This window comes from Mastacembelus armatus, chromosome 24 (assembly GCF_900324485.2).
Source record: "Mastacembelus armatus chromosome 24, fMasArm1.2, whole genome shotgun sequence".
NCBI lineage: Eukaryota > Metazoa > Chordata > Actinopteri > Synbranchiformes > Mastacembelidae > Mastacembelus > Mastacembelus armatus.
In genome coordinates, this window is record NC_046656.1 from 18,917,023 (window position 1) to 19,149,980 (window position 232,958).

Consider the following 232,958-nt stretch of genomic DNA (forward strand, 5'->3'; position numbering starts at 1 on the left):
TTTAAGAAACATTTGCTTCCAAGAGTTGTCCTTAGCTGTAATTGTCAACTCTCATGTCATGTGGCACTACAAGAGGACTATCAACATGTTTTTCTACATGTTTTGTGAGACTTCATGTTATAAATTATGGTTAAGTTGCCTTCAGTCCAATGAAAAGATTTAAAGCTCAGCAGAAAAACAGCTCTTGCTGGAAAAACAGGTCCAGCTCATTAACTACAGTCCTGTGTCGTATGTTCAGTACTGTAAACAATATGAAACCTCATGAAGGTGTGTGACCAGAAAACCAATCATTTGACTTTATCCATTTAATGTAAGATTTATTCAGCTTTGCCTTTTTACAATATTGCCAAAAGGGGGCAGTGTTTTCCAAGGTTTACTAGGAGACAGCCATTAGAGTGATGCTCTTTGGATCAATGAGTTGAATGCACTTTTTTTACTTTGGTGGAAAAAAAAAAAAAGAGCCTTTCAATTAAAAAATATGTAAGAGCTTTACATTCACAGCACTGGCTCATTCATATCTCACAGCAGAGGTTTTTAGCAGCAACAGCTTCCGGCTCTCCTGTCATCCCAGTGGCTGATCTCTCTCTGTCAGGGATGAGGACTGACCAGGTGAGCAGTGGGAATGTCACATGACTTCCTTTCCCTCTATGAGGTAGAGGTAAACTGGGTTTTAGCAGATGTAAATACAAGCACATAATGACCAAACTCTTAATCGGTAGACTGAAATCAGCACCAGGCCTTTTGGGTGTATTAGGTTATGTGTCTTTTTACTTATTTGAGTGAACTTACAGAATGAATCCAACAAAATGTTTTACAAATTTATCAATTTGATTATTTCAGGCTTTTTGACACATTCACATGTTTAATAAAAGGCTGTGGGAACAGAACCAAGTCGTGATAGTGGTCCTCAGAGTGCTTTTGGAAAGAATGACAAACTTGCTTCAAATTTATGGGAGCCATAAATACAAACACACAAACTTTAAGAATTTAATTTTGGAGTAATAGCCATTAAAAACAAGTCTCCCCTTATATAAGAGGATGGTTTGTCTAAACGTGGCCTACTTTGGTTCTAAAGGTTTGAAAATTGCCAAAAATGATTTCCCTCTTCCTCAATTTGAAAAAAAATATGGAATTTGCTCAGGATGGAAGGTCTTTAACCTCTGGAAAAGAAGAGAGGAGCCTATTAGTCTGTCACTGAGTTTAACTTCTCCCTGTTTCACTCTATAGCTCTTTTCCCTAGAAACAGCTTCTTTTTGTGAAATTTCAAAGTGAAATTTCCAGTTTTGTGGTGTATCCCATTTTCAGTCAGCTGCTGAGCTGTCCCAGATGATGTTTTAGCATGTTGGTCAGTTTTAGACTGCTTTGTTTAGATGTTTTCAAACACACACACACACACACAGATATACACACACTTCATAGGAAATAAGAGCCGGGCTGCCGGTGCTGTTTCTCAGTGGGTGCACACAAAGCATGAATACCATATATGGTTTCATTTCATATCACACATTTTCCTTTTTATGTTGGAGCATAAGTTTTGGAAGTGCCTGTCCATCCCATACTGTGTTCTTCTTTACCAGTTTTAATGATGAGCCTGCACTGCCAAGCAGTTTCCTTTTTTTCCCTATAACACTGTTAATGTTGTCCCACATTTCAAATAAAACAGAAGCCTTCAAAAAAGATCATATAACTTATTCAGACTTGTTGCCAGTCCACAGAGTCAGCTGTAACACAGAGTACATGAAAACTAGTTAACAAGCAGAGGAGACGTCAGGGATAAATACAACAGTTCAAATCATTAACTAGGCAAATAGATAAATAGCTGAAAGTACTAAGCAGCTGAAATAAATAGGAAATAGTCCCCGAGGTTGAATAGGTGTCTAACAGTAAATGGTAAAGGTTAATTTTTAGCTGAAAGTAAAATGAATGAATGGTTGAAAATAGCTAAAAGAAAAATGTCAGTTGTGCATGACAGACAGCATTTTCAGTCTCTTCCAGTCCAGGTTTGTCATCACATTTTTATATTCCACTACAATCCACCGCCCAGCAAAGCTGTCCCACATTGTTCCCTGATGTGAATCGCCTCTGCTACTTGCCCTACACAAGCTTGGACCAGAGCCATTAGAAAAAAGTGAAGCGACAACATTAAGGAGGTAAAAGTTTCCAGGCATACCACCGTCTGTTGTTCCTGGCAGGGATGGTGACTGAGCTAAATTCAGGGCACCCGTTTGGGTCTGAGCCTGGTCTGAGTCTGAGTGTTCTGGCGGGAGCAAGGCCTCCACCAGGCACTGAGAGCCAGGAACCAGACGTTTCAGTGGGTCTGAGGCAGCAGGCTTTTGTGGGAACCTTTGATACCTGAGCCTGACACTGGGGCTGATTCATCCTGGCTGGTTAAAATGCCAGGCACACAGAAGAGCTGCAAGAGCTAGAATAGAGCTTGAATAAAAGTCTATTCAGGATATTTCATCAGCTGTGCATGTCTTGGTCTTGATAGTATTTCATCTGTGCACTAACATTTCCACACCTGATCTCTCTCTATTTTACAGAAAGAGAAGAAAAGGTTGTTTTTGTAAGAGGGTGTGACTGTGTAGTTAATTCTTCTCTGTTACATAACCGTCACTTGCACCAGAGAGTCGAAACGCTTGCGGACATCGTTCAGGCAGCAGAGAGGGATAAATCACCACAAGTCCGGGGTCATTTGAGTTTGTGTGGAATTGATCCAAGCTTGACAAATCCTCATAGAGCTCACTGACTTTTATTTGAAAAAATGAAATGCTTTTCTCACTGCCAAATGTAGCTCACAGAAGGATGCAAATAGTAAACCTGAGAGCCTTGTGTTCATCAAATAAACACTAATTGGTTCAATTTACAGGCTTATGACTCATTGATACTGAGGCAGCTTCTAAAGCTTCAAAGAGAAAAGCTTTATATCCCCGACACCTTTTTCAAAAGGTGTTTGGAAATTATTTCTTGGTCTGTATGTTCCCATCCTGTAGGCATTGTTTCTGATGCCACCTCATCCATTTCTCTATTATTCGTGTTGGCCATTAAGCCTGGATTCTGACTCAATAACCCCACTGGATTTAATCAACAGAGTGCATACGTTTTTCTCTAAGTATTTGGCTGTCTTGTCTCATCATTTTATGAGAGTCAGCAGTCAGCAGATCCTCTTTGGCTGAGTACTCAGGATGTCAGACGGGAAGATACTAAAAAGAAGTGGAGAAAAACTGGAGGACACCCAAATATTAGAGAATTAAAATACAATAAGGTACCCTCGTGCAGATTTGCTTCCTGTCAAGGACGGAGCTGTTTCAGCTCCACAGTGCTCCCAGTGAGCTGGACTGAAAAAATAAGTGGATATATTTAAAATCAGTCTCTCCAGGTGGCCTCTTACAACAAAGAATTTCCATAATCACTTAAAAACAGCTTTCCTTTTTCATTTCCAGGCATCCACAAAAGTGGCTGGGCCTGACAGACAGTAGCAAGAGAGGCAGGTTCTTTCATTTTCTTACAGGAAATCCAGGAAAGCCCCAAAACTGACATTAATCACCATGTGCCTGAAGGATTTTGTGAAATATAAAGACAAATGAACCCAGTGTATTGTTAAATGAGAGGTCAAAGGACCATCAATGGGACATTGCAGTGTCTGAAACAGAAAGAAAAGATCAAATCTAGTGTCAGCTACACAACAGAGAATATTTAAAGATAGAGCTGAGTTTATTTTTTCCCGTACCTCGTCTCTGAATCTGTGCAGTGCATGTTTACAGTACATCTGTCTCTTGGTATAATAGCAGTCCTGACAAAGTTTTGGCACCAGTACTGTCTATATCACTTTGATACACATGTTGACCTCTAAGAAATGATCTGCTGTTGAAGGAATCTTTGGTACCAGTTCAGCAAAGAGTGAAGCACAAGTGAAAAAAACCTGCAGGCTGGAAAAGATCCAAGAATCAAGACCATATCTGATCTGTAACATGCTGTTTTGTTAGGAAAATGTTCCTCAATTAACAAACAACAAAGCAACATGTTCTATTTAAGTATATGCTCTTGACAGATAAAATCAAAATAAGATAGAAAAGTTAAAAAGATTTTATTGTTTTGATGATAACTGTTAAAATCAATGTTGCAGCTTCAATCCTAACCTGTGGTATCTGGATCAATGTTGTATGTGCATGAGTGCATATGAGGTGGAACAAGACATAAAGTCTGTTACCACTTCCATATAAGCCAGCGCATTTAAGCTGTCTCTGCAGTTTTTACCAGTGCAGCGTGGAAAGCTGGCGGCATTCTCAGCAGCAGCAGCAGCAGACATTTTTTTCTCAGGGAGGTGGAATGAAGAAGTATCTCCTTAAAACACATTGGCTGGAAAATAGGCTTTCTGACAGATGTGTATGCAAGTGAAATAAGACAACGTCAATGCAACACGTCTCATGGCTACAATTCAAACCATACAGCCCTTTGTCCTAATGTGACTTCCCAAACAGGACTGTTTAGTGTACAAAATTCCCAAACTTTCTTTTGACCAGTAGGCACCTGTCTTCTTTTGCCCAACACTGTCATTCAGATCCTAGAAGCTATAGAAACACTGGCACCTTAAGGTGCTGGGTATGAACATTTTCCTGTAATGTGAAATACAGTTATCTATGGATTGGTGAAAAAGTAGGCTGGATTTGAATTTCTCTCCCGGGCCTCTTTTATCAGTCCTCACTGGTTCAGCGCTTGTGCAGACAATTAATGGCAACACTATGAATGTATCTGAGAAGAGTCAGCCCAAGAGTGTGCGCCATTGGCGTCATTTTTATAGTTCACTGCTTGACAAATCTTTTATCCCTCCTTCAAGTGGTCACGTTGAACAGGTCCACTCATGATCAGACATGTCATACACTTTATTTAAAGAATGCAGACGTTTTTGTAGAGGCGACAGTTGCTAGGATGGCGCTCTGTGTTGTTGAAAAAGTAATATCTGTGACCCCCACCTGCATGAGAAAAATCTTCAGTGACCTCAATAATCATAGCATATTTATGTTTTATCTGACAAACGGCTCCCAGCTGATAGCTACATAAGTAGATCGTTCTAAGCAGAGGGGACGGTCTGCATTTATGCTAGAATCCATTTATTGTCTGTCTAAACACTTCTCCACATGGAAAACTAGAAACAGAACCCAGCATGGAAAAAGTGACTGGATCACAACAGAAGGTATTTTAAAAGAGATTTTAGGTCAAAAGCTACTCAAGCTGTCGCAGTGGTAAATTTTTCACCATGTTGTGAAAGTTTGAAAAACAGTAGAAAAGATGTTTCCCATTAAGGCATAGACAACAGTCTTTAGTCTGCATGAAGACCTTTGGTGGATTTTTAACGTCTTCATTTTTCCTCCATTATTTACCTGTCCTCACGAGTACCATAACAAAGAAAGTGTCCAAAATGTCTAGACTGCACCTCTATAACAAGAACAAGCCGTGATTGTTGATCAATGTGACACGAAGTGTTTGCTGCTCAAAAATAAAGGAGGATGTTGTGGGGATGAGGTTGAGATAAAATCAAGTCTGAGGGAAAGTCTGAGGGCACAAGGGTCAGACTTAGTTATGTAAGAGTTCAAAATGTAGATAAGCGGTGAGTTTGTTATTCATGTGTGTTTATGTGTGTGTTGGAGATTCATCCTTGCCAGGGGATTTTCCATACTCACTGCCGTATTTAGAAACAGATGCAAAATTGGCAATAGTTGGGTAGAAAGCCTTAGAAAAATAAACCCTCAAAGCATTCTTCCCTCTGTCCCAGCTAATTTCACACTTACCCACTTTCTCACTACCATTCTCCTTTTAATACAGTCTCCTAGACTGCACTGATTCTTCTTGTTCCTTCAACCCCACCACACAATTTTACTCCTTCGCGTGGGTTTCTTTTCTCATTTTTTCTTTGAGGATTGTAAACACACGTTTTTTTTTTTTGCACTGCTGTGGCTCAGTTCAAAACAAACACAGTAATTAATGCTAGTTTTTACCCTGACAACGTCCATCCATACCAATCACTTTCTGCCAGCTGAACTCCTCCACTTTGATGACAATAATTTATAAAGGTGCGAAGGATTTATTTATTATTCACGAGTAATTCTTTCACTCTGCCTCTCGCTGTGCACCGTCTGTTTCTCTCCCTATTCTTCTTCCCCACCTCCTCTGCTGATTTCTGTCCATGTGAGGTAACTCGGCATCAGTGGAAGACTTCACAGCAGCACGTGAGTGACCTCATCCTCACACATCTGCCAGTGTTTTACCGACCAGGGCCTTGTGAGGGGTTTAAAACACTCCAGAGGTTAGATCAACACACATTTATTATAAAGACTCAATTAACACAGCGTACTCATATTCATTCAAACACAGGATCACTGCACATTTTGACAGTCTGCAGTGGCTTGTGGTTGCAAACAGACATACAGCATGAGCCTGCACCCACAACATTCATACACACTATATGCTGAGCTCCTATTGTCCCTCCCATGTGCTTCCGTTTGTCTTTCCACACCAGACAGCCAGCCCAGGCAGCTCCTGTTGTGATGTGCCTTTTCCATCCAGAGCTGTGGGACTCCGCCAATCAGCCTGAGAAGAGCAGGGGCCGCTCTTTCACAGCGGCTCCACATTCAAGGATGTTTTTTAATGCAGAGTGATTAATAAGACGTTAGGTAAAATATTGCCTTGGAAGGCTCCTCAGGAAACTGCATTCTAAATTTTCCAAGTATGACTTCCCTTTAGTATGAGATCACTTTTCAAGATGTAATGTTTTTCTCTTTTTTCAAAATCCAGATTTAGTGGTGTAACACAGTTGCCAAGAAAGTGGGAGAGCAATGCTTATCTTCAGTCCCCACTTTCAGGTTCATACGACATCGGAGGACTGCGATGTCTGGATCATGCACCTCTTCTGTTTGTTGAGTCAATGAGTGTTATCATGTTTGCAAATGCTGGTACATGATATTTGTGTTTGATCACTTTGCAGCAATATGTGCAACACATGTCTGCATACATGGAAGTGTTTGTGTTATTGTTTACTCCACATCTGTCAGCGTCCCGCTGTGCGTTTCAGTGATAGTTAAATGATAAGACATAACATCTTTCTGCTACTACTGCAATCCTGATTGCCTCTGTGTGTTGTTGAGCTGTCTGTTTCCACAGCCACTGGCAACAGGGTGTAACATTTACAACCCCAGATAGACAGACAGGGTGGGAGTAAACATAAAAGACATGAAATGGATGATGTCTCAGGGAAAAGGGAGAACAAAATGTAAAATTCTCCAAGCCCAAGGCATGAGCTGCTCAACCTAAGTCAAACAGCATTTGCAAACCATTCTTAACATTTGTTTTAACTTGTGTTGAGCACCAGATGAGTTTTGACATGTAGGACAATGCAACGTGCCATGAGTCGGTTTAGTCATTTTAGCGTGTCTTGGCAGTTGACTTACCTAATAACATCGGAGCTGTCCTGCTCCACCTCTGTGGTGCTCTAGCAGGGTTACACAAATGCTGATAACTATTTGCAACAGGGATCACAGGACCTGAGAAGAATCTCGCATCAGAAGCCCAGAGACATATGGGGATGGATTCCAACAGAGTAACATACAAATTCCATCTTAACCCACATGGCAACGAGGAATAAGTCAGCTTGTCAGATATTCTCAGGTCTGAAGAGAGAGACATAGTAAACCATACCATGCTTGCATGCAGAGGTGTGTCTGCTTTATGTTATGCAACTTCTAGCCATGACTTATGTCATTCATTTCAGTGAGACCACTGTGGCAAAGGAGCAGGCTGTTTGGAGTAAAAGGTGAATCCTTTCACAGCATAGTTTACTAGTATCCTGTAACACACTGCATTGGTCAACCAAATACATAAACAGACACCAGCAGCTACAGTACAATGAGCTTTTGGCTGGATTCACCTTAAGGAAAGATATTTTCAACATCTCCAACCATGTCAGTTTAAATGGTTCTGGAGAAACATGCTCACTGTTTAAATGTGACTATAAGAGCACACCTTAAGTCTTTGCTAGAGAACATTCATATTGTTGTACCCGGCATTTCTGTTGGAGCATGGGGTCTTAATTTTACTGTGTCTGGACAGAGCAGATTCCTGGAGAAGCTCACTACAGAAGATGCTGGCACTCGTTCGTCTGATGGAAAACAAAGAAACCAAACAGTTTCCTGGCTGTTGGCACAATGGACCCCAGACTTATTTATAACACTGGGGAATTAACATTAAGACAGATGATCATTTGGTTGAGCCCAGTCGTGACCAATATGTTCTCAAAAGAAGATTAAATACCTGCTGTGCTTTGGGACAAGATTGATATCACTCTCTTGGGTTGCTTTTAGGAACAAAGTTGTATCCTGGAGAGAGAGATGGGAACTAGAGTCTCACTCATGTCTCAGATAATTAGAGTTTCTGTCTTGGCACACAACTCAGACCAAACTGAAGCCACAAAAGTGACAATTTAACTCTCAACAATTGATAAAAGGAAGGAAGTTTTGGCTTTTACGACTGTGTAATACTTTAACGCATCACAGTGTGTTCTGTCGAAGTCTGTTTCCCCGTCCGGATGTGTTTCCCCTCAATAAGTTCCCGAACCAGAACCACCAAGAGGGGGGCGGGGGGCAACACCGACAACACGGATTTATTAGGGGGGAGCACATTTGACTCAATAACACCTGCCCAGGTGTCGGTGACGTTAAGCTACATTAAACTGTATGTTGGGATTTCAAAACCTTCCGGCTTAAGAGAGAAAATTTCTCATAGGATGTGAATGTGAAAAAAAACTTTAAACACACCGGATCCACTACGTCCACTACTTTATAAGGCACCAGAAACCTCATCCACACAGGTGAGTGCTGCGGAGAGTTAGCCTGTAAGCTAGCTTAGCTAACATCACCGTAGCGTTAGCATAGCTAACACTATTAGCGTCAACCTGAGGTGTGTTGGCTGTAAGGTCATTAGCTTTAAAACATAAAGCTGTGTTTATGTGGTACCTGTTGGCTGTATCAGGTGTGCTCTTAATGAACTCTTATTTTAAAGACTTCAAGCTCAGAGTTGTGTTTTAGTGACGCGTCGCTGCTCAGGGCGGTTAGCTTAGTTTGTTGACCATCTCTGTTTACCTTCACCAACAAAGCAAATAAGCTTGTTTACTACCATGTGAAACTATTTCTTTAAGTCTTGAGATGTCTCCATCACGTTTTTACGAATACTGAACAAACAAACTAAAAGTGACCTCCCTCTTATCACAACAAACCCACTTAAAGCAGGATGTTTTTAACAATAATAAATAACCAAATAACAATCTTAAGTATCTTTATAAATAGCTCTGTGGTGTACAGGTAAACTGGAGCATTCATACTCCAACAGCAAATACAAAATCTCATTTCTGTTTAGATCAACATTATAAAACTATACAACAGAAATCTCTTCTCAATTCCTCTCAAAACCTTTGGTTTACTGGCTGACATAAACAAAAACCAAAGATCGGCTTGGCCATGTTCTCTGATCTAATTAGTTCATTTTTAAAAAATGCCCTGATCGCCCTGATATCAATATCACAGATCGGCTGAGGACAATCCCTACTTAATTCTGTGCATCTCCCCGGTGTAAATGTGTGAACGAAAGTAACAAATAATATTCAGCTGCTCTTAATTTTACTGACGTATTTGCACTTGATGCTGTGTCAGTCCTAATACACAGTCATTGTGTGATATGAATGTGTTTTAGTTATAAAACCATAGAGCAGTGTCAATATTATACTAACCCTACTGGTTAAAACAAAATCACATCTTTCAACTTAACAATAGGGGCCACTATGTTGGAAAGTTGACATGGAGAAAAAAATGACTTCCAAAACAAAACTTGTCAAAGGTAGTTTCCTTAGCCAATGCTGTGTTTGGATTATCAAGAAAAGCCGCTCTTGGCCTTCTTCCACTGGTGTGGACTTTTCCGATGACATATTTGTATCTTCTGCAGTGGTGGAGGGTAATAATGAAGTAATAGAAAATTTGAGCAACTTGGCATATGACAATAGCAGTGGAGGTGATTTAATAAACCTTAATCCAAATGTTTAGAACTATGCCCATGATCTGCAGAACTGTTTTCAGATGAGGTCAGTATCAGACATACTATAGCTTAGTTGGCACTCACAGAAATGTACATATGTTATTTTAGCTTTTTTGCCGTCGAAGTCGATTGTCTCTTTAACACACTCTTGGGTAAGGTTGTGCATTTGTTAAATCTGTATGATCTTCTCACTCCTTGTTTCTTGTGTTGTCAGGCTTTTCTTGACATTGCCATGTTTCCAAAGCTCAGCAGTTAAGCTGGTGAGAACAATCTGACTTGTTCTGATGAGAAAGATGGTTAAAAATATGAAAATGACACCCAAATTGTATGAAACCACACCTTGCATTTAATTGCTACTCTAAGGTGTAATTATGGTACTTGTTAAACAGGCAACCACTGGAACTGTCAAGCTGTTAAGAGGAAATTAAAAAGAAATTCTTTCTGTGGCCTTTCTTAACAATTTGATGTATTAGTACTTAATATCAGTGATGTGTCTCCTGAAGATCAAACACTTTTGTTTTTACTGTGTTGGACTCTGAATAGGTCACCTCCTGGCACTGATTTATTTACAAGGTCACTCAATGAAAAAGAACTGTGGATAACAATGCATCTTTTTTTCTTATAGCTGATACAACTGGTCTTTAAAAGTCAGGGCAACCTTCACAACCTGTTGGGTTCATTTTGTCAGGGTTTTATTATGGTCTGTAAAGATACCACAAATGAGTCGCTACATCTTTATCAGATGTATATGAGCTAAGTGTAAGACAGGATGACACCACAGGAATGATTACCCCAAATCCTAAATCGTATCTTCGTGGTTTGTGGGTCAATAAAAGTGAATTATATGTAAAAAGTACTGGATTCAGGAACATTTGCTCATATAATTGAGTAAGCTGAAGTGTTATTCATGTGTGTGTATATGTAGTAGTATGTGTCATTGCCCATGCATGTAATGACTGATGGGATATGTTAAATGCACCTAACAGACACAGAGTTTCAGTCCATAAGTGAAAGAAAACCCTGATCGCTCCATGTCAGTGATGTCAAAAGCGGTCTCTGTTTTTCCAGGTTTGTTTCCATCACATAGAGTAATTTTAGACATCCATGTCATTAAATGAGTTTAGCTGTTGACAGAACTGGAATATGGTGCAGCACTTTCTCCCAGTCTGACCTGATTACCTGGAAATTAGTTTGCCTTGAAAAATATAGCCCCATTTCACTGCCTCAGATTGTGGTTTGCTGAATCATAAAACAACTGGTCTTTCCTATGAGTGTGTTTACTTTTTTAAGGCAAGTTGAATGAATGTTGGCTATATTTCTGCAGCCAGCGGGAGCTGAGTTTAAGGAGTTCCACCGTGGTGTATTTCATGACATCAATAGTATATCTCTAATGTCTAACCTCCCTGCATCCAAACTGGATCTCCCATTTTAATTCCTGCTCCACTCACAACAGGAAATGAGACACTAACATTCACATTTCACACTTTCACATCTTCTGTGCAACCCTAGCAAAAGTCTTACGGCTGATCATTTGAAAAGATATTGATCATTTTTGACTTCTTTACACAGACCCCTCGGCTCCCTCCGACAGAGCTGCCTTAGGTTTATGTGTGACCTGTCCGTGTGCCAAAAGAATGATATAATTGCAAGTCTCAGCAGGCTCAGTGTGTAATTGACTTTCACAATGACCTCAGACTAGTAAACGCAAAAGAACCCCAACTCTGATCCAAACCCCATTAAAAGAACAGTGAGCTGAGAGCAAAACAACCGAGTCTGTGTCACTGTAGGCTGCCTCTTATGTCATCTTGGATTTCAGTAAATATTATGTCTCTGAGCAATTGATAATTCCCAGATCTTGTATATTCAGGAAGAGCTTGTTCTGAGGTGCAGAGCGTTTTCTGTGCCTGTCTGTTTGTTTATGACTCCTGTTTGTGTAATCTGGTTCTGTTGGTGGAAAAGATACTGATATTCCCTTGGATTCTCTAGATGTCCTCTCTTGTGTCAGTATGTCTTCGAGTGCACGTAACCTTTTTGTATATTCTTACAGAGCTGAACCTGTAGAACTGTATTTGACAGAGTAATCCTTATAATCAAGACAAAAGCTTAAATTTTCATTTCAATATCAGGCTCAAACAGAAAATAGAGTTTTTTACAGGCTGCTAAAGAATATTATAGTATACAGAAAAAATAAGGTATTTAAGTACATGCTTGTCACCTGCTTTGGTGAATTGATTTGATTTTGTTATTTATAATAACACCATGTATTTCAAGGTGTAATCAGATGTTAGAATACAGGGAATTAATAACAGGCCATGGATGATGTTGCCGGTGCTGTTTTTGTTCAATGGTTTTACTTCTTTATTTGCTGAGTTCATGTTTTAGACATGAAGTGTTTTTAGTTAAACCAGTCTGAGAAGCTGAACAAATGATGCAGTTAAATCAGATAAAAAGATTAACTTCACTTAAAACAAAGTCAGTCCTAAGACATCTTAATGCTTTCTTCCCATTTAACTGTCAGTTGCAACTTTCATATAATAAGTATTTTAAAACTGCTGTTGTTGATTGGAGATACCGACCTACAAAGTTAATAATTATAGGTCAGCTTTGGCCAGATATTTCCCTGAGGAGTATGTGGGGACCAAAACAGAATAGGTATTAATTAATAGGTGATCTTTTGCTAACAAATCAGTTTAATAAGGTGATATGTCACTGTTGCTTTGCACTCAAGTACCCAAATATATGATATCTCAACTATAAAACATCAGTGTATACAGCATATAAAAAGCTTTTCTGTAGGCACTGGAGACAAATTGAGAAATTAGAGAATAAATGATACAAACAATGCAGGAAATTCACTGTCTGTCAAGCATTTCTTGACAAACAGTATTTCTATACACAGATGAAAAAACAACATTCTTGGTTTCTCACCCTTTTCTTCTCATTTGCCTTTCTCTTTTCAACCTTCAACTGAGGGTTCTTGTGGTGATTTCAGCTCTCTAGAATGAAGTCTTAACTTTTTCCATCCTAAATAGCGTGTGACCCACTTCTATCAGAAAGAAACAAAAAGCAGCATGTGGAAAACAAGTTAGAAGACCTGCATTCTTTCAGAACCACAACCTATTTTTTTAATCAAGACATTTTTGTTCTACATTACAATCATATGTATGGAAATGAGATCTGTCTAAATTAACACAGCAATGCCAAAAGTAGCTCAGTGGCAATAAGAAGTAGCTTCATTTGTATCATAAGATCCACGTGGAGATAGTTATCTGGGCCTGGCCTCAATTAAGCAATCATGGCCTTTTGCCATTTTTATATAAAGGATCTGCAGTTTGCTCTTTGCACAGATCTTGACTGAAAACTATTATAGATTCTGACACACATTGGGAAATAGCTGACATATGATGTTTTAGTTCTGTGTCATTATTGATGGGCATCATGGTGTTAGCTTGGCTGGAAATTTGCTACATTTCAACATCTTTGGACAAATTTGAAAGGCTGCTTTTGTGTGCTTGTACGTGTGTGCATGGGGTTCATGTCGATGGTGGTCACCATTTTATCCTGCTGTCTTCTGATGTCAGTTCTTGGCTGCACTTTTTACATCACAGCAGATGTAACAAATCACAATCCAGTCCTACGTCCAAAGTCTAATAGTAAGGAATGACGAAATAAATTATTAATGAGAAGTGAAAACACTGGTGATCCAGCTCTGTCTGGTTAGACAGGAACACCTAAAACACTGGAGGGCAAATGTAGGACAAATGTGGTCTTAGACTTTTATTAGTGTTGGATGAGAAGGTGCAATTATACATTATGAAGTACTCAAATTAGAGAAATTAAATTCATAATATTATCACTATTTGCAGAAAAAAAATACTTAAAAGCCTGTAAGAATATGGCTCAAGCCTTTGACTTCTATAGGCTACTTGTAGGCAAATAGTCACTGCCTGTATTTTGAATCTAAAATGTATATTTTTCAATTAATCACTTATTAAAATAATACAATTGGCTAAAATTGTTATTCAGGAGTACAAATTCATGTTTAAAATCTCTTTTAAAAAACTGAAACCCCAGTTTGTCAGTCGGCTCAATTCTTTCTCTAAATCTGTGCTCCTGAATGCACTTTTACCAAAACTCTACATAACAGCATGTGAAGTCTGGTTTTAGTTTCACAAGTTTAAAGTTACTGTTTGAAGCATTAGTTTTTATTTATTATAATTAAGAGGATGTTAAAACGCCTCAATTAGGACTATTAGCATCACAAGCTATAAATGCTGTTTCAGGTCTTTCCAAGAAGCAGCGCCTCAGGGGAAGCAGTTTCAATCTTGGCCCGCACTTATGTTTTCCTGCTTGTAGCTCTATGTTGTCCCATTATACAGACTATGGTTTATCTATTTTTCTTCTTCCCCTTGACATCATCATCGTTTCTAACACACGTACACCATAACTTTATTCTTTCTTACATCTGCAGCAGATGTGGTAGCCTTCATGTATATATTTTTAAAGTTTGTCCTCTTGTCTCTTCTCATGTCTTGTTTGTCTGTGACAATGGTATTTGTGCTCATATAAACATTTGTCTATATTTATGTATTTATTTTGTATTTTAATGCCTTAGGTCTTAAAACAGGATACAGTTCCCCATCGGGCTTAGAATGAAATATTATTATTCTCTGCTCAGGTGAAATGGCACTGCAGCCTGCAGCCAATGAAAATATTTTGGGGCAAAGAGAAACTCATCACTCACTGAAAACACATGGTAGTGAAGGTTTTCATCCATGCACAGCAAACCTGGAAAATATGTTTAAGAGCTGACAGCCAAAAAGAGTGTTGACAAATTGGTCTGCTAACACTCCAAAAACAACCATTATCTTTCCATCACTTCCCAGGGGAAATATTTTTTGCCCTCTCAGGGACTCCCTCTGCATTTAATGTCTTTTAAACCTGGCAGCCATAGAACGTCAGAGCCTCAACGAATTACTGCCTGTGCTCCTAAGATAAGAGACTGCAGGTTAGACCTTTAATCGTGTAGCGTTTTAAGTAAGGGAAGTGAAAACTGCATCATCTCTGATCATTAAGATTAATGCTTTTAAAAGCAGTTCTTTTATCCATATATTTCTGGCACTAACTGAAGTTAAATGTGAATCATATCCATTAGTGTTAGGTGCCGAAGTGATAGATGTATGGTGTAATAATGAACTCTTAACTCCTTTTGGGTTCTCAGAGGAATAATTGGGGATTAGTAGGAGTGATATGTTTGGCCATATGAGGCAGAGCTGTGTACGTAATAAATGAATAACCTGGCTGCTATTGGATAGAGTCAGCTTTTCCTCATGTAATCAAACTGAAAACTGTGATATATTTGCAGTCACTGAAAAAAGTGCTGGTTCTCTATTTCACTTTGGGCAAAGACTGATCAATCTCACAGCTAAAAATGAGAACTCCAAATGCTCTAAATTGATTAATTATTAATTCTCAACAGATTTAAATTACTCAGCCTTATCTGTGAAATAGTTTCCATTTGGTTTCTTGTGATACTGGCCCACTTATGATTCTACGTTTTCCTTTTGTAACAACATTATTTCACGCATCAGGCCTATAATTCATGTTTAACAAAACAGTCAAATCTGAGCACCATAATTGGCTTTGTGCATGGAAATTAACATCTATTCCCTATGAAAGAATTTATCTGAATTTAGCAGCATTAAAAGTGATTGTAACAAATCTGCCATGTAATTTGATTAATATTTTGTTTCCTTCTACAAACTTGTACTGTAGGCTTTTCCAAATGTAACACAGCAGAAGCAGGTAGAGTCTGCATTGTTTTCCTTTTTGTACAGTTTTATGGGCCAGCTCTTTGGAAAAGAAATGGTGTACGTTTAACCATACTGATTTTAAAACATATTAATACTATTAATATCCTATAAGGTCAATAAAGTAATGCCACCTCAAAGAGCTACAGCAGTAAAATGCTTTTCCACATAAATACATATGCATATTCACAGGGTTGACTTTACTACACTGAGTACTTTCATTAAGTAACATCTTCAATGCATGTTGTTTTTTGTTTTTTTTTGTACTTTTACACTGTGGTAATAGTACTTAATATTTTATAAACTTAATATATAAATATGAGTTTCCTTTCAGGGTTGAATAAAATTCATCTCATCTCATCTAAAGTAAAGGATTTAAATACATCATTGATCCTGAAATTCTGCCCTTTTAAGTGACAGGGTTTTACATATTGTAACCTTAATTTGACAAGAACAGTAACTGCTCCTGTACCTGTAGTTGTCAGGGAAATGTAATGTACAATATACAGTAGAATAAAATGGAAATACTCAAGTAAAGGACAAGAATCTCAAAATGTTAACTTAATTTGATGTGTACCTTTTAAATATTCACTGCTTAAAACTTCAGCAGATGCATTTAATTATTTTCCATTGCTGATTTTAAATCAAATCATGGCCTAAACATTCTGCATTACAAATCCAATCTGAATATTTATGGGGCAGCATGTAATCCTCTACACATGGCTGATAGTCCTGTCCACATTTGCTCACATGCCTGATTCAAGCGAGCTTTCCCTTCACCTGACTCCATCCACAATATGTTGTTTTTGACATTTCATCAAATTTTAGCAGTTTCTGCTCCAACTGGCTCAACCAAAGCTGCCTGTTACTCACATCTTCCATTAGGTTGATTAAGTAGGCCTGGGTCATGTGTTGGAATGAATGTGGCAGCAGGAGTATATGATATGATTCATGGTTTTGGGTTGCCGTGCTTTTCATAGCACCTTTATTCAATCTCCCACAGTTCCTGAGCAAATATTTGTTCTTTTATTCTTTGTCTGTATACAAACAAAACTTACACAGTAATTTTTTAATAAATTCTGGTGAATACCAAAAGGTTAAAAAAAAACTTTTACAAATTAACAAACAAAAATTAGCTGTCAGAAGCCGTTACATTACGACAAAATGAACAGACCTATACACATCTTAAGTGCCTATTCTTAGAGTTTGATTTGAAGATTGTGCTTCGCTCTAGTGTCACTGGTTTGGCCGTGTGTTTGCATTATTGATCAGATAAATAACACTGGGTGAGGACCTGTCACTGGGATAGTTGGAAATAGTAGGACACTTTCAGACAAAGCTTAAACTAAGCAAGAGCACACATGCTTCTTTTTTCCCTCATATACAGACTGCTTTATATAAAAAGTGCATTGTAAAGATATACAATGAGTTGTTTAAAAGTACTATATTCTCTTTCTGTGAAGCTGTAATAAATTTGTAGTGGTGTCTTTTCATTGTGGCAGGCAAAAGTCTGTGTTAAAGGGCAGGACCAGTGAAGGTGAAAGCCTGCAGCAGGAAGCTGAATGGTTGCCCGTGGTAACAGTGCCTCCTCCTGTTGTGTTACCACTTCCCAGGGATGGGCACGCCACATTCATACCAACCCACAAATGGATGGGCTGTACGTCGGCCAATAACTCCAAAAGTAACTGGCTCCTGTCTGTAAGCACGATAAAAACCTGCAACAGAAAAAGATCAATACTGTTCACAGCCATTGGCCACATTTCAATCCAGATTTAGCACAGTTGAACTTAGTTTCTATACAGTGCACCATGTTCTACATGTAAATATTGGGAGTGTGGTGCCACAGTTCGTGGTGCTAATTCTGGAGTTGGGTGAATAGTGATAAATATTGCGAATGTGGTCTTTTATTGTTGAACAGTTTGAAGTTTCAGACATTAAATCTTTCTTTAACACACTAAGAAAGACATTACTTTGACAAAATTAAAGCCAGGTATCAGGAAAAAAAAGTTAGCTGTGGTGTATTTCAAGCAAGTTTAACATATTCTGAAAATACTAATTGCCAGGAAGTTATGGTATTAATCCTAAGATGTTATGGTAGAATTAGTAAAACGCTCTGCAGTAATGAAAAACACATGCAATTTGGGATAAAACATGCAAATGCAAGAATTCATTTAATATTACTCTGCATCTGTGTTCTGCAGAGATAAGATCAATGCACCTGGTCTTCTACAGAGCCAGAGAATCAGATCATGTGGAAAACATAAGAATAAGTTAGGTCCAAATGGTCATGGTCATGGTCATGAATGAATCATGTGTGAAGTCTGTTCTTGCTTACCTTGTGCTGAAGGCAGATGATTCGAGAGGTAGGCTGGGCCCGTCCTTCCATTCCTGTAGGAGTCCACAAACTGGCAATGGTCCTCTCCCTGTCCAAATGTGTCTCCTATGCTGTAGAAAGGCTCTGTAGAGGGAAGAGGAGACAGGTTCAATCACTTAAAGTTGATTATCTCCACAAAACAACATCCAGTGCTGCGGTGGTGGAGGAACAGCAAGGACAAATTGGTAGGATTGAGGTCTGATTATTAAAGAAAAGTGGTAATAGGATACATTACCTCGAAGACCATCTCCCATGAAGATCTTGTATCGCAGAGAGTTGCATAGAACCACACCCACAAACTTCCTGTACCACGTGCGCTTAACGTACTGGCTGCCCTTACAGCTGCTGTGGGTGGGATTGTATTTGAAGGTAAAGGGGATCCAGATCGGCTCTCCGCCTGTGGAGCGAAAGTGAATCAGAGGAGGAAATGGTTCGTGTGGTGCCAGGAAAGCATGCTTTTAATTTCTTTTTGTTAAGTCGTTAGGGATGTCTCAGTGCTTTGCAATTACACAACAGCAATCAAAGGAGTGTTAAAGATGGAAAACAGAGTTAGATCCAGTCAAGTTGTTTAACAGAATGATGGCTCCCTCTTTAACACCAGTGCAGCTTCAGGACATGGCTTGTTAACCAGAGGTATATATGGACTCACCAGGTGGTCTCTCAATTAGAAGAGGATCATCTGAAATAAAGAATGCGATCATTTCACCAGGGCTGAAAAACACTCAGACACTTCCATTTTTATTTATTAATCTGATTATAATACACATAATAAATGCAGTTTACACGTGGAGGTCTGCTCCTCCATCATGGATATTTTTCTTTGCAAATATCTCTATATATGTAGAGTAAAGTGACATTTTCATTTTTCCCACAAACTACAGTAACTTTTTCTACAGTAAAGAAAGAAAATCTAAACCCAGTGTGAGGCTTGCGCTCTAGTCTTTGGGGCATCCCAAACTTTATCTGTGCAGTTGTTGACAGAACACACACCTGATTCAGTGACATAGGTGAGCGTATCGCTGAATGGTCCCAAACCAAACACATTCTTGGCCTGCACTTTGAAGTAGTACCTGAATTTAAAACAAACCACAACATAAGGATTTAGTGGGAGACGTAGGTATTAAAGTGTCATTCCGCCAGTTTTGTTGTGACTGCATGAAGGTGAGGAACATGTTAATGGTCGTAGCAGATGACTTGGCTTGCTTCAGTTAGTTTTCTATTTCTGTAAGTCCAAAGAGAACACAGCACAATAAAATCACTATTTCAATCATGTTGAAGGCCAAAAGATGTAAGGAGAGTGGAGAAAAGGCAGCAAGGGAACAAAGAAACATCTGAACAGGTGGAGATTACTGGATAGAAGAAGAGGATAGGAATAAAAGACAGAATAAAGAAGAAGTGAGGAGAAAGTAAAGTAGATAGACATATGCTGAAAGAGAATGGATAAAGAGAGACTTCTCACTCAGAGCCTCATTACATTACACAAGCCTTCAGATTAAAAACAACACCACCAATGACAACTTTGAGAGTTTGCAAACTTTTCCACTGTAGTTGGCTGATGTTTGTGCGAGGGTGTGTTCATTCATGCAGCTCTATGTCTGTGTATGCTTTCGTTTACCCTGCAAGGTCACATACAGCAAGTTCATGGTCTGTTAAATTCTAGCCAGAAATTTTCACCACATAGAGCCACGAGACCTGGATCCAATCAGCCCATCCATGTAACAACAGTGACCAAAATATATATCAGAGAGAGAGAGGGAGAGCGGGGACGGCAAGGCAGCTGCACAAAGATGATGTAATCAAAGGAAACTGGAAAACGTAGAAAATGAAAACGTGAGCCAGAATTTAAGACACTGAGTAGACCACAAAATACTACATCAAGACAAGCTGGCCATTTGAAATTTTCAGTACACAGATCATGCAGCTTTATCAAGAGCAGGGCTCTTAGTATCCTGTCATCAGGATATGCTGTAGACCAAATTCAGCCTGGTCATGTTGGCTGCTCTGCAGTTCGCATGACAGCTCAGCCACTATAACCAGTGAACTTGTAGAAGTCAATTATGTACAGTTCTAAAAACATTCATGTGTGTTTGAAAAGAAGGGAAAAATCAAGCATTTAGCTTTCATATCTATAATTTACCTGTATACTGTACATCTTCTATATAACCTGCAGTGATTACTTCAGATCTCTTTTGTAAATGAGTCCTGGACACAGCAGAAGAAATATGTACTGTAGCTTACAGGACTAAAGTAGGGCCACTAAATGATTCTGAGTGTTTTCTCAATGAGTTGATGAAGAGGCCAAGGTGTTGTCATCAAATGGCTCTTTTTTCTAACCAAAAACCAAAAGAACCAGGAAAAGTAGTAAAGTCACATTTCAGGTGTTTGAAGTGACAGATAACTGACCTTTAGCAATAAATGACTTGAATAATAAATTCATTATATTGTCCATGTAATTAAAAGTTAAAATAATTTGGACAAGTTGTTGACTTTTGAAGCCCTTTGTAATTAATTAAGAAAATAATTAAGCAGCTTTACAATATGTGGCTAATCTTATGCGCTAGAAGAGGGTTGGATCCAAGGAAAGGCATCCACATGTTGTATGTGTGCTAATTAGTGCAGCAGCTCTGGGGAACAGAAGCCTCCAGCAGGGGAAATGCCACCACTGTCCTGGAAACCCTCCTGTGTTTAACTGTAACCCCAGGAGAAGCACCATCGTGAATACAAGCTTGTTTCCAGGGAGGGCAGATTTCTTTTTAGCCTCTGGGAAAACTTGACTCTGGCATGCTGTTCTGCTGATAGTGTAGAGAAGCAGGTATTTGTTCATACACACCTCACATCCTCTGCAAAAAAGCACAACCCATGGCTCTGTGGCACGAATGTGAAAACACAGTCTAATAACTGAAACAGGCTGTTTATATCTGTGTCTAAATGTCAGATAATGTGTGCTGGATTTATATTCCACAAATCTTTTTATTTTTCCAAGATCTGTACAGAATCACATTATTGTGCAAATTCAGATTTGTCTCTTAACCTGCTTCCATTTAGCCAAACTGATTTATGCCATGCTTTTCTGATCTCCTCTGATAAATGAGCATTGAAAAAAGTCAATATCCAATGCACACAGTGCTCTGTTTAGTGTCAATGTGGTTAAGCTCCTGGGACCTGGAAGCACTGTGCATGTATGAACGTGTGGGTGTTGAACCAGCATGTGTGCGTACACTAATCTAAGCAGAAACCAGGCGATACAACCATATTACCTGGAGTTGGGTTTGAGATTCTCCACAGGCAAGTGTGTCCCGCTGGAGGATCTGGAGGACCATCTGTTGTTGAGGACGTCATCATATGAAGCACTGTGGACCATGTAGCCTGCAGGAAACAATTTAAAAAAAAAAAAAAAAAGCAAGAGCTCATTACTTATTAGAAAAAAATCTGATTCACTTTAATAGAAGCTAAGTAAATGGAGAGATTGTGTTGAATCAAACACAGCAATACCCTGAGGCTCATCACAAAAGGAATGGACTGATGTTTTTTTTAAAAATACACATATTTCATTTTTTGCAGAGATAGAAAATCAATCCCAACCTAATCTCTTTATAGTAAATATGAATTTACTGCCAGCAGCTGTGAAGCTGGAATCCCAGAGATTTAAATAGCCTGACTCTGACAAGAAACAACTATCAGCATGACCAAAGGACAGTAGGTAACAGATTTTGCATCATGTTTCTTCGTTTAGGCTCAGTAACATCCTGCAGCCTCCAGTCTTTGCTTGTCAGTCTTGCTTTTATGAAGTGACTGTGCCTAGTTATTGGTATTTTATGTAGCATTATTCCTTTAAATAGCCTAGAGAATCTCTATAGTGGCATTCTTCAGCCTGAAAAGGCTTTTTTTCATCTCACAATAGCTCTGACTGTTTATAAGGTCTTAGTATTTATTTTATGGTTTCAATTATTTAGTTGTGGTCTCCAGATACGTTTAACTCTGAAGAAAAAGTGTTCTAAGATTTTCTCTAGCTGATGATGACTGTCCTCCCATCTGTCTGCTTTTTTTCTTCTCAGTCACGCAACTAATGCTCAGAATCCACAAGTAACCCGAGGTCACGCAGCCCTCGATCGTTCGCTCAGAGACCAGATCTGCCGAACATCAATCCACTGACTGTTTCTATTGGACTTTTGAGTTTGAGTTTCTATTTTTACTGGAGCCACACCAACACAGCTGGCTGCTGACAGGAGAGAAGGGAAATATTAGCTACTTTGTTTTTCTTCTTTCGGTTTTTCGTTTCTTTTCTATTCTACATTGTTAAACTGAGGTTTGATAGAGTGGTACTGTCTTTGCCATCACCCTCTGTGCTCTATTGTTCACTACTTTAGGTAGAAATTGATTAAATTGTTTCCTAAGGAGTTGTTGCTTTGAGCCAAAAGCAACACTTATAATCCTCAGTGAATAATGTGCATGTTTTGCCCCAAAAATGTGTCACAGTAAATTAAACCAGAAGTTGCTTTTAGGTAAAAACTCATTATATTGCCCCTCATTGCTTGAGTCCACTCCCTAACAGCTGTTTCCATTCACTTCTTTTAAAAACCGTGACCCATAACTCACAAACATCCATGTAGCCTTAGATTGGATCTGCATGTGTGAACTGTACCGGTATATGTGTGTGTGTTTCATGTAATTTAAAAAAAAAAGATCCTCTTTTACAGTACACCAGCACTCTATAAGGAAATTCACACTAACTGACATGAGATGTTCACTTTATATGTACAATCATGCATCTCCTGTGAAAATTGACATCACAGTTAAAAGTAAATATATATACATCTTTGGAATGCAACAGTGCCGAGTGCAAAATTGTCCAGAAAATTAGATAATTATTAAATGAAACATTAGATTAATACAGAAAGTGTCAAGACATTTGAGTGAGCAAAAAGGAAACACCAAGAAGAAACGAAGGTAAGAAGCTGAGGAACAGACCACTACTGACCTACTGTCTGTTTTACACATCAGAGGACGGGCCGGCCCACAGCGTGACCAGAAGCTTATGTTTTCTTGCCAATAAAAACATATTGCTTCTCTGGAGGGCCAGAATGTTATTTTATAATATATCACCATCAGTCAATATACCATAGGCAGTTTTAGACTTCTTGTCATATTTTATCACCTGCCCAGTCACTGGCATCTCTGGCAAACCCAAATCACTTTAAAAATACGTAAAAATGAAATGGCACATTTTAATATTTAAAATTTTAGCCAAGTTATTACACAGGTCAAAAGAAACACCAAGCAGATACTTACAATTGCCTTTCTTACCTGACACCATATCACCTTTGAGTGGCTGCGCCCAGTCCAGGATAATAAATGAATGGCAGCCCTCCATGGCGACCACAGTGAGGTTATGTGGCTTGTTTTTGGGAGGCTGGTTCTGAGTGGCTGTAAAACTGTCATTTCTCATCAGGTCTTCCAGGATGTCAACCTGTAGATACTCCAGAGCCTCCGTCAAGGAGCAAGGGGCCCCTGGGTCCTTCTGAATGTAGTTCACATAAGGAGCTGATGGCGGGAAAAAGTGGTGGGAAGAAATCAAGCCATTTATTTCATTGACGTAGATGTGAGAAAGTTATTTGTTAATATTGGCAATCAATTCATGTATTTATCTTGGATTGTTAAAAAAAATCAATCTCAGTGGAATAAGCCTTGTATGTAGCGCACAAGGCAAAAGCTAATATTACTTTTCCACGTCATATTATTTCAGTTTTGTCAGTCCAGTCATTTTTAAAAGAATTTGATTTAGCCAGGTCGCTCATGTGACTGATCTCTATGTGGTCTTTCCTTTGTGTCTTCTATTTCTTTTTTCCATGTGTTTTCAGTGCCAGCTGGACTTTCAGCTGTGAATACTTCAGATATCCCACAATTCCTAGTCTGACTGGGACTTGGAGGGAACCTCTGGACTTGCTCCCACCTCTCCAGATGATTGGCCCTCTGCGCACGGTAAGAGTCTTAACAGATCAGTATCTACACATCATCGACACACGTGGGTTTAGACTGTTAAAAGCTCTTACTGTGTATACCAACACAGTAATTTGGCTTGTGTATTCTGCATTCTCACAGTGAAATACATGATCCGTCATCATGGTGAGCAGATTTATGTGTCTGTATGGCAGTACAGCATCCACATGTCCAGGATCTGTGCAGGGTCATGCACGTGAAAGATCCAGATGTTTTGCTTTGTGTTCATTTTTAAATGCTGAAGGCATCTCTCTACAGAGTCGAGCTGTTTTCTGCCTGTTGAAAAAGTCCAAAACATGGACAAAATCTGGCGTCTGTGAGCTTGAGGTGGATCAAATCTCACTGGGAAATAGTATCAGGACAATGTTACTCTAATATCTGTCTAGTACATAAATTAGCATTTTAATAGTCCAAACATCCTGGCGCTCATTTTCTTCTCCAATGTGGCAAACTCCATCCATCTGGAGCTTACTGTAAAGCAGATACACGCAACTGCTAAGAATTATTAGTTAATACTTTTTTCCCATTTTTTGCCTTGAGCTATTCTCATTCAAACTGAACCAAACCTGGACAGACGGAGACAAAGGAGACGACTCCGTCAGACAAGTTTATGCAAAACATGTCCGTGTACTGGCAAACTGCTGAATTGGACCTAAAATATATTAAACTAATAAATAGTAAAGAGGATGTGTAGATTGAGCCAACAGACTCTTTTGTCTCTGTGCTGAGGTCAGCACCCTGGGTCTTTATGATTTCCACTGCGTCTCTGCTCTTGTCTGTTTTTATCTTAGAGCCTGGGAGACAAATGGATTTTTCAGGCAGCTTTATGAGAGGAACGTGATCATGAGAAAATCTGTTTACCAAGATAGATGGTGTCCAGATTAAGTCATGTTATTGTTGAGCTGTTCCTTCAGGAGCAGATGAAACAGTACTGATAAGGTCACAGTGATATAAGCTTTCTCATAAAGATCATAGACAATGACAGGTTTCAGTCTATCTTTAATCAATAAATGACAGTGGAGCCGTTACTCAAGATTTTATCTGAAGTTGCCATGGGGAGTACAGCACAGCCTGTGAAAACAATCGTACAATGTCTTCTGTGGCTGCGGAGGAGCTTTGTCAACTGAGAAAATGACTCATGAGACATCTGTCATGTATCTTGGCTTAAGTTGCATTATGGGAAGGGTAGTATCTAGTGTTTTTTTGGAACATGACTCATCTTAATGGCTAAAAATGAGCATATCGTTGCTATAATCTGTCTTTTAAAAGTCCCCCCAGTTTTCTATTAAGTCACCGCAGTATTTTATATCTTATTGATAGAGCTCTTGCCATTTCAGCTGTTAATACGCTACGGGCTCTCCAACCTATTGAAGCGGTAGAAGTAAGTTTTATTTATTGGTTTGCAAATATAGGCTCAAAAGAAAATGTAGTAGAGTAGATGCTATTTTTATTTCTGTCAAGAGAATATTTTGTTCTGTTTGGACAAGCAGATCAGGCAGGAGAGGCCAAAGCACACAGGAAGAGTAAAAGGAACACAGGGGGCCAAAGATTACTGCTATCAAATCTGTAGACCCTGAACAGCATGTCCTCTGTGAACTTCTTATAATCCAGTTAAGATTAGATGGAGCCAATTTAAACTCAATCTGTAATTTCCTAGTATTATATGTTTATTTATATACAGAATAATCATAATAGGCAAGTAGATTGTTTTAAAATCAAGCCAAGTTTGAGGTGCAGATTTATTATGTCTCCTCAAAACAACAGAACTCCCATCAGCCTGGCATTATTTACAGCACCACACACACACACACACACACACACACACACACACACACACACACACACACACACACACAGGGACATAAAACATGCATGGTCAAACTTACTCTTTGCCCCTTTCAGCTAAGGATGTATGGTATTTATTTTTCCTTCAGGTCAAAAGTATGTGTTATTCTTGTTAGTCTCTCTGGCTTGAACATTATTTGAAAACACAGAAACCACAAGATCTACTCTCCTGCTTTTCAGGAGCAGCTGTATTATTCGGGGAAGGATGCTTTGGGGTGAAAGTATATTTTGTTGTGTGTCTGTCAGAGTTAATCTCCTTTTAAAACTGATCCATCATGTGTAAACGAAACATGATATTTAATCTGAAATCCAAGTTTAGAGCTACAAAGCAAACTTAGAGGTAATCGGTGGATGAAAAACCAAAAAATGAGAAACCAAACTACATTTTTCTATTCAACTCGTGTTTGGCTAAAGCCAGGATTTGTCTATTATACTTCAAAGCAACGTTAACAAAGAAAATATATAATCTATTGCTTTTCAGAAGTTAGAGGGAGGATTTTTTTTTATAATTTGGTGAACTTACTCATTGTCTGTAGTGATTAAGTTTCTTTTAAAACAATATCCATCATAAATATGGGGAATGTGATACTCAATCTGACATCTGAGGCAGAGTTTAGAGGAGGCTCAAGGCTAAACTCTGGAACACACAAAGGAAAGGTAGTCATGCAAGAGTAAAGGTATACGAGCGTAGATTCACTGACAAACATGCACATTTCTGTCAGTGAGTACCTGTAAATCTCTTCTTCCCACTGAGGTCAAACTCAGATGAAGGGTCTTTGTTGAAGGGTCTGGTTTGTGGCTCCGGAGTTGGGATCTTTGTGGTTGTGGTGCTCGTTGTTGTTGTTGTGGTGGTGGTGGTGGTGGTGGTTGTGGTGGTCGGTGGCATCGTGGTGGTCTGGACAAAAAATTCATCTAGCAACAACACGTGTCAGTAAGCTTTTAATTAAAATAGATTAATGTTATTTACATCCTATAACCTGCTGCTGGATTTCATTAATTCTTTGTAATCCTCAGCATGATCTGTGCAATAAGCCTTGTCAACAACGAGATTGAATTAACTGGGGGCAGATGTGTGGCTAACTTTCAAAAGATTCAACACCCAAAGATATGTTCTTATGTAATGTTTTGCTACCCGTATTTTCCATGTGGGGGTGGGGGTTAAAGGCACCAGCTATTTTACACGTCTCCAAGTTTGACAAATGTGAAGGAATTCAGGGGTGACATTCAATTAGTTCCTTCCTCTTTCTTCACTGTCTTTTTCCCTGTGCTGCACCAGTGGACCTTGGCATGACAGACACATGCGACCAGCTTTGAGCCATGGTGGAGAAATGCAAAGAAAATATTGTAACGCTCAATGTGATTTTTTTTTTTTTAGCAAAACCCCAAAATAGGAAGAAAACATGAAATGCTTCTCACATGCAAGTGGTTTCATTGAACATATAAATACCTGTGGTGAAATTACAGAGTGCAAATGCTAAGATCTACCAAACACTGCATTTTTCAATTCAGATAATGTTTGGTCGAAGCCAGGATTCGTCTGCTATAGTACAAAGCAACGTTAACAACACCAAATTCATTTCATTAAATCATAAGTCATGGCATTCTCCTCTGCTTAGTAATGCAGTTCACATGCAGCATGGGTCTAGTTTTTGGGGAAAAAAATGATTAAAAACAGCCTAGAATGGAAAATGTCCAAAACCCCTGCAATGAACCAACACCAAGCCAAACAAACGTACAAGTAGAGAAACAAAGTGAACACCACAAAGCGAGCCAAAAAGGAAGAGACAGGAAGAGTTAGCAAACCGATCCACTGACGGATGAACAGACAACGAACCGTCAACAGACATTGAGCGTACAGTGTAATTGAGTCTATCCCAGCCCAGTGGCAGAACATCAGTCCGAAGCCAAACTCAGCCAATACCTTTCTTAAGAGCACAAGCACCAGGCACCATGGTCAGTGAAAGCATGTGGTCCATTTCCATTCCTGAGGATCCCTCTGTTAGAACAACCTGAAGCATCAGTCTCTCACAGCTGTCACACATCTCTCTGTTATAAGCAGAGCAGGATTTCAGAAACTACACTTCAGATATAGATAATATTTCTTTTTCACTGGCTCCACGGAATAAAAACACCCACACAGTAAAAATCAATTTATTGCTTGGAAAGACTTCACTGTGGGATATTCCTAAACCAGATATTCCAAAACTTCCTTTGTGTTCACATGCAGGTCCTCAATATAGATGCAGCATCACTGCTTTTCTGTTCATAATTTCTAACTATGACTAATATGGATTAGTATGTGGGGATAGTTTTCTGGTGACTTTAATGATATTTTTCTATTTTGAATTTTTGTTTACTGTTAATCCACAAATCCAGTTTGATAGACCGCTTTGTTTTCAAATCCCCCTCCATGTGTGATGTGATATATACCAATGCTTTGTCTATGCATGTGTTTTAGCCATTGTCTTTCTGAAATAACACCATAACAGAAATGATTTGGTGCTATGTAAATGAGATGAAATTAATGGCAATGTGGAACTGAGAGCTTATAGTGTGTTTTAACCAGCAGTACTCTGACCACAGCCAGGCCCCAGATGTGGAGACTTACATGTGGTTCATGTGGTCAGACACACACACACACACACACACACACACACACACACACACACCAACTAGATCACACAGTTATACACACACACAAACCAGATTACACTGTTATGCACACACACAGTTATATAGCTATAGGAATTTGTGGGTACAGGGAGGAAACACTGAGTGGCCTTGGCCTAGATAGATATGACAGCAGAGTGTTTCTGTGGAGTCTGTCTCAAATATGTTTCACTGAACTCAACTTCGGTTCTGTGAAAATCTATTTTCTGTAGTAGGGGTACTGCAGTATTTACTTTTATTTCTGCAGCAGGAATCTTTTATAGCACAGCAAGAAGGTTCCAGGTTCAAATCCTCTTTGAACCAAGGGCCTTTCTGTGTGGAGTTTGCATGTTCTCCCTGTGTCTGTGTGGGTTTTCTCCACTATGGCTTCCTCCCACAGTCCAAAGACAGTTTGGAGTTAGACTAAGTGGTGACTCTAAATTGGCCTTACATATTAATGTGAGTGTCATTGTTTGTCTATCCTTGTTTGTCAGCCCAGTGATAGACTGGTGATCTGTCCAGCGTGTACACTGCCTTCACCCAGTGACAGCTGGGATTGGCTCCTGCACCCCTGCTACCCTGAATTGGACTAAGCAGTATAGAGGATGGATGAATCTCTTAATCTTTAATGATGCTATCTGTGGTGGGTTTTGAATATCATGCCAAAGACTCACCTTCTGGATAACAGTTCAGTATTCCTTCTGAATCCAACACAGAATACCCATATTCATCTTTTTTGGCAAAGGTTCCAGGTGGGCAGGTTGGGTGTGACAGTGCAGTGGTGGACTCCTCTGTGGTCCATTCAGTGGTGGTGGGTTCAGGTGTGGTGGTGGTGGTGGTGGTAGTGGTAGTGGTCCTGAGGTGAGGCAGATCCAAGCCAAGTACAGGTTTCCCTCCAACCAAAAGCACCTTGTCTTTGGGGTTGACCACTGGTCGGCTGTCTCTGCCGTGGCCAAAGAGGGCAATGCCTTCCTGGTTTACCAAGGGACTGCCCATGTGATCTATTATTCGGTGAAGCAGAGTGAGTAGTAAAGAAAATGTCATATTTATTGATTACTTATGACTTTGTCTTTGTTAGTCATTAATATCTAATTTCTATCAATTATTGAGGTGTCAAATTAGTCTCAAGCTTAAAATACCGAATCCATCCTAATTGTTGTTGATACCAAAATCAGTGGGATACAAATTATTAAAACAGACCTGTAAATATGTTTTTAGGGTAGTGGTGGTGTTAACTTCTATTTAAAATATTGAAAGTCAACAAATACTTCAAAGTTTGTTCAACTGTAGTAATGCAATATTTATTAAAGTACTGTTGTGTACATATTCAAGTTTTGTTTATCTTATATCTAAGATTGACTGAGGTGTATTACCAAATATTGTGCGTCCATCCTCGCCAAGCACCACTCTCTTGGGTTTGCCCTGGGAATCCTGGAGAACCTGCCCATCCTCGTTCATAAGAAGGCCCTGCTCCAAGTCCACAACCTGCAACATGCCGGTAATGAAAGTAAGTACTTACAGACCCTTATCTCTCTCAAAGTCTTAAGAATAATATTTCTCACAATCGAAGCTTACAACTTTGGTTACAGTGTGTTACTTTAACTTAGTTACCCATTTGGTTCCATCAGGTCCAGTGATAAACCGCTGACCAACAGCTTTGCTGGTACCATGAGAGGAAGATGATTCTTTATCATTTGTTGCTGTCAGGTTGGGGCGTCCATTTTTACCTGAATTGTTGTGTGATTAAAGCAAAATTATTGTATTGTATGTACTTTATTTATTATTAACATATCTTAGTTGCTGAAGCAGATTCATGCATAAACCAGAGAACTACACTATCAATCACATGCACTTCACAAACTGACTTTACCATTTCCATTTGCAACTTTCACTGTTCCTCCATTGGTTGGTTTCCCTCCCAGAATAGGGTAGCGAGACCTACCCCCCTGGTTTCTTATACTGTCTCTTGATGAAGATGAAGACGACGATGATGATGATGTGGACTGGGAGCTGCCTTCAGTTAATCCTCCAGTCTTTGTCACAGTGCTGCCAGTGCCAGCATCACGATTTGAAGTCAACACTGGCCTGGGCAAATGTGATGAAGAAGAAGAATCAGTCGGTGATGAGGATGAATCAGATGTTGAAGAGCCCAGCCTAGAATTCTGTGCTGGCTGTGGTCTGATGGGAACCCTTGATCCACCAAATTGCCTGTTAGCCAGCACAGGAGAGCGTACCCTCCCATTCACCCCTACACTAGGACGACGGTGAGTTGGAGTGACTCCAGAGAATATGCCAGGCCTGGTCCTGGATGGTGTTTCCTTTGTATCCGCATTCTGCTTGTTCTCTGTATTTTTGTGAAGCTCAGTTGTAGTAATAGCAGAAGCCTTTTGGACCACTGAATGGCCTGCAATTTTATCGTCTTTTCCACTGTTTTCTGAGCCCCTCTCATCAACATAACCCTTACTATGATCGTTGTTGTTGTTGTTAGAGGTTCCTCTACGGACAGGCTCATCTGAGTCTTTGTGTCCACTTGAGGAACGAGGAGAGCTTGTAGAAGTGGATGCTGAAGAAGCGGGTGAAGAAGAGGAGGAGGTAGATGGATTAGTGTCACTAGATGGTGTATTTTGATTGGTCAGAGAAGGATTACCTGAGCTAACCCCGACCCGGTTCTTTTGTGAGTCATGTGTAGAAGGTGTCTTTAGTTCTTCACTAGGTTCCTGTATTGAGGACACTGCTGTAGTACCTGTGGCCCCTGAGACCTTATTGGGTGTAGCCACTGAGGAGGGTCTACTGGCCCCTACAGAGGATGACGTTCTGGGCCATGTGTTCCTACCATCCTGCCTGGAAGATGCTACTCTTGGACCTGAACTGAATTTGCCTGGGTAACGACTAGCTAGCCAGGGGAATTTTTCAGCAAATGAGGAGCTGATTCTGGTACGGGAAACAACTGGGTTGCCATTAGTGCTCTCCTCCCTTCTCTCCTCCCTTGTCTCCTCCCCTGTGGTTTGTGTTTTAGAGCTTGAAGTAGGCTCCTCTGCATCTGTGTTTTTGTTTTTATTGTCATCATTTCTGTTCGTGTATGTTTCATCTTGTTCAGATGATGTGTGTGAACTTTGTGAATCGTGTTTCAAGTGTGAACTTGTTGAGCTGTGAGAGCCTCTGTGTGAAGTTGACTGAGAAGAACTTGATGTGTCTGAGGTGGATGTGTGCTGTGGACTACTCTGGGAAGTGGAAGGGTTCGTGCCGGAGTTGTGTGAAGGTGTAGAGCCGTGAGACCTAGGCTCTGAAGTGGACTGTGATTTGTCAAAACTAAATGTATTTGATGTTGCTTGGCTGTTAGAAGCACCTCTGGTTGTGGACCGAGATGTAGATGAATTTAAAGTATGTGAACTTCCTTGGTTTGCTAAAGTGGATGTTGCTGAATTATGTGTGTTTGTTGTTGAATGGCTTAAAGTTTTGCTTGGTAAATTCGACTCAGAGATCACAGCAGGTTTATAACCATTGAGCGTTCGGGTCAGATTCCCCCTAAACAACATTCCAGGATGTCTTCGGCCGAAACCATAACGAGAACCAAAACCAGACCCACTGGCACGCCCTGTTGAAGCCAAACCTCTACCAGCAGCTGTAACCTCTGTCTGCTGTGACTTTTCAGTCTCTTTTACGACTGAAGTGGAAGGTTTTTGTGTTATACTGGACTTATCATAAATGTTTTTGCTCTCTGGGTATGTAGAAGCTATGTAATCCTTTTTACTTGCTGCTGATTCCTGAGTATGTGGGGAGGAGTTTAATGAAGTTGAAGAAGGTGACGATGAGATGGAAGATGAAGAAGAATCAGAAGACGAGGAGGATGAAGCAGAAGATGATGATGAAGTAGATGAGGTGGAGGAAGTTGCCTTGGATTTTGGGTTTTGATGGACCCTGATCCTAATTGGTCTTTTGGGTGATGCATTGTGTTTAGCAGAAGCCAGTTTAGTTGGAGACAGCGTCAAAATTTTAGGGCTTGGCGTCTCAGTTGTCAGGGGCTCTTCTTCATATCCCACTTCATCCTCAGGTTCAGGGGAAACATCGTTGTCTGGCTCTTTTTTCTCTGATACAGCCTCCATTGTTGTTGTTTCTTCTTCTGGAGGGGGTGTTATTCTCTCTTCTTCTTCCTCGACGTCTTCTCTGTCTGGTGTTCTTCCTCTGGATGAACCTCGGGATGAACCTCTGACCGAACCCCTTACTGAGGAGAATATGCTGTGATAAGAGCGTGTCTGGGAAAGTGGACGCACACGCCTTTTGATAGGTGTAGCAGGTTGTGGCGGTGTGGTTTGCTCTTCTGGTGCTTCGGTTGACTGGAGGTTGGCTTCGTCATGGTCGGTATCCTGTTTGGAAGGAGTGTGGGTAGTTTTGTGGGTGTTCTTGGTTTTTGAGAACGATGAAGCAGTGCTGCTGGCTGGCAATGAACAAAAATGGAATTTAGGATGAAACAAATTTGTAAGCATGAATGCTTGGAAATGCAGTCAGATGTGCTTACATCCTGGCATGGCAACACTGAAGGCCTTGGTCTGTGGTCCCTGTCCTCTTCTGTTGGTAGCTCTAATCTTGAAAATGTAACGGTGTCCTGGTGTGAGGCCATCTATGGTGGCTGTGGAGGTGCTGCCACGGTACGTCAGACTTTTCATTCCAAATGGTTTCATAGCAGGAGCATAAGACAGGATGTACTCTGTTTGGAGGTAGAGCATTAACAGTTGTAAAGCCATGTGGGTTCACCTCCTGATAGGCCCTTGAAAAACTGAATTTGTAAGCACATATGGGAAGAAAGACATCTGTCCATTTACTGTAACATTCAACCTTTGCAAGGGCCCAATGTGCCACTAGTTTGTTTTTAACTTGAATGTCTAGTCTAGTTTTCTTTAAATTTTAAATCTGATTACAATTAGTTAAAAACTTTTTTAGTGAGTTAAAAATGACAATACTGCCACTGGAGAACGTGAATGTAGGGGGCGCTATCTGGGCAGAAAAACAAATAAAACGTTGTTTTGGATAATTATAGTTTTGACAACAGAAATCTCCAAGTCAAAAACATCAAGGACATACAGTATATTTATTTATTGACCTCTGACCTCTTATCCTCCCATTGGGGTCTTCAGGTGGATCCCAGGTTGCTATGACAGCAGTTCCTTTTCCTCGTAGTGGCTTCACCTCAAAGTTCTCTGGTGGCCCAGATGGTGCTAATCAAGTCAGCAGAGCACAAGTGAATAGAAAAGACAGCGGTGATAGGAGAGTATCAGGACAGAAACCAGAAGCAGCCCAGAGGGAACACTGAGGAGAAATAATGCCTAAAACATGTCAAAGCAGCGAGAACATTGGTGCCAGGATTTTTTCAACTAAGGGAAAGTAGTGCTGCCATACGTTGTCATGAACCTCCCCTTGAGATCATGTATGGAAGTGCAGATGGAGATGTGAGGTGTGAGCCAGGCAGTAAATGTTGACACTATTATGAACCACAGCTGAGGAGCTGCTATGACATGGTACAAAACCTGCAATCATGCCAGAGCTGCAGCAAAACTAGAATCAAATAACAGTGGGAGTAATAAGGAGTGAATGTGATGAAGTGTGGTATGAGGAAATAAGTACAAAATAGCTAACAGACACGGCTATGCAAGACTTACTTATTTTCTGTAAGAACAATGGCTCTTTTTATATCTTAAGAAAAATGCTGCGCTTTGACTCACTTAAGTTGCATCTTCTAAAAACAGTTCTCAGCGTCTGGTGGCAGCACATACCTGACTCAGGAGTCCTCTGGAAGACGGAGACGCTCCACTTGCCATGATTTTCTCCCTGAGAGATTCTGACAGAAAACTCGTACATGCTGTCAGCAGACAAGGTGTCTATCATGAGTCTCTTCTGGGTGCTCTCCTTGTACTCCCAGCGTGCTGACTCACCCTTCTCCCTGTACCGAACTGTGTAGGATCTGAGTCAAGAGAAAATGGGGGTGTTTTATTCTTGTGGGATTTTCTCTTGTTCATTCTCTTGTTGTCTTAAATGCTCTGTCTTGTTAATGCAAACATGGCACATGCAAAAACAGACATTTAAGAGATCCCACCTGGATGCCCCAGGGGCAACTTTGCCCATCTCCACAGCAGGGTCAACCCAAGAGATGAGGACTGACTGAGGAGACGTGACCCTGACACTAATGTCCTGGGCCTCGTACTCTGGTGGCTCTGGACAACACATACACAAGACACACAGACAGAAATATCTAGCTCCAAAGCAATATTCAAATCATCTTTAATATAAGTGAATCTTGTTATAGGTTGAGCTCTGATTTGTTCCACTTCAAAAATTCATGCACTTTCCAGCCTACATGGATATTCACTGGGTATTTTACAGTGCAGTACAGTGCAAAGAGAGATGATGTGTGTACTGTAGGTGAATATAGTGATTCTCTCTAAACCTGCAGGTACCTGGTGTGGTTGTTTTGATTGTGACTGCTCTGCTGACAGGTGCGCTCTGACCCAAGGCCTTCTGTGCCTGCAGTGACACCACATGAACGGACTCAGATGCTATGAATAGAAAGGGATACCAGGCACGGCCAAGGTTTACACTATGGACACTAAAGATAGTACAGACAAAATACATTATACGTTTAGCTAGGTTTTCATAAAATATTGAAAACAAAAGAACTAAATAGGCTTAAAATATGGTCTACATTCTGCCAGCCTTCTCTGTGCTCTGCTGTCTACAGTAATAATGCCATAGTAAATCAGTGTTTGACTAAAACCTGAAGCTTTGCTCATTTATTCTGGTGATTAAAACTGTAAGATGTGGGTCCCCTTACTTAGTTTGGGTGTGTTTCTGTTCCTCTGGTCAGACTGAGGCTTGGTGTGGTGTCTTCTCTCCAGCAGTGGGGTTCCTGCCAGTGCTCTCTCTGGTTGCCTGGGACCAGAGGAGGATTGAGGTGCCCTCCTGTGTGTTCTGGTATTAGACATGCCTGATGAATGAGCCGTTCTGTCCAATCTGGTGGCCCGCTGGATTGTTGGCTGATTTCTGGCTGGGATTTCTGAAGACCTGGCTGGACCTGAAAAGGTAAAGGATCACTGGAGTTCATCTTATCACTATGACCCCATAGTTTATTCATTTCCTGCTGGATTTGCCTTCGAGGGCCTTAAAACACTCACTGCCATGGAAAATGACTGGATGTAAAATGCTCCAGGCAAAACACATCTACTCAGTAACAAACACATCACATTCATCCAACAGTGACTGTAAACATGCCCAGCAACAAAAGGAACATGGGATGAAAAACCACGTCTCCTGTCATCTAGTCCAGCTTCTGGTGTCCTGCTTCCTGCTTTCATCCCCACCACAGTGGTGATTCCATTTGGAAAACATCTCAGACAGACAGACAGACAATCCCCTCATCTGGCGGCAGTGTTGAGCGATACAATTGGCAATATAACAAAAACCTGCTTTGTCCCTCCCACTCTTTCATCTTCTTTTTTCCTCCCCTCCTTCTATCCCTCTTTTAACCATTTCTCATAATCACTGTCAGATGAAATGGATCTGCTCTGTTTCCTATCAGGACAGCTGCCTGCACAGCTGGGCGAGTGCTGACCAGTCAGCTGCGTCACACAATAGGTTTAATGAAAATCAAAGTGGTTAGAAGACAGAAACGATACAGTGAAGTCGTGTTTCACCTTCAACGCAGGTAGAGAAAATGGTTTTTCATCCAAAAAAACAAAAACCAAAGCACCAACCACCCAGGCAGTTTTCAGCAGCCAAGGCTTAAAAAGTGAGAGTGGGAGAGTTTTAGTGCTGATGGGCTTCCACCAGAACACACATGTGGTGAAAACCACAGACGCGAAATCCTGTAAAAGATGTGAAGAGGAGGATGAACACACACAAGAACAGCTCCCAGGAAGAGAGGGTTTTTGTTTCAGTTAGACTCAGAGCACTGTGTTCATGTCTTTAAGGCTCTGTCTCCGTCCTGCCCACATAGATGAGTGAATTTCTTTTGCTTTGGATCTGGAGAGCACTGAATGTTTGTTTTGTAATACACCAACTCCCTTTCTGAAGCTACAAATCTTCTTTTACTCTCAGCCTTTTCTCTTTTCGCATCTTTTCCTCTGCCTTGTCTCTTGCATGCACCTGAGCATTTTGAGGTTATCTAGATTTTCTTTTTTGGCCTTTTCCCTTTCTGGTTCACTCGTCTAATTTCCCTCTCTATTCGTCTGTGAAAAGTGTAATGAGTGAAGGTTTTATTTAACATTAAAAACAGAATTATCACAAGGAAATTAGTTGAACTCAAGCAGGAGTCAGACAACTGGGATTCAAAATAGGAATTTACAGTATCGCATCTAAATGTTTCATTCCAGAAACATAAAATAGTCTTGAAATGAACCAGGTTTAGTGTTTATCACTACTGTATGGTAACGTAGCAGAGAGCACTACCACACAGTAATGATATGCTTTAGTCAATGAGGCATAATATCCTGTTTGGTAATTGCTTGATGACCTTAATTAACTATGAGAGTTAAATAGCTACGAGTCAGTGGAGGTGACTCCAGTCCTTTCTTTTTCCTGGATCCATTCCTGTATGATTTTCTCTACCTCGTATCGGCTGTAAATTAAAACAGAAATTTCCCCACTTGGTTTTAATTCCTTTCCTTATTTTCTTCTTTCTCTCTCTGGAAAACTGTCAGTGCATAGTTTGGCCTAGGTCACTGTGCCGTAGACCACACTAAACCACTGATTCCACAATACTCTCGCTGCCAGATCCTTTGTCTTTTCCTGGAAACTCGATGGTCGGAGGTGCTGGAGGCTGGCCTCCTCACAGACAGACATAGCACTGCCACAGCAGAGACCACCTCAGTGCGTTCATCCTGAGATGCTGCAGAATGTCACTGTTGTTTTCTTACTCCTGCCTCTAAGCCAACTGAAGAAAGCCAGAGTCCTATCCAGCATCTTTCACCACCTTCAGCAGCAAATCTAAACTCTTCAAATAAAATTTGCAAACCTCAGAAGTTTAGGTCTCACAGTGGAGCAGATTGCTCAGTTTAGCCACAGTTTAGACAGCTACACAAACAATGCTCAGTGGCAGAGCTTTCCTGGAGGCAGAGATAATGAACTGAGCCCTAAATGGCAGGGATAGTGTTAGCTATCTAACAAACCCAAAGAAACAACTGAAAACAGAAATATTAATGGCCTTGTGTTTACCTTCATTCATCCATTAGCTCACCAGTATCTTAGCTATATTTATTGTGTTCTTCATTTATGATTTATTAAGTTATTATTAGCCAATTAGTTGAGTTGAGTTTTCCTGGAGGTAGAAATACTGACTGATAAAATCATCTTCAAAATTGTTGTGTGCTGTGTTTTTCTTCACTTCTACAAACAAGTTTAAATGAGTGACTTGAAATGTTAACTTATTTTTGCTAACCTGGTGGCTCGATGACTTTACGTGGCTTAAATGAGTGAGTGAGATAAGCCTTGTAATTACAGCACAGTTCCACTCAGCTTTAGTTTAACATTACTTACCGCGGTTTTTTGGCTTCATTCACTGAGGTTTAACTCAACAAATATGATTAGCTGTGTCTCCGGAGCAGTTCTGCCCCAAACAAATAAACCTGGAACTCCAGAGCAGCGTGGCAGTTCAGTGGTTAGCACCGTCGCCTCACAGCGACAAGCTCCTGGGGTTAGTTATCCTGATCCTTCAGCATAGAATCTGAATGAATAACATGATCTGTTTATTAGTGTTGTGAGAGACCATACGCATTAAGGTCCAGATGTTGAAATACCATGACTGTAGAAATAAACAAAAAAATCTGGTCTTAAGTTCAGTATTTCCTTTTTCCTGTGGTGTGTAAATTTTAGAAAACATCTTATTTCCTTTAAATGGCTTCAAAAAGGTTAGATAAATATTAGAGCTACATAATGATTTGTTTAATTATTGATTAATTTATTCATAATTCATAGCCAAATGTGATATAACTTTAAATTGCTTGTTTTATTCCTCCATCCATCAGCTATACCGTCAGTAAGCCCAGAGGTACAGGGAGAAGATGCAAAATCCACAAACACTTTGACACAGGACCTTTTTGCTGTGAGAGGACCATGTCAACCACTGCTCCACCGTGCCACCATTGTGTCCATCCATCAGGTCAGAATCAAAAGGTCTTAAATCTGATATTACAGTGATTATAACAGGGATATCAAAACATTTCTGCATTTGAACAATTCAGAAACTGCAAGTGATTAAATGAGTAACTTTTTTTTTTTTTTTTTTGGAAACCGTTAATTAGTAATAATTTGCTGTCACTTGACTAATCACTTAATCCATTGTGAACTCATCCAGAGCATATGTTTTAATCAGTCGAGGTGTGCATAATCAGCCAATCTCATAAGCTATTCTACTCGACTGTCTGCCAATAATTCCTTTCATTTTTCAGTCTGACAGGCAAATATGTGGTAATGCAGCAGGGAAACTCTCGAATAGACACTAAATGTGGGTCACCTGAAAGAAAAACATTCCTGGATAAATAAATAGGAATCTTTGAGTCAGAGACCAGTGAGTGTTTTCCCACTGATCCCACAGGGACAGAACAAGTGCGAGGGGACGAAGGAGGAGGAGACGGTCGGCACAGCACAGTGAATCATTGCCAGATCACATTCAGTGGTTTCTTTCATATCCATAATAACAGCAGATAATTTCAGCAAACCACTTTTAATGGATTTAACCAAATACTTTTACATGTGTGTGGCTGTTAACTGAGACACACCACTCTCATGTGTTGTTGGTAAAGATGCCTTGAGATCAAGTTTACCTGCTGATGAGTTGCTGACAGGTGCACCGCCCAACACAGCAAAGCCATCCAGGTTAACCCATTCAGGGTCTAAAAAGACACAGGATTTCAGGTTAAACGGTGTTGCTAGTAAGCAAGCAGTAAATTGTATAGTTTTATAGACGAACACACAGAATCTCCAAATAAATTCAGCCTGATGAAGACATGTTCAAGTGAAAGATATGTCTTTGCTCTTTGATTTTTCTTTTTGGGAGTTTTAAAAAGTGTACGATTTGCTGAGAGAGAAAATGGGGTGACTCAATCTCCCCTTTTCCTTTATTACCCCCCACCCCTCCCGCCCCCACCCGTTGCTCCTAATAAGTCATCCCTCTATTTTTGTTGCTCTGACACTGGTCGGCCAGACGCATTAATGATGTGGTGGCAAACGGTGTTGTGTTATTTATGATGACAGATACTGCTGAGGGAACACCCATGATCTGCAAGGAATCTCTGGAAAGGCAACGCTGAGATGCGGTTTGGTTTCCAGAGATTTAAGGCAACGTGTGCCAGAGCTGGAGAGACCACAAGGCCACCACAACACACACTGGGCAGCACACACACACACAAACACAAAGCCTTCTATAGATGTTTCAATGCAGTACAAGACAATGCATGTTCTAATGACTTGGCACCATCCTATCCTCTGCCACAACCACCATCAAACACACATACGTCGCATACACAAGTGACCACAACACAGGGGACTGGGTTATAGGAGCCGGGTTAGCTTTGGATGTGGAAAAGAAGGCTTGGCTGCAGAGTTTGAGCTGCTGATGAAGTATGGCTCTAAAATGCCAAGGACAGAGGAAAATGTAATAATGACAAAAGCAGGCTAGACTGTGTCAACACTGCAAACTGGATGTGTAGCAACATAAGGATCTGTCTTATGTTTTACAAGGCGGCATTAGGAAATACCATAGAAGCTTCTAAGACCTAAAAATATTGTCCTTCTAAGCCTAAAATAACCACTGCCTGCTGAGCCGGGTCGATGGTTGCCAGTCACGCACACCACCACCCCCAGTGCTCTTCCTTTCTCTGGCAAACCTGGATGACAGCACATCCAATGATGAACTAACCCAATGATAAAATCAACCACACACACACGTGTCTGCGTGCACACCTCTCCTCCTGGCGTCTTCGCTTTGCACACAGCTTCACTCATCCCCTCCTCATTCTTGGCACTTGTCGTGACAAAGTGCAGAACTCCAGGATCTGAAAGCTCACCCCGTGATTTAAGCTAAACCACTTTTTCTCACTCTCCATCCATTTATTTTCCCATGAATTACTATGAATTTTTTGTCCTGCAGCGCCTGTCATATTACAGAGGTAATGATCTATTTCTTAGTGTTTGCCCTGTGATAGCTCCTCATTTATTCCCCCTTGATTTGTTTATCTAACCTAATCTCCTCAAAGTCTCACAACCATCTGGATCCTAAATATCTCACTTCCCTTGCTGCCTCCCTCCTTTATGAACTTTTCCTCTGCATCCGTCTTACCTACTTCCTCCAGTTGATGTGAGTGACTGTCCTTGCCCACTTTAGTGAAGCGGTGAGACCTTGTGGGTTTGTTGGAGCTGATAAAGAATCGGTCCACAGGCCTTCCATCCAGATGGATAGAAGGCTCCCAGCTGTCCCTCAGGCCCTTGTCCACAGATGTCTGTTTCCCATTTGGGGGCCGTAACGGCTTCTCTGCTGAAAAACAAATGACACCTGAATACATCTGCGCTATTTATTTACAGTCCTAGTTTTGCATCATACATATTGGAGCAGCATGTAGTGTTTCAGCTCTATGCTGTCAGTACAACGTTACTTCAGTGCCACCAGGACAGTTTCCTCTGTTATTTATTATACTTGGCATTCAGACTAACTTTGATTCTGATGAAGCATAAACTTACGTGTAAGCAGAAATGAAAAGTAAACACTGATGTTTGAATAAATAAAAGAGGATTTAGTTGATACTAAAGGCTCAGGACAATAAGCAATCCTCATTTTCCCTCCTGGCTCGATTTACTCAGAACAAAACAAAGAAAACAGCAATACCAGTCTGTTTTGCATGGCAACTTTCTCTTTGCTCTTACTTTGGATTGCATGCTAGCATAATGCAATTCACTGTAGAAGTCACAGCACTTTAATCCAACACATTAACCCAGAAAATGAAGTAATGCATTGAGTGTGACATCAGTATGTAATGTGAAATCAGCATGTGTGGAAAAAAAAAAAGTTGCATAAAGGTCCCAGTGAACAGAAATAACGAACACTTCAGAGATTTCACAAGCACAAATTTGATTAACCATGCACAACAGATTTGTTCTATGCCTGCGAGCTTGCATGGATGCTGAAACTGGCTGCATTAACAAACATGGTAATATCAGTAATAGGTCTGAAGCATGAAAAGAAACGGAGCTAAGTCCTATCCAGTGGAATTAGCAGGTTGACTAGGGGGAAAAAATCTGAAAGGAGTTGATTGACTTGTTTCTTTTGTATTTATTACATTGACTTAATGGAAAAGTAATTCAAAGTTTATTAGCATGCTGGGTATTAATCGCTGTCAGATATGTTTGTTAATGTTGTCTCCATCTCGTAAACAACTGCTCTGTGCTCCACCAAAGACTTCCAGCAGTTTAGGTTTAGTATTTTCTGAAAATCTCTGGGTTCTCGTTGTCTGCAGGTGTTCTTCAGGCTGGATTTGCACTTTGGCTGATCACGTGCGGCGGCTTACAGATGGTCACAGCTCTTCAGAGGCCTGTGGTGCCGTAAACTGCGCTCAGAGATCTCTCATCTCTCTGCTGACTGTGGTTAGTGCCACTCCTGTGCCAGACTCTGACATACGAGCTCATATCACATTAAGACACATAAGACTGGGAAAATGGAGAAGTATGAGAGTGTTTTCCCAATTAAAAAACAAAACCCAATCTCTCCTCATTATTTTCTGATTATAGCATGGCTATAGTGGAGTCGCTCAGTTTTGTCAGCTGTCTGTGGCAGACCCCACTGACACAAGTCTGGACACACTTCAATCAATCGCACCCTGTTTTCAATAAGACTGTCTATAACATAGGAAGAGATTTGATGCTCTGTCCAGACATCATTCTATGATTTGGCCTCTTTGCAAATTTATGATCCAAGGCAAACCAGATATTTCTGATTGAATCAGGACTCCTCCAGGCAGATGCATGACTGACATCCAAAAATAAACAGTGTGGGAAGCCATTAAACAAGTGGTTTGAAACTTCCTAATATTTCTGAGGAGTCTTGGTTTCGGGATGTTACCAGGAGAAACCAGAGCAATAATAACATTATCTATGCTGTGTTTGTGAATATACGTAGAAAGACACACATACAGTCAGAGTGTGATCGAGTTAGACAGTGGAAGGTATTAATTATGTGAAGAATGAGGGCAGGGCCTGACGCTCATTATGTCATTGTCTGTTTGATAAAGTGTGTGTTTTAGGGATGTGCAACACATGCACACCACAGATTAGCAGACACATGTGTGTAGCTTGGTATGGGCAGCATATGCAGGTAAGGACTCCTGGAAATCTGTTGCTGAAAATACTCACTGCAGAGTTTACTGTTAACTTCTTATGACTGTGCCCTTCCACAAACTCTCATCCATAACCAGGATCACCAGTGAACCAGTGCATGTGAGTGTGCGGAAGGAGCTGCAGTATGTGTGCAGAGGAAAATCATTATGGGTGAGGTGATGCAGTGTTGAGCTAAAATTGTTCATTCTCATCTTTCTTAGAAACAATTTGAAGACACATACATCTGGTGTTGGGATAATAAAATAATTTGGTGTCATACTAATGAAAAAGTCATGCACTGGCAGGCTGTAGTGTCTTTTCTCTCTAACAAGTGTTGGGATCAGAGGCAAGTGATGCAGAAGTTTCCACTTTCCTGTTTTGTCATATTTTTTTATTGTTGCAGCCAAACAAGAATTCAGTCTCATAGATGTCTGTGGAGGGTTTTTCTGCTGGGCCTGGGACACTGTAACAAGCTAATGTTCCTCACATTATATTTTAAAATGTTACGAATCAAAACTTGAGTCTTGAGATTTAGCTGCATTTTTAAATTAGGGGTTTTGAAATTCCTGCTGCTCAGTGACCAAAACAGGACTGAAAATAGACATTTGTGGCACCCAAACCTTTGAAAAATGACATTTAGAAAAATCAACAGCAAAGTCTCTGTGGCCAGGAACAATGTCTCGGTTAGTCTGGATAATCCACAGCAGACAGTGTTAACTATTTTTCTTGGAACTACTTTCTCCTGAGGAAATATCCCCTATAAAAACTGTTGACAATGTGTTCTGTGAATTATCATGAGTGACTGTAACATTTATTTTGGAAGGAGATGTTGCTGTTGAAACCACCATGAAGACATTTCCATTCCCCCGTATTGCTCAGGGAGGACTCGGCAACTTCATAGTTGAATTATCAGAAACCCTGCGTCAATACAACCACCACTGTCTGCATGGCTGCATACCTCTTAAGTGGAACCCAACTCAAAATATTTTGTCATTTTTCTAAATGTGTATTTGGTTTCTTTCACAAAGGTAGCTGAGAAGATCATATCACTGTTAAATATGAAACTAGATCACTACAGTTCATTTGCTTTGGACATCATCTAGTTGGGGGCATTGATGTCAGATTTTGCTGGGTGCTATAGAATTTCCAGTGGCAGCGCTGTCTCATTTTTGATGCTGGTTATTTGGCTAGAAGGGCACGTCCACCCCAGCCTGTGGTCGTAACTATAGGCAGCTGTTGCCCTCTGACTTCAGCCTATTAGAATAGATGTGCTCATATTATTAATAGTTCAGTTATGACTGGGAACATATTTTATTTAAATCAACAACCTGAAGTGAGTAATTGTTTAGCTTTGGAGAGTTCCACACACATATACAGTATCAGATTTATAACATGTGACATTCACAAACACACGCTGGCCAGTTCAAGTCAAGGCTGCAGACATATTTTGCATTTCAGCGTTGGTGGTCACAGACTCACTGCTCGAACCAGCAGACTTCCCAAATGATTCTAATATTCGCTCACTGATGGAGCCTGACACCTTACAGTGCTGCTCTACGCTCTAGCTCCCTTCAGCACACCTAGTATGCCGACATCTGCTGTGCTGTGACAGGTGTGTTCACAGCCCACATGGTACTAGTTTGAACTACTGGAACGGCGCCTAGAGATGACATCATAACACAGGACATGCCATCGCTGGCAGGTTTGACAGGCAGCCAAGTTGCAGGAGGGCGGGTGCGCTGGGTCGAGCTAACCGTCAGGTTATCAAACATACACTGTGGAAAATATTAGAAGTATTGGACATATGCAACCCCTGCCTCGCCGTAACGCTCATGTTTTCCAAGTGCAGAAAAAAAAAAAAGCTGAAGTTATAAAATTCCAGATCTGGAGAGCTTTCTGTGAGGTTGCTGCAGAATTCCAGTTTGTTAAGTGGTGCAGAGAAATTAAATTCCACTGGCCTGCAAGGACATGATCCCCCCGTTCTTCACATTTTCTGTCCCAGTTACACTCCACACTCTGCACTGTGTGAGTGTATCTCTTCTCTTTGCTGTGCTCACACCAATGTGTCCACACACTCCCACGAGCCCAATTTCATCCACTTTCATTGTGAAGGCTTTTAGGCTGATGAGCTGACATGTGAGTGGAGAAAGTTAATGAGTGTCGCTCTCCTCTCCCCTAACAACTGTCAAAATGCCCCAGAGAACCAGCATGTACCTCCAAACTGCTCCAGCAGCACAGCTCAGTGGCCCGCTGCAGTGAACTGAGTGTAGTAAGTAGCTCCCAGCTGTGAATGTACAGGAGTGAATGCACGTGAATGTTGGCTTTTTCAGAAAAATGTGTCTGACTGCTCTGGAAAAGCTTCTTAAACAATGGAAAAGAAAATGACCCACAACAAATAGCAGCAATGACCTCATGTGCTCAAGTGCTTACGTTTGAGGAGGAGGAATATAGAAATGGATAGATCAGAGCAAAAATACAGGCTGGGCTTTACACTCCTCTGGTTTTATGGCACGTTTGTTATTTTGGATAGTTTACTGTCTGGAGGATGTGGGACTTTACTAAGAATGTTAAAAACATGTGGTGCTGTGGTTTGCACAGTCTCCTTGCATTTCATTCCACACTGTGCTGACATGCAGTATTTTCTGATAAATTCCTGTCGGACCTGGTGCTGTCAGGTGAAGTTCAGCCATTCCTGACTACTGGCTGATCTGAGAAGCAGCAGAGGAAGCGTGACAGACAGAAACCCTCAGTCCCCTCCATTTCATCATTTATCAGCCCCAGCAGCCAGATTAGTCACCAGTTTGGCAGCAGAGGACTTGGAAGAAAGCACGTTTTCTTTTCAGCACAGTGTCTCATGCTGCAGCCTGATATTTATTACCATCCTCTAATTGTTGATCAGTTAGGCTACTCTAGGATGTGTCTACTGTAAGAGCACTTGCTCCACTGCAGCCAGCATCATGCTTCTCCCCATAAAGCAACAAGTGACCTGCCAAAGTCCATATTTTTTTTAACTACTCACTTAAACTAATGACGAATCAACCGACGCACTGTGAATTAAACAATCTAATGCGCCCTTAATAGCTGCGATTAATCTATTTCGTGAAAAATGACATCTGCAGCAGCTGGAGATAAATCGCATAATGTGACAGTATTAACAATCTGAGTGTGAAGCTTAATGGAAAACAAATGCACGGACAGCAGTTAAATACTGGCTGAAGTCAGACGCTGCCCCAACTGTGCTCATCAGTTAAACTGGGCCCGTGAAACTGCAGGAGGAAAAAGTGCAAACTGCATCTGCTGAGGAGAAAGTAAAGAAATCTTTTACCTGTCCATCCGCATTCTGGTGCGCAAAATGTCACGAATAGCGCCAAGAGCGTCCTGCTTGCGGCTAAAGCCATGGTGAGTGTGGCGCGCTGTGCTGCGGAGCGACGCAGCAGCTGGATGCAGAGGGCTGGGACACACACGCCCTCCCCTCTCTGCCGCTTTTCACCGACAACTTTATGCGGCTCAAAGAGAAAAACTTTAAAAATCACTAACAACCAGGATCCAAAAACCTCAGTCGATCTCGGGGATTGCGCACTTTTCAAAACCTAATGTGTGTTTTAAGTAGAGAAAAACTATGACACAGCTTCCTGTCTATGGGCTGTATGGAAGAACCTGCAGCTTCTGATGGTTTTATCTTATCCTGATACTATTTTTATTCCTTAATAATGGCCTACATCATGGATCCTTAAACGCACGTCAGATCTAAAAAATGTCTCTGTGTGTGTGTGGAGCAGCGTTGGTTTCATCCTGAACTGAAGCCACACAGCAGGTGGAGACAGAGAAAGCGCCTGACAGGGTGTACACGACCGATCAGTGCCAGAATCATTCAGATCTGGGGTTTTAAACTCGTTTCTGAGCGCAAACTACACCCACTCTTCCTGCGTGGCTTTATTTACAGTCGGAGAGTGTGTGGCTTTAAATCTCCTTTGAGTATCTTGGATAAAGTTTGACTGTGTTAGTGTTATGGCAGATAGTTGACTCTTAAACTCTTCCAACATTTCACACCCATGTGTCCTGATCCAGTCTTATTCTCGCAGATCGGTTGATCTTGAGAGTTTAACATTTGAGCTGAATCGCTGCAGGTGGTGTGAGAGCAGGACTGTGCACGATTCCAGCTATTTTCCAAAGTGGTCACTTCACCACTAGATGGAGCAGCAAACTGCGTTTTTCAATACAAAAGTTATCCCCTATGTAATAGCATCATGTTTCTGAATGGACCTGATGGTTTAGCAGTAGAGTTGAATCCATGGTTCAATACTAGCTCATTAAGATGAGTAATATTTTAGTATGTGCCCAATATGTTTATTTATGTAGATAATTAAAATGAGGTTTTGCTTTTAATTTTATTTTCCCCAGAGATTCTTTTTGTTCTGCTGTAAAACCATTGACCTTTTTGTTATAGCAGCACAAAGGACCTGCAGCAATTACTGAATTCATATTTCTGCCTAATATTGGGCTATAATGTACATTTCTCATTAATACTGAAGGAATCATCCTTTTTAATTCAAATCAGTATCTGACTTATCATTATCAATGATCTGTACACACAGTTAGTTGTCAGTTTTTTTTCTGTGAGCTCAGCCTCACTTGATAGAAATGAGATGGACAGAATAATAGAAACACCTGTAATGTAATATAGTCCTACAGCAGCATACATTTCCATCAATACCTCTTTAAAACTTTTTCACTAAAACCTGACTCTTGTCAGGTTCATGAGGGGAGGACTTATGCAGCACAGTTGTTTTAGATTGCAGCGGTTTGAGCTTTGTGTACCTAAAAAACTGCCAGCTGAGAGTATCTGCCTGTGTCTCCATGGGCTCTGGAAGAACAAGACCTCTGGGTGGTTTTACTCCAGATCAACATCTCCCTCTGTTGGCTTGGTCCCTCATCTGCGCTGTAAAAAGATTTCATTCATCTCTTGTTCTTGACTGAATTTATGAAAAGAAATTCAGGGTTAAATATAGTGACCAGGCTTTCACCACATTGATGACACTCTAAAATTAAGAACAACACAAGACAAAATCTTTTCACAAAAATCCAAAATCTTATCCTAGTCCACGGTGCCATGATTATTGTGTAACAATAACGAGATGATTTCTGAAATGCTGCCTGCACTTCAGGCTTTCTTCAGGGTGTTGGATGAAAAAATGTGCAGAATTACAGCAAATTAAACACAAAAATCTAAATATAGAAAATCTGTATGTCTGCTCTTTAACGCTCTCTCTCTCTCTGCAAACCCACACATGTGCACAGACTGTCTCTCACACACACACTGAGAGGGAAAGTGTGGGCTGAATCGCTGTTACTTCATCCACCTCAGAATAAACACTGGACACCTGATGTCCTTTCTCGTTACACACACGCCTGAGGTTGTTTGTGTCATACCCTGCTTTAATTCCCAGAGTGAAGAGAGTCACGATGAAGTCGGTTGTTTTTGCTGATACTCTCCATGAAGACAGACTGACTCTCCAGCTGAGAGTGAGTCATGTTAAAGCAAAGCCGGTGCTGATGTCCGGTTTTAGCTCAGTTGACTTGTTTTGTCTTTGTTATGCCTGAAAATTAACATAATCACATCAGGCTGTTGTTTTAAACCCAGCAATGACTGACAGAAGTTAAGGACTGAACAGCTACTGGTGCCGATCCTTCTTACAGATCTTTTATGCAGAGATGATGAAATAGTGAACCAGCTGCTTCATTTCACCCACTGTCTTTGTATCTTCCCTGTTTTCTGGGCAAGTTGAGGAGAAAAAGGTTTAATTGGCTTTATCTAAAAATAGGTTGGTTCAGTAAACAGAAGCACTAAGCACCAAGGGAGAACTAGCCCTAGAGTTATTATAATTTCATTTATAGGTTTTAAATATAGAAGAGCAAAGACTGTGCTTCATCATTGTGTATTTCTGTGTGGAAGCTATTTGAGACCTATCAGTGCCTCCGCTGTAAGCTGTGCTAATGAGCTGAGTGTGTCACTGTGGCTGCAGAAACACCAGAGTGCTGTCAGAGGGAGTCCTGCTGCCATCGGAACAATGTCAAACTACAACATCTAACGATGTGATGTGTAATGCAGCTTTGCACAGACCTACTGTTCCTCTTGATGCATGTTCCTGAAAATATCTCATTGATGGCAGATGTACATTTTCATCCATGTCAAGGTTTCCTACACATGCAGCTATTTCTGTTAGTATTCAGAGACAAACTGGGTCGTTTTGAATGTTCTCTTTGTACTAACAGGGACACACACATCCAGCTGTTCCTCCTGGAGAAGCTCCCAGGACCAGACAGGTACCTGGACTTGGTTTTGAAACGCCCTGGCACAGCTACCCACCTGCTGGGCTTTCCTTGTAAGTGGATCAGCCTGCAGGTGAGAGGTGGTTCGTATTGTTTGTTACCAGAGCTGAAAGACTGATCCCTACCCAGCACCAAATACCTGAACAAGCTCATGACCACCCTCAGACCAAACCTTTTAGAAATGTCTTCACAGAAATAACAGTAGTCATATTAGCTGTTATATGAATAATGAATCCATTGGACAGATAAAAATTACCCATCTGCTTTTTAATAATCGTTTTATATATAATCATTCATTTTTATTATTAATTTGAACTTAGACCAGACTGTCTGCAGCGATGGTAAATAAAATCCGGCCTGGTCTCTTGATTGTATGGAAGAGACATTTATTCACTGAAGAAAAGGAGGCAGAGAGTTTCCCTCAGATTCCAAGGATGGACTGATCTTTTACAAGCAGAGCATCCACCAACCCCTCGCCGAGGATGAAGCCCACCCCCCGCCCTTCCTGCGCAAGGAGCAGAGTAAAAACCAGCTCGGGGATGCACGATAGACCCAGCTCCCTCAGACCACGGACCAGGTAACATGTCAACAGGCGCCTGTCGTTACCTCGTCATTTTTGTAGCTGATAAGTAATAACTTTAAAATATTCTACATGCTGACTGTATGGGAAACGATTTTGGTGTCCAGCGAGTCCAGACGCAAGAGGAGGTTCACATAAAAGATCACTGAAGTCAGACTGCACCAACCCGGTTCAACTTTTAACTGTCCGGAGTAAAATTACTCCCCTGACCAGTGTGGACTAATGATGGCTCTAATGGTTCACCTGAAGACGGTCGCTCACCTCCGGGGAAAAGGTGACAGGATCGCTAAAGTTACATTCAGAGGTAGGAAATCTTCACTGCATATCCTGCAAATGAACAAAGCCTTATGCTGTGATTGGACTTGGTTTGTAAGACAACGTGATAGGATATAATGATTGCGTAAAAAGTTGGGGAAACCCTTCTTGGATCGGCTGTGACCGGAGACGCGCTGCGCTCTGGTGGATCCAATGCGCTTTTTATCCAAGGAAGCAAACGGTACAAATAATAAAAATCTGTATATGCCTTCCATCATCTCTCATTTTTTACTGACGAATACATGTGTTATAGAAATCCCAAATGCCTACATCAGTCTGTCCTCAGAATGATTCTCGGTTGTCCAGATGTTCTTTACCCGCAGCCTGTCACTAATACAGGAATTAGACAGTAACAAACACCAGTTTATGGACAATATATTGAGATTACATTGAACTTCATATCCCATATTTTTTATATGTAAACACTGTATGTATCTATATCTATACAGTGACATTACAGTGATTTCTCATTTTTATATTTCCACTAAACGTTTGACCAGATGTTTATTTTGTCCTTTTAACGCAATAATTGAAAGAAACCCGGAGGTTACAACTGACTAAGCTGATCGCATTTGTTACTGTAAAGGGGGTGGAGGTGAGATGGGGTGTCGGGAGGAGCTCAGTGGATTCATTCGCTGTCGCTATACATTTGGTTGCGTGTGGAGAGAGGAGGAGAGAGGTGTTTGTTTCAGTAGCCCACTTTCCAGCTGATCTCTGCTTAGACTCCTGTCAGCATCAGGTTTAGGATGTTTCATGACCACCACCCCCTTCTTCTTCTTCTTCTCTTGACCATGTGTGTCAGGGTGAGCGCTGGGTAAAGGATGAGTTCAGTGTTGTGTTGAGTTCAGTGTTGTGTTGAGTTCAGTGTTGTGCTCGGTGCTGACCGATATATATATATATATATATATATATATATATATATATGTATATGTAAAACTTTGGCTTTCTGATTCACTCTTTACTTTAAAACCTGCACAACAAACACAACAAAGTGACTTATTAAAGGTTTTTAATTAGTGACAGAAAATACCAACTGTAAATATATAAATCCACCAATCATTCTGATTTACACTCGATAATTGTAGAAGACAATATCATCTGGTTGCTCATTTAGGATCAACCAGTGGCTTTTAAACCAGTTTGCCCTGTGAGACATTAAGATGTCTGTGAGTTGTTAGCACCAATTTGATTTCTGCTTTAAACAAACAGGTTTTAAACCCTCCTTTTGCATCCCCAAATTAAACTTACATTTTAAGGGTTATATTGATGAGCTTTGTGTCATTGGAAAGGAAACACTTTCTAGTTTATTGTGACTTTATTCAAATTTGGCCAACGATTTTTGGTAACACATCTGGAAACACAGTTTCTACAGGTGGGCCCGGGGCAGGGATGGTGTCTTAATTTAAGTAACTTTTTAGGTCCAAACTGGTAAAAATGATCCAAACCTTTCACAGAATAGAGACAAAAACAAACAATAAATACAAAAACTTACTTTTGAGACTTAAAGGAGAGACCACATTTAGACCTGCGATAACTGATTTGGGTCTAAGTAAATATTAGCAAACAGTTGCTTACAGACAGAAGTTATTCGATGAGATAAGCTTTATTCATCCTCAAAGAGTAATTAAGCTCCATGAAAAACATTTATAATCAGGATTTTTAACCAGTTTCCTGTCCAGGTAGTCAGCAGGGGTTGCCATTTTTGTTTTGTTTTACTCAGATGGTTAGAAGAGTCTGCAGATTTTTACAGATACCTTCAGAGCAATGAATTAATGACTGTTAATTTGAGACATTGTCCTTTTTCCAGCCAAATAACAGCAGAGTATTTAAATGTCTGGTACGTTGAAATACTCTGTGTTTCACATTAGTCTGATGATTTCATATACAGTCTTCAGGCTGCCTTATGAAATGCTGCCTGGTTTAGCAGGAAATTGTAAGATAACCCATTAGTGGAAAGTATGTAGTTGAATCACTGAGTGCTCAGATGTAAAGTGTGTTATACATTTTGGTATTTATGGCTTATTAGATAACAGTCAGCAGAGAGTCACAAGAAAGGTGGGTGAGAGATGGAGATAAGTAGGAATCAAACCAATTGTCCACTGATTCATCAGCACACCCACATTATTAGTTTCATGTAAAAAAAATAGAGTTTTCTGTAATTGCTCAGTACTTTGTATTATATTTATTTTCCTTGTAAGTGGCTAAAAGATGCTGATGTCTTCCATCACTATTTATTAGATCTTAACCTCTTTATGATTTGATGGTGAAAACATTTCAGATGAGGGAAATATGTGGCAGTTCTTCCATTTCTAGTACACGTGTCAGTTTAACATTCGCAGTCTCTCTCACTGCTGTGGGTTCTTGTCATACTTGGGTGACTGGCTGTCAGTAAAGCTTCCTGAGTGCTTCCAGCTCAAACGGCTTCCTGTCTGGAGAGGAAGGGGTCTGCCAGGAAGCCCCCACCCCTCTGAGTTTGTTAAACCATAGACGACCTTTAGAGAAGCTGGGGGTGAGACGTTACACAAGGCTGACTCCACATGGATTCAAACGTAATGCTGCTTCATTATTACGTGATAGCAGAGACAACGAGGTTCAAAACTCTGTCTGTAAGACTCGGCTTCATCAGTGGACAACACCTGATACTGCAGGCTGGTCCCTCTGCTCAATATACTGCAGGATCACAGTACAGTTTAATGGAACCACAATTTAATTTAATGAGAAATTGAAATCATTATTTCAGGTCACTTTACACTTTTTAATCACAAACCACAAAGCTTTTTCCCTCTGTCCATTTTTTTTTTCTATCTGCTCAATTTCTTTTGTGTGTTGTCTTTTTTAAATTTTGCATCTTCCCTAATTATTGGACAGAAATAAAACTTTTTGTAATCTACGACATCCTGCAGGCATCGCTGAAGTTTCTTTCCCTCCCTGAAGAAGTGTTTTCTATCCGTTCTCTGCTAGAACAGACATTTACTGTGGCCTTAGTTTAAATTGCGACACCTGTGTGGGATGTAAACCGTTTATTGTTTTAGACTTCCAGATTGGTTAGCAACTAAAGTAAAATGAAGTCACGTATAGAACAACAACGATCTGATGCTAAGAAGCAGGCAAAAGACTCTGATTACACCCTGAACATTAAGGTGGATTTAGAAAATGTATTCAGTTTTACTGAAGCTCCAGGTGAAGCTGGAGAAAAAGCACCTGTGCCCTTTTTATTTGAATTACTTAGTGTTCTGAATCATTAGCCATCTCTTTTTCATTTCAGTCTGTGAGAAATAAAAAATGTATTCACCGTTTCTTTGTTCCACTGTAGGTGGGTTCTACTCTCTCGTTTTATTCCTCTCTGTTTCCACCAAGGCCAAAAGCCAAGCTGATTAACAGAAGGTTGTTAGTTTGCTGTGGAGCACCTTACATAAGATTCACATGATCTACTTTCCTAAACCCACGTCTCTAGATAGATGAAAAAGCAGGTATGACAGCGATGCCTCTGTTTTGAATAATGTAGGAGGAATATTGTCCCTCTCCCTCTCTGACATTTAAGTGGTGTTTATTTTCTAAAAGCATATTTCAAAGGATGTTGGTTTTATAAGGCTGCGAGGAGTGGGGAGTGATGAGAGCGCAAGACAGAGTAAAAAATGGGCTCTTCATATTGGTTAACATATGAGGGATAATTGTGATAATGTGTGAAGCTTAGTATGTTTTTTCTGTTTTGCTTTTGAAGGTTTGTCTCTGACCTGAGAGGTTGTTCCTGCTGTGAATGTGTAAAAGATATTTGCATGGATAATAATATTAATATGTGAGAGCCAGGTAGAATCCATTTCTATTCAAACTCCTTTTTACTTACACCCAGACTGTAATTAACTTTTTAGGTCCCTGCCTGTGTGTTTGTGTGTGTGTGTGTAAATAAATATATAAAGAAAGACATGTGTGTCACTACACACCAGCTTTTCACAGGCACCCAAACAGACATCAACGCCCACACAAAGGCCTTAGATACACAAAGCAAACTAGCACAACAAAGCAGATTGCACAAAGCGGTTCGACACCATTCATGAGCATCACAAAGCGACCAGGTGAGCTCAGGCTGTAGCATCAGTGAGTCAGGCTACAATGCACTGAATGGCTCTCCATCCTGTGTATAACCTTGAATACACACTGTTCCAGCAGATTATTGCCTTCATGATCATTGAAGGAGCCTGTGTAGAAACACTCTGTGCTCTGTTGTCTGCAACCTTGGCAAAAAATATAATTTTTTCAGTTTTTCTCTTTGCAAGTCTTTTCTCTGTTAGACTCATATTGTAGTCATTTGACTGTTTCTTTATCGCCTCCTGTGGCTCCACTCAGCCTGTCCCAGTTGTGTGATTTTTTTTTTCAGGCACTTGAGTCATTAATTTGTCCTTTAATGTGACAGATGCAAACAGATTTCAGACAGTGAAAGGTAATTTCTTGATAAATGTCTCTCGGAGAGTCAAATGTATTAAACCTCTGTTAGACAGCGGTGGGTAAGGCATAGCATAGAACACAAACACTTAACTCCCTTATTGTTTTAACTACCTAATTGTTTTTAAATATTGTACTTAAATAAATGTCCATCATGTGTCTCATTGGACATGTTTAAATTCTGTTAAATTTAAACAATAATTCAATTGTTTTCAATTTCTATGATTAAAAACCAGAGTCATTGTCAGTTTCTTCAGTCACAGTGCTGTTGCTGTTTCTAACCTCTAAAACCTCCTCACTTTCCAGGTCTGTCCTTCTACAGCCGTGTGGCAGAGAACTGCGAGGAGGCGGCCCACTTTAACGAGGTCAGTGTCTTCATTTCCTTTGTCATTCACCAACCCACCTCCATAATGACCAACAGCAATTATCTCTTAACCTAATGGAAACCACAACCTTCCAGGCCCCTCTGCAGAAAACAGTATGCTGACTTCACTGCCTGTAGGTTTTGTTAATGAACAATTTCAGTTTACCCTGCGAGCACTCAGATCTTAGTGTTTGAAAGTAAAACCTGTAGGACGTTTATGTCGTTTTAAATGTGTAGTTTCTTTGGAAATGTACTTTACAGTAAAGTTTCTCTGTCTTCAAAGTCAAGTAGCTCCCTGTGTACGTGAACAGGACAAGGTTAGCTTTGAGCCAAACGAATTCAGTGTAGAATACAACAACTTCTTGTCACCCTGTTTCAAGCCCATCACTTTGTCTCCTGATGGTCCTTCTCCCCTCACAGAAGGCCGATCAGGGTGTGAGAAGCGTGGCAGAATTAGTGGCATCCACCCAAGCATGACATTGAACACTTGCTATGTTGTAATTAAACTAGACATTTGACACTGCTGCTCTACTGCTGTGGTGCAATGGAGCCGGTCCTGTAAGGAGGCATCCTGCACTGGAAGTCGTTTTAAGGTGAAAAAAAAAAAAGGTTTAGTGTTATAAATTCATAACCAGTGAAATACATTGTTGTGACGAAGAGCACAGACCTAAGGTTTCACTAATGCCTTTCTCATGAGCCTCTTTTTACTTTGAGTGCTGTGAGATTTTGGAAAACACTGAGAAACCAGCACTGATCATGGATTCAAATGCAGAGTCATATAAGGGAGCAGACGGGGAAATGAGAAAGAGATGAGGGCTGATGGATCAGGAGAAAAGTGTGCAGGAAGAAATCCTCACATAACAGAAGTAATAGAGACAGAACAAAGGTAGGATGTAGTGTCCTGGAATTAAATCAGAAAAGCATAAGTGAAACAGAAGTACACGGTAGTTTCCCAGGAGACTTTGACTGAAGGGTTTTTTTCCTGAGCTGAATGCTTTTTGCAAAGAAAAAACGCTTTTGCTTTGATGGGTTCACAAGCTGAGTGCAGCTTCCTTTGTTGATAACCAGAGCTTTGTTTTCACCCTAATCAGGAAAATGGCTAAATGACTGTACACATTTGATCACTTGCACAGTCATGTACACGCACAAACACAGAAAGCACAGAAAGCACAGACAAATACAAATATACACTGACCCTGCAGAGCTGATGCTGTTTTTTGTGGGGTCATGGACAAAATATAAGACAGCAAAGTAGACAAGGGGGAGGAATGTGTCAAAAATATTTATAATCATGCATGAAATTATTTCCGCAGCCTGACTATAATAAGTGGAGTAGATCTGAGTGACTGGCACTGATATGATGGTGACACAGCTTCATCTGGTATTTGCATCTTGGTTGTGTAGTGCCAGGGAAGTCGTTAGCATCACTCAGCATCAATGAAATGTCCGGGCTTCCCTTGGAACAACTTGCTATTCCAGTAGTTCCTGACTGTGTGTGTGTGTGTGTGTGGCTGTGTGGGCGTGTTGCATGATGCTGGTGTACATGTAGTCACAGCCATGCCTTCCCCAACCCTTTCACCAGAGCAATTCCTCATCACATCTTCCTCATCTGACATCTCCAACCCCAGCACTGGAGCATTTGCATGGCTCAGTAGGCTCAGTCCAGCCCCTGGGTTTGAGGTCTATTAGCAGAGCCGTGTGTCTTGTAGCTTTATGCATGCCCTATCATGGCGCCTTTAAATTAGCATGTGGATAGAATAGATGGGGAATCTCTATTCATTATTCATTATTCATATCTTGGTGGCCTTGGATTTTAGCTGCAGTTCACCAGAGCTTCGCTATGACTAGTTAGACATGACTGCAGCAAACAACAGAAAGCCCTGCAGGTGCTGAATGTTGCCACAGGGTCCGTGGGCCTGTAGATATAATACAGCTACTGAACGTATGTTTGGGCCGATGTCAAAATATGTGTTTAAGAAAGAGCAAAAAGCAGATTAGAGTTTGATTCTGAATGTGTGTTTGGTTTACAAATAAGCTGTCAAGAGAACCATGCAGACAAGCAGGGGGAATTATTATGCAAACATAATGAGCGAAGAATAGTCGTTCTCTGCTGTATTGAGCTGTTACAGCATTAAAGCGTAGCAAGTGCACAGGATGACTTTTTAATGAGAGCCTTGTGATTTATGTAACACAGAATCCCATGCCTTTTTCATGGATTTTTTTTAAGGTGTTGTCTTCATTCTGTCCTGTGGTGTGATTTACAAGCTGTGCATGCACGCAGATTGCTAATGATGGCAGTGTTGTGTTTCACGTCTTCATCATTAGTTGCAGGTTCTTAAAGTCCTCCAGGTACGTTGCATTTACATCATTACAGGGCCACAAGCATGGCTAATGTTTTTATTAGTGAGAAGGACGGGGAGGTTGGTGTGTGACACCCAAGGGACACCTGAGCCTGGACAGTCTTTGATTTTGTGACTCCCAACTGTGGTTAAGTTTACACAACAAAAATTCAGAAACAGAAATTCAGTTCCTAGAGTGGTTGTCTCAGCCGTGTCCGTCGTTGCAGTACTTCTTCAGTCTGATCCGGGCTCTGAACTTGTGCTGCGGCTGAGGTCACTTCCACAAAACCCCCTGACTGCCTTGGTAATCGTGTTTGGGAAGTTAGCAGGCTGGAGTTAGGCGTATCTGTTACAAGAGAACATATCACTGTCCGGGTGAGGTTTTTAAACTAATATACATCATTCCCAGTAGTACAGGATTCATATCCAGGAAGCCACCGGAGCATAAAAGACTCCTACAAGAAAACTTCATGCATAAAGGTGATCCACTCCTGGAGGTCATATTTCAGCTGCTCCCTTACCGACCATTTGGCCACCACTGAGAAGAGAAGTAGCAGTCGCTTCTGGACTAGACACAAACTGGAATATTACTGGTGCTAAAAATAGTTTATGTACTTCACCAGTGTTTAAGATTCAGGGCAGCTCTGGGGAGGTGCTTTCCCTTCTCTGAGTACGCTGAATAAATGATGAACTGACAGAAGCTTTTCTCTGTGCCTGCTTAGCGATGGAAGCTGAAATCTGCCGAAATGAGCACAATATAATCTGAAGTTGCCAGATTTACTGCAATGAGCCCAAACGTATGACTTTTTGTATTTAATGTGGTTTGTGCATCAGCGTGGCTTTCGAATAGTAGAAACATATGGGGAATGGAGGCTCAGGGTTTTGTCAGTGCAATGCACCCGTTAGCATTGTAAGATGATAAAAGGGATGCAAACAGGTTACTTTAAATTAAGGAGCAAGGTCACTTGCCCTGGTCGCTGCTGATCGCAGATTGAGAAAAATAAAGTCTGTCTTCAGTCATCAATCCATAATCTGATCAGCTGTCACACAAGCCTAGTACTGTATAGCTATTTGAAGGTACGTTTGGAGCTCTAACAATATCTGTAATCATTCTCTTCCACAGATGTCCTTGTTCTCCACAATATATGATTTTTCCTTAACAAATATTCTTCCAGCTTGGGCTGTTGTTTAACCCACGTGACACGACACACATGGATAAATAGACACCAGATGAAAGAAAGTGGCTGAAGAGGATAAGAAACAATCCATCTCAGCAGAAAAGTTTTTAATTGTGGTGTGAGCACTGTCGCAGCATGACTCCCTCTGTTGTCAAGGACAGCTTACTTGACAAGTACATTGTTCATTATCTCTGTACCATCTGGTCTTCCATGGCAGAAACTCGATGGCTAATAGCAGTTTTATTAGAGTTCAGCTTGAACACAATGAGATTTCATTGAATTAACTGGCTAAAAAGGCTCATACCTGTGCCGCTGACAGTCAATTTAAAAAGATACAAGACTTCAATTCCAATTTTGGTTTGATAGATTAAACTGTTTACATTTGCATAATAATTCAGTGATGAATAAGACAGGAAACAGCACCAACAACCATGGCTTGTAGCCGCTATTTTCATTGATAAATAAATATTTTGGGTGAATGAAGCATGTAGAAACACCAAATCCTGCAGAGACAGTTGTGAGAAATCACAATGGAAATGAAAACAGAGATGGACAATCCAATTGGAAAAAGTAAACTGAGACTGTGGGGGTGGGCATGCAGGCAGTAACATCAGTGAACTGGACAATATCGAGTTTCTCAGCAGATCTTATCAGATATGTTGTTTCATCTGGACTGTCAGACACATATACACTACATGACAAAATACTAACCAGTAGCAATGCAGCGCGACACAGTGGGAGGTTATATTTTCCAAACAATGGCCGATATTTCAGAAATGTTGCCAGGGGTATCTACATTGATGAGCACAACTGTATGAAGATAAATATTTAAAATGAGAGGTTTGAGTGATTCACACTAACAAGACTGTTATGTAATTAAATAACATTGAGCAAAATTTAAGAAAATGTTAGTGAATGAAGCAGAATAATGAAAGGTGATGTCAGGTTACTGTATGTAAACAAGTAAAGCTCCAGCGTTTAATGATTTTTACACTTGCTGACCTTCTTGTCTCTTGTGTTGTACAGATTATGACATTTCTGAAGAATATAGAGAAACCTTTTCTCACAGTCCTGAATATTTTACAGCGTATGGGCCTGACTGGTAAAACCTGCTGTAATGAGAAGGCTGCTTATATTGCCTTCTTCAGCAATCTATCCTTATCTTTTTTTTTATCCTTTAAGAATTTATCTACAGAGCCCAAGTGCTGAGAGCTGCATCATTATAAGTTCACAACGAGCCTGAAAACGCAGCACAAAAGGCTGCATACTGCGTTAAGAACGCTTTTACTGTAAATATGAGATATTGTTCCCAATCCTTGGATGATCATATTGATATTGTTCATAAATAATCATAAAGGCGTTTTCATCCTATGTATCCATGGCAACAGTAGGGCGATATTGAAGGATGGTGCACGCGGGGGTAACCAAGGACAGTCCAGTCATCCATCTGTTCACCACAGCGTTACAGCGTGAGATCACAGCACTAATGGCTGCTCTTCAACTGAGTGTTTAACCCCTCTGATTGGCCACAGTGGCCCCGAGACTTACGGACAGCACGATCATACCTGTCACTTCTAATGAGCAACCTCACTCCGCCGATCAGACAGTCCAGAGGATTGAGGATTGGGGATCTGGGAATAATAAACAGTATATAGTAAAGTAATAGTAATGGTAGGGTGACAGGTCTAAAGTAAGACCAGTGTTGTTTTAATATCAGGCCAGTGGTGAAGGCTTTTCAGTTTTCTGTTGCACTTTTTTTGTCAGACTTAATATTAGAGTAGGTGCATTGAAGTCAGTGTTTGAGGTACAGTAACATCTTGACAGCTCCAAGTCCAAGCTGTGCAGTGTAGACTTATATTTGTTTGTTCTGTGTTTCTTCTCATATTTTTCTTAGATTTGAAAACCCTGCACAGACCCATAGTGTTTTCACTTGAACATGTGAGTAGACCTCAGATTCAGGGTGTGTGTGTTGTTGGGAATAGGTCAATATATCCATTATACAATGGGCCTTTTTTGCAGCAGATGTTGACTTAAATAATATAAAAGCACAAGCATTATTAATAATTGGACTGTGTTCTCTCCATATACCCCTATAAGCCACGACAGTAAGACAAAGCTGCAGTGTCTAATACCACAAAACAAGTGTGAGTGTTGCATGGGTCAAGGCTTTTGCTGAAGCTGGTGAGGATTAAACTGATAAAGCGTCACATTGGCTTTATCCTAATGGACTGAAGGAGAGCTGCAGCAGGGAGAACTACTCTGTTTTAGAACGTGTTCTGAAGCTGCAGAGGGAGGTTTGTCAATCATTTTGTCTTGGCATGTGGAGCATGAAGCCTGATTTTCAAACTGGGGCAGAGTTTGACGGACATGAGGGAGTGAAGGTGCTGGTGGATTAGACTGTGGAATAACTTGGCCTCTGCTGCAGTGAGTTGGATTTTTTCTGCCTTTTCATTTGCTCTCTCACATATTGTTGTGTACTACACTTCCATATGAATAGCTTTCTATTCCTGCATTGTATTCATACACCGAACTGCAGCATTTATGATTAGCTTTTTCTTGGTTTATGACAGGAGCATAAATAATTAGAAACAATCATCTTCAAAAAATGGCCTCCTCTCTAGAAAACATTGACTTGAATGAATTTTGATGTAACATGCCCCATTAGCTTCATCCACTTTCGTCTGTAGCTGAAAGGTCACATCACAAAATGGGCTAGTTTCTCTGGGATCTTTATCTGGCAGTTCAGTTTATCTTAACTTTGTCTCGTCTGTGCAGAAAAGTTATCACCAGCTGCCACTATGGCCTCTTGAAAACTGTATTAGTCTCTCCTCGATGGCCACCTGACTGGCAATATGGGCAACCTATAAAATTTTTATTAAGGTAACTATGACGAGTACATTTAATTGTGTTCAGCAGGCAGATGCAGCGTGACTGTGTGCAGCCAGATGTGGTCAGATTTTAACTTTACACTGCTCAGACACTGGATTAAAAATAGACACACGTTGATGTTATTTATTCATGTCCGTTGTACCTGTTAAATGAATAAATACTGCTGAGTAAAGGAAATTTAAGGAGAGTATGCATGCACACTACCTGAATAAAAATACATCATCTTTAGAATATCACAGTATAAGCTCTCATATACATATATATGTATAAGTCGGCTTTTCTAGTTCCTCCCCTGGATGGCTCTCATTGGTCTGTACTGTGTTGGTATTTAAACCACTGTGTGTCTGTCATCATGGCTGTGAAAGCATTAATCAACATAAGTAGCTCCCTCCTTCATGTTATGGATTGCTGTATGTGTGCTCCTCTGGGGATTAGTAGTCTCGGGACATCACAGCAGAGAATGAAGGAGGGCCAAGCACTGAGACTGGTGTAATGGGGTTGACATGGCTGAAAGCAGCAGCTGGAAGTTTTCTGGTGAAGAAAAGAGAAAGAGATGTGGAGGTGTGTACCTTCACCAGCACAAAGAGGACATGGGTGTGTTGTCTTAGCAGGCACAGTTTGAAACGAGGGGTTTTCTTACTCTGGGGAAATTAATGTGACTTCCCAGTGTCCCTGGTGTTGGATAAACAAGACATAATTATGGTTGCAGTGCATATATCATTTCAGCTATGTCGCCTGCCGGTGTGTGTGTATCAGCTGTCATTTCCTCTTTAGCTTTGTGTGCTGTCATCCACACAACATTAACCCCATGCTGAGGCCTCTTTCTCTTCCTCTCACTTGGCTCTTCAAACACACTGGAGGACATTTAGTTGTAAATGAGATTTGGTACAAACGTATTAGCCATCATCTCAGCCAGCCACCGTCACCCTGAAGACGTTTGCAGCGTGAACATAGTTTCAAAAACAATTTAAAAAGAGGCAGCAGTCCCTGTTATGCCTGGCTGAAATTGGGGAAGAGAAACCTTGGGACTGAAGGGGGCCTCAGGGAAGACTGATGGTTTAACGCCACACACACACGTCCACAAATCCACCAGTAGCAGGTGGAAACCCCAGGATTTGGAAATGGAACAGTCCTGATGAATAGTTCGCCTGACAGCCTGCTGTGTTTTCCTGAACGAGGGGCCAATATCAGCAGGGGCTGAATGAGTTTTAAATCACCTGTGCAACCTTTATCCCTCAACCTGTTTTGTTTGGCATTTTAACAGAGAGGAGAAGCCTCAGATCTGATACGCTGATTAAGAATTAACACCTGAATTCATTACGTGGCTAAACTTTCTGATGATTTGGAAGTTTCTGTCCTTGTCATAGTTCATCAACATGAGAAAGCTGAATTATTCATCACAGTTTGGTGCAAGAGATTTTAATTAACATGTGAATGCCTGTAATGGAGCTTGTGAATAGAAATTGCTTTTCACATATATGTCATGTTGTGCTTTTCTGATAGGAATTAATTACTGGGTATTTCAGAATCTTTCTCTTCGTTACACTGATCCATGCTTAATGAATAAGTCTGTGTGCCAATGCAAAGTAAGCAGTAACACACACATATATTTCCTTGCTAATTTTAATTTCCTTGCTAATTTGAGCTTTAATGAGGGTCCGGGAGGGCCAGGGGGTTTTGTATGCTGGTTTTCATTTATTAACTTTGAAAATGATTCTGAAATATTCAAATATATGGCATTATTACATGATGCAGGAACAAGGATTCTTACAGGAACAGCTTTTGTAGATTTAAAAATCAGTGTAATGTTTTTAAAGTCTATACAGGAGCAATTTTAAAGTCTCAGGTCTTTATGTTGAATCCTGTTGGTGTGAACCTGACATCTGTCTATGACATCTGTCTTTCTTTTAGTTGTAAATACTGTGTTTTTCATATTTTATCTTCTTACATATAAAAACTACTCATTAGTGTAGTAGCTGTGAAAGTAATGTAACAGTAACTGAACTGTACCTGATGGTTTATTGTATTGAAACTAAAAAGTGGCCTCATATAGTTTATACATATAGTTTATACGTGAGGGATGTTCTATATGCTCAACAAAGAGAAAGGAACAGAGCAACACTAAGTGTCTTATCAGCCTGAATAAGCCAATTAGTGAAGACATCAGTGGGGAGATTTCTGGTGAAAATGATGTGAAATAATGATTTTTTTTTTTCTTTCTTTCTGACAAAGCTACATAAAACCAGCCACCGGAAATCTCTTTCAACTGTTATTTCAGAGCTAATTAAAGTGAAAATGCCAAAGGAGGATTATCCATCAAGGCTGCGTTCATACTTCTCACAACCTGCACCTTTCTCAAGACTTCATTACCAAACAGTTTTGTTTGGCTGCTGTTCATGTTTCGTTTGCTCATAGCTCAAAACATCAATATTCCTAGTCAGTGCTATATAACCTGGAGATGTTTATGGTAATAAATTAAACATTGTGATTCTTTAATTCCCTCCAGATCAGCAACTCTGAAATTTAGGAAAGGAATCTTTAAAAACCTGATGTCATGGATGACAATAGGCCCTGAATCTTGGCTTTGGTGTGAATATATTCTGATTTCTATCAATATTCACTGAAAACTACAAAATAAAGTTGGGTGATTTTCATTACAGCAATAGTTTATGGGAGGTGTTCTTATTAGCTTTCTTGTTGTGGGTTAGATGAGAAGATTAATATCACTCTAATCTCTGTATATAAATATGAAGCTACCAGCTAGCTTAAGTTAGCTTAGCATAAAGACTGGAAACAGGGGGAAACACTTGCCTCCAGTGTTGGGAACAGTCATTTTTTACCTGTTTATCTACAAAGTGTATTTGCCAAGTTTGGAAACGTGCCAGGCATTTCCCCTGTTTTTGCAGCCCTACCATCCTCTACAATGATCATGTCTTGTCTCTTTTAGATGTTTCGATGGCCCATAGCCAGCAGGCTGGATGGAAACGAGATGCTGGAGATCCAGGTGTACAATTACAGCAAAGTCTTCTCCAACAGGTAACCTGTACTACTGACCCCCAGGCTTCTTCTTAAAACCTCATTTACCAGACCAAACAGCATTTCATAGTAGACTGATTGTGTTTTTTTTTTTTTTTTACATTGTGTGCTTCCTGTCACAGAGCAATTCAGTGTGACCTATTTAGACTGACACACGGTGCATGTCAGCCTCCCCAAGAGCTTGTCCTAAATTGATTCAGTTGTGTGTGTAACACAGCCAAACCACAGAGCTGGTCACGAATAAGTTTGGCATCAGGAGGGGAGTGGAGGCAATGAAACTGCATCAGATCCTCAGCGATGGGCACATTTGTGATTTCTTTAATTACCCTTTCTTTAACTTCTTTAATTACTTGCAGCTATTGTCTAACTTAATGGGATTTGGTTCTCCATGGTTTAAAATGACAGATTTAACAATTATTGTGCATTTGATGTAGATTTTATGTATCAAAAATCCTGTGAATAAGAATATTAATATTAAGAAAAAGAATAAGACATGAAAAGTAGGATTTGGCACAATTTAGGTTCATTGTTTCAGATCTGCTGGTTGTGGCTGTAACATATTCTCTGTATTGGTGCAGACTGAGACCCACCCAGTCATTAGAATTAAGTTTGCTTTATCTTACCAGCTATTGGTGTGTGTACTGCTGTGTTTTATCTGTGTGACCTCATTATGTCGGCAGCATTTGTGACTGTAGTGGAGAATGTGTGAACTGTAGATGATGACACATTTCTTACCCACTTACATAAATGAAAGAGCTAAACGCAGGTGACAGGTGTGCAGACAGGTGCCACATCTGTTCTACATCAAGGCAGCTCTTAACTGTCATAAGGATTTTCCTGGTGCTGTTGTGTTAAACAGGGAAAAGAGAGGAAGTTATAGCTGGACAGAAATTAAAATTTGGGCTGTCTGTCAGGTCAGTCCACCACTTTGGTCTGAACAGAATTATCTGAAAAAGGGTTTTGTAATTTTGGACTAGTATTCATGGTGTCTAGAGGACAGGTGGTCCCAGGTGGTGTCCTCAAGTCTGCCTCTCTTGAAATCACATGACTCCTCACAACACTTTATCCCGTAAGTTTAAAAAGCAAAAATACAGCTTGTACTAGTTATTAATGTGGATTAACTGGGAAATGTTTTCCATCATAGATTTTGTGGCATGTAACACACATCTTTACCGAAAACTAAATGCCCTGTTTTTACTCATGGTATTACAGTCTGATAAATGTCAGTCCTTAACCAGCAAGGATTCTGGATTCTTCCAAGGTGAATAGAGGTGGATTTGTACAAACTTAATTTAAAAAGGCATCAGACAAAGCTGTATCATCAGTTTCATCTGAGCCAATTTCATTGGAAGTGCTCATGAAATTATGTGTCGTCTCTTTTTTGTTTTGCATGAGGCTTTACTCCAGTCACTCGGTTGATTCAGTGCCTGGAGAAGCAAGTTTTCTGAATAACCCCGAGTGTGGAGTCTTGTTAGAAGAGACTTCGTGTCTTTGAAAATCCTCCTAGAGAGCTGACTTAGGCTTAGTCAGTGAAGGAGTGTGATAGCTATCTGATGCTAATATCGTGGTTTTATCTGCAGTGCTGAAATATCTGATTTGTTTTTGAAGCTGTACATCTACAAAGTGAATACAACTTTTACCGTTTTCCATTAAATCGAAGGTAGATTCTACTCAAAAACAGTCTTTTAGAAGCAAGAAAACAATAAGAAGGAAAATCTAATTATAATATAATATAATTTTCATTCCCCAGGTGTAGGATAACACCAGAGGCACATACGCAGCTCCATGTCCACAGGCAAAATATACACTAAAACACACATACATGTAAGTGGGTAAATAATTGAAGGTGAGTCATAGCTTGTGTTGTTGTCACACTCCCTCCATATGTCCACTGCATCATTATCCAGGGTAACTGATCTGCTGTAAGTTCAGTGTGTCACACCCTGCAACTCTACACACAGACAGGGCAGTGATGCATGATGGTATATAGGCCATGTTTTACTATCTGTTACCCCCTTTGGCTCAGACATATGTGTTTATATTCTGCAAACCGTGGACTACACTGTGTTGACCAAAGAATTACTGCATATCATTGTTTATTTGAGGTTTCAGTCAGTGACCCCTCCCCCCCAGGCACATTTTGGACTTCAGGATATAACCCCAGAGACAAATACTCTATTTTTGTAACAAATATTAAAAGAGAAAAACACTAAATAAATCTATTTTGATTCAAGAATGAATTTTCTAATCAGAACATGATCTGAGTTCAACCATTTGTGCAGTGAAGACTTTTTGGCACATGCACTTTGTGTTGTAGGTTTAATTTTAAATGGTCTGTCTGTCAATCTACATTCAATAACTCAAACATGTTCCGAAAGTTTTGCAAAGGCCCAATCTTTCAGTTATGATTAGTATTCAGACTCTGCACTTTCTAGAATCCCATTTGGCAGCAATTACAGTTTCAGGTCTTCTTGTATGAGCTTTGTGGCTCTGAATACTTCTGCAAATAACAGATTTTAGTTTGTCTTTTAATACCTTTGCAAAAATTTCTCATGGTGGGCTGTTGTGATAGTGTCGGCAACAACGGCAATTTCCTCCGTTCCAAATTAAATCTCCAACACAAAGTGTGCAGGGGTTGAGTATTGTAATATTTTCCTCTCTGAGGCCACTATATATGAATATTTGTGAAAAAACAGATTCACAGTGTTATTATAACACCATTTAGGTTAGATCACAGCTGCTTCTAGATATGAAGCTCACATTTACACGCAGATTAAGAGTGATTTTCCAGATGGTGCAGAAATGACTGTAATAATTTCATAAGGAAGAGACATCATAGCACCTCATCAGCAATTTCAGTCGTGTTTCCTTCATGCAGGTGTGTGTGTTTTTATTAGCATGGCCCAACAGAAACAGACCATCAGACTAATGCTTTGACTAACTGCTGTGTTATTTTCTTAACGAGGTATTTGTGTCATCACAAATTGTTATGCAGCTCTATTCACAGTTGGTTTAATTTGGAGCAGAATGAGATGCATGAAGATGAACGAGTGGTGACCGATTGAATGAAATTCACACTAGTGTTTTCTGGATGTCAGCCTTGAACAATAAAAGCTTGGTCCAATTCCCTGTTCTGCCCCTGATCTGCACACAGAAGCCGCAACACAAGCCCTGATCACTCAGAACAATCTGTTTTAAAATCCTGGTGCTGGACGAGCTCTGTGTCCTTCAACTACTATACCACATAATCCCTTTACACAACGAGACTCAACAAACATATATACAACAAGACTTGTAGCTTGATATTTCATGTCTGCTCTGGCATTTTAGCTTTGGACTATTTACTTTGTGTTTCACCAGAAACACACACACCTGCCAGGTGTAGCGTTTCCATTTCAGACTGAACCGCAGTTTAGTTTCCAGCAGCGGTGAATCGGTGCCATCTTCAGAACAACTCTGTGTGAATCTCTCTGAATCTCAAGTTCACCTGAAAGTGGGATTTTGTCATAGTCACTGTCGATTTGCTAAAGAAACCTGAGGCTCACAAAGAAAAATAATACAAATTGAAAGGAAGGGAGTTTTGAATTATGGAGCAGATGAAAGTAAATTGTTTGCAGAACTACAATCAATAATAAATGCCACCCTTTGAAGTGCTAAAAAGTGAGCCAGAACATGATAGGCCCTGCTCGACTCAATTATTCAGCACATGTACACACATTACAATAGCTGAAAGGAAATGACCGACTATTTGCTTTTCTGAGTAGCTCTGGACACATTGATCACCACTGTCTGGGTTGTACTGCAGTGCATTCTGACTGCAGAAGTTTCTATTTGTCTTCAAAAAGGTTTACAGCACCAAAGAATTCATATTCTGTCAGACTTTCTTCTTGAGCCATGACAAGCCTGTGAAGTTGAGTAGTCATTCAGGGTTAGCCTGGCAGATATATGCACCTTTGCAGACAAAGCATCTGTCAGGGGCTGAGGGGAAGGATGTTCTTTTTTTAAATAAGTGGGATTTAAAGTGAAGTCAAGTTTTGGAATTCCAGGTTTACCTTGTTCTTAGCTGTCAACTGTAGGTTGAGTCCATCAGCAGTAACTCCAGAGGATCAAAAAGGGAGACGTGAGGACAAAGATGGAGACCAAGAAAAAAAACATTAAGCTATGGAGAGAAGAATAGCACATGATAAACAGTGCGCACTTTCTTTATTTGATCACTGATAATATGCCATGTGCTGTTTTTGTTGTTGTTCTTTGGTTATGAATTTCATAAGACAGTGAGTTTGTTTTTCTGACATGCAGGTGCCTGTGTGTGCTGTACTCATTCAGTCTCAACTGACAACAATCATTTCTATTGTCCTGTTGGGAAGCTCACATTGTTAGCTATGATTCCTGTTGATGTCTTCCAAATGTGTGTGTGTGTGTGTGTGTGTGTGTGTGTGTGTGTGTGTGTGTGTGTGTGTGTGTGTGTGTGTGTGTGTGTGTGCACCTAATGGTAAAGCTATTGATCACATGCCCTTGTTCCACAGTATTATCTCTCCCTGTGGTTGTGTGGCTTCTCTTCCTGCTGATTATTGTATTGCTCAATTTGGAAATGTATTATCCTGTACTGCATGTCAGGTATGCACTAAACACAGCTGTATTTGCAGTGCACGTGTCACTGAGGTGTGTGTGTGTGTGTGTGTGTGTGTGTGTGTGTGTATAAACAGCTAGAAAAGATGTGGCTGTGGCTCAGTGTGGGCTGCACTACATGTGACTGATTGCTCTGTTTTGGGGGAAACTCTTTAAATTATTCACCAGCTCTAATTGGCTGGTTGAATGGAGACTGTACTGGGTTTCTTCCCACTGTCGTGTTTTATGAAGGATCCTTGTGCAGCACAAAAATGACTTTTATGCCTAATGACCTAAGACAGTATATGTAATGACAGTAATCAGTGAGTCTGACTGATGTTTTTATTTCCTCAGCTGCTCTTTGAGGAAATATTCAAAAAGAGGCTGGATTACATAGATTCACAGTTTCTACTTAGATTGTCCATTTCTATTGAAATGTCAAAAGTGTATCCATGTTTCTTAAATGATGGGTTTCTTAACTCTGATGCTACATTCATGTTATGTTGGTGGACAGTCGGGTCGAAAAGCATGTATTTATTTATTTATTTTACAAGTGATAGCCAATTTTACGAAAAGGAAAATCAAACACCTTTTCAGTCAGTGTGTTGGCTGAACAAACGGTGTGTGTGAGTCCTCATCCACTTAGTTACTTGTCCATGGGAGCATTGATAAGAGCTTTAGAGAAGTGGCTGGGAATTGCTGCCTGGGGCTGATATGTGTGAAGAGCTCTGGGAGTCAGCTGTCTGAGATGTTTACAGACCTGAGCCACACAGCAGCTATTTGGAAAATAGATTTTTTTGGAGTGCTGATTTCTAATTTATATAATTACAATACAAATTGTCACAGCACAGTTTTCAGATGAATGTTTATTAGTGCTAATTGTAGCTTCTTCAGAGACAAACACCACAGAGTGGTTCTTTATACAGGGCAGGTCATCAATACTAACACTTTAGCTTTAACATTCACATGTACTGTGTTACTCTGCTGCCTGTGGTGCACAATAAGCACAGCTGTTTGATTTTTAGAGGGAATTCACGCCCAGTCGCTTCGGACCAAAAACATTTCTGCCACTCAATTATGTTGGTGTTTTCTAATGTAAGTGGCAAAACACCTTCAGGGAAATAGTTTGTTTCAAGGTGTCAACCAACAGAAACATTGTTGTGTTGGACCTCGCCCACACAGTATTAAGATTATTGATTAGTTTTTTTTTTAGGCAACAAAAGTGAGCTCTACTGTGGGGGACAGAGGTCAGAGGTGTGATATACTCTGCTGAGCTGTGACTGTGTCTACCACAGCACATATCCAACCAATGACAGTGACCAAAAATAACTCCCAGCACCGATGCAAACATGAGTAACGGGGGAGCAGGTATGGCAGAAACACATCATTTCTGATTTCTGGACATGTGGCTTTCTGTTTGTGTTTTCCTGCAGACTGGTGGGGACGTTCTGTATGGTTCTTCAGAAGGTGGCTGAAGAGGGACACCTAGAGCTGACCGACACACTCATCGATGACAACAACACGTCAATAAAGGTAAGAGTAGCGCTCTCACACTGGAGTGTCAACAATCTACAGGGGTTGACACTGGAGTTTAGTTACTTTGGAGAACCAGTTCTCAGCGCTCAGTGACAAAAGTTCAGCGGACTTCCAGGCTAGGATTTCTTCAGCTGCTTCAAAATCCACAGTGAATTTACTTCCACCCATACCTTTACCTTTAATTAACATGCCTGTAAAACTGAATGCACTCGGTTTAAAGCTGCACTAATCAATATAGACCTTAATATTGTATTTTAGATGATTGTTGTTGTTTTATTTCCTCAGCTGCTGACCTGTTTCACTTCACTCACCCTTGTAAACATCATTTTTAGTTGAAGCTAAACATCATAAAACTTTAAAATACAAGCTGGGAGAAATAGAGTTGAGTTGAATAAGTTAATCTGATGTTAAAGGAGCAGTTGAAGGAGAAAAAGAGAGAGAGAGAGAGAGAGAGAGAGTACAGAAACAGTTTCGACTGTTAGTTTATTGTTGTTGTAAACCAGTATGAGTTACATTACAGCAGTGAAATTGAAATGAATCTTATTACAAAGCAAAATGCATTCCCAAGCAAATAGGGGAATGTTAAATTGAGAAATCAATCTTCCATTACACTTGCAGAGGTGCCAATAGTCATCATCTGGCCTATAAAGGCATTGCCATTTAAGACCTGCCCATCAACAGGGACCTCATGGAAATACTGTACAAGTGTCTCTTAGCAACATCAGCACATTAGAGATACTCTGTTTATTGGAAGTTGGGTTCAGAACAGCTAAACAGAGATCGGTGCAGCGGTGAAGCTGAGTCTGAGGATGATTTTGCCTGTGAATACATAATCATATGTGGAAATGAGGCCAGCACAGCAGGATGTGTGAGGGAGAACTTAACCATACCAGGTTTTAAAACACCCTGGGGTGCAGAATTGTGTTAGTGGGGCTGGGAGTGCTGATGTGTGGTTTCTGAGACGATGACACACAGCATGAAAATGCTCTAGGGCTTACACACATGTGCACGCATTCACGCACACATACACAGATATACAGTGTGTGGCTTCTTATGAACACATCAACGTGCACACACACACACACACACACACGATGAAGAGATTTTCTATACTGTACATCTCTAGACCTGACATAACCTGAGAGCAGCACTTTTACTTACTACGCTGCACTGCTGTGGTTGCCATAGTAACAAATCTAGCTCCTCTGGACTACAGCGCTTGCCTTGTGAGGATGTACGGCGCAGACAGTGACAAAAAGAGAGAGAGATGTGGGAGAGAAGGACCGAGAGCCCTGTTTCTCTTTTCTCCTCATCCATCTTTGCCACTAGAATAAATTGAACATTTCATAATAAAGATCAGGTCATTGAGAGGAGAATATTATTTGTTCCAACACAGCTCCCTAGAAAGCAAACTAGTAAAGTCACCTTTACCCACATTGAACCAGCCTTTACAGTCAAGCTGAATTCCCCCTGCCAATAACCAGGGAGAAGCCCTGTTGAAGTCTGTTGTCTACACTAAGAGCTATTGTAAATACAATTAAAGGGACTGATGGAAGCCTTAATGTGGAGGTTTGTTAATCATCTGATGATAACATATTTTGATTTTCCGTGTATTTTCAGACCAGCGTTACCATAGAGATCAGATACCAGCCGATGGATGGCACAGTCGGGGTGTGGAGCGACGGGGAATTCCTGGATGTTCCTGATGATCGTGATGGGATGTTTGCCTTTGAAACAGACAGTTTGCTGTCAGGACAAAGTCACGGGTCAGGGACGTCCCCCGGTCGGTCCTTACAGGGATCAATACCAACATTTCGAAAGTGAGTCAAACATAGAAATTATATTCGTGATTATAGAACGCGGTGAATCAGCTCATGAATCAAGCCGCTGAAAAATAATTTGGTGCCTCTTCACAGCAGCTAATTATTGATGGTAACAGTGTTACTGAGGAACATATGGGTGAGAAAATAACTTGAATGGGTTAACAGATGCATCCTTCGTTCTCATGTTGATGAGGCCTCGTGCTGTACATCTGATACAACATCTGTCACCACAATGGAGGGTAATACACAGGAATCCCACTGACAAGCAGCAGACACAACAAAGAGCAAACTCTGCTGAAAAAAGCACATTTCAGAGCAGATCGATCATTGGCTTTACAGATGTGGCCATCACACAGCACATCCTGAACATTGTAGTGCATGATACAGATGTGAGGTCATTGCCTCTGCACAATGTCAATGGAAACAGCTGACAAACATATGTCTTAAGTATCTGTCCTTGGCCCATGTGCAGAAATGAACAGTTGATATCAGCACTGTGCGTCTCAGTTTCATGATTAATATCATTAATGTCAAGTTTTTGATGAGATTCTTGTGTTTTAATTAGACCATGCTGTAGGGACTGACAGAAACCTCCCACCAGGGTTAAAACACACTGAAGACATTTGGATTTCACAGGCGCTGCGTAAATTAATAACTTGGCTTTCACTTCGTCAACCTTTAAATAACAAACATGGATAAAAATTTCATGGCATTTGTGCAATTTAAAATGTATTACATAGTTGATATAAACCACAAAGTAATCTCAGGCCATATTAAGTTCTGCAGCCTTTGTCCTGGAAGCTGCTCTTTGCACTAATACTTGGTCTTCTACTGTGTTTTGACGAATACTGTGTGAAATAATCTGTGGGTGGTATTGATTTCTACTATCTGCACAGCCAGACCCCTAAATCTATCACTGTAGTGTATCTTAAATGCATAGACTGTGTGTGTGTGCAGTATGTTTGTGTGTGTCTGAACGTCGTCATTTGCATATTTGTAGTTTAGTTTGTTAAGACTGAACACTGAGAGTTACTGTCTTACAGCACAGAATTGCAAACTGTTCAGGGGCTGCTGATAAGAGAAGTGAAAGAGCCCGAGGGAAGCAAGAAAAGTTGCCTCATCTAAGTTTTAGCACATCCCATGGGTATTATATAACAGTTACAGTGTTTAGATTTGGTCGACAAGGAAAAAAGGAAGTTCTGCTGTAGAGAGACTCTGTAAAATGGTTCAAAGTGGGATGATTGTGTTTGCCAAACTTATAATGCTGTATTCTGTATACTGCACACAGTAGGTGTGTCCGATTATTCATTTGGCTTTCTAGCAGAACAATTCTATTTCCTTGCCTATTTCAGGTGACTAAGCCTCTGTCCTTGCTGTCAGTCAGACTTTGTTAGGACTGATGTAGGGCTTTTGTCTATGGAGGTAAAAAGTGAATGAGTTGCTAAAAGAATACCAGTAACCTCCAGCGTAGCCAACATCTCCTCCTCTAATCTACCTCGCACTGGTGCTGGCCAGACTGATTGGTTTGTGGGAAGATTTTAATAGACTTTCCACTTCTCATCAGAACCTTTTATATCCTGAATTACCAGCTGCTCAGTTTATCTCTTGGTTGAGAGGTTCCCAGAATTAAACTTTCTAAAGATGTTTCATTGTGTCCTGAATTCTCGTTCTCTGTGCCCAGTGTTAATTGTCCGTGTTCTGGTAATGAAGTGTGACTGTGCTGGAGATGATAACCTGGGCTGGCTGAGTTAATCCTCCAGGGAAGATGAGGAGGAGAAGGAAGAGGAGAATTTCATAAGTTAATATCATCTGCAGCACCTTGACATGCAAATACAACCTAATATAACACCATTATTATTTTAAGTCTACACTTAACTACAGAAGAATTGTGTCTACATGCTACATGTTGCTGCAGCCTGAAGGTCATTCATGCTCTGCAGTTTTCAGTGGGCATTAAATTTTGTTATATATCTTCGCTGCAACAAGGCATAGGCAGATGTTTAAGGTGTACTGGTTCTCTATGGTTGGTCTATAGCAGAATGAAATTGCACTCAGAGTTGAGTATCCTGCTGCAGCCACCTCTCCTTTAGCTCCCTCCACATCATCTTCAGGCCTGCAGGATGATTTATGGTGGCACCCATAAGCGAGTCATCCTTGCAGGGGTTTTGTTATTTCTAATAAATAAATAAATAAATCACCTCCTGCATGGTTTTACTGCAGATCTGCTGAATAGTGTATTCAAGGTAGAAAGGATTTAAGGCTCCAGTCTATCTGATGTGTGGACAGGTCCCCAGTCCATCACAGGGCCACATAGAGACAAACAACCTCACACACTCACACTCACTCCTATGGGCAATTTAGATTCACCAATCAACCTGACATACATGTTTTTGGACTGTGGGAGGAAACCAGAGTACCTGGAGAAAACCCACACAAGCACAGGGAGAACATGCAGACTCCACACAGAAAGCCCCCCCCCCCATATTATAGTAAATAGTCATTGTGTACATTCTAACCATTTAAATATGAATGATTAATTTGCATCACATGAAATCTCAAAGGAAACAGTTCAGTCTGAGCGAAGCTTCTGTTGACAAGTGTTGATTTATGTATTAGAATTTTGTTTCAAGTGTGTGATTCATTTGTCCGTCAGTGTAAACAGCTGTGTCTTCAAAGACCTCTCTGGCATCACATGCTGGTGATGTTCCATCACACAGCATTATGGTCCAGGTGTTGTGTGGTCTTTTATCTCACTCGTCTTTTTCCCAGTGGCTCTGCTCATTGCAGTAAACATCCCCAACAACAAATATTCCAGTTAGAAACATGTAATTCCTAAACAGTATATTTAGTCTTCATTTTGTGTTTGCTCAGCTTATTGCAGTCTCCTGACGCACATGTAATGCAGTACAATCACTACAGACTGTTGGAAGATGTCACCTTTCAGATTTACCATAAGCCCCTGGCAGCAAATGGAAAATCTTCAGATCAGTGAGTCAAGACATTGCTGACACACAGCAAACACAGATAAGACTCTAGTGTCCTTTACTTTGTGGAGCATAGAGTTAGGTGCCATAAATATACAGTCAAATAATAATGTTAATGTTGCTGTGGTGTGCAGTGGTTTCAGTTCATAGTGAGATGTCTAATTGTGAACAGTTTTGACTGAGTTTGTGTGCTGATGTTTTTCTGTCCCAGTCCCTGATGAGGAAGCATGAAGCATGAAGACATGCCCCTTGGGGGTAAATCCCACCTTCTCCATCACCTGTGTCTTTGTCCAAGATATGAGCTGTACAGTACAAGGATTTTACGAGGCTGATTTTCTCATTTAGGATAATCAGTTTTAGGATGACATGAAAGGAAATATCTTAGACACCATCAGCAATCAAACATTTTATCTTTGAAACAAATTACTTTGAAGGTTTTCGTAGTGATTTGTCAAGAGATTTTCTTTCCATCCCAGCTGATGCAATAACAGAGTAAAAAATGTAAGTGCAGTGAATATTAACATTTAATGCTCATTGAACGTTCATAGGAAAAAAACAGTTGTTGCATGTCTGTACATTTATATTTTAGTTTTTCTGGCTTCACTCTGCATTATGTAGAAACTTTTTCCTTTGCTGTCTAAATCATGCACACACACACACACACACACACTGTAAACACACACACTGTTTAAAATGTTTTGATTGTTGTATATAGGCCATGCAGGCTCACAGCACTTTTTTTGGGTGTGGGGGCATTAAATTTGCATTAGCGTCTATGTGACACTAATGAGGCCGAAGTTATCAAGATCACGGGCAGAGAATATCAGTTTTCTGATTTAATTAACTTTCTCCTCGGCAAATGAAGTGGCCGAACAGAAGCAATTGAAAACATGCCAATATCAGGGTGATAAATAATGTTGATGTTTTGTTTTAGCTGCTGTTGTTACTTTTAAGAAGCAGTCTCTGTACAGTCAAAGGGGAGAGATGGGAAAACATTACTTGATGCCTTGAGCAGCACAGAAAGAAATTGGCCAGAGAGTGAAATCAAGATTTGTGTGAAAAAGAGACAGAGAGAGAGAGAGAGAGAGAGAGAGAGAGAGAGAGAGACAGAGAGAGAGAGAGAGAGAGAGAGAGAGAGAGAGAGAGAGAGAGACAGAGAGAGAGAGAGAGAGAGAGAGACTGCAGAACGTTCAATAAGGTTTCAGGCCAGAGAGTTCAGCCTTAGTGAGAGTTTCATTCCCTGGCTGCATTATCAAGAAGACCCTATCTCTGTCCGGCCTCAGTCTATGAGATCCTGGAAGCACAGACGTGTGTGTGTGTGTGTGTGTGTGTGTGTGTGTGTGTGTGTGTGTGTGTGTGTGTGTAGTATCTCACTGAGCTCCATTCTGCAGAGCCCACAGAGCAGAACATACACAATATGACAATGAAATATTGATCCCTGACACGTTATTTTTAATCTTCTCTTTATTCTTTTGTTTTGTACAGTACCTGAGAAATCCACAGAATATATCTATAAATATATACAAATGGCTGTTAAATCTAACAGCTGGCCAAACAACACACTTTACTTAGAAAACTGTACCCTGTCATGCTCCTGGCATATCATACAGACTGTAGCTGATCACGGGCAGCTGAGCTGTGATGATGAGCAGGAGATATCAGGAATTCCTGGTGATAACTGAACTCTGACAAAATAACCTAAATTCAAAGGACCATTGTTTTTCCAGCAAGAAGTAACAGCTGACTGAGGTGCATTTAAAGTATAGCCTGGTGTCCAATGTGGAATTTCTGCTAAAAATAAAGTGAAATTTAATGTAAACTTCACTCGCTCTCATTAATGTTGTTTATATAAACCAAGGCAGAGGCACATCTACTTGTTTTCACTGCTTTATCCCGCGGCTTGATGTGCACGTTATGGTTGAATTCATTACTATGAGGAAAATGTTTTGTGCACAGTTGAAACTCCTGCTTTATGGCAGAGGTGTAAATCAAGCTGTCGGGTATTAGCAAAACATAACCCTGGGAATAATCCTGTTTAAAACAGATCATTCATCTTTTCAGCAGGTTACACATGTAGGAGGCTAATTTATTCATTCTTTTATGTATTTTTGATTCACTTTGCTGGTTTCTGTTCAGGACCTAGATGTAGAGTTAGGGTCCTTGCTAAGGAAGTTATTCTTGGTCAGGCTGATGTCCTCACAAGCATAGCAATACACATTTACACCAGGTTAAGATAGTTATATAGGATTAATATGCATATATGGGACGTTATGCACACACATATTTCCAAACACTAAGTTTACTTAGATGATTTATTTTAATTGGACAAAATATCTCCAGTGTTTTCTCCAGCCTGCACTGTAAATAAGCTCCCATCTCATAGAGATGTCCAGGATTGCTGGGAGCAACTTTTCCTGTAAGACATTTCTCAAAACTTTTAGAAACTCAAGTGATTCAGACTCTGCAGTTACTGTCTGAAAAAATATAAAAGTTTAATTTTAAATAAAGTCCATGAAGGCTGTCTGGACTTGATTGGACTCACATCTTCCTTGGTGGTGTTTAGAGCCCCACCCCTCCACCTTCTCTTTTTGCATCTCCAACCCCCCACCCACTGTCTGTCCACCTACTGTCTGCCTGCTTGCTCTGTACCAGCTGCACCTGACAAGGGAAGAATATGGAAATATAGTTTAAAACAGCAGATAGAGTAGTGAGGAGCAGGTTTCTGGTGATCTGACCTCTCTGTGGAGTTGAGTGGGGCCAGTCTTTCATGTGGTATGTATGACAAATGCTTTTTCTGTACAAAATATTATTAGACTTTATATTTTACTTTGTTAAATTGTTAGGAGACACGATGTGTTGAATTACATCTGCAACGCACAGTAGTTTTCAGTATTGATTATCAGTTACTCCATTTATTGTATAGTGTTTAGAAAAAATAGGGAAACTGTCCATCAGTTTCTTTGAGTTTAAAGTTATGTCTTCAAATTTGTTCACTTACCATCAAATAAAACTGTGCAGGTGTTTATCTTTTGCTCAGCAAATGACCTAAATGATATTTTGCCAATTAACATTCTGCCAGTTAATTAATGAATGAATCAATCTTCTCCAAGGTGGTCTTCAGAAATACACTGGACAAACTGTCTTTCACAGACATGACGGAGGCCGCGAGTCCAAAAACCATATTTTTATGTATGAATGACCTTTGTTTTGATCCGTGACTTTTACTTCTATTCATGACGCTGTGGGTTTTTCCTTTTCAATCTTGCTGTTCGGCTTTGAATCAAATGTGGTCCTGACATTCATTTCTTTAAAACCATCCAGTTTTCTGTTCTCTATGAAATGAGGTTGAAGGTTGCCTTTAGAATATCAGGGAAGATCAAAACAGAAACTAATACACTTGTCTCTGTATGCTTGAGGAGACAAAAGGAAAACCTACTGTTCATTAGTTTCCTCACATGTATCCATATCCGCAGCAAATTGAATGGTCACATTCATTTTTAATTATTCAGGCCCCTCATTTGTCGTCCCGCTGACGACATCAGGAGCTCTTTGTTGTTGGGGTGATATGTGATCCAGATAATATCAGTGTGGAGACACCGGATACTCTTGTGATTGAGGGTCTGGAGAATTGGTGGCGCTGACGGTGTTGGGGGGGTGGGATTAAATCTACTGCAATTAAATGTCTAGCTGAGTTACAGAGATGTCTGTGAGATACAGTATGGACATTATGGTGTTTGGTTGCATTTTGATGCTAACCGCGGTTCGGCAGTGGGTTTTTCTGCTGAGGTCGAGTTCAGTGCTTAATTTTTTAATCACTCTCCTCTGAGGGTTGGAGTCTACCAGAGTTAATGTAACGAGACAGGTATGGAGATGGTGGCTCAGTAGTGACTCAAACACAAGTTCACTTTCATGATATCAGTTCCCTCTCCTCTCTCCTCCCATCTGCTCCCTGTGTCTCCTCCACCAGAGCAGGGAAGGGCGTTTTCTCAGCCATGAAGCTCAGCAAGATCAAGAGCTCCAAAGACGATCACAAGAAAGGAGGTAAAACACACGAGCCAAGGCTGTTTGATTCAAAACTTGGGATTTAACTTAAAACTTTGGAAGAGAAATTCAGGTCTATTTCTCAAGCAACAACAAAAATGAGCTAACCAGTGCAACCGGCAACTCCCCAAACAAAACTAGACTCCAAATCTGTATGATTGTTTGGTTTTTTGATATTATATTAACCATTAAACTATATGGTCTTGGATTTCATTTCCTAACATTAAGGTCTAAACACTGTGCTAAGGCTTTGTCACTCTGCCAGTAATTCTGATGGGAAACTATTGGATTACTTTTTCATAAATAGGCTTAAAAGTGGTGGAAGTAGTTTACTTGGGGTATAAAAAGTACAGGAAGCCTTTAAGATATGTCCTAACATATGTCTTAAATTGTTGATTTGCTTGTTCTCAATCGTCCAGATGAGCCAGCGGTTCTGGACATGGAGGACCTGGACAGGAGGGCGATGCGTCTGGCTGGAACACTGGACCCAGACACCATCTCTTTGGCCTCTGTCACCGCTGTCACCACCAACGTGTCCAATAAGAGGTCTTCTACTCTGATACATGCATGTACACAGATACTGTCTGTATATCAGCACCAAGTCTTAATGGGCTCTGTGCATCTCAAACTGTTGATGCCTCAGAACAAGCTGAAGCTGCCTGCACAGTGCTACGTTTAATAGCATCCATTTCTACATTTTAACTCATTCCTGCTTAAAAAAGTCAAACGATGTGGATGTCGGTCAGTTACATGGGAGTTTTTGCTGTACTCTACTCATCAGGTAGAGAAAAAACACTGATTGTGGCTTATTTTTTTTTGTTTGTTGTTTTTTTTTTTTTCAGGTCAAAGCCGGATATTAAGATGGAACCAAGCTCAGGACGACCAGTGGATTATCAGGTGTGTGCGTCTGTGTGTGAGCGAGTGCAACTCTCTCTCACACACACACACACACACACACATATATATCTATGTGTGTGTGATTATGATGTTGATGTTTCATGTTAACAACCTTTGTTGTTCTTTGCAATTAAAACATAATTGTGCACACAGTGTAGCCATCAACTACTTTCATGGGCTGTTTAATTTAAAACCATGAATATATTTAAACACCAGACTGAAATCTTGGTGTAATTGTCGGTTGCAGACTCTCTCCTTCTCTCTTTTATCTTTCCCTCTGTTCCTCTTCATCATCCAAAGACTAATGAAACCGGAGGGATATTGCCTGGATGTGGACTCTAGTTTGTCCGTCAAATGAAATTGCTATACCCTGAGGAGGTGTCAGAGTAAAATCACAGGCTAAAATAGTGTAGAATGGCAAAAACCCTCACTGCCTGGACACAGAATCATTGAACTTCGTGAAAAATCGATTTGGATTGCTTGCCTTCAATTTGTCTCATTGGCCTCGGGGTAATTACTGTATCTTTGCATGATTAATGGTGACAGCAGTGCTGCTGGTTGACTCACAGTTGGAGGAAAGTCAGTTTGCTTTAGCTTAGTTGGATCTGATGTGTTAATGTCTCCCATCAGATCAGCATCACAGTGATCGAGGCCCGGCAGCTGATAGGCCTCAACATGGACCCTGTGGTGTGTGTGGAGATTGGAGACGACAAGAAGTACACCTCTATGAAGGAGTCCACCAACTGCCCCTACTACAATGAGGTGAGACTTTTCAAGCTTAAAAATCCACACTGCACAAATTCACATGAGGGAAGTGGACAAGTTGTAAGCAACAAAAACTAACCTCAACTTGTTCTCTCACATCCTTCACATAGCATCCATTAAATAGAAATACTTTTATGCTCAGGGCAGATGTCAGTGTCCCAACTCATGTATCCTGGTCATGTCGATAAGGTGATAAAAACCGTCTGAACACTGAAGTTTCTTGATGCAAGAGGAGATTAGATCTAAAATATCAATACCAATTAGATTAGACTTGACTTTAGAAGTAGCAAAAACTGTACTGTGTATACAGTGTACATGTTACAGTATAAGATCTGATGATTAGGTGCTTTAAAATAGTTTGTCACTGTTTTTATAAGTTAATCTAAATTCAAATCTCACATAATTAGCAACAAAATGAGAAAAAGTGATTAATGCTAATAAAACAACTGTGTAATAACTCTCACATTAATAAGGATAAATATTTGGACCATAAGCAAAATTATTAATGTGTGTGTGTTTCTCTACATGAAGACATTGGTCAGAGCGCAGCCTGCAGATTTTTTAAAAAGTGCAACATTTGCACAAAGTAAAATGCAGGATAGATGCTGTCCGTCTGTTCCTTTTGTGTTACTGATTTGTAAAGATTTATTGATGTTATAAAACTATACATAACACTGTTAACTAGAGATTTCTTGTCAGTTTTTGTTCATGAACAGCAGAGAAACCGTCTTTGTGAGAAGTGATAGTCGGTAGCGGTGAGGATCATGCAGAGCTTACACCCTGCAGGAAGTAGTAGGGACAGTTTGTCCAATATCGATTCTTCCTGTTTGTCTGAAGATCCCCTGTAGGCACAACAAACACACAAACAGGAAACCAGAGTGATTGAGATCACAGTTCTCCTTTCTGGCCCCCCCATCGAGGCACCTATTGGTGCCCACTGAAAATGGCAGTAACAGCAAATAATTTTCATCTTCAAATCTGCTGAGGGCTGCTGATGATGTGCAAGCACCACCTCATGAGACGTATATTGTCATCACGTTTCATTTGTTTCTGTTTGGGTGGGAAATGACACTTAAGTCTCTTTGTAACAGTAAGACTTCTTGTAATGTCTACGTGGCTATGAGTCCCAGTCAGTAGTTACATTTTGACAGAGGCTGCAGTATAGTTTGACTATTACATGAACACTTGCTGCAGAGACATTTCAAAACTCTGGATAAAACTCTTTTTTGACTCTCTTTCGTCTTTGCTTTGAAGAACTGAAAACCTGAGCAGATGAAGCTGTGTCCTGGCTCTGTCCTCATAAAACAGTATCTCCCGGTGTAGACTTTTTGACCTTATCTCTGCTGAGCTCCTCCAAGGTTGACACGATGATGAAAAGATTGTATTATTGTGTATTTTCCCTCTGACTTTAAAGGCGTCTAGAAAGAATCATTTTTATCAAATCTAAAAGAAGTGCTGTTTATGTTTTCATGAAACTGTTTCTCTTTTCCTGCAGTACTTTGTCTTTGACTTCCACGTCCCTCCTGATGTCATGTTTGATAAGATCATTAAGCTTTCAGTAAGTAATGTGTGAGACAAACAGCACACACTGCAGTGCAGCTTAACACACACTTAACAACTGGTCCTTTCTTTGCATATTAACTAACGCTCTTAGATACAGCTGCATAACTGCACATGTTAATGAGAGGAAAATCTGATGTTGTGAAAGTAATAGAAAAATAATAGTTACTAAGTTTCCCTTTGCAACGTAAGGCAATCAAATATTACTGCTGGCTTTGTTTAACATGAAGTGAGTGGCCGTTTGTGTTTTCATAGCGATTCTCGGTTGTGTTTAATTAGGTTATTCACTCTAAAAACCTTCTTCGGAGTGGGACCTTGGTGGGAACCTTCAAAATGGATGTTGGGACAGTTTACTCCCAGCCTGGTAAACAACAAGCTGCAGCTCTGAGTATAATATCTGCTAATAAAAAACAGTACACACATAGATTAGTCTTTTTTAAATTCTGCTCAGTTTTTATTGTCAGATATGAGTTTGCACTGAAGCTTCTGTTTATTTGACAGTGGAAGTAGAGTTATATAAAATAAATACAGTTGGTTTATTGATTAATTGACTTGTCTGACTGATATCTGTCCCAGAGCACCAGTTCTACCACAAGTGGGCCATCCTGTCTGATCCAGATGACATAACAGCTGGATGTAAAGGTTATGTAAAGTGTGATATTGCTGTGGTGGGAAAGGGCGACAACATCAAGACACCACACAAAGCCAACGAGACTGATGAAGACGACGTAGAGGGGTAATGAGCTATTGACCTGTCATTTCCAAATGGATTTGAGTTTGACAGATAGTGTGGTCACATTGAAGTCCTGATTTTGTAGGGGGCAGGTGTTTTATTTAACTTTTTATTGATAAGTTCAATCTGTCTTGTCATTTTCTTCACTTAAAACATTTTATTGTAATATTTCTTTGAAAAGTTAAACTGAAAAATGAATTACGCCGATTGACACAGTGGTGATTAACACTATTAACACCATAGCTGTATAAGAGGAACTAGATATTCAAGAATTGCTAATATCCTTTATATATATATATATATATATATATATATATATATATATTTTAGTTAGTTTATCTTAAATGTAATTACTAAGTCCACAGTCCTGATTCTCAGTGAGTTTCTGTGCTGTTGTGTTGTTGTCTTCAGGAACCTCCTGCTCCCAGAGGGCATCCCAGCAGAGAGACAGTGGGCCAGGTTTTATGTGAAGATCTACCGCGCTGAGGGTCTTCCTAAAATGAACACTAGCATCATGGCCAATGTGAAAAAAGCCTTCATAGGAGAGAACAGAGACCTGGTGGACCCCTACGTCCAGGTGCACTTTGCTGGGCAGAAAGTAAGTCCCTCCACATCCTTCTCTCTGCTATTATTTTCCAGTGTCTAGAGTTTTTATTCCTGCTATGTGTGGATGTGCAAAGTTTAAAGGTGCTCAAATGGTAAAAGTAATAAAAGCTATACATTATCATATTTTCTATTCATTATCACTTTACATTTTTGTTGATATAAATTAGCAGGAAAACCATTTCCTGAGTTGTACTTATTGCTCACACAAACATTAGCACCAGCCTCCATTCAATTCATACATAAACACTGAGGCAGGAATGAGAGAAGAGACACATAGATGAAGTCCTCTGGGACCAGGCTGAATATAGCTGACCAAAGGTTAGAATCAATAACTGTGCCTCATTAAAAACACCCATGGTCCAGAATATTGTATATATGGCTGTGGGTTCCTGAAAAATTCAGTTCATCTTTTTTCAAATGCCTCATAATCCCATAGTTACATAGTCACGTTTACATTGAAAAGATTATAGGATGCTGTAATCATAGATCCTTTCCACAAAGAGACCCTTTCCCATGGTAATATCAATGCAATACAGGAAGAACAGTCTCCATCTTTGCAAAAAAAAAAAAAGACCTGTAATTAGACAAATTAGTGTACAAATCTTTAATGCAATCATTTCTTCATCCTTTAATAGACATACATAGAACACAAAACATGGACTGCAGGTTTTGTTCCTAAAGTTTGAATTAATGAATTTGCTTTAGGAAGGGATCTTTTTATAGAAACAATTGCAGCAAACAAAAAACCCATAGGTGCACTGGTGACCTGTCCTGTCACCCAAAGAGAGCTGGGATATGCTCCAGCAGATCCCTGTGACCCTAATTAGGAATACGCAGGTATAGATGATGGATGGATGGATGAAAATACCAACAGGTATTTGAGTATTGGTTTTGAACGGACTTGAAAAATCTTTAAGGGCATTATTAAAGCAGCAGTACTGGTATTAGTAAGACAAAGAGCTCTGTAGGTTTAGTGATATTTCCCTCTGTGTCTTCAGGGGAAGACCTCAGTCCAGAAGAGCAGCTATGAACCAATCTGGAATGAGCAGATCGTCTTCACCGAGCTGTTCCCTCCACTCTGCAAACGCCTGAAGGTCCAGATCCGAGACTCGGATAAGGTCAACGATGTTGCCATAGGGACGCACTTTATTGACCTACGCAAGATATCAAATGATGGTGACAAAGGTAGGTCAGACCACACTGAGTGCCGTGTGAGCAGTTTGTCGTATTAGCATTGATCAGCAATCGGTCAGCTCTTTACTAGCTAATTATTCACTATATGCAGTATTTTAAACTGAATTGAGCCACATGACCCCCAGCCCATTAAAAAAAAAAGGTTGTTGTACTATAGATTATTGTGTCATTTCTCTCAAGCACTTGTTTCCCTCCACCATCCCCAGGGTTTCTGCCCACCCTGGGTCCAGCCTGGGTCAACATGTACGGTTCCACCCGTCAATACACACTGATGGACGAGCACCAGGACCTGAATGATGGACTTGGAGAAGGTGTGTCCTTTAGAGCCCGTCTCCTGCTCTCTATCGCTGTGGAGGTCTTGGACACCACCTCACCTGAGATCATCTGCTCCACTGAGGTTCAGGTGGAGACTGTCTCCAACATCTCAGAGGTCAGAAGCCTTGACGCCCTTAAGTATTTTTTGTGGTGTTTGATGATGTGATTTGTTTTGATGGAATTATTCAGCACTCCATTGGCATACGTAGTTAACTGCTCATCACCAAAATCATTAGATACGGTGATTCAGGCCACTCTTGCCAGCTGTTCCACCTCTTGGCTGTTATGGTGTAAATGTCTCTCCTGAGTCTGCGCCACTGTAACAGTAAAATGAAAACATCTGTTGAGTCAGTAAGACTGTGAGCTGCTGCGGTCTATAGGCCGTGTACTTGGAGAGGCTATTACTGACTTTGGGCCAAGAATCAGTGGCTGGATTAAGGACTTGTAGACTCCAAGGTGATGAGTGCATTAATTTTCATAGAGTCGGGGTAGGGAGCCCTGACTCCGCTTTTCTAGACCTGCCTTAAAGTTTCAACAATTTAGGAGGAAGAATATTTAATTTGCTTTGTGTAATAATTGGAAAACATAACCAATCCCTTATTGATTATATCTGAGAGCAAAGTGACTCAGCTGCAGCTGAGTAGTGTAATTGTATATTGATGTACAGGTTGATGTGTGACGTCTTTGAGCTGCCATTTAAATCATAATCACTGGACAGAATCACAGACAGTACCAGCAATGGTCTTCATCTGCCATTGGACCAAGTAGCATTGTGAATAGAAAGAGTAATAACAAATGATTATTATTTTATATTTTAATAACAACTTCATGAATGAATAAAAAACATTAGAGAAGAAAACATATGTTGGAAATTTGTGCATTTAATGTCCAAACTAAATGTCTCAGTAATTCAGAGAGAACAGATTTTATGTGGATAGTGAATTATAAATAAGGAGCTCCTGCTGTAATTCCTCCACACACTCTTCAACAAAATGAATGTGATCCAGTAAAATGTTTTCCTTTTTCTTTATGTTGCTCTTCACTCCATCAGAGCGCCACGGGGAAAATAGAAGAGTTCTTCCTCTTTGGTTCCTTCCTGGAGGCCACTATGATTGACAGGAAGACTGGTGACAAAGCAATTAGTTTTGAAATCACAATAGGTACATAAACCTTTTCCTTTTGATCTTGTTAATATTGACCAGCACTCTAAAAGTTTAAAGTATAACAGAGAAATGCAAAAATCAATACTTGCTGCAGCCGCACACCTTTAACAGCCTGAGCTGCTCTGATGTGTAACAGGCAACTATGGCAACCAGATTGATGGAGTAAGCAAGCTTTCATCATCCAAGAAGAAGAAGAAAGATGGGGAGAGCGAAGAGGAGGAAAGCGAGCTCATCCAAAACTCCAGTGAGGACGAGGCAGATGAAGACCGGGACCTGGTTTCAGTGTCCTCCACTCCTCTCATGAAGCCCGTCATCACTGACAGGTCAGTGGTCAAAGGTCAGGGGGCAAAGTCATGGATGTTGAAAGGTGACATATTAGCCTTTCCCTAGTAGTGCATCATTTTCTTTCTTCTATCTGTTACAGAAACTACTTCCATCTTCCCTACTTTGAAAAAAAGCCATGTGTCTACATTAAAAGCTGGTGGCAGGACCAAAGACGAAGACTCTACAACTCGAACATGATGGACAAGATCGCTGACAAGCTGGTCTGTATGCACCTTTCCTCTGTGTGCACATTTGAGGGGGCTGCAGGAGTTACAATGCAATTAAAAAGAATGAGGATCACCTGCAGTAACTTATGCAGCAGGATGAAGCAGTGTTTCGTTGTTATATTATTATGTATTCTATTCTAAAAATGTATTGTTACACCTGGTAAATACCATTTTCATGTTGTAGCTGGTGGAGATGCAGATACTATGGGTACTTTATAATAATCCACCACATATATAAACTAATCACATGTTTTGATGTAAAACCAGAATTTAAAAAGTAGCTAATAATTAAATCTCTGTAATGTAGTGGAGTATAAAGTATAAACTGAAATACTACCCAGTTTTACAGTTGTGTTTAATTACAATACATCAATATACTTAATGATATTCTGCCACTGGTATGTGCCGTGTTTGTAAAATATGGGTTGGATATATTTTGGAGTACTAACAACTTGCTCTGCGCTAAGCACCAGGTTTCTGTGTCCCAACAGGAGGAGGGTTTGAATGATGTTCAGGAGATCATTAAGACGGAGAAGGCCTTTCCAGAGCGCAGACTCAGGGGAGTGCTGGAGGAGCTCAGTGTCGGCTGCAGGCACGTTGCATAAGAGTATTCATTTTTCATAGCCTTGAAACAACACTGGAATTGTGACTCAGTGGTCTGTACTGATGCAGAATGTTTCTCCTGATAGGATGAAAATAGAAGAATTGACAGTATTGAATGTGTATTGAATGCTGTTTAAAACAAACTCACCTCACCGTGAAGGCTATTAGCTACCTGCTGTGATCAGTCACTGAAGACAGCTGCTTTAAAATAGTCGTTATGTTTGAAACCAGCAGTTTATTTATTTATTTATTTTCTTTTTGTGATGATTTTGTGTTTTTTAAACTATTAGAATGGTTCATCACGTGTATTTGTGTGTGTGTAATGATTGTGTTAGTATTAGATCACAGAAGAGTCATATATAAAACATCTAAAAAGACACTGCATTAATCTATAGAGAATTCAGCCTGTCTCTTGTTTCATTCTCTGTATTTTCTGGTTATTCCCCAGTCGGTTTGTGGCTCTGGCCAACAAGGATGTGAACCAGGCAGGCAGAACCAAATTGGACCGAGAAAGGCTCAAGTCTTGCATGAGAGAGATGGTATGAGTTTTCTCTGTTTGTTTGGGATGAAGCTGATTATTAAATGTCATCAGTTAAGCTCAACGCTTTAGTGATTAACAGTGGAGTTAAAGCTACGTGAGGTAATTGATTTCTGAAATACTTTTACAGCCCTTTTTATAAATCCTTGCAGTACATTTGCATGTGTTTACAAGTCTTTTAAATCAGACTCTGAGAACGGTTTCACAGTCATAAAAGTAGACCTTTAATTTGCTTCACAGGGAAACGCACCAAGAATACAAAGTGTTCTGGAGGAAAACAATAGCACTGTCATCGTGATTTAGTGGGGGCTGAAAAAAATGCAACTATAATATGAATAATATTGAGTGTTTGAAAAAGGTGCTGGATGTGCATCAGTGGAGCTTGTGGAGTATTTAATCTGAATAAGAAAAGAAAGACTATATTGCATTCTTGCCTGTAGCTGCACTACACCACTGTGACATGGGATATGAAAGCTATTTCAGTGCAGAGAGAAAGTATTGGAGAACACCAGCTTGTGTGAAGAACAGCAGACTGGTAAAGATCGAGGATGTGAAGGGGTCAGATATAACACCAGTATATTCTAGTGTCAGTCCTTGCTGTACATTTCTGCATAACAGACTTACTGCAGCCAAAACCTTTAAAAATAATGCAGTTAAACAGAACCTGACTCTGGCATGTGTATCGGTGTGTGTACATTAAGATGCTGTGCTGTTCTCTCCTGCTGCAGGACAGCATGGGCCAGCAGGCCAAGCAGATTCGCACTCAGGTGAAGAAAAACACAGTCAGAGACAAACTCAAGCTGGTGCAGAATTTCCTACAGAAGCTTCGTTTTCTTGCTGATGAGGTACAGATTTAAATTTGGGTAACTGTGTTTGTATTGTACTGCATTGTCCTAATGCACAATCAGCATTTTACAGTGTATTGTGTGAGAATGGGGGGAAGGATGTAGAAGAATGGAAGAATGTAAAATAATGAAGTGCCCTTTTACGTCCAGCCTCAGCACAGCATCCCGGATGTTTTCATTTGGATGATGAGCAACAACAAGCGCATTGCTTATGCCAGGGTTCCCTCCAAAGATATCCTCTACTCTATAGTGGATGAGGAAACGGGCAAAGACTGTGGTAAAGTCAAAGCTGTCTTCCTCAAGGTATGATCATCTCTTCCTGCTCCGCTCCTACTCAGCCTTTGTAGGTTTGTCACAGTAAAAGACACTTAAAAAATAATTCATTCAAAGAACTCTTAAATCTCTGGATGCTGTCGTGGCCTGAGCAGTGGAAAAGTCGTTTCAGATTTTCTAATTATTTCACCGTGAGATGCTTAAGATACAATATTGGCAGGTATTATGGTGAAGGTGCTTGTAAATCTGACATCTGCCTACAGAGAAGATTGAAAATCAAACTCATTTACAGTATTTATTGACTGGCCCATGTTTTAATATTTTCTACATAATAGAAAATGATTGAATTGCAGTACAAATATAGAAGAGAGGACGAAGTGCTGGAAACTCTTCACAGTCATTCAGTCATTTTCTGTTGAAATCTGTCTCTGCAGCTGCCTGGTAAGAAGGGGTTCGGTCCTGCAGGCTGGACCGTTCAGGCTAAGCTGGAGTTGTATCTGTGGCTGGGTCTCAACAAGCAAAGGAAGGACTTCCTTAGTGGTCTGCCTAATGGTTTTGAAGAAATCAAGGCTGCTAAAATGGGCCCCAGCCTTCAGTCCATCCCACCTGTCAGCCTTGTCTACAATAGTAAGTACTGTACAGCCCAGAAATGACCCAATATCTGGGCAGCTGATCCAGTCATCAGCTGTATAAATAACAAACAGTAAGTCACGTTTGATCTCGCGAGTGTCCGTGAAGTCTCGTCTGTAGAAGCCATACTACTATCGGCAGATGTGTGGTCTTCCGGTCGATAAATCCTCTAGTGTGTGGTGTCAACACGATTATAAGACTGCTCCTGATCGGGTCGGAGCCTCGGTCCTAAATATCAAACACGTTTGAGACATTTTGATTAGCTCTAACGAGATTCCGCCAATAGCCAATGAGAGCGAGCAGCCCGTAAGACGTCACCAACCGGATGTCGTTCAGCTTCACGTTTGACGAACATGATAGCAAATCAAAACAAAACCAGCGCCAAAACAAGCATTTAAGGCATGCTTTTCGAATTATGCCAACAACATGAGTGTGTTTTTAACACATAACGTTACCGCAATAGGCAAAAAAAATAAAATAAAAAAATGGCGAATTCACGTTTGATCTCGCAAGTTTCATGTAAGTGGACTCGCCAACGTGAACTCGATTCTACAAACAGGTGTATCGGTCTTCCGGTCCTGTTAAACCGTCTAGTGTGTGCGTTCAAAAGATTATAAGGCTGAAATTGGCCTTATGTCTGTGGACTCCCACGTTTTTAAACTCATCAACTTTAATTCTGAAGTCATTTAGAAACAGAACACAACCAAACACAACAGACTTGGATAGATCACTTTTACTGTGTGCTTCGGTTTTATCCCATAAATCTAAGATTCCTAATTGATTGTCAGTAACTGTGACGTGTGTGTGTTTATATGTTTGTGTTCCACAGTGAAGCAGGTGTTTCAGCTGAGAGCACACATGTACCAGGCCCGCAGCCTGTTTGCAGCCGACAGCAGTGGCCTTTCCGACCCCTTCGCCCGGGTTTTCTTCTCCACACACAGCCAGGTTACTGAGGTAGGACCATGATGTGCATGCATGTATACACTGTGTGTATAAGTGTGTGTGTGTGTGTGTTATTGCAAACACCGTGAGAGAGCAACCAAATGACTTTTGCTGATAAGCTGAGATGTGTGTTCTTCAGGTCCTGAGTGAGACTCTTTGTCCGACCTGGGACCAGCTGCTGGTGTTCGATGATGTGGAGCTGTTTGGGGAGGCCAGTGAGCTGAGAGATGACCCACCCATCATTGTGGTTGAAATCTATGACCAAGACACTGTGGTAGGATCCTCCTCCTCATGAATGACTGGATGCACCATGGACTAAATGCTTTTTAAACAGTCTTACAGGAGTTTGTCTGCGCCACAACTAAAACTGCTTTGCTTCTCCATCCTTCATGTTGTGATTGTGTCCACCCTTGTCTCACTCCACCCGGTCCCTTGCTTGTGCTGTCCTGCCGACTAATTAGAGTGTGAGAGCATCAGTATCTTAGAGCCTGTGTTAGATGTTCTAAATATCTACTGTTAGCACAAACAGTTTTTTATCTAGCTGCTGTTTGAGCTCTTTGTGTTTTTCCTGTTTGTAAGAACAGTAGATAGAGGAACTGAAGTAGTTGTGGGAGTAACAGTGCAGAAAATGTAAGGAAAAATCTCTATTTGACAGATACGTGTGTTTTCTTCTATTAAATCTTTATATTTCTTGTTGTATTTGTTAGTTACTAGTGAAGCTGGAGTTTTGCTGTTTTCAGCTTTTCCTTTTTACGTTTTTATATCTTTCTATCATTTTGACCAATACTGACACCAAGTGAGTGCCCTGGGAACTGCAACCTCCACCCTTGTGTCTAACTCCCCTCCCTTGTCCCCCGAATGTCCCCACTGCCTGCTGTCACAACCTGATGTTCAGGGTAAGGCAGAGTACATAGGTAGGACGTTCGCGAAGCCCACCATCAAGATGTGTGACGAGCCCTACGGCCCCCCAAGGTTCCCGCCACAGCTGGAGTACTACCAGATTTACAGAGGGAACTGCACTGCTGGGGAGCTGCTGGCTGCCTTTGAGCTGCTGCAGGTAATACATGCAAAAGCACTTACATTAACACAAAGACATGAATGTTACCACATAAGCATTAACACGAAAAGGCCATATTTACCTCTGCTTTCTTTTATTATCCCACTCACATCATCACATCCTGATTTTACTTATTTATACTCACTACTTCTTTTTTTACATTCCCATTTGTTTCCTCCTCTTTCTCCATCTATTAACATATTTGTGTGTCCTCCTTTTGTCTTTAAAATATTCATTCCACCGTCTCTTTCTCCTTCCTGTGCCTGCTCCTGCTGCCTACAGATTCCTTACGATGCGGAGGAGATTAGGCGAGCTCTGATCGCTGTCCATAACTTTGCTGTTCCTCAAATAAAGGTGCTCTTTCATGATCTCTTCTCATGCCACTTGTCTTACCCTTTGGCTACTCTGTCATCACTGTTGTACTGCAGTAACTCTCCGTTCTCTGTCAACCTTTACTTCTGCGCTTCTTCCAAGTAGAGTTACTGATATCAGGACTGTAGTAAAATGTGCTATGGTGTAAACTGTTACTTCCATGTTGTACTTCCCAAATAGATCGGCCAAGGAGGAAAGGCTGACCTTCCTCCCCTTGAAGCACCAACAGACTCAGAGCGAGGACCAATCCTCCCTGTGCCCTTAGGCATCCGACCGGTCCTGAGCCGCTACCGCATAGAGGTGTGATTCTAACCTCCAGCTTTGGTTTATTTCCTAAAGACTCTTGCCTCACTGCTGCTCTGCTGTTCTCCTCTGGCTTAGGTTTTGTTCTGGGGTTTAAGGGACCTGAAGAGAATTAACTTGGCTCAAGTGGATCGACCCCGTGTGGATATAGAGTGTGCCGGTAGAGGCGTACAGTCCGCACTCATCCAGAACTATAAGAAAAACCCCAACTTTAGCACCCTGGTTAAGTGGTTTGAGGTGGTGAGTGCAACTGTCTGTTTGATATTCAGACCATTACTAACTGGTAACCTACATATTACGTCCACCTCCTTGTTATAAAAATAAAACTTGACTGGAAAATATTTGCTTTTTCTGCATCTTCATTTTGGTCTCAGGACCTTCCAGAAAACGAGCTGCTTCACCCTCCTCTCAACATCCGGGTGGTGGACTGCAGAGCCTTCGGCCGCTACATCCTGGTGGGGTCCCACGCTGTCACCAGCCTGAGACGATTCATCTACAGTGCCCCAGACAAGACTTCCAACAACTGGGCCACTGCAGGTACTAACATGTAAATGAAAGATTCAGTTCATTAGTTAGAGAGGAATCTAGTATTAGATACTTTAAGAAAAAAGTTTACTGCTGTCATAAATGCTCTGAAATATAAAAGCAGTTTTGTCAGAGATAAACACAAGGACCTGAAGAGGAAACATATATTCAGCAATAAATAGTAAATACATTAGAAACATGTAAAATGTAAAGGGCATTCTTTTGTTTACTTGTGTGTCAGCTCTTGGTTTTCTGTATTTCTTAGAAATAGACCTTCAGCTCTTTACCAAACATGGAGAAAACAGTGTTTGGAATCATTTTTAGACTTTGTTTTAACCTTTTCAAAACTCCGCTAGGACGGGACTGCTGAGAGGCTGAGACAATCACAGGATACTGTATGTGAAGGAAGGTTAAAACAAACAATGTTAATAATTCCATTTAAAAACTTCTAATCTGTCTGTCTGGTCAGTAAAGAATGAAACTTCATTCTTTATTAACTTTGCTGATTTCTCTGCTTGCTTTTCCTGCCTGTCCCCTCCCTCCATCTGCCATCTTTTCCTCTCTCTTGCATGTCCTCGGCCGTCCTGTCCTCTCTTACCCCCTGCTGCTGTCTTTGCCTGCCTGCCTCACCCCAGCTAAGCTAATGAATGGCTACATGGTCCTCACCAATGGCGGCTCACAGCCTCGCTCCTCACCCAGCCTTTCCTCCCGCACCCTCTCTCGCCCTGCAGGTGACGTCATCGTCGACATGGACGCAGAGCCGCTGATCCGTAAGGTGGACACAGTCGTCAAGTTAGACGCTGTAAGATTTTCTACCAAGTAAAGCAATCTGCCAGTTTCTATAGCATAATGTCTGTGTTACATATGACATAGTGCTTCATGTCCAGTCCTTTTTGCCTGCCTTTGTATTTGTGCATCATCCATTGTGTGTATTAACCCTTGTGTTGTTTTATGTAATACCCCCTATCGTAGATGTCTGACGCTGTTATAAAAGTTGACATGGTGAGTAAAATATGAGCTAACGTGCTGCCTCATCATGAGTAAAAACTGTGGCTCCTCAGAATCACTTTGGTGTCTGTTGTTTTGACAGACTGAGGACGAGAGTGACAGAGAGAAAAAGAAGAAGAAGAAGAAAAAGAAGGGAGGACAGGAGGAAGAGGATGAGACAGACGAGCGTGTGCTGGACTGGTGGTCCAAATATTTTGCTTCAATAGAGACACTGAAGGAGGTTTGTCTATTCTGTTTGCATCTACGGTACAAATGCTTTTGTTAGTCTCAGTTTTACCTTCACTCATGAAATCCTGTTAGTCTCCAGAGTTTTTTCTCTGGTTCACAGACCCTCAGAGCCCAGGAGGCAGCTCAGGCAGAGGCAGAGGAGAGAGAGGACCTGGAGATAGCAGCAGAGGCTGCAGGTATTGAACTCCACCAAATCAGCCGCGCAGCCTTCCAGCGAGCCCCAGTGTCTGCCGTTTCGATTTCTCTTAAAGGGATATATCACCAATAATTAAGCTGTGATTCTGTGTATACACACACATTCTTGTTTAAAGAATCACTCTTTACATATTTAGAGGTAATAGGTCAAATGAATGTGTCCTTCCAAAGTCCAAAACCACAATGACTTGTCTGTTTACTGCTCACTATCAAGTAAAGTGTCGGACACAGAGGATTAGTGAATAAGTGATTTCAGGCAGTCTTCTGTATGTAGAAGCCTTTATATGTGCATCCCCTTCATCTTTCATCCCATGGATCTGTCCTTCATCCACGCTTTGATAAGTAAAACTCCATATTTATGACCATTTCCTACATCAGCATCTCCCAGCTCAGCAATACACATGAAAGTTGGCTGAACAGACCCACTGACTGTATCTCCATCTGCACTAACTTACATGCTATGTATTTCATTACCTAATACATTATTTACTGTCAGTCTGAAATTCATCTTTAAAGATACTACAGGATTTTCATGTGGAGTAAAGTTGGTTTCATGATTTCAGAGAAACGTCTTCCCTTAATCAACAGTCAGCTTTCATGATAAGTGTCATGTAGTGACGTGTGCAACCCTGCCGCTCCTCTTCATGACTCCAACCTTACTTGTCCACCTCCACGTCCACTCACCCTCCAATCAGATATCAAACCAGATGACCTTCTTCTGAAAGGCTCCAAGATGAAGGAGAAGGGCAAAGAGAAGAAGAGCTCTAAGGAGAAGAAGAAGGGCCAGGCTGCAGACGGCTCTGACAAACGACCGGCTAAATCAAGAGTGGATGAGCTGGTGGTGAGTATCATTCACCCTCAGACAAAAACCAGCCAGCACACAGTAATGGACATGCACATACACACGCTTCAGGTTTTTGTCGACCTGTGCAGGTGTACAACAAGGAGCTGGAGAGTGAGTACGGCAACTTCGAAGACTGGCTTCATACTTTCAACCTGTACCGAGGAAAAGCTGGGGATGACGACGAACACCCTCTGGATGACGACAGAGTTGTTGGAAGATTCAAGGTAGGAAAACACAGTTAAAACACTGAGTCCGCCCACTCACAAGAGCTGAGAGACAATAAATGACAGTTGCTGATTCATTCTGCTACTCTGGTATTTTGTCACCCAGGGATCCTTATGCATGTACAAGCTACCTCTGTCTGAGGAGATCACAAGGGAGGCAGGATTTGATCCTAATATGGGCATGTTCCAGAGCATCCCACATAATGATCCAATCAACGTCCTTGTCCGCGTCTATGTGGTCAGGGTGGGTAACCTCCCCACAGCTGAAATAAAAAACATTAAGAGTGAATGATCATACAAGTTCTGTCTCTTAGTTTTATTGTGTTGTCCACCACCTCAGGCCACAGATCTTCATCCAGCTGATATCAATGGGAAGGCTGATCCGTACGTTGTCATCAAGCTGGGCAGGTCAGAGGTCAAGGACAAAGAGAACTACATCTCCAAGCAGCTCAATCCTGTATTTGGCAAGTAAGTTGTTCATGTCCTTTAGTGTGTTGGCATATGTTGGTTGTGCAGGAGAAGAATCTGGATGAAATATTTGTCAAAGGAAAAAGAAATAGTCCAATTAATATTTTGTATTCTGATCAAAATGAATAATAATCAGTCATCAGCAGCTGAATGAGCCTAAAACATTTACATTCAACTTCATTTTTACTTGAATAAATCTGTTTATTGTCCACTTACCATGTTCAGAGCATTCGACATCGAGGCCACGTTCCCCATGGAGTCCATGCTAACAGTGTCTGTGTACGACTGGGACCTGGTCGGCACCGATGACCTGATCGGAGAGACGAAGATCGACCTGGAGAATCGTTTCTACAGCAAATACAGAGCCACATGTGGCATTTCATCCAACTACTCTGTGTGAGCATCACTTTCCCTGACGTCTTTCACTCACTGGTTAGCTCAGCACCTGTCTTAGGTATTGACCAAAGTATTTTGTAGTTTACTTACAAGACTTTTATGAATAAAACACCAGAGTAGGGATCAAAGTAGGGAAGTCTCCTTCTTTTTACTGCATTTACTGTGTGATTTATAACTTTTGAATGGCTCAATACCTGAAACCCTCAGACGTTCAATGATCTTTTTGTTTTTCATTGATGTTTTAGCCATGGATACAATATTTGGCGGGACCCCATGAAGCCCAGCCAGATCCTGGCTAAGCTCTGTAAGGATGGCAAACTCGATGGGCCTCATTATGGACCCGGAGGCAAAGTGAAGGTGGCGGGTCGGATCTTTCACGGACCAACAGAGATTGAAGATGAGAATGGTGTGTCTGAATCTTTCTCTAAGCACAAAGTTATTGGCAGCAGATATTATTCGTTTACATTAAGATCAGGCCATAAATGTCTGTGAATCTGGTAACACTGATTTGTTTCGTGGTTTGTTTTGATGTTTTGCTTTTCCTTATTTCCCTTCTTCCTTCCGTGTTGCTCTCGCAGGTCTGAAGAAGCAGACTGAGGAGCATCTCGCCCTGACAGTGCTAAACCACTGGGAGGAGATTCCAAGGGTCGGCTGCAAGCTCGTCCCCGAGCACGTGGAGACTCGGCCCCTGCTGAACCCCGACAAACCAGGCATCGAACAGGTAGGAAGGAGCCACCTTGTCCACCGTGTTGACACATCAGTTTGATAAGCTGTTAAAGTGTGTTGCTCTTCTCAAAGGGCCGTATTGAGATGTGGGTGGACATGTTTCCTATGGACACACCTGCTCCTGGACCTCCGATTGACATATCACCACGGAAACCAAAGAGGTAAGCCCAAGGCTGAAGCAGCCTGAAGATATGCATGTGACTAAAATGAGAAAAGCATAAATCCAATGCAGTTTAAATGGGAAATTTATGTTTTTACATTTGAAGTTTTTTTTTTTCCCCCAGACTAGAAAATGGTGAGTCTGTTTGACTAGTCAGCTCCAATTACTGTCGAATATACGTCCAACTGTGTGTATGTGTTCCTTCCTCCCCCCCTTACCAGATATGAGCTCAGGGTGATTATTTGGAATACAGACGAAGTAATACTGGAGGACGATGATTACTTCACTGGGGAAAAGTCCAGTGACATATTTGTCAGGGGGTAGGTACAGTGGGACGCGGCGACCGAGCCTCATCCCGTGGGTGTGAGCTGTGTGTGGGTTTTTTTTTTTTTTACTGTTAACCATGATTTTTTTGTTTTGTTTTTGTTTTGTTTCCATTTTTCTGTGTGCGTGTTTGTGTCGTGTCTCTCTGTGTTTGTGGTGTGTCTCCTGTCTGTCGTCCTCTCTTTCTTCTCTGGCCAATGCTCTGCTGGTGTCTAGCTTTGAGCTGCGTGTTGTTATTTGGAACACTGATGACGTAATTCTAGAGGACGATGCTTTCATGACAGGAGAGAAGATGTCTGACATCTATGTCAGGGGGTAAACACACTATCCCATCGCATGGCTCGTTCCCTCTTTCCTCTTCCTGAAGCCCCTGAGTAAATTATTTTACCCTCTTCCTCTTTTGACTCCATCCAGCACGTAACCTCACTCGTCCCAAACTGCCAGCTCGCCAGAGCATAATGCCGAGTGCCCAGAATAAGGCCAAGCCACAACTTGTTTTAACCATACTGTATAATTATTCTATCAGGTGATAAAACATTCAGTCAACAGACACAGAGATTGAAAAATTTAAAGTTGTTGACCTTGAACAAACTTTTCAGGCCACATGATCAGAGAAATGACAAACAGGCAAACTCTATTTAAGTGGAGGAAAACTGAGGGACCTGATGATGAAGAGCTCCAGAACAGCTACAGACCTTGTAGTGAGGCTGTTTTGTCTTTTACCTTCTTCTGGAGGTCTCATCTCAAGCCCCTGGAGTTTGCTCAGTTCCCTCACTTTTAATTGATTTAGTTTGTGGGTCAAAATACCATTTCCAAGATGAAGAACAAATGTGTATCACAGAGGTGTGGTTTGGGCCTGCAACACAGTTTTTCCTAGAAGCTACTTCATAATAAAGAATTTCAAGATATTTGTAATAATTTCAAGGTATTTTGAGCCTCTTGCATGAATGGAGATATGCAAACAATATGCATGCCAGTATGTCAGAGCTTCACTGTTTTAGCAGCACTGCTTGGTCCCAATGCTGAGTGTTCTTCGTGGCAGACATTTTATATTTGCCATCTGTCCAATGAATTGTCCATCTGAAGTGTCAGGAAATACTTAAGAGTTCGAAGTTTATAGTTTGGGAATGTCAGATTATTCCACAGCAAGAAGCAGCTGGTAAAATTACTAAACTTCCTGTGACCCCAGGCGGCCACGTCACTGCAGTATTCACATTATTACCAGTGGCTTGGAAATAACACCAAAGTGTAATCCAGCCAGCGTTTCTGATTTTGTTTAAGCTCATTCTTTTCTTTCCATAACATGTCAAAATGTCTACCACAACAACAGGTCTTCAGTGCTTGTGATATTTTATTTCCATGTTAGATGTCAGTGTTTTCAAAGCCTCCTTACTCCTGCACTTTGAACCAAACTCCCCTTTCCCTCCGCTGATGTGGTCTCACCCCAGGACTGTACTGTGACTAACAGGGTACCACCCTCCTAAACCGTAAACATCTGGAGGATGAAGTAGAAATCAGCATCCCTTTTGCTCTGTGCTGTACTTTGTACTGGCAGATGCAGCTGTCCTACACTGACAGTGAAGATGGGCCCGGGGTTGTTTCTGATGTGTTGGTGTTGTGATACAGCAGTGATGATTCAGTCGTTGGGTCGCATGAGATCGGGCATGTTTTAGTGACGGTGTTTCCTCTGTAGTCAAGAAAAACTCTCCCATTACAGCCTCAGACCCAGCCTGGTCTTGTTCCAGTGCATCTCAGTTACCAAATCATGGCACAGTCCTAATTGTTTTTAGACTGATTCCTTCTTTTCAGCTCATTTTTTATGTTTTTAGTTCTGTGTTTTGAAAACTAAGTGCAGCCTGCCTCCTACTCCTCCTGACTAAACGAAGGCAGCCTCTCATGCACTCAGCCAAAAAGCAAAAAAAAAGGTTTCTTTAGGGAACATTTAGGATCAATTTCAGGCATTTGTAGATGCTTTGCATGTGCATGGCTTTGAGAAATAGTGTGACGCCCCAACATCAAATCAGAATTGGATCCCATCTTTGACATTATCACACCCAGGGATATCAAACTGATTTGCTTTTGGGGAGCCACATTGTTTTGATTTTGATATATTACCATCATCTCTCTTGTTAGCAGACTGGAAAATATTAACATGCCCCATGTTTTTGTTTAAATTAACCAAATTAATCTCCAGTAACAGAGAAATACAGTTTCCTACATGTTAGACCCTGCATGATTAAAAATGTATCCCCCTCATGTTAACCATGATCTTTAAGGCTTGATATTACCTCTTACCTGCCTGTGACTTTCCCACAGGTGGCTCAAAGGGCAGCAGGAGGACAAACAGGACACAGATGTGCACTATCACTCCCTGACTGGTGAGGGCAACTTTAACTGGCGCTTCGTCTTCCCCTTCGATTACCTCATCGCTGAGGAGAAGATCGTCATCTCTAAGAAAGAGTCCATGTTCTCTTGGGACGAGACAGAATACAAGATCCCTCCTCGCCTCACGCTGCAGGTGTGGGACGCCGATCACTTCTCTGCTGATGATTTCCTCGGTGAGGACTGATGGGAGCGATTCTGGTTGGGTTTGATTTTGTTTTTGGACCTTCTGTGGTTTTTGTTGTAATTAGCAGTCTTCTACATACGGTCCTTATTGTCCATCAATGCTTTCAGGCGCGATTGAACTGGACCTGAACCGGTTCCCTCGTGGTGCTAAGACAGCCAAGCAGTGCTCCCTCAACATGATCCGAAATGACCACGAGCTTCCCACAATTTCCATCTTCAAACAAAAGAGAGTGAAAGGCTGGTGGCCCTTTGTTGCTCGTGATGAGAACGATGAGATGGAGCTCACGGTAAACATCTGTCTACACCTGAACCTTTTCAAAACAACACTATGTGCACATTAGGCCAGTTATTCTAGGATCATTATTGTTATTCAAAATGATTTTTATTTTAGTTTGTCCTCAGCTTTTGTTGGTCTGACTGCTCATCAAACTGCGTCAATGTGTCACAAGTTGACATTAGTTCAGTTTCATGGGTCAAAGGTCCCTGTGCCAGTAGAAAGTGTGTGTGGCGGCCAAAGCTCCATGTTGTGATTTTGACATTATTAATGTGACTACAGGGTAAAGTTGAGGCTGAGCTTCATCTGGTGACAGCAGAAGAAGCAGAGAAAAGTCCTGTGGGACTGGGACGAAACGAGCCAGATCCACTGGAGAAACCAAAGTAAGATGTTGACACGTTTTATTCACTGAGATATAAAATCTAATTCCCACAAACACACATGATTTTTTCACAGTTTAAAACTGAGGATGGTTATATGGAGCAAGAATCTCTTAAATCTTTCCCTGTGCACAAGGCAGTGCAGCAGGACAGAATTAGAAAATCACTACCAGCTCAGAAAGATGTGGTCTGGTTTGACCCATGTGCTGCTTTCTGCACTGTCAAAAAGCCAGTTACACTTTCACACTCGTTTCTCCTCCTACCATCTCTTCAACTGTCTCCCTCTGTCTCTCCCTCCCCTCGTCTCTTCCCTCCTTTGTGTGTGTGACCCTTCCTCCCTGTTTTTGCCGTCATCTGCATTCCTCTCTTTCCCCCCTTTTTCCTCCTCCTCTTACCTCCTCCTGTAAAGTCGTCCGGACACCAGTCTAATGTGGTTTCTGAGCCCTCTGAAGTCCATTCGTTACTTCATCTGGCACAACTACCGCTGGCTGATCCTCAAGGTCCTGGGGCTGCTACTGCTGCTGCTCATGGTGGGACTCTTCCTCTACTCAATCCCTGGCTACCTGGTCAAGAAGATGCTGGGGGCCTGATGCGCTGGTAGCCTCCGCCCCCTCCTCGCTGTCGCTGCTTCTCTTTTTAACCCCTTGCCTCCCGGGTCCTACCTGTAGCACCTCCTCTTCCGTGCCGCCAAACTCGGTTTCTTTGTGCTGTCTCTTTTTTGCTCCTATCTCTCTCCTCTGCTGTCTGATCACTAGAATAGTCTTTTCTGTGTCTTGTCTTGCCAGTGTCTGTTGCCACCAAGTGCCATTACACATCTTAAAAGTGAGAAATTGTGCATAGCCTCATTTTTGGCACAGGTTGCCTACAGTAGGTGGTTACATAGGGCACAACTTTTCATTTTCAGATGCCCAATCCAACCACTAAACTGTGAAATGCAGAGTCAACAGTTGTGATTAATATCACATGTCAACAGTCACTTTTGTTGCCAGGTTCTGTAATAACAAAACACTGTTGTTGACTGAAAACCTGAGGGTTTTGTTATTGCTGTGTAAATCCTGCCCAGACAAATCTTTGTAGCTTTTATTTAAAAATAGTGTGGCATTATATCAAATATTTCAGCAAAAACTACAGTACAAGTTATTTTCTTTTTAAATTCAGATCAACTCAACGGTAAGTCCAATATCTAAACCACATCACTGATGTGGTTACTTGTTTTTGTAATTAAAAGTAAATGATATTGTTTTTTTGCAGGAAACATTTGGAAATAAATTGGAACACAGACAATGAAGCGTAACCAAAAGACAGTATCTTTAAGTTAGAACTTAGCTGTTGGTCTTCCATCCATCTCCATTTCCATTGTGTTGTTTATTGTAAAGCTTTTACTCTGTGATGTGACCTTTGTGAAACTGTATACAGCTGTAGGCTGTGAGCATGCTGTATTAAAAGTAATAATGCCAAGTTAACAGTGACACTAACCACTAATACAAGCCTTTTCTCTTTTACTCCATCCCACTTCTCTCCCCTCTCTACATCCACCCTCACTCATCTCACTGCTGCACCACTCGCACGTCTTCCTCACCAAATCCATTATTCCCCCAAAACCTCAATCCACCCCCTGCAGTCGCCCAGACACCACCTTCCTGTGGTTCCTGAGCCCACTGAAAGCCATCCGCTACCTGGTGTGCAACCGCTACAAGTGGCTGATCATCAAGATCGTGCTAGCCCTGCTGCTGCTCATCATGCTGGGCCTCTTCCTCTACAGCATGCCAGGCTACCTTGTCAAGAAACTGCTGGGGGCCTGAGAGGGTGCTGGAAGGACAGGGAGGAGGGGTGGCCAGCCAGCCAGCCAGCCAGCCAGCCAGACCGATGCTGGCTGGGTGGGTGGATGGATGGGATGGTAGAGACACAGAGCCTAGATGCTGGTTTGTGAGCTCTGTTTATTCCATATGAGAAGAGTACCAGGAGTGACACCCACAGGAAGGCAGGCAGAGGAAAGAAAAGGCACTTTGAAGGTCAGATTGCATTAATTCTTCTATATAATCCATTCTGATCTTCATGTACAGCTTGCCACCTTCCACCTTCGCTCCAAGGTGAGAGGCAGACGCCACCTGAACTGACACTATCTAATCGTCTATCCAATCTGCAGCACCCCTAACAAACCTAATGCATCCTTGAAATGACTGTACAGCAATCAGATACCACAGGCCCTGAACTGACTTCAAGCAATGTCACATGATGGTGAATGTTTATCTGTTTCTGCAGTTTTGAATTTATTTATCAAGCAAAATGGAAAAGTTGGGCTGGTGCGTAGACGATTGCACAGATATTCATTTCAAGTGATGCTATTAGATCTGCCATTATTGCTACAAAACCTGTTATTGATTTAGGTTAATAGGGAACAAATGAACATTTCTGGCAGCACTTTGCTTTAACTTCTCCCCATATTTAGCATTTCTAAGCAGTTTACAACACAGCTGACTGGAAAACAAACTATAATGTAGACAAAGTATTTACTAATGTAGAGCTTTGTTGGTTGAAGATAAGTTTTATTACAACTTTGTTTTAATATATTGTTCATTATTATGAACAGATAGTGTCCACAGAAGTTACTGTTATTGAAAAATAGATTAACATTTATATTTGCTGAGATCTACATTAGTGTGTTAAATGTTTACATTGCTTATAAATGCTAAATGGTTAAAGCAAAATGTTAGAGCATTGTTAAACTAATATAGCTCTTGTATTCTTTGCACACTTTAAGAATGTGAATAATGAAGAATGAAACTAAAGATGTCTATTTTCCTAATGAAATTCAGTGAGACACAGAACAATAGGACTTCAAAATGAACCAAATACGTTTTCTGCAGGATTTAGTTGATTTGCTATGAGAAATGTTTAATTTCTTGCATCACAGCAACCAAGCCAGACCTGGGTCCAATCGTATTTGCAAATAATTTGATTTCTTTTGTTTTTTGTTTGTTTGTTTTTTGTTTTTGTTTAAAAAATGTTTACAAATATCATTAGACCAGATCTGATTTATGTGGAACCCGTTTCTGCCACTGAGATGAAAAATAAAACGACCCCCTCAGTCAAAATAACGAGATATTTTCTCAATATTCTGACTTAGAAACTCAGAATAACAAGATACTTTCTCATTTCTCGTTTGGGGGGGTTCAGGCTTAAAAAGTGTGTCCCCACCCTAAGTCAGAGTATTGAGAAAGTATCTCGTTATTTTATTTAGGGGGTCATTTTATTTTTCATCCCAGTGGTGGAAACGAGCTTCCATAGAGTTAAAATTCTCAAAAGCAGCAAATAATTATCCCAATTTTCTACAGAAATGTAGACTTCTGTCAATATGCATGCATCATTGTGATAACTGACCCCTGAGGTCATGTGTGTTGGCATGACTTGTCTTTCCAGCTTGACACAAACCAAATCACCAACCCTGCTGACTCTTAACATTACAGATAATATAAAGATGATGTATGGGAATATGATTAAGGTGCACTTCAGTGGAGTGGGAAAACGGGTCTGGGTAGATTGTGAAAATTCTGTATCGAATGTTTGCAGTGTTCATTACAATGCGAGGGTATTTCCATCTGTATTCAAGCGCATAGCCTCAAGTTGAGAGTGTGATTTCTGGATTTCATGTTCAGACTTTGCAATACTTTCTGTCAAAACCCTGTCCTCACACTCAGATCTGCTCTGTTCATGCTCCAGACCGAAATATAAAGCTGCCTGCACACATTTCCTGTGCTAAAGAAAAACCTGGAATGCTCTTGAATAAAGATGGGAATGCACCCACAAATATTTTCCCCTTTTCAAATTTGCCTGTGCTTGACCTCATTTGTGTTACAGTCTTAGTGATTCTCTTCCATTGATTACAGTTATTGTTTGCACTAAACTTGCCTGTTTTTATGATGAATTTGTGTATTTATATCTGTTGAAATGTGTGCAATATTTATTTTGGTCTGTTTTAGCAATTTAAAATAAACTGAATTCCATGAATGACCTGGTTGAGCTAAACTTGATGCTTCCACTACCTTAGGACCTTAAGTTTCAACACTAACTACTTTACTTTAACTACTTTAACTGTTGGAGTATCACGACTCGTTTTTCTTCATCATTTAGCTATATGGGGTTGTTTCAGGTACCTGTTCCTTGGTATTGTTTGGAGCGGTGGTTTCATTTCTGAATGTCTCTGTGCTGTCGTCCCAGCACCAGCATGTCGTGGCTGCTGAGCCCGGTGAGGACGCTGTGTATCCTGGCCTGGAGGAGCTACAAGCTGCAGTGTGTGTGCTGCTCCTGGCTGCTGTGCTCAGCCTGGCCTTCCTGGCTCTGCTCTTCTTCTCTCTGCCCTCAGAGCTCAGCCGCAAGCTGTTCAACACTGCTGGGTAGAACCACAACACTGCAGCTCTACATAGAAATTCTATGTATCCCACAGAAACAGCTGTGTTCCTTTGGTCGGCTGCAACGTACTGGAAAGATAAAAACACTGGCAGATTTTAGAATGGATTTATTCTTTTCCATGAATATATGGTGATTCACATCCATGTGCTGTTCCAGGTTGACCTTAGGGCACCTCCCGCTCTGTGCTGACCTATCAGAAAATAAAAGCTGTGAGAGAGACGAAGACATTACATCAGCACATTCATTTCTGGTTAGATTTCATAATGTAGCTTCTAAGGATTATTTTCATTTCGTTAACATTTGGTTAGTAACGTGTTAGAAAAGTGTGAAAAATACAAGTTTTCTCTAAATTGCTTTTGTCCAGCCAACATTGCAAAGCCCAAAGATATTTAATGTACAATGTAGCTGTGACAAAGACAAACAATGAAAAGAGCTGGAACCTACAGCCTACTGCAAATCATTGATCTTTAAAATAGCTGCTTATCTTTTTTTCTGTTGCTAAATAAATTGTTTGAAGTTTCATCTTGAACTCTTAAGGATAATTTCAATACTCCAGGGCTGCACCTGATAATTATTACCATTCTTTTAATCTACCAACAACAGTTTTAGTTCATCATTGTGTCAGTAAAATACCAGAAAACAGTGAAACATCAGTTCCCCCTGCCACAGCTGACATGCTAAAGGTCCGTGTTTTTGTTTTGGAGTGTTAACCAACATATTTCATTGCATTACATTTGCACATTGCAGTTACTTTTCTTTACTAATGTTAGAGTTTTTCAGTGAAACACAGTGGGACAAACTAAAACACACTCACCCTTGAGTTGAGAGACTGTTGCAGCAGCATGCGCAGCTCCGTGTTCTGCTGCCTCAGACTCTCCGTCTCAGGGACGAGCTCCGAGATCTCCGTGAGGACTGCGCTGGAATTGCACAAAAAGAAAATGTTTCATTTGAGATCAATAAATGTTTCCTGCGTGTGCGGCCGTTACTCACAGGTGCTGCTTAAATGTGTTCTCCGCTACTTCCCAGAGTTTGACTTTGTCCTCAGAGATGATGTTTCCCATTCTCTCCCAGTATGCTGCTTCTGCTGAACTATCCCAGGTTTCTGGATGCAGAGAACCAGCCTGTTGGAGGGTTGAGCTCTCCCTTAGAAAACACCAGGAACACATCAGCATCACGTAGAGGAAGATTGTCTCTGCCTTACTAATGTATCCTGAGATCACATTCACATCACACAGACAGCCCAGATAACAACTTGCTTGTATATAACATAAAAATATAAGAGAGTGACCTGATGCTTAGAAATAAGTGCTTTGGTTGGTTATTTTCATAGATGTGCACTAACCTCATGTGCTGCTTGAGGAAGCTTTTAAGAGCAGGTAGGACATGGTGTGACTGGATGAGGTCAGAGGTCAGATTAGAGCTGGCCTCTGCCTGGTCACTGGATTCACCACAAACATCCTGCAGGCAAGAGAAAAACACTGTGATTCTAATTGTCTTGTCTGACAAAGACTTGAGGCCATATTTTGTACAAACTTAGGAGTGGATTTTTTTATGAGGATCCATCCACAGCACTCCTCACCCCACTCTGCTGTTTGTGCTTCAGTAAGAAATGAGCCAGTTTGGACAGATCCTCTTCTTCTATGCCTAAAGACTGGAAGAAAAAAAATGCATCCAGTTGTTGAGGATTGAAAAACGACACATTAATACATTACACCCACTGTTAACTGATGTTCCGGGTAAGGCAGCTGTTACATCTGCTGTGACAGCTGTGCTGTGTTTGTGTGTGGAAAGTGGGATAAAATAACAGGACATGAACTCACAGAAACGAGATAGCCCAGCTTCACAACAGTCTGCTCTTCCTTCTCCAGAGGAGTCAGCAGCTTCAGGAGTTCCTCCTCCACCAGGAAGCCCTGAGACAAAGAGGAAAGAGGAATACTGAGACATAACACTCAAATAGGAAACAGATAGTTTAACATAGAGAAAGAAAACACAGGCAAACAGCTAATTCAAGATTGTATTGAAGTTTTAAAAAGTGTCAACCTCTAAAGCACACCAACACATGGCTTCTCTCACTGTCATGGGTTTATTTTGATAGATGTATACGTGGTTGTCTAAAATGGTGTAATCTATTATCTTGTTAAACGACTTCATAAACTTTCACTGTGGTCAATATGAAAAGTCCTCTCTCACCGCCTCATCACACAGCAGCTCCATCACTTTCTTCATTGTCTCCCTTGACAACATCTCCTCCTCCACCTCTGCTTCACTCTCACGCTGCAGTAACATCTCCATGTCTCTGCTGTCAGCATCAGTCTCCAGCACAGCTGAGGTTTCTGTCATTTCCTGGATGCGCTGTAGAGCCTGTCCTGTGTGAAGGAGCTGGGGGGCGGGCTGGTGAGTGGGCCTGTGGGCCTGTATCTGAGGCTGGGATGATCTGGAGAGTTCAGTAAAGTCCAAAGTTGGTCGCTCCCAGGATAAACCAAGGTGCTGCTCACAGATCAGCGAGTCAATGTGCAAAAGCTTCTCCACGAGTTGCTTCACCTCTGCGTCAAGCATTAGCCACATGTCCTTGAACTTCCTGGCATCAGCAGTTGCAAAGTGCCTGCAGGGAGTGAAGGATGGACAAAGGTGGAAAACAAGAGGAGCAGAAGGTTTAAGAAATAAGCAATAGCACATTATAACCATGTTGCTTTAAACATTTAGGTTAACTACGACTCACTTCATTTTCTTCAGCATGCGTTCATATTGATGGATGTTGCGTTTGTACTCCTCGGACAAATTCCGGCTTCTCGTCATAAAATCTTTTTCTCGACTGTTTTTTTCAGTCACCAGCTGTTTCTGCTCTTCACGCAAACTGAAACACAAATCCACCCCCAAAGTCAGTGAGGTCAATACAACAGTTAGTGCATCATTGTGTAAGAAAATCTGTGTCACCTGGCAAACTTGTTCTTCAATTGGGCCTTTTTGATGCTGTGCACTGCCACGTCATTCTTTTCCCTTATCTGTTTGAGCTTCACGACCATGTTGGTGGCCTTAAACTGCTGACAGGTTTTCTCCAGATCCTACAGAAGTAAGTATGAAACCTCGAAATCAGTGTTGACAATATTACTGGTGTCTAAAACTTTTCATTATTATTTCAGATAAAATGAACAGGTTTCACTAGCAAGTTGAATATTTTATTTCTTTTAGGGGGTGCATCTTGATCTTTGTGCAAACCTGAAACTTTGCATTGTGTTCTTTGAGGAGGATGCTGTTCTTGTCCATAGTCTCCAACATCAGACTGTGAATTGTTGTTTCATAATCCTTCACTTTATTCTTCCTCTGTATCAGCCTCTCTTGCTAGAAATAGATTAGGTGTCATTAGGTAGAGTTGAGCTATGAAGGAAGATAAGAGGAGGCTGAATTTTGAGTTTGAAGCTTTGTGTGTATTACTCATTTTCTCCTGACCTCTGTGTCCCAAAGTTCCTTCATAAGTTGTTCCCATTCAGTCTTGTCTCTTGTAAGTAAAACCTCATTCTCCTCCTGATAAACTCTCTACCAGCAACACAAGCACATCCATTAGTAATAATCACAACAATGGCATAAACAGAACCGAGACACTAGCTAGCTACACAATGAAATGTGAATATAGTAAATTTAGTTGGTATAAGGTTCAACGTCAGTTAAACATTTAGCACTAAGCACACAGCTCAAGCTGATGGGGATGTGATTATTGTTTTAGGTACTGAAGTGAACTTTTTACCTGATGGAGCTGGATGAAAAGTACAGTACAAATGCCTGAATCCAATTTTTTTCGAAATCTTTTAACTACTACTCACTGACATCAAGGTCTTAATCTTGAATGTCTGCAAAATTTCACGGTAACCCATTCAAAAGTCGTTGAGTTATGTTGGAAGTTTTAACAACAAATGGTTCAACAAAGTGTAAGACAGAAAGAAATTATGCAAAATGAATCAAAACAAACAGAAATCTGCTGGTGCTCACATAAGAGACACTGTGTATTCTATATGTTCTGTGTTGTCCTGATGCAACAAGCCTAAATCTGGTCTTACTTCAGCCTGGGCCATCTCCTCCCTGTAGGCCTTTGTCAGGGTTTTGATCTGGTCCTCCATCCTCTCCATCATCAGGTCCAGCTCTTCTGCCTGCTTCCTCAAGTCCTTCACATAGCGATCGTCTCTAACCTTTAGCTCCTGCTCAAACCAAGTGATTGAATGAATGGACAAGGCCCTTAGAAGACAACACCAAAGAGTATGAAGCACATGCACAGCACACTCCAGTTTTTCGGAAAGATTTATGACTGACAGAGGTACCTGCTGCAGGTCACTGATGAGTTTTTTCTTGTCTTCTATGAGAACAGAACACAGCTGCTGCTGGCTGTTCAGAGCTTCCTGCAGCTCTTGAGGGATCACCTTCTCTTTAGCCATCGCCCACCCTCTGGTGATCTCCTCAAATTTTTCCTGGCTGGACTTTACATCTTTTTCCAGCCGCTCTAATCTGGACCAAGAACAATGCAATGATGATGAAAAAAGAGAAAGGAAGAAGCATTTTTACAACGTCACATTAGACAATTGAACACTGTGAATGTAATATTTACAAAGGTTACCTAATTCTGCGAGCTTCCTCCAACTCTGTCCTCTGCATACACTCTTTGGCATCAGCTGCAGTTTGGATGTTGGTCACTAATGTCGTCAAATCTCTCCGCAGCTTAACCATCTTCTGAGAAGTACTCTGCTGATATAAAAAAGGACGTTGCTTAAGTATGGGTATATGGCAAGAAATTGCACTCAAGTACACAGTAGATTATGACAATGGTAATTCTACCACTATCTTTAACTAACACATTGTACCTCTGCTATCTTCACATACTGTGTGATTTCATCTCTTCCTATGTTAATGTCAAACAAACTAAACAAAAATGAACATTTGAGAAAAATGCTCCACTCTGTCTCTAGAGAGCTGCTTTGCCTCCCTCAGCTTGCCATGAACGTCCTCTTCTTCTTGTTGAAGAGGCCTTTAATGTCCTTATTTATCCATGGCTTATTATTGGGGAATTTTTTTGTATGGAACAACATTGTCCTCACAGAAGTGGATGTAATCTGTGATACAATGAGAGATGCCTTCGATGTCCTCACCATGAGCGTCCATGAAAAGGTCCCAGTTTGTAACCCTGAAGCACTCCTGCAGGGCCTGCTCAGCATCCTTTGATCAAACCTTCACATACCTCTTGGTAGCAGACTGTTGTCTTACTACAGGCTTGTATGTTGGTACTAGATATATTAAGCTGTGGTCTGATCAACCAATTGGGGGGAAGGCTGCAGAGCTGTATGCCTCCTTCACATTGGCATAAGGAGATCAAGAATCTTATTTTCTCGTGTTGCACAGTCCACATACTGTTTGAAGTTGGTCAGAGTTCCCGAAATACTGACATGGTTAAAATCCCCATTAATTAGAATAAGGGCACTGGGGTGTTTTGTCTGGAGACCAGCGACAACTGTGTGGACGATGTCACATGCACTCTGTGCTGCAGCTGATGGAGGAATGTAAACAATCACAACTATGGCGTGTGAAAACTCACGGGGCAGGTAGTATGGCCTCAGTCCAACCACCAACAGCTCAATGTCTGGAGTGCAGTTTCCATAATCTCCATATGTCTCTCCACAGGAATTAGAAGATCCCAACTCATCCACTTTCATCCGTTATCAGAGAGAAAGCATAGATCTTGACTTGACTTGGATTAACAGATGATAATTCTATAAAAAACTAGCAAAACCCACCTTTTCACTCTTCTTCACCTCAGCCTGGCTCTCACTGGGCTCCTCGACCTCCACCCCAGGGTCTTCTCCCACCTTCTGTGTAGAGACACTGAAGTTGTGTATGTTTAGCAATTGTACTCAGCCAGAAACTAAACTAAGCATGATCAAACATAACTGCTAGATAAAAACTACTATATAGCTATATGTTTTTATTAACCCATACAAGTCAATAGTAGTGGAAGAAGTACTCAGGATCTTCACTTAAGTAAAAATAGTAGTAACACATTTTGAAAATGCTTCACAACTAGAAGAACTGATTCAAAACTTCTTAAAGTAAAAGCCTTAGCGTTAACTATAGCTAACTGTTAGGTCAACGTTAAGCTAGCTAGCTAGCTATTTAGCGTTATTTGTTAGTTAACAACTAGTTAGGTTACCTGCTCCCAGCCTCTTGGTTTTCATCCAAGGGTTCAGACGGCTCGTTTGGCTTCGTGTTAACTTCTTCCATGGTCAGAAGATGTTGTGAAAACAGACAGAAATGGTCAAATATCGCAGAAATATTAAATAATAACCAGAAAAGATGCGATTCAGTTTCGCCGCCGTCTGTTTGGAAAATGTTGCTATGGCGACCAGAGACTGTTGAGTGCTGCCTTCAAGGACCTGTCTGAAGGTCGAAATTCCAAGAACTGTAACCCACATTATTTTTCCTAGGTTTAGCTCTTAACGATGTTGATATTAACTACTTAGAAATAAATATGAAAATAATTAATACGAAACCACCCGAACATGCAATATTTACAGAGCAGTTAAACTCATAAAATTAATTCCTAGACTTAAATTCAATTCTATATGGTCCTATTTAACAGTATGTCCAATATTAAGGGGAATTTTGGCTGACTACTCTGTATATTAAATGCAAAGGTAACTGTACACGTTTGTATGAACAATGCCATCCAGCAGCCACAAGACGTATATGTCCCTTGTTATAATGTTGGTAATCTTTCTCATGCATTGTCTGACAGTGATGGTGAACCTGCATCACTATGACACAGGTGCAATACTAGCAGTGAATGGGCATCATTGACATTTTACTACATGTGGCTGAGTGCAGCCATCTAGTGGCAATAGCATTGTGCAAAAATACCTAGGTGGTTATGATGGACGAATTAGTTGTATATTTTCAAGCATGTGCTACATAATTTGCAGTCCAATAATGTCTGTGTTCATCCTTCAATAAGTCACATTTTTGCATTTAAGGTTTATAATGCAGTAGTTTATGTGAGATAAAGCTCTATGATCTTAATCTTAAAATACTAAATGAGTTTTAAAAAAAAAATCAACACCAGATGACAAATCATTGTCAAAAACACAAAAAAGTAACTGTCTGCAACAATCATGACGACATATTCCAACCCAGGTTCAAGAGCAGAAACAAAGACTGACATAAAGTTTGGGCACAGTATAACTGGTGGATAAATAATAATTGGCATTCAATTAATTTAGCACATTTCTGAGTGATGAGAGGGGTGATTGTAATTCTGGCAGAGTAATTTCTGTATAACTATTAAAATAAAGTCTAAAGCAGTTTTCTGAAGCTGACTTTAGGTGGCGCTACTGTCCTACAAAGAAATTTTTTAGCATCATTGAAATATCTGGTTTTTTTTTCAAAAAGAAAAAAAAGGCATGCTTCAAAAACATGCAGATTTTTCTCATATGTGTTGCTCAAAACCAGAAATCTAGTGACTCCCATACACAGAATCTGCTCTTTTCTAATTCATACACACACAGTCCACACAAATGATAAATGTCTTCTCAAGCTGATGGAAAGATGGGCACACTCTGGGTGTCTACATAAACAAACACACACATGGGTCAGATGTTCCTGCCCTAAAGAGTGCCCCCTGTCCTTCCTCGCCCTAACCCCCCGGGGCACCTCATCGCTCATTTAGCCTCAAGTGGCCTCAGTTGCTGCTGAGCCACAAGGGATGCAAGTCATGTAGCAAAGGTTTCTGACATATGATCCAGCATCTGTGATGTCACCAACAGCTGACTTGTCATAAGACCTTTGTGAAAGGGGGTAAGTAAGGGATGAACAAGCAGAGGGCCTTATTTTCAACAGACCTGTAGCTGGAACGCTGAGTGCTTTCGCATCAAGCTGCTGAGATTACAAACTGAATGACTGCCATTAGAGAGTGATTCTATAATCTATTATAATACCATAAGCTAGGGATTGACAGACTTTGACCCCACTCACAGGTGTATAATGAGCCCCATTCACTCTGCATATGCTCTGTGAGAGAGGGTGCATGCATGTGTCTGCTAATTCCTGCCCCCAGGAGCATATGTTTACTCTTTGTTCAACAAAGCATCATATTCATTGCTCAGGGGTTGAGAGGTGCAAAATCTAAGCCTGACCTTCAACCAGTTAACTAACTGACAGCTTAAGGTGTTGGTGTTGGTGGGGGTTGCGTAACAACTTAAGCCTTAACTAACAATTTCTTAATATGGCCATAACGAAGGAGGCATTTGCTGCTATAGATCCCGGGCAGCACTGCACTGTACAAATTGCAGCAAAGTGGAGGACGACTGGAGAGGACAGCAGAAAATTCAAAGGCATTTAGTCTAGAAGAAGCCATGACCTCGTCAAACAGCAGCAAAATGGTAATTTCACAAGAAGGAGATTTAATAACTGAAAAAAACAGAAGGTCACATTCAGAAACATCATGAAGAGCATCAAACCTGAAATGTACTGGCCTTGTTTGAAGAGAACTAGGTTTTTGTCGTCTGCTGGAGCATCTTTTGCTAACAGGCACAACACAACCCTGCTACCTTTAAATCTTCTGCTGCACCTATTTTAACCTTTAAAAATTAAGAGCCTGGGGGGACAGAGATGCAGATGTACAGACAAGAAGAAGAAGAAGAAGAAGAAGAAGTAGAAGTACTTTATTAATCCCCAAGGGGAAATTCAAAGGGGCTATTGCAGAAAAAAAAACCCCTATTAATATGTTGTATTGATATCTATTGTAAAAAATAAAATGATCTCAAGGTCTGCACAATGGAGGCCAAGTATCCAGTATCTTAGTCTTCCTTCCTCATCAAACAAGGTCTCAGGAAAGTTTGTATCATCACTTAATCACTCGAGCATCAACAATCATCAGTTCAGCTTCAGCTGTCGTGCATCTCTGTGTGCACGACATGACACAGGTATGATAGGGTGGACCCTGAGCTCTGCTAATGCACTGAAGGTACTGGACTATCTGCACTCTGGACTGGCAACTTTCACACAAACTCTAGCACCTCTTTCCCACTTTAATCCAGCACAGAACTGGAGCAAGCAGTCGAGATCAAGATGCGAGTCAGTTTCCAAAATTAATTTCTTCCACAGAAACTGTCACTTACAGTAGAATTATTCTGTCAGTCATTTTTTAATCAAAGCTCTTTGTGAGTGGATTAGGTGTGCAATCATTTTGCATGGCATTAGGCCACCAGCACTGCTGGACTGCACGTTCTGCTGCAGTTTTTTTACGAGGAGGTACAGAACATTGGCTGCCTCCAACACAGCAGTTTATCAAACGTAAATGTAACTTTGTGGCTATGCAAAAATGCACAAGTGTGCACACTTGACACATCAGGGAAAATGAAAAATGTTCTTTTTACTGCTTGTTTCTCTCTTTTACACACAGACAATAAGGAGTGCATCAAAACCAATAACCAAAAGCACTTCTGTCTCTCAAGGTGAAGTATAATAGGGCCAAAGATTAGGAAATTCACCGTTAACACTCAAACAGCATAATACTCTTTACCATATGTGAGGCCAACAACTTATTGTTGTTATAGACCTCAATCAAAAGATGACTAATTCTCCAAACCGCAGACTGCACAAAGCTCTTATCGGCCACTTGTGCTCCATAGGAGGATCTATTTTGAACAAATAAGCAGATCCAAGGTGAAATTGTGTGTCTGTGAAGAAATGCATTCAATCAAACTGTACTTTTTCCATTTGAAAGGTTTAAATCCATCTGCATTCACATTATAAAGCTACTTATTCAATTTCAAAAGCATTTCTTTATTAGCCAGAGTTACAGTAATAACCCAAAGTCAAATAAGTGACAAACTGTGACATAAATTTAACAGATGGACCAGGACTATAAATAGTGTGAAAGGTTTTCTTGTTATACCCAGACACATTTCAGGTGGTAATATTGGACTTTTTACTCTTTTACATTTATTCTACAGCTTCAGTTACCAGTCACTCACTAATCCACATATTAAGACATACAACATTACTCTGCCTTGAATAATATATTGTGCATAACATGAATATGCAAATGACTTCTCTGAAAAGTAAATGTGCACTGGACATTTCCAGTTTCCTCATCAGACCTGTTTAAAATGCATATTGGTCCAAGCTGAGACAAAATCAGGCCTGTGCCAGTTCAGGGCAGCAGCAGATGAATGACCCAACAGGCTTTGGGAGTCCAGCATCCTGCACAGTGCGGGTCAAACATGACACGCGCCAACATTACTGTTCAAATCCTGCGTGCATGTTAATAATGACACGTGCATTTGCCCAATAGTGGGGCCATAGACTGTCACACAGGTTAAATTCTGAAGTCCTAACTATATTTATGGTACTTTAAAATATGTGATGCACATCACTGGATCACGGAGAGGACCAGCTTTTCTATCGGTCCTCTCCATCACGTGTTGGCCTCCGGTTCGGTCCATCTAAGAGATTTTTTTTTTAAAACTCTACTTAGGGACCCGGTGGACCTCCGGAAAAAAACGGGGCTTAACAGGAATCAGTTTTCCTTCCGGAGCTTCAGGCCGCTCAGCACACTTCACTATGCGGGAGCGCAAATGACAAAAGTCCCGTGTTTTTAGCCGCAGCCGGATCATATGACTCGGCACAGCCGTAATGCTCTTAGAGCCGCCGGGGGCCTGCAGGCTGCAGTGGCCGCGCTCCACAAGACCAAAAAGCCAAAGGAGTTTAACGGATGTGCTGCTGCGATTATTCGGCCAAGTATCTTTATCCCACATTTAGATTAGCTGCTAATGACGAAGGAAAAGCTCCGTTACAAGAAACACAAGGAATCCTGAGAACAAGGGCCAGTCCTGTGTGAAGAAACAGCTTTAACCACAAACATGGGCTCATTATAAGGAGCCTGCAGCCACAGGCCTGGAGCTGCTGACAGGACAGCTGCTGCCAGCGGTGCAAACTATTTTCTGACATTCAAGCACCAACAAAACAATAGAAAGTACCGCAGAACGAAAGCCCCTTTTGCTGTGTTACATTACGGATCATATAATGTTAAACTGTTGTTACAGGGCCGGTCAATGTGCAGCCAAGTCCAACTGGTTCAGATACTCGAGTAACATAATCTGATTTTACAAGATCATCATAGATTTTAGACGAAAATGTTGATCTGAAACGTAACTATTAGTTTTTAGATAAATGTGAGTACAAAGTACAAATACTTCCATCTGAAATGTACTGCAGTGGAGTACACACGTACTGTAACATGCAACAGAAATGATCACATACTTGCAAAATACAGAAAACCTTAGTGTTTGAAAAAGTACAATAAGCACAGAAGATCTATTTCTAGTTAATGTACTTATAATGACAAAAGCTGAAGTCCTCACTGTGCAGATTGGACCTTCCAGTCTGACTGTACAGTAATATCAGATTAAATCATTATTACAGCTTTACCATACTAGTCAATGTGGAGCTCATTTTAAGCAGCTATGACATGTTTGGGTAGTTTATCAATAAAATCAGTGTATTTTAGAAACTGACTGTAAATTCTGAAAGAAAATGTTCATCTGAAATACCAAAGTACCTGTCACCCTAATGACATGCAGTAAAAAGAGCATTAAGTGGAAGGTAATATAAAACAGAAACAGTGAAGTAATACTGTACTTAATTATACTGTGGTTGTTTGTCTCCAGGTCAAAGTAAATCATCACCAGCAGGTTAAGGCACAGCTCTGTGTGTTTGGGCTGTTGTCTACAGAATGAATGTTTACATTACTTCACAGAAAATGCATTTCTAATAGGTAAATTCATCAACTCCACACTCAGCTCATAAAGGAGACTTCATGTCATGAGCAGTCACAAACCCTTAACAAATTAAGTTAAACATCAGTGGAAAACGACAACAGAGCACATTAAAAGCTTTATGCAACCACAAAAAACACTGACTGGAAAACAGGTAACATCATAGTGTGGTACTTTGGAGTGCTCTTGCATTATGTGTGTTGTCTTTATTTACTACTACCCCCCCCCCCCCACCCCCCCCCCCACCCCACCCCAATGATGTGCACCCCCTCTCCTTACAGCAGATACATGTCACCACTAATGGACATCAAGTGCTTCCTTTTTGTAGCTCCCTTCTGGACATACATTAGAGACAGAAAACCCATTTATCATCCCATAAATAGAACACACACACACACACTCACACACAGCCACTCACCCTTTCTAGTGGCAGCAGTGTGTCTTAGACTGCGGGATGCGCTGAACAACCTGATGATTGCTAACGAGTTGAAATGAAGAAGAGGACAGGATCTGCCTGAGGATGAAGGGTGTTATTTGCAGCAACATGACAAACATATGATTCATTTATAAAGTGAGATATACATCAATTTCAACACATCTCGTCTCCCAGAAATCCAAGATATAAATGTAAACTTTCGTTCAACAGATCTGATTTTTAATGATGGCAGTAAGAGGCTGAGTCAGACAATTCGTGAGCCATTTCTACATTTTTCAATGTTTGCAAATCTGAGAAATATATTTTCTATTTTCAGCATTTATACATTTGAAAAGAAAGTTATAAGACTATTAAAGCAAACATTTATTATTTATTGTGCCATTTGGGCATTAAAATCTCCAGTCCAGCTTCCACTTTCTTGAAGTCTGTCTGGTATCACAGCAGCCTGAAACCACAGGTGAAGCTGCTGTTGACGACTCTACATTCACTGCAAGTCCATGAAACCTCAGGCACAAAACAGTCAAGTCAAATCTTCTCCTAAACTGTAACCTTAAAAGAACGCTGTCCTCCATCTTCAGCTCTGTTTGTCCTGAATGTTAATCAGGCTGGTGTAGGACTTTGCTCGCTTGGCTGTGAAAAGACAATTTATGTTAATATACAGGTTTTCTGCAGAAATTGAAAGCACTCAGTGGGTCTCACACAAGATCATTTGTCCAGTTCCTTTTTCTATACTTTAATCTGTGAGGTTTTCTTGTGTGACCATTTCAGATTCAGACAACTCTCCAAAGAGCTGCCACAAAAGGCTGCACTGCTTGTTTGGGCAGGACTCATTCACAAAAAATGAAGTACGATTTCACCCTGCAGAGCTTCAGATTACACAGATAAAGGTAACAGATTCAGCAGTAACCTGGCAGCACTGTCGTGTGACACAAACAAAGATGGAATTAACCGACATAAAGGTAGATGGAAAAAATATCTTGCTAAAGCAAAAACATGGATGGAGGCAGTCGAGGACACATGGATGTTACACTCAGGTGTAATGGAGGATGTTCCCCTAAAACTGACTTACAGAAAAAACACTGACTATAATGATGACATGGTGAATGTGATATTCATTTTGCATGGTTTCTTTCATTTGTTTGTATATGTTTTGGAGGTGAGGCAAAAAGAAAATTCTAATGAAATCAATACATGCTACTTAAGACATATCTGTTCTTATGTGTGCACTTGACCATCACATGCTATTTGCACAATCAGTAGCACTTCTCTACCCACTGCCTGAAAAACTGGGAAACAGCATCAGATCCTTCAAGCCTCCAACACAGAAGATAATCCTGTGATTCAGAGATGTGCAGGAGGAAACACCACTATTCTTTACAATAACATAGAACACCCCCACCCCTTCCTCCTCTATCCCAACCACAACCCTAAAATCAGTCAGTCAGTCAGGCCCCTCCCGCCACAATGAGCCCAAACCCCTCAAAACCCTGTCAAAAAATCTGTGTGTGTGACAATAGATGAATTAAGCTGGTTACTCACGGTGTATGAGCTTGCGTTTCTTTTGTTCAGAGTGAAGGAAGCTGCTCAAGTAGAAGATGATGGGCAGAAAGAGCATGAAGCTGGAGACAGCGATGACAGACACGTTCTCCTCACGGGCGAAGGAACACTTGAATTTCTTACTCCACAGCCTGCGGGTCATGTTCATCTGAAACGAGGCAAAGTGCAACATAAACCTCAGATCAGGTGACGGGACAGTGTTACCATTAATCCAACAACATCCTGTGTCCACAGGCTTTTGGGTTTGGAGATTTTATATCTTTCAGCCTGTATTGAATGATGATGTAAAACCAAACTCAACAATTATAAACATCATAATGAAAGAAATAATGTTTTGACATTAAAAAGGCATCATGAAACTTCTGACAGGACAAGAGCTGCAAGGTTTCCATTTTCACACATATTTTTCTTTCAGTTTTTAACAGAAAATAATCAATGTATCTGACATCATTCAAGCTCAATGAATACTACAACTTGGTACATTTAGGAGTGACACAAACATCTTGTCACCATCTGAAGTGGATGGACAATTAGTGTTTACAGATTCCTCTAGGGGGTGCAGTTCTACAAATCTCTGCTCCTGGTATACACACCGCATCCTCTATGTCAATGCACAGAGTGTGATTCTTCTCCATGCTGCTGTACAGCTCATTCATGTCTCTGTATGCGCTCTTACAGTTTTTGCAGAGCTCTGTGTAATTCCCCTGTGAAGACAAAGTCAGAAAATGAAACAGTCTATGTGGTGAACGTCTGGAAAGACACAAACATTGACAACATCGCTGACTAAATGATGTACCTGCTGATACTTCTCAAAGCAGGTGAGAGTTTGGTTGAGAGTGCTCATGAAGAACAGCATGTCACTGGTCAGGTTCTGATATCCATCAGTGACGCAGTCTGCACAACAGGAATATAACAACATCAGTGTATCAGGTATGTTTAGGCAATAAATGTGGACAAATCAGATCAATGACTACATGAGAAAAATCCTGCTCTCATCTTGACCCACAGGCAGAAAACAGTGAAAAACTAACAAACTTCATACAATAATATACTGAAGACACAAGCTGCTGTGGTCTATACTGGACGTCTTTATAGCTGGAGAGTCTAATAAAATGTCAATCACACATTTATTCTACAACATCCACTGTGTCCACTCCAATCAAAACACTGCCTCTACTTGACCCCTGCACTCTGACCTCTTTGGTCAAATGCATGTGTGTAAGACGAGCACATATTTCTAATCATACAATAACAACAAACTTCGAAAATGAAGAAACTAATGCAATGAATTGTTCTGTGGAAAACTTACGGTTACAGTCTGATTTACTCCACAGATCCTCCAAATTGCTGTACAGCTGATAAACCACCATCACCCGATCACTGCGCAGAAGACTGTCCCTGCAGCTCACATTACCTGGACCCATCTGAGGACACAGGCACAGTTCGACATGCTCTCAGACACATCCCACAGCTGAATTAAAGGGTCAGGCCACCTCTTGTCAAATAACATGTTTTGTTGATTTTTAGTAAATACAATTCCTGCAGCATTTGCCTTGTTCCTTTTTGTTTCACAATCTTAAAATAGAAAGAGAGTAAACAATAACTGTGGCATGTCCCATAGTTAAGCATGGGGGGCTTTGGGCTTGTGTGGCAGAGGAGATGTTGCATAGACAGAACATATCTGCAAACTCTGAGGCCAAATGTCCTGCAGTCAGTCATGAAAGAGGCTGATGTCTGCAAAAAGACAAGGAGCCAAAGCACACGACAAAAACCACCACAAACACAAGCTGAACCTTTGTAAATACAATTAAAAGTCTGAGTGTGGCTCAGTAACAAGCTGTGGGAGCAGGACAGAGGAAAAAAAGGAAGAAAGACTGACAGTTGTCCACACATTTGCTTTTATTAGTTTATCAGGAGGCACTAACATGTAAAATAAGGCTCATTTATAATGTCTGTTTGTTTCATGTGTTGTAATTAGAGCCAACTTTTACTTGCAGCTTCATTTCAACAGATCAGTTTAAAAAAATGTGTTTCCTCTAATTTGTCACATCACAAGACTCGTGACTCATGACAGGCCTCCAGGCAGCAGGACCGGACTAAAGCACTACTTTAGTAGAACTAAAGCACTTAGGACGAACCTGGTCTGAGGAGATGTTCAGGTAGGTGTGCACGAGGCGTCCATAGCTGGAGAAACAGCTCTGACACACCTTGACGGGACGCGCCGCAGGTATCATACAGTTCACGTAGGCCACGTATCGTTGTCCAAACAGGTGGAGCAGCTCCCTGCAGTAGTCACTCACCTCCAGGTCTTCTGGGAAGGAAGACCGAAGACTGAGGGAGAATAACGAGTCCAAACCAGGCTGCAAAACAGGACCACCAGGACTCCAAGACCCGATTTGTCCCAGTTTGCCCGCTGGGTCTGAAGCCGTTAGGTCTGTTTCGTCGGCGGACACAAAAGAGAAAACATTTATCACTACTAAAACGCAAAACGAACAGCTTTTGTAAGAAGACATGACTGAAAACGGAGAATAAAGCATCGCTTCTTCTTTCAGTCGACACAACCCATGATTTCCTGGTTATTTCGTGATCACGTGAGTGTGTAAAATCTCGCGAGATCTCACAACTCCCGTAGCTTGATAGTTACTGCTTTAATTTCTCATCATAGAGCCTCCATGTGAATTCACTACATATTAAACACTATAATAATAATATAGTGTAACTTTTTAAGGTACACAATATAACCTTTGATCTGTACATTTAGTATTTAGGCCTAGGATTATTTCATTATACAGTACAATAAGTTATTATTAGTACAGTTCTATTACTAAGTCTTATCGGTTTACATGTATTTGGAATCTGTTCTGTATGTTACTGTATGGTTTTTCCTTACAAAGCTTATTTATTTTTATTACTTCAACAGGAGGAAACAGTAACTCAGTAGCTTTATCATCATACAAAAATCTTTATGATGATGATTTTCTTTGACATCTTCAATAGCTTTTCACCACCAAAGACAGGGAGTAGGTGAAGCTACTTACACTGTAGGCCAGATGTAGGTCACCGTTTTGTGTGGAGGGAGTGAGTGTGCGTGTGCGTGCGTGGGTTTTGGAAACAGATAGCCGTTCCTTCTGGTCTCCTCATTATTTACAGGTTTTGACACCATACAATTTTGCAATGTGCGCTCGGCTTAGAGCAAATAATCACAGAGTCAAGGTAAACGATTTGGGCTCCAATCCTGATTATGATAATTGTCAAAAACCCCCTCGAATCAAGCAACGACAGTCAATGGTCGTTAATGTGAAATTAGTGGCTCTTGATAACTTGCAGGCCGCATCAATTCCGCAGTCATCAGAGCCTAATGAAAATAAGGGGGAGAGAATACGCGCAGCATTAGCGGCCTATTCTCATGCCTGTGCACAACTCCAGTGACAAATGTGGATTCTGGCCCCTAATGCTCCTCTCACTCCTCGCACATGGCTCCGGCAGCTCATTAACTCTTCTTCTCCTGACCAGAGTCCCCCTAATCGTTCAGATGTTCCCCATTCCTTTGTTATTTTCTAGCGCGGCTCTCAGAAAGAAGAAATGATTACAACCTAAACGCTTTATGATGCTGCTTTAGCTTTTGGTGCCGTTATGGAGTCTGTGCAGTTCCTCCTTAGCTTTAAAAACACATTTATTATTATTACTATTATTATTATTATTAAAGCAGCAATAAAACGTAAAATGTTATAGGCGAAGATGAGCCAGTGCGGATCACATCACACTGATCTAGGGGCTAATCAGCACAGCACCAAGTGAAATCGGCATATCATTATTATTAGAGATGACCGTTATTGTCAGATTTCAGAAAATACCTTCATTAGCATGTGATAGATAGAGAAACCAAGAGGACAAAAATCAGTAATTAGACCGATGAATTAGAGGATGCTGATGATGAGAGCCCTTCAGGAGCGACGCTCAGTCCAAGAAGCTCATCTTGATTTGAAGCCTGATATACAGTATGAAGAAACTGGTCAGAAGATGATGTGTACCTGATTAATACTTAGAAAGGTCCTATATGTGAGGCCATGTTCTGGAAGAGGAGCTGGTTTAATTGTTTTATATACAGTAAACACTTTACCAACCTGAGACAATGCGCAAAACATTTTTGGATTTCCCTCTACTTTTTGCTTTTTATAGGACATGTTGCCTGTTTTAGTGGGAAACGATGAATAAAAATCATCATATATTCATTAAAATGTATTGAAGTATAAAGTAAAACAGACATTATTTAACAGACCCCAAAGACAAAGATGCAGGCGCCTGCATGTGAGGAAAAAATGTCTGAAAATGTTGATCATATCCTTAAAAAATGATGTATTCGCTCTGCACCTGTAAAACAATCATTCTCATCAGCATCCAGGCCACTCTGGGGTCTGAGACTGTGATATGGATCAATCACAAAGGGGTTAACTCAAACCGGTTCAGCTTCAAACTTGGCTCTTGGCGTGGGGAGAGAAAATAGCTGTAAAGTTATGCAGAAGTTATTCTTCATCCTTCGGGCCGTCCCTAATCCACCAAAAACCTCATTCTTTCATCGGAGAACTGTGCCTCCTTTCTTGTCGCCCCCTCTCTATACAACATAAAGTCAGACTGCATTTAATGGTTATGTCGGGATGGGAGAGGGGCTTTCTTCTTCCCCTTTTCTCCAGAATATTGCCCTTTTCGTCGTGTGAGTCTCCCAACCCGCAGGGACCCCCATATTCTTCCCTTCGCGTCTGACTCGAATCACAAACTAACCCTGAGTTTCACCACTTTGCTGGGAATTGCGGGGAGTGATAATAGAGATTTCGCTTTCATTTTATACGCTTGACTTGGTTATTGTTGCTTTTCTCCTCTCCCGTGATTCTCCCCTTTTCCAGGGATTAGCCCTGACTTCGCCCGCTATACTGGCCGCCGAAGTGCCCCTGAGCCCCGGGATGACAATGGGTGCAGATCAAGGCAGGCCTATTCTGCACCTTTGAAAGGGACCGAGCTGAGACGGGTTTAAATCAAGAAGTTTTAATGGAAGAGTCGGATGCTCCTCAGTTTTATTCCCACAAATGATTTTCTGGACTTCAGGTTACGGGTCCTGGAGTCTCTGTGGGATGATACTGTTGACAAAAATGTATTAGCCCTTTGATAAATAGGAAAACATGACACAGACATATGTGAAGAATGCATTGGGATGATAATGATGAGTACTTTGGAATATTTGTTTGTAGTATAGGTACTGTATTGGCTCAGTATTTCCATTCCATGCTTCTCTATAGGCCTACCCAGGCCTACTTGTAGCTTCTGGCAAGTCAATTAAAGAGACATTTTCCCTAAAACGTCCCTGATACTTTCATTTAACCAACAGTCTGAGCCCAAAAGAAGTTAAACTGTCCAGTATTTCCCAATAAAACAAAGATGAGAGAGGAGCACAACTTTGTTTTTTCCTTTTCCCACCCTGTTAATCATTTCACGACCTTTGGGGGCAGGTTGACCCCCTGTACGTTGGAAGTAAAGTGTTTATATTTATATATAAAGGATCTCATATTTCTTCCAGCACTGGACAGGAGCTAAAGGACCGGCCGGAGGTGCTGGGTGTCTGCAGGTGTTTCGGTGAATGGCAGCCCCACAGGTGTCACTGTTTGAGCACAGCAACAGTCTGCAGAGCTGCTCATCACTGGCACGTCACACAAGACAGGGTTTCATGTATTCGCCGTGTCTCGGCCAGTCAGGCACTGGGAGAAGTTAATCTTTGTTGACGATGTGTTGTGCACTCTTCCGTGCGCTGGTTGCGTTGGGATCTCTCCTGCAAAGCTGCGCTCATGTGGCGGGGGATAATTACCGAACACGCAGCCGTCACCAGCGACATAAAAGCCGCTTTGACTTCCTCACTGCTGGTCGCCTCCAGGGGATGGTCCGCGCTCCCGGCTCACCCTGCTCACCCCGAGCACTTCTCATCACTCCCGAGAGCCAGAGACGTCTTGTTCCATAACAAGACACAAAACTGACTTCTTTCAGCTCCACTGAACTGGACATAAAGCCCGACTGACAACCTCCAGTGCCCAAACAGAACAGAGAGGGGCCGGGTGGGCCGGGACAGAGGACACGAGAGGGGTGGGGGCGACACAGGGCACAAATAGATCTGTTGCTCACTCAAATCTTAGATGTATTAGAAAAAACTAAACTAAACTAAACTTGACTTTAAATAAAATATATTTAACCAGCTCCAAACAAAAACAACATCCAACATTTGCATTTTGGGGCTTTGGGCCCTTTTCACGGATGTTATTAACTTTTTGTCTCCCTGATGAGTAAACGCACGGTCTCCACGGTCCTTCAGTAGCAGTGAAAGCACGACATGCTGTAAATGTAATGAGCCGGGAGTGATTGTTTCTGACAGGCAACAAAACACATCGTCCCTCCCCTCAAATTAGTCCCCCAGGAGGGGGTGGGGTGAGGGGTTCATGTCCCAGGAGACGCATGGACAGGACAGCGTGCCAGCATCCAACATGTGACCATCAGCTTCTAGTCTGCAACAGGCTGTTTGCTCCTCGCTGGCTCCAGATTGATAGTAGAAAATGTGCGTCAAGGGACCAGGAGTCAGTGAATCTGGTGAAATGGAACCAAACTCTACAGTTAATTTGCTGAATAGTTTGGGGACAAACGAATGGCACAGCTGCTTAAAACCGAATAGCCATTACTTTCTGTTACAGCATGTCCAACAGCCTTAAAAAGTCACTTAAGGGGACTAACACAATTAAACTATCTATCTATCTACCAATCCATCCATCCATCCATCAGTCCATCGATCTATCCATTGATCCATCTATTGATCTATCATCTATCTATCCATCCATCCATCCACCGATCTATCTATCCATCCATCTATCTATAATATATCTATTTATCCATCCATCTATCTATCTATAATATATCTATCTATCCATCCATCTATCTATCTATCCATCCATCTATGGATCAATCAATCAATCTATCTATCTATCTATCTATCTACCAATCATCCATCTATGGATCAATCTATCTATTAATCCATCAATCCATCCATCCATCCATATATCTATCTATCATTTTGCACAAACAAATTATATGTTATGTTTTTTTACGATATATTTCACTGCTCTACAGCACCTCTAGTGGACAAAATCCTAACAGCGTGCCTTTAACCGTAAATAGCAACTACTTCTAAATAGTTACTTTTATTATTATTATTAGTTTTTGGGTGAAATCCAAAAGTGCGGCACTGATATTTGGGCACGCTGTTACAGTAACGGGGAAGTTTAATAAACTGTTTGCTTCCATAAATATCTTTTATTTTGAATGAAGACAGAAACAAACTCCTAAATTGGAAGCAGACAAGTTTTATAAAGCTGTGTCATTTAAAATGATCAATTGTAATCCTTAATAGAAATAATTAGTTTCTTCTGACATTAAAAGAAAAGCAGTGGGGAAAATGTCTCAATCTGAAGATTGTACAAAATGCTTCACATGTCAGTTCTGGTTTATATAATGGAAACGTATTGACACAAATAAAGAAAAGCTGATACTTAAATAGCCAAAGTTGGTGAAAGCACAGAAGCTGCATCACAGCCCTGTGTCATTCAGCTATATTATTCATAGTAGTCCAGGGCTGAATAGGCAGTTAGACAGGGAAGAAAAGCCAGTTAGCTAGTCAGTTAGCAAGGGGTTAGCTTTAAAGCCAGCCCTGATCTGTGAACGAGGCAGTGGGAGGAGAGGAGGAGAGCTTGGCGTTCAGGAAAGCCTCTCCTGGGCCAGAAGAAAAGGATTTGGCCCAGATGCAGGCAGGGATGTTAACTTTGAGTGGCCCCTGTGGCTCAAGCTCCGTACCCCCTCCTTCTCACTTCCCAAGCCCCCAGGTTGCCTTTGCATGACATCATCCCCAAACTATGCCCCCCATACCCATGTGAATCTGAGCTGTCACAATCGGCAGCCACCCCCCCATTAAACTGTACTGCACTGCAAACCCATACGTTTCTTTTTCTCCCCCCTTTCCCTCTCTCCCTCTCTTTTTCTACCACCAATCTCCTCCCTTCTTCTTCTTTTTTAACCCCCAGAAAGCCATTGTTTGAGTCAGGGCTTGATCAAAAAACTGTTGCCCGCCAACCACAGGGCTTTCTGTAAATTCAATAAGGCCACCTTAAAGATTTTCCTAATTAATGGATGACATCTTTGGCTGGAGGAGAGGCGAGGCATTCTGCTCCAGCTCGCTCTTTGTTTGCCTCCTAATTAACTTTCCTAGGTCACTCAGGTCCCCGCAACCTGAGAGTGAAGAGCCCCCATTGAGGAGGGAGTTGTAAACTTACTTTTTTTGCCTCGGCACTTAAAAGGGGAAAGCAACTATAGGGAACAGAAAATATCCTATTTAAGTCCTTTGTGAGTGAACTGCTTGCACATGTTCCAATAAAGGAAGTCTTCTAAATAAGCTGCCATGTTGCTCTCCGCTCCCCCCTTTTCTCCCTTATCCCACCTCTTTCACTCCCAGCTCCACAGAAAGGTTATGAATGATAGCTCTGGGTTAAGGGGGGTAAAGGGCCAAAGGACAGCATCTGGGCATTGTGGAATTGTGAGCATCTGAAACTTTGAGGGAATTTGAGGATGGGAAAGCAGTGAGCTGCTGGGTGGTGGGGTGGACGACAGAGAAAATGTGGTGAATTTGAGAAAAAAAAAAAAAATAAGTGCCTCTTTGCCCTTATCATTGTTTGGGTGTTTCTAAAGGACCCCATGTCTCCCAGCTGCTTTCATCACTCCTCATCTCCATCTTTCAAAGGTAAAAATAAATGTCCTTTGCTTGATGTCATGTTTTATTTCTTGTAGTAGTTAACACTTACCCATAAATATCTTTTAACTGTTATATATCAATCAGAGGCTGCATCTGTGATGTGCATGATGCTATTTCTGTGTTGGGGGTTGATGTGACATTAAAACAGAACTGCGTAAGTTGCACAGCCTGCAGCCTACAAAAGTTTAACTTGCATGTAACAAAACGCACCTCACTCATACAGAATATGCAGATGTTTTATTGCTTCAGCCGTTCTCGGCCTGTCTGACCACCCGTCTGTGGGTTAGAGGCTGAGATATCTCCTACTTTTAGTCCGTACATTCACTACTAGTGGTCAAGCTTTAAAAAATACTATTTCCCACAATGCAATGTAAAATACTGTCTTTCATTAGACCCTCGCTGCAGTTTTCTTCTACAGTGTGTTGACACCAGGTTCTGTAGCGATTGTCATCCATTGTAATACACACAAAGGATCCTGGTTAAGTTCTAAACCAAAACAAAGACATAACATAATACACAACCAACCACATAATACCAAACATGCCTCAGTATTCTCCCCATGTCACCTGATACACTCTCATTCTACTGCTGCATCCAACACATTACACTCCAGACAGGGTCACACACCCTGATTCTACCAGTCCCCCTGTGTGTCTGGGTGTCTGGGAGTGTATTAAGACCCATGAGGTGAGTGTGAGGATCCTGATGACAGCTCCTGTGCTGCAGGGTCCTTCAGGGTTACCCCAGAGCGTCACTGATGAGCCAGACCAGCAGAGCCAGCAGGAGAAATGACTGACTGAACAGAGCCAGACAAACAGAGGATGGGAAGCAAATTGTTAAAGTCCTTTTTCTTATTACTTCACTTGTTGTTTAAGGTATTTGTGTATTGTTTAATCAAATCAGATTAAAATGTCAAACATGGAAATAACAGTTTCCATCACACCCTCTGCTCCTCTCCTTCACATGTGAGGATAATTTAAGTAACAAGGGGTTAGACTTAGAACATGAAAGTATTTCTTCATCCAGAAGTTTAAGTGCTGGACACAAGATGTCTCCACCTTCAGGGAAAAGTCCATTCTCACTGTGTGTGAACTGGAGGAGCCAGTCCACACATGGACGTTGTATCCTGGATCATGAAACTTGACAGATAATCTGTCATCTCCATAAACAAGCAAATCTTGTTTTTGTCAGGATCAAAAATCAAAACCAGGTTATTCCACATTACATCACCTTTTAAATCAAAGATCGTTTGACTACGTCACACGCACATTTGATCCTTAAATCTAGTCGACGCTCAGCGCAAATCCTGGCACTTTCACACACCACAGGCAGAATATTAAATGAACTGTAGATACACTGATCACATCGCGGGCTCCTTGGCTCTCATGTTTGTCTTTGCAGTGTGAACAGACTAAGCCCCTCTACTCAGCTGTCATAATTTGTTAACGAGTCTTTTCAAGGAAGGAAAAAAGAAAAAGAGAAGACAGAAAAAAAGAAAAGAAAGCTCTTCACGAGTGACTGAAAGCAGAGGTCCATCCAGAGAGGGAACCCAGGGGCGACATCAGACCGATTTTAGACCAGCTCGTGATGGCATCTCTGTATATTTTAATATTAATGACCTCGGCCGCAAAGCCGTCTCTAAGCCTCCAACAGGTGCCCCAGCCCCACTCGAGTCTGAAAACCCAAGATCATTCAACATCCCACTATCCACCACCACCGCCACCACTGGGCTATAAAGGCTGCAAATGAAGAGGATGAAGGCAAAGAGGAGAAAAAAGACATAAAGAGTGGAAGGGGAGTTAAGAGAGTCAGCCATCTCTTGCAAATAAGTTTTGAGTCACTTTCCCCAGCTGAAACACGGGTCGATATTTTTCCCCCCCTTGAGAAAGAGATTGACTTTTGTTTGGAGTTTGTGAGAAGTGGGAATCAGAAGCGGGACAATGGGACTCCCCACGGTGAGAGGCTGAGAGGAGCCATCTCAAATCAGTCAGCCAGGGGACTGACTAATCCGTCCATTGTCCCTCCCCAGCCACCGGCCGCACATCAACACATTCGCCCCCCATTGTCCCCCACCCTCATGGAGCGGGATTTGCTCTCCCCAACAGCCAGTTTTGTCCACGGCAGTTCGAGCGGAAGTTTCTCACTGACAATTTGCCCCAAATAGATTTGTCAGAGCGTCCAACTGCACCGCACCGACTTGTGGGTTTCTGGGTTTGGGTCCTGGGCCTGTGGGGTTTTTTTTTTTTTGGTTGTGGGAGGCTTTGGCATGTGTGTAAGTGCGCATGGGTATGGTGAGGTGTTTTGGAATCTGGACTGCACACGAGTGGAGGAGATGGTGCGACCGTATGAGGCCAGGAGTGGTACCTCTGAGGGATTTGGATGTTTGGAAACAGAAAAACTGACTAATACCTGCCTGTTTTAATAAATAAGATTCTGTACAGCACCAAAACTGCCAAACACCAAAACTGCCAAACTGAAGCATTTGGTAACAAATGGAGCCCAAAGTATAAAAGAAACACCCACACGTATCTGAGAAGCTGGTCAGGCTCCAGTTTCAGACCCATAAACAGAGCGGATAATGTTTACCAGAGTTGGGTTGTCCTAAGGTGGATTATGTCAAGAAAGTAAAGAGCAACTTTTTCAGTAAATACTCTGTGTACAGATAATAATAATAGTACAAACTGTAAACAAATGTCCACTTTCCTCTGTGCTCAACCAAGAGGAAGTTGCACTAAACAAAACAGGTAAATGAAAAGTAGAAACGACTGATGAGCTTTTCCTTGTATTGGTAGTTTACTATAATTTGCCTGTAGTGACTCTGATGTCACATATTATTCACTAAGCAGTGTTATACCCTCATTCTTCTGTATTGATCTTTTGCATATTATATAGTAAAGTACATAGTTTAGAAAACTCAGTAAACTGATAAACTAGTCAGCAGGTTGTTAAAATCCCCCTCTGATTATTATCTTTGTCAATAAACTAATAAATGTTGAGTAAACTGATACTGGTCCACGTTTTCCACAGGTTTTCCATAAAGTAAACAGTCACATACCCTACTGGAGGATAAACACCAGCAATTTCTCCCAACCTGGCAACCCCAATAGTTGCTCTGATTAAAGGCTTGTAATGAGCCTATAAAGCATTGGTAAATGACTGTTTAGCATTAATAAAGCCTTGAAAAACAATTATTAACGGAGACTTACTAGAAGGTGGGACCGGTGCTTCTGTATAAAGATTAAGGCTTAGCAGGCCTCAAGGGAGAACAGCCACAATGCTGGATCCTGATTGGCTTAATTCACTTCACCATGTGATTCAAGATTGGCGCAATTAGTGGCTTAGAGTCAGAGATCACACAGATCAGAAGTGCAGCTTAAAGTAAAGATACATAAATGAAATGCAATTACTAAATAATAATCAATTGTGAGCTGTATGTCAGCTAAAGATTATTGATTACTTCTAATCAAACACGTTAGGGCCCTTTAAAATGTGAGCGAGCACGTGCCCAGGTGAGCTGTGTCAGAACTGTCCGTGGTGCTGAAACCAGGCTGCTGAAAACCTTGATCATATTTACGTCACGTCAGTGGGTTTGGCAGCTTGTTAAAGCCTTTTTACCTTCATCGCATTTCAGTGTGAGCATCAAACTCCTCTAACTCAACACCAGCAGTGATTCTCCTCGGTCACTTTTAAAGGATGCACGGCTGCCTGGGCGCTTTGCTCGGCTTGAATTCTCCTCATTGTTTGCTCTGCGGAGCTTAGTGACTTCTCCCTGAAGCCAATTGGTTTCCGCCTGGGCGGCTGGGGAGCATAGAACTGCAGGAAAGGATGGTCGGACTGTGGCGTCCACAAACTGTTGTGTGCACAGGAAAAGTAGTGTAACAAAATAAAAACAACTGTGCCCAACACATCGCATTAATACCAGACTTAGTTTTTTTTTTTTTTTTACATGTGATTTTCTTGTTTAAAAAGACGCACATGTTCTTCCTGCATTGTTCTGTGGTGACTTCTGTTGGACTCACTCGTTCCTCGTTGTTAAAGTTCATCCTATAGTATGTCAAGTATCCGCATACTGATGCAGAGCCGCCAAAATACAGATACACAATCCACTGCCCCCTTTGTTAGCCGCGTTTCATTGACTGCTGGAGGAGAAGAGAGTCACTAATACACAAAAGTGAAAGAAGGCAACCCGGGCAACCATGATGTTGGTTATATTTGTGTAAAGGCTATCAGTGAATGACGAGGATTAGGACGAGTTAAGGAGATTATGTCACACATTCACCATTCACCCACCCCAGCAGCCACCCACACCCACACACACACACACACACACACACACACACACCCACTCCCACTCCCACACGCACACACACACGCACACACGTACCTAGGAATAACTGCAAATGATATTGATCTGTGAGAAATTCTGGCTTGTCTAATTTATCATCGCTGCTTTGTAAGAACTGATCAATAAAAATAACATACAGCTAGAAAACGTTCTCCATAATAAAAGTGAGTTGTAACCTTTATTTTGGAATCTATTTATAGGAGATAAACTTCCTGTTGAGGACCAAAGGCTTTTGTCTCTGCAGGAATATCAGAGTGATTTCTCCTCAGGCTTGTTAAGCTGCTCAGCTAAAGGGCAGGTTGGAAGAAACAACAATGGCTAATTGCAATTAACTACGCCTCTCCGCCTCGGCCCTGTCCGCTTAAATCGACACTTTGTGCGTCCATATGGCCTTCGGCGCACCGTGGGAATGAACACAATTAAAAACAGAATATGGATTTCTGGAGTTACCCGGCGAAAGCACAGCAAGCTGTCAGGGTCTGGGTGTCAGTGAGCGGGCCCTGCAGGCCGACCCACGACCCCCCGGGGTCTGCACCCACAACACGGTGGATGGTAAAGTCACAGTGAACCAGTTTGTCCAGAAGTTTAACTAATTTAGTTCTTTCCGAGGCAGGAGAGATTTTTCTTTGGTGGGGTTAAAACAAATATGCTATAAAATTATTCTTTTTAATGTGATGCTGTTAGTGCACGGATATATTATCTGCTTTGGTGTAAACATGGAAGAGTCGTGGCAAAAATGAAGGTTAACTGAAGAAAACAGTTCATGTCCATTAAAAAAAAAAAAGAAGTTCTGATTGTTATTATCTATTGAATGTAACTAGCACACACTCCTGTTTTATCTATCACATGTTTTTACAAAGTAAAAATGAAAAGAGGTGAGAGGGCAGAGGTCACATGAGGACAAAACCACAGAGGGAACTTTTTGATTGCTCATGATTTTTTTATATTTCTATGTTTTTATGAACAAAAACGATTAAAATTTGCATTTTAAAAAGTGAAGCAGCTTTTTATTCATAGTTTTAAAGTTTTAAAATAAATACAACTCATTCAATGTACGATAAGTGGGGAAATCTATATTTCTAATATTCCAATAATGAACTAATATTAGAGTCTGTCCTCCTCCTATATCAGCATGTTTCCATTCATCATGGCTGCAACTTTTCCAGCAGCTTAATTTTACGCGTCATTCTCCCACATTGTGTTTTTATTGTAGAGTAACTGCTGAGACGTTTTGAAACACCTTCTTAGGTTAAGTTTTACCAAACCATTACTGTTTCTGTTATGTTGAGATGTTATGACGAGAGACTGTAATGAATCCTGAATAACTTGAACGCTGCAGAAAGTAACTAAGCACGAAAACACGTGTTTGTTTTAGTTCCTGCGCCTCAATCTCCATGAGCAAGGCACTTCACATCCCAGATTCACACGATGAGACTGACACACACACACACACACACACACACACACACACACACACACACACACACACACACACTCCCTCACACGCCAGTGACGTCAGGCTGGAGTTTGGAGTAGAAAGCCAAGTGGATGAAGGAAGTGGAGATCTCCACCCTCCAGCCTCCCCCTGACACCTCTCATAAATATTACCGAGGCTTATTTGGGGAACTCGCAGCACAAAGTCACATCGTGTCCTGGTTTTAACAAGCTTCCACCTGTCAGAATATCCCAAAATCGATTTTTCTTTCCCATCGCGGCGCTGGCACCGTCGGATGCGCTCCAGGCACCGATTCTCTAACGAAAACTTTATGCACCGGCTGTTGCGCCCAGAGCTGCTGTCCCGAGCCTGCAGTCCGGTTCTCTAACCTACAAGGGACCCTGCACGTCCGAGGCCAGGACTGTCTGATACAATGTCCCGTCGAGTGTCTTAATTCGTGACCGACGACCGGAGACCTGCTCTGTCAAGTTGGGAAACTCGAGACTTTGACTCGCCGATCTCGTCGCTGCGGGTGAAGAAGTCGAGGAAAGTGCTGTGGCTTCACGTGTTTTATTGCCTTTGTCGGAAGAGAACCAGGAATTTTTTTATTCTGAACTTTATTATAGAGACGAGAATCCACGATGAGCAAACCCGCCGGCTCAACAAGTGGCTGTTTGGATATTCTCAATGTGAAATCAAGTAAGTGTCGCTTTTCTCTTTCCTGACGCTTCTGAAGAATACTGAGCAGCCCGGTGAGTTGGCACAAGTATCAGGCCTGTCTCTGGCGTGGACCGGAGACAATCGGTGACCATGAAGCTGCTGTGTCTCGACTGCACTGCTACTTACATTTCTCATGAAATTAGGGCTTTACTTCACTAATAAAACCAGTTCAATCCTGGGGAAAAGCTGTCGCTCGTTTCTGGTCCCCAATGCTGCGTAAACTCATGTCCACGGTTAATTAAAGCAGGTCCAGGCTGACACCACTACAGAAATACACTTTCAGGCTGATCGTGTTTTTCTAGGCCTAAAAAAAATCTTCATCTGTGTCCGTATTTCTCTTCAAGAGCAGCGTGTGTGTCCCACTTGATGCCACTTGTTGCCTGTAATTTCATTTTCAGTCCAGCCTTAAAAACAGCAATAAGCTGATGGATGTTTCATCGCTAATAAAATGATTCAGGTTGGTTTCAGGTTAGTGCAGCAGATTCTGCTCATACTCGGCGCCTTAAACCTTTTTACACCAATAAATTAAATGTTTTTAAGCGCGAGATTGGGTTTGGGTTTGGACGCGCGCGTTTCTGTGCGATTGTAAAAGCTTTGGTTTATTTATTTATCTTTAAACGCACTGAGTGATTTTAACGAAATGATTGAAGATTTTATATGTGTGTTACGTTTTATATGCGTCTTATGTTTAGTTTAAACTGGGAAAATGGGTTTTTTTTCTTAAGCTTTGTAATTATCCCTCTGGGCCTCGTAATGAATTCAAATTGAATCACGGTCTGATTATAATACAGGCCTGAAGGAGGCTATTATTTTGTTTGAAAAGACAGGAAACCATATTTTACCTTTTACATTTGCATGCGAATTTGTTTCAGTATCTCTGTCGTTAGTACATACGAGAGAATCACGTCCCTGTGCTTGAGTTAGGTTTTATCCCCAGGTATATTCAACCTGCGGTAAAAAGCAACACGTTGAAATTAGAATAAAACAAACTCACAGTCCAACATCACAACTACCGTCATTCAAGTTCATTCCCACATTTTGGGTGGTCAGTAGAAACATTTGCTTCTCTCTGCAGCTTGAACTTAATTTCCACTTCTTTTAGCAGCTTCTTGCCTTGATGGTGATTACCTTAATAGAATATGCCATATATCTTCAAGTAATTACTGCACACAATGGAGACGAATTGGACCCCCACAGAGGGAAGTTAAATACATTTCCCCATTTCACAACAAAATTGCGCGTCATTTTATTTAATTGACTCTTAGCAAACACAAACATCATTTTATATTTGTTTGAGTTTTTCTTGTTGGACCTTTTGCACAGTTTTGTTCAGGTTTTTATTAAACTTTAAACTTTTATTTTCTTTCTTTTTTATTATTATTATTATTATTTTCTGCTGGTTGCTGTGCAAATGAACTTGAAGCGCGCAGCTTTTGTTTATTTAATAATCTAATCAATAAAGTCTCCCCAGTGATTTTATCATAAATTAAAAATACACTAAGGCTATTTTCAACAACGAACGACGATATTACTTGTATCTTTGTATCTTTAATTCTTGTAACTAGCAGACGATTTTCAACAGGCCACAAACAAACAGACATTTTGCTGCACAGAAAGTTGTCTGTCTCTACCTTGGGGCAGTAACGTAGCTGTGCCCACAGTTAAATCACCTACACGGGCCTCTGATTCCTATTAATCTGGTCATTTAAGTCCTATAACTCTGTCCTGAAGTCATTGTTTTTTGCTGCTGAGTAGTTATTCCCATGCTACCCTTTTTGACGGGTCACTGGTGAATCAATGAGCAGGTGGCAAAACGTCAGTGTAATTACATAGACGGCTTTTCCCTCCAGAATAAAAACGACTCCCTCATATGCATACAAATATACTCCCTTATAATAGATTTGAATACAAAATCTTCACCAAAAAATCACATTTTTTCATCTACGCCGGGGTCGATTTACATACACTTCATTTGAGTTGGTGAAACGAGTTGGTGCGCATTATTCTCATGGTGCAGTGTCACTCCCTAATCCTGGGGCCTATAGACCTGCGGGATAAAGCAGCTGTCGAGTCCCATTATGAAGGGGAGTTGGCAGCTTGTCGAGATCCAGGCAGTCAGACGAGGTTCAATGGGGGAAAATCATTAAGTTAACACTTTCCCCTAATGTCTCCATTGTACGCCCCCAGGCCATTGTCTTAGAGAGCTCAGATATGACGCTTCCCACCGGACTTTATCCTTGAAATGTGCGCAGTGAATTCCCATGGTCGGACGAGGCGCGGGGCACTGTCCAGTGCGTGCGCGCGTGTGCGTGCGTGTTTTGTGGGTTTCGGACAAAAACAAGTATTTTGGTCCTCAGCTCCCAGTGTATCAAAACAAGGTGATCACTAATTAAATTAAACTGAAAACGTTTCTCAAGTTTTGCGTTCACTTGGTAAATTCCTGCAATTTATCCGCATCATCACTGTCTGTAATGGAGCATTTTGTTCATTTTGAATTGAACCGAAATTTGGGTCTTTCCCAGGTCGGATTCTGGACATCCCATGCAAAGTGTGCGGTGACCGCAGCTCAGGGAAACACTACGGTGTTTACGCCTGTGACGGTTGCTCGGGATTCTTCAAGAGGAGCATCCGAAGAAACAGGACCTATATTTGTAAATCTGGCTCTCAGGTGAGACCTCCTTATAATTTCATTTTCATTTTCTCCTCCTTTCCACGTAGGCCTGGGTTGGCTGCGACAAATGTGTACTCACTATGAATAAGTCTGTGTTTCATCAGGTGCCTTTTATCGTCTTTATGGCGAATCGAGCAAGTTCAAGCAATTACAGGAAAGTTATTTCGAACCCACAGTAGAAAAATAAACCAGGAGACATTCAGTGCCCAGTCACTGTCATATAGGTCTTGCCCTTTTTTACATTAACTAGATAATAACTAGGCAATCAGCGCTGCATTTGTCCCCAGAGGGTTCCCCTGCAAAACCATTAGTCAGTTAGGCTTTGCGCACAGAATGCGCATTTTACGCGCAGACTCCTTTTGGCGCTGTCTTAAGTCTCCCTTGACGAGCCTAATTGTGTCATGCCTTAAGCACTGGGCTAAACACCGTGCTGCTGTAATATATCAGGTGTAATCCAATCTAATGTGATGGCTCGAAGGCGAGGATTTAGGCAGCAGAGGGCGGGATAGAGTACTTATCCTCCGGGATGAGGCCGAGCTGGAGCCGCAGGGGAGCGACTCGATAACTACACGATAATAGCACGATCTTTCACCTGGAGATTGGCCTCCCAGGATGATAATAGCACGAATCCTTCTGTCCTGAAGGCGGGGAGAAATTCAACAGAAAGCTATAACCCTTCTTTTCTCCCGCTCTCCCACCCTCTCTCTCTCTCTCTCTCTCTCTGCACAGGGCGGTTGTCCCGTAGACAAAACTCACAGAAACCAGTGCCGAGCGTGCCGTTTGAAAAAGTGTCTGGAAGTGAACATGAATAAAGACGGTAAATGTGCTTAATTGAATTATCACTCTGGCTATAGACACGCCTGAATTCGAGGTGGACAGCTCGAAAGGGAAAGTGCAGCAAGGCTGTTAATCAAGACTCAACAGAAGTTGATAATTACTAACTCTGCTGTTTTAAAGGGATATTTATACTCGGTGGGAGCGCTGGGAGATCACGGCTCATTATGGCCAATTATTTATTCTCCTTCACACAAACAGCATTTGCACTTTGAGCTTAAACGTTTTAATTAAATTTAGGAACAGTGAGGCACAGTGAGGCACAGTGAGCAATGAACAGTTTCCATAAATGACCCATGCAGGCCTGCAGAGATCATTCCTTCACTGTGCACCTGCTGTCCCGCTCCACAGCCGTTCAGCACGAGAGGGGGCCCCGGACGTCCACCATCCGAAAACAGGTCGCCCTGTATTTCCGGGGTCACAAAGAGGTGAACGGATCATCCCCACATTTCCCGGGAACCTCTCTGCCCGGCCCCCCCTTTTTCACCACGGTCACGCAACTGGAGCCTCATAACCTGGAGATGAGCACAGTAGCAACCACCCCGGAGAGACAGGCCATAGTGGGTCTGGCACAGCCCACACCGAAGGTATATTTTTGCCAAATCTGTATTATTATTATTTTTTATCTTCCCTGATTTAATAGACGTCTACTTGTGATTCTTCTCTGACTGAATACAAATCGATGTTCATTGTGCTTTTTTTTAAAAAAAAGATTTTATAGCCCATTTATGGCATTTAATATCATTTTTTTAAATTTAGAATAAGCAGATATACAGTTCCCTATCAGGTTATGATACTCTGTGGAGATTTGTCCCAAATGTTATTAAACGATTAGTTTTTTTCTTAGGGGTTAGAAGTTGAAATTCTTGTCCCGCTTTAGCAGCGTCTCAGAGCCACAAATCCGCAAATTAGATTTCTCACTGAAAATCCAGCACAAGCAGCACTAATAAATACAAGAGCAGGAGCTGGGGCTTGGAATGTGACGTTTGTTGTTCGCCTTTCTCTGATCTGTTTTTCAGTATGACATTAACTGATGATGTCTTTCACTTCCCTCAGTATCCCCATGAAGTCAGCGGCACCCCCATGTATCTCTACGAGGTGGCAACAGAGTCTGTGTGCGAGTCGGCGGCGCGCCTCCTGTTCATGAGCATCAAGTGGGCAAAAAGTGTTCCCGCATTCTCCACGCTCCCATTATCCGACCAGGTACACTTGGTTTAATGGGCTGACAGCCTAGTTTAAATAGGGCATTTTTTAAAAAAAAACTGAAGAGTAAAAATAAAAGACAGGAATAAATCTGGCAGTCTCTATCTGACAATTATAAGACATTTTACTTCTGTGCCCTTCTGTGGAACATGTCCGTGTTTAAGATTTACTGGCTCTTCACGTTCAAATAAGTTAAAAATACACCCAGTCGAACTGTTTAACACTAAAACAACTTCTGTTTGCAGCTGATTCTACTGGAGGACGCTTGGAGGGAGTTGTTTGTTCTGGGCATCGCGCAGTGGGCCATTCCTGTGGACTCCACCACTTTACTGGCTGTTTCTGGTGCGTACTTATCTGAAAACAGGCGTCCTGAGCTACACGTGTGAATGTGTGAGCAGAGCTACTCTACAATGCTTCAGTGTCGCTCTGTGTGATGGCAGCTTCTCCATGTCTACCGACAGGAATGAGCACTGAAAACACAGAGTCTCAGCGGATGAATAAGATCATGGCTGAGATTCAAGCACTTCAGGAGGTGGTCACCCGATTCAGACAGATGCGTCTTGATGCAACAGAGTTCGCCTGTTTGAAATGTATCGTGACATTCAAAGCTGGTGAGTTCTGTTGCACACGATTGTCATTAAACGGCACATCTTTTGCACTAAAGTACTACCCCTTGGGCAAACTGAAGTTTGTTTTCCTCTTTAAACTAAATCTGAAACGGGAAGTTGAATAAAATAAAAGTTCATTTTGTGGCTTTAATCGATAGAGTGCCACTGCTTTTAATTCTACCTCTTTCTGACAGTCCCCACGTCAGCTGGCAGCACTGACTTAAGAAGTTTCCGCAACGCCAGCGCCATCGCTGCACTACAAGACGAGGCGCAGCTCACTCTCAACAGTTACATCCACACAAGGTAAGACGCAACTGAAACGATAAAGCAACGAAGCTTTACGCACGACTCCTGCATGGAACTGTCATCAGACATTCATTATAAAGTTAATGAGGCAATAAGCCACTGTAGTCTGCTGCAATTTCGCACAAGTGCGACAGATGCTTCCCGTTTTTAATTAGCAGCTATTTGTCACAGGTGTGCGTTAATTGGAGAGGCTGTGTGTGTGGCAGAGTGCGCACGGCCCCGCACACAGAGACTGTTTTTGACCGCAGTGGTGTGTTTCAGGTACCCGACTCAGCCCTGTCGTTTCGGGAAGCTGCTCCTGCTCCTGCCGGCGCTGCGCTCCGTCAGCCCGTCCACCATAGAGGAGGTTTTCTTCAAGAAGACCATCGGAAACGTGCCCATCACCAGGCTCCTCTCCGACATGTACAAGTCCAGCGATATTTGATTTGTCACCGTCTGTCCAGGTGCATGGAAAAGACCCAGAGACCCACCCAGCAGTCACAGAATGTTAAATCACAGCAGGTGTAAGCATGGGTTGAATTTTTGCTGAGCACAAAACCTTAGGCTATCTCAAAATAGGCTATTTACGCCTGTGCTCAATTGAAACAAAGACTGCAACACAGCCTGAATTCACCAAGTAGCCTGTTACCAGTTGCTCTAGTTAAGGATTAGCCTGTAATTTTCAATATAGCACTGCCTGTATGATACTGAAAACTGCAGCGTGTGGTGTGGGCACAGACCACCCACAGGGTTTAAATCTCACCTACAGACTCTGGGGAGCAGCTGCCGAGTGTGTCTGTCAAAGAAATGTTATATATTAAGACGTTTTTTTCGAGTGTCTCTGAGACCAATGAGCTTGACGACCAATTCAGTCTTATTGCCGTGTTCATTCCCAACGGAGGAAACCAAAAAAAGATGACGCATGCGTAATGGGGGGCGGGGATGTGAGTCGCTGTCCCTTCTATCCGGTGCTGAAACGAAACGCACGGGACAACGAGCAGAACTGGGGATGGAGAGAGTTTAAAGATCCGCTTGCGTTGCCTCCTGACTGTAAAACCACATTCATCTGAAGACGGTGTTTGTATTTAAGTGGCTACTGTCCTGTTTGTGTTGGTGTGTCCTGTCTGAGGCGCAGCATTAAAAATGTTTAGGTCGACTTTGTGAAGTTAGACACTAACACTGCATAAAAACGATATTCAGCACTTGGAAATGTTTTTGTGGCCTGTGATGTTTTTATTCTGTTGTAAATACTCCTGTTATAACTATTTAGAGTCGTAACCGAGGGAATTAAAGTGGTTTAAATTAACCCAGATATAAAACCACCAGCTGCAGTTACACAGCTTGTTTGTATTTCACATTATTGCAAATTATTTCACCTCTCAGATCTAGTTTGAAGTACAATTTCAAATCGTTTCCCAGTAACTCTTAATAATACTGGTATAAAACACAGCTAATGTACAATAGACGGTTACTATACAACGTTACTATGAGCTTATGTGGTCAGTTAAGACTTTATGGACCATTAATTACTGGCTGTTCATTTATAGGTATTTGACACATCCTGTTGCATAAAAATGGAGGGACCTGACATTCAGCACCTGTTCTCACACAGGGAATATGCAGCTGTGATCATAAACACCTAGTTGTTTATTATGACAACAGTGCATTTATTTCTGTTTCACGTGCTGGGGCTGCACACATATAAAACAATTATATCAGAACGGACAGATGTGGACGCTAACAATGGCCATAATTCAACCAAATAAAATGTTTTAGCCTGCAATAAATCATAAGTCATGCAGTAGTTATGGATTATTTAAGTATGTTTTGTTCCCGTATTAAAAAGTGCTACCAATTTCCTTTTACAAGTAGCCAAATCTATTGTAAATCAATAGGGGATTATATAGATACAGAGGGTTAGGATCGCTGTAATGGCAGCTTGCTGTGGAGTGTAGGGAGGTCAACAGTCCACATCAACAAACATGCTTCTTCATGGAGACATTTCACCTATTTTATTGGAAAATCTTCAAAGTAAACAAAAATGGCACAGCAGTATACAAATCTCAAAATGCATATAGCGAGTAGAAATACTGCAGTTCTCTCTGTGTAAATTACTTCTTTCCTGCTAGAAAATTATTGTGATAAACAGGCAGGTGCTGGTTGATATACACACACACACACACACGTGTTTCCTTTTTTAAAGAGAATCAACTAGGTGACATTTGAAAGTCAAAGCCCAATAAATATGTGAGTGTGTGTTGATGCTAGTTATGGTGAGCAACATGCCAGTCTTGGATACACATGACGGGAAACGCTGTCTTTTTACAGGAGCTTATACATAGAACGCTCGTTTGATGTTTTTATATAAATGAATATAGTGAAGACACAGCTAAATGATAATACATTTCATATCAATATTAGTGGAATTTCCAGACATGAAGAGAAACAACTATAAATAATTTTCATCCACAGTTATGTGTTGAATATTCTTGACTCCAAATAGAAGGTGAAAAACACCGATAGGGGCATGATTTAAACTAAAAGAAGCAGTGAACAATATTATTTTTGGGGGGGCTCGAGGAATCAGAGTTGTCATTGAAATGTTTATTGTCTGAGAGAAACCTGGAGCAGTGAAGAGAGCTTTGGGTTGTCAGGCCAAGCTGGGCTGTGCAGGGCAGAGTCAGACCAGGCCAAGCAGAACCATCCTTTCTTTTCAGGCTTGTCTGACTTTGGAAGGGGTGTAGTTCTTATCCACAGACTCCTCCTGAAGAAACATGTGCAGGCATCGTTCATTCTGGGCTAGAGGGTGACCGGCCACTCTGAAACACACAGGAGGTACAAAGGCTTAATGAAAGAGTACCTTTGGAGTAAATGAGCACTGGACTAACTTTAAGGTGAGACACCATGAACTGTAAAAATAAAAAAAGTTCAGGAATTATTCGCAACGTGCTGCGAGCGAGGCGAGATTAATGCCCAACAACCACCTCAAATGTTGCATGTTTCAATTCTACAGCACATTGCAAATACACAGAACTGAACAATACAAGGCGTTGATGTTTTTAAGTTTTTAAATTTGTGTCTGTTTAATAAAACTAATGCATGTAAAACCTGAAACTCTTCTATATCACTCAGAAAAACAGAAATGGTCTGTAAAGAGAATTTTTGGGACATTTATTCAAAAGCTAACAGCGTCGCTACATGCTACGTCCCATTTCCACATTGTTTACCGCATGCTCTCTATGCTAATCTCTGTAATGCATGGTTTTACGGATTATATACAAGAAATCAACATAACTGATACCAGCAGGAAATGATAACATACAGTACTGCACCGTCAGATGTCAGTCAGACATTCTTAGCTGGTCTTTTGACTGTTTTCACCAACATACAGTTTTAGTTGTCTCCATTTCCTTTGTGTAAAGCATTGTGGGAGAATATTGGGTTTATATGTACCATGACCTACACTTCCCAGCTCTCATATCATTACCCATCTACACCATCACAAACTGCTAAATGAAATAAATGTGCTTTTATCATCACCATGTTACATTCTGTCACTTTAACTGAGTTAACAGAACAACATTCAGAAGTGCAGTGTGGACTTGATGCCGCAGACCTTAAATGAAACGGAGATGTCTCCAGCTCCACTGGTGAGGATTCAGTTTCATGGCATTCATCCTAACTACTGGAGTACAATGACACCCTGAAATCACAGCTTTGAGCAATTTCTGTAAAAAGTCAGTATACAGTTAACACATTTTTAATAGTAACTGTGCAAAACAACTTAACTGCATTATCACTGATGATCTATATACACACTGACTTAGAACAACTGTACATATCACTTATGGTCATAGCCTCAGCACAGCCTATGTACATTTGCAACATAATTACCGTGCATTACATGCAAATGTTGCACACACCGGTTTATGGACGTGGACGTGTGGTTTTGGTCTCAACACTATTACTTTGCTGTAACAGTAATATTTTTTTCTCCTCCAGTCACAGAGAGACGTGTCAAAACTCAGGGAAGGGAAGGGCCCATCAACTGAGAATAAAGACGTATGACAGGTTTCAGTGAGATGCTTCAACAACCAGTAAATAGGCAAAATGACATGCCTCTTCCAACTTTCTGACAATGCAACTCCACTACATGAGTCTAGAGCAGCAGGTTGGAGGTAATTCTGCCCAAAGGACATCGGTTAAGGTAAACATGAGGTTTTAAAGACGCTTTCTTGTACATTTTCCTCTGAAATATCTGTCTCATATACGGCAGTATGATTTACTGAAATTCTACTCTGCAGTTCCCGCTCATTACAGCTGTGCATTATTATATCTAGACATACTGTCTGTCAGGGAGTGTGTTGTCCCTTAGTACAGTCACTCTGACATCAGGCTTCCCTTAATGTCCCTTCATGACGCAAAGTAGCTCAACAAAAACAAGGCAGTGCACCTGAGACCAGAAAGCATTTCATTTTTAAACAGTAAATATCTCAGAACAGATTATTCAAAGTATGCACGCATCTTAACCTCTGAAGGGAAATATCTGAGACAAATTACATTGCCTGGAATGGGCATTCACAGGTCAAATACCAAAGCAATCACTGGAAAGATCAAGCTTGTACTCAATAAACCTTGTTTAATAGGTTTTGGAAATGTTGACATTGAGGACAAGGTGCAGCAGAAACATGTAAAAATCTCGAGGCCTCGGTTGCTTTCGGAACTGGGGATGCAAGTTCTTCTCTTTTACCTGAAGCATGAATTATGTTTGACTAGGCTAATCACAACCTGATGGTTATCTCTTCTCCACCTTCTCACTTGTTTCACAGCAACAATCGTGTTTACCATTCCAAAAGATTTCCTCTTCACAATGCTCTCAATCACAGATTAAACAATGCTGCCAGCCACGGCAGCCAGTATTAAGTCTGAACAATGATATGATCAACAGCGGTGTTTCATTCACAGGAAGCAAGGGGGGAAAAATCTTAATTACCAACACATTCTCATCTTCTTTAAAAACATATTTATGGATTTTAATTTTCTCAACTGTCTTTCCACACTTAATATTCCTACAGGAAACATTAATGCATTTGCACATGAAACAAAGATAATGGCCAAGTCTGCAATCAAAGCAAATAATTACAATCACACTGTAACTTTTATTGTTCTGCAGCAGAAAATGAGGACATGCAGGATCAAAAATAAGCAGAGGTGCACACACCATCCCATAGAACCATGCGCTGTAATTTCAGCTGCAATTATCATAAATTACACATCAACAATAAAACAAATGTGGGAAAAATTATGTTGTGGGGGTGCGCACTTGAGTCCTCGTTGGCTGTTCTTGTCCTTTGCGAGGCAATTATAAAAGAGAATTAAGGAGGATAGTGAGAAAAAGACCTGCCTGTCTCCACAGGTTCAGTCTGTTAACAATATGAAGAGAAGTGAAAAAGTTGAATCTACTTATTCCACAAAGTGTTTCATTGTTCTTGAGAGTTAAAATAACACCCCACTACAGCAGAGCTGCAAATGACTGCAACTACAAAGAAGGAAAAACTGTAAAGAACAAATTGTTTTAACCTTAAGGCAAAGTTGTCGAAGAACAGAGAAAGAAAGAAAAATGTGGAAAGACTTACTTGTTGAGAAACTGCTCCAGACCCTGTCTACGCTCCTCAATGAAGGAGTCGTCAAATATCCCATCATCCCCTCGAAACGGAAGTTGCCGGAAAAGAGCTTTTCCCGGGAGAGGAGGGACGACCACCTAGGATAAAAGAGCAACCACAGAAAATACAGAAAAAGAAATAATCAGGGCGCCTGTACCATGTGACCAGGCCAAAACGCTTGTACATGCATTTCTGAGGATGAAAACCAGACAACTTATGGGCTGCAGCGCGGCAAAAGACATACATGTCTGCCTTAACAAGCTGGAAAGGTTCAAAAGATCAACAACTTTACTCCCTGATACAAAACAGACAGATGTGTTTAATGCTGTATGCTGATTTGATAACCAAGCACTCCAGAGCTTTTGTGCTGAGTTCACCTCAAAGGCTCACCTTGCTCTCCCTCTCCAGCTCTGCTCTGAGCCACTCGAAGTCGCTGTACCGCCGCCGTACAGAAGACTCCTTCAGTTTGAAGATGGGTAAGTTGGTCTGTGAACACACATACACACAGGTGGCAAACTGTTGCAGGTGTCACTTCTGAGAGTTGCCTCAATTTACTGAGGAATTTTTGTGTAAACCACTGTGGCTGTTACACAAAGAATTTTGTTTTAGCAAAGGTATCAGGTATATGAGAATGACAAAATGTAAAGCTGAGAAAGGTGAATTCAATCAACATTTCTGCAAAGTAATATAATATGTGGGTACAAACACTATTGCACATTTTTATAACAATTAATCTGGATATATACATCATTTAGACGCCTGTCACTATTATAATAAACCTCCAGTCACTTGCGTTGTCTGAACACCAGTAAGCCTATGAAAACTTTAGGCCTTTAACTCGACAGTGTTAACTGGAACTAACACCGTTGCTATGGTTACATGGAGATTAACGCACCTTAATAAAAGATATAAAACCGCAATCAAAGTTTGGCCTGTTAACATTTTCATAGATATCCCCGAAAATGATTGATGACTACAAACAAAGTCATGAGCTGTACTTTCTGTGGCAATTGTATAAATAGCAGAACATCATCACTCGAACGTCGTAGGGAGAGACGTGCCAATTTGAAGAACAAGGTAGTGTGAAAGGTTTTATTGTACAGGCTTGAGGTATAGCCTTGTGTTATCTACTCTGACTTTATTAAAAGAGAAGGAGAAAAATAAAAAATTAAAAAAAACAAAGACTCCTTCAAACTGAACCAAAATGAAAAGAAACATTGAAACTGGCCTCCAGGCAAAAAAAAAAAAAAATTAAAAAGTTCACTTGTGTTTTGCTCACCAAGGTCTACCGCACCCAGAATGTTTTTGGTATGTTCGTGTACACCAATGCACAGATGTGTGCATAATTGTAAGCTGCTGTTGACAAGCACTTGAGAGTGAATTTCATATTAAAAAGGGGAGATGTTCCGACATTGACAGAGAACATTGAAGCAAACAGCACATAACAGCACAATGCCAAACCTCTTCACTAGTCCTGACAGCACATGGCCATCCCACGACAATGTACAAACAAGGAGAGAGTGAATGAGCATTTCATTGGCAGGCCAGACTCACAGAAGGTCAGAATTCATAGAAGGCAGAATCACAAGAGCAAAGCAATTGAGAAAGAAGGTGCAGCCTGAATACAGTGTGATTAGCAGACTGATCGATGAACAGGCGACTGTGACTGTGTGCAGAGAGTTAACTAGAAGGCTGAGTAAATGGCCAAGCAAAAAAAAAAAAAAAAAAAAAAGAAAGAAAGAAAAAAGAAAGAAAGAAAGAACGGGGTGTACACAGTCATAAAGGAAAAACTGGAGAGGTTGGGAGATTCATCTGGTCTGTGCAAGACTAATTGAGGAGGAGGGAGAGCAGGAGTGGTCTTTTCACACTCATGGTTTCTCCCTTTCAGTCTTTTCCCCCTTGCTCTGTAATAATAAGTCAGATTTTCTGCCCTTGAGACTCTTCGTTGATGTTTCAATGGAAAAAACGGATATTTGTTTTCTTTCCTCACTGCTCATTCGTCTTCCCAGTCGTCAAAATGACAGATCCCAGGTTTAGTGTGAAAGTCTTGTTTGATTTTTAATAATGACAAGCAGAGCTACACACAACAACGTGACTAACATCGACACTTAAACATAAAACAAAAGACGATATACAATACAGTCAGTGGCTCTATTTGGCATATCTGTAAACTATAATGCAAACCAACACAACAGCTTAGCCTTACCTTTTACCTTGAATGACACTGTCATCCATTTAATTATATGTTTAATGTTTAGATGCACTGCATCGAGAGGTGTTTCTAATGTTTTGCCCGCTCCATTTACAGGCAGGAGGGTAAGAATATTAGAAACACATTTCAATAAAACAGTCCAGCACAACCTAAGTAACAGACATTTACCTGAATTAACACCTTCCATCAGAAACTGACGATTAGACTCTTTATAAAGGTAGATTATGTGACGGACTGAATCAGACTGTACCTAATAAAATTAAGAGTGGATTTTATATTTACTTGAGCTGAGATGCAATGACTGTTTAAGAAGAATAAGAGTTTAATAGTTGTAAGAGTTTAATCAAAGTTTAATAGCTAAACTCCAAATTGTATACTTTCATATTTTTTAAGTCAAAAGAAGCAAATGAAACAGTGTGTGAATAAAGGGAGGAATATATTTCACCAGCTAATTCTGCTGTGCATTTCTGCCAGCGAGTTTTGTCTTCAGTAATTTGTCTGAACTTTTTTATGTAACTACACAATCTGTGTGTGTCTGTGACAACAAAAGATGTGTATGCGTTTATATCAGCGGGAAACCACCATTACAGCAGACAGTTTTTAAATAAAACCTATGATGTAAGGTGATTTTCTTGTTCCTTACATTCTGCACTTGTGATTCAAGCACCAATAGTTCTGTTCATTTTTTCTTTGGGTGGGATAAACCTAAGTTCAGAATCTCTGTCTAAACTTCAGTGTTAGCTGTAACATTAAAGCTGTTTTGTTCTCTCACCAAAACCACTGCTTTGCAGCCCCTTTCAGAACAAACAAACCATTTAGTCTCCAGTTCTTTCTGACCCTTGCACAGGCTTAAAACACAGACACCAGCCAGACTTCGATATGTAAAAATGATTTGAAATATTAGTGACCACAACAGCTGTTTCTAAAAAGGTCACACTGACTGTGGTTAAGGCCTAAATGCCAGTGAAATAACATGGTTAAAATGACAGTTGCAATAATAGAGGCATTTCCTTACTCTGGTTACAATCAAATGGGTGCCTGTAGACTCACTAAGTCTCTGCCACGCCCTCTCTCGCTAGGTTTTTATGTGACTCACCAGCCCTGAAATCTTCCCTTTCCCACTTATTCCAAGCTTCCAGGTGAAGTCGTCAATGAGCTCCTCACTCCTCCTCTTTCTCAGGTCACAGAAGAAGTGGATTATCTTAGCTTTATTGCCGCAGCGCTCTGGCATTAACTTCACTCTCCTCTCACCGTGGTGTGTCCCTGCTGCGTCATGTTACCTCACAGCGTGGAGCTCCACAAAGTTAATCCCCACCACAACAGATCACAGTTACAGGTAATCTGCCACCGCCGTGACTCTAATCCCATCATGTGCACACACAAAATACTTAACCACGCGCAAGCGCACACTGACAGACATGCATGCACAGGTGTTAAGTATAAAGATTTGACCAGTGGCACAGTTAACAATGTAAATGTAGTAGCCCAAAGCATTCAAGCTTGTTTGTACACACACAGTCGAACCCGGACGACTCCTCTCCAGACAATGAGGTTAGCGGTGAGAGTGTAAGGGAAGAAAGTCACCTGGCCTTTCAGTCCTCTCACCTTCTCAAACCCTGTGATTAAGAGATTGCCCTTGCAGGACAAGGGGAGGAACGAAAACGACAAAACTGAAAAATGAGAGGTCTCACTCACTCACACTCTCACTCATACACACACACAGAAAGAGGCGGTGCGTGAGAGCTCTACGAGTCAAAGATCAGGTTTCCCTGGCCTCTGTTCTCTTCACGGCTGGTTAGAGGTTAGGGCCCAGGAGTCTCAACTTACTGGCCCCTGCAGTGATTGGGACATGGGACCAGCCCACACCCAGTAGGGTGTTAGCATTTCATGAATTGTCCAGAAAGGTACACACTTTACCTCCCTTGCTTTTAAAAGGACAGGACAAAAAAAACAAAAAAAAAAACAACAAAAGGCAGGTAAAAGAAAGTTAGAAGACAGGACAAAAATAAAATCTTTTTTTTGAAACTCTGCAAAAGCCAAATAAACAAAAATGAGAAATTTGTGGTTATATAAAAATCAGAAGTAAAAGCGTGAATGTTGTATCTTTTAAAAAAAACAAAAAAAAAAAAAAAAAAAACAGGAGCATAAAGCTAGATGTACTTCTTTCAGAGCAGACCTAGCTTCAATTTCCATTATGAGTGCACAAGATGCAATCTACGCTCCATAGGAAGAGCATGTGATTCATAATGTGTGGGACACAATACTTCAGGCTCATTGAAAATGGGTTGAAAAGAGGCAGAACCCTTAAAAACAGGGAGATAGATAAAGAGGGAGAGAGGGGACAAAGATCACTCATCTCCTGAGAGAATAGTTCAAGGCCACCATGCATTAGCTTTTAGCAGGATGGATTAAGTCAAGTTTGAAAGTGCGCATCCTAAACCTCCCCCATGCCCCCTTCATACCCCTCCCATATACTCCCCTTTCAGAATAATAGCATTAAAAATGGCAACATAATGCCATCTCATTGCATCATATTCCAAAATGGGAAAAAAAAGACAGGGAACAAAAGCGTTAGGGCTATGGGTCTTTTGCTCTCGCCTCTCCATGTACTCTCTCACTCGTTCCCTTGCTAGCCGGCCCCTGCGGCCTGACAGCCTACCCTCTCTCCGACTCGCCTAGCTGGCAAAAAGCTGCTTTGTTGCCATAGTATCAACTCCCACTTTTGATACTGTCATTTCAAGTAGGATATGGTAGCCTTGATACAATATGTTCCCTATTTCCATTAAAATAGTTGTCGAAGAGGATGCTGTAGACTTTGGATTACACTTGACTGTGCCTGACAAGCGCCCCCGCCCCCCCCTCTCACACACGCACACACACACACGCACACACACGCATATGCACACACACGCACTCCCCATCTCTCCCCATTTTATTAATGACCAAAGGCCCCCGCCCCAATGCCCAAATGGAAAAGAGAAAGAAAAAGAAAGGGAGAAGCTATGGGAGAAGGGAAGAGGAGGGGTATAAGACTGAGTGAGAGTGAGAGACAGAGCTATAAGAGGCCTTTTATGTACTCCTATCCATAAACAAAGTGAGATCCCAAAGTTCGCTCCCCTGAATGTGCTCTCTGGATGAGATGGGAACCAACTACAGACAAGAAATTTTGATAATACCCAACACCCCCCTCCCTTAAACACACACCACAACTCCAACCCCCCCTGTTTGCAGAGGTCCAAACAAATACACTATGCTGCTTCAGGGCATCCTCTCACACCAGGAACACCCAAAAGAAAAACCATTAAGGTGATATGAAGAGACCATTAGGAACATGGAAGCATGTCCAGAAGCAGGGAAAAAAAAAAAAAACAAAACTTACAAACATCCTGTGGCCTATTAGCTATTTCTGAAGCTACACTTAAACTGAAGGGATTTAGATGAGAACAGAAATCCATTGTTTCAACACAAAATGAGATTCCCACTTCCTTTCAGTATGAACTTCACTTCCGCTTAAAAAAAAAAAAAAGCTGACTGAAAGTAGTACATTAATCCCATAACCTGCCTCAAAGCCACTGCGAACAGCTTCTTTTATGACAATCAAATCTTTATACAGTGCATTTCACCACTAACTTTATGAACACAGACAACAGCAGTAAGGTATATAATGCATAAGCCGACATTCATTTAGACAGACTCATATAAAATAAGGCCTTTCTCTGGTGTTTACACAATATTGTAAACCATAAACACATATCACGGTGTCTTCCATAACCACACTATGGACTAAGAAACTGACTGCACACAGCTGGGACAGAAATGGGATAAGTGGGCAATGAGATGAAGGCTGGTAAAGGGGTGGCCTTCTGCCCTCCCATGGGTGGGGGGGTAAGGATGTGGAGTAAACGCTCCAGCTCCCCCACACTCCGGCCTGCTTCATTCTTCTCCTCTCTCAATGAGGGGATTAGCAATACTCTCTCAGTGCAGCCACAAGGGCACTCTCGATTTCGGGTGGATACCGGGACAGCAGTGAGAACAGGAGACAAGACAGTGAGTTATGAACAGAAACTGTAAAGCATAATTAGATAATAAAATTAAAGTACTTCTACGTATCATGAGCAAGATGGAAACAAAAAAGTAAAGCAAATGCTATGCATTCCAGGCCCAGGCATTGTGGCTAACACTCTTAACATGCCAGAGATGGAGTGAAATGCTTCTAAAGAAAGCTCAAGAAAGGAGAAGCAGAGAAGCAAAGCAAAGTTGACACCACGTTTGTTGAGAAGTGAGGGATGCGCCGCTTCTTCTGTGGTCTTATGCAAAACAGGGTCACACAGGGCTATGAGGTGCACAATAATGCTGATTACACGCGTATGCTAATTATTACACGCTAATCAAGTACAGTAGCCTTATATTCAACGCTAATGCCTGGAGACGGCTTCTCTTCCCTCAACCCATTTCTTTAAGGTAAAGGGAAACTATAAATACTTGAGGATTGCTAACCAATCTAAATACTGCAGTCCACTAACTACAGGGGTGTCAGTCAACTGAAATGACAATTTAGAGATAAGAGCCTAGTGATGATGAGTCTAGTGACTGTCTGACAATTTCAGACTCCCAATACAGCCTACACATTAACAAATACAACAGAATCCTTAATTTTTATCTCAAGTTATGCTAAATCGCATGTGGTGATAGACATAATGAAGGATAAATGTGACAGACATTTCTACAGTTTTGAAAAGAACACTGTTATAAAAACAATAATACAAACTTCACCTCCAGTCTTATTGTCTTGTCTACATATTAAAGACTTTTGTACTTTATCCATCAGTAACTGAGCACATCAACAATGTCTTAATTTAAATCTGTAAATTCATTATTGGTCTTAAAAACACCAACTGCAAAAAAGTCTCAGGGCCTCTAAACTGCTTATGCCAGAGCTTTTGATCATATTACATGGTCTTCATCAGCAACACTGAGTTTGCAGAGTTGTCACTGAACTGTTAATGCCCAAATCTTCCATTGTTCTCGACACCTCTAGGATTTCTCGTCCTTTAGGCTTCACACAAAAGATCTGAACATCTATAATAAAAGGACAACTGACCAAACTCACCTACTAATGAAGCCCATGTGATATGGTTATTTAGTAATTGCTGTGTGTTATTTCACTGACGTACAGTAGGCCAACAGCACTGAACAAATGTGGTCTAAAGTTGTTTTTTTTTGCTGACTGGACCTTTGCTGACTGGACCTTTGCTGACTGGACCTTTGCTGACTGGACCTTTGCTGACTGGACCATGGATTTGCAGTCATTTCTGTTACAGAGAAAAATACAGGATACAGGATCTGAGTTTTGCAATACCTTGCACTGTGTAACTGTTATTGATTGCTCAATAATGCCACATATCTGGACAGAATAAACTAATAGTCTAATGTATCACATAATATAAGCACTTAGATAACAATCCTAAAAATATTTAGACCAACAACCAACTAGTTTATGATTAGATGACCCAAACCTCTCAGAAGAAAGGCTTTTTTCCCTCCTATACCACTTCTTTAGCAGAGCAGGAGGAAGGAAATGTGTCATGGGGGGTAGGCAAGACCAGAAATGCCCTGGGAGCACATATCCTGTCTACAGTTCCAGAGAAGCTGACTTGCTCAGTTAAGTTCCCTTTCACCCTGGTAATGGATAAACTCCTATAATCTGCAGGCAGCCTTCAGGGTAAAAAAAACAAAACAGGCATGGCTGCAAATGCTCTTCACAACCATCTAGGGCTTGTAAAAAAAGCAGACGCAGAAAGTGAAATTTAGTATTATTTCGTTTAAGCAGCCAACATCACGTCAAGCCCATGGACACTGTAAAGGCCATCGGCAGAAGATGTTTCAAACCAACAAAGCCAACACGTCCAACTTGGCAAAGCATCTCGCCGACAGATCTCCTGACTTGTATAAATAAAATGTTGTATTTAAAGAGTGACAGGGTAACGATTAGCGAATGTAACATTGGCTATTTCTGACAGGAAACATTTCTTAGACTTTGATGTGGAAATGAAGAGCAACTGTTAACCTACCAATATGACTCTTTTCACCTTGTCCACAGACAGCACTGACACTGTCAAAATACTTTTTCTTTGTTTTGTGTTTATTAAAGTACATGTTCTATCAGCTATAAACCCTCTAGCTTTTCCTAGTGGTGTGGTTTTTGCTGTGGTATCGGTTCAGTATTGGTATCGAGACACTGAGTTAGGTAAAGGGTGGTTCCCAATCTGAACTGCCCAGGGTTTCAGTTTTTGGAGGGCTTTTCTGATCACCGCTTACAACTCCAAAGTTTGTGTAGACATTGCTCTTATGTTATCAGTTGCACCTGAGGCTAATGTAAACAAATTAGCTTCTCCAGCAACACGGTTGACGTTAAAGTAAATATCAGGGGGCTCACTGTACTTGTTAATTTGCTGTCGAACACTCTAAATGGCTTATTAAACAACATCCAGACAAATAACTTTCAGTGGCAAACGTTGACTCTTTAGTTTGATGTCAGTTAGCTTAACTGCTGTTAGCTAGGTTTTGACGCATGTTGCTAGCCTGCTAGCTTTGCACTGGCGAACTCGTTTCACAAACAGCGTCTTGCTTTTCTTAGACAGTCATTCTCAAGTTTAAATACAGACTCCGTGGGAATATTCCCGTCTTTTAAACCCGAGGCCACACTGATATAAACCACAGCAAAGACGACAGCTAGCTTAGACAGCTAGCTTCAAAGCTAACACCATTAGCAAGCTCACCTTCAGCCTGATTTCATACGTGGTATATCTGCTCCTGCCGACCCCGACCGTCTCTGGGTTGCTCACATCAATTTCTAGAAAATTACTTGGGGGTCCATAGGCGTCATTTAGGTTCTGAGGCTTAGTGAAGAGCCTTCTTGTGTCTGCTATGGTGGTATCAGCCATTTCTCCCCTGTTCTTCTAGCAGCTCGGAAAGGCGTTAAGTTAGCCAGCATGCAAATATGTACACTCGGCTTCAAAATAAAACATATATGGCAACTTTTGTATCCGAGCAATAAAAACCATGGTTAAAATGTATATATTCATTTTAGGAGAAAGTCCATTTTAAACGAGAACATCCAGTTCAATGTTTAATTTTCCACCAAACTTGTCATTCATTCTCATAATAGTCTAATAGTATGATTTATTTTGAAGGAGAATCCCCCGGGTTCCGGTCTAGCTGTGTTTCAGCTTTAAAGCGCTCTACGCTGCATTTCCGATCAGCTGAGTCTCAGCTGACGCTGCTCCGTTTGTTTACAACCGACCTGCGACACATAGGCCGGATCAGTTTAGCAGACCCTACCACACAAATGTTTCAGTTTCATCTGTAAAATCTGGACCCTTCACAATCCAAAGTCTAAGTGCTGCTACAACGCAGCCCACAATTGATCCCGCGTTAAATACAATACAGAAATGATAAAGATTAATCAATTTATTACCAAATTACTTACAATTATAAAGCGACAAGTAATAATTAATTGACAGTGATATTATTATATCCTCAGTAAAAATATTGATCTGTATTGGCCATTCGTGGTCATGTGCCATTATTAAGGCATGTGTTATGCCTGATAAAACTAATTCAGGACTTATCGCATTGAAATCCCTTCCACGTTTGTGCCATGCGGGTTATATATGTGTCATGTGAATGTCAATAAAGTTTTCCCGGTTTGAAACATCATGGCGGCTCACAAGGTTCCGGCTGCAGCTGTCAGGTGCTCAGTAAAATTTCTACTTAAAGATGCGGTTCTGACCTCTAGGAAAATGTGCTATGCGTCCGTCAGTTGCACTGGGAAAGGTAAATCTTGCAGTAGCTGGTTTTCAAACTGTATGTGTGTTGCAGCCTTTATTATCACGTAATACACTGGGAGCTTTGCTGACTACATAACCCATAGTCTCTGGGTTACGCTTGGCTTGTGCGCACTCTCTTTTTTCCGATCACTATTTGATTATTTCTAATGTAATCATGACACTTTCAAACGTTGGGTAATGATTAACACGGGTATCTTTTCATGTGATGCTGTAAGGTTACACTGGTTGGAGGACATGCAGTTCATCTGCATCATCCTGCTCCACTCACACTCCAGCAGCAGATGTTTGCACCTCTGTTGGCCCTGCTGTGCTCTATGACCGCCTCGTTCAGTGTGGCTCCCTCAGGAATGATGCTCAGCAGAGACATGTACTCCAGCAGCTGGCTGAGCTGCAGCACATCCTTCAGGACTACAGTAACAGTGTCTACCTGAACCCACCTCCACCGGGACTAGATGCAAAAGATGCCAACAGTCAGCATAAGATAAATAAAGACCTATGCACTACAACAGCAGAAAACAAAGATGGTGAATTGGCAGCTAAGGTAATAGAGCTATTATGATAACATGTGTCATAGTACAGTAATGTAGTCTGATAATCCATGTCCTCAAAACAATTCATTACATTTTGATTTTATCTTCCAAAAAAAACATTTATCATATCTCTAATTATCTTAGTTGTGATGAAAACCAGTGCATTCATCTTACTACAGCAACATTTTTTATTACACTTTATTATACTTTATTAATGAGTCAAGACCACAGTACAGAACTACCCACAGTGGCATAAAACAAACTGCCTGCAAGGAGCAGGATGAAACAAGTGCAAAAACAAATATTTTGAAGACTTTATCTCCAGTTCTCTCAGAGCAACAAGTCTGGCAGATTCACTTGTGTTCACTTCCTTTGACACCCAATATGCTGGAATGTCAAACTAGTGCATCATGTAGAAAGTAATGAGTCATTTTTGACACAGGGTAGGATTTACATGACAGAATGGATTTGTTTAAGGGACTTTACACAGTGGCATCTGGACCCTCCTTCTGTTATGATGCCACAGTGATGTCTAACATATGGGGGGACCACTCAGAGTTCATGGCACTGTACTCCAGGAGTATCAGTGATGGTGGCTCAGGTCAAAGGAGGGTAGGGTCTGGGAAGTGTATTGTGCCTGTGGGTTTTGGAACGGCATAATGTAGGGGGCTGTTGTTTTTGGGTCAGGGGAACTGACTGTCTAGTATTTGGTGATGGGAGTTTTTTGTTGGTTGGCTGGCAGAGACACATAGGGTTAGGCAGAGATTTTGGAAGGCAGCAGGGCAGACCTCCCGCTGGGCTCATCCCAGCACCCCTCTCACTCTCTCACCGTCCCCATGCAGTAATGAGGGGATCCCCATTGTCTGGGCCATTCTTGTCCTTTTTGCTTTTGATTTGAGACTCTGACAAAAACTTTGGTATTAGGCTATCAACACTGCCACCTCCCTCTCCTTTTGCACCTTATTTCTTGTCCTGTCTCTCACACAGACATACACACTGGCTAGAGTACTTATGCAATTATTCTGGCTTGAATCAGGTCATACCACTGTCCTTTCAGTGTCCCTTCTCTCTGTGAAAGTGCCGCCATTGTCCTCACTAACTGACCAAGTCTGTGAAGAGAGTACACTTGACTTAATATTGACCCAATGTGGCGTGTTTTTGCGGATGGTCGGCTAACAATGGGCCATTGTTTAGTGGGAGCCACCCTCTTCGAGTCAGACTTACATCACAGAGTCGTCCTGTACATTGTGGGCCTCCAGCAGGACAGGGCAGCTGTACCAGTTAGGCCTAACTTAAATTCATGCAATCACTCTATTAATCTTTGAAAGCTTTGACTGTAGATAAAGATTTTTCATTATGGTTCTTCTGAAGTCACTTAAAAGTGAAAGCGTTCATGTCCTGCATGTGAACTTTCCACTCAGGTGCCAGTCTATATCCTCCACCAGGAGGTGAGACATGGCCACAGAGAAAAGCTAGACAGAGTGGCTGAAGGATGGCCTTGTCCTTCTCCACTCTGCCGTGGCAGAATGGCTACCAGCCACCAATGACAATTACCACACTATCCCAGAGAGCAGCTTGGGAAGTCAGGGAGAAGTCACACACTGTTATGCCAAAGCAGGCAGGAAAGGCTTGTTGCTCTCTGAGTATTTCACTCCAGAGCAGACCAGGCAGTGCAAGGAGGGGAGGAGCAGGCAGAGACAGAGGATGGATAACAAGTTTGTTTTTCATTTACTTTTCAATCGGCTATTGTCTGCATTTACCAGAGTCAAGTGCTCCTTGTGCAGTGGACACCAAGTGCAGTGGACACTCAGTATCGTCCCCATGAAATAGTTACTAAATTAAATCTTAAGAGGACAACACTTTCAGTTTGACGCTGAGTTAATTCCACAGATATTTAGTGTTGCCTGGTTACAGAGGTGAATGATCCCGAACCACACGATGGTTAAACTTCAGGTAAAACGTCTGTAATGTTTCCTGAAGCTGTGGCTCAAGTTATCATTCCACGTCTCGCTTAAGCTGATGACACTATGTTTACATGGCCTGGGCCCTCCTCAGCCATATTTGGCTTTACTCGATATTCTCAGCTTGGTCACACAGAAGAGGTTTTTTTGAAGCAAGGACCTTTTGATGATGGGAGGCAGGCAGCACAATGACTTCCAGCAGCACCTCAATGCAACAGTACCGTATCACAATTAGCAGCGCTAAACAGGCTGCACAGACAAGTCCACTCCATCTCGTATGGAGGCTCATCCAGTCCTCTCCGTTTTGTCTGACAAATCCCCCCATTGTTCCTCTGATGATGCTTTTCTTTCGTGGGAACCCTGGCTTGTCTTGTTGATTAGATCCCCTTTGTCTTCCTCCCCTGCAGTGGGCTAGTGTGGAGAATGTGAAACCTAACACTGTAGTGGTGGCTTAATGCCTCAGCATACTTTGTTTATTATTAAACGTTGATTCAGACTTATATGGTAATGAATGTAACGAAGTTTATTTATGTCAGTGTCTTATGTCTCTGTTAAAGAATTCATTTATACATTTTGCATAACCCTAGTGATCTGTGGTTAACAGTCCTGCAGTTTCTAATGACAAGCAGCTGTTAAAACCTTCAGTCATTTCCTCATTTTTCCTATTTTCCCCTGAAGGAAGAACCCACTTCTCCACCACCACCACCCAAAGGTTTCTATATCTACGGAGGTGTTGGTAAAATGTGTTTTTATTATAGAAATATCACATTTCCTATGCTGCTAAATGCCTACAATATATCTGACATCCAGACAAGAATAATTACCTTTCCCTTAATGTCTCTCACTTTCAGGTACAGGAAAGACCATGCTTATGGATTTGTTCTATTCCTGTGTGAAAAACACTCGTAAAAAAAGGGTCCACTTCAACGGCTTCATGTTGGACATCCATAAAAGTTAGTATTATCCTCCCACAGCACAGGACGTAGCTGTTGGCTTTCATGACTTTATGCAAGTTTTCTGACTCCTCGTGTGCTGGATATCCTATATTTATCTCTGTGTTTGTCCTGAAGCACTCTGCTAATTGTCTGCCATTATGCATACAGGTGAAATTACTGCTTTATTCAGTATTGTCAGAGGGTTTGGGTTGCCAATGCAGGTGTGCTTTAAGATGTGTCTGACGTTTGTGTACTGCTTAAAGGGATCCATCGGAGGAAACAAAGCCTGCCAAAACGAAAGCTAGGGAAAATGTTCACCTATGACCCTATATCGCCGGTTGCCATGGAGATCAGCAATGAAACCTGCCTCTTGTGTTTTGACGAGTTTCAGGTGAGCGAGTGTGTTACAGGCGCTGTTTATGTGTGTGTGTGTGTGTGTGTTTGGCTGTTGTTAAAATCTGCCTGAGCATTAGCTTCAAGTAGAAAACAAGACAAGAATAAGAAGAGTTATTTGTCTTTCTGTAAATCAGCTGGATCCATTTTATTAAAACAGTGAAAGAACTGGCTAATAATGAGACTGGTAAATATACTGCTGATAGATAACAATGCCATGCTAATTCAATGCTACTGCATTATAAAGATACACCTGAAGACTTAATGAGTGAGATAAATGCCAACACAACGTGCTCACTATATAAAGGGACTAGGACATAAGGAGCACTTCACTTAAATGTCACTGCATTGTTCATGTTTAAAACCTTATTGTCAGATAAACCACAGTTTACAAGTTTATTTGCGGTCGTCCTTCAGTTTGAGCAGAGTGAATTAATTTAAAATTATTTACACATGTTCTACTAACATTTATTAAGATGTGCTGGTGCTGATATATTCAGTGCATCAGAAAGTCAGTATGTTAAACTGGATATTATAATTTTGGCTCACCGTCAGTAGAAACATGACTCTTTGGCCTATATAGTAAAATAACTTACAGAACTAAGTTGAGGAATCAAATAATAATTTGTTTGGAATATTAAGAATTTAATTGTTGACCACTCTTTTGTAATGAGCCAAAAAGTCATTTGTAAAGTTGCTGTCTGTGCACTATAAGCGTTTAATCTGAATGTAGCGTTACGGTTCGGGCCCAGCTGGTGTCTGTCCTTTAGAGACAACTGGATGCTTCTGATCTTGACATCCCCACAAAAACAGAACTGGGGACACCTAGTGGCCTTTTTGAATATAGTGTAAATGTACAATGATTTCCAGTAGCAATGAAACCCTGTCCCCCCACAGTGTGTGGTAAAGCTGTAATTTTCTAGTAGAGAAGTAGTAAAATTAGACAAATATCAAGGTGTAATATTATTTTCAATGCCCTGAAACTGAACCAGTGCTCCTGTTACTTGTTTATACACTCACAGGGTCAGTTTGCTCCCAAACCATTACAAGCAGGTCGTCCATTGTCTTTGTACCACGGATTTATGCATCTAAAATGCACTTTCAGCCATTAGTGCTGCAGAACTTCTCATTATTTTAGCCTTCAGTGTCAGAGGAGAGAGCCCATACTGAAGCTCTCTGTTCTCTGAGAGGTAGTTTGTCATTCACTCCACTAGAGAAAGCTGTGGGCTTCTGTCTTTATCATCAGCAGCCAAACCCATGTTAGCAGCACAGTGTTGCTCCTCTTACTGATATCATTACAGTTAATACCAGAAGGTCAAAGGTCACGGAAGGTGTGCTTGCTTTCTCTAATGACTCTCTATGCATCTGTGAGGATCAAGAGCTGCTCCTTTCATCCGGCCATCTTTCCCATTCGAAACTGTGCCGCTGTTTGTGCATTCCTATTGATTTGTTTTGTTTGCTGTCGCCAGCTTTTCTGTTTTCGCTTGTCGACTGTTGCTACCAGTGAAAGGAGGGGAAACAAGCAGACATGTGCACGTTGTTTGTGATGCATAAACAAGAGGTTGTGGGGTTGGGAGAGCTGGGGGTGGGGGGTCTATACCAATCAGCATCCTCCTCTACTCAGCCATGCAAATGAGGCTCTGGGTATCAGTCGCACTCTCCTGCTTCCTTAAGTGAGTGGAGCTAGAAAGCGACTGGCGGCGGCGGGTCAGATGGATCTTATCCTCTTAAATGCTAATGACATTTCTCCATTCTCTTCATTAGCGCCGTGCCATTATCAGTAATTTGTAGCACCCCCTCCCTCCTTTTACACCCCCCACTCAGCTCGCCTAATGAATACGCACCATTGAAAGGTCCAAGATGGGAAGATGGGAAGAGAGCGAGAAATGAAGAAGAGTGAGAAGAAAACGCTTGAGCATCATTGTCTCAGGGCCTCAGTCACTGTGCAGCCTCTGTGAAATTGCTCATAGGTTGTGTACATAAAGAGGTGTAACATCAAAAGAGGTTTAATTTGGCACCCGTGTGCGTCGCTGTAAACTGACAGCCGCTTGAGTAATTGGATGCTCATTTAAATATCGGCATTGGCTGACGGAGATTGTACCATTATTTTTGTGTTCCACAAGTGCTACATCAGTCCCCTCCACCTTTCTCATTCTGTGGGTACCCATTCTCTTTCCCTCTCCCCCGACCCATTCAGCAATCAATATTGCCCCTCATACTATGCCCATGTTGAGGGCACATGAATAAACAAATCCAGGTTGTATAAAAGGTCATTTTTAAATGATTCTTTTGAAATGAAAATAAAATCCTGCGGTCGGAGGAAATGGAGGCCCACTCAGAGAGACACAGAGCCTTGGCTTTCTGTTGATTCTCATTATAGGCACACACAATCACACACACACAATCACACACACACTAGCTAATTTGATGCCCCTAGCCACCTCTTCTTAGTGAAATCAAGGCTTTAACACAAATGTTAATCAAGTATTGGCAAGGGCAGTGGGGCTAATATGCAAAAGCAGAAGACTCTCCAGAGTATGAAAGGAGGCATATGCTGTGGGTATGGCCATCAGAAGTGCCTGTTATATACAGGAAAGTAGGTAAGAGGGAATACGAGGAGAGGGCGGGACAGATCCTCAAAAGTCTTCCTTTTAATTCAAGACATCCCAATTCTTTAAAGGCTTTGTACTAAAATATGACGTGTAATCTGTCTAAATAATAAAATAATAAAAGTAACGTCAGGTTTCCTTCTGTTTACTCAAACATTAGTAGTTGGAGCTTCAGCAGTGTTACTGGGACCTAATTTGTCTCGCCCAAAAATACATAAGGGGTGGTATCTTTTAAACTATTTGTTTACGTCATATTAGGAAAAACGCCTAACTTAAAAATGTATGGAATAGAAATTAGAATCAGACATCACAGACTTCTCCGTTCATGGATATTCAAAAGAACAACTGAGGTGAAAGAGAGAGAGATAAGAGAATAAGACCAAAGTGAGAGCAGTAAATTACTAATAGAAAGGTCAGAGCTCTTCATTTAACAGACAGCAACTCAAACGTCCTTGTTTCAGTGTCATCAACCTTTGTTTACTGTGGATTCATGGAAATGATGTAGATGAAAAAGGCAGTGGACAGTTAAATTAATGTATTATAACCTCATGAAGCCATGTGTGGAGTTCATGCAACACACGTATACATTTCTATGCCTTTATATGGCCATCTTGGCTTCGATGCTTTGTCTGCCATCGTAACCCTGGTCTGGATTCACATTGCTCCTTTTCATTATTCTTTTCTTCATCTTGTTGTCTCACTTACGTTCAGTCATTCTCACGTCGGCTCAGTTGATTAGCTCGGGTCTGTCGCTTTGCCTCAGCTACTTGTCCTCAGCAGAAAGCTGCTTCGTGACCATTTGCAGTCAGTTCAAGTGGTTCTGGTGTGTGTGTGTGTGTGTGTGTGTGTGTGTGTGAGAGAATGTGACTGGTAATAAACACACCTGAATGACACTAATCAACGTGGAGCGATGATGGCATGGTTTGACCTCTGCCATGAACACACATGCAGGATGGCAGGAAAAGGTGAATTAAATGAACGTGTCTCTTCTCCTCCGTCAGACGACCGACATTGCTGACGCCATGATCCTCAAGCAGCTGTTTGAGACGCTGTTCCAGACCGGAGTGGTGGTGGTGGCCACGTCCAACAGACCCCCTGATGGTATGAAGACCAGTGTCTGAGGACATACGCAACATACTTTTAATTCGCTTTCAGCTATTTGTTATCAGTTATATAGCTGTTACTAAAAACACCTTTAGTTTGGCCTCAGTCATCAGCATTAACACCACTGTGGTGTTCCTTTTTGTTTTCCACTGCCAAGTTAAAGTAAAGAAAAGGGTCTAATCTTTAGAAATCATCCATCATCTATACCTGCTTAGTCCTTAACCAGGGTCCCAGGGATCTGCTGGAGCCTATCCCAGCTCTCTCTGGGTGAAAGGCAGGGGTCCACCCTGGACAGGTCCCCAGTCCATCACAGGGCCACATAGAGACAAACAACCTCACACACTCACACTCACTCCTATGGGCAATTTAGAGTCACCAATCAACCTGACATACATGTTTTTGGACTGTGGGAGGAAACCAGAGTACCTGGAGAAAACCCACACAAGCACAGGGAGAACATGCAGACTCCACACAGAATAATTCAAATTTAAAATGAACGTTAGAGATCCAAAGTCTAGTCCCAACCTGATAATTATGTTCATATTCAGTAGCAAGTAGCAAAAGTAATGAGACATCCTCATAACAGAACATTAGTTTGACATAAGTTTCAGTTTTAACATCTTACTGTACAGTAGTACTGCAGTACAGTAGTTTTGGACTCTAGAGTGAAAAGATACTGTCACTTAGAAATTACTGCTTTCTGCTACTGAGGAGCTTTGCTCTGTTGACTGTACTGAATAATTACAGGTAGGATTTGGCATCATAAGGCACACACAACCAAAAACAGCTATTTGTATGTTGAGAAAGTAAGAGATTTCTTTCTTTTGTTTGTGCCAGGCTGAAAAACCAAACCACCATTTTAACACCAGCAGGGTTTTTCTGATGTTTTGACAACTGGTATGTTGAAGGAGAGTTTTGCAGCAGCAGGTATATTTTGATGAACATGCACTGAAGTTCACTTTGTCATGAGAGTAACTAAAAATGTTACCACTGTTTGTGCGATTAAAAGGAATTGTGGGTGTTATAGAAAGGCACAAGACTCCTTAGCTGTGGAGGGTCACTTTACAGACACACACAGTGCATCCTCTGCCTCAACAAATTCCTCAGTTATTTTACATAAATCTACATCATTTATTCTAAAAGTGTCTGGCTCCAGAAAGAATCGCCCCCTCAGATTACGACCTGTTTAACATGATTAACGAGAGGAAAACACACAGAAACATTTGGTACAGCTTTAAAGACATGACACAAACCTTTAAACAGGCTTTGATGTTGCATTTACTGGCTGCGCAGCAAGGTTGGAGAGAGAAGGAGCAAAACGGTGAGGTAAAAGCACGATGTGATATCTGACGTCTTTTTTTCTCGGGGTAGATGTTGGTGTCTCAAAGCCTCGAGTGGGCAGGAAATGGATGGCGGCAAGATGGCTCTCATAGACAAAGACGCGCATCTCTGATATTTACTAGCTATTAAGAACAAAGCTCCCAACCATGCAAACTTGATAGAGAGCCTACTTGGTATTAATTACATGGTTAATGGAACACTGAAACCCATAAGAGACAACTGGACATGAAAAGCATACATTTTCCATCTTTATTGATGTGGAGATGCTGGTATCAAAAAGCCCTAGAAGTGTTTGGTAGAAATTTACAGATTGGGTTTTTCTAGAAATAAGATTGAGGCGGATCAGGGGGATGAATTATGTCTTTGGAGTGGAACACCCTCAGTGCACTGGATTTCACATGCACTTTATGTTAGCTGAGCTTATTTTGGATGCTTTAAATCTATTTCCATTCTCAGTGGGACTGTTTTGATCTATTTATGGTATTTAAACATTCAGTGACATGGGAACTAGTCATGTAAAAGTTTATCCACATGTTATTCAGCATGCTTTTCAGTGCCACTGTTGTCATGCCAGTCTAATTAGTATAGAATAATTGCAGACAGCACCCTACAGTACAGTATAGGAGTTATCAGGTAAGTGTTTTATATGTGTCAGGTCCTAGTGGAGTAAGCTCGAGCCCAAACATCAACAAGCACTTGTTTGCTTTCGCAGCTGGAAAGAGCTTAAACCTCAGTGTGTGTGTCTGTGTATGTGTCTTTGTCTCTGTTTGTGTGTGAATCCCTATCTGTTTTATCTGTCTATCTGGGATGCTACTTCAGATGTAATTTGTTCCAGCCGAGCTAATTGAAACCTCTATTCAGAGAGCTGCTGTGGACATTGTCCGAGCTGAAAAGGCGACAGTCCTTTCTCTCGCCACCATTGTTTGGGAATGTAATGAATTTTATGTTGCTGCCGCTGCCGGTAGAGAAATCCATTTTTCTCCCCTGGTCCCGGTCCTTTTGTCATGCCTCCCCACCCATCCTTCAGTTCATCAATAGCCACTTTATCTGCCAATCTGTGGTGGGGGAATGACATTATTAGGAGGCTAAACAGCAGCTCTAATACAGGCCCTCCCCTCCTCTTTCAGATCTGTACAAAAACGGACTTCAGAGGGACACCTTCCTACCTTTCATCGACGTGCTGAAGGTAGCGACAAAGTCATCCTTCTCTCTTGTCTTGTTAATTTATTCATTTGTTTATCACACACATACACACATACACGCCTTTGCTTGTGAGCCTGTCTCTCTGCCTGTCTTTTTGCAAGTTGCTTTTTGATGGTTTGATGTTTTCTGCTTCCTGGATGCCTTGCACAGTGTCACAAAGCTGTCTTTGATCATACCAGGGCACACTGAAAGACTCACCGAAAGAGTGAGAGAAAGGCAGAGAGAGATGGGAAGAGCGTGAGTGAGTACAGGTAATGTGAATGGGTGTACGAGCTGAGTGACTGACCCAGACTGCTTGCATTTCAAAAGTAAAGGGGGGCGAGTGGTGAAGGAGAGGAGAGAGGAGCGACGTGGCGGTTAGCATCTCTAGCGAAACATCTACTTTGCAATTTAAGCAGGTAGCACCATTATCCTGCCTGCATCTCAGATGATCATTGATGTGTTTGGAGTGACCATGATCATAAATAATTGCATAATAATTAGTTGTCATGCATTTTGCAACAGAGGGTGGCAGCATTCTTGCACTTTTTATTGGTATTTAGTCTAAATAGTAAAGGTGAGCAACATCACACTGCTGTAAGTGTTAAACAGTAAAAAAAGACTGACTTTAGAGGAAACAAATGAGATTTTAACCATAAGAGCACCCACCATGCAGTCATGGTCCCCACTTCTACATAAAGTACAGTAGGCATCATGTAAAACACATTTACTCTGCCTGTAAACTGCACAAACGTCTGTTTCTTCTAATCAAAATGATGAAGAACAAGGTTTGAATCCATTAAAAGTGACCTGATAATGTCAGTGTGACATGATTATTCTACTTTAATTTTATGACTGAGTGAGGGAAAGCATTTTAAAATAGTGATCATTCATTATATATTCAAATTTAAATATATCCTACCTACTGGTATTGAACTACCATACTGACATTATATCAGCATAACTTCTAGAGGGTTGTCTATATATGTTAATGTATTGGTCCTGGTTTATTTACTGCAAACATGTTATCTGAATTTTTCTCCTCCCAAATATCATTATTAGTGTGACTGGTCTCAAAACACCCTTACTGGTCAGGCTTTGGATATGATAATTATTATGCTGTTGCAAGACTATTATGATGAAATTATATGTACCTGTTAGCCGTTACATCACAAGCCTCAGTGTGAGTGCTGTTGTGTACAAAATAAGAAAACAAGAGGAGGAAATCCCAACACAGGTGCTCTAACATGGTTGATGTGCAGTGCCCAGGATCACTGCTGTATCCTCACACACACACACACACACACACACACACACACAAATGTAAATGCACTACAGCCAGGGAGGCCTTGGATTCACCCTGCTCCCCACCCACTCTCCCACCCTTGCCCTCACTAATCCACCCTCATCAAGGTCCTGAATGCCTGTTTTCCCTCTCTGCCTCACACTACCTCCTCTCTTTCAGGGTCCCATGTTCCCCTTTGTGAGGCCATCTGGTTTTTGGGGTCGGGGGTTTTTTGGGGCTGCAAGGCGTTCTCTATAGCGGCCTGTTCTGTAAAGTTAAAGCATGTTTTAGCGGGGTCACGCTACTAACTAGCTGACCCTTAATAGATTGAATTAATGCTTGCAGGGACCAGCGGTGTGGGTCCTTGTACGTGCGTGCCTGAGTGTGTTTCTATAGCAAGTGTAGGAGTGAATGAGGGTGTTTTAAAAAGTAAAAATAGCCTCTGACCTCTCCTCCCTGTCACCTGAGCCACAGTGGTAGAGGTTAATCCACTGCCTCCGTCTGCTTGAGCTGACGTCTTTATTTAACTATTGACTTCTGATTAGTCAGAGCCCTTTTTCCACAGCAGCCGAACCCCCTCGAATCATTCATTTTCAAAATCTTAAGAACAAGAATTCAGACCAGGTGCAGTTTTCAATAGACGCTCTAAAGCTCCCTAACTGGTTTTCACTTTTTAGTTTGTTTACTAGTTTTTTCGTTCACTCGGTCATTTCTGATTTCTTGTTCTTTTGAGCATCTCTCTAGACTCCATCAGGAAATGGATTCAGTTTTTAGGCTTCATTTTCTTTGTAGCCATGGAAAAAGCATGGCGCTCTGTAAAATACAGAGTTTAAGGGCCTTTTTTAATGGATGCTGCTAGTATTGGAACTAAGACACTTATTCTCCCTCACAAACTGTCCTCCCTCCCCACTTCACTTTTCATCTACCATCCTCTCTCTACCCTTGTGTCCCCACTCTTTATTCTATCACTATCCTGTTCTGCTCGCTGGCTTTACTCACCCAAGGTCAGGTCTCTGTGTTTTGGAAGCAGAATAGTGACTTAATTTTCCCTCCATGTTCCCTCTGATTACAGTTGCACACAATGTTGTAGATGGGAAGAACAAAATGACAACAACCCTGAGGCAACTTCAAGTATCTCTGGATTTCCTGCTGTTTTTAACCCTTATTTTGACCTGCTCTCCTTCTCCTTATTTTGTGGCATTGTTAATAATTGCTATGTGCTGTGCAGTTAGTGAGGAGAGCAAAAGAAATATATAAATAAAAACAATGATGATAAAGAAATGAAAAATTGTGGAATGAGAAGGATGTGGTCCTCCAGTGAAGACCTTGGTGAGAAGGACTGCCTGTGAAGAGCCAGCAGCCTGCCAGTTCAAATCACATGGATTGATATTTGATGGCTGTCATTGTCTTCCCGATCATTTAAATGCAAGGCAGTGCCACTCACCATGTCCCTCGAGGGCGTACCTCACTTCTTTCATATCAGTGTCTCTTGCCTCTAAAAAACACAGAACTATTAATAAAGGACAAATCAATTTTTCTCCTTTTGAACATCAGGAATTCACTCTGGCTCTGTATTTATCTTCTAATTTTTAATTGATCCAATTACCTTAGCTAGTAATTTCCCGCTTCCTAACTGATGTTTTCCTATTTCATTATAAGTGTGTGTTATCAACCTTGCATGCACAGGTGCATTACACTGTACTCTGTGTATTCATTTGTAAAGCAGGCCACCTGTGAGCTGAAGGTTAACACTTACCTAACTTCACTTGTATGTTTAAATGTACGTTTAAAGCCCTTTTCTATACTTGTTATGCTCTCAGCCTCGTTTACACTCAATGAAGTTCTGTCCTTGTTTTATTTTTGTCATGAAGCTGAAATGACAACCAGGTTTTAGAGTATGTGCACTCAAATAACATATCTTGTTTACCTGAGCACAAAAAGGTCTCTGTATCTCAGCTGATGCTATTAATTTTAAGCTAAGGCTCATTTCCAGTCAACAGTAGCTTCTTCATCTTTAGATTTAAACCTGTGTCGACTTATTTCACACATCTACATCTGTTTACAGGTCTCGTGGATCAATACAGCATAGGTGAGCACAGCTGTATGAAGTGTTTGTCTGTCACTCAAAGGTCAGAGCTCAACAGTACCAGTTTGTAAATTTTAAAAAAATTGGGGATATAAGTGGATATAAACCTCAGTTGCCTACTGCTCATGTCTATTTGAGGCTAGCAGCTAAAAACACTCCACTGTAACGTACGGAGTGTGACAGACCATATCTCTGGTTTCATCCTGTTGCTATTAACTCTATACTCTTTTAAGTCAGGTTGGCTGGTACGAGACATCAGACTGGTACTTTGTTCTTAAAGCATTTGGTGATTTTGCAGTATTTTATAACCTGAAGCCAGTGCACAGCTTTAAGCATTTAACTTATTTGCATGGTGCCCATTCCTAATGTCTGTGTGTTGCTACCAACACATGGAGCCTCTGGTGGCCAGGTGCAGGTAGCACAGCCTCCACCTCCGGGGTCAGTTTTGGGCCTCAACATGCGCTCGTGAGTGGTTGAGACTGGGGGGGGGTCCAGTGGGGTCTGGGATCAGGAAAGGTGGGGCCTCCAACTCAAAAGATGTTTCCCCAAGAGGAGCAGCCGAGGCAGGGGGAGGTTGTGAGAACGACCTTGCAGAACAAACCATCGCTGGCCTAAGGCGGTCACACTTTAAGGGAATAGATCATTAGGTGTAATTAGGGTGTTCACATTGTCACGTACCCCCCTGGCTGCCCAAGAATGAATAAAATCAGCAGATATACCCCCCACTCACTCACACACTCACAGCAGCTCCCCAGTTAGTGAAAACACTTTGATGTCAGAAGAGTCGTCCAGAACTTGCCAGCATAAAGGCAGTGTTTTAAGCTTTCTCTCTTTTCTCCCCCGTCTCTCTCTCGACCCCTCTATCCCTCCCTCCCTCTTTTCTTCTGCCCCTCCACACAGGGCTGTAAGACACACATGGTTGAATGAGCGACAACCTTTCCCCTCCTCCCCTCCCCCTCCCTCCCCCCCTCTCTCCCCCCTTCGTCTCTTTTTCAGCCTTCCCACCCTGCATTTCTTTGAGGCCTGGTCAATTCTCCTGGCCAAACAAAAAAAGCATCAAATGTTTTCTGCTGCTGCGTAATGAGGGAGTGGACCTCATTAGGGCCCAATAGTCAGCTATCCTTGGCTTTTGTTCCAGCTCAATGGCACCGCGCTCTTTGAAAAACTCAAAAGCAACTTTTGGAGGACAGAGAAAGATATGTTATAGAGGGAGCAGGCGCAGAGGGGAGCAGAGGCAACAACCAAAAAAAAAAAATTTTTTAAAAGCCACTGTTTTTATGCTAAACAGCTGTCCAGAGACAGCAGCAGACAGCTCGGACAATGATGTGATTGGAGCTACATGTGTTTGGATGACTTTCTTCTACAGAGCCTCTGATTCTCACGTCTGTCATCTTGCTCTGCTGTGTCTCCCTCCCCCTTTTGTCTACGTGAGTTGGTGAATGTGTTTGTGCAAGTAGTGAAACTCTTGATTTGCTTTTTCTGTGAGTCAGCTGCACTTTGGGCTGGTTTCCACTAGTGCACAGAGTCTGGGGAGATGACAACAACCAGTTTATTTCATTATTAATTGAATCTATCAGTTGTTTTTCTTAGGTAATGAAAAATTACCATGACAGTTTCCAAGAGTCTAAAGCTACAACATTCAGTTTGATTAATTTGCCTTAACAGACCAAAATCTGAAAATGTTAATTTTAGTATTTGAGGAACTGATGGCAGAAATAACATAATCTGTTCCTTCATTTCCTGATTAGTTTATTAATAATTCACTGCATCATATGAACATCTTGAAAACAACACAACAGAACAAAAGTTAAAGATATTTAATCTATAGTGATAAAAACTCTTACGTTTTACAAACTGGAACCTGCAAAAATAAAGAATTCAGGCTTAAAGCAGTTAATTGATTAATCACAGGATGATTTTTTTGTCGATCAACTAATCAATTGACTTTCAGCAGTGCACAGCGTAGCCAGTAGATGTTTACGCTCTGATGCACAGAATCAGCTACAGGGACATGGAGACAGGACTATAAGTTGCAAAGCAGACTGACTACGAGTGGAGTCTGTGAGAGGAGTGTGGTGGTGGTGGTGGAGCTGGAGGGGGGGGGGGGGGACAAGACCACACTGTGTAGGCGGATGAAATCTTGGAGGAGTGAGAACTTGACAATCCCCTCAAGATGGATAATCAAGTAATGACCCGCAAGACCTCAGCCTCATCTGATTATAAATAACCAATGGAATCATCATCACTGATTGTGTTTCCATTCCTCCTTTTTTACCCTCTCTTATTTGTACCTCACTCCTCCGTCAAGAAACGCATCAGCCGTCTTTTCCGAAGCTAGAGACAGTTCATAAAGGGAGGGAGTAGAAGATGGCAGGAGAAAAGACTAACTGAGATTCTAATGATGTGCCGGCGATAGTGACAAGTTTTTTTCTTTTTTTTCCTCTTTGCAGGGACTATTTACCCGTTGGTGGGGTCACAGTAGGTTGATGAAATGACACCTCCCTTTTGTGCGTGGGGGAGGGCGAGTTTGTCAGGTTGTTATTAAGCCTGATTCAGCCAATTGGCTCAGAGTAGGAACCCCGTTTGTGTGAGCGGACATGGAGATAAAAAGTTGACAGCAGAGAAGAATAGAGTATTTCCGTCCCCTTGCTTTGTGATGATTACTAATTATCCTGCAGCTTAAGGAGGCCAGTGGCAGAAATTCACTGATTTCATAATTTACTGGAGCTGTCGGTGAATACTCAGTCAGCCAGGCGATGGCTTGGATGGGATGATATGCAATTCCTTTCTTTTCTTTGATAGAATGGTGGAGATGATGATTATAGTTTGTGCTGTACTCCCTGACATGAATCCTGTTGACGTTTTACACTATCTGGAAAAGTTTGAACTCTGCATCACAAGTTCACCCCTGCTCTAACGCACTCAAATAGATGCGGGAACAATAGATCAGCGTAATAAACCATGAAGAAGTGACACAAACTCCCTGAGCTATCAGAGGAGAGTAAGTCGCCGACTGCCTTCTGTTGTTGCTCTTTGTCCATTTTATTATTTATACTGAGACTGAAGCTGCGACAGCGCTCTTATCAGCTACATCTCACATCAGCAGTAGACTGATGTAAACCAATAGAAACTATCCTCAAGTGCTTGCATGTACAAGCTATCATATACCATGTATCAGTATCATATACCATGTATCAGTATCATATACCATGTATCAGTATCATATACCATGTATCAGTATCATATACCATGTATCAGTATCATATACCATGTTAAAATACATAGAAGTTTCAGCACAGCTTCGATTATCATGAAGATTTGCATTGGATAACAATCAAAGCATGAAAGATGGCGTCTGATCTGACAGCTCCATCAGGCTTGTTCCATTCACACAATGTACTTTTCTTTATGTTTTGCTTCTGTGTGAAGCCATCACCACTGCTCAGATCTGGCTAAAAAGAAAACAGTGAAATAAAAATCAAAATCTGCCAGTTATTGTTAAAACAATTTGAAAAAAAGCCAAATGATAAAACACTGCAGTGTGCAAATGAAATGAAAGCGACTGATTATAGTATTGATTAATCTGCTGATCGTAGTTCAACGTTACATCCTCAAATTACTGGTTTTATTTGAGCAACAGCATAAATACCTAAAAATATTCAGTTTACTATCACATAATGAAAAGAAGAGCAGCAAATCCTTGGAACTGCAAAACTGAATCTAGAACATTAAACTTTATTATCATGGCAAATGTTCGATAAAGTTATTTATTGTTTCCAACACTGATCAACCTTTTGCCTAAATGTGTACAGGAGTACTGCCACACTATCTGCCTAGACCCTGGGGTCGACTACAGAACGCTGGACATGGCTGCAGTGAGGAAACTCTACTACCTGTAAGACACACACACACACACACACACACTATTACTGGTCCAGTTCTATGCAGCCCAGCTCTGTTAGGAGGGTGTGCTGGTAAAGAGTTGCCATTAACCCATAACATGCATGCAAGCATTCACATACACACACATGCAGCAACACAAACACACAGGAAATGTCAGTGCACATCATCTAGTTTGATTTTTTAAGGGCAGAAAGAGAAGGCAAACACGGGTAAATGGGGAGGATGTAGGTCTTTATAAAACGATTTATAAAGACCTACATTACCTTGAGAGATCCGTGAAAAGAATGAAAGAGGAATCAATAGAATATGAGAAAATGGTGGGGCTGTAAAAGCCAGTTTTCTGTTTTCCTATTTACATATCCATGTGTGCAACACACATGCAGGCAAATGCAGATATGAATGACACGGCTGTTGCTCATTGCTGTATTGGAGCTTTCAAGCGCTTTCGTCTTTTCTCTGTATGTAAATAGAGCACATCACACCCTTTTACCTGGAGTTAAAACACAAGCACACACACACAGAAACAAACACACACACACTTTACAGGCTCATTCTGACGTATATTCACAGACTAATGCTTGTGTTTAGAGCCTAACATCCTGTTTTTTTACTGATGGAGTGAAAAGCTAAGTACCCTGCGCCTGTGCTCTCCTTGCTGCCACCGTTTGATGTGGCCACTTCAGCTTTATTAATTTCATATTCTATTATATTATATTATATTGCCTGTGTGTGTGTGTGTGTTGTTGTGCAGCACAGAAGAGCCTGGTGCCGAGGCCTTTTTGGATGGGCTGTTTGAGGAGCTGGCATTGAGACAAAAGAACAGTAAGAAAGTTTAAGGCAAATAGCTTTTAGAGAGTCTTGTCTGCTTTTTGTTGCCTTTTGTTTATATTACATGAACTGATATTAAAACTATATGTGTCCCCACTACATCATGTGCTAGTTTTAAAATAAGGAGCCTGTTTAAATGATTGGATTTATATGTGTAATACTGTATTTTGTTTTTGTTCTACACATTCTTCACACTAGAATAAGGTTTATTTTTGATATTAGACATAGACAAACCCATGAAAAGACTAAAATCAACTCAACTGTGTTACCAACTCAAACCATAGGCCTTTAAACTGCATAGTGAGTATAGATATTCATTCACTTCAACAGCTACAACAGCTGGGAAAAGCGTTTTTAGCAACTATAAACTATGTACTCATAGAGAAGTAAATAGTTTATTTGTTGGGGACTGTTCCCAACTGTGAATTTCATGTAAGGTAAGAAAATATGAGTCCTGTAAACGTGACAACACACTGGAGTGTTTATATTGTTGTGTGTGTGTGTGTGTGTGTGTGTGTGTGTGTGTTTTCATAGTTACAGGACCGCGGGTGCCCACAGTGCTGGGCAGAGACGTGACACTGGAAAAGACCTGCGGTTCCATCGCCGACTGTACTTTTGACGACCTGTGTGGGAGAGTGAGCGTTTTATCTTTTCCTCATTCTCCTTCATCACCACCTTCAAACCAGCTGTTTGAACTTACACAGTAACAAATATATTAAATGGTAAAAATGAATCTTCCATATTCAGCTAGTTCATGTTTGTTTGGAGTTGTTTCCTCCAAAAATGTGTTACTATACAATCATTTTTTTAGATTATTGTTTGTTGTTTCTTTATTGGATAACTTGATAATTTAGAGAGGCATGAAACCTCAGCTCGAACCACAGTCGTATAGTTTGCATGTCTTGGACCACCTGAGGACCCAGACGCCACCCTCATTCTCTGTTTGACTCACACACACATGCAGTACACTCACACACACAAAATCCACTCACCACTAATCAAAACTGCTCAAATCAAAGCACCTCTCCTGCCTCTTTATTGCCTCTGCGTTCTGGTTCTACCCTCCCCTGTGTTCTTATTGTCCAAGTCTTTGCTCTCAAACTGATTCACCTTCCCTCCACATCAGTCCTATTTTCTGCTCAATGTCAAAAAGCAAGTCTATTGATGATTCTGTGAATAGTTGAGCACGTTGTGCCTCAAATAAAGCAGTGTGGTGTAGAAATCGACAGACAGTGTGTGTAAAGTCTGAAGTTTGATAGACAGCGGTGAGCTTTTGCAGACATCTATGCTTCAAGGCTTCTTCTGACATATGTTGGCACATCCACATTAGTTTTGAGAGCCTGAATGGCTAAGAACCAAGGGCAGGGATAAAATGACATCAGCCTGAGCCTTTTTCACAAGGTGCCTTCATTGTACAGTTGTCATTTTTCAGTGTGCAGAGTGCCATGCATCTGTGCGTATTCATGAAGTAGCTGTTCACGTGCACTACACCTGTAGTAGATCAGAAGCTCAGGTCTAAATGTAAACGCTGCGTGTAACCGACGGATCTGTTTTCTAGCCCCTGGGTGCCAGTGACTATCTGGAGATGGCGCGGCTTTTCGACACCGTGTTTATCCGCCACGTTCCCATGTTGACACTGTCTCTGAAGGACCAGGCCAGACGTTTCACCGCCCTCATAGACAACTTCTACGACAAGAAGGTATCCAGCTGACAAACCAGGCGTGGACTGGAAGCAGACAAAACGGCACACATGTCCCTTTACTTCAAAGCTAGTCTTCTGTATTTACTGTATTTACCCCTACTTGGAAATATTATATCACAACACTACCTGTTACATTACTTTTTCATTACATGCCTAAATTAACTACACACAGCATGGACTTCAATGTGTTGCTATAACTCCACTCTTCTGGAAAAGTTCTACATGTGATCTGAAACACTGATAGCACAAGAGAGGCTGATGTTGGGTGCTAAGAAATCACTTAGTTAATGGTTCCAGTTTATCCCAAAGGTGTTGTCTGGAGTTGAGGTGAATAAAAACTCTTCCTGAAGACCTTGGAAAGACCTGATTTAAGTAAATGTGGCACATTGTCTTGTTGTAACAGTACAACTTCTGCCCTAAAATGGATTATTGTCTAAAATATGCTGTTGCATCTGAACTCTTGAACTACTATACTACAATACTTCAATTATGCCACTGTGCTGTACTCACAGAAGAGCAGCAGCTGTTTTCTGCTGTATATGATCCAGTATAGATACTAAATGTAAGAATTAGTCCAAATTCCAAACGACATATAATATTTATATGATTTTAATATTTTACTGTAATTTGATACATAACACATTACAAAATTGGCTTTAGAGGCTATAATGCTGAAATACTGAAATTGAAATAACAAATCACTGCTTTATTCAATGCTGCAAAAATAATATTACTAAAGTTTAGCTATCACCTGTGTTACCTGTTCAGCCTTCCTGTTTCTGATCGTTCTCTGCTTCCCGGCATGGCCCAGGTGAGAGTGGTGCTGCTGGCGGCGGCTCCATTAGACCGGCTGTTCGTCCACTCTGGAGGGGAAGATGAGAGGGACCGGCAGCTGCTGGACGAGCTGGGCCTCAGCGGGGTAAAATCACACAAGTTAAAACAGCAGGAAACCAGCCCTTCTAAGAGAAAATAAACAGATTCTCCCAAAAACCTGGAACCTGGAAAAATCACGTCACAGATTTCTGTCTGTTCACTTCAATAATGATACAAATCAACAAGGTTTTATGAGTCTGTGAGTTACAAACATTTTCTAAAGATTTACAATATCACTGACACAGGACTGAATCAATATGTGGCAGTAAAAATTTGATGTAAAGGATTTTACTGAATGCCTTTCAGTTTAAAATGTCTTTTTGTATTAGCTGCTAACACATCCTGCCATGTCTGTTCAGGCGGCAGCAGAGCGTCTGACTCTGTTCACGGCCGAGGAGGAGATCTTTGCTTTCCAGAGGACCGTCTCCAGACTGATGGAGATGCAAACAGAGTCATACTGGATTGAGGGAGACCGCAGTCACAGCAAGAAACGCACAAGCACCTGACATCCAGTGCTGACCACCATAATTATATACCTCCAGACAACACAGTACCTCGCTAACTACTGACTCTGCATAAGTAAAAGTTCCCATTTAGCAGAAATAGAAAAGATTGAGTCTATTGTGGGGAATAACAGCAAACTGTTTAGGGAAGCAGCCCCTGATATCCACAGTAAATCAGAAGTCATGTTATCCTCTTGGACTGCATTGTTTGCATGTATGCTTTATCTTTCTTACTGTGTAGTTCAGTTCTGTGAGGTGGTCTCTCTCCCCCTTGTGGACTTTTGATTAGTACAAAAATCTCTAAAATGTGCAAAACCAGAGCAGGTTCTTATTTAGGAGAACAGGACCAAGTGTCCTTCAGAGTGGTTGCCTACTGCCCTCTAGTGGTGAAAAAAGTCATATATTCTCAAGCTGTGTCTAAAACAATATCTGTCTGTGTGCTTTTTTGAATTAAACCTCAACTGTAAAACTTTATTACTGTCAGAGATTTTGTCTGATGTGATTACGAAACTACAAGCTGAAGTAAAATATTTCAACAGAATAAACTTGAACAGGTTTGATTTCAGGATTTTAAGGAAGTAGTGTTGTATGGGTTTGTAGCCAACACCAACAGTCAAATATGATTCAAACAAATGTACAATACAAAGTACAAATAGTTTAATTTTAATTTATTCTAACAGCTGACACATGACCATAACATTAAAGCTAGTAATATATTTTTAAGGGATAATCTGATTTTTGGTATTAAAACTATAATTTTTTTTTATCTGCATTTTATTCATAATTAAAGGACAAAGATTTTTATTCTGAGGTGTTTTGTGACGCCCTCCTGTTCTCCTGTAGGTGGCAGCAGAGGGAAACCAATCGCTGCAAGGTTACTTAATGCATCTATCTAAGGATGAGGTCATCCTCGTGCACCATTCCAGCCTGGACCAGCCCACACTGACAACTACAGTCAGAACAACCAGCAACACCTATGGTATCTAAACCAAGACCATTACATAAGATGCTATATTTGCACCAAGTACCAAATTCCTAGAGTAAATGTATAATCTTATTAAAGTCAATGGGCTATAAACAGCTCTGTGTGTGTGCATGGATACATGCACATGATGTGTTTCATTAAAAAGTGCTTGAGTAGGTAGCAGGGCCCCAAGTCTGTCCCACCATGACCCTCAATTAAAGAAAAATCAATCACACCCCATGCAGGGGCCCCTAATCCAATCAACACATTATGCTGTTTGGGTGAAACATCAGACACAGAGATGGCTGCCATGCTTAGTGACTGTCTTAACTGGATGATTCACGCTGCCTTAGAGGGCTGGTCATAGTCTCCATCCTCTCTGGACACAGTCTTCATGCCCCATTCTGACATTGGGAAGATGGAACAAATTTCAGAGATGATCCTGGTGCAGTTTTTAAGGTCACTGGGTTGTATTGTACCGACCTCTGGTCATGTGGCTCCAACCAGGAAAAGGTTGTTGAGCTGTTACTTAGAATGTGTCCCATGTAAAGACGAAGAGGTGTGAAATTATAAATGTTTTTGGGCTTGTGTGTACCCTTTGTACTTGCTTGTGCATGAATGTGCATTTGTGTAATACTAATCTGGCCTTCACATCGGGGCATGTAGGGTGAAGCTGGCTTATCTTGGTGCATGAAGAATTTTCCAAATTCCAGGGATACTGCAGCCAGGTATTTGAGGGAAAAGTTAAGTGGACAGTTGGCAAAAATATATTATCCTAATGTTTTAATCCACAGGTGCAATTCTTTACCTAGGTAAGAAGGAAGTAAAGTTGGTGTTCTCTAAAATCCTGCTAGACTCTTATATTAGTTACATGACTTGCTCTTGAAACATTTAAATAAATGACTGATTTGAACTTTTGTAGGTCATCACATGCTTTACTGAATCCTCTCCAATCAGAAAACAGAAAAGGACAAGCTCGTGTTTAAACGTATTTATGTTAATATAGGGAAAATAAAAACACATTTATTTCATTAAGATGAAAGGACTGACTCAGGGCTGGCAGTTTTTCTGCATATGCACACTCAATTATCCAAACTTCTCTCTGAACGGACAGTTGATGCTCTAGTTCTCTGCATGAGCCAAACTGCTGCATCAGGTATTCTCTTTGATGTGAAGGGAACAAAAACCATCACAGTGTGTGTGTGTGTGTGTGTGTGTAGACTGCTGCTGTAAATGAGCATGTGCTGTGCCAATATGCCACTGTTAAAGAACAGTGATCATATTTTTTAAGGTCTCTCAGCAAAAGTGTAATATGCACTTAGCTATTTATTCAGTGCCAGTAATAAATTAGCTGCAATGGAGCCAAGCTTAGGAAATTATGCTTAGATGACTCCAAAAACGTGTCACTGTGTAACAAACTAATCAAATTATAATGTCCTATAATAGCACCAAATTATTGTGATAAAAACATAACTGAGTAACACATCATAAATACATGCAGTAATATTAAAGAGATCTTGTTGTAGTGTGGCCATATGTGAACGCGCATTCCTGCACAGAAACCCGCGAGCACGCGCAGCTGGACGCGCACCTTGCACGGCCCGCAGCCCTCGGTGAAACAAAGACGCGGGGGTTGTTTTGATGGAGGAGGAGGAGGTCGGAGGTGGAGATGGGGGTCCAGGGGACCAGGATGGACTTCACCCTCCCATCCCTGGCTAATAAACGAAATGACGTCATCCTGAACTCGAGAAGGGGCGTGGTCTGTGTGAAGTGACAGGTGATTGACAACCTGGCTCAGTGATTAAAAGACGCAATCAGCGACACGCAGAAGGAACAAGAGGATGATGATAATATGAAGTAATATGCTTGTGCTTCAGATGCTTTTATTGTGAAGCACCACTGAGTTAGCAACATACAACAACATATTCTAAATATTTACGAATGAAATAGAACAAACATGGAGTCACAGATGATGTTTTATTTGAATCTGTTTCTAGTCCTGGCCTAATATCTTCATATCTTCTGTTCTGACATTATTATTCCCATTATCTTTATAAAGCTGAGGTTTTGGATGATTACTATAGAGCTGTTCAATGCTCCAACTCTATACTAGCTCTGTAAATGACTTCTGTAGAGGTGGGAATTGAGTTTGGATTAATATCAGCAGAGTAAATATGATTGTGATGATGTGATTTGCTATTTTCTTTGTGTTTTGTGATAGATCAATGAAAATCTTTTTTATTCTTTAGTCCAATTTAATTCGGTAACCTTGAGAATCACCTGGGAACCTTTTAATCACCTTTTTAATTGTTTTACGTTTTATTGCCTGAAATAAGTTGATCAATAATGAAAATAGTTGCTAAATCAAATCAATGGATTGTAACAAATAGCTATAGTCCAGTTATTATTTTTACTAAAGTTGGTCCCCTTCGACTGTCTTTCTTAAATTAAAGTATCACTTCACTTGAACGCTTCTCTTTTCTTTTTATTGTTGTGTTACTCTGTTTATGTGCCCATCACAACATGTCAAGACGTGCCCGGCCTCCAACTGTGCACGCACAGCACCGTCCTGTAGGGCTGTAGTGTCTCTTTAAAAGGCGATCCCATGCGCAGGATCCAGGGGGCTGGCCCTTGAACGACTTGCATGCGTGTGTGTGTGTGTGTGTGTGTGAGGCTGTATGTGTGTGTGCGTGTGAGTGTGTCTGTACAGCGCTATGTGGAGAGCAAATCGAGATACAGTAGTAACCCAGAGTGAGGTGGCAGTCTTATTCCACATCGACTTGCCCTGCGTTCATCCTATCTGTCTCTGTATCAAGCGCACTTGAGGAGTGAAAGAGTCAAGATGGCATCTGGAAGTGTCCGTGGACAATCCGGGATTTAGTCTCTTCTGTGTGTTTTTTACATAACACGAAACGCGAGTGGACTGTCACGCAAGGTATTTCATTTAAAGTGTTGAGTGGGAATTTATTTCCCAGACAAATGGGGTTTGCGCACTTTCTCCTCCACTGATCTCCAGTTGGTGGATTCGGATCATTGCACCAGGACGACATTCCGTGTAGAACAAGCAGGCTCATTGTAATGAATGCAGCCCAGTTCAGCTCAGAGAAGGACGCTGCTTCATTTAAAAGCAGTTTTGCTATTTTTAAGAAGTACTTTAATATTTATTTACATTCTACCCTAAACTACACATTCAGCGGAAGTGTTGTATATCTTTTGTAGGACAGGTTGTAATTTAACTTGGCTCTAAGTCTAGATCATGGGCTTGATTTATTCTTTCTTTCTGTCCTCAACAGGCGTCAGTAACTAAGTTGTCTTGGCCAGGTTGGGACTGGTGCGGAATAGCAACAAAGGACGGGAGCGCGCATTCATGGGACGCGACTTTGACAGCTCTCCATTTCTTGTCTAATAACTTTATTACCTGGTAGCGGGGGCAAGATCGTGACTGGAGCGGGACATTATGGCTGAGGCTCCGCTCACCGACCCACTCCCAGACTTGGACGTGGCCATCGACCCGGACTTCGAGCCCCAGAAGCGGCCCAGATCTTGCACCTGGCCGCTACCACGACCAGACTCGAACGCGGTGAAACCAGAAAGTAATGACACAGATATTATCCCCGAGGAAGAGGATGATGAAGAGGACAATGCCACTCCTACGGCAATCACTGTCAATGGCTCTGGCGTGGCGGCAGAGGACCAGAGCAGCAACAGCCCCATAGCCGATGGAGCGCTCTCCTCCCCCGGCCAGGAGAGCGGAGGCTCCCCGGTCTCTACACACTCCCCGACGGCCACCTCCGGGGCGCTGACACCCAGCAGCCTGGCCGCTCAGCAGACCCCGAGGAAAGCATCATCTCGTCGGAACGCCTGGGGAAACCTCTCCTACGCAGACCTGATCACCAAAGCCATTGAGAGCGCGCCTGACAAAAGACTGACGCTGTCCCAGATTTATGACTGGATGGTGAGATCCATCCCCTACTTCAAAGACAAAGGCGACAGCAACAGCTCTGCAGGATGGAAGGTAAGGGTCGTCGCAGTCAGCCACCCAGCCCCCCTCCTTCCTCCATCAAAACAAAAACAAAAAGCATGTGGCTTGTAAACCCACTGACGTACTCACACGGCCAGACACGCACAAAATTACGCCAGCGCAGTCGCGTTTTTACGAGCGCCTATTTGGATGGTCTGACACTCATTATGTCATTGTCATTCCAGTGGAAATTACAGATCAGTCCGGAAACAGAGAAAACAAGCGAAAAGGGGGCGCTGAGGATTATTAAAATTCTTTAAAGAGCTTTTAAAATAACCAAAACGTCACATCCTGCACCTTTTTAAATGCATTTCCATCAGAGGCCCGTCCCTTGTCTCTTTGCACTTGACGTTTCTGATGAGTGATGTGCATGTTATTCCTCTGAGGACGCAGCCACAGTCACATGGCTGCAGTCAGAGCAAACAGTAACCGGTTTGCCTGGAAACACAGTAGCCTATTTTGAGTGAAGCAAGCCGGGTTAAGACGCTCAGAGAACGATACAGATCCATGACACACGTTTCCAGAACAGCAGGTAATCCACTGACAGGACAGGGAGCTGAATTAAACAACGCTTCTGTTTTATGAGTGAGCACTATGAAAAATCCACGTGGATGCACTTGGTCTGCAGGCATTTAGTCTTTCTGTGGTTCTGAATAGTGGGATTATAATGACTTCATGATTCTTTCACTCTGTGCTTTTATATTTAGAAGCAAAATTTCCGTCATGCTACTGTAACCACAGAGGCTTTGCCCTGTTTGCCATTTGTTATGTAAACCTTGGCAGGGATGTGTCAGTCTCTTGGGTCAGGTAGGTAACTGCCAAGGTTGCTGATCCTTCCATGGGGGAATTACATAATTACTGGGTTGCACTGAGTTTGAATGGGCTGTTGAGGCTAAAGCTCCTTTTGGCCACAGAGAAAACACAGGGAAGCTGCAGAAAAGAGACAGAGCAGGAGGGAGGTGCCAAGGTCAGAGAGCAGAGCTTAAACACCCACCAGAGGCTGGAGCACCGTGGGGCGTGGAGCCTGTAGGCCATATTTTGTCAGGCCTCTCAAGTTTTGCTACATGATCTGCTTCAGTGAAGAGCAAAGAAGGAGGCTGAGTGTGGAGCCCCACCAAGTCAAGGCCGGGTTCACCATCACCAGGCAGGGCTGTTACTCCAGGAATTTCGGGCATGAGGGCCAGGCTGTCAGTAGTTTAGGGTTACACATGGTCTGTCAGTAAGTGGCTGCAGCTCACAGCCTGTGCCCTTTTTAGTTTCCTTTTAGACTATAGTTGTTTCTTTCTAAAACACAGTTAAGTGAAGCACATTAGAAACTTTTCTTTAGGATGATAAAGCTGTTAAGTTTTAATTTAAAAAAAAAAAACAAAGCCATTCTGTAGAGCCAGGTGTGCAGAGGACTTTTCAGTGCCCATCTCCATTTCACTCTCAGAGACTCTTAGGTTTCACGTCCACACAGGGTTTGAACAACTACAGTTTCACGCGCCCAGGGCACCTTTGTTGAGGAGATTTGCTGAGCAAATCCTAGTAATCCCCCTGGGTTTCTCTCCCAGGTTCCCGCTTACGTCATTCTGCTTCATTTCTTTGTCAGTTAAGTTAACCATTAGCCAGGTAAAAGTAGGTTAAAGCAGCCAATCACAAAATGAGGAACTCTCCTATCACCTTAGATCATCTCTAACCAAGAGAAGCAGCTGGATACACTCTTAGGAGAAACATACCACATTTACTTACTTTAAAATCTGTCAAACTGTGACCTGAGCTTGGCTTTATTTGCATTGTTTAGGGCTCATTATTAATTCTTATGCCTGGGATCATAAACTTGTTTTCGTAATTAGAAAGTTCCTGATTTAAATCAAACTTATTTAAGCAAAGTCCTTGCGCACACAAGGTTTCAGGACACTGGGTTCTTTCGTTAAACAAGAACAAAAGGGTTTCAAAGCAAAGTATTAATAGAAAAGCTTTGCATATGTACTGAAACACAGGTACTGGATTAGCACGCTGGGGCCTCTCACAGTATCTTACAGAAGTGAACATATATGAACGATTGTTTAAAATAATAAAAGATTCATATTAAAACCCAGCAGTATTTCACTCACCAAACTGCTGTTATTTATTATCATTATTTAGGCTGTAACTAATCAGTAGACGACAGGAGCGACCCGAGCTCAACACCTTCAAATGGAAAATCCTGTAATGATGAAACCATATTCGTTTTAGTGACACACACACTCTGAAACAAGTCACGATGAAGTCAGTTCAGAAGCATTCTTGGGTCCTGTTAAGAGTCCGACAGCTCTGGTGTCGGACCGGCCGTCCTGTTCCTGGGAGCACTGATCACTCTAGTGTGTGTTTTCTAGCAGGAGTTCTGTCCTGAGGGCCAGGGCTGCATCTCAAAATAGCACGCCTGTAACACAGTGTGTGTTTAATGTGTGTCTTTGCATTATTGAAAGATTAAGTCCACCTGTGTGTGCATTTGTGTGTGAGTACACAAAGCGGGTGTGTGCCTCCATGTGTGCGTGCAAATATTCTTGGCTGCATTGGACCTTGTACTGCAGTGTTACTTAACCCTGCTGTAACAGGCTCCCTGTTCCCTGCTGCCCATCACACGCCAAGACCTAGTTATGTCACACACATAAACACGCCCACACGCACACGCACACACACACACACACACACACACACAGAGACACAGACACATGTGCACGGCTGATACTATGAGGTTTTATGACCTCACATGTTCTCATACATGGTACATTCAGTTCTCCCTGTCTCAGACAAAGTGATTTGCTCAGTGTGTTTTTAAACCTGCCATACATTCCCTCACAGACATGCACAGACATACGGTGCATGTGCCTGGGCATGTTCAGACTTATCACCACAGTTCATGAGTGTGTGCTGCAGGGTTTCACGTACAGAGGAGTCTGATTCCAGTTCATTAATTAGATTAACTTGTTTTTAAGACCCCCATGGTTGAAGCGAGTGGTGTTTAATTTAGTGTTGACATGATGTCGTTGTTTAACTTAAGTCTGAATGTCTTCTTATAATTTATGGCTATATGCAGGTAGTTAATGCTTAAAACTGCAAACCAGTGAGTCATGATCTTAGAAGTTAAAACAAATATTTTCGCATTTGCTCTGTCACGTCACAAGGACTCCAAAAGAAACAGAAACTCATCTGTGACACAACCTACGCACACACACTTACAAACACAGAGACTGCCAACCTACTCGCTGTACACTCCCCCCCATATGACTTTGTCTGGAGGTGTATGGAAAACAGCCCCTCACAAGGCAACGGATTAACATTTTAACGGCCTAGCAAGCTGAAAGTGTCGATTCTGTGTGGCTGAAATTATTTACTGTTCCTATCAGAACAGGATGAGGTTCACAAAAGGGAGTGGGCTGACAACAAAGGAAGACATCAGTCCTTTCACTGGCTGTCCATTGGCGCAGAGTGAAATGAGCTTTTTGTGGCTGATGAGGTCCCAGTGTGAGTCATGAATCTTATTGGAGAACTAGGCTGCTAGTAAAACCTACAGGCACTATCTGATCTGTACAATAAGACGACTGACAAATAAAGAAATTTTAATATTACTCAAGAAAATACCAAAACAATTAGCTGTGGAACAGGGGCTGTCTGTGTGAGTGTGTGCTCAGGTACCTGTGCCAAGCAAAAGGAACCGAAGCAAGAAGGCAAAGGCGAGTGCAGGAGGTCGGGGGTTGGGATGTGATCGGGTGGGGGTTGAAGAGTGTAGAGGGAGGAGATGGGAGGGGGAGCTGAGGGAGTAAATTAACAAGCTTTGCTCTAAAATGGTGTATTACAACTGCCCTCTGGCTGCGATTCCCAGTGGAGGTGTTTGAGGGTGTGTGAGTGTAAAGGGGCAATGGGTTATGGGTTATGGGAACCCCCCAGCTCCAGGCAGCCCCCCAAGTCTGAATAGTGGCACCCCAAGCGGTTAACCTCTGCATGGAGGAAAAACCCCAGGCTCTGTCCTAGTTCCATTTCCAATCACTGGACATATTTTTTTCTTTAGATACCCAAAGGACCTACATCAAGATTTTATAGCTAGAAATTGCCCTATATAGCCAAAAGTATTTGGACAGTATGTGTTAAACACAGTGTGATTTTTCAGGTATTTAGAGGCAGATTTTGTTAGTTGTGGGCAGGGCCAGACTAGTTATTCCTCCATGTTTCCACAGTGTTTGGGCTAAGCTAAGCTAACTGGTGGTTTATATTTACTGGAGAGACATGCAAGAGAAATCAGTCTTTTCATTTACTGCATCTAACTATATTTTCCTGTGAGTTTCAGATAAAACACAGTATGTATACAGGATTTATTTGGGCCAACTAGTGTGTGTCTGCAAGTGTGTCTCCTATCCCCATTTGTTCTTTATGTTTGTGTCTCTTTTTCCCTGTTTCGCTATCCGTCTGTGTGAAAGTGGACATATTATGCATCCAATCTTCTGTCCTAATTCGTCAAGCCGTTGAAACATGCAGACATGTAGTAATCTAGTTAACTACTCCTGTGTGTGTTTGTGTAAATAATATGTTCTCTCCTCCTTTATACAAATGCCGTTCAAAAGGCTGAGCGACGAAGAAAGAAAATCTCACTGTTTTTCACTCATCGTTTTCTGCCTCCTTCCCACCCCAGCCGTGTCACACTCAGTACGATCTGTTCTCTTCACAGACACTTCTCAATTATTCACTGCGCTCAGGATGAATTCAGATCACTGTATTAATTTTTAAGGGCCTGTTCTTGGCTAAAGGCTAACCCTCTTTCACAGTTTCTGGCTCTCTTTTATCACTGACTCCCTTTTTTCACCAACTGTCCCTCATTATTTTCTTGCCAGCTCCCTCATTTGTCTGGATGTAAAACACTAGTGAGCAAAAACAAGTGGCGCCGCTGTAACTTGCTACTGCATCTCTGAAGCAACTCTTGAAATCCGTTGCGTCTAATGAATGCTGATATATCTTGGGCCTCTCCTCTCATTACACACACATTCCCCCTTGACTCCTTGTTGTCTTGTTGTGGCCATCATGGTAACGCTGCTTTTTTGAGACCCTTGAGACACTATGACCACATTGTTGTTGTTGACTTGGAAAATCTGCAGATTGCAAATGAAATGATTGTCTTAAAACTTTGATGTGGCCTAACTGAGTCGAGCTCTTTGCAGAAATCTTATTTTAGTCATGACTTTCAACTGCTCTGCATCATGATGGGAGTTAAGAGGCAGGCAGGGCACAGGATTTATGTTTTGTGTGTAAAACAGATGCATGTACACAGTGAAAGAGAAACCAGCTGCCTGCTGCTACCCAGACCTTGATAACATCTAATATGGGTACAGTCAATTTAAGGCTACAACCAGCAGCAGGTTAGGTTATCTTACGATAAGGGTGGGAACAGCAGAACAGATAGCCCGTCTCCAGCCTTTTACACTTTAGCTGCACTTTTACAGTTAAAACATATAACGTTCTTCAGTGAGTGTTAGATGGATTTTGTTACCTTGTTGGGAACAGCAAGGCTGTTTCTACTGTTTCTAGTCTTTGTGCTAAGCTAAGCTACCTTAGCTGATAGTAGTGGTAGTTATCACACCAACACAAGTGTGCTATTGATTTTTTCATCTAAGTCTTGGCAATAAGACATATAAACAAATGTTACCATTAAAAATATTATTCCTCTTCACAATTTCAAATATTCAGTTTATCAGTGGACTAACGGTGAGGCCAAATACTTACACTGATGCTGTAATCTTCCACAGCCTTCACCCTAACAAATCTTTTCCCTGGAGATTAACTGTCTAAAACTAGAGCTTAAAGAACAATCATGTTTCACTATCTTTCTAGAACCTGTTGTATCACCAACACTTCTAGTTCTGCTATCAAAGCAACCGCACACTGCAAAAACAATTGCTCAGCAGTTTATACAACATCACTGATCTTTTCCAACTGTCGGTGCATTAAACTGGTGTTCCAGCCAGATAAATGTAGCAAAGACACAGCAGCTGAATTTGCAAGAATTCATAAAGAACCTGTGCTGGGAGGTATTGAAGAAATGCATCACAATAATCAACACTCCGACGAAGAAAAAGAAGGGGCATATGCAGTGAGCAGAGATCTCTTTTAACATCTAGGACAAACACACAACATACTGACACAGAAAGGCAGAGGGATGTAGTGGTCTGTGGTTACAGCGTGGCATTTAACTGGAGTACCAGGGTTAAACCTCTGTCTGTTCTGAATTCATCCCTGCCCCAGACTCGCTGTTCTGTAGTTGACCCTGACCTCCCTGGAGAAAGGTTAAGCAAAGAACAATGTTCGCTTGCTGAATCAATAAAGTATATGCAGCAGAAATGTTATAGCTGTGTGAGAGAGAATACAGAAACACCAGTCTGACTGGAAAATCATGCTATGAACATGTCGCTGCAAGACCTACTGTCTGTCTGCCACTGGAGTAATAAATAAAACATCAGTAAGTTCACGTCACCTTTAGCCCAGTTTGCTCCATCTAAATAAGATATCTCTGCAAATACACATATGTAAAACATACATGCCTCTGGGAAAATAACCATAGCCCTGTTACACTTTTGCACACAGTGTTTGCACAAGTGTTTTGTCTGAGTTACTGTCTACATCCATCAGCTGTATCATACAAGAACCACTATTTATTAAACAAGCATCTCTATAAACTTTGTTCATAGAGATATTTTAGTCAAAGTGAATCTGCTGAACAGCATCAGCATTAAGGTATATGTGTTATTTTATGAATTACAATCAGCTTTAGCTGTGAAGGCTCAGCATTGTGTGGAGTGAGTCAGTGGTCAAGTGACGCACGCTGTGTATCACACTGAGCTGCAGGGACTCTGCTATGGACTATGGATATACAGGACATTTGTAAAACTTTGGAAATGCACTTATTTGCAGGCTATAAGTTACATGTAGAGATAAATAGCACTCACATGTAATTAAAGTACAGATGCTGTCAGCAGCCAGCCAGTTTAACTAAGCATAGAGACTGGAAACAGTTAGCCTAGTTCTGTCTAAATGTAACCACATCCAGCACCTCTCAGCTCACTCATTAACGTGCAATATCGATTTGTTTAATCCCCCAAAAAAAGTGTTAAAGTGTTAAAACAACACAACGAACATTTCTGGACCACACAGCCAGAACTGTGACTGTAAAGTTACTAATCCCAGCCAGGGTACCATAATAACCCCCTTGTGGTTTTTATACAAATTAAACAAATATCTAGATAAAATATAATGTGTGTGTTCCTATATGTGAATGTATAAAAGATCATGTGTCAACAGGGAAAGGGAAGGGAGGGGTTGTTGCCTGTTTGTCTCCACAGCAACTGAAAAGTTGTCAAGCAGGTGGGGAGACAACTCGCAGTTTGGGTGACAGCTGATAACAGAGTCACCCAGTGAACACATCTCCCCGAGCCCTGGCCTTATACACACACACACACACACACACACACACACACACACACACACACACACTGTCAGACTGCACATACCTCCCATTCTGGCCTGGCTTTGCAGTTTCTTCGATAACCACATTGCTGAAGTGGGCCTCTTGCCTCCCACCTCCTCTGTAATCGACTCCCTCCACCACCACCACCACCACCACCACACACACATACACACCAACATACCATACATACACCTACACACTCCCTCTGTGAGCTCTGCTTGGTGATTAATTGTGTGTGTATCGTTCGAGGCAGGAGATGAAATTATGAGCAGTGTTTTTTGAGGGAATCAGAAGGAAGTGCAGGCCTGAGCGTATCCCTGTCTGCAACTCGTCACCATCTGAGCTCTGTCAACTGTCATCTGTCCATGGCTGATTTGAAGTTATCTCAGAATTTGGCTCACCAATGCGACTCTTGCCTTTTAAACTTTAATTTGTTTTCTTCGGAGTCTGTCTCTTTCAATTACACCCCTCCACCTATCTGGCATCGCTGAGTCTCTGAAGGATGGGCTGAGCTACTGCTCCTGATTAAGATTTAATTGACTACAATAAAGCTTTCTGTGTTGGAGCAGGGAGACGGAAGAAGAAAAGAAGTGAGGAACGGGGGGTGAAAGTGATGTGCTGCTGACATATCATGCAGGGGAAAAAAATCTCTCTGTGTTGCTCTCACTTGCTTCAAAACCCCAAATTATATGATTTCCCTGAAGTGTTCACCCCTCAATCCATGCACACCTCTCCTTCTCAACAAGGGTTAGTGCAGACTGATGACAGTAGACTAAACCAGGATTATGTTAGATTAAGTGTTAGCCACAGCTAAACTGAGCTGCGTATGTTTGTGTCTGTGTGAGTCACAAATTTAACCACTTCTCATGGGTGATTATGATTAGCTCGGAGAGTGGTGTGATATATTGTGTCGGTGTCTGAGCGATGACTCGTCTACTCTTCTCATAACCATAAGCAGAAATACTCTAATTGTGTGTAAAGGGAAACAACAGCAAAATATTTATTTCTACCTGTCGTGAAATAAGGTAATGCCCACATCATGTATGCCATGGTATGCACGATACTTCCCGATCTCTACAAAGTCTTTTATTACATTTTAGTTTAGTTAGAGACAGTGGTTCTCCCAGAAACTGGTCACAGTCACATGGTTAGTGTTTTCAGTCCACAGCCCCAGATCGAAACAGCTTTGAGGCTTTTTAGCACATGAGACAAAGCCAGGCAGTCTTCACAATTTACTTTAGAAATAAATTATTATTAAAGTTGTTGCAAGAAGTTAGCACTTTCTGAGAAATCAGCAAGTGACCGAAGATTTGAACTTGATTGCTGCTGTGCAAAATGGCCAAAGTGTGCTAACATTCTGCGCAGGCACTGTGCAGTTTTACATACTGTGTAGGTTCAGAGGTACAGGTGAGAGCTGAACAACCACAGAGAGGGCACTCCCAGATTTGATAAGCAAAGACTGAGAGTGCCACGAAGCAGCCAGCCTGCCATCCACCCGATCGGCCCAGAGGCTTTCTGTGTGGACACCCGGGCTTCTCTTGTCTTTGTGAAATACTATAGGTGAGAGTCACACATGCAAAGCATATCAGTTTCTGGTGTGAGTTACAGAGTTTGACATGTGTTGCTGTACAGATGCTGGACTCCAATGTTCCACATCCTCCGTGCATCATTAAAATATGGGAATGATGTTTTTGCTTCTTTCTGGTCATCTGAAAATAGTTCCCATAATGTCCCTGCAGCGATTTCTCAGCACAAAGTACAGTCTCTTTATATGTGTTTCTGGCTTTCAAGCACTCCTCAGATGTTTTCATGTAGCTGGCGGTTCAAAGTCCATTGTGTTAGTTGGCCTCAAGGTCCCACACACATCAGTGTCCAAGCACTAATCCCACTCTTCATGAAATTACAAGTATGGCCCCGGACTTCAGGGGTTATGTGTGTGTGGAGGAGGGTTACTGTGGGATGAAGGCAAGCCATTGTTGAGCTCGCTTTAAACACAGGCGATCTGAGTGTGTGCATCTTCCTCTTTGTCTGCGTTCATGTATGTATCTGAACGCACTGAACGCAAAAAGAAGAGAAAAGTTCCTTTTGTTTGACTTGGGTATTTTTTTTTTTTTCACATGTATCAAATGTGTTTTTTGGTGTTTTTTTTCTCCGGCTTGCACGGCAGGCTAACCAAAAGGGTACAGAGAGGAAAAAAATGCAAGGGATAGAATTTCAATTAGACAATTTTTCTTTCTCAAGTCGCTCTTTAAAAGCTGGATACCATCTGCTCTGGGACACTCTTGGGTTGAAAATTGGATCCATGATCTATTGTAACCAACTGACAGGTCTTCACTGCCTTATGTTTTTCATTTATTCTGTGAAACATCTATGAATGGATTGGTGCAACTGTTTATACAGACATTCATGGTTCCCAGTGATTTTGTTCATCTGCCTATTCCTCTTCACTGAGAGGGGCCTTATTGTGGTTTGGAGTGAAATGTCTCAGGAACCATGATGTTCTGGCCGATTAGCAAACGCTACAATCCGAATGTGCTGATACCTGCTAAACATCAGCGAGCTAACATTTTCATTGTGAGCATGTTAGCATGCTGACCTTAGCATTCAGCTCAAAACTAAATGACTTTAGCACAGCTGGAACTGTTCTGGTTGACAGCTATCTGATGCCTTCATATCAGTATTCCAGCCTGTGACCTGATGACAAGGTAGATACCAGATGGAAGTCTCTGTTTAGATCATATTGCTTATGAGACAATAATTGATATTGTATCAGTCCCAGTAGTTCTGCCTCCTGTCATCTCACAATTAAAAAAAAAAAAAAAAAAAAAACTAGGTCAAGTCACAGCCCAGATGAGCAGGTCACTGTGGACCTGAGGAACAGGGCCTCTTTCCTTTTCATTCCCCCCTTCTCTTGGCTTATCTGCTGTCATTTATGGGGCCTAGGTAAACCTTTGTGTTTGCACACCTGGGTTTTATAAGAGAGAGTGGGGGAGGGCGGGGGTTGATAAGGGTTAGCAGGCCTGCGGAGCGCGGCAGCAGATACAGATCGATCTAATAAGCATGTCCCTGTGTGTTTGCTGACAGTGCACAAAATGACTCAACCTTTAGCTGAATCGTTTTTGGTCAAATGTGTTTGATTGCGAGGAGACTTGAGAGCTGAACAGCTGACACAAGAACCTTACAAATGAATCCAGCTCTTTTAAGACTGAGATTGAGACTTTGGAGTTAGTGAAATCTGACCCCAGCGTCGTGAGCAAGGGCATGTCTACCTTAAGCTGATGAAGGGAAAGGGCAGACCTTGACTGCTGGCCCAGTAACCCAGAGGGAAGGGTTTCTGTGGGACATCTTACCCACAAACATGCAGCATCAGTTTGGGCAGCAGGAGCAGAAACGCCTTCTGCCACATATTTTGTTCTATTGAAATTTAACATTTGATCCAGTGGTCTAAAACATAGATGGTACACTGAAGATATGGAACCAAAGTCACCAGGTCATGTCTCTGGACCAGACTGGGGTACCTGAGAAAAAAACCAAAACCAGCAGCAAAGTGCTGACCTGTACTAAGGGTTTTGTCTTGGTCTTCTTTAAGAGTTTTTCTTGGCTTTGGGAGCCTATGCACTAGATCCCAAATGACACTTTCCACAGCTACATAGCCTAAAGGGAATGACTGGATATAAATTTACGACCACACAGATTGAACATGCCCCCACAGCCCTCCCAATATATGTTAAACGCAGATGTTTGCATGTCAGTGTGCACGTGGTTTTAAAACAACCTGTGCACGCTTTTCTGTGCAGAGGTTAAAAAGGCATAAAGTACATTTTGAGAAATAATTACTGAAGATTTCTGCACTGAGCCATGAAAGTGAGCTATGGACTGAAAAGAGGATGCTTTATGAATAGTTAGAGCACTCTGCAGTCGTTAGTGAGTGCTTGTTGTAGTGGATTTGTTGTATTTGCTTATCTTTGTTCTGCTGTCCCTTTCTGTCTTGCACCACGTGCCATGCTTTAATAAAGTGGGCACAGAGAATGCCCACTGTATGTGTGTGTGCTTCATTGCTTATGGGGGCATGAAATTGCTCCAAAGCCACAAGGCACATTGGGCACCGCTCAACCTGGACACAGAGCTTTGCTCTCTGTTTTCTGCATACACTCTCCCTCATCTTCACTCAGAGTGGACGTGTGTTTCTGAGCATTGTGGGTGCATGCATGTTGCTCATCTCTCTGTTCCTCCACAGCGACCTTCATCACAACCAACCATCTAAAGCCATCTGTCCATCAATCACATAGTCCCTGTGTGCTGCTCAGGAGGGTAACTGATACCCAGAGACACTGACCTAAACCCCCGGAGGTCTCAAAATGGCGCCATGGCAAGAACAGAAGGCCATTTAGAGGGAAACAAGCACACACTACTATACATATTTTAAATGCATATTCACATAAAACTGTAGTAGTACACAGTGAAAACTGCATCCAGTCAGGGAGACATTTCCTTTTTTCATGCCCTGCTCCAGGCGCTTGAATGTAGAAGGGTCTTGATTTAGTGAAGGCTTTGTGTTCACTATGAATATATAGACTTGTGTGTGTGTGTGTGTGTGTGTGTGTAGTACAGTACGCAGAGGGGGATGGGCTAATGCAGAGGAAAGCCCAGGCCACAGCTGTTTTTTTACATTTCCCCTAGAGAGATCCTTACTTTGCCTGCACACACTTTCCTTTCTGGTGGATGCCTTCAGCGCACACGTGATGTGTGAGAGTAGAGAAAAAGAAAGTGGGCCTCATGCTCTTTGCTTTTCTCCTCTTCAGTCTCCCTCCTTTTCCTCTATCATTTTCTCAACATATTGGTGGTGGTGGAGGGGGGCTATGTACAGTGTTAGTGCTCATGTGACCTGGCTGAAGAGCCAACCAAGCACACGGCATGTGCAGTCCCACCCTGTTAAACTGCAAAAAAATGTTTAAATTCAATGAAATTGTTCTGGATCTATGAACTCAATGGTTAGTAATACTTTTTAGAGGAATAAGCAGCAGCCACCTGATAAGCACAGACCTACCCTGATCTGCTTATGCTTAAAACAAGCAAATTCATGCAAAGTGCGACATGTTTAAGGAAAATCTTGCTGTTCCATAGAAAGAGGAAGATGCAACAGACGCTTAAATGTGGATAAAGGTGCCCAATTTCAGACAGTCTGTCCAGCAAGACATTGTTGACATGCCATGTTTGACCTGTTGACATGTTGCACATGTTTGTAACATACAGAAAGTGACAGATGTAATTGTGGAAGAGAGAAAGGTCAAAATCTTTGCCCCTATAGCCAATCCAGAAGTGGGCAGGGTTGACGGACTTTTAGTCTAAAAGTTACAGAAATTCACACATGCAGCCTCCTCCAGTACCAATGCTGAAGGATGGGAAGCAAAACTTGTACAACACCCCTCCATACAACTTGCTCTAGTGTTGTCCAGCCCCCATCCCACTCTGTAATAATGCAGCGTTCAGATCGGAGGGTCGCACCAGCTCTCCACCCATTTCAATTTCGTAATACAGTATAATTATCCCAGGCCCCTCACTCTGGAGAGAGCTTAGCGGGTGGAGTGCTGCATGTTTCTTTTGTTTCAAGTAGATGGGTCAATATTGGTCAGAAATCCATTTTCATACGAGCACTTGAGTCAATGTTTGCATTATTCATGAAGACCCATCACCCCTGATAGGCTCGGCTGTCCACTGCAAAAGAGGGAGGTGGTATAAGGAGACATGTACAGATCACCGTGTGAGACGGACCGGTGCTTCCTTTGGGAATGGATTGTTGATTATCACTGTGCAGTGACATCACTGTGTGGTTGCAAAGCTTTTAGTCTGATTAACGAAGTGTGTGTTTGTATGTGTGTGTTTACTGGGATGCATGAGCTACATACAGAGGCAAAGTTTTTTGCCTATGAATACATGTCAGTTCCACTATGTGGCTGAAATTAGTCTGTGTGTGTACATGTGTTTGTTTCTGCACACCCAGTGATCCCATCGTGTCCCTCGGCACCATATTACAGCGTTTTGTCCTCCATCTCCGTCCCATAATCCATCATTTCCAGAGTGTTGGCTCCGTTATGGGAACTGCATAAGCTTCCATCTTTTAAAATATGGGTTAGTGTGCCTCACGCGGTCTGTCTGCACCTCCCCGCTGCCCCCTCTATTTCCTTCACTTTGCTTTTCTAAGCTCTTTTATTGTCTTTCTTTCAAGACTCATTTTTCTCTCTTCCCTTTTTGCCATAACGGTAAACACAGTTGAACAGAACAGAAATGCAGTTTGCATGTTGCACGTAAAGATAGATGCTTATGTAAGCTTTTCTCTTAGCACCTGGGGTAGTTGGCTGCAGGTTGCACTTTCCGTTTCGCTCGGTGCCAGGGATGCCCTCATCCACTCTGTGGTGGCATAGGTGTGTGTGTATAAGTAGCGTGCATGTGTAGAAAGTGCACAGTGTGCGTAGTCTGGTGTGTAGGTGTTTGTGGGTGAGTTATCTCAGCACCTGTGTCTTCTGGCTTTGTTTAGATGAGCTCAGTCACAGGCATCAACATTAAGTCTTATACTTCCACAAACACACCGTTTTACTTACTTTGAGGAGACAAACAACATAGAAAATAGAAACATCTCCTGCAATAGCTTCCGTCTTTGTCATGAGGTTATGTGGTTTAGCTGCTGGTAGGCAAACTGTTAAAAAACAAAAAGATACTACAGGACGTGTCAGTGGTGTTTGATTAAAACCACAAGGGCTCGAATAGTAAACTATTGAGGATTTTAGGATGATAAAATTTAATTACAGGGTTTGAACAACTTGAAGTCATGGGGTTATAAAACAAAGGTCAAGTTCAAGGTGCAGCTGACTTCTCAGGCTCAGAAAAGGCTAGCCTGGGCCTTGGGCCGGAAAAGGAACAAAGGGGACATATATGAGGGCACTAATCTACTCCTTAGCATTAGCCAGTGTTAGCCGTCATCTGTCTGCAGTTGTAGTACCATAAGACACTGAAGCCCAGAGCTAACAAGGAAGAAACAACCGTTTATTTTTGTCTGTCTGAGCCACATTTTGCCTCGAGCATGGCTTTTCTATTTTTTGTCTCTCAGCTTCACCCTCTCCCCCTTCTGTCGCTTCCCTACGCTCATTTTCTGACTCTGATCTGTCAAGCTCACCCTTTCTCTCCTCCGTCTTTCTCATTCTCTCTGCCCCACTATGATAACTGAAAACTGTATGGAGACAGTGCAAGAGCTCCACTGAGAGCAGTTGATGCCATTGGCTGCCTAGCACTCCACCCCCACTTGTGATTGGCCGCACGCCCCAACGTAGGATTCAATCAGCTGGGTGGAAGTGTATGTAGGTCAGTGTATAGCGATGTGAGTCTCTGTTCCCCTCCTCCACCTCTCGGCTCGGTGAACCGGCCGTTGTGTTAATTGGCCACGTTCCAACTTTCAGACCCAAGAGCGACTTGAGGCAAGAGAGGGAAGGGGGAATATAGGGAGGTTAGAAGAGGAAGGGAAGCTGAGGAGGCGAGATGGAGGAAGGTGGGGGAAGGGAACAAATTAATATGGGGTGCCCTGTTGCACTTAGCAGTGCAATAGCACAGTAGGTTAGTGAGTCAAATACACACGCTACGCAAACAGAAAACTCCTGGCGACCACAGCGGCGCAGGGTTTTATTTTGTCTTTGTTTGAGATGGAGGGCTTGGGGAAGGGAGAGTATAACGAATACAGAGCAGCTTGAAAGGAGGAAAGAGGAAACAGACTCGAAGGTTAGATTGATTATCTACTGTAAATCCAGCCGGTCAAACCCGGCCCATGTTAACTGCTCACTCTGCACACAGACGGTGTCCTCACAGAGTCATGGTCCAGAAAAGACTTCGATAGGGGATCGTTTTGTTATCTAATCTGCTGGGTCATTTGTGGAGACAGTAAGCCATTGATATGCACAGCAATTCAACCTCAACTACCCCACACATCCTATTCCAGCTTTTAAAGTGAGTGCCCTGCCTGAGGAGAAGCCTGCTCTGTGCTGCTGTACTCAGTACACCAGTGAATAATTCAGGCTAACCCAAATTCTTCTACCATGCTTACTCTACCCCTAAGTGCACACACACACACACACATAAACACACACTCAAGCACCCCCCGTTTGTGCAACTCCCTAGGCGTTGCCCATAGTAGTCTAACCCAGACAAGCAGACTGTGAAAAGCAGACAAAATAAAGTCTTGTACACTTCACTTTACTACTCCCTCTGCACCCGTGTCTGCCTGCATACATCACATTAAAAACCACCCCACAGCAGTTTGTGTTCTCTGCAGCCCTGCCTCTCCATGTCTGTCTGTCTCTCTATCTACACATCTCTTGCCCTTTTACACCCAACTGCGTTTTCTTTTATTAGGAACCCATCATTTGGTACAGCAGCCCTGCCCACACGGATTCAAGAACATCCCTGCCTGTCTGGCTTTCTCGCTTTCCTTTTTTAAATCCCATCTCTCTCGTCTCTGTCTTCCTCTCTCTCTGCCCTAGCTTTGAACTTATTATGACGGATTTAGGCAACTCGTCCCCACCCACCCACAGCCATGCACACACACATACAGTGGGTGACCTTAGCCTGATTTTACCCCTTTACTCAGCCAGCCTCTGTCCCACTTAGCGTGGAACACACACCAGACGGAGCAGACGGACAACAGGCTTTTTACTCCAGGGCACTCTGGGAAAAGCAAACTACAAACAACAAAAGATGTAAATGCATACACCCTCGCACACAGTGGACAAGCTTAGTCAGAGTCTGATCATGCAGACGAAGGAATGTACAGTCTGCATTGCTGCGATCGAGAAGTCCGAAACTGGTTGGTCCAGTAACATCATCAACTGACACAAAAGCATACCAGGAAAGACAGTCACATCTACATGATCATGTTTACCCAGACCCTTATTAAATACACACTAGTCTCTGCTGTGTGCCATCCATATAAGGATTAGTTCAACGTTTGTGGAAATATGCTTATTCACTTTCTTGCAGACACTGAGATGTGAAGATTTATATCGCTCATGTCTAAAGTTGGAGCCAGCAGCCAGTCCGCTTAGCTTAGCATAAAGACAGGAAATAAGAGGAAACAGCCTGCCTGTGCTGTAGCCAATACTTCTGACGTTCACTGAACCATATCTGTTTTATCTGCACAGCATTTGTGGCTCAGTGTTTCATGTATTAAATAAATGAGATATACAGCAGCTTGTTAAATAGTGAGATTTAAAGGTGATGGTCACCTTTTAACGTGTCCTGTCTTTATGCTAAGATTAGTTAAAGATATTCTAGGTCCACCTTTTTCAGATGAGAAAACAAATACAAGTATTTTTCAAAATGTCTTCTTTGGTCCTCAGAGGTATAGAAGATATAGCAAGGGCAATATATAGCACCAGCAATAAACACACACACAACCCATGTAATTTCTAGTACAAAGTGTGAAATCTAAGCAAAAGGAAGACTTTGAGTGAAAATGATGCATCATACATGTGCACAATACACAACAGAAATGTCACAGAAAATGTGTGTATGTATTATTATCCACAAGCATCGTAAAGTTATAGAAACCGGAGCTTTTTATGTTTCAACATAAGGACACAGCTACAGCTTCTTCTTCCTCCTTGATCTCGTGACTAGACAAGTGAGCGACAGATCGACCAACTAAAGTAATGCCACAACTTCCCTTTTCCTCTGGTTATTTCAGTCAGCTTGAGGCCAGCGGCTGCTGACTGCACGTGCTACACAAATGGTAACTGGGTCGAGGTTAGCGCAGAGGTCAGAGGACTAGAAGTCACAGTTGGATTTTGCTCTGACTGGGCACACTTTGCACCTGAAACCATATGACTTGGACAGACTACAGTCATTTCACTTATTCCATGATTAGTGTGTCTCCTCATCATTACACCTTCCAGCCTCTTTCTTCATTTTACTTCTTGCTACCTTCACTATTGAACTTGTTGCGTGATTGGCATTCATTAGCAAGCCGTTCTTTGTTTTCAGTAGTATGTGGAAGCAGCAGTGTTGAGCCAGCCCGTCTGAAAAGTCTGTCAGCGCTTTCTTTCTCCCTCGTTTTTTTCCGTCCTTTCTTCTTCCCTTTTTTTTCACATCCAGTTTACAAGGCCTTCGCACACAAGCTCCAAAAGATTAGAAGACACACCCCTTTCAGAAGCACTGAGCCCTATAGCGCCGCTCTCGCCTCACAGTGTGCATATGTGTGTGAAAGCGAGCATTTGAGCATTCGATATCTCACACACTTTCTACCCACTCTGCCTCCTTGGAGAGAAGAAAGTGGAGGAGGAAAAACAAAAAGCAGAGAGTTGTGGGGGGGGGGGGGCAGATTGAGTGACTACTGCTCACCAACACAGCGAGGGAGAAAGAGCCAGAGAGCGCTGGCCTGCAGCCAGCCAGTGCCACCATGCAGCTTTTGTGCAGAGAGTTGACTTAGAAAGAACCTTTCAGAGACGGAGATAAAAGAGTGGGAGATGACAGAAAAATACAGAAACGGCCACTGAGAGAACCTCAGAACAAGTGGAGAAAAGGACAGAATAGGAGGAAAAATAACCACAAAAGGGGGAGCTGTAAGGGAGAGGACAGACAAATAATGGGAAAGTAGACTAGTGATGAATTGGAGGAGGGCTTACACCAGATGATTGAGACTCATTCACGAGTCTGTACAGCAGATTATCGAGATCAGGCCCTGGCTACACTCTTCTGTCTGTCTATCCCTCCCAGTTTAACCTGTAAAAGGTCACAAAAGAAACGTCGGTTCACACACAGACATGTGCTTATTCACACGCTACATGGGAAGGTCATATGAGGTTCGAGGGTAAGAGCTCGACATGGACGGGCGACTTGACGTGGAGGGGCCACTCTACTGTTCACCTGTGGGTGTGTGTATCCTCAACATGTTAGTGGGTGTAACTCAATACAACCTGTGAACAGTGGCCAGTGTGTGTGTTTATTGTCATGCATGAAGTGGAGCACTAAGCTGTAAATGCCCAAACAAAAAGAAAGATGAAGGAAGGCAGAGCGGGGATTATTGTGTCCCAGCTGAACCTCCTCTACCCCAGGGCCCAAATGCCCACACTCATACCCTCGAATAAGCCCCTTATAGCACAGAGGCATTTAAGTTCACATCACCCTTGAGCCCAAAATAAATACTAAGACCTGATAAGAATATACAGCCTTCTTGGACTCTGCTAATGAAATTCCAGCAGTGTCTCTATGGCGTTGAAGTTCACTTCAAGTGGCGAGAACAAAAAGGAGGTGCGTGGTGTTTGGATTTTAACGGGTGACACAAAAAGAATAACTGAACACTAATTATAATACTAATATGAAGATAAATAATGAGTTTAACTCGCTTCATGCCTGTTGCATGAAAGAAACAGCTTGGTGTGCAGGTGGTGAAAACTTCTTTGGTTGAACATTCTGCAGAAAATGAAAGCTGATGAGTGGGCGAATGAGAAGTGGTGGGTCCCTTTGGACAAAGATGCATATTTGAAAACTCATTGCAGTCAGCACGTCCTCTCTCTCCCCCACACTTCATGTCACTCTCCAGCATGTAGTTTTTAATAAAAACTAAATGCCATAAAAGAACAGCATAACTACCGAGTATCCTGGCAGCACAGTTGCTACAGGGACCTTTGTCACCTTCTTGCTATGTTTTTTCTTTGGTAAATAATCTCTACAGATGACAACTACTACACTTTTGCTGTAGACCAAGCAGGTTTAACAAAAGGGGCAGGCGAAGGGGGCTGACAGTGTGTGGGGGTTCTGCAGTAAATAATCAAAAAAGTGCCATAAGAAGAGAGAGAAAGTAAAGTAGAAAAGCAACCAAGATGCATAAGATAAGTGGGCTGCTGTTATGTGCTGCTCAGCGCAGCCTCCTACGTCTGTGGTTTAAAGTCTGTTCAGAGGTCACGTCCTATCGCTAACAACCGCACGCACAGATGAATTCAGGGTTTAGTTTGAAGTCATTAACTGCTTCATTTAATTCAGGAGACTGAGATTTAATTATTCGTTCAATACTCTGACTGTGAATACAGTTTTTAAGTTTCTGGTATGAAGAAATGTCCAAACTGTGCAGAAAAGGCACATGATATGAACTTCAGTTTGCATTCGGACTGTGAGCACAATAAGACAGAAACAGGAAAAAACACAGACGCATACAACAATGGCTAATTTAAGTCGAGGAGAACGTGCAGATTTAAACTGACACAGCAGAGTCAAATTTGGCACTATGACTATGTCATCATTATCTCATTTGGCAATGAATAATAAGCTTAGCTCAAACATGCTCCATATACGCAAGTGGACCTGTATAAACAAAAGCTTTGGAGCTCACGTTTGCCCCAGTGATGCACATGTCATAATCATACTGGGCACAAACACACACACACACACACACACACACACACACACACACACACACACACACACACACACACACACACACACACACATACAGTGGTCTGGTTATGTGGTCAGAGAACAATAGGGTTGCTTTAGACAGAAGGATTTCAAAGGATCCTGTTCTTTTATCAGCTCGCCAAGTGAGATCAATGTGGCAACAATAAGAGAAGAGAGGGGAGGGCCAAACAGCACAGGGAGGTGAGAGTGTACGGAGAGACGGGAGAAAATGTTTCTTGAATTGCAGTAATAATTCTGTAGGCGTATTTTCAGTTACTCAGACCCGAATCACAGGCCTGATGTCTGGGACTGTAGCTCTCTCAGCAGAAAACACTGTTACTGAGGCTTGTCTTTGGTGCTTTTTGGTGAAATCACACCTGCTCTGACCTAAACCATGAACTTCACATGCAGAAATGATCAAACTGACCAAGACAGAAGAACAAGAGCAGCAAATAAAAGCAAACTGCAGCTTTGTTTCCTTTAGTTGAGAAGCAGGAAGTCATGTGGGTCCTTGGTGGGGCAGAGGTTAAGGGGGCTGAGGAAGTGACTCGCTGTTGCTGGGAGAAAACTCTCCAAGGTGTGTGTTTTAACAGTAAGTGTGTGTGTGTGTGTGTGTGTGTGTGTGTGTGTGTATCTATGTGAGCTATTGGGTGTGTGCCTTGCAAAGTTAGGATCTCGCCCTGAGTGCTAAAAAATGCAGATCAAATACAGAATCAGGACAGAGATATACTGTGTGTGTGTGTGTGTGTGTGTGTGTGTGCGCCTCCTTCTCTGCTGAAGTCAGCACTTCCAGGCCTGTCAGCTCTCTTCCTCCTACACTCCAGCTGAGCAGCTGGAGAAAGAGGAGGAGGAAGAGGTGGAGGTTTTTAAATACACGCACAAATGCATGTATGATCAAATTAAAACACTCAAGTGCAGAGGTGCTTTGCAGATCAGGTCCAACAAGTTAAACTGACCTATAAAGACTGAGTCAGAGACAAACAGGCTGATTCTAGTGCAGCATTAAACCAGCAGCCTCTGGGGTTAAACTGGTATAAATGGTGGAGGAGCTGTGTCCAACCTTTTCTGTAACTTTCCAAACCTGACAATCACCATTTAAACAAAGATACTTCACACTGTGATTGGTCAGCTGTGTGGAGATAAGAGAGGAGCACTACAGAGCGATTGCACTGTAGTGCTCGTTTTTTATTTGTTGCAACAACTCAGAGCAGCACTATGAACGTCTCCCCTGAGAGACTCTTATCAGTTAAAATTGTACTCAGCAGGGTAATTGCTGTTGAGACCTATAAATATGGTGAAACTGATGATATAACTTCTGACAGGACAGAAATTTAGGCCACTGGGAAGCTGGACAGATTGTAAAGTTTAGCTGGACTATCTAAGCCCCTTTATTTGTAGATAAAACAGAAGAGTGGACTGGAAATGTTGCTAATAATTCCTCAATTGACAACGACAGCAGGTCAAAGTTGATCTAGGAAGTCTGTGTAAACTGAGATGGATGTTTACGGTGAACAGTTTGAGTAAAGCTTTATGATTCGCCTGTTTCTTGCCATGTCAGATGTCTTTCAATGACACAGTGTTCCAATAATCAACTCATCGAGTACGATGTTGTTATTACATGAAGGAATGAAAACTAAGAAAATAAAACCCATGTTGTAATAAACCAGAATTATGCTTTTAAGTGTGTGTCATGGCACAACATATGGTAAAAATCACTGGCCTGTGGTGTGCTTTCAGTATGTGTGTGTCAGTGTGTACTGTATGTTTTTAGCACCATTAGAGTTAAGAGCCCTGTGAACACCAGCAGGGCCCCGACACTAATCCAGACCAGATGTGAACTCCACTGCTGCACCAAAACTCAGAACTCACATATGCATGAATTCACACCTACAAATAAGAAACAGCACATTGCTGGTTCCAAACAATTGAGCTCAAACTGGATTTGCAGCCTACTGTTTAGTTAGTCAACATGATTATGTGTAATGCTATTATCGCCATAATCTGTCTCAGTGAGATCATAGCTCACCTTCAGTTGAGTTAATTGAAGGTTTCAGAGGTTATTAAACCGCGTACGTCAACAGATAGAAAATGAGTCGACGCTTCTTTAACCCAAACTAAGTCCCATGGGCGTGACCCGTATTCAGCCCTGAGGCATTAAGCAGGCTGTGTTGTGGAAACACTGGATCAAAGAGACAGCACGCACACACACACACACACACACACACACACACACACACACACACACACACACACTACAAGTGTGATGATAGATGATTTGTGGAGATACTGAAATGCACAGGGAAAGTCAGTGGCAAAGTTGTGTGTGTGTCTTTTGGATCATGTGAGTATAGGCTCACCTTTACACCGGTGCAAAGTGTTTTGAATGGAGCAAACCCGGGGTGGGGGGGGACCCATGCACAAATCAATGAAGACTTCAACAGGTGGAGAAAAGAGTTGGCTCTGCTTGCTGACCCATGTTAGATTTGTGAGGGAGTTGTTTTTGTGCACTGCATGGAGCTGTGTCCTGCAGGATGCCGTCACATTGTATTACATAACTTGAAAAACATTTTACTGGATTTAATTCCCAGTCAGCAGTCATTAACCCTGACATCATGCCTAATATTAACACCGATCTCCATGCACCCTGGGCAGCATGCAGTTCTGCACGTTGGTGGCCATAGCAATTATGCAAGACAGTGATTCCCAAGCTTTTTGGACAGTGAATGAAAACGAAGCAATCTGCTTCCCCTGCCATTGTCCGCACAAAAAATGAGAAGGACTTTTACTGTCAAACACTGAATGCCAAAAATAAATCCTCCCACCCCTCTACTCCATTGCCCTTGGAATAGGACTGAGGGTTGAGGTGTAGATAGCAGGGCTCATTCCCCCAGCGTATTCCTTGTCACTCCGAGCATATCTTCCCACAGGAATAGCAACATTCCCCTTCCTGATAATTATGAATGATTCTGCCCTTCCCCCTCTTCTCCCTCTCTTCCTCCACCCCTCTGCACTGCTTGTATCACACAGATGTAATTAATCATCTAGACACCCTGCTGGTCTAAATACTGAGGGTGCCCTCTTTCTTTTCGTCTTTACCATCTACTCCTTATCTAGCTCTGTCGGCCTCAGCCTCCCTCCATGCCTCTCGATCTCTATCTCCCTCTCCCTCTCTCACACACACACACACGCACACACACGCACGCACGCACGCACGCACGCACACACACACACACACACACACACACACACACACACACACACACTTGTGAAGTTTGAAGGTCTCATTAGTCACCTGTTCACACAGAAAAGCTCTGCAATGCATAGCAGTGGGATCATTTGTTGGCTGGTCTCTCCTGTCTCTTTACCCTTCTCTCTGAACACAAATGTACTGCACTTTATGCTCCACCACACTGCTGTCTGTGTGTGTGTTTTTGTGTGTATTAGAGTGCGTCTGTCATCAGTGCGCTCATACTCCAGGACAAATACGATAATCATCACTACCAGACTTGCCCTCTGGTTCCTCTCTATTTTTAGATGTCAGATGTTGAAATAGTTCAAGTTCTTAAAAAGGGCAGGCTGCAAATCACCACAGCACGTCAGCCCGGCCCCACACACAAACCCAAACAACAGTCACTTCACACAGCAGATACATTATTTTAAATGCACATATATTAGTAGCATGTTGCACTGGTTGTATTTATTTATTGACTGTAGTGTCTTATAGAGTGTATTTTTTATTTCATAACAGATCGAACGAGTTTGACAGGTTAAGTGGGCATTTGAAAAGCAGTTAAAGTTAATATTTATCCATGATGTAAGTAAGGTTAGGCATTAAACACATATATATTATGGGATGATAGAGATTTTGCAATGTTGTTTTTACTTGCTGCTGCTCTCTTGCAAGCCTGTTCCCCCTTCTGTCTGAATAAGTTGTCTTTGTGTCCGCTGAGATGTTTCTCTTGTCAGTGTGCTTGTGTGCGTGTGTTCTTGGCAGGCGCAGTTGCTCTAAAGCTTAAGGACGCCATGTCCTGGAACTCGGGCTGATAAAGCCCAGCAGGGTTGTCCTGTGTCATCCCAGTCCAGAGCGTACTCATCCCGTACTGAGATGTAATAAACAGTCCCTGCGAACCTACATCTTTTGATTTCATAGGTTTTTGTTTTGGGGATTTTTGATGAGAGAGATTAGATTTTTGTTGGTTTGTTTGTCTTTTCAGGATCCAAATCATGAGACTATCTAATAATGAATTTCCTCAGCTGCTTTGTGCTTTTCCTACCACTGATTCTGAGTCTGTGTGTTCATGTGCGTGTGACTTCCCACCATGACCATTGGCCACATGCGCCATTAAAAACTGAGGTGACTGTTGAGCACAGATCAAAACACAGTGACCCAGTGAAGCCTCGCTAGGGTGACTAACGTGACGAACCATGCCCTTGCACCAGCCCGCACTGATTGGCTCTTTGAGATGGGACGGTATCGGCCAACTCCCCCAGCTCAGACAAAGTGATTGGAGGAAATAAAAGAGTAAATAAGGAGTTTTTTGAACATGTGGCCTTACACAACAGAGAACACCTTGGATCCAGGCAAAGAGAGAAGGGAGGGCGGGGAAAACAGATAGGGAAGACAGAAAGAGAGAGAGAGAGAGAGGGAGGGAGAGAACGGCAGATTGACTTTTCAGTAGTAAAGTCTCCATGAAGACAGGATCAGGCTTTTTTTATTATTTAACAACTGCTGGAAACCACGACTGTGCATGTGTGTGTTTGCTTAAACTGTATTTAACTCACAGAAGAACATGTTGTTCAAACCATATCTTAAGGTATTATCAGATATAAGACACAAATAATTTTCCTCTGTCTATTCACGAAAACATGGGCAGATGGGGACAAAGAGCAGAAATATAAGCAGAATGAGGTGTAACTGGACAAACTTCTGCGAGCTCCAGATTCATGTCCAGTGTACTCACACGCACACACACACATAAATACAACCTAAACACACACAAGCTGGGACAGCAATCCAGCCGCTGGCCAGGAAACGCACATATGATTGAAGAGAATGGAATGTTCTGTCTGCGGTCCAGAGCTCAGGGCCGCTGGAACCTGGACCAAATGTGTGGGTGGTTTTGTGAGTGTGTTTCTGTAGGGTCACAGTATAAATAACCACAGAGCAGCCAGGCTTTTTATTTAGAAATCACCTTATATGTGTTCTCTGCACCTGCACCTTGCTGAACTTCCACTGCTCAACTCAGCAAAACACAGACACAGATCATTTCTGCATGTTTGATTTATATATACATTTATGAGAATATGGTGTGAAAGTGTGTATTTATTCTCATATCTTTATAAACTGGTATTTCAACGTACAAATAGTTGCATGTATTATTATTATTATTATGTACAAATTAATATTATTAGGAAATATTGAAAAATTATCATTATTAAATAATTTTATGTCTTTATTATTTATTTAGTCTTTTGGAGAAAGGCAGTGTAAATTAATATATCGCTCTCACAGATTTTATTTTTGTTGTCCACTTGACTGTTGACATTAGACTCAGATTAATGCTGATTTACATAAGTGAAATGTCAATGGATGGTTAAGTAAACCTGAGGTGTGAAGCTCAGGTCACAGAGTTTGTCCACAACAGCAGCCACAGGGGTAAAGAGGGAGGGAGGGGGTGCTCAGGTGTGATGCAAGAGCTGTAATCTCAAAGCCCTCTGACCTTTGACTCAGTGCTGTGTCCTGACTCCATGACAGTGTAATCATCTGACCAGAACACTACTCATACAGAGCTCTGTGTGTGTGTTTTTGCTGTATTTTCTTACCCCAAGGTGATTTGGGATTGGGCAGACCAGGAAAGTGTTTCTCTCAGGCTCACGCTGAGTACAGGAGCCAGGGAGAGAGAAACTGACCCAGTTCATACATTTGAGCACAGATATGTGCTGTAGCTGGGTGATGAAATACACTTGCAACACTGCATAGACACTGGTTTCTCTGCACTGCCTGGCTACGCAAAGCACTTTCACTCCACCAATGAGCACTGCTGAAACTAGCAGCGCCAACCAATTAGAAAACATTCATGCAATAGTCTCCACCAATCAGAGGGATATGCTTCTTAATGACCTCAAGGGGTCTTGATTTCTATACATTTACAAACTGTATCCAAGGTGAACTGATCTAATTCCTTCACCGTACACTTTAAAATCTCCTTTAGGTGCCTCCTTACAATTTTATGCAAAAATGACTTCCCACCTACACACCTTTCAAAAATCAGAGTGATGAGAGAAAGGACAGAAAGAGATTCCTAGCGTGGTTGCTGACAGTGATTAATTGTTCCCACATGTTACTGAGGGACAAAAAGGCCTCTGTGTTCTTGAGCTATGGCTGCAGCTGTTGTGCGCACACACACACACACACACACGCAACTGTTTCAGGCTACTTTGAGTTAACCAGCTTCCCAAATTTAACCCTGTGAACTTGGATAACCGCTGTGATTACCCTGTGTTATCTAGACCAACAGCAAATTTGTAGTTTTTAATATCACAAAATATCAACAAATTAAGAGAAGAGATAGACCCTAAATAGGAATAAGCAGGCATAGATAATGATCAGATGGATAGATTCAGCTCAACAGTGAGATTGAAAAAGTTAATTGTTTAAGTATAAGACATTGAACTGACACACGCTATAATCCAATCAGTTACAAATTATACATTTTCTAATAAAATAATTCAAAAAGCTACTAAGCTAAGTGTCTCCTCTAGAAGTTGGCGTTGAAGCAAACTGATGGCTAACTTTTCACATTACTATGATAGTGCGGTGGTTCAATGCTGGAGATTTCTGATGAAGCTATAGGAAGCATCAAATTAACATGGCTCAGTGTGAAAAAAGGTCCTGGTAAAAGCACATGTAAAGCTCGTAATGAGTATATTATATTTCATTAGATTAATCTATAAAAAAGCCTTGCTGTTTGAGGTTTCCCCATTCCCAATCCTTATGCTAAGCTAAGCTAACTGCAGCAGCTTCATTTCATTTACTCTCGGCATATAATAACTATATTTCCCAAAATGTCAACTGGTCCTTAAAGGGGATAAAAACAAGGGTGAGCCCAGATTTAGCTCATTAACATGATGTCTATATTGTGAGACAAAGCTCAGATGTGTAGATTAAAGTCTCTGAGGTAAAATACTCGAAGAAAATAAGTTCAAGAGAAGTCCAAAAACAAAATTTTTAAATTCCCAAAAATTAGCCAGGCAGTGTCAACGGCATCATTCCCCCTCAGAAAGTTGTTGCTGCAAGCTGTAGTAGTGTATGTATGTGTGTGAATGTGTGTTCTTTAGCTCTCATGGGTGCACAGTAGGAGTTATGAATCAGAGCTGCTGTCTCAGTGAGCTGTTTTTATTAATGGGCGTTGGGAATACCCGAGAGGAGCTACGGTAGTAAGCATTCAGTATCCCACTCACACAGCAATGTGCCATGTACACACACAAACCCAAATAGGGCCATGCATTCAGCAAATATCAGGGGTGTAGTCCAGAAAGTGGGTTAAGTGAAAACTGAGTCTGTCAGGCCTGAGCTGGGAGGGCCAGGTACGGCACACAGCCTGAGAACCGAACCTGCTCACTGGGAGCTTTACTTCAACAAACTCCAAAGGAAACAGGACCTAGACACAACTATAATCCACCACAATCCTTAGGTGATTACTGTGTCAGACTATAAGTTAAATTACATCAGTGAAGTTAAGTCAGGTTTGATTTACAGCGTACATGTTACGATGCCTCCTCTCACAAAAATTTATTGACAAAAGAGTGTCAGAAACCTCAGGAAGAGGAACAGAGGAGAGATCTCTGTCCAAGGATGGACAGATATGCCACAGACGATGTGTGACAATGATAAACCTAGTTTCATTGTTTCTTTGTGTGCTTGATTCTTCTGCTCTGGACTGGTGGCTGCCTGATATCTTATTTCATTGATCTATATTTCCATCTCCTGCTGCCATCAGCACCTGGCCCCTGTATAACAAATATAACAAACAGTAAAGTTCCAGCACTTTATCTTTCATCAAGGAAATTCATGTCGGCTAAATAATGAATGAGTTGGTTACACTGAATAAGTGTTAACATATTGATTCTTTCCACTGTTTCACTGCTCCTGCTGTTTTTAATGTGCATTAACTGTTCACACGTTAATATTTCCAGCTCCACTGGATTAAAATGGCAGCTCTGCTCTTCATTAACCTGTTGCCAATCCTGATCTAGAGCATAATCAGATTTAACATTCAGACTTTGTTAAACCTGCTTTCTGGAACAGGCCCCATAATACAAAAGAATTGTTTATTCAGACTTAAAGCATAGAGGATATTTTATAGTATATGAAACTCCAGGGAAGTTAAATAATCTGGTTGGCTGTGTCATTAACTACAGTAAGAATCATGGAGGCCAGAAATGAGATGCTGTGGTCTGCAGGAGAGACTGAGAGTCTGCAGTTCATGAAACCTGGAGCAGAGAAAATATCAAAACATAAATGGCTAAAAGGTCAGGCCACTAAAATCAAAAAGACATATTTTCCCCTTACTGTCTGCCATGGAGAGAAAACAAAACAATGGAGGAGAATTTAATTTTCTTTCTGATGCTCAAAGCTTCTTGAAAATATTTAAATGATCAACAGTGAGAGGGATAATTAGCACGGTGATGTGTTTTCTACTATATACACTAATACAAGTTTTTAAATCTTCCCAATTTGATTCATTCACATTTTTCTCATCCATCCATTTTTTATCACCGTCCATTCTTCGGGGGCAGATGTCTCGTTTCCTTTTATTATTGCACCATCGCATCGAGTTAGAAATACCTCAGCTGACGTTTGAAGAATATGAGCAGCAGCAAGTTAAAGAGAAACATTAAACATGTGACTTTGTTGGAGGAGGGAGAGAGGGGACTGCAGTGATAAAAAGGGTGTAGGATGAAGCGAAGGAGAAGGATTGATGAAGTGTCAGGTGCTGGCAGGTAAATGTTTACCGCAGCTGGAGAAGGAGGCTCACATTCCATTCATTCTGCTCTCATTCATGCCTCCAGAGGCTCTCTTTTTCTTGATAAAGTCTATCTTCTGCCACTATTTACATCTCCCTGGCAGCTGGAAACATTTAGCTTGTGTGTGTGTGTGTGTGTGTGTGTGTGCGTGTGTGTTTGTATTTGTAAAATGTTCTGTAATAAAGCAGCATTACGTCATGCCCCAAGAGATCTTGGCAGAGGATAAACATTCGTCTCCCTGGTATCTCTTCTCATCTTACCTCATTGCACAGAATACACACACCCACACCCACACACACACACACACAGAAACACACACACACTTGGAAATGGGGCGTTCATATACACACACCGTTCATGATTACATGCTACCTCTTTATGGATTTGCTATTGCACACTATCAGTCACAAAAATCAGCCCGTCTTGCAGAAACAACTTGTGCATCTACAGTTGTTAAACACGTAAGAGGCTACAAATACAAAACGGGGTATTTAGATAAAACTACCACAAACATAAATGGTTACACACTCTCATAGGTTCAGTTTGGCCCTAGAGATCAAACTTTCTTACTCTGCCAATGTACCATTTAGAAATGTAATTTAAGCCTGTTCTTTCTACTCCCACACTGAACTACTTCTGACCAGAATAACAATCCAGATTAAATGGCCTGTAAACTGTTGCCCAGGAAAGATGGGACTGCTTCATGGAAAACAATATTGTGATTCCCACAAAAACAAGAATATTTTGGCTGGGTTTGGGTTCAAACCCAGAAATCTGCTCTGTTTTATGGAGTAAAAATATACATAGGAGGAAAACAGGGGGGGGGGGGGGGGGGGGGGGATGGTGGTTGGGTTGTTTATATGGGAGGATATAGCATAGCCCCAGAATCCCTCAGGGCCCATAAGAACTATGTGTTTGTGAAACAACAAAAACTGCGGAAGAGGGAGGGCGTATGGAAAGAGAAGGAGAATGAGGCAAAAAATGAATTCAACAAGGTCTTCAGTGGGTTGTGGAGCACATGGAAGGAAATGGAATAAATGCTGGACACAATGTCTTAGCAACATACTGATTACTAATGATAATGAATTTAATGGTTTGCTTCAAATGCACTTTTATTAACATTTTCATTGAATTAGTATTTGAGAATATCACCGAGTGTATTTGTGTGATATAATAACCATGAAATGATGCCTTGGTGAGTAACCAGATGGCTGCTTGTTTGTGTGGCTGTGTATGTGAATGGGGGCTGTCCAGATGGACATTGCATGGGTGTAATTTACAGATCAAGTGAAGTCAGAATTTCACAGTTTTTAAGTGTAAAGCCAGAGTTTACAACACACAATCCTTCATTTAACATGAAAACAAGCAGTGACTGAGCTGAACTGTTATCTCTGCATTTTAAACATGTGACTCTTTTATATATTGCAAACAATAAAAATTACTAGACATCCTTTTTAAATGCGCTAAAACACTAATTTGACTGTCTAGCTTTTGTTTCTTTTCTTGTGGTTTAAACATAACCCAACTCTGTGACATCAAACTGAAATCCCTGTGGGTTCAGTCACATCCTTAAAATGGGCCTGTGCACTTTCAACACCTTCTTGTTGTTTGTTTAGCACTTTGGTTATTAGTTGGACTGAATACGTGAGAGAAGTTGAAAAAGTCGCATTCACTGTTACCAGGATTGGATGTAAAACTGCTTCAGTATGATTATACAAAAAAAAACGGTTCATCTGATAAGTATGTATGTAAACAAAGCTGGGAATGGAGCAAGTGATTCGACAATGCTGTTATATCACAGTTCTGACCTTTAATGTGTACATGCAGTACATCTCTGTGAATACAACTCATTAGCAGAGGCTGTCATGTGCACCAGCTCCCTCACAATGAGCCTCTTCGGCTCACACAAGGAAGGATCTCAGCGTTGATCAGTACACACTAGCCAAGACTCACACACAAGTATGCAAAAACACACATGACCTGATACAGAATGTGCTCCTTACGCAACACAGGGGCTCTTTGTATGTGTCATTCATAATGGAGGAGACGTTTGATTATAGACCACTGTCTTTTCTCTTTTACACTTACGAGACAAACACAGTGGTGACAAATGCAGACATCAGTGCTAAGTGTTGCTTCACATTATTGTGTTAATGTCTATATTTAGTGGATGAACAATTGAAACAATAGGCTTTTTGCTGTGTTTGTGTGTCTAGTCAACAAGAGCGACTGTTTACATTCTGCAGAATCAGTGATAGTGGGTGGTTTATGAGTCAGTGTTGTTGCATTTAATGAGAGGTATTCACTGAATCTTGTATTGGTAAAAGAAAGCACAACAATACAACAGATCAATACTGATCACAGTCATTGTTAAACCTATTTTCTGGTTTGTTTGATTGTTTTGCACACATCACTGACTGTAAACGCTTCTGCGTCTGCCTTGTCTTACAGAACTCCATCCGGCACAACCTTTCCCTCCACAGCCGTTTCATCCGCGTCCAGAACGAGGGAACAGGGAAGAGTTCCTGGTGGATGATAAACCCTGAGGGAGGAAAGGGTGGCAAGGTCCCTCGGCGCCGGGCAGTCTCCATGGACAACAGCAACAAGTACACCAAGTCTGCCCGTGGCCGGGCTGCCAAGAAGAAGGCTGCCCTGCAGGCCGCAGCAGCTGCAGCTGGTGAAGGTGGTGGAGACAGTCCTTCAGGTCTGTCCAAATGGCCTGGAAGCCCAACGTCACGCAGCAGCGAAGAGCTGGATGCCTGGACAGACTTCCGCTCCCGCACTAACTCCAATGCCAGCACTCTGAGCGGTCGCCTCTCGCCCATTCTGGCCAACCCCGAACTAGATGAAGTGCCCGATGACGAGCCCCCTCTCTCACCTATGTTCTATTCCAGTCCTGGCAGAGCACTGTCTCCCGGTCACACCATGACCAATGGGAAGGCCTTGCCAGCTGAGCTACCCCGCCTGGCAGACCTGACAGGTACAATGAATCTGAATGATGGACTCACAGATGACCTGATGGAGGAGCTGCTGGATAACATCAACCTGGTGCCAACCACTTCCAGTCAGACTGCCCCAAATAGTTCCTCAGGGTTTAGTTTTGGGTCCAAACCCAACGGGCTAGGCTCGCCTTCCTCCACCTCCTCTCCATCCTCCAGCTCTTCTTCTAATGGTGGAGGTAATGATTACAGTAACTCCATCTTTGGCCCTCACACGACGAGCTCATCACTGCGTCCGTCCCCCATGCAGACCATCCAGGAGAACAAGCAGACCTCCTTCTCCAGCATCAGCATGTCTCATTTTGGCAGCCAGACACTGCAAGAACTTCTCAACTCTGACAACCACAGCCACAGTGATGTCATGATGACCCAGTCTGACCCACTGATGTCACAGGCCAGCGCCGCTGCCGTCATTTCCCAGAACTCGCGCCGTGGCCTCATGCTCCGCAATGACCCTGTAATGACCTTTGGGACAACTGGAGGACTTCAAGGCAGCCAAGGGGAGATGCTGCCTAGTAACAACCACAACCAGAACTCCCTGAGGTCTTTAAATGGAGGCCTGAACCTAGCCAACGATGCCAACACTCTGGCTAATGCCAAGCAGCATCTCCTGCTCTCACCCTTGGGAGGGAATGGGTCTTCTTCCATGCAGATCGACACCTCAATCTTCCTGAATGGCACAGTTAGCAGCACTGGAGGCATCTGTCAGGATCGCTTCCCGACAGATCTGGACTTGGACATATTCAACGGCAGCCTGGAGTGTGACATGGACTCCATCATCAGGAATGACCTGATGGATGCAGATGGCCTGGACTTTAACTTTGACTCTCTGACCAACATGAATGGAGTTGGCAACTTCACGAGCACCAAGCAGACTTCTCAAAGCTGGGTACCTGGCTGAGAGGTTCATGCCAAGAAGAAGCCGAGCAGGTATGTGTGTTCGAGCATGTCTGTATAGCTAAACCATGTGGCAAAGATGAATATATTTAGATGATGAAACCAGAGATGTACCAACCTGATGTTTTCAAACACTGATTCTGACACCATAACTCAGTGTATCAGCCAATACTGAAGAAAGATGCAATGCTAGTGCTCCTATTACAGTATGTGTGCATTAACAGAAGGGTTCAACTATATCCCCTGTTAAAACTGTATATGTCCTACAGTGCATTAACCACATTACTACCACATTTTCTGTGCTGCAGGGTTACTGGTGTTATAAACAGGCACAGACCTCATAATAACAGATGCAATGCTAAACAATAATCAGAGTCAATACTGTTGTTGCTGTCCGCTGTCTCCTAAACCAGACCAAAGTTTGCTTGCTTAACAAGCTTCTCGTTTTTAATAGTTTTTGCTTTGTTTTTAATAATAGTCTGTCTTTCCTGGGCCTCATTTAAAAGCTAACAGAATGTAATTTGTGTTATCAAGACGTGCCAAGAAAGCCCTTATCAAAAAACTGTATTTACTGTGGATTGGTCCTGTTTTGTTCCTATACTGCTCATATACAGTTGTTTTTAGTTTAGTTTATTTATTTTTAAAATATTTGCTTTTATGCATACTCAGACATGATCATGTCATGTGCTTTTTCTCTCCAGGTCTGAACTGTGCAGTGCAAGAAAAGATGAACACACAACATCCTTTTTGCCAAACCTGCCATCAGCACAACCTAAAGTACAAAACCCTGTGTTTACAGAAGACTTCCTCTCAAGAGCTTTACCTTCACTCCCCACACTGGTGAACCATGAAACAACAGACTCTGGCAATGCTGCACTTCAGCCCTCAAAGCCTCCTGTGAAACAACAAAAGAAAACTATGTCAAAAAAACACAACAGAATTATGCAATTTTCCTTTGTCACCCAGTCTGTTGATTTCAAAGACACACTGCTTATCAGAAGGGATTTCAGGTGAAATACAAGGACTAAATATCAAGTAACGCTGGAAGGAGAGTTGAAGAAGTTGAAGTTCCCATTGAAGACAAAAAAATGAAAGAAAAAGTGTAAAGTGAAAAAATCAAGAAGTGATGCGATGTAAATCTGATCATGGGGCTTCTTGGAATTCCCTGTGTTCTCATGTAGTGATTTTAAATGTTCAGTGATTGTTTTGTTTCAGTCTTTGATTTTCTGTTTTATTATAATTGTTTCTGAATCATACATGTTTGTACAAAAAGAACTGATGTATTGATGAAATGATGAACAGATGAAATGGATTATCTTACTGAGTGCATACAGTATATGCATAGACATACAGAAAAACCGACACCTTGCTACAGTTTGCAAAACTTTAAAACCCTTTGAAGTTAAAAAAAATATAATTTTAATGACATGCACTTCCAGTTTGGCTTTTATAAACTGCTTGAATATAAATTAACTGCAACATACTGAGGGTTTTATCACACTTAGCTGCATACTACAAACTATGTTTTATCTTTTGTGTATATCTAACTGTAAAAAAAGACTAGAGAAAGAAAATCTCTGTCATGAATATTTGTACAGCGCAGGGCAGTGGAAAGTTCGGGAAGGAGGAGGAACGATCTTGTCTGTCTTAGTTTTCTTAGCTTCTGGTGAGTTCTGTTGAGGTTGTTTATCACAGCACATGATGTAGCCAAAATGATACCTGTGTCCTAGGGTTGTGAACATTTCCACACCATAACAGGTGCTATGTAAACAGTGTTGAATCCTGTCCTGAGAGCAAGCCGTGCATTTTGTTTCTTGCGTTTTTTCTTCTGTTTGTACCCACAACTTGCAGAAGCCCAAAGCTGCAGCCACTTGTAGCACGGCGTGGTTAAACCTGTAGACGGCAGGGGCTGGGATGGAGTTGGAGGCAGGGTTTTAGGCTCATTCCTCTAGAAGCCATTTGTTTCTCGAGTAAAACAATAAGCTATCTCTGTATATTGCCAAATTACTTGAAACAAACAGTAGGATATGCTGGCAGCCAAATCACAGCACACACATGCACATACACATATATGTTACACACACATAGATAGAAAAAATGATACCAGGGATCTGTGTTAAGCTCTGCTGTTTTCTTGAGCTTGTGGGGCTTGTTATGCATATATAGAATCACTCAGGGGGGAAAGGGAGGCTTCCCGTTTAAGTAACATCAAGTCACATTTTAATGGTATTTTAACATTTCTTAATAGAAACAGTAACACTTTGTGTTTGTAAACTTGTAACCTGTGAACAACCGTCAAGATGAAGAGGTGGAAGAAAGACAAATGTCAGGATTAAGACTTTGCAAGGTCTGTTATTTTTGGTTTTGCTGTCATAGCTTTTTCTCTTCTTGTTGGACTTGTGACACATCCCCTCATGGACACGCCTGGTGCTCCTGCAAATGACTTCCTGTATCTTCTGAGTATGTTAATGTGTGTATGAGTCCGTGTGTGTGTTTATCCATGGAGTTTATTTCTGTTGAATTTATCTCACAAGGATGTGTAATCCCTCACTATCCCTCACGGTGCATACAGCACAGCCGACTGTATGCATGTATGTATTTATGCATTATGAATTGTGTGAAATGCATATATACTCGCTGTATGTCTTTATATACTCATGTAGTACTTGACCCTTGGATTTTGTGTACCTCTGAAGGTAAAGCTGAAGAAATAATGAACAAAGTTATGCGCCGGGTAGGAGCGAACACTGTTACCAGCGAACTCATTATTGAACCAGATTTTGAAAATGGTGGAAAGCACCATTGTTGTAGCATCTGGAGACCCTGGTACCCCTTCTCTGTCTGGGGTAGTGACATGAAGTGTATGCCCCACCATGTATAATAGTGTACAGATGTGTGTATGTCACTTTAAGGCGAAGGCAGAGGAGTGTGTGAGCATGGGTGACTAGAATCATCTGAGGTTTAGTGCATGACCTAGCTGTATACCCTCCAACGGTGCCGTCCCTTGACAGAAATTGTAATATAGAGAGGAATGCTGTGTCTGTGCCACTCAAACACGCACTCTGTTTCTAGTTTTAAAATCAGGGCTTACAGAGCAGCATTTGCACCATCCTCCCACATAATGGGTTTATTATTACGAGTGTGTGTAAATTGTCGTAGACGGGGAAAAAGCCTCCCTAATGGAGGCTCCTCAGCTTTACACTTGTTTTATTCCATGTGGAGTACAGCAGGCTCACATCCCAGCACTCTCAGTGAGCAGCTGGTTGTTGTTTTGATATGATCTAAGCATCATCAAAACAGTGAGGTGGAATTTCCTACAGTTTGTTAAGTTAAAATCAGCATCACATTTATTTTGGCATGCTGAGCCATCACCATAACTGCTAAGAAGTTATCTCCACCGACTGGACTAAATATTACTTTGCTCGCCTTGTCAAGAAGACTGACAACGTGATGTCAGGGAACATTGTAATGCCTCCTGTTGAAAGAGAGGTTACTGATCCCTGATTAACTGCAAAGGAGATCTCAGTCACAGGAGAGTTTGGCTTTTGGGGGAGATAGTTTACACTCAGTCATACACTCAGACCTTCCACACAGCCACTCAATGTTACTGCTTCGTTCAGGCACAGATTATTTCTTCTCAAGCCCAACACACACACACACACCTGCAGCACAACATGTGCAAATTTAAAGCTGAGAAAAGCAAAAAAAAAAAAAAAACTAGAAGACATACCACTAGACACCTTAATCACCTCTTGGATGTTTCCTTTTTGTTATGTACTCTTTAATCTTTTCCATCCATCCAGGCCAGCTCCCATCCATACGTCCTCTGACTGTTGCCCTTTATTAATCTTGATGTTAGTGGGTATTTTCCTGTGTATTCCATTTTGAATTGTAATCTAGTTTGTATAAGAAATGGTGCGCATGTAAATAAAGCTTGGTGAGGCTCCACACCCTTTCTCTGTCCCTGTAGTAAGTCATTTTGCTATTGAAAAAATGTGAAAGTATGAGAATTACATGCATTTCAACAAGCGCTGTGGAAGCACAGGGTTGTTGTTGACAGCTCATATCACTGGAGAGGAATTTTCAGCCCGGCAAGGAAAATGTTACAGCCTTCGCCTGCCTTACATGTGCTTTTAATTCACAAATTAATTTGCCAACTGTTTTTCAAAACAGTGTTTGTCTCTGAACGCTTCTGCATGAACAAATTTAACCTCCCTCCAGAAGATAAATCTCTTTCTCACGTCAGGCTGGAGGGATCTAAACAGCAAAATGACTCCCTGTTCCTCTCAAGTTCCTTGGAGTCCTCTTGCACAATGTTTGTTTTGCATAAAGCTGCATTAAATGAGAGCAGACATGCAGCAGTCCTCTGATACCTGACACTGGGCTGGGTACTTTTACTTGGTTGTTGCGAAACATTAATGGAAGGGGAGAGGGGGAATGGTCTACAAAGTCTTTAGTTGCATGTCTAAAATCTCCCTCAGGTATTCATGCCAAATATTAACACAGACCCTGTCCAGGCCACACTGTTGACAGGCCAGTACTGTTGCATTCCCCCTGTTCAGGACGGCCAACAAGCCACTCTCCCTCACTGCCAGAGGCCACACCTGCTGTCATAAAAAGATCATTCCACATTAATATTTCAAATGTTAGCACATAGGAAACTTTTCCATAAAACTGAAAGGTTTTGAGGACAGTTTAAAAAGTCTTAACACTACAGCAATTAAAGTAGACTCATGGACACATATGGGATTTAATGCCCAGGTGTTGTCCCCTGTACGCCTCAGTTATACCAGCATTTTGTCGCTAAGACAACTACAGAATGTCTCAACATATCAGCTGCAGAGTCGCACCATGATCTCAGTGTTTCTAACATCTGGTGATGGTGCGTCTAAACTTGACTGTCTTAACTTTTTCCACTCTGTGTGAAGCAAAATCTACATCCAGGACCATACTGTTACCATGCATTACATACTTATGTCTACCAAGAGGCCTTTTTATTTGAAATCAAATATACAAAAGAACCTCAAACAAACAGAAAGACATTTCTGTTCGACTGATACTCTTTCACAAAGACGAGATGTTTCAAGAAGGATAAAAGAACCGGGAAAAAAAAGCTCTGCTGTGCTCCTCATAACAGTCTGCCAAGCACAGGGTTGACAGCAAACTCCAAAATGCTCAGAAATGCTTTCTGACTGAGAGAGCAGGCTCACCACAGCTCCAAATACCAGGCCAGCATTTCAATTGCAGTTCCCAGTCAACTGGTCACCTGACGAACTAAAAGTCTAGCCTGGCTGCAGTCACACCAGTCTCAGCGAGGTCACAGAGGTTATTGCTTGGCTGGAAACTCCCCTGAACTCATTTGGTTTTCAATTTTTTTCTCAACTCATTTTCGGGCAGCCACATCCCACTCAAGAGTCTGTTATTTTGAGCCAAATTATGCAAATGATCCTTACCCTAGCATGACGATGGGCCTTATTTTTAGCTTTATATTTTGGAAAACTAAAGGTGACTTTCAAATTTTTCCTTTGGGTTTGTATTTTGTATTGTGTTTTGTAAATAGGACAATCCAAAGCTATATGCTCATGTCTTTATATGCAGCAACACTCATTCGCTGGTTTCACGTCATGTCATAAATAACTCTTTGTCTTCATCTCCACCCACATTTTTGGATTTTTTTTTATTCGCCTCTGCCTTTTTCCATGTCAGTGGGCTTTGTTTTAACACATGAAGCAGTTAAACGGTACACCGCCCCCAGAAATCAACATATACCTCGTACCTCGTGAACGAATGTGAACAAATGACAGCTATATGTTGTTAGCATACGGTACGTTACAGTGTTTACACGTGTGGGTTTGCTCTTACCTGTCAGATTGGGATGTAGTGGGTGGTGTGTGTACAGTGGTGTGTTTTTCATATATGTGTGTTTTTCTATTCATACAGTGTGACATATTGTGAGTCAGCACTTCATGTACATGACATATTTGCTGTAAAGGCCTTGCAAACATTCAGAAAACAGGGCACTAAGCATAGACAAAAAGGATTTGTAGTCTTATGTGTGTGATTTTGTCCTGATAAACACACTGAACCACAATCTAATCTTCATTCAGTCTGACATGTATGTTTATAGCAGCAGATTTCTTGCTCAGAACAGGGGTTGTTTTGTTTTATTTTGCTCTGATCAATCAATAGCGACAGTGACATATCAGTCCTGCCAAAGTCATAATCAGAAGCTGCAACAGTGGCTGCCAGGAGCAGTTCATTCAACCTTTACTGACTGGCATTTCTGTGTGTTAAATCAACATCAACTTGTACAGCTATGTCAAAATTGTTGTCATATTTATGCCAGCCCACTGTTCTCTGACAGGGTGTTGTTTCCCTAAACATGTCAAGAGGCAAAACACCAGGCTATTTGATGCGCTGCACAAATCTGAGGCACAGGCAGTGATTCAGAAGACTGGTATGAAGTTTAGGATCACCTGAGCTATGGTTCACCAGGTAATGTATTATAGAATGTTATATAAATAAAGCCAGGACAGTGAGTCATTGTTTCATCCATTGTGGCGACTACAAAACCGCAGGAGTGATATCGCCTGACAGGAAAGAATATACAGCAGCTAGGCTGTGTTGGTCTAGGGATTAATATCTTTAAGAAATACTGTTTCCTGAAACTGTTATATACATTTAGACATAACTAAACATGCAAATTAGGATCAACATTATGAAAAAGCCTTTTCAATAAACATCTCGACAACAGGTAAAATGTTCATAACAAACATATCAGCAAAACCTTGACTGACCATGTAAGTGTCATAAGTAACAAGTGAGCAAAACATTTAGGAACACCATGATTAAAACCTTAGAACAGAAATAAAGAAAGCATTAAAGCTCAATCTCTCAGTTATTATATCACCATATTAATCATGTCTCAAACCTCATCACCTATGACTAAATTCTGTCTTCTAATCCCAGTCTGCTCACTGATGGATGGGTTCTTGCCCAACCTCTGGCTTTAGCCATTTGTCCTGTAATAGGTATAACCAACCTGACAGTTTAATGTGGTCAGACAGCCCATCCAACAAACTGTCTGGACCATATCAGAGGCTTAAATGGTATTAACTCTGCCATTTGGAAAAAAGAGAAACTGTTGTCTGGCCAGACTGAACAGTGAGGAGTCACCATGGCTTCCAGCTTCAAGTGCTATCAGTTATAACAGCGGGTCGGTCAGTCTGTTAGTCCTGATGCTTTCGCTCCACATATAGTCACAAATGGAGACACACAATGTCATGCACACACACACACATGGAGTGACTGTCTAATGAGGAGTGAGTCATCAAATGTTGTGTGGGGTTCAAAGTGTAAACAAGACGGAGATGTGATGGAGGTCTTGAGATATGGCCATTAGTGGGAATCTCATCTCCCAGTACGGACACTGCCCCTCTGATAAATGTGGTTGGGGCTTCTCTTAATCTCAATAACTCGCTTCTGGCCTGATTTCTATACGTTTTCTGAAATGGTGCTGCACACAAGTGAGCACGAACACACATGCTAATTGCTGCTGGCCGCACAAGGACGGATCCATGACTGGCGAGGGGGCGACCTAAGAACTGAGCAATCGAAAATGATACCTCTGTCTGTGTGTGTGTCTGTGTGTGTGTGTGTGTGTGTGTGTGTGTGCGCTAAGTGCTGCAGTGGAATGATGTCATCTCTGTAATGGCACACTGGCACCGAGCGGTTGAGCATTGTCCCGCACAACCTCCATTCACAGGCTGTGATCAGCGTCATCAAGGCAGATTATAGCTCACAGCCTGTGGTGAGCTGACAGATTGCTTCACACTGCACAGTCCTTTTGTAATTACAGATTCACACTCACACACACGGTGAACATGCACCAAGAGATACAAAACAATCGGGATTATAAACATGAATTTACACATAAATCTGTCCACAAAAACATATCCCTGCTAATCACGGGCCTTATAATTCCTTCTGTGATATCAACTTACAGTATTCACATCCATGTAGGCACATCACAAGTACAAAAGTGTGAGGATGTGATGCACAGTATCAGTGTGAAAAGTGATAGGCAGAGGTGAGGTGCAATGACAGAGGCCGAGGCAGGAGAGGAAGTGAGAAGGAATAGTTGGGTTGAAAAGGGTGAGAGAGGAGGTGAGAAAATGATGATCTTGAACATCAGAAGAAGAAGCTGTAGTCAAATATACACATTAGTATAAAGGAACAACTCTGTCTGCCCTTCAGTTACACTAAAGAATAATCACCAATCCCACAACACCAAAATCAGATGTGTGTGTCATGGCAGCATAACCGTAGTCTTGCATAAGTGCCCCCCACTCTTTCACTGTTTTAACTGCAAAGTTGACCTTTAAATATTGGTGATTCTGACATTCTTTAAATGTATTATGCCTTAAATATTTACATGTTGCAGCAAAGTGTAGGCAAGTGCTTTCAGAAGGCTGAAATATCTTTCCAAAATGAGTTTTACTTTCAGAAATGACTTTCACAGAGGAAGCAATATTGTCAGTGTAGGTGTTTTGACGTGCCTCATTTTGGAATTTAACATCAAATATCAAACAGATTCTTCAGGCCTGTGTAAGTGGATGATGTCTCTCTGAATGATGCTGAAGCATCACCATGGATTCAAAATGATTTTGTTCTTTCTGCCTGCATCAATGGGTGTTTGACCATTAATGGGATTGAACTGGATAACCTCATGCACCAGTGGTGCAGTGAACGGCTGAAAGGTGGGAAATCATTGACTGATGCTTTTCATGTGCCCCACTGATTTCCTTTGGAGTTGTAAGAGGTTTGATCAAGTGATGTAATCTGAGTTATATATAATTAACCTACATTTTTGTTTAATTTGATCTGTTGTTAGATGAACAAATGCAAAATGAAAAATTACACAATAAAAGCTATTTCTTTTCAGCTTCTGCTCCCCTCCTGCTCTTTTTCTCACCTCCCTTTGATTTGTTCTCACACCTCTCTCCTATATGATTTTCAGTAGATTTTTTTTCACCTATTTCTCTGCTGTCATCCCCACTTTTCTTCAGTAACAGCCCCACACAGAGAAAGAGGGAGGCTGATGCTGAGCTGGATGCAGGGAGTGAGATGAGGTGGAATAATCATGCAGGAAACGCTGCCTCATCTGCTCCTTTTTATGAGCCCCACAGATACAGTTCATCCCTCATACTCACACAAAGACCTAGGTTGTGTTCTTTCCCCATTTAAGGTGGCATTGTGCACGACTAGTTCTCAGTCTTCTGTATAAGCCCACTAGCCCTCATCATGATCCCACCCCCCCACTGTCTGGGCTGAGAGCATTACCTCCCACTGTAGCACGTGGCTCCATGTGACCGCATTATGTGTGTGCACTGGGTCGTAGGGCGTACTATACTATACTGTACTCTACCAGGCTGACTTTTATGGTGAATGATTCTCCATCAGCAGTCTAACAATGAAAAAACTGAGTGTCTGCAGACAAAGACGCAGCAGGACGTTAAAACATGTTACACTATGAGAATGAATGAATGGGAGTTTTAAATATGAATGTCTCAGTGTTGCGCTTCCCTGGCACTTCCTGTTAAAGGCCTTTATTTTGATGTATTTCCGTCTAGCTTCAACTGGTCTGGCCACACACCCACACTCACCTGCAGCTAATTCTGAAGAATCAACCAGTCGGTATAAAAGTCACCACTCCACTCACTCCTTGCGCAACAAGTGACAGTTTTATGTGATTCTCCAGCTGCTAACCTGCCAGTTCCTGCAGCTTCGCCTATTTATGAACTCTTACTGTGATCTGGTCATTAACCTTTATTTTAATGCCTTCAACTTAAACTATCTGAATGTGATCAATTTCCTTGCAAACATAGTGAAGCATTTGTTTTTTTATGGCTTGATGCTCACATGTTGTCCACCATCTTGTGCAGTTGTGCCAGTGTATGTCAGTTGTTTTGTTCTAGTGTTGTCTGCCAACTAGTCACCTGCCATTTGCTCAGTTTAAGTCCCTGTTCTCTTATCGCACACGTCCTTGTCTGCATCTCAATTTACAGAATGTGACATTTTTGTCATATTTTGAAAAATGTCTAAAACACCTATACCATCCTACAAAACTTATTTGTGTAAAATCAAAATTATCCAGCTGACTTTTCTGTATTCCCAATCAGGCCAAGCTGCCCACAAAGCAGTCTGGATTGTGAGAAGGAATCCATGCAGTCATGAGGAGAATATACACACACAGAAAGGCCCCACCAGATAACAAACTATAAATAGTAGATATTTTCCAGTAATATTTTATATATCAGTTCATGATCACTAGTAATTTTAAAATGGTGTGGCAGGAATATTAGTGTATTTTTTATTGCTCAGTTACTGGTTTATTTTATAAACTGATGTACTGGTGCATCATCATAATGATTCATAGATGTATATATCAGTACACAGTCAGTACAGACCTTCACCTGCCCCCATCCTGCACGCACGCACGCGCACGCACACACACACACACACACACACACACACACACACACACACACACACACACACACACACACACACACACCCAGAATGTCAAGGTCATTCTGCTCCACACGTCCATAAATCTTCCCTGCTCTGGCCTAAATGGAGGGTAGCACACACACAAACAGAGAGTCAATGTTATTGCTTTGGGCCTCTCTATGTGTGAATGTCTACATGCATGTATTAGCGTGCATTTATTAGTGCCTGTGTGTGTGTTAGAATGAATTATGGCCTGCAATCACCATTAAAACCACCAAGGAACATAACACATAACACACCCCCACCCCCACCCCCACCCGATTTTCTCCATGTGTTAAGTAATGATGGCATGTTAGCTGGTGAGACAAAGAGGAGATAATCTACAATGAAAAATTGGCCAATAGGGAGATGAAATCAGCACCCAACAAGGCACAAATTTAGCACTGTAGGAGTCGTATTTAATCATTGCTTCTAAATCTTTCCAAAAAAATGTGAGGAAGCAATAATCTGCATGAGTCTGACATTAACAGAAATTTATACTAACATGGCTGATGCTAATATACCCCACAGGAACAACACAGCACAGACCAGATGTTGTCTGATCAATCTGGTAAAATGTGGGAAAGGGGCAGAAGATGCTTTGAAAAATAAATCCCTAATTACCTTAATTTTAATTTTCTGCCCCTTTAATGTCCATCTTGTGTCCATATGTCTCTTCATCTTAAACATATGTGTTACAGGATGCACGTGCTTGCGTGCATGTGGTTATATATTTATGCTTGTTTTACAGTGAACAGGATGCCCATCTTTCTCATCTGTGGTGCATATGTGTTTACAAGTGTGTGTTCTGGCACTGACATGTACGGCTGTGTGTTTATATAATTACATGTGCATTTGAGTGCAAGTACAGTAAAATTTGCGGCTTTGGTCTTGTTTATTAAGACTACAGAATCCATTGCATGATAGCAAAACATGAAAAGATGTGCAGAGTGACATGCAATAGATACAGCAGGTCATCCTGGTGCATGTGGGTTCAGTATCCTTCTCTTACTATTTTAAAACTTGTTGACAGTGTTTACTTGATGTTTAGTTTTCTGTTTAAAAAATGTGGTTTGGGCTCGACACATGTGGTTTGTATGGGAATGTAAAATATGAGCCAGAAACAACTGGGTGCTGTATTTGTTCCTGTTCTGTGTTCCACTTGGCCCAACGTGCCAAGTGTGTGTGCGTGCAAGTCCAACAGAGGTCAAAGGGGATGTTTTTCCATGTGATAAGCAGTGAAACAGGGTTAAACACTCCTCTCACTCTGCACCAGCACACAACCAGAAAAATGATTCTGAACTGTCATTTGTTGTCCTGAGGCACCAGTGCACCTACTACGTGTCTAATATTTTTCCACAGCAGGCCATAATTCCTCTAACATCGGTCAGGCACGCATGGTGAAGCTCTCAGGCTGATTTTCAGAATATTAGTGAACCACAGAATTTGCTTCTCTTGATTACTTAAGTGTATGTTGTGCCTAGAGTGCATAGTTTCCAAGTTGCAATAGTGTATTTTACTTTAAAAGAATCAGTGGAGTTTGAAGGAGAAAACAAACTGGGTGTGGAATAATTCACAGTAATTCAGGTGAATCAAAGGCAGCAGGGCAGAAAACCTAGTTCTTGTTTACTTTGAACTAAAATGGCAAACCTTGTACTTTGTTGAAATTTCCTTTACTTGCTCACTGTTTGAAATTAGAATAGCCTTGAATTATGAAGGTGATAATAAACAACAATATTAATGTTGTTTTTGAGCTGTTAAATAAGGTCCAATGTCTCCAGGACCCAAACAGAAAAAGACAGTACAGAATATGTTACCGTTATAGGATGAAAATAGTTTTCAAACTCAAACTCAAATGATCATTTCTAACATGTTTAAAGCAACACATGTGCAGCAAAATACAAGCATACAAACAGCAGATGAGATCTATTTCTCCTATATATGACAAATGGCCAAATGGGACTATGAAATCTAATGCACCATTTCATATTTTTTTCTAATAAAAGAGCATGATTGCACAATTTGTTGTGCAACACAAATGAGCAAAAGATACTCAAGTAAAAGGAGAAGGTCAGTTATAGCACATACAAAAAAAAGACAGGCACTTATAAAAGCATAAACCTGACAAATGCACGAAAGGCTGAAAAGAACTGAATCTGTAAAAGAGCGATGTAGGCACTGATGGCCTTCACTAGGTACCAGATGTACTTGTTAAGAAAAGCCTATTGTGAGAGCACCAAACACAACCTTGATGCTCACTTTTTAAACTGAACCTTTCCTTTCAGGCCAAACAATATGAAGGGGAGTGAAACATGGAAGAACACACTCGAAGCTTCTCAATTTGAGAAACACTGGGGATAAAAAAATACGACGGTAAGGTGGCCTTGGTGAAAAGTGCTTCGAGGACCGGTGCAGGGAAGGAACACAGACATGTCAGCACATGCACCCACATATCTATTCATAAAACCAGCCCTGAGCTCCATCAAGACAGGGCAGAAACACCTGCATTTTGATTAGCATACAAAATGAGATGGATATGCCTCAGTGGGATCTGTCAGGGTGATAGCAATCTCAGGTGAAACAAAACCCAGTTTCTCTCTTGGGCCCATATGAAATTTTACCCCCAGATAAACACAGTGGAGTAAAATGTTTAAACTTCCTTAAAAGACATGTTCCACATGCAAATTTGTTTGTTTGCTGAGAGTTAGATAAGATTGATAACGCTGCCTTTGCTCTCAGGTAAATATTTACAGCAACTACAGCTAGTAGTGGGTTAGGCATTAAGATACAGAGCTCCTGCTAAACCACACTTTATTTTTTATATGGATTAAACAAACCACATATTTTCTGTTACTTCTTAAGCTTCAGAGGTGCTAGTAGGTGCATTTTGGTACATTCAGAGAAAACTAGTATGCAGATGTAATTACAACAGTTGTTTCTAAACAGGTAGAACACACTGACCTACTTAACAGAGGCACAGAAGGATTTGTTCCACTCATATTGATAAGGTAAATGAGAAATTTAATTTTCAGTAAAAAGTATTAGGGATCATGTTTTAGTTGTCACCGAATTAAAAGATTTCTATCTATATATTGTACCTGACTTTTATTTATTATCTTGCAGCATCTCCCAGTCTGCTGTACACCTGCATGCCTTTGTGACCTGGATCAGGCTCTTTAAAAGCTTGTCTATGTATAATACAAGTTTATGCGTGTGCATTATTTTTATTTTTCATGCACACAAAGATTGATGAGTGATAACATGGCGACTGTCTGCCCGGCATGTCTGCGTTATTTGAATGTCTGTGTAGAGTGTTTGTCCAGCAGGAGCGTCTGGCTTTGTGTTCATTTCTGCTTCTGACTAAACAGTGTGGAAAGATGCGTCATCGCATGACATGAATGTGGAAAGTGACAGCCAGTACTGATAAAGTCAAAAAAAAGTGCTTACTTTCAAGTACAGTTAGAGAAACTAATGTATCATCTTTTAAATGCTGCAAAATCTGCAAATTACAGTCGTCTTTCCTGTCCTTCCCATCTTCTTACAAACTGTCCTTCAACAACCTGTTTCTTTTTAGACTTTCTGACGAAATGTGCAAATGTTTTTCAGACAACAACAGTGGGGAGTTTGAGTTATCGTGTCAGAGCGCACACACCGCATCTCTCAGAAACAAGAACAGGCTGCTGACAGGGCAAAACCCAAGAACGACTCAGCGCTAATTTAAGATCATGTTCTAAACAGCAACCTGCTGGCTCATAAAAACTTAGGCAGTTTCTTGCGTCACTGCCGAAAAAGCTGTTTTTAAAAAGCCTGATGTTGACGTTAAAAAGGGGATGAGAGCTCTGGAGTAAAACAGAACAATCTGTCCAATTAGGAGTGCTTTGAAGTTCTACAAATCAACCAACAAAGAGGACCATTTTAAAAAGAAATGTACTCATAAAGTCAGACGGTTAACAATATTTCAATCTACTCAACCTTCACCAGGTATTTGATGAATCAGGCATCTTTAACAAATAAATTTACAACCTAAGTGAAAAATAAATATCACCCATTTTCTTTTCTGAAAGCAACAAATTAACCATGAAATACTGGTGTGTAAATTAAGCATTAAGAATTATCCATTCCAAAACAGTGACCTGTCAAAGGGCAGAATCTGTATTTTTGGTACTGAGAAAAAAAAGAAATTATCAAATGATGTGACAAAAGAATTATTTGCACAAGATCCACTTACAGGAAATTCTGTGGTGTTTTCAGTCGCATCTTGTGGCTTGATGGATGGAGTGTTGTCAATTATCCTGGAGATCTACGTGAATAAAAGAAAAAACTTTGAGATCAGACTTTCTCTACAAATGAAGATTTTAGTGTAAGTTCACACCAACACATCTAATATTATCCAATAATATCACTGGTTTCTATGATTCCTATTAACCAGAGATCATCGTTTTTGAAGAACAATTAAACCACCTCACCCATGTTGTCTCTCTCTGCCATCAGTGCTGCTTTAAAATACTGTAGGTTTTTTTTTTGTTTTTCAGACAAAATACTCTATTTGGTTATGTCAACTTGGGATCTTGAAATTGCAGCCCTGGGGTGTCACATGCAGAGTGACAGTTGTATTAAAGGACTACTGTTAAAATAAGAAAATATGAAGGATAAAAATTAAAAATATTCTAAATATACCTAAAAAGTTACATGTCAACAAAGAAGCATGTGAAGTAGACTTTGGGAGGGATGAATGACAGAAAACACTGCATGGCAGTAAAAACCATTAAAGGAAAGAAAGAAGTCAGAAAGACAGGCAGGTGGATAGACACCACTCTGGTGGGGGTCAAGCCAGGACTGAATGGTGTCTTGTAAACTGAGTGCTCTCCATCACACTAAGCTTCTGGGCAGAGATGGAGCTGGTTGTCAAGGAGACACACCACCTTCAAGGAGGATGAGGGTTCTCACAAATCAACCCATTCATTCCTGTGACATGGGCAGCACCGATAACAGTGACGTGGGTGTACTATGAGCTTGTGTGCAAAGGGACTGAGCAGCTCCTGGTGAGAGGAGCTTCATCATAAGGCCTGCCTTGTCCTTTTCTCTCCTCACGACCTGGATCTGATTCCACAGGTTTACTAAAACATATACACACTGACTGTATAAGAGCCTTAGCATGCTTGGCATGTTAGTGCCAATTGTCCTGGCAGTATGTTTCCCCCTCCCTTAGTGACAATGAAATCATAGAGACAATTTTCCTCCTCCCATTGGCTGCTAAGCTCCATGGTGATGCCCTGTGATTGGGCATGCCCAGCATGCACTCCTGGCCAATCGGGTTCACTGTATCCAAGAGACTGAAGCATGTAAGGCTATTTAAATCCAACCAGAGACTCAAAAGATTGTTCAAACTGTTCAGCGTAAAAAATAAAAAGCCAGGGGGAAAAGGTTTACAAGTGGATGAGTGTGCAAATCCAGACAGACCTCATTGGTGTTTAGAGTGATCGACCTATCTACAGCTGTAGATGGGTTAAAGGGACCCAGAGTGAATGAATGAACTTCTGCATCATAATCTTCTTTAATTCTGAGTTTATCTGTAAACACAGATCAAGTCCTACTGCTTCGCTACCAGTGCGTTAGAACGAGCGGACAGAGGAAGTAAAAGCTGGAGGGCTTTTCTCCTGTACATCTACAATATATGTTTGGGGAGAGGACAGGCAGCTATCAGTGTCTGCACCTGGAGCAGGAACGTTGCATCAAAGACCAACTTGCACTGGACCACAATCAGAGAGTGAAATTTGCTGACGAACACAGCGTAAGTCTGAGGCCATTTTGTGTCCGCTCATTTTTGTTTGAAACATCATACTTTGTACAAAATACAAAATGGCGGTCAAATCTGAGCTGGCAACACACATTTCTTTTCAACAGCCAAAATGGAACTACTTCGCTGAATGTGAATAGCCTATTTTAATTTTAGATTATTCTACATTGCTAACACAATAATGTCTTTTATTGTATTGCATTTTTAACCACAACTGAGCTGGGATAAATGACTCTTTGACATAATAAACTGCAATGAAGTGTCCTTGACTATATATGTGTATGTGACAGAGAGAGGATGTCAACAGAACAAGCGATCCAGTACTAGACTGGCCTGTGTGTCTTTAGCCCAAGTGACAGGACAGATGAAAGCAGGTTATAACTACGGCTGCTGCCCCCAACTACAGTTACCCATGATAACAGAACCACACTGACTGAAGGAATATGTCAGAAAGTAATGGAGAAACGAGTAGACTGTAGAAGGGCTAGGTCATTAATGCAAATGAAGACCCATATTTTTGTTGTCTATCATTTGTAATCTCTATGTCTCACTTTGTGTAACTGCAACCCAGATGACTCTTATCAACCCTGCTACTGACGAGCAATGTTGTTTTTATTTTAATTTTATTTTAGTGTGATATCAATTCAGAAAAAGACTTTTCTAACTTTTCTCACTGCAACAAGAAACACTGTTAGGGTTAGCATGTACATGTTGGCAAATACTGATGTAAACATAAATTGTGGTTAGCTCGGTTACTATGTAGGAGCCAAACAATAAAGCATTATATTTATGGCTGTTCAACACTTTGTCTATATGGTTTACTGAAAATAACAATTTGAAACTTTTCAAATATTTTTAATGTTTCTGTGTTGTGCATTAAGACATCTATAATGTCATTGTTTGACATATTAATAAAATAATATTTGGAAAATCCTAAAACTCCGGATTGGTCTGAGATTGAAAATATTAATTAAATCTTAGTCAAATGATGCCTTCTGGGAAACAACATCCTGAAATTTGTATCTAGTTGCTGATTAATTATTTTTGCTGGTTTAACTTGGAGTAATTTTATTGATTTGAAAATTGTTAACAACCTTGCACCACTAGCCTAATTGTGTTATTGTTCTTAGTGAACATAAGAGAAACATGAGCCGCTTCAGGAGGTGATTGTGTTTCGCAGTACAGATTCACAGAATCCTGTCATTTGGCTTTTTCCATTCAAGCTGCCAATAACTGGAGCATGTTACAAGGTCCCACCTTTGCACAACAAAAGCCACAAGAGAAAATATGGCTAAAGACAAACCAAATATGTTCTGAGCATTTTTTTTGCAATATACCAATACACTTCCCATCATCCATGTACTCTAGATATGTAATTTATAATGCAATGCACTTGGACTGCAATTCTATTGTTCCTTTTTGCAATGTAGTTAGGTTTTTATAAAGTGCAATGTTCTGTGT

The 232,958-nt window shown here is 41.5% G+C and overlaps 8 protein-coding genes across 14 annotated transcripts; 4 read left to right on the forward strand and 4 right to left on the reverse strand.

Annotated features, from left to right (window-relative positions):
* Positions 1–16,893: 16,893 nt before the first annotated feature.
* fndc1 (fibronectin type III domain containing 1) lies at positions 16,894–46,949 on the reverse strand. 2 transcript variants are annotated; one of them, XM_026318913.1, is made up of 21 exons: positions 46,427–46,949; positions 41,075–41,266; positions 39,561–39,629; positions 35,576–35,815; positions 35,202–35,300; positions 34,841–34,958; positions 34,521–34,708; positions 33,858–33,965; positions 33,269–33,457; positions 30,623–33,187; positions 30,364–30,479; positions 30,126–30,237; positions 29,427–29,753; positions 26,833–27,015; positions 23,566–23,802; positions 21,519–21,627; positions 19,252–19,331; positions 18,911–18,940; positions 18,497–18,658; positions 18,223–18,345; positions 16,894–17,602 (listed from the first exon to the last, which is right to left on the reverse strand). In XM_026318913.1, exons 1-21 carry the CDS (start codon positions 46,497–46,499, stop codon positions 17,487–17,489), a joined length of 5,436 nt encoding a protein of 1,811 aa, XP_026174698.1. In that variant the 5' UTR covers positions 46,500–46,949; the 3' UTR covers positions 16,894–17,486. The 2 variants fall into 2 exon arrangements, with proteins under 2 accessions (XP_026174698.1, XP_026174696.1); XM_026318911.1 differs by having other exon boundaries at positions 41,075–41,269.
* A 3,287-nt stretch (positions 46,950–50,236) lies between these two features.
* otofa (otoferlin a) lies at positions 50,237–103,345 on the forward strand. The gene is made up of 46 exons (XM_026319310.2): positions 50,237–50,315; positions 55,073–55,131; positions 64,484–64,572; positions 70,614–70,713; positions 72,337–72,536; positions 79,491–79,564; positions 79,984–80,110; positions 80,407–80,461; positions 81,092–81,223; positions 82,722–82,784; positions 83,066–83,150; positions 83,363–83,522; positions 83,931–84,117; positions 85,124–85,310; positions 85,526–85,749; positions 86,686–86,794; positions 86,934–87,120; positions 87,222–87,342; positions 87,840–87,940; positions 88,400–88,490; positions 89,218–89,334; positions 89,485–89,637; positions 90,042–90,234; positions 91,067–91,191; positions 91,319–91,453; positions 92,075–92,236; positions 92,789–92,908; positions 92,990–93,151; positions 93,286–93,448; positions 94,072–94,238; positions 94,409–94,438; positions 94,539–94,664; positions 94,773–94,897; positions 95,483–95,708; positions 95,801–95,935; positions 96,042–96,179; positions 96,276–96,403; positions 96,629–96,799; positions 97,045–97,205; positions 97,378–97,520; positions 97,598–97,686; positions 97,907–98,005; positions 100,326–100,567; positions 100,686–100,864; positions 101,134–101,234; positions 102,853–103,345. Exons 1-46 carry the CDS (start codon positions 50,237–50,239, stop codon positions 103,031–103,033), a joined length of 6,201 nt encoding a protein of 2,066 aa, XP_026175095.1. The 3' UTR covers positions 103,034–103,345.
* Positions 103,346–103,821: 476 nt separating this feature from the next.
* On the reverse strand, positions 103,822–112,568 carry drc1 (dynein regulatory complex subunit 1 homolog (Chlamydomonas)). Of its 3 annotated transcripts, none has more exons than XM_026318121.2 (16): positions 111,829–112,568; positions 111,416–111,503; positions 110,245–110,369; positions 109,952–110,135; positions 109,694–109,831; positions 109,089–109,175; positions 108,858–108,980; positions 108,576–108,703; positions 108,361–108,495; positions 107,832–108,243; positions 107,462–107,551; positions 107,221–107,292; positions 106,984–107,099; positions 106,632–106,784; positions 106,456–106,558; positions 103,822–105,831 (listed from the first exon to the last, which is right to left on the reverse strand). In XM_026318121.2, exons 1-16 carry the CDS (start codon positions 111,897–111,899, stop codon positions 105,805–105,807), a joined length of 2,052 nt encoding a protein of 683 aa, XP_026173906.1. In that variant the 5' UTR covers positions 111,900–112,568; the 3' UTR covers positions 103,822–105,804. The 3 variants fall into 3 exon arrangements, with proteins under 3 accessions (XP_026173906.1, XP_026173905.1, XP_026173908.1); XM_026318120.2 differs by having other exon boundaries at positions 110,245–110,372; XM_026318123.2 differs by lacking the exons at positions 111,416–111,503; positions 111,829–112,568 and adding an exon at positions 111,217–111,272.
* Positions 112,569–118,089: 5,521 nt separating this feature from the next.
* ostm1 (osteoclastogenesis associated transmembrane protein 1) lies at positions 118,090–122,057 on the reverse strand. Its single transcript, XM_026318124.2, has 6 exons — positions 121,583–122,057; positions 120,754–120,868; positions 120,241–120,338; positions 120,038–120,148; positions 119,427–119,592; positions 118,090–118,517 (listed from the first exon to the last, which is right to left on the reverse strand). The coding sequence occupies exons 1-6, from the start codon at positions 121,979–121,981 to the stop codon at positions 118,462–118,464; spliced, it is 945 nt and encodes a 314-aa protein (XP_026173909.1). The 5' UTR covers positions 121,982–122,057; the 3' UTR covers positions 118,090–118,461.
* Positions 122,058–134,695: 12,638 nt separating this feature from the next.
* Positions 134,696–140,825, forward strand: nr2e1 (nuclear receptor subfamily 2, group E, member 1). The gene is made up of 9 exons (XM_026317991.2): positions 134,696–134,753; positions 137,297–137,442; positions 138,175–138,262; positions 138,631–138,866; positions 139,336–139,482; positions 139,728–139,824; positions 139,944–140,093; positions 140,285–140,393; positions 140,658–140,825. The coding sequence occupies exons 1-9, from the start codon at positions 134,696–134,698 to the stop codon at positions 140,818–140,820; spliced, it is 1,194 nt and encodes a 397-aa protein (XP_026173776.1). The 3' UTR covers positions 140,821–140,825.
* A 1,543-nt stretch (positions 140,826–142,368) lies between these two features.
* Positions 142,369–155,229, reverse strand: snx3 (sorting nexin 3). The gene is made up of 4 exons (XM_026319040.1): positions 155,030–155,229; positions 146,429–146,524; positions 146,012–146,136; positions 142,369–143,194 (listed from the first exon to the last, which is right to left on the reverse strand). The coding sequence occupies exons 1-4, from the start codon at positions 155,192–155,194 to the stop codon at positions 143,089–143,091; spliced, it is 492 nt and encodes a 163-aa protein (XP_026174825.1). The 5' UTR covers positions 155,195–155,229; the 3' UTR covers positions 142,369–143,088.
* A 733-nt stretch (positions 155,230–155,962) lies between these two features.
* Positions 155,963–178,487, forward strand: afg1lb (AFG1 like ATPase b). 4 transcript variants are annotated; one of them, XM_026318849.1, is made up of 13 exons: positions 155,963–156,086; positions 156,316–156,641; positions 159,270–159,327; positions 159,443–159,544; positions 159,790–159,917; positions 163,530–163,629; positions 166,101–166,159; positions 173,339–173,421; positions 174,181–174,251; positions 174,792–174,892; positions 175,816–175,956; positions 176,771–176,878; positions 177,192–178,487. In XM_026318849.1, the coding sequence occupies exons 1-13, from the start codon at positions 155,969–155,971 to the stop codon at positions 177,336–177,338; spliced, it is 1,542 nt and encodes a 513-aa protein (XP_026174634.1). In that variant the 5' UTR covers positions 155,963–155,968; the 3' UTR covers positions 177,339–178,487. The 4 variants fall into 4 exon arrangements, with proteins under 4 accessions (XP_026174634.1, XP_026174636.1, XP_026174638.1 ...); XM_026318851.1 differs by having other exon boundaries at positions 159,270–159,321; XM_026318850.1 differs by having other exon boundaries at positions 155,969–156,080.
* A 2,487-nt stretch (positions 178,488–180,974) lies between these two features.
* On the forward strand, positions 180,975–219,104 carry foxo3b (forkhead box O3b). Its single transcript, XM_026318298.2, has 4 exons — positions 180,975–181,234; positions 181,593–182,314; positions 213,705–215,182; positions 215,851–219,104. Exons 2-3 carry the CDS (start codon positions 181,757–181,759, stop codon positions 215,151–215,153), a joined length of 2,007 nt encoding a protein of 668 aa, XP_026174083.1. The 5' UTR covers positions 180,975–181,234; positions 181,593–181,756; the 3' UTR covers positions 215,154–215,182; positions 215,851–219,104.
* Positions 219,105–232,958: the final 13,854 nt, after the last annotated feature.

What these genes read in the sequence shown, in the direction of transcription:
- fndc1 (XM_026318911.1), bottom strand. Translation starts at nt 46,499, where the DNA reads ATGGCTTTAGCCGCAAGCAGGACGCTCTTGGCGCTATTCGTGACATTT. An exon ending in CCAGAGGACTCCTGAGTCAG is followed by an intron (nt 33,966 to 34,520) that starts GTATGTGCTGCC and finishes TGACTTGATTAG; the next exon opens with CACCATCTGGGCCACCAGAG. An exon ending in CAAAGGTGATATGGTGTCAG is followed by an intron (nt 21,628 to 23,565) that starts GTAAGAAAGGCA and finishes TGTTTCCTGCAG; the next exon opens with GCTACATGGTCCACAGTGCT.
- drc1 (XM_026318120.2), bottom strand. Translation starts at nt 111,899, where the DNA reads ATGGAAGAAGTTAACACGAAGCCAAACGAGCCGTCTGAACCCTTGGAT. An exon ending in AGCTGGGCTATCTCGTTTCT is followed by an intron (nt 107,293 to 107,461) that starts GTGAGTTCATGT and finishes TTTTTCTTCCAG; the next exon opens with TCTTTAGGCATAGAAGAAGA. An exon ending in TTCCTCAAGCAGCACATGAG is followed by an intron (nt 106,785 to 106,983) that starts GTTAGTGCACAT and finishes GTGTTTTCTAAG; the next exon opens with GGAGAGCTCAACCCTCCAAC.
- afg1lb (XM_026318849.1), top strand. Translation starts at nt 155,969, where the DNA reads ATGGCGGCTCACAAGGTTCCGGCTGCAGCTGTCAGGTGCTCAGTAAAA. An exon ending in CGTCAGTTGCACTGGGAAAG is followed by an intron (nt 156,087 to 156,315) that starts GTAAATCTTGCA and finishes TGATGCTGTAAG; the next exon opens with GTTACACTGGTTGGAGGACA. An exon ending in GTGAGGAAACTCTACTACCT is followed by an intron (nt 173,422 to 174,180) that starts GTAAGACACACA and finishes GTTGTTGTGCAG; the next exon opens with CACAGAAGAGCCTGGTGCCG.
- foxo3b (XM_026318298.2), top strand. Translation starts at nt 181,757, where the DNA reads ATGGCTGAGGCTCCGCTCACCGACCCACTCCCAGACTTGGACGTGGCC. An exon ending in ACAGCTCTGCAGGATGGAAG is followed by an intron (nt 182,315 to 213,704) that starts GTAAGGGTCGTC and finishes CTTGTCTTACAG; the next exon opens with AACTCCATCCGGCACAACCT.
- snx3 (XM_026319040.1), bottom strand. Translation starts at nt 155,194, where the DNA reads ATGGCTGATACCACCATAGCAGACACAAGAAGGCTCTTCACTAAGCCT. An exon ending in CGTATGAAATCAGGCTGAAG is followed by an intron (nt 146,525 to 155,029) that starts GTGAGCTTGCTA and finishes GTGTGTTCACAG; the next exon opens with ACCAACTTACCCATCTTCAA. An exon ending in AGCTGGAGAGGGAGAGCAAG is followed by an intron (nt 146,137 to 146,428) that starts GTGAGCCTTTGA and finishes CTTTTATCCTAG; the next exon opens with GTGGTCGTCCCTCCTCTCCC.
- otofa (XM_026319310.2), top strand. Translation starts at nt 50,237, where the DNA reads ATGGCTCTAATGGTTCACCTGAAGACGGTCGCTCACCTCCGGGGAAAA. An exon ending in AGCAAAGTCTTCTCCAACAG is followed by an intron (nt 64,573 to 70,613) that starts GTAACCTGTACT and finishes GTTTTCCTGCAG; the next exon opens with ACTGGTGGGGACGTTCTGTA. An exon ending in TCTATGACCAAGACACTGTG is followed by an intron (nt 91,454 to 92,074) that starts GTAGGATCCTCC and finishes CCTGATGTTCAG; the next exon opens with GGTAAGGCAGAGTACATAGG.
- ostm1 (XM_026318124.2), bottom strand. Translation starts at nt 121,981, where the DNA reads ATGCTTTATTCTCCGTTTTCAGTCATGTCTTCTTACAAAAGCTGTTCG. An exon ending in GAGTAAATCAGACTGTAACC is followed by an intron (nt 120,339 to 120,753) that starts GTAAGTTTTCCA and finishes CCTGTTGTGCAG; the next exon opens with ACTGCGTCACTGATGGATAT. An exon ending in GCATTGACATAGAGGATGCG is followed by an intron (nt 119,593 to 120,037) that starts GTGTGTATACCA and finishes GCCTCGTTTCAG; the next exon opens with ATGAACATGACCCGCAGGCT.
- nr2e1 (XM_026317991.2), top strand. Translation starts at nt 134,696, where the DNA reads ATGAGCAAACCCGCCGGCTCAACAAGTGGCTGTTTGGATATTCTCAAT. An exon ending in TTTGTAAATCTGGCTCTCAG is followed by an intron (nt 137,443 to 138,174) that starts GTGAGACCTCCT and finishes CTCTCTGCACAG; the next exon opens with GGCGGTTGTCCCGTAGACAA. An exon ending in AGTGAACATGAATAAAGACG is followed by an intron (nt 138,263 to 138,630) that starts GTAAATGTGCTT and finishes CCCGCTCCACAG; the next exon opens with CCGTTCAGCACGAGAGGGGG.